Source organism: Callionymus lyra, chromosome 13, assembly GCF_982586985.1.
Source record: "Callionymus lyra chromosome 13, fCalLyr1.hap1.1, whole genome shotgun sequence".
Taxonomy (NCBI): Eukaryota; Metazoa; Chordata; class Actinopteri; order Syngnathiformes; family Callionymidae; genus Callionymus; species Callionymus lyra.
The window spans coordinates 10,172,411-10,436,473 of record NC_141830.1 but is presented as its reverse complement, the minus strand read 5'-3'; the positions used below and the strand labels follow the sequence as shown (position 1 = coordinate 10,436,473).

Genomic DNA, 264,063 nt, shown 5'->3' with positions numbered 1-264,063 from the left:
CAGGATTTTTTTTAATGCGCCAGAATTTAATTTCAGTGTAGAACCACAGATTTACTCAACATAAATGTCCTTCACCAGCGTCGCTTCGACTTCTCTTATTTCCCCCCAGAAGATTATCAAACCAGTCGTGTAAACATGAGTTATTAGGGGTATCAGGTTAACCCCAGCAATGAGCAGGTTATTTTTGACGTCACATTGACTTGCGTATGGATTTTCACATTCAAAGACTCGGGTTCTTTCGTCCCGTGTCCCTCGAGGAAACCTGTCCCCTCCGAGGGCCAGCGAGTCGTTTAAATGTTGTGATTTTTCAATATTGGATTTCCTGCCCTCAGGGAAGCTGAATAATGATTAACTGCGCTGGAGGTTTTAATTGGAGCCCTCCTGGTCTCCGGTGGATCCGGACCAGCGTAGTATCAACTGCGTCCACGGGGCCCCCGGGCGTCTTTCTTCTGCGTTAAAAGAATCCTCAAATCTTTGAAATCTGCTTGATCCCGACTGTAAATGAGGTGTGATGCGCGGAGCAGCCGACTAACAGGGAGAACGTCTGCGCCGTCGTTTAAATGAGTTAAATCATTTGGACAAATCCGACTTCACAGAGAAGTTTTAATGGATTTAATAGAGTTCCCTCCTTCATCCAGAAAGCCTCCCACCTCTCTCCCGACTCGTGGGGATCTGCTGAGTCGGGAGGGAGGGCAACTGTTAATTCTGCTGACAAATGGGTTTCCAATTATTTGATCTGACCCCAAAGTGCCGACTAGACAAAAGCATCGGAGCTCTGCTGGATCCCCGGAATCCTGAAGGGGACACTAGAGACTCCATCTGCCTCAAGTGACGATTTTTAATGCTAAAGGAAGAGATGTTTGAAAGGCTAATGCTGCTAGCATTGGTCACGACTTAGCTAATTTAGACGTAGCTTGACTGAGATCAATAACACTTTATTGATAAACCCACCACCAAAACTTTTATTTCGAAAATCTTTCAAGGATTCTACCTTGAAAACCTCCTCATTGGTTAAGCCTCTTGTTATCTCTGGGTCAAGGTTAAAGCAGGTTTCTCAGTTTGCTAACTCTTGAGCTAAAGATGGTTTTAAAGTATTGATTTTTTTTCTTCGCAACTTTTTGTTGAACTGAAATTTCTGACCCAAGATATTAGGAACAATACTTTTCAAGTGTATTATTTAGGTCCCTGTGCTGGCAAACAACTTGAAGACCTCAGGATGTATTTCCATTGTATCGTTGTTCACTTGTATGCAGTGTTTGGCAAGTTATTTTCAAAATGGTCATTTGGTTACTTCATTTAAAAGTAATTTGGTTACTTTAAGCTACTTGTTACTTTCAAAGTAACTAGTTACTAGGGAAAGTAATCTTTTGTAAGAGAGGAGGAAAGGCACATGAAAAAACAATTCAGACAAAATGTAAGAACAATACATTGAACACAAAAGCCTATTAAATAACCAGAAAACTGAACAATATTGTCTTGAAGAAAACACAACCATCTTCAAAGGAAAATACATAAAAAAAACAAAACAATACTAAACTAAATCAAATAAACAACTTGAACAATAACAATAACTTGAGAAAATAAGTTTTCTCACATAATCTGTGTTTTCATTTTTCTTTAAAGTGTTAAGTTTAACAGTATTTTGCATTAGTTTTAAAACATCATGCATTGTTGAATGCATTATTGTCAAGTGTATTAATTGTTTGTGACAAAGAGGTGAAGACAAAGTTAACAGACCGTGTTTCTTCTATTTTAACTAGTAGTATGGTACTTTAAAGAAGTAACAACATAATGTTCTACTTATTACTGTGTATGAATATAATTGTTAAAAAGATGAATAAAAATCAGTTGTTATGGATCTCAAAGCCACAACCTTTCACAAGAAAGCAACTAGTAACCAGCTCCTTGGCGAAGGTATGCGCCGCCTTGGTGCTTCCCTTATTTCACTCACATACACTTTCATACACAAACATAATCCACAGCTCGTCTGTAAAACAAAACGGACAGTAAATTCAGTTTGCACCTGCAACCGTAAGCAGAATACAAATGTATAATTCAGCAGCTAACAAAAAATAAAAACACTTTTTTATCGACAATTCTGGAGTTAAATTGGGTCTTAACTGTCCCATTAAGTGTATTCCTCTATTATACAGGCAGCAGCTATCGCTACTACATCTGTGCTGCTTCTCATCCGTATAAATAACAGCTTATCTCGGCGCTGCAGAAACAGACGAGAGGAATATAATAAATATTCACAGCAGATACAGATATTGCCTCTGCCTCCGTAAACAGGCTTTATTATTAAATGTTAACCAAGTCGATCACATGGCAGCAGCTCAATTTGTCTGCGCCTGCCTCAATAACACTCTTCTTTTCTTTACGTGTGATAATGCAGCTAATAAAAATTCCCCCCGTTTAGTTTTCCCTCAAATAAACAATGACACCGCGGCGAGGCTGAATTAGATCAAACCCCTCTTTGATCTGCCGTGACTGTATCTGAGTATTTCAGGTGACGTTCGCTCCCCGGCGTTCGGCTGGAAGTAATTAAATAAAAACAGAGATAGATGAAACACGGCGGCGCCCGCGCGAGACTCGGGAATCCATTGAAGTAATCATAGCGGGGGAAACAAGTCGAGTGATTTATGCGGAAAGTTTTCGTGATTTTACTTTTAATGCGTCTGATTTAAAGCGCTGTGTATCATTGTCCGACCATGGCTTTGATCAGAGGCGTCAAAGTCAATCACACTATGGGCCAAAAATCTTTAGCAGTCTCGGTGTTTGGCGGAACAAACTTGATGCTCACAAACTGTCTTTAACTAGTATCGAGTATTAAATTCCCTTCAAATGGTTTTATTGTAATGTAAAGTCTCTTTATAATTGTTGAATTTCAATAATGTCTAAATCCTTATCTTAACTTAATCACGACTTCTTCGTAGGTCAGGTCATCAACATGAACGTTACCATCCGGTGGGCCACATTAAATGACTTGGACAGGATTAGGCCCCCTGGCCATGAGTTTGACACGTGCGCCTAAGATGCCAGGATGCTAAGGTCGTGTTGCTAAAAGGGTTAACCAGAACCAGGGTTATACCGCTGTAAGTTAGGTTAGGTTAGATTAGGTTAGGTAGAACTTTATTGAAATTGTTTTTTCCAATTAGACACAGCAAATACAGCATTTTTTCATCAAAATAAAAATAAAATAAGAACAAGAACAAAGAGAAATAAAGAGAAAGAACAAGATGATACAATCTAAGTCTAAAGATAAAGAACATAGATCAAAGGAAAATAACAAAGACAAATGATACAAAGATTAACATAGAACAGAACGTATAGAAGTCTGATACATGACTTTGTGGACGGGAGTGAGAGGAACCACTTGCAGCTGAACACCTCAACGACCAAGGAGCTGGTCTTGGACTTCGAGAGGTCCAGGACAAAGCCACATCCAGTGTCCATCAGAGGCGACGAGGTGGAGATAGTTGACAACTATAAGTACCTCGGTGTGTGGATGGACAGTAAACTGGACTGGTCCTGCAACACAGACCATGTATATAAGAAGGTTCAGAGTAGACTGTACTTTCTGAGGAGGCTTCGATCATTTAACATCTGCAAGAAGCTCCTCTGCATGTTCTACCAGTCTGTGGTGGCCAGTGTCATGTTCTATGCTGTGGTGTGTTGGGGTGGAAATGTGTCCAAGAGGAGTGTCAACAGGTTGGACAGGTTGATCATGATCATGATACTCTCACTCCACTCCTGCCCCCAAACTCAGAATTGTACAATTTAATAGCCCGAGGAATGAATGAGTCCCTGAGTCTATTTGTTTTGCACCTGGGTAGGAGCATTCGTGCACTCATTCTGCTTCTCTGCTCACTGATGACAGTGTTCAGAGGATGACTGTCATCATCCATGATGGACAGTAGTTTGTTCAGTGATCTCCTCTCAGCAACTGTCACCAGTGAGTCCAGCTTCATTCCAACCACCTTCTGATCGACCTGTCCAACCTGTTGACACTCCTCTTGGACACATTTCCACCCCAACACACCACAGCATAGAACAGGACACTGGCCACCACAGACTGGTAGAACATGCAGAGGAGCTTCCTGCAGATGTTAAATGATCGGAGCCTCCTCAGAAAGTACAGTCTACTCTGAACCTTCTTATATACATGGTCTGTGTTGCAGGACCAGTTTACTGTCCATCCACACACCGAGGTACTTATAGTTGTCCACTATCTCCACCTCGTCGCCTCTGATGGACACTGGATGTGGCTTTGTCCTGGACCTCCCGAAGTCCAAGACCAGCTCCTTGGTCTTTGAGGTGTTCAGCTGCAAGTGGTTCCTCTCACTCCAGTCCACAAAGTCACGTATTAGACTTCTGTACTCGTCCTCGCTGTTGTCCCTGATGCATCCAACACTAGCAGTGTCGTCAGCATACTTTTGGACGAGACTCAGCTCTGAGTTGTAGCAGAAGTCTGAAGTGTAGATGGCGAAGAGGAGAGGGGCCAGTACTGTCCCCTGAGGTGCTCCTGTACTGTGAACCACAGTGTCGGACATGATGTCCTTCAGCCTGACATATTTAAGTACAGCTTATGAAGTGATAATAGCTGTAATCACGGCCCGCTTTGTTTATACAACGAGTCTCTTGAAGGTGGAGACTTCTGGGATTGATGACGCATAGTGACAAACAGTGTCAAGTAGATGCTCGATATACTCCAGACCTGCAGAGGGCACATGTGCAAAAGACACTTGTGGAACCGACATGCTGGCTTGTGTGGCCAGTGGGACATAATTGACCTGCGCACCCACAAGAAAAGCATGGCCTAAATGTTTGGAGTTAGCCCAGTTAGTCTCTCTCACCTGCTCCTGAAAACAGGACATGACCACAGCTCCTGATCAGCACAAAGATGCAACTGGTAGGAAAAAACGACTTTTAATGAGGATTATGTTTTGCTCCCTACTGCTAGTAGTTTATGTAGATACATTTGATTAATCTAATTTAAGCTTGCAGTATGTCTTCTGTTTACACTTAGAAACGAATGTTTAAGCACTTACTTTAATCCTTCTGAAAACCTTGTTGGAAAAGCAATTTATTAAAGTTAAGTTATAAAATTAACATTTTATTCGAGAAAACTTTGACATTTATTGAAATGTATTGAGACTAATACATGTTTTGGTTTTGAAGGTTATCAACCTATTGTATCCTGACAAATATATTCCGAACTGAAACTTTTAACATAAATTATCATGAAGAAACTAAAAAACCAAAGAACGAGAGTCAAGCTGTTCTTTGCGTCCTTCAACAAATAGGCAAGTCTGGGCAGAGTTGTGGTTTCTAACCAACACAGAACTTGACAAACATCAATGTTTGACCAATCACAGCACAGTGGGCGTCGTTAAGATATCTCCGGAAAAACAAAGTGTTTTCAGTGGGCGGGCCTTAAGATGATTTTCTAATTTAAATATTTTATAAGAGAGTTTTGTACAAAGAGACACATACTGATGAAACAATAGAGGTTCAATATCTATTAAAGATACACTTAAATGTGCCCGGGTCAATATGGTACTTACACCAGTACCAGGAATTTCTTACATAGCTGCAAAAGAAACTGTATTTTTTTTATTGATTATTACTGTCTTAAATATAACAATGAGTTTATCGAGCCATTTTTAAAAAGCTAGATCTCTAAACTCTCTGGACCTATTTCATTTTATGATACGATTATGAACACCAGTTTACGATAAAGTACCACCAGTGCTCCAGTGTCCAAACCATCACCTGTTCACCTGCACTTTTAATTTACCGACATTTCACTATGCATTACTCTTTCATGTATTTCCTCATCTTGGCTTCAACCCCCCACTGTCACTCACGCCTCCTTCTCATTGGTGCACTTACTCATACTCACATGAATCATTCCTAATGTGACCCTGGAGCAGTTAAACTACGACACTTTCTGCGCCAGTGAATTTTTTCAATTTCACATCCACATATTGCGCTTTATAATGAGGGACGTAAACGGCTGCCGTAGGATAAATGAAAAATAGTTCTGTGTTATTTCATTCGCTAAACAAAACAGAAGCGACAGAATGACTAATTTTCTCCGAAAGCTTTCGGGAAAAGATGATGACACCAGCTGTGTGATTTTCAGAGGGAACAGTTTGAAACATGCTGCCATATGGATGCAATTACATCGCAGCAATTTTTTAAAAAGTGGAATCATTTGGATAAAAAATAACATTTTGTCTGCCTCCGAAAAGCTTTTGCCGTGTGCGATGTGCGAGCGCTCGGCAGCTCCGGAGCCGAGATGAATCGTAGAAAACCCTGCGAGCCTCATAGGTGAGAGAAATGGATGTTTGGAGATTTATTTCATTGTAAATTTTCGTTAAAGCTCGGTGGAGTCGCAGCGATATTTCCAGATGCTGTCAGTGAGTCAGGACACAGTGTTTCAATGAAAAAGCGCCGGCAACAAAACCTCCTTGGTCAGTTGATTTATTTGAAATCAACGTTTTAACCTTGAAACCCTTCTTTAACTGAAGGAGAATTATGATACTCCTTGATAAAGATTCTTGGAAGTCATATTACATAACTAGGTCACTTATTCTCCTTCAAACCTGACCTGAAGTGGACAAGTAGAGAATGTTGTTTCTGTTCAGTGTAGTATTAAGTCAAGAAAATATTAGGAGCTTTAACAATGTAGCCTAGCTATAGCCAGTGGGGGACAGAGATCGATGCCTTCATTTGATGGAAGTTTCAATATTACATTTAACACCTAGCCATGGTCAGAAATCCTTGATTGATTTAATAGTTGGTCCAAAATTTAAATTGCCAGTTGTGATAAACTTAAACGTTATCAGATACTTATAGTTATCTTGACCCCCTAACCCTTCTATGGGCATATTCACACGGGATAAATATTACCTGGATACCTTGGTGTTCTGTAAATGACCCCCGACCTCTGTGTTATTTTAAGTGAATTCACATGGGATAAGCGATGTCAGTAAAATAGTCATTTTTACTGACATTATCTAGAGATACAGAGGTAAAAAGGAGCGCAATTAGTGAAAGAGAAAGTTAGTGTAACCAAGCGTTCTTCGTTTAGGGAAGATCCAGTGGACAAGCGTTTATTTTCTTTCATTTCTCTGCCCTGCAAATAAATTTCCCCCAACATTATTCTTACAGAAGAGACATAGTCTGTTACAGTAGTGTAATCAAGTGTATTCATGCGGGAAACAACGAGGCTTGAACTTAGTTTGTAGCTGTGCAGCGCGCACGTCTTCTTTACTTTCGTCATGTGGAACTCCCACCCACCCCAAACAACAACGAACTCGATCTACTTCCTTATTAACCCCTTCAAAATAAAAAAACGGAAGTAAATATTAACACAATGGCGAGTGCCTAGAAGTCCGTTACAGTGGCATATATACCGCATTCAGAATTACAAACACAGACATTTGGATTCGCACGGGATTAGTATTATCACCTGACAGCTGTGTTTAGCGAATTACAGTAGGTAATTTGCGGCGGAATTATTACATTACAAATCACAGACATGGCGCATTCGCACAGGATTTAAACTCATTCTTCGCAATTATTACAAATTACCAGAGGTCCACAGGTAATACTTATCCCGTGCGAAGCGGTTATTATAATCAGGGGTGTGGATTAGTAGATCCTGTTTTGGTGTGATTGGTTGAAAGCGTAGAAACCATTTGGATAGACCCACTAGAGAATTTTACTCCACACGTTATTTACAAAACCCGTTTTATCCAGCTAGCCAGGGTTACCAACTGCTACCCAGTTACACCATTTCAACGCAGTGCAGGACACCCTGGACAGATCTCTGGTGCAAAAACCAACAACTGAATCAAGTTGGTTAAAGATAAAGTCTCCAAATGTTTGCTAAGATTCCATACGGGTTGATATCACAGACTTAATTCCACATCTGATGAATAATTGATGCTAATCTCGGCATGATTCTGCTGTTGAATTCAATGAAGTGCTTCGGTTTCATCCACAAGTCTGAATTATTTACAGTCCTGGTTCTGCTTTTAGCTCCATTTTGTCACATTCTCACTCATAAAATCCTCACAAAAAAAAGAGTATTTATTTTCTTTCTCTCAAGTGTGGGTACACTCGAGAGGTTTCTGACCTTAAATCACGGTTGGTCGGGAAGTTCCATTTAACCAGGAAAATGATGTTATTGATCTACAGGTCTTTTTTCTTTTGAGTTCAGTGAGAGATGATTCAACTCACACGAGAGAATCTTCACAACAAGCTTATTTTTGTTAACTCTATCGCTTTACACAGCATTAGCTCTTTGCTTACACTAAACTGAATCAGCTAAAAACACAAACTCAAGGATGAAAGGCTGCCAAGTCAATTTGGAGATCTCACATTTAAGCCTAGCCAAGGAAAAGAGAGAGTCAATGTCAACAAAATTAAGGAAACTGGGGTGAAAAAAGCAGAAAACTTGTAAAGAAGAGAATTCCGAGCAAATCAGGATTCTCTGGAAGTCTACTAAACTTGAGGTGCACAGACTTCACCTCAGGGATCTGTTGACTTCTTACAATGAGATGGTAGAAACTGCTAGATCTGATTACATCAGAAAACTGGTAGCAGCAAATAGGAAAAACCCCAAAGTTTTGTTTGACACGATTAATTCTCTCGTGTCTTCTGCTCCTCAAATCACGCCGGTCTTCTGTGAAGCTGACAGCAATGCATTGTTGAGATTTTTCATTGACAAAATTAAATTGATCAAAGAGAAAATCTCTCCCCCTTTGTTGGGAACCCCTACTGTCTCTGAGCCCATCTCCTCCTCTTGGTCATCCTTCACTGCTGTATCTTTGGGTGATATTTCAGCACTAGTGAACAAGATGAAACCCTCCTCTTGCTCAGATGACATCCTTCCTTGTAGGCTTTTTATCAAAGTATTTGATGTAATTGGCCCCTGGGTTACCAATATGGTGAACCTCTCCCTTTCCACAGGGGTTTTTCCCAATGCATTTAAACATGCCATTGTGGAGCCTCTGCTCAAAAAACCAGGCTTAGACCCAACTGACCTCAGTAATTTCAGGCCTATTTCTAAGCTCCCTTTCTTGTCCAAGATCTTGGAGAAGGTGGTGTCCGAGCAGCTGTCTTTGTTCCTGGATCAGAGCGACATCCATGAGAAGTTTCAGTCTGGCTTCCGTAAACATCACTCTACGGAGACAGCTTTATTGAAAGTGTCCAGTGACATCATGATGTCGGCTGACTCTGGTAAATTCACTGTTCTGGTTCTCTTGGATCTGTCGTCAGCCTTTGACACAGTTGATCACCAGATCCTGCTGAGAAGACTAAGGGATGAAGTGGGACTGTCTGGGTCTGTGTTAGAATGGTTCTCATCTTACCTTTCTGGGCGCAGTTTTAGTGTATCTGCCAATCAAATGAGGTCTGAATCGGCAGATCTGTTGTGTGGAGTCCCTCAAGGTTCTGTTCTGGGTCCTTTATTGTTTTTGCTGTACTTGATTCCCCTTGGTAAAATCATTCAGAGATTTCCAGATGTTTCTTATCACATTTTTGCTGATGACATCCAGCTCTACTGCTCTTTTGACCCAACTGAGCCCCAAAGGCTGAACAGCTTAGTCAATTGTTTGCTAGAAATCAAACAATGGCTGAGTGAAAACACTTTACAGCTTAATGTGGACAAAACTGAAACTCTGGTGATTGCTCCTGATGATAAGATTCCAGGGTTGAGTCAGTACTTGGGTGACTTAGGTCAGTCTGTCAAACTGAGCCTGAGAAACCTGGGTGTTGTATTTGATAAAGACATGTCTCTTGTTCAACACTGCAGAAAACTGACCAGAAACTGTTTCCTTCAACTGAGAAAAATCTCTAAACTTAGGAAAATGTTGTCACAACATGATCTGGAGCTTGTAATCCATGCGTTTGTTTCTTCTCGTCTGGACTATTGTAACAGTTTGTTTTCATGTCTTAACAAGAAGGAGCTGTCTCGTCTGCAGTTGATTCAGAACTCTGCAGCGAGAATTCTGACCCGCTCAAGTAGGAGAACTCACATTTCTCCGATCCTTAAAACTCTTCACTGGCTTCCAGTTTCTTTCAGGATCAACTTTAAAATTCTGGTTCTTACTTTCAGAGCTATTCATGGTCAGGCTCCTCCTTACATCACTGATCTGATCCAGCCTTACACCCCAGCTCGGTCTCTGAGGTCTGTGGATCAGAATCTACTTATGGTTCCACGCACACGGCTCAGGACCAGAGGAGAGAAATCTTTTCAGGCTGTTGCTCCTGAGCTTTGGAACAATCTTCCTCTCTCTTTGGGCTTGATGGAGTCTACTGACTCCTTTAAGAAACATCTTAAGACGTTTCTATTTGTTCAGGCTTTTCCTTGAATTTCTCGAACTCCTGTGTTGTTCTCAGTATTATCTTGATCTTTGAAGTATGTACTGTTTTGAGTATTGTTTTGATTGTTAAAGCGCTTTGTGACCCTGGTCTCGAAAAGCGCTATATAAATAAATATTACTTACTTACTTACTTACTAAATAAGTTAATTATGTTTTTTAAATGGTGTATTAGCCTCAACCCTAACTCAACCCTAACCCTGACCACAACCCTACCCATAACTATAAACCTTACACTTAACTTAACTTCAAAAGTTGTGAACTGTTTGGTTTTTCTTCGACCCTTAACTAGTTTGTTCTGTGTTAGCGTTGATTTTTGTTATCCAAGAATCCATGTATGCCATAACCAAGATGTTTCTTGTTATAGACTGAATTAATATTGCACTCATTTATATATTGCACCCCGGAACCTTTGTGCCTTTTACCCGTGTACTCTACCGGCGGGTTTTTAGTTTTGCACCGCCTAAGGAATGTATGGTCAATGCTGGGCTGTTGTACGGTGAGATGTTTTCCAGTAAAGTACCCTAAGTGTGCGTGCATCATTACCCTCGGGTTACCACATTTCTCACAGCTAATACTTATTCTTTGTACTTATTATTGTATTAACTCTTAATACAACTTTCTTATGTTCTTTGTTTAGAACTTTTCACTCTTATATTATTTTCCTTTTGGTGAATAATGAATGGCCCTCGAAATTGTGTTGGATCATCTTGAGATCATTTGAAAAAAAAATAGAGTTTCTTAATATCAATTTTCTTTCTTTTAATCAAAGGTTTATAAGTATTTTATTGTCATATTTAGGTTATTTTATGATTTTATATTATCTCCATGATATGTTGGCTCTGGGCTCCTGTCTTTTGGTTCGACTTCCCCTCACAGAAATCAAAGTATATAATGAGGCCCCTGAGGAAATTTAATTGCACACCCTTGTCATAGCCAGCGAGGTTACTGTAGTCGTAGCGATGTTGTCATCATGTAAAAAGGATAGAATGAGAACGACAAGAGCTCAGTCATCTACAGGAGACCTGAAGTATTAATAAAGAAGACCTTTTTCTATCAGTGTCGGATTGAGAGGTGTGTGTTTTATTCATGATATTTTGCCTTTAAATAATGTATAAAACACACAGCTAGCAGTCGTCAAAGTGAAGCTCCACTGACACGGAGCTGCATCACAAGAATCAGGGTTTTTTTTTCATTTTAATGAGGTGTGATCACCTTCGTGTCGTGCCTCTGATGTCGGTGGCAGGTGAATGAAGATGTTCATTGGCTGGTTACGAGCGGAATGAAAGGTTGAACCCGCACTGTGTCGGCTCTTGTGTCGATCACGCTACTTTGTCTCCCAAGACCGAGAGGAGCGAGAGTTTTTTTTGTATTTTATTTTGGGTCGTTGTAATAAATGATTCACACAGCTTTACCTTACATTGATCTGAGATGTAGTCCGGGCTGCTGAACTCCCTCCTTCTCACTCGGGTTCCATCTGTCTCTGGCTTCCAACTCAGCCACTTCTTCTTTCAAACAACAGATAAGATCGGTCTTTACCTCGTCTCTAAGGAGCCTTGGCAGGCACTCTCAGGAATATTGATCACGACACCCTCGTGTGGCAGGCCGGCTTTTGTAGCAAGGCCATGGCAGGATTTTCCTTTTCATGTTCGGGGATTGAAAGCCTGCGGAAAACACGGAGAGAAAAGCCTGAACACCGAGTCACCGCATCACTGGGGGTTTCGTGAGAGGGAGGACTTGTCATGGAGACTTGAAACCATTGAGTTATTAACCTTCCCATCATGTCTGCCTAAACCTGGTCGTGGTAGAAACAGTTTCTTGTTCAAGTCCTCGTCCAAAAAGAGATTCACATGGTCCTGGGCGTCTGTCTATAATATGGTGTGTTCAGGGACAGTTGGGGAATTGAAAAAAAAGGAACATTTGAAGGGATACAATTTCAAGAGTGTAGACGTCTGGTGAGTTGCTCACTAAAGCAGCCATATGTAACAATAGAAAATATTTTTCTGGCTCCCCCTAGTGTTAGAACAGTGAAACAACACAGTTGTGTGACCAGGTAAACTGTGTGTACATTTGTTTACAAAACAAGATCAAGGCTCTTGTTGTGTCTATTGCGGACAGCAAGCATTGTCAGTTAGCATGGACAGTTACCTTGAAAAGTTAGCATTGTCAGTTAGCATTAAAAGTTAGCATGGACAGTTAGCTTGCACAGTTAGTTTGGACAGTTCGCATGAAAAGTCAGCTTGGACAGTTAGGATGAAAAGTAAGCATGGACAGTTTACAAGGACAGTTAGCATACAAGTTAGCATGGACAGTTAGCCCGAAAAGTCTGCTTGGACAGATTAGCATGAAAAGTTAGCATTGACATTTAAGGTAAGGTAAGGTAGAACTTTATTGATCCCTCAGGAGGTCTCCTTCGGGAAATTGTTTAAAGCATGCTGTTTAGGATAAAAAGTTAGCTGGGACAGCTGGCATGAACGTCATCTTGTACAGTTAGCATGAAAAGTTAGCTTTGATAGTTCGTTTTTTTTTTAATGTTTTACATTTTCCGGTTGAATAATATATTTTATAAAGGGAACAGGGGGGTGCATTCAATCTGCAAAAGGGCCACAAATGGCCCCTGCGTTGCACATTTCTACACTATTGTAAAGTAGTTTGATGGTCACATGACTCATGGAGAGTTGTCCAGGCAAAGATGCAAACCTCAGAAAATATAGAAGTAATAATAATGTCGAAATGTTACGTATTGCTGCTTTAACTTTTATTTGATCTCAATAAGTTGATACATATTTTTTTTTTACATTTGAAACATTCTTGATAGCAAATCAACAGCAGATGGCAGTTGATATTTAGAGCTCGCTCGCACAGCACACACAGTGGGAACAGTAAGGAGATGAATCTTTCAAAGCCGTCTAAATTCTGATGAACATCATCGAAATATAATCAACTCTTTTCACCCTCAACCGTTACTGAAAAACCTGGTTATCCTAGAAAAACTGTCCTATTACTACATTACAAATAAATATAAATTCAAATTATCTTTTTAATGTGACCAGATTTCATTTTCATAAAGCAGGTTAAATCTCTTTTACTGCCCCGTAACATTAAAGAAGATACTCCAGTTGAGACAAAATTATATTTAAAAGTAACTTTTTCCTGCTATGTGTCCTCCATGCTTATTTTTAACTTGCAGATAACACTGTTATTAGCTAGCTAAGCTAGTAAGTCAGTCAGTCTTAATCTTAACATATTCTTCCCTTATATGTGTTAAGGATATATGTGTTAATATCTTCGTGGAGAATAACCAACGACCCAAATAACTCTTGGCTTTAAAGTCGTGCAGTTTTACAGTATTAGGGGGAACAGCTCTTTGATTTCGATGAGAGAAGTACATCCATGGAAGCCACACCTCTGAAGCAACAGTTCAGCAGATGCCTTCAAACCGAAGCTGAATATCTGACGTGAGCGTCTCGGTCACTTTCATCCGTCCCCGGAGTAATAAAGTCTCTGAAGCTCCTCCAGCGTTTAATGAATCTCGCGTCGGGAGTTCTGAGCTTCATCCGGCAGGAAAAAAAAAAAAAGTTTTTCAAAAACATTTTTTTTGGATTAAACACAATAGACACTTTTGTTTCAAACGCTGTGTTTGACACCGGGAAGGAGAGACGGACTGATCCCGGATGAGAACGAGAGGTTTGAAGTCTGCAGAGAAAAAAAAAAAAAAAAAGAAGCCAGATCAGCACAACATGGCGGAACAAAAGTTGAAGTGGGTTCATGGCGTGACAATCTGCTCATGAGACCGGTCGTGTGGATGGACCGCAGGAAAAGCTTCATTAGCACCTGCAGAAAGCAACAAATAGATCAGCGCTGGAGTGATTGTGCGAATGTAAATGATGGTTCATCCTGCAGACGAGGCCGACATCCGTTAAACCGCATCATCGTTCATCACAGGAGAGGCGGAGAGAGACGGATCACCGCTTGACTCAGGGATGGATCTCATCGCTCACACTTCTGCGCTCACATGTGTGTGAGGAGGGCAAGTCAGGAGGCGCCTAGACGGGTGGAGAGGGAAGATATCATCTCATCTGCTGGGGAAAATACATGGAAAAATACAAGTGACAAAAGGCTCCTGGAAGGAAGTACACAGTGGAAGAAAAAGAAAAAAAAAGTTAATACAAAAAAGCAAATAATCTTATAGCAGTAGTTCCCCCTAAAATTCATCCCTCATTTTCTTCTCACCCTCATGTGGACTTATTGTTGAGATTGTGTTATTGAGAAGTGATTTGTAACTTTAGAGACATAGACAAAAATGTTCATTTTAATGTTTTAGTCTTCGTCAAAAAAGGTACTTAAAAACACCCAAATACCTATTCTTAACATAAGTAAGTTAGTAAGTAATTTATATTTATATAGCGCTTTTCCAGATCGGTGTCACAAAGCGCTTAAACAATCAAAACAATACTCAATAAAATATATGCTTTAAAGGTCAAGATAACACTGAGAACAACACAGGAGTCTCAGAGAATCAAGGAAAAGCCTGAACAAATAAAAATGTCTTGAGATGTTTGTTGAAGGAGTCAGTAGACTCCAGAACACACTGCTCGTTTTTAACGTCCATCTTGTATTGAAGCCTCGACATGAGGAATTGTTCCGTAAAATAAGTCTACGTTTTCAGCTTGTTTTTGACATTTAAAGAATAACAAGCCAAACATACAGGAAGTACTATTACTATTATTCTTTTTTATTGTATTAATTTGTATTATAATGATGATCAATGCAGTGGACTTTTCAAAATTATTCATGTTTTAAATAATACGATTTAACATTTATTTTTGTTGGCCTCCTTCTTTTTTATTTTTATTTCTCATTGTATAATTTAACATTTAATTAACATAAATTGTTGTTCAAAGAGCTTTCGATACATTTAAAAAAATAATATTTTATGATATTATCCAACATTTACTTTTATATTTATACTATATTAACATTCTTTAGTAGACTTAAAATATATATTTATATATACATAAATATATATTTTGTTTTTGTTTTTTTATTTCTCCTGCAGCTTTTTAATCCTTGGATCAAGGTGACCCGAGGGCCCAAAAACAAGTGTATCCCTTGTGTTATCTCTGGGTCAAAGGTGAACGACCTCCACCACTGCGGGGATGTCGTTCACCTTTGACCCAGAGACAATAAAAAGAAATGTTAAATCGTGTTATTTAAAACATTCATAATTTAAAAAGTCCACTGCATTGATAATAATAATAATAATAAAAATAATAATAATAATAATAATAATAATAATAATAAAAGTAATACAAAATAATAAAATGAAAATTGGAGGGTAAAATTGTAAAAGGATAAAATTGTAAAAATAAATATAAAAACACTAAAATATATCTTAATATTAAACAAGAAAATAAAGAAAATATCTACCACAGAAAATAAATGTATAATAGAAATAGTCAAAACAACTTTGCTATATAAAATAGGGAAAATGTAGGAAATTTAGATAGTAATAATCGTTCTAATTGTAATTGAAAACTGTGTAAATAGAAAAATCCCTCAACGTCACATCTTAAACCAGCAACCGACATCATTACCCAGAGTGCATTGTGGCAACAGCTTGTCTCATAGGAACCGAGATATCTAACATGCTAAAAGACTTCATATTCAAATCTTCGTCTCCACAGCTGCGACCACATCTCGCGATGAACCCGTGATTATCCGGGGAGCTGGTGTTGCTCCTGGAGTCTGTCAGGGAAACACACACACACACACACACACACACACACACACACACACACACACACACACACACACACACACACACACACACACACACACACACACACACACACACACACACACACACACACACACACACACACACACACACACACACACACACACACACACACACGTAGGAATGTAGGAATGGTGTGAAAAACCCAATCTCGTCCGCTAAGCATGGGAAATTAAATCCAATACCCCACAGTATTCGGTGGTGAACGCTGTGATTTGGCAGCATCATAAATACTAGTTCATGATGGGAGGACGGGGGGTGGGGGGGGGGTCTCCACAGAGACGCAACACAACATCAGGTCATGTGATGAAAAGTGATACAGGCTCCTTTTCTTGACAACTTTTTAGGTGCAGAGTTAATTCTTGTTGGTCCACAGAGGTAGCATCTGGAACAAAGAGGTCCAGAATTCCTAATCTCTTTAGTAGACACAATCCCTCCTAGGTCCGCCCCGGGGGCTCCTCCTAGTAGAAATGACGTTAAAGGAGAGGAATTTGTTTGGTGAAGAAGAACTGACACAATTAAGATGACGTCAGCTTAAAAGAATGAAAAGACTCTTCTGTCCTAGAGGTTTTTATTCGAGTCTCCTCTGGGCGGTTAATAGCAGAGATATGTTGTTCAGAATTGTTGTTTAAAAAAACAGCAAAAGTCTTTCTGCCTTTTTTCAGGTTAGGAATCTGACTTTTACTTAAATAAAGAATAGATATGAAAACTAGTTTACAGTCACACGTTTTACTCGTATAAGAGCGAGGAAGAAGAACACAGAGTTTACATGTCTTTCGGAATTATTTCTGAAGCACAGAGCTGTTAGTTCGCCGTTATATATTTGTCGCAGTTTCACAAACAGTTAATTATCTCACTCCAAAGGTTTCCACCAGACACAAACTTAAATGAATTGTTATCGCTCAAGGTCACGGGTGGCGTTAACTCCTTCATAGATCGGTAACTAGCACAAAGTATTCTGTACTCCACACACTCCCTTCCTACACAAGCAAAGTAAGACAACCAGTGAGATAATATTACTTTAGTTAAGTAAATCTGATGAACATACTTTAGCTCAGGACTGTCCCATCAATTTTAGATGAACGTATCCCTCGTTTTTAAGGGGTTTTCAATTATTTATGTAACGACAAATCTTTGGCAAAAAACAGCTGGTATCGTGTTATACAACTAAATCAAATGAAAAAGTCAAGTTGTGGTGCCAAAACGCCACAAATGTTGCGCAAAAATATCCTTAAAGAATAAAAATCTGTCCAAAGAAAACACAATTAGAGTTATGTTCGGTCAGTATAATTTTGGGGCTTAATTGTGTGTGCTTGAGGGGATATGTACATATATTTTAAAACATATGTTAAAAGTTTGTATTTTAGACAATAAAAAAAAAAAATCTAAATTGTTACCCAAAACCAAAATGAAACATTGAAACCTGTGTGTCTTCTCCAGGTATCTGCCTGTACCCAGTCCAGAGTTTGCTGCAGAGAAAAGTCGTTCGGATGAAACTTTGAATCCAGTTTCCTGCCTCTCTCTTAACACGTGTCAGCGTCCGTAGAGACTTGTGAATCCGAGGATGGAAATAAAACACAATAATTCAACATGAGACACCAGATGTAGCTATTGTTCGGATCAAACTAAATTCATTTCCCGGACGTCCTCCCTGCAGATGCACACGTATCTGAGGCGCTGAGATATAAACACGACAGATCCTGTGGTGAAATATGAGTCGTAAAACCTGGAATTGGAGGAGAGGAGAAGGTAAACAATAGGCTGCAGTGAAACTTCAAGGTGACCAGAGGTTAAACTCTCCAGTCCTCGTCGGGGGACCAGAGCTGGAGGCGGCAATTTCACAGCGTGACAGCGTTTTTTTTTTCGTTTTTTTTTCACCACAACCTGAGCAAGCAGTGACACGAGAGTTCTACACTCACGATCCATCACCGAATTTTCACCACTCTGGGACCCGGACAAAGAGTAAATCAGCACAAATGGTTTGTCAACTTGAGGCCCCCGGGAGCAAAGTAGATGAATGTTCATGTTGGTATGTTGACTTGTAAAGATGCCAGTGTTTAAGATAAGATAAGGAACATTGATTATGGATGTCAACAATCGCACAGAGATAAAAAAAAAAAAAACGGGGTTCGAAGAAAGGAATTCCATCGACATGAGAGACAGTTTGGCAAATATTAAACATGTTTGGCCCTTGACCAAGAGCGCTAAAAGACGTGTCGCCCCGAGTGTGATTGAGTTTGACACCGCTGGTCTAAATGTAATGAAGTTTTCAGCCTCCGTTGGAATTATCACTTGAGTTCACGTCCTGCCAAATCTCTGTAGGTCAAGATATGAATCAGAATAATAAACTTTTATTGCCAGTGAACGCAACACAGGATTATTTTGTGGCATAACAGAATAAAAAAATATATATATATGAATCACGTGAAAAATTATGAATAAAATACAATACATTAAAATAAAAATTAGCTACATTACCATAAAATTGCATATAAATAATGAATAATTAACAAAATGACAGCTTGATGGGGTGATTCTGGCCCACAGACCTTAAGTTTGTTTTGTATTATCAAGGTCAGTGTGGTTGTAAAAATAAACCATATTTTAGTGACATGTCTAAATATCATTTTATCCTCTAATTATCATATAAAGCTATTTTGTACTTTTAACATTATTGTTTGTTTTATGTACCTCTTTAATGAAACGCATTATTTTCTATTTTTTCCATAATTTTATCTTTACTTTTACTTTTTTTTACTGCAAAACTACCCCAAAATTATTCTCTTTTGTTTAATTCAGATTCACCCGTCATCATTTCTCTAAATCTCCGTCAGAAAACGTACCAATCAGAGAAGAGAAGCGGTGACGATGCCTTCAGGTGATGCCGGAATTCTCCATTTACTCGCTCAGCTGTTGTTGTCTTTGAAAAGGCATCAGCAGGAGAATCATCAAAATACGATGTTAAATAAATAAACAACATTAAATAATTAACAGCGAAACAGATACAAGTGAAATTCCCACAATCCTTTGCACTTGACATTAAAGTTCTCGAAGACGTTAAAACCTCTCTCGACACCTGCTTCATCCAATATTATCGGGATAACCACAGATTGATGTCACCAAGTACCACCAGATTATATGAGCTATAATCTGGCTCCAGAGAGCTCCAGTTAGGAAACCGTTAGCAACACAGAGTCACGCTAAGACTAGAACAGGTGATTTGTAAACGGGATCATCAGAGACTTCCTGTCCAAATGTAAAACCCTTCATCGCAGTGACGTCGCAGGTCTTTTGAATCCGTCTCCAGAGACTCCAGTGATTAGTGTCTGACGTCTGCGGTGAAAGGATGATGTACGACCGCCTCAGGTGGTTATTATCCAGACCACATTCATCCACCCGACCGCATCGATCTGTAATTAGCCGAGGCCAGATTTTACACAAGGCTCTTACTTCTTATATTGTCTTCTCGGGCGGTCAAAACATGAACCTTTGTGAGCTCCTCCATTGATGCCGGGGACCCTCGATCCAGACCTGGATCTCCATCGTGGGTCAAGGAGTTTCCAGGAAGATGTTTGATACGAGGGTCATTTCTATGAAACCATTTCATACTGAAGATGAATTTGACCACCGAACGAGTAACAAAAGATAAAGACTAGAGATGCACTGAAATGAAAAAACGAAAATCGGGAAACCAAGAAAAAAGCATCGGAGAAATTACCAACTGTTTGGCCCAAAAATTGAGCAGTATTGAGAAATAATACAAAGTTATTATTTCTGTGTGGCCCAGAAACAAATGTGGCGCGTAGAAGACGTGGGGCATTAGAAGACGTGGGGCATTAGAAGACGTGGGGTGTAGAAGACGTGGGGCGTTAGAAGACGTGGCACGTAGAAGACGTGGGGCGTAGAAGACATGGGGCATTAGAAGACGTGGCGCGTAGAAGACGTGGCGCGTAGGAGACGTGGCGCTTATAAGTCGTGGCGCGTAGAAGTCGTGGCGCGTAGAAGTCGTGGCGCGTAGAAGACGTGGCGCGTAGAAGACGTGGCGCGTAGAAGTCGTGGCGCGTAGAAGTCATGGCGCGTAGAGGACGTGGCGCGTAGAAGACGTGGCGCGTAGAAGTCGTGGCGCGTAGAAGTCGTGGCGCGTAGAAGACGTGGCGCGTAGAAGACGTGGCGCGTAGGAGACGTGGCGCGTAGAAGTCGTGGCGCGTAGAAGTCGTGGCGCTTAGAAGTCGTGGCGCGTAGGAGACGTGGCGCGTAGAAGTCGTGGCGCGTAGAAGTCGTGGCGCTTAGAAGTCGTGGCGCGTAGAAGTCGTGGCGCGTAGAAGTCGTGGCGCTTAGAAGTCGTGGCGCGTAGAAGTTGTGGCGCGTAGAAGTCGTGGCGCGTAGAAGACGTGGCGCAGAAGACGTGGCGCGTAGAAGACGTTGTTTGTCTAAGACGTGGCGCGTAGAAGACGTGGCGCGTAGAAGACGTGGCGCGTAGAAGACGTGGCGCAGAAGACGTGGCGCGTAGAAGACGTGGCGCGTAGAAGACGTGGCGCGTAGAAGACGTGGCGCAGAAGACGTGGCGCGTAGAAGACGTGGCGCGTAGAAGACGTGGCGCAGAAGACGTGGCGCGTAGAAGACGTGGCGCGTAGAAGACGTGGCGCGTAGAAGACGTGGCGCGTAGAAGACGTGGCGCAGAAGACGTGGCGCGTAGAAGACGTGGCGCGTAGAAGACGTGGCGCGTAGAAGACGTGGCGCCTCCGCTCTGTCGTCCTTCCCTGGACAGTTTTATCAGAGCCTGACTGGCAAGATAGATGGCTCTGACTAACGGAGTCTAATGTAAAAGTGTGAGCAGGATCGTGCTGGAGGGAGATAAGCAGCAGCCGGTCGTCTCCCTCCGACTGTACACAAGTCCTCGGCCTTAAATCACCGGTTATCTCCAGCAGACAAATGGTCTTCACAGCCGAAGCTGGACGAGTGTCGAGCTGGACGTCCTTCCACCTGCATGTGGAAGAACCTGGCATTAGATTTGCTGAGCACGAGAAGGTACGAAAACGATTGAGGTGATGTTTTGAAAACACAAACTTACTCAGTAGGTCCGAGGCATCCTGGGAAGTCCATGGAGTGTGTCCCAAATCGCGCACATCTGCGATTACACTTAGTATTTTGAGTGCACAAATGCGTCCCGATGAGCAGTGTGAGAAAATTTGACTGACGGTGCGTCTTCAGAGCAGATACCGACGTAAATGTCTCAAAAAAACACTAATTTTTATCACAAAACAACAATAATAAGACAATGAAACAAATTGTTTCAATTGGTAAAAAGTGCTGTCAAGTGTCGGCGATAGTGTTCCAACAGCTGTTTGCCAACAGCGTTAAAAAGTAGTAGAAGAAGAAGAAGCTGTCGAGTCGTTTCCGGTTAGTGTGTAGCGGTTTGATTTGTGACAGTACTACATTTTGGAAATTTTCGAACTTTATTAGTACACCCAAAAATGCAAAATTTTATGAAAAATAAAGAGGACGGAAGAGAATGTGTTTGTGGTATCCCTTGCATTGTCTCTGGGTCAAGGTGAACCACTGCATATGTATTTCTGGAAGCCAAGGAAGGTCGTTTACCTTGACCTAGAGATAACAAAAGGGATACCTCAAACACATTTGTTTTCGAGACACTGGGTCACTTTGACCCAGAGATAACAATTCAAGAAAACTCTCAAGACGTTCTAAGGAAGTCAGTTATGATAAGAAGAAGGATTGATGGATCTGGATTATTCTTGGAAGCGTATTTTCAAACAAAAGTCTTGAAATCCGCAGTAATAAGTCATGAGTTCATCTTCGGCAAACCTTCTTAATGACTTCACTACCGGATCACGTGATGATTTGTCGGGAGCGCAGTGCGAGGCGAGAGCCAGCACTGTTGACTCAGGGTTCACCGTCGACTCCAGGAACTCGAGCCAAGCCAAATACTTTTATTCCTCCAGTGATCAAGTGGATGCCCGCGGCTCAGTTCTAACGCGCCGAGAGTCAATAATATCAGAAGATCCACGAGCAGGTCATGGTTTGAGGCTCTGAAGTCGTTACCGTCGCACGCCAACAGCAATAGTCATTTTCATTCCTCTCTCTTTTCCATGAGTCAGTGGGAATTAATTCAGCTGCTCCTTTTAGAGCCGGTATCTCCGAGGTTAGAGTGAATTCCATCAGTTCTATCTCTGGCCGCGTTCATCAAGAATTTACACTTTTCCGTCGTCAGCAGAACCAAGTCTCTATCAAAGTCCTTTGTTGGCGATCAGACGCTTGGTTTCAGAACCAGAGAAGTCCTTTTAAAACTGATTTTAGCTGCAAAGTAGAAGGTAAAAGTTTTTCGGCTTTTATGAAGTTGTTAGAAGAACCAAACCATCATGGCCGAATCATAGAGTGAGCAGAAGATCGTCCACATGAAGACTCTTGACAAATGTGACTTAAGTCACAGGATTTGTCTGTAAATGTATCATTTGTTGCGATGACCAGCAGCAGGAGATTTTGGAATTTTAAGATTTGAGCACATTTATTCCAAATGACTTATTTAATTTATTAATTTATGCATTTTTAAATCATGTTACACATTTGTTAATCTAGTCACGCATTTCTAAATCAATTTTACATTTGTAAATTGAGTAATGAATTTTTAAATTGAATAATGAATTTGTAAATTGAGTTTTATATTTGTAAATTGTTTTACGCATTTTAATGTTAAGCATTTGTAAATGGGGGCATGCATCTGCAAATGCAGCTAGGTAACTTTAAATTGAGGTACACATTTGTAAATTTTGTCACGGATTTGTAAATCTAGTTAAGCATTTTTAAATGAAGATATGCATCTGTTAAGTGAGTCACACATTTGTAAATTTAGTTACACATTTGTAAATTGAGATACACATTTGTAAATGTAGTTACACATTTGTAAATTGAGATACACATTTGTAAATTGAGTCACACATTTGTAAATGTAGTTACACATTTCTAAATTGAGATACACATTTGTAAAATGAGTAACACATTTGTAAATTTAGTTACACATTTGTAAATTTAGTTACGGATATGTAGGATGAGTCACGCATTTGTAAAACGAGTTAAACATTTATAGATAATAATCAAGATACTCATACAGGAATGTAAAACCTTTTACAAATGTATGAGTTTAAGAAGCATGGTCTACACCTTTGAGTAAAATGAATTTGACTAGTTTGAGCTGGTTAATCAGACAAGATGATTCTGGTTCTTGCATAAGAAGAAAGCAGTGGTCAATGACAGAGTCCCGAGATAGGCAAGACTCTCAAGTGTAGATTAAATCTTGTTTACCATAATCACACCCACTCTGCTGTGACTGGTCAAGCATGGAGGTTTGTCACCACACGCCATCCATACCGGAAGTCTCCACCTCCAAGGGACTCGCTGTATAAACAAAGCGGGGAGTGATTACAGCTGGCTGGGGGAGGAGTGAAGCCATTATTACGCCATAATGGTCTCCTCTCTCGTAACCTCTCGTTCGCCCAGATTTGAGACAGGGGAGAACTTTTTAAAGTAATAAGTTCAAAACATGGTCATGATGAGAGACTTACTGCATCTTGGAGAGGAAGACTTCAACGTATAAAACATGAGAGTGAGTCAGGAGAGTTGGTCTGATCGGAGAAAGACCTGCTGAGTCAGCGCAGGAACACGAGAGCCGGAGCGTCCAATGAACGCAGTAATTAACAGAGCTAGCATCGCTCTTAAACAACCGTTCCGTCTAAGTGCCCTCATGTTAGCACGCTCGCCCGCAAGAGCCCACCAGGGGCCCCTTCCTGCAGGAGCCAGCGGCTGCAGACCAACCCTCGCTCCACGCAGATTCAATTGCAGATTGTCGTCGGGCGATAAGACCATTACGCCGGCGTTGAGAAGCTCATCCTCGCCACGGGTGCGGCGGCGGCTCCCCTCACGGGCCAATGAAGCGGCGCCGGAATTAAAGAGCAATCTGCAGTGTAACCCCCTCCCGACCTCCCCCTCACTCCCCCCGTGAGCGGCCATGAATAAGATGTAGTGCTCAGTGAGACACAGCGGAGGAAAATCAACTCGTGTCTTGAAAGAAAAGCAGATTTAATGAACCATCAGAGCTACTGACCACTGCGGTCGGACAGTACCAGTACCAGGTGCACTAGTCCGTGCACAACACCTCACTTCAGTGTTGCACCTATTGATTGTGCGACAGGATGTGTGTGTGTGTCGCTGCAGGAGTTGTGTTAATGAAGCTCGTGCTGACATCCAGGGTGTTGTGGTTTGCAAGGAGTGTGTGCGTCTTTGAGTGCAGGTTCTGCCTGCGTTTTTTGGTATATTTTCGAAAGAGTTGTGTTGTCGTTGTGTGTCGACTTTAGAGTGTGCGAGTCGACGTCTCAGTCCAGATGACGAAGGCAGGCGATTGGAAGACGCCGCCCTGTCTTCACCTTCTTCAGAGCAGCAACATCTGCACCAGAGGAGCTCGAGTGTGTGTGTGTGTGTGTGTGTGTGTGTGTGTGTGTGTGGCCCAATATAAGTCATTGTGTGAGTGAAAAGGCTGCTGGGAGAAGTGTTTTCCTTGAGCGATGGATGTTTCCTGGAACACTGTGTGTGTCTTATCAGAGAGATCAACACTGCTGTGTGTGCGTGTGTTTGTGTGTGTGTGTGTGTGTGCGTTTCAGAATAAAGCTGGAGCCACCCCCCCCTCCCTGCAACCACCATCACAACAGATGTGTATGTTATGAAAGTGTGTGCTGGAACAATGTGATTCCATACTGTTGTGCGTTTAATAATTCATTATTAAATAATGTCAATGAGGTGTGTGTGTGCGAGTCTTGCCGCTTGTGGTGTGTGTTGTTTGTTTTGAGGCATAATGTTGTCATTGTCGATGTGCAAGTGTGTGTTATGTTGCTGTAACTTTATATACCGTGTGTTTGTACGGGTGTGTGTTATCGAGACTGTGTGTGTATTACATTTGATTGTGTGTTTGTGTCCTGGCTGCTGTTAGGACAGACACTTGTGTATGAAGGTATATCTCTACATCTTTTTTACTAATTTAATATATTCTATTTTAAAAAGTTAGAATTTATTTTTATTATTTCACATAGTTTGATATTCTAAATCCAAAAGTTCCAAAATAAAAGCTCCAATGTCAATATTTCTAACAAATGTAGCCTTTTGAACTCAACATATTATAGCGTCACCAAGCAGTGCTGAATTTAAAAGGCAAGGAATTAAAAAGTATTAAATAAAGAACATTTATTTTCGAATTATTTGAATCAGAATATCAAACTCTATGTGAAAAAAGTAAATAAATAATTTCCTTCACTTCAATTATAATTAAAAACAACAACAACATTTCAACTAGGTTCTGTTGGCACTGATGAACTTCCGTACTTGTGTTGCCGTGTGTGTGTCGCAGACGACACAGGTTTGTTGTGGGTCGACTGTAGACACAAGGGTGGTTTGTTTCTGGAGTTTATTCGTTGTGGTTATCAAAGACAATGCCCAAAAACATAAGTCATGAAATGATGGCGGAGTCGACCGAGTCCGTTAAGACGAATCGTCCAACTGAAAGTTTTTCCTTCTCCACGGCATCCGACGGAATCAAACGCCCCCTGCTGGACGTCCTCGCTCGGGTGCTCGTGTACCACGAAACTCCACATTGTTCACTGGAGGTCAAGTGCTAGGTGAGTGTGTGTGGGGGGGGGGGAGGGTGTGTGTGTGTGTGTGGGTGTGTGGACGGATCCCCCCTTCCCCCCCGGCTGTCGCTCCTGCTGGGCACAAAAACACTATTTTCAGTCAGGAGGAGTAAAAACAATGCTCGTCAGAGCGCCCCCCTCTGTCACGCTACAGTACGACGCACCTTTGAAAACACTCCATAAAAAGCACGAGGTGGCTTCAAATAAAAAAATAAAAAATAATAATTGCACATGAGACGGATGAGAAAGCACGGTGTCGGGGGGGCGGCGGGAGAAGCGTACAGTACATTCAGTAACGAAAACAGAAGAAAGAAAAGGCCAAATAAATCATTAAATTAACTTTTGATTCGACGCTCGAAAGAGTTTCTTCCTTTTTTTCTTCTTCTTTAAAACCGATGATTCTCTACAGGCTTATGGGGGGGGGGGGTGGGGGAGGGGGGGCAGAAGGAGGGTGTGTGGGGTCCAGTCGTCCGTGACAAACGCCGCACACGCTTTCACAAAAACCTCGCTGCAGCTTTTTTTTTTTTTTTTTTTTTTCCTTCACGTTTTTGGCGCGACGAAGGCGTCTGTACAAAAGCAGCCTCGGTCAGGAGTTTCCCTCCTTTGGCGAAATATCCTTCATGTTCCTCGCGCTTCACTTCTTCTTCTGAGCGCTCAGCAGTTTGTCGGCCTCCGGGTACGTCGGGTACTTGACCGTCTCCACCTTCTCCTTGACCTTGTAGGACGGGTAGAGGCCGGTGCGGCCCATCTTGCGGTTGATGCCTTTGGAGTAGCCGTCCCAGTGGTTGCCGGCCACGCCGATCACGTCGCCGGGCTCCAGAGGGATGTCCTCGCCGTTGCGGGGCTGGTGCGGGTACACCGCGATCTGGTTGTGCGCGTTCTGGCCGCCGAAGTAGTAGATGTCGTCCAGGGAGTAGAAGTAGGACGAGGCGTCCGGGTGCAGCGTCTGCATGATCTCGTAGGCCACGCGACAGACCTGAGGCACAGAACCGGGAGCTCACGTGAGAACATCAAAGACAACAATTATTATTACTTTTAAATCATACATTTATATTACATAGTTCTTGTTTTGTTTATATTTTAATAAAGCGTGTACCAAATGAAATAATTACATTTTTCTATTTACCATTGACATGCATTTTTTTAAAGCGTTCATTTTTGTTTTTTTGCAATTAAACATCCGGACACCAGATGGCAGCAGCAGTCATTATGACCTCCACAGCTATAAGAATCCCATGAGGACGAGAGGATGCAGTCGACTCCAGCAGCTTTTAAAGCTGATGTAAGGACATATTTTAGTACTCGACAATACTACAAATGTATCCTTGTTACTACAGTATTGCAATACATTGTATTGTTGTCCCTCTATACGTGATACGTGTTGTATAAAAGAAAATAATTTCATGCTGTCTATTAAGTTTTTGTGTTGCAATTTAACTGATGGTCGCTAGAGGGCAGCAGTCATTACGTCCTTCGCAGCTAAAGGAACAATGAAATCCTATATGATCCTAGAAATGACTGAGGACGGGAGGATACAGTCGACTCCAGCAGCTTTTAAAGCTGACGTTTGGACATATTTTGGTTTTAAAACAAATGATCAGTTACGACTTTGTCAAGAGTCATGTGGTCTGTAAGTTCTGCAAAACCAGAGTCAAGTACTCGACAATACTACAAATATATCCTTGTTCATATTTCCTAGAGTACTGAGCACAAACGTAGGTCCCCAAAAACACACATTCATTTACAGTTGAGACGCACAACTTCACAAGTCGTGGGCACACAGTTGTGCTTCGCTTCTCTGCTCATTTAGAAGTAATTAACCTTCGAGACACAACCACGAAACCACCGCCGGATTCGATGCCCGAGCCTCGGCAACACTTCAGGATGAATCTCCGTTAATTAAGACGTCGCCCGTCCGCCCGATTCTTTTGTGGCGAAGACTACTTGAACTGCTGGGAAGTTCTGAAGTGGATTACATTTCAACAGGGACCACGAGGGACTGCAACAACTCAAATGAGTTCACCCCATTCACCAAACTACTTATGAACACACACACACACACACACACACACACACACGCACACACACGCACACGCACACGCACACGCACAAGCACACGCACACGCACACGCACACGCGCACACACTAATTAAACAGCTAATGATACCACTGACATTTACTAAAAAGTAAAAGTTTAATTCAAAAATACATTTTCTAAAGTCAGTATTTCTTTATTCATAGCCTTTTAAATTCAATATAAAAACGTTGGTGTAATAGAGACACCAGACAATAACAAAATGGTAAAAAAATCAAAATAAAATTTTAAAAATAATTTATTAAATATATTATAATTGAATTTTAAATATTAAATTATTCTATAAAAACACATTTGATTATTCATGAAACAAACTCAACCTCTTACTTTTGAAATAATAGATTTGACTTAATAAAAAAAGTTTAAAATGCATAAAAACAACATTAAAAAAAGAAGATATAAATAGATATAATAGATACACTTCATGAATCCACGTCTATGACACATGGTTGTATCGTTAATGCTAACGTTACGCTAATAATATATAAACGTTTTGTGTATCTGGATGCTGGCTATGCTACATGCTAACACCCACTTAGCTAACATAAGACCATAGGTAAAGATAGCATAAAAAAGCTAATGTCGCCCAAACCTGTGACGAGAAGGTGCAGACCAGGAAGTCGGTCTGGGACAGGAAGTGGATGTCGAGGATCACGCCTCTCAGCGAGTTCTCAGTGTAGCGGTTGTGAAGGCCCGCCGACCACGAGATGGAGTTATCGCTGATGAACTCGTAGTCCGGGTACCTGAGGAAGGAAAAAAAAAAAACTCACGTTACACACGACTCAGAAAACACCCGCCTCCGAAAAAAAATCACAGACTTTGTCTTGGCTTCCTGCAGCAGGGACGGGTCGTCGGTGGCCAGATAGACCCTCTTCTTGTCCACGTGGATCCGCCTGGCCAGGTGTTGGTACTGCTCCTCGACGTGGACCATGTACTCTTCGATGGGGTGGAAGGCCGCCTCCGTGCCCACCTTGTCCGTCCTCCTCACGTGAACCCTGGAGCAGAAGAAGCCGTTACGACAACGTGGGTGAGAGGAGAAGAACCTCCTGACACGCTGGCATCTCTCGAAAATCGATGGATTGTGAAAAAAAACTATTTTATTCCTCCCACAACTATTCAATTACAAAAAATCCGCCGCCTCAGCGCCGCGTGACTCTCTGGCCTCTCGCGAAAACACTCATTGTTGCGAGTGGGGCTTCACGACTCCTGCGATCGAGGACGTCACATCCGGACCACAATTGAAGATCATTCAGTCAACTGCCGCCCCCCCTCTCCCAACCCGTCCCCCCAGACACCCGCCGCCACAACAATAATTCAATTCATGCCTACGTTCCTGAGTTCTGGCAGCAGGATCCGAATCCCTGGCGGTGGGTGTAGGAGCGCTAACACGCCGCACCCACGTCTGACAGCGAGTGCTGATGGAGGCAGTGGCAGAAAATGAACTACAGACCAAATCAATTATTTATTAGATGTGACATCAGCAGTCTGGCAGCCTGACAGATGAACGCGCCGTCGCCGGGCCACTTGTCTTTCGGGCTGTCATGTTTGAATAGGCGGTAAACAAGGTCATGTCACGTCGCAAAAAAAACAAAAACGATGCCAGTCCGGTTCTTTGCTTTCGCCGAACACGAGCGTCACAATTGAGAAGTTTTATAACCTGTGACCTCATTAACCCTAGTGTGGATTTTACAGTACGTAGCCATTAGCACTTCTTCTCTATTCATCTGCTGTCAAACCGTCCGAGCTCTTCCTCCGTTACTTCTTCAAACGTGAACTCTCCGATGCTTCCTTTAGTGATCTCGACCTTCACCAGTCACTCTCAGTGAACACCTCGGTACCTTCATCTCTGACATAAAGGGCTTTGCAAAGCGCTGTCGACCAGTTACTGTCGGGGTCGTCCAACAAAACCGGTGCCTCTCGCGTCAGGTGAGGTTCCCGAGTTGGAAAATTAAAACATTTATTCAAGACGTGATGAATGACATGACAGTTTGACTGAGAAAATCATTTAATCATTTAGGAAAATGTTGTCACAACATGAACTGGAGTTTATAATCCGTGCGTTTGTTTCTTCTCGTTTAGACTATTGTAACAGTTTATTTTCGTGTCTAAACAAGAAGGATCTGTCTCGCCTGCAGTTGATACAAAACTGCAGTGAGAATTCTGACCCGCTCTAGTAGAAGAACTCACATTTCCCTGATCCTTAAAACTCTTCAGTGGCTGACAGGTATTTTCAGGATCAATATAAAAGTTCTGGTTCTTACTTTCAGATCTATTCATGGTCAGACTCCTCCTTACATCAGTGATCTGATCCAGCCTTACACCCCAGCTCGGGCTCTGAGGTCTGTGGATCAGAATCTACTGATGGTTCCACGCACCGATTCCAGACCAGCTCCTAAGATTTGGAACGATCTCTGTGTTTGATGATCTACTGACACCTTCAAAAAACATATTAAGATATTTTTACAGAGTGTTTGTTTCATGTATCTCGATATTTTAAAGTAAATATAATACATTTAACTGTGTATTGTTTTTGATTGTTAAAGCGCTTTGTGACCCTGGTCTAGGAAGGCACTTAAGAAATAACCTTTACCCTACTTACTTTAAGAATAAGCATTCTAGTCTGTGCTAAAATATTTAGGGTTCTTCCAATTCTCAGTGCGATATTTTCTACTATAACCATTTGTAAGGAGTAGAACTGGGTCGCAGCCTTAAAAACAGAGCAAATAATGTACAACTACAGTAATTAATGATGAGCAGTGGAGTGACTTTGTGGAGACAGGAAAAACAAACTAAGTAAAAAAAAAGATACAAAAGAATTAACTTCAATTTATTTCAAAATAAGTTTAAGAGGAAGTGGGATAACTAAAGATGAGGAGGGATTAACCTAGAAAAATCTAGTCTCCATTCCCCTCACACCTGCATAAAACATTGGAACGTTTGACTCTAACATTTTTACGAGAAAGTATTTCCGTTTTTCTCTAGTGTGGCTTTGAATCCAAGGAGACTTTAGGAGAGTCATTGTTGCTAGATTCTTATTTACGTCGACCTTCTTTAGAGGTATTTCTACACAAGTGAGTTTTTAAAGGTTTTTCATAGCTTAGAATTATTCGGAAATAAATGTACCACCTTTATTTACATTACATTATTGTGTGTTTTTACCATTTTAAAACACTACTGGATTTATAACGTCCAAGACTTGAAAAAACAAACTGAGATGATGAATTTTACTATAACAAATATTCCCTTATTCACTTTAATGATCCTATTTTCAATTTTGAGTAAATTTTAAGGCTTGAAAAACTTCCTGACTATTGCTTCAAGCAAGTTTTTAATGGGATTCAAATATGTCAAACACTCTCCGACTAGCCTTATTTTTCTAACTTAATAAACACAGCAACTCACTTTAAACTTCTAAACTAAAACTCCCCTTGTCTGGCTTCCTCTCAGTGAACTCATCGCTGCAGATGCGTGCCTTCATCAATGAAATATTCACGTCTCATTTGAATGTTTGAAGGCAAAAGGATCATTAAAAGAGGCTTATTCGCTAAATGAAATGATCTTTAATGTCAAATGTGAGCAGGACCCAGGACAGCGCCTTGAGGACACCAACTAATAAGTATAAGTATGATATTCAGAGGAAGTGGCAGATTTCTCAGAAAACTTTGCTCCTTTCATCGTCGCATATCTTTCTGGAGAGAAACGAGCGAGTGAGCGAGAAGAGAGACGCGAGTGTGAAGAATGGAAATTTCACTGATCACACGGAAACGCCGGGAAAAGTTGCTGAGGAAATATATGAACGAAGAGGTGGAGGAAGCGAAGAGGGGCGAGGATGGAAGAGACGAGTGATGAAACGAGGCTCTGAAAGAGACGAGCGAGAGACGGACGAGAAACCATCGCCGGCACAGGAGGGATGAACGAGGACGAGCGGCGACGGATGAACGCCGCTTCACAAACCCTCGGAAATATTTTGGTTATTTTGGTTTTGGCGAGGAGATGAAGAAGAGATGGAGCGTCACGTGTCGCTCTGTGATTAGGGATGTAGGAAAGAACCATAAAATTAAATAAAGTAAAAAAATATATATGTCACCATAGAATATCGATGGTCAAAAGCACTGTATCGATTATCTTTTTTGTCGTTCATTTTTTCAAGTTATTTTATGATTTGTATTGGTATATTTCATTTAGTTTTTAATATTTAAATGTAAATTCAACAGGCTCAAATGTACGCTAGCATCATTTTTCATTTGATCACAACAGATCCCGAAAAAACTTTGCGGTCCAGGCACTTCCTACGTAAAAGGCTGAAAAAAAAGCTTTTTCACAAGTGAACGAAACTTCAACTGAGCAATTCAATTTTGTACCAACATTTAACAGGTATATTAGCAAAAAGAAGAAAGTATCTTTCCCCCCCAACGGAATGTGTCCGGGCTACAAGTGACGACGAAGCTGATTGGCTGAACTGTGTTCCATTCTACTTATTATTAAACTTACGATTAATCAATACATTACCACAGTTTTCGTTTTATAATTAGAACATTTATTTATTTGGTAACCCCTCTTCGACACTTGAATGTTTATATTGCATTGTACGATTGTTGAAAGTGAGTTATTTTAGTCAAACACGGTTCAGCCAATCAGCTTCTTCGGCACTTGTAGCCCGGACACATTCAGTTTGGGTTGAAAGTCACATGTGTCGTAAGACCAGGAAGTGACTCACTGACGAATGCTTGGAAAGCGATCCGATAGAAAGTATAAACATAGATTAACATACAAACATACGTGGTTTGTTTATTTGTGTGTTGGAATTATACTCCTGACTGCTAGATAGCAGCAGTCATTACATCGTAAAGAAACAATAAAACCCGTGGGATTGTCTGAGGACGAGAGGATACAGCTGACTCCAGCAGCATAAAGAAACATATATTCACACAAAATTAACAATATTTTCGTTTTAACTTTTTTTTGATTGAAAATATGTTTGCTTGATTGAAATAACTTTTTTTTTTATGATTAAAGCTACTTTAAAATAATTGAAATCAGTAAGAATCAGATATGACTTCGTCAAGAGTCAGGTGGTCTGCAACACCAGAGTCAAGTACTCGACAATACTACAAATATATCCTTGTTACTACAGTATCACAATATATTGTTGTCTCTATATCGTGATTTGTATTGTTTCGCCAGATTATTGCCAAAGAAAACATCAGTATCTGTGATCACCGACGGCAGTTTCGAACCCAGAACCTTGTATATAACCGCGGTTCTGTGCAAGCGCGGGAAGTGTGGTACATTCCTCCGCGGCGTTATTGTGTATCATCTCATTTCACGCGCTTCCAGTCCAAACAAATTACCTGTGAATCATTTATTCTCCTCCCTGGAGCTGCCAGTTCCTGGTCGGGAAGCCCATCCGTCCTAGATGACCACCCACGCTAAATTATTTCGGCATAGTCTTATTTAATCTAGATTTAATGCGGCGCTCAAAGACGGAGGGAATGATTCATGAGTCACACGACATGTGGATGTTCCTCCGCTGAGCACCTGACAGCCAAACGAATGAGTAGATAAACACCTAAACATGTCCGACTCATTTCCCAGAGGCGCGTTTGCGACCGGCGTCGAGAAGTTGCGACTCAGAATAACTCTTTTGCACGGAACCGTCCCCGGAGAGACTTTTTTTTTTCGCCGGGAAAATCAAAGTGGAATCGCGGCGACTAAAGTGAGACCTCGTCAGCTGTGCTGTCACCGCAGCGTTTTGGATTATCAAGGTGGAACAGCGGGTTCACATCCCGCCGTCGCAGGAAGACACCGGAGCACTTTCATCGCACACATCCAGTCACACTCTGACTCGTCTCATCCAAGGAACACTTACCACACTTGACTTCAATCATTTTGAATTCGCCGTCTCGGCGAGACCGATGGAAATATAGAAGCTAATTTTAAATATTGTCGAACAATGCAGTCTCTCCAGTAACACGCGGCAGTCTCCAAGTGTCCTTTCCAGGGTGTCTCTTAGCCCAACACCCAAAATAGCTGGGATAGAAAAGTAGTTTTAGATAAGTAAAAAAAAAATGTAACCGTATAAATATCTTGATCGGTTACTACAATACTGTATTCAAATTCAACGTTTATGTTGCTTTGATTAATTGACTGGGCGGCAAAGCATCACAGGAGATGTTGTCGGGAATACTTAAGTATGATATCAGACGCACTATGTGAGCGCAAAAAATTGTTGCCCAAATGTGTAAAATGTTGTTTTTTGAAGGCTCGAAAAAAGGTTTAATTCGACCGATTTTAATAACTCAAACTTCGACGTGTCCGAAAATGGAAAAAAATGTCGGAATACTTAAGTATGATATCAGACGCACCATGTGAGCGCAAAAGATTGTTGCCCAAGTGACTGAGAGGGTTGTTGCAATACATGTTGTTGATTTAAACTGTATAGTCCAACTGTATAATATCATAAAAAATAAAGATGAACATTTTGAAGTATGATTCATACTCAATGAATTATTATCTTTTTAACCAAAAGTAAAATAACAATAATTGTAGTAATTTAAAGGCGCCAGATGCTCAGGGGTCACCTTACAAATACGTTTAAACATTTAAGCACATTAAACATCTTTGAAACACATAAAAAGCAGCGATTAATAAGTTGATAAATTGAAAATTAAACATTAAAAAAGATCAGTGAAGGTTAATTCGTCGTCCTCTATTTTATATCCTTCCATGAGGTGAAGTCGCGGGGGCAGCAACTAAGGTAAAGAGGTCTATATTCTCAGGTTAACAGAGACACTAGAGCGTGTCCTAGGTCTGCCCCGGGGGTTCCTCATCTTTGGTTGAACTAGTCTGTGCCTCTCAGAAAAAATGCACAATCACATTTTACTTACTTTTCTTTTCTTGGAGAAACATTCCCTCGCTGAATATTGATGAGAGTATAATAACCGCCGAAATATAAAAACGGCTTTATTAGTTTTTTTAATTTCTCCTTCTTCTTGCGAACCATTACTGAAACTGCCGACCAGCAAACATGTGATTACGGAGGTATTTTTTAATTATGATCTCGGTAGCTGCCGATGATTAGAGGTTTCCGGCCGCAGCGGATTTTCTGCCGTTTTATTCGCAGGACTGTGAGCCGAACACGTTTGAAACCGGGCGGCAATAAAAATGCTAATATGCTCCAAATAAAAGTGGAGCGAACAAACAAACGTAGCCCCGCGTTCATCTCATATTAACCTCTTACCCGATGATGGGGTGTTTGAAGCCCAGCTTGGCCGTGGTCTGCTGGATCTCCTTCTTCAGCCAGGACTGAGGGCGGACCAGGTACTTGACGAACTGGGAGACCCACCAGACGGATGGGTCCCCGTGGAGGCGGTGCAGACGAGGGGCCAGGTCTTCGGGGATGGCCAGGGGCAGGTAGGGGGGTCGAGGGTGGAGGCTGTCCACGATGGGCAGCTCCACCACCTGGATGTCTTTGTCGTGGGCTTCACCTGCGGACAGGACAACATGTTTTTTAACATGGACTGTTTCCCTGCAGCGAGTGCATTTAATGTATATGAGAAACAAGGGGTTATTTATGGATGTATATCAGTGCCAACAGAATATTCAATGGTTACGTTTCAAATCTTTTTTCTTGTTGAATAATTTAATTGAAAAAAAACCTGTATATCCAAATGTGTTTTTATTGAGTAAATAAATTAAATAACTTGTATATTGAGATATTTAAACAAGTTTGTTTCAATTAATATTACATTTTTTTTAAAAATATTTTCTACACACAGTTTATATTATAATTCCAATATGTAGATTTGTTTTAACAGATTTTTCTTAATCTTAGCCTTATAAATTCATCTATCTATATATATATATATATTCAATATTAAAAATACTTAATGTATTATTAGAAATTCAGATATTCAAAGAATAATTAAATGCTTACAACATTTTAAATAAAAATATTATGATGACACTAATTTACTTCTATATTTCTTTAATAGACACATAATAAACACTGACATATATTTTTTCATTTCTAATGTAAAGAGAAGATAAAGAGAGACATTTTAAACTGAACTTGCTATCTTAGCATGGGGTCAACAGTGCTAGCTAAAGTATAATTTCATATATTCTCGAATTAAGTTGATACCGTCTGTTTATGGGGTGATAAATATTTAATTCTATTTACAGCTTGTATGTGGATGTCTAAAAATAACAACAACTCAAAACAACAGTATGTAAAATGTCAAAGTGAATGACGAAGAAGACAGAGACGTAACTAAATGTGAGGAAGAAGAGAAAAAATGACAAGAATCCACAGAAGGAAATGACAGGGTAGGGTCTGTTGACGGAGTAAAGACAAAGGTCACAGGTCATACGGTTGGATAACCATCTTCAGGGTTAGCATTAGCCGCAACGTACTCCAAGTCTTCTACTTCACTGAAAGTTTTTGATGTGACCAAGTAAAGAATAACCTTCAGTGTCTCTTTCCTAACAAAGACTGTGTGTTCCTCAGCCTTGTGGCTCAAACTGAAAAACCCCGGAAGGCTTTCATTGGCTGCGGTGGAACCAGAGCGAATGGAGAAGCATCATTAGTTTTGGGCGATTGAACGATTAGATCGGCTCAGACTCGACACCAGCCCGTTACAAAAATGAGTGGTCCTTTGAAAAATGGCTCTAATTACAAGTACAATAGCAAATATATACTCTTGGTATTAGTATATACTCTTAGTATTTATACAACGTGTCCGACTAGAAGAGAGATGATGTGTTTAGTTAAGAATCTGAAAATTTGTCTGAAAACCACTTTGTATATCGCGGCAACCAATTATATTATTTTTATTATAATTTATTATGTGTCTGGCTCTGTCCTTTTTTCAATCACTTTTTTTGTGCTTTCCTGTTTTAATTGAGTTTCTTATATTGTCAGCTGGTCTATTTTTCTATTATTACTCTTTCCTTCTTTACTTTTTTTTTTTTGGGTTAAAATTGTTGCATTTTTGGTCATATATACTGTTTTCCATTTTTTTCGTGAAATCTAAATTGCGTACAACTTCATTTAAATTCCCAGGAAAATAAATGTAATCCCACTAGTTGCTTTTTGGGTAATTTAATTGTCAATATATTCTACAAAATACAATCGTTTAATGTATTGTCGTTGATGGAAATTGTTTAAATTAAATAAAGTCATTTGAAATGAGCTCCTTGGCAGAGGTATGATTCATCTAATGGAGATTCTAGTAATACTTATTGTTTATCCGTGTGAGATTTTTTAAAAACTTTTAGCCAGTGCAGGAAAAGAAAAGACACAGTTTGTGGACTCGTAATAAAATAGTATATAAACACGCCTTCAAAATAAAAGCCCATTGGTATCTGTGCGTGTCCAAACTGTGTCGAATAAATTAGTTTTAAACATTTTATTCTACTTGAATATTCTGGCCCCGTCACTTATTTTGAACTGGACCAGGGTGATGATCAGGCTCCTTTGAGTCTGAGACCATTGTTCTCTGAGTAAGACGATAAACTCGCCCAGAATTCAGCACAAGGATGTAAATAACGCAATAACAAAAAAGAGGTTGTGATTCTTATCTTATCTCATCTCATCGGCGAGAGAATCGCGCCGAAGTCGCAACGTTCCGACCCGAGTGTTGACCGACGATTAGAGTTAAAAATAAGTTTGTCTGTGTGTTATTTTTAAGCTCCTCGCTCCACGACTCGTCGCGTTCACCATAAAAACAATGCGTTCGTGAGCATGAGCTGGATTCAAATTGGAAGAGGCATTAAATATTGAGAAAAAAAACAACAAATTCCCAGGCATGTCTTATATAACTGGCGTGATCCACAGAAGGGGGGAATGTTTTTTTTTGAGGCTCTTCTTGGCACCGGCGTGCACCGAGTCTTCCTCCCACAGCTACTTAATTAGATCACAAAGCTGCACTAAATTTCATCAATGCGACTGCGAAACAAAAAAAAAAAAAGCCTCTGCATACATTTCCTGGACGCCGGGAGACTGGAGGCATATAGATCCGCTCGTAGTCGAGTCTCGCTCCGATGAATATTTCATGAGATTAACCGAGTGAGGAACCCAGAGCGACGTCCCGTAGACTAAGCTGAGCGTTTAGAATTAAAACAATGTTCGGCTCGCTCGTTAAATTAATGTGGCCTTTGACCCGCGAGTCACGCCGACGCTTCTGCGCCGACTCTGACTCTGACTCGCCGGCGTTCAGTCCGGCGGCAGATATGACGAGTCGTTTGAGGCCCACAGAGGATCTTGAACCGTATCGATGAAAACATTTAAACTCAATACAATTGTGAGTCAAGCACATCTGGGTGAGTGGGTGGAATGACATGAGTCGGAATCACTCTTTTCTCACTCAGAAAATTTAGCAACATGAGTCACAGTGACTCACTCAGGTTTGTTGGATTCAGTGACAACAAGTTACTTCTGTTCATCTATCAACGTGAGCCACAGTACTAACTCAGATTTGTTGGATTCAGTGACAACAAGTTACTTCTGAAAATTTAGCAACGTGAGCCACATTACTCACTTAGTTTTGTTGGATTCAGTGACAACAAGTTACTTCTGAAAATTTAGCAACCTGGGCCACAGTGACTCACTCAGATTTGTTGGATTCAGTGACAACAAGTTACTTCTGAAAATTTAGCAACTGAGTCACAGTGACTCACTCAGATTTGTAGGGTTCAGTGACAACAAGTTACTTCTGTTTATCTATCAACCTGAGCCACAGGACTCACTTAGATTTGTTGGATTCAGTGACAACAAGTTACTTCTGAAAATTTAGCAACGTGAGTCACAGTGACTCCCTCAGATTTGTAGGATTCAGTGACAACAAGTTACTTCTGTTTATCTATCAACCTGAGCCACATTACTCACTTAGTTTTGTTGGATTCAGTGACAACAAGTTACTACTGTTAATTTAGCAATCTAAGCCAAAGGGACTTACTCAGATTTGTTGGATTCAGTGACAACAAGTTACTTTTGCAAATTTAGCAACTGAGTCACTTTACTCACTCAGACTTGTTGGATTCAGTGACAACAAGTTACTTCTGTTCATTTAGCATCGTAAGCCACAGTACTAACTCAGACTTGTTGGTCTCAGTGATAACAAATCTACAATTGTTAATTGAGCCACAGGGACTCCCTTGGAGGACAAGGGACAGCATTGTTTCTTAGCCTAACTAACTAGGAGGCGATACTTGTCACAGGGACTCAATCAGAGTGGTAGGATTCAGGTGGGATTATCACAAGATTAAGAACCACTGTTTGTTTTGCAAACCAAAGTTACAGCTTTTGGAAAATTTGATTTTTTTGGGGGGTCAGGTCCCCAAAATTGGGACTCGATAAGCCTCTCAGAATTGAACAATTACATGACTCATAGGCTCTGAGTCAATAGCCACCTCGTGTGTGACTCGACTCGACTGGGACAAGATCTGAGTCAGAACTCGATCAAACGGGTTACCGTCACCGTCTATGATTTAGTATTGACATGAGGAACCCTTCATCCACTCGACTCACAATGACTCACTTCGGTGTGTAGGATCCAGAAATCAAAAGCGATATCTTGTGAATCCCAGAGACTCACAAGTGTCCACGACAAGAAAAACAAACACAAAGTCTGACACACTTTAGGCGTCGTGACGAGAAAAACAATCTCGGATCCTCGTCGTTCCTTCACCCACGATTGTTCCCCTCAGGTCTGCTCGGGATTCTTCTTTATTTTAATGTGAAATTCTTGTTTTGCTTTCCATGTTCGACTCGGAGAGAGGAAATCATCAGGTCCTAAAATGACTTCTCCTCCATCTTTGATTCAGCCCCCCCCTCCCGCCCCCCGAGCTACCGACAGAATGCAGCGCCACAGATGCACAACACGGTTTTATTTTCTCGTACTGCAAGAGTCCTGAGGGGAACACTTAGCCGAGCGAGCACTAAGCACACACGGATACACCAGGCTCTCCGGAGCACGACAGCCTTCACACAGAATGTGAAAACACAGCAGTCGTTCACAGGCCGGATTCCCTCGGAGTCCTCGATGGCAGCATGTTCATGCAGATCCGTCCAAAAACACAGGCTGAGTCGGTCAAACATCTGCTAATACGAGTCAATACTTTCACGAATCGCAGTCCTACGGGTCATTGCAGCACTTCCTGTGAATCCCAAAATAAAATGACAAGAAGGATCAAAGTTTGATTTATTTTCGTCTAAATATCCTCAAATAAATAAATAAACACAACTAAAATAGTATTTAAAAAACAGAAAGTACTTCTTAATGAAAAGGAAATACAATTTTACAATAGTTACTTTTATTTGACGTCTCAATATTTGTTTTTATTTCCTGCTATATATTGATTTATAGATGTATTTTTGTAAATGCTAAAATATTTTTGCAAAAATTTATCCTAATATTTATCAGATTTCAAAAGAAAAAACAGCTAATATTAATATAATTTGCACAAAAGGGGTTCCTTTTAAATTTTAAGTGCACCTTAAAAGACGATTGACTTATTCATATTTTTTTTATACTTTTCAGTCTTATTGTAAAGTTAAAACTAACATTGTTGTTTGTTTCAAACCTAATTTAATTTATCAATGCATAACTTTACACATGATGTTAGGTAAATATTATTATATAATTAAATAATAATCAAAATTAAATAAATATATTGGAGGTGTAAAAAATAGTACAAAAAATAGTATAATTAATCTATTATTATTTATTTAATATCCATTAAAAAAGAACATGGATTAATACCAAGAAAGCACCTAAATTCTCCAAAAGAAATACTACCTACTTGAAACATTTTAAGGTTAAATAATATAAAAAAATGAAATCAAACAAAATCAAACTACATAAATATTTTACTTCTAAATCATTTTGTTAATTTCTGCTATGTTTGAATCTTCAATTTTTGTGAATGCTCAAATAATATCAACAATTAAATCTTATATTAATCACTTTTGAAAAAAAAAAAAAGAAAAATAATATAACTTGCTTTAACCCTCAGATCACCTCTGGGTCAAGGTGACCCGGTGGCCGAAAACAACCTCCCTTGCTCCAAGATATAGATATGCAGTGGTGGAGGTCGTTCACCTTTGACCCAGAGACAACACAAGGGATACCACAAGCACATTTGTTTTTGGGCCTTCGGGTCACCTTGACCCAGAGACAACACAAGGGTTAAATATGTTTCAATTGAAAATGTAAACCCATTAACCAACATTTTTTTTAATGTTGTAATGCATGTTTGTTTTAAAGTTAAATGTAATATCATTTTGTGTTTTAAACCTAATTTTATTTATTTATTCAGAATTGTGAAGTCAGATGAATAATTTGTATCTATTAAATGAATATAAATAATATACTATTAATGTATGAACTTTTGTGAATGCAAAAATAATATATCAACCATTTTTGTTATAACCTGTTTATAATTAAAAAATATATATATATTAGTTTTTAATGCCTAATTAATGAATTGATAATTTCCTCAGAAGCTCAGACATGACATGCTCGGTCAAACGTTGTGGTCTCTTCCTGCGGCGAGACATTTGCGACCCATAGAGCACCAGGAGGCTCCAGTCACTCCGCAGACACAAGAACTCCACATGCGCCACTTGACCAGACTTTAGAAAAGCAGCACGTGCTGCTGGTGTAAACGGGCCGAGCGGCCAGAAGGTACGTATGGATCCATAGGAGGCGCCGGAGATGAGATCCCAGCGAGGGGACACATGAAAGGAAGGCGACACTGCGAGAGAGCCGAGATAAGACGGGACCCAGGAGAGAACGCCAGGACGGAGAGTGAAGAGCTGAATGGAAGCAGCAGCGAGACGTAGAGCGAGGGTTGATGGTGAAACACTGCGTCTGAACAGACGTGACTCTTGTCAATCTCAATGACAGACTTTGACACTTCCTGTGCAAGACTGAGAGGTGATCCCAGGTTTGCTCTCATCTTTCTCAAATTATTTCAAGGCAAAAACTCATTTCTTTTTACAATACTTTGTTTTTTTATTTCCTTTGTGATCACCTAACTTTTTATTGCTCTTTTCTTCACGGTAAACATTCATTTTCTAAGTTTACACAAAATGATTAAAAATGTTGAATCCTTTATAATAATTCGGACTTTTTTGACTAACTTTTTTTATTTTTATTTACTTTTCATTGTCCCGTTTTACTGCCCAGGTTCAACATTTTTTAAAATATCTAAAACCAACAAATTCCTGGCAGTTGCATTACCTTCTGTATTTGTTTAGTGATGTCATTTTTATTGTATCTTTTTTTTATGGTTTAAATAAAAAATAACAAACAGATGGATTTCTTTGGAATTATTTGTTGGAATTAATTGTTGTAATTGCATCTGCAACTTACTTTTTTATTTTATATTTATATTTATTACTTATTATACATATATATATATATATATATATATACAGTATAACTTGTGTTTTATTACCATTATTTTCCCCCTGAAACTTTCTTTTGCACTTCATGCTTGATATAGTACTTTTTATACTACAAAAATAATGTTTTTTTTCATGATGATGTGACGCAGATATTACAAAAACATGTCTAATAAAGTTTGTGTGGACTACAGATCAGACATGTTCAAGTCAGGAACCGGCCCCGAGTCGACCCTGAGGGAGTAGATTTGCGTCTCACCCGACCAGTGTCCAGTGGAGGAGCCCGAGCGGTCCATGCAGCTGTTGCTGACCGGCAGGAAGACGGTCTCCCAGCCGCCCGGGGCGTAGCGCCAGTTGTGCGACTCCAGGATGAGCGTGCGCTGCGTGCCGTAGGCGATCATGAAGCAGTAGACCACGTGGTGGAGCTGGCAGCCGTAACCGCAGCCCTTGTTGATGTTGCAGACCAGCTTCCTCGCCTTGCTGCAGTCGCTCGGGTTCTGCAGGGAAGGACACGGTTCAACGGGTGCGTTTACTCAGAGAATCAACTGTGGCATTGAACATGAGGAGGAATAAGTTGACAAGAACCACATTTTGGAGATTTATAATTAATGTTTGGACACAGTCCTGCTATAAAAGTATATCAGTGCCAACAGAATATTTAATGGTTGACTTTCTGTGACAAAAGTTTCTTCCTCTGTGACTTCAAAATTGTTGTTTTCATAGAAATGCTTCTCCAGGGTCACAGAACAAGCTTTATAACATTTACTTTCCGAATTTTTGGAATAAAAATCAATGTGTTAAAACAATTAAATTTGAAAATATTGGAATTATTGAATTCAATAAACACAAATTCAACTTTTTATATTTTTTTAATTATTGAATTCAATTATTCTATTAAAGCAAATTTCAGGTAAATTATATAATAAAAAAAGTCCAACCTTTATAACTTTTATATTTTTTTGAATTCAATCAAGTCTATTCAAACAAATTTCAATTTAATTATTCAATAAAAACAAATCCAACTTTTTATTTGTTTAAATTAATTTTAATTTAATTATTCTGATAAAAATGATCAATGCAATTATTTAATAAAAATAAATCCAGCTTGTACATGTTTGAATTATTAAATAAAATAATTCTATTAAAACAAATTTCACCATTGAATAATCAAATCATTTAAGTTAATTATTCAACAAAAACAAATTTAACCTTCCAGAATAGAACTTCTAAATCAAGGTATTCTCAAAAAAATTATTATAATAATTCATTGCTTAAAAAATAATACAGCATTTTGTAAATTTAACCATTCAATATTCTGATGCCACTGATAAATCAATGATCACATGAACATGCAGGGAAAAATATCTTTTCACACAAAAACACAAAGAATAACGTGTCTATATTTTCATAAACAAATACATTTTTTTTTTGTAGTAGCAAGAGTGTGTGAGCATCAAAGCTCTAGAGCGATGATTCCCAACCACTGTGAAGCGGCACGCAACTGTGCCATGGGAAATCACCAGGTGTGCCGCGGCAAATCTTTCATATTTCAAATGATTACTGCTCTAAGAGTCTATTTTCATGGCGCCCATCCCGAATGTGTACGACTTTTCCGGCACCAACTGAAAGAACATTTGAAACCGGCTTCCAAAGCGGGAAAGTTTGGCGTTTAAGCCGGCATTACATTAAAAAACTGCAGCTGCCATTGCGCCAAAAACAAATCTAGGCAACTTTGACTTTCTTTTCATCCACTCATTTATGCTCAAGGAATCTCGGCCGACTATCTTTGATTGAAGACTTTTGAGAACAGAAGTACCGATGGTTGAAGACAGAGAATGCTTATGTACGGCTTAACATGAATTAAAAATAAACATTTACGATGAAGTTTTGGTGGTTCAACGTTGCGATTAAAAACGTGTTGTGATGTGAACTGAATAAATACATGATCTTAAATATAATGTGTGTTATATTTTTGTTGGGTGGCGTTCCGAGGAATCTGTATCTGTATTTTTACACAATATATATTTAGGTAGACCCGACAAAACATGTTGTCGCTCCCTCACGAAGCTCCATCCATGAGGAGAATCTAAATTTGGGGCAATTTCCAGTAACTTCTGAAATTCAAATACAAATAAAAGTTAGAATGTCTTCATTCAAATATTTCCAAACTAAGGTATTCTTTGTGATGAGACCGACCATCTTTTGGAATTTTCCTCTTTCCTCTGGAATTCCTTCACGATAAGTATGAAATGTAGCTTCTTTTGTCGTCTCCTCTTTCATCCCTCCCATGTGCCTCTGCTCTCTTTTGTGTCGCAGTATTCTCTCAATCTTATTATTCCTCCTCACTGGCTGACCTTCTTATTTTCCATCGGCTGTACGTCCTCCCCCCCTCTTTGTGATTTCCTCTCTGCCATAAATTAGCTTTGATATTTCTCTTCCTCACACTGGGCCGTATAGGAGGAACAGAACCATCTCTCGCAGGGTTGGGATTAGCTCAGCGGTTGCCAGTTTCCGAGCGGCACGTGCTAACCGGCTTCCTAAACAGCAATTATCGCCTGATGGAAGAGTTTTCCTCATTAGAACGCTGCAGCTGGATCGTCGGGAAACAGGGCTTCCCACCGACCGAGGCTGCCGATCATTCGTGGGAGGTGATAGAGAGAGAGAGAGATAATAGCAATCGTCAAGTTATTTTACTTCATGTACTATTGTGTTCTGATGCTATCACGCGCAGCCGCGACCCCACAGTCGACCCCGACATGATCAGGTTATTCAGCTCCAGTTGTCTCTGGAGCAGGAGCCGAAAATGTATTTGGAAGATGGACTCATAAAAGTGTGCAGATGTGGGTAGAGGCCTCAATTGTAAACATGGCCCTCGTGAATGTTTTTGATTTATTTTATATTCTTTTATTGATACTTTCCCCCCGTTACTTTCCTCTACGTCTACTAGAATCATACGACTGTTGATGAAACCTTATGGCATTATTAAATGTAAATTCTTGTTTTCCTATTATTCATTCATTCATTGACAACAGCTTTATCCTGGGGTCGCGGGGAGACTGGAGCCTAGAGCCTTTCCCAGAATCATAGGGCGAGAGGCAGGGGACACCCTGGACAGGACGCCAGTCTAGTCGCAGGGCTGTTTGCCTTTTATATGCATTTATATTTAATATCTATTAAAAATACTATTTACATAAACATTTTATATAAATATAAACATCAACATTTTGGGTAATATATTTTTATATATACCCATTAAAAATATATTAAAGCACATATTTATCAAAGGAAAAAAAATACTTTTCTGTATATTAGATATTTTATATGAATATAAGAACATTCTTTCTCCCTCCATGCAGTATATATTTATGAACATTGTAACACTCGTCATGCTATTTTATAACAATATCATTTTATTATTAACAAGCTATTATTAGTGTATCTTTATCCTATAATTTCTTTCAGAGAAAAATTAATTAGTTTTAAGAAATTATAATTTTCAACAATTATCTTGTTTATTTTGACTTTTTGATCAATAACGTTTTATCCATTCATCTATATATTTTTATATTAAACACTTTTGGAGGAAAGTTACTTAAAGTTAAGTACTGCAAAATATTTAGTCAAAAATAATTATAAATAAAGCATAGGTTTATCAAACAAAAAATAAAAACAAGATTTTTCTTTTTAGTGTTTTTCTTATACATTTGTACTCGTTTCCTTTCACAGTATTATCCATATTGTATACAAATATAAAAACACCCTTTCTCCTTCCATAAAGAATATTTGATCAGCATTATCAACCACATGATGATTTATTTAAAAAATGTAATTTTAATATTAACACGATTTTATTCATGCTTCCTTGCTCTATAATTTATTTATTTTTAATAATAATTTAAATCAATTATTGCGTTAAGTTGGTCATTTTTTATCCATCCATCCATCGATCCATCCATCTATCTATAGACTCCATGAAGAGGAAAAAAAGCGTATGGTAGTTTGAAAATAAATACATTGAGCTCTGGAGGAAACTATCGTAAACGAAACCCTGTCTCACATCAGGTTGTGGACACAGTCGGAGGCAGGGCTCCGGAAAAGATTGGGAGGATAAAATGGGGGCGAGGGAGTCGCCTCCGAGGTTAAGTGGTGTTTAAAACACTTTCCACCGCGAGCGCCTCTCTTCTTCACTGCTGGTTCTGGGCTGAGCGGGGAAGTGGGAAATGCAGTGTGAAGTTCCCGTAATTATTCACCGTGATTCCCGGACGCCGGCGAAGGGGTTCTGAGTGAGATTTCCTTGTTCCAGTACAGTAAAGCAGATTCGCAGCGACAGGCTGGCACTTTGTATGGAGCTCCAGCTCATTACGGTCTCCAGAAGAATCTACTTAGAGCGGAAGAGTCGGCGAACAAATCCACGCTGGCAGGAACAGTTCAAGTGCACTCGTCCAGGAAGAAGTATGTGTCGAAGCAGTGGCAGCCCAGACAGTTGAGCTCTAATGTTGCTAAAGAGGAACAATCAAAGTTCACTAGTCTAGATGGATGGATAGATATGAGACTGAAACTGTTTTTACCATTTTATATTATTGGTGGATCAAACTAGGGGCGCGACAAAAAAATCATATACACACACACACAGGCATATATATATATATATATATATATATAAAAACGAAATTCAACAGCACTGTATCACTTTCTATATTTCTTATTTTAAAATCATAACTATTTTATGGTTTGTATTTAAATAAAGTGAGTAAATTAAATTAAAAAACAACTATATATTTAATTAACAAATTAAAATGCATCCTTTGCAGCTCAGTAACAAAAACCCCCACAAGATCACGACAATGACTGAGGACGAGAGGATACAGTCGACTTTAAACGCTGATGTTTGGACATGTGTCGGCTTTTTAGTTCAATTAAATCAACAAATGAGAGAGTCACAAAAGTTCCCGAAAATCGTTCACATAATGATGCAAGTGTATCGAAATGTATCGTTGTGAATCATATCGTGAGATGAGTGCATCACTAACAGACCTACTGGTTCAAACCAACAAGAATATCAGTAAAAATCAAGCAGGGAAACTGAGATTTAAGTTGAGATTAATTCTAAAATTATGTTTAAATATGTTTATCTTTATAATCCAATGTTAGCTTTTGATCCAAAAAGCAACATATACATATATATATATATATATATATATATATATATATATATATATACTGTATATATGTTTATGATTTTATCAATTCAGTTCTGCCGATCCTGAGAGGGTCGGACATGAAATGCAGTCAGAAAATAATAAAAGTGAAAATCATTGAAAATTAATCAGATAAAATGTTTTAGTGCTTCTCTTCAATCGACGGACCTTTTGACAAAGAAAGCAGCTCATTGATCCATTGAGTGACCAGTGAAGAACTGGTCAAATCAAAGCACACACTTCGCTTTTGTGGCTGAGACGCCCAAAAATACCAGGTTTTAGGCGACAAAAAAAACAACAAAAAAAGGGATTTGTTCTGAGTCACTGTAATGCAGGGTGTTCTCTAGAGCGCCCACACTACTATACGAGTCGTGGTTGTGGTTTACCAACTTAACACACCACACTCTTAAAAAACCTTTTAAACACTAATAAAATATGTTTATCTTACAGTTGATCCAGAAACCATCTGCTCCTCTCTCATTCAAAGTCTGTTGTAACACAAAACACTTGTAAACTGTAGTCAGGAGGTGAAAATTAAACTTTAACCTCCATTTATAAAGTTAATAATTAAATGGGAGAAGAACGAGGATACGAACAAAACGATTTAGGCTGAACTACGACAACGTAGCAATAATGATAATATCATACATTATACATTAAGATATTCATACTTTTAATACCAGAATGTACTTCAAAGGAAGGTTAATGTGAAATGTTTAAACAGATTAAAAAACATATAAGAGAAAGAAAATGGTTTACAACTTATCTTAGAGAAGATTATTAAAATATAAAGGAGAAATATAACTTCAGTAGAACGACTCCTTTTATGACAATATTCAGGTTATTAGATATTCAACAAAAGTATAATAAATTATTTAAAAGTGCTACAAACGCATTGAGGGAAAATTAATCCTCGTTTTTATTTGGCATATTCACCTAATGAGGTCTTCAGAGTACGTCTCGCTCTACAAAAGGCAGGGGAAACCCTGGAAAGGTCACCAGTTCATACAGGGAACATTTGAAATTAGCGGCTCTTTTGCAGAATAAATGTGGCCCTTGGTCCTGTTCATGAAATATATTATCCAACCGGAGAATGTAAAACATTAATTAGATAAAACTTTAAAAAATGTCAGACACGGTTTTTATAGTCAAAGTTTCAACAGTCAAAAGAAATCACCACAAAGTAAAGATGTTAACTGTTTATGCTAACTGTTCAAGCTAACTGTCCGAGCTAACTGTTCATGCTTACTGTTCATGTTAACTGTTAATGCTAAATGTTCATGCTAACTGTTCAAGTGAACTGTTAATGCTAACTGTTCATGCTAACTGTTCATGCTAACTGTTCAAGCGAACTGTTAATGCTAACTGTTCAAGCTAATGTCCAAGCTAACTGTTCATGCTTACTGTTCATGTTAACTGTTCAAGCTAACTGTTCAAGCTAACTGTTCATGGTAAATGTTCATGCGAACTGTTCAAGCGAACTGTTCAAGCGAACTGTTCAAGCGAACTGTTCAAGCGAACTGTTCATGCTAACTGTTCATGCTAACTGTTCATGCTAACTGTTCATGCTAACTATCCAAGCTCATTGTCCAAGCGAACTGTTCATGCTAACTGTTCATGCTAAATGTTCAAGCAAACTGTTAATGCTAACTGTTCAAGCTAACTGTTCATGCTAACTATCCAAGCTCATTGTCCAAGCTAACTGTTCATGCTAACTGTTCAAGCTAACTGTTCATGCTAACTGTTCATGCTAACTGTTCACGCTAACTGTCTATGTTCGTTCCTAAAATAAGTCTATCCGTGAAGAAGTTATTGATCAAACATCAAATATGGCCCCTCCTCTAAAAAAGTTCTGACATCCCTGACACAGATAGTAAGTGACGATGTAGACTCTCTCCAAGAGCTGTCTGATGCCAGATTTGAACCTCCAACCATAAGCCACGTGAGGCTCCAGCACTGAGCAACAACAAAACCACCATTGAATAAATCGAATATCGAGAAGATTCTACTGGAGCGAATCCGAGCCACGACAATAGTTTTTAAAGCCCGTCCTCACGTGCCACAGGTTCAGATTAAGGGAAGGAAATGGATGAATTTGCGATTTCGCCTTCAAATTAAAAAGTCGCCTCCATCAGCGACCTGCGGCGTCGCCGACGTTAATCCAATTTGCACAGGCAATTTTCTGCTGAAGCGACAACAAACGCCAGCTTTAACCCTGGCGTGGGCGGCGGTGGGTCGGAGGCAGAGAGGTCAGTTACAAACGTGTGAAGTCGACGAGACCGTCCTGTCAGAATTAAAACTCCATTATGCAAACATTTACAACATGTCGACGGCGAGGAGTGAAAGTGACACTAAAAAGCCGTTTTTTGTCGATTCATGCGAGTGTGTGGTACATTTCAAAAACACAGAATTAAATAACTTTTTTTTTTAGTGAAAATAACCCCTAAAGAATCTAATACTTAAATAATTTAATGGAGAAATTGGAAATATTTTCATAATTATACTTAAAAATAAACATATCTGAAGTAAAGTAAATCAGTAAGATTTTTATGTCGGACATTTATTTTAATGAAATGGTCCCTCGCCATATCACGGTTCACTCCTAATCACCGCACTGAATTCACTTATGGTGCCGAGCAAAACGGGAAACTCCCATGATGCCTTTGTACACACTGCTCCATTTAGTGAAGGCTGACTGGTCGCTACGATACTGTATTCAATTAATTTGACGTCTATGCAACTATGTTGGAAGTGATTGAAAAGCTGGGATTGGTAGGCTGGGCGGCAAAGCATTGGCCCCCTCAAATGGAATTGCATGTTTTTAAGGTAAAATAAATGTTATTAATTAAAATATTAAAAAGTAAATATTAAGAAATTGTTTCGTTTTTGAGAGTGTAAACGGTGTGAGAATATGGAAAATGTTAAATACAGTTTGGGGAAGGTTTACTAAGAGATAACCTCAACATGTACTTAAATACGATGAGTATAGACATCTTTTTTGCTGTGTCTCAAATCGCATACTTGCGTACTCAAATTTAGTATTTTTAGTGCGGGAGTGCGTCTCAATTCTAAGTATGCAAAATTTAGTGCGCCATGCACACTAAATTGGCGTACTAAAACGCCCACAAAACTGAGTATGGTTCGATGGACACTAACCCCCCTAAACGTCCGCCATCTTAGTGACGTTTTAAAAAAAGTTACGTCATATATATATATATATATATATATATATATGCATATATTCATATACTTACAGGTGCATTTTCAGCCAAGAGTAGGAGGATGACACGTCTTCAGTGCTGATACCAGCGTAAATATCTCGCGAATATTTCGTTTCTCATATTTTTTCTTTATTTCTTTTTCCAAACTTGCAAAACGTGCTGCCAGCAGGTGTCGATAGCGTTTAAGCCTGCAAACAACTGGTTGCAAGCATTGTTAAATAGAAGTAGAAGAAGAAGCTGGTGCGTCATTTCCTGTTAGTGTGTAGCAGCAGTGTTTGATTTGAGACATACTATCTGTTGAGAATTTGCGTACTAGTTAGTATGCACACTATCCTGACGCATACTCATTTCTAGTATACTAAGAGAAGTATACGATTTGAGACACAGCATTGGTATTTTCCAGGGATGAAGGAACTTCTTGCAGAGTTTCTCTTCCCCTGAAGGGCAGCAGAAGTCACATCACTCTTCTCTGCTGTTGGCCATCAACCCAATAATGTTTGTTTTTTTTTGGAAAGGTTTAGCAGATGGAGACTCAATCTGCGTGAGCGCCTCATAGTTCACCGGGAAGTAAATCCAGCTCTTCTGCGGCGAAGAGAGTGAAGCGGCGGCGGTCGCTGGGCGGGCATCTGGAGGCGCCGCGGTGACGGAGTTAGTTACAGGGGTAGCGAGAGAGAGGGGGTTAGGGTGACACATGTCAATTCATTTGAGGTGTCATGCACGCCTGTGTGTCGGCGTGTTTCATCCACGCCGCGCAGGTGTGTTCGCCCATGAATTAGCGCCGACAGCTGGTGGAGCGGCGGGATCCCTCAGCGGAGGTGACAGCATCTGTTAGCGGCGCCGTCTCCGCCCCGCCAGACTGACGAGGTGCGCTCATCAAACATACCCGGCTCATTACTGCGGCGTGTTACGCCGGGAGGGTTTCTCAGGACGAGTCAACATCCTTTTATTCTCAATGGATACGACGATGAGGAAGTTAAACCTGGTCGAACTGCTGAGCAACTCACACCCACTTTAAAAAGTAAGCTTCAGTGTAAATGAATGGATGAATTAAGGATGTTTTTTAGCTTTGTTTTTAATATAAATTGTGGTTATTGTACCTGCAGGTAGGTGATTCTGTTCTGGACCAGATCCGAAAGGTCCTTCGCTTCCTTCACCCTCCACTCGCCCACTCCGTCCGCCTGACTGAGGTAGTACAAGTCCGCCATGATCGACCTGCAAAGACAAGCCACGTCAATAACAGAATAATACGTCTTAAAATGTACTTTTGATTGACAGGATCTGGAAATATTAATTTATATGAATCATGCTAACCATTTACTTTTCTTGAAATAATATTGTTTTGTTTTTAATCAATTTGTGTCTCACCAGAAAATGAAAGTTTTCTCCCTTTGTTATCCTTATTTTGTGAAGCTATTTTCTTCGAGAAACTGCAGTGTTTATATTTTATTTTTACGATTCTCCAAATGTCACAGACGGACAGAGAGAATAACATAATCAACAATAACAAATATTACTTCAACTAAATTGTATGGTTTTAATTGAACATCAACTTGTGCTTCCCTCACACAAGAAAAACTAATTTGCTGTAAACTTTTTACTAACAATAAATAAATGTATTTGTTGTTTCATACAAACCCATCAACTTCCCTAATAGAATACTTTACTGAACAACTCAAATATTAAAATACAGAACAAATATTGGACGTTTCACACTTTTATTTCTCTTAATATTATTATAAAATAGCTTATTATAAAATCATTCAAATATGTCTGTCGTGTCATTGTGTTTTTTTCTACTTTTTTTTTAAACTTAATTGCAAGATGATATTGTGAGTTTTTGCATTTTTTTTCAATTAGTTTTCGCCACAATTTCGGCCAATGAACGAGAAGCCACAATCAGAGCACACTGTTCAGTATCCTGGATGCTGATTGGCTAAGGGAAGTAGTCAAGGAAGATGCCAATTATCAGCTGCTGGGTCACAGTTCTGTTACAGTTTAATGCAAAATAAAATTAATAAAGTAAAATCGATGAATCATACTTTTTTTTTTACAATGACAGTAAAGGCTATTCTTTGAACGTGTTTCAAAGCCTCTGGCGGAAGCCAAAGGTATCGAAATGATGACGTGTGTTTTCAATTTTTGGCATAAAACATCTTCAATAAAATTATATATAAAAAAAAAAAAAAAGTTGAGATATTTGTAAAGTTTCGGTAAAATACAAATTTTCCCCACGCGCCACTGGATTTTGGGGATTCTCCAGACGGATGGAAAACCTCTGCTAGAGTCGAACAAAAAAACTCTGTAAGGTTAACCCTTGTGTTCTTTCTGGGTCAAGGTCCGACGACCTCCACTACTGCATGTGTATTTATGGAAGCCAGGGAGGTCGTTGACCTTGACCCAGAGACCATACAAGGGTTAAAGGGTTAAGGGAGAGAATAGGAAAAGGTTTATAGGAGCTTGTGGAGAATTTTTAAAAGGTTAAATATACAGTCCAGGCGTATGTTCGTATGTTTATAAACTACATTTTTGGTGATAACTAGCTTGTGTAGCTACACTGTAGCAAATATAAATTGGGGAAGGATTGTGCTATCGTCCTGTATTTAAAACAAAACACCAGGATTAAATAAAAAACATCGCAGTAACTTCTTGATAAAGTCCAAGACAAACAAAACTGCCTTTCATCATCACTCGAGGAGTTTTTGTGCTTCTCTCTGCGGATAAAAATATCTCTTCACCAGCAGATTTGCAAGTATAATATTGTTTTGCATGTGTTTTAAGAAGTGAAGTAGTATCACAATTGTGAAAGTAAAGATGTGTTAAGATAAAAGATCATGTTCACTTAGAAAAGTGACCAATAGCTGAAGCACACACACACACACACAGAGACGCGCAAACGCTCACACACTCGTGCAGGCTTACATTTATTACTCCCTTCTTTGACCTAAATCAGTCACATCCCGTGACTGGAGGATTTTGTGCAGATATTCAAAAACACACACACGCACACGCACACACACACACACACACACACACACACACACACACACACACACACACACACACACACACACACACACACACACACACACACACACACACACACACACACACACACAGTGTTGCTGTGTGGCTGAAGGAAACAAATTTGAATTTTCATGAATCAGCTCAGTGGTGTAGAAGATCCCATTATTTAGCCAATTTATTCTCTCCGTCACTAATTTAGCTGTAAATACGAGAAGAGATTAAAATTAAAACCTTGTTAGGAAGTCCCACAACGTCCTCTATGGAAACCAGGAATAGAAAACAAGTGGAGAGTAAAATGCAGAATGTGTGTCAAGTCAGGTGTTCAACTGGAAGGAAGCCCCGGGGCAGACCCGGGACGCTGAATCACTCGTACGTGCAAACAAAGTGGAATAAAACAATGAAAAAAAGAAGGTTAATACAGATATAAAGGGCTGCATTCATGATAAGATAAAACACAAAAGAAAAATAGGTAAGAAAAAGATGGAGAAATGGAACTATAAATCGGAGGACAAAAAATCAAATAAAGGCAAAGAAATAGAAATGAAAAATGAACAAGTTTGTAAAAAAGAGGTGAAAAGGAAGATGAAAAGCTAAATCCAACTGAAGAATGTAATAAGAAGAGAATAAAAAAGTGCAGAGACGAGAAGTGAAAAAATTAAGATGTCGTAAAGAAGAAGAAGTGGACAAGAAAAGAAATCTAAAGTTATGAAGTAGGTCCGAAGGTAGATTTAAGCTTTATTATTAAAAAAAAGGCCCTTTAATCAGATATTTTTAAATAAAAATGATTGCTTCAATAATAATAAAAAACTCTGTCTAATCAATACAAATATAAAAAACTGTTTTTTTAAATTGAAGTAATCATTTTTGTCATTTCATGTTTTTCACTTCAATAAAACAAAACAAAAAAGTTGCAACAAAAACACTTTTTGATTTGATTGAAAATATATTTTCTTTTTCTTGAAGTAACTTTGTGGAGAAGAAGAACTAGAGCTAGGAGAGGAAGAAGTTGCACTCTAGCCGGGGAATGTCTGCGTGTGGCCAGGCCTTGAATGAAGGGAAACATGGAAGTCGTCTTAATAAACCACAGTAACTTTATTATCACTCGACTTCCGAGCTCCGAGCCGTCCGTGATCATATGACCCTCTCCCGTCCATCCTGACACCGAAAACCAACGATGCGCGGGTCAGGGTCGGCCAAAAAATAAGGTCACGCCAAGCCGTCAGATTGTAATAAACCTGTCTCAGCTGATGATTGTTTTGGACAGCAGGAAGAAAAAGAAAACCTCACGCTGTTGTGTTGCCAGGAAACTGACGGACTCACGCGTCTGACAAGTTCATGTCGTGTCTGACCTCAGCTTTCATTTCTAAAAAAAACTGGCTCCGACAACAACTTTTTTTTTCGGCCACACAAAGAGACCACGTCGCACAATTCAAGTGAAGGAACAAAAAAATGCCATGTTCTTCTACGCCATCTCTCCATTTTTCACTACTTAGACAAAGTGGAGTCGCAGCAGCTCAAGTACAGACTCGACACTTCACTCTCCATGGAAACCTCGTCCACTCATCTCAGAGAACGTTTTTCCAGCATGTTTCAGGTCTGCAGCTAAAAAGACTCCAGCGTACGCTGAATAAACGTATATTCCGACGCAGAGATAATTAAAGCGTCGAGAGAAAGAAGCCAGAGCGTCTCTGGTTATCCTGTGTATACGTTTGATCCATAACTTAACGAGCTGAAACTAACAATTATTTCCTGCTATGTTTATTTTCTCCTTCTCGAGTCATTTGTTACTGTATTGATCTCACGAAGCCTGCAGGGCATTTTAAATACATTCATTTGTTAACCCGGGGAACTGAGACGGGGTAATTATTTATCCTGACCAGTGATTTACTCAAGATTGTTGTTTTTATCTGAACCGTTTCATCTTTTATGTAACAGGAAAACACCGAAATTTTACTTACAGTTGCTTCTAAAAATAATGTCAAGGGTGTGTTAGCTTTAATGCTAGTAGATTTTAGCTACTTAATGTATCAGGTTTAGGCTTTTTTCCACAAACAGGAAGTAGCCAATGGTTTCCCCGAACTGCAACAGGAAGTAACATAGTGTTGACTTAAAAGGAGGCTGAAAAATGTGGCACCAACAGGAAGTAGCTGAGTGTCAACCGCATCAGAATATGCCAAACGTCACTGAAACAGGAAGTAGTCAAATGTCGCTGTAATAGTAAGTACCAACCTAAAATGTATCTTTTTTTATTTTTATTTTACATTGGTTGTCATTGATCTATGTTATTTTATTCAGCTATCAATCTATCAAAGCATTGTACCAACAATGTTGTACTTTGATAATAAAGAAATTCTTTTTTTTCAGGAAGTAGCCAAGTGTTACCACGACAGGAAGTAACCGAGTTGGAACTGGAGATAAGATAAGATAAAAGTTTCTGAAACAGGAAGTAGCTGAGTCACAGCGACCAGAAAGTCAAATATCACCAGAATGAAGAATGAAAAAAGTGTTTCTTTAGCAGGCCGTATGTCGCCCCCCCACAGGAAGTTACTGAGTCTTGCTTGAACAGGAAGAAGCCTCGTCATGTTCCAACATAAATGAAATAGTTTCTAGAAAGGGATTTAGTGAAATGTCTAGTCGAGAAGAATTGCAATCAATTCCATCATTAAAGAAGCCAGACGCTCGATAAGGAAGCAAAGGAGAAAGAGTCGTCCTTGCAACTCAACAGAATCACATCTGCTGACGTTTTGCTTTTTCTCCAATAAAAATATCTTCTCTGGCGGAAAAAAACGATTCTACATTTGCTCACCTCTGGTCATCCATTGCTTGACCTCATGATGAAGGCACTAAGAGAAGGTCCGTCAGTGCTGGTGTGTGAGTGCCGTGTTGAGTCTCAGGCGAAAGCTGCTGAGGCAGCGACGACTAAGACAATGGCTTCTATGAGCCACTTCAGCAGGATTACAAGGCAACACTTGGTGTTGAGTGACACCATTTCTCCACTCGGCCGTGAGCCAGATGGGGGCTCTGACCTTTGACCTCTTAAAGTCATGCATACTGTACGTCCTCACTTTGACTCGAGAGAAAAACTGTACGATTTGATGACACTAGAAGCCAATTGTATCTTAAATTATATTTCGTCCCAAAGCAAAACAAAGAAATGTCACTAGCAAAACATTCCACCCTTCATATTCACCTACAAAACTTCATTTTATTCAACATCATATTGACCATTATTGTTGTTATTGTTTTCAATTTATCTCAATCCTGAGGTTAGCATGCGCTGAAAGAGATTCGCTTTCAGCGCAATAACTGAATTGTTTTTTAAAGTGGGTAGACATGAAAGAAAAATCTACAAAAACATATAAATGACGATTAAGTCCTGAAAACAGGCAAAACGGAAAAGGTTTTCTGACGCCATAAAAACCCTCTCGGTGAGCGGAGGAGGCGATAAAACACTTGTTGTGTTTGATTAACAATACGCTGGTTTTACCGCAGCGCTGTTATGATCGCCTTCAGGTGGTAGTTGACGTAGCATCCAGCGGTAGTCTGGAGGTTTTTATGAATCCTGGTTATTGTTTTAGACATGTTCGGCAGACGCTTGGCGCTCCACGCCCCCGGGCAACATGGTGCTTATGATGAAATAAAAATGGGAGCGTGCTGTAATATCCACCATTATGCCTTTTATAGGTGAAAAGACAATGAACTGACACATGTTGGATTAGAGAAAGAGAAATCCACATAAAACCAAAACCAGCCTTGTGTAAAACCCAGACCTGACTGCTAGTGTTGGAGGGACTTAAAAGAACACCTGGTTGTATTAAAAGTCAAGAGTAAGAACTCCTGTTTGTGGTGGTCCTCGAGGGGAATATCCAGGAATATCTCGGCTTTTAATAGCAAAGAAAGATTCACGCAAGGATTCATCTCAATTAGTTTCTTTCCACGGTGACTCGATTGTTCGATATTCCTAAACAAAAGCAAGAGCCTGTTAACAATTTTCTGATCCTCGGCTGAATATCCACCGAACAGATGAGGGATCCCGAAGTGCTGCTTAATTCATTAAACCGTGCTAACTTTGCGATCGCAATTAAGTCACAGGAAATCCCTGAGACTGATAAAACATTCATTCACACTGTCACAGCCTGCAGCGCTGTTTCGGATTTCTGCACCAGCGCTGGGACCGGAAGAGAACCGAGGTGGAAGACACGTCGGCTGCGGTGCATGAGTTTATCAAACGATAGAGTTTAACTGCTAGTATTAGTCAGCGACATTTTTTAGAGCGAGCATCAAACAACAAGACGTAAGAGCCACGACTCACCTTTCCTGGTTCCCCATGTCCTGCAGCAAAGTGTCCGTGTACTTTTGCCTCTCGCTCGTCTCCATGATGGCCAGCTTTTTCACCTCGCTTCGGACAAAGTACCAAAACTCCTTCACACCGTTTTCAACCATCCGTCGCAGTTCTTCTTGTGTAGGCCCGGGTCCTGAGGAGGCAGAAGAAAACACTGATAATGTCCCTTGTCCTGTCAACTTCTGGTTCAAAACCGGACACATTTTCAATTTGGTATACAAAACAACGATATCGGATAAGACTTTTACATGATATAAGAGACACACAAAAAAGTTCCCCCTGAGGCATACATTTATCTTAACAACCTTTTTATTGTGACCCTTTTCTTAGAGCAGAATCACCCAAATGCAGACAAATAACTTTTTTTTTTGTCTTACAAATATCCTCAAGTTATTAAGGAAATGATAGTCCTGTTATCTTGGTAGATTTTTAATAACAAAAGAGCGAGCACTGCTTTTCTTTATGCATACAATGAGCATTTACTTTTACATTCAAGTTTGAAAATAAAGAAGAAAATAAATAAAAAGCTCCATTTTGTGTTACAGGTTAGTGTCAACAACTTACTACCAAAGAGAGCATATAATTATTCAAATTTGATTTCCTAAAAGATTTCCTTGCCTAAAATCTTAATCCATAATCATCCAAGATTACTTCATCTGTGGTTTCTGATGTTAAAGAAATTATACTAATAATATTTTTAAAAATACATTATTGAGAGTATGAGACTAAAATGTTAAAAAATATTTTTAAAAATGAAAATGTTAAAGGTACATTTAAGGTGTCAATTATATGGTGGGAATTTACAGACATGGAGAAATCATACATGTTTTTTTTAAAATTATTAAAAGAAAACAGTTTTCATACTTTTAAATTCATTTTTACCCATTTTTGGAAGCTCATGAATTGGACCGACCCGAAAGGCACTGGATTAGTCGAAGGATTTCTGTATTTTTTATAGATCGTTTTTATCTTTTTCAAGGGTCGACCTCTTTTTTCTATATTTTCCTCAGAAGTCTCACAGGGTTAACCGTTTTTTTTTTTGTTCTTAGCGAATATATTGTGGATTATTTATCAGTATTCTCCTGCACCCTTGAGTCTCCACTCATCGGTTAGAATACCAATGACATTATTGAATCAATTAATCACAGGACATAGTTCATGCATACAGAAGCATAATTAAAAACAGAAACTAAAAATGTTAGTTTTGAGTGATATCTTAACATCATTGTGTCAGGAAATTCCAAAAAATACTGGTTAAAGCGTGGACATCTATAACATTAACACACTGACCGATTTTAAAACTCAACTCAAAACCCACCTTTTTAAATTAGCTTATGCAACGTCAATTGTGTTTAGAAAAGTAAGTAAGTATGTAAGTAAGTAATATTTGTAGATCGTTTTCTAGACCAGAGTCACAAAGCGCTTAAACAATCAAAACAATACCCCATAAAATATATGCTCAAAAGGGTCAAGACACCACCGAGACAAACACAGGCGTCTCAGAGAATCAAAGAAGTAAAAGAACCAATTTGTCCGAAGCTGATCTGGCCTTAGATTCTCCCTGGAGTCTCAACAAAAACCGTGGAAATAACCCAGACTTCTTATTTTTGACTTGACTTTTAGAGCTCAGAAAGCTTTGGACGCTGAATGAATAAAATATATCTGATGCCATTAGATGTATGGGTGGGTGCGTCTGCACGGGGGGGAAAAAAGGGGATCTTTGGAAAGTTCTTGTCCAGGATATTGGTCTTGTTAACAAGCAGAGACGACTTTGAAGTGATGAGCATTGTCTTCTTCATCCCTGGGAGTTTCCTTGACCTCATTAACACACACTTGATCAGTGCGTTCTGTGCTTCTCTCGCTGCTCTAACAACAGGAAGGAACTCTAAACTCCACCCAGACCAAACAATGTAGAGTAACCCACATGGAAACACAGCTGCCTGCTCTGGTTTCTGAGGAGGAGTGGGGTGGGGGGGGGGCAGCCTGAAGCAGAAGCTATTTTTTCACCTCCCTATCCAGCCTCTCTCTCTCTCTCCCCTCGTTGGAAGGAAAAAGAGCTGCAGGGTATTTTTAGATGTTACTTCTCCTGCGGCAAGATTGAAAGTCTGACCCTGGTCGCCCTTCACGCTCGAGTGTCCTTTCTTTTCTCACCGTTCGTCTGTCTTCCCTCCGTTCACACCTCTGTCCCGTCGCTAAACTGCTTCCACTTCATTCACAAATTCCTCACTCGCCCGATAGCTTCCCCCCGACCTTCTGACCGCGGCTGAGCACGCCCGGCTTCACGTGTGCGGTGACGTCCTGATCCAGTCCTACGGGTCAGGCCCGGGTTTAACGTCTTTGAACCAGGACTTATTTAAGGTTATCAGTAGGTCTCACGTATGTAACAGGACAGTCACACAGTCTTGTAATGGAAACTTGTGCTGTGAACCTCAGGGTATCATCTAAACCTTGTTAGGTTAACTGAGGAATTAGTCACGATTCTGTAAGTAAGTCATTATTATTGAACTAGCTAAGCACATGGGTCATGATTCAATACTAGCTTGAGAGTTGAGTTATGACTGATAACTAGCTTAATGCACAAGTCAAGATTCAGTACTAGCTTGACTCATCAGTTATGATTCAGTAATAGCTTAAGTCATGAGTTATGATTCAGTACTACCTTGAGTCTTGAGTAGTATTACTTCAGTAATAGCTTGAGACATGAGTTATGATTCAGTACTAGCTTGAGTCTTGAGTTATGAATCAGAACTATCTTAAATCATGAGTCATGATTCAGAACAAGCTTGAGTCTTGAGTTATGATTCAGTACTAGCTTGAGTCATGAGTTATGATTGAGTAGCTGTCTAAATAAAGGATGGATGGGGGAAAATGTTTTATTGAAACACCAGAAAAGAAAGTAACACTCTTCAACTCTGTCTTCTGAAAGCACGTACCGTCTCCAGTGAGTTTCTGGAAGCTGTGGATCTTCTGCTTGGCTCTGGTGAGTTGGTCCTCCAGGGACCGTAGTCTCTCTGCAGCCAGGGACCCGGCATCTGCCTGACCCTCGGGTATCCTGCAGGGGGAGCAAACCAGGTGCCGTTAGAACGTGAGCGCCTCAGCAAGCATCACGATGATTCATTGAAACATCCCGAGACATCGACTCAAACCGACTTTTACGACCGTCGAAGCCGTCGGTGACTCCTGCAATATTGACAACCTGATCAACAGTCAAGCTAGTTAAGATACTTGCTTGAATCCTTCTTTCCTTCCAATAATCCATTATTCCTTACTTCCGTTCTTCCCCATTCATTTCCCTTCTAATTCCATTTTACAGACATCTCTCTTTTGTCGAATATTTCTTGATTGATCCGTTATTCTCTCCGTCGGTCTCTCTCTACTTCCTCTGCACCTCTTCGCTTCCTTTCATACATCCTCTTCCATACATTATTATCGTTCCCACCGTTTCCTTCCCGGTACAGATTATCTTTCCTTTTCTTCTTCGCCTCCTTTTTTCTTCTCCGATTCCTTTTCAAACATCCTCCCCTCATTTCTGTCTTCATAGGATTCACATGCAACTCTTCTTTTTCAATCAAATATCATATCAAATTCATCCAAAAAACTGCAATACCTCCTTCTTCAGTGTCTATTTTTTACCATCTTCCTCTTCTTCTTCATGCGATCTACCTTCTGTGTCTACACCATGTCATCTTCACACAAATAAATGTAGACGAAACAGTCGGGATTACGCAAAGCCGTGGTGGTCCCATGTTTAAAACTGCCGACTTGACACTTCAACCAGGTTAATCACTTCCATTCACAAAGCCCGTTTGAAACAGAAACCAGGTGAGTTTCACCTTCGCTCTCACACCTGCCGAGAGAAACAAAAACCCTGCCGAGGGGACTATTGTGGAGGAAGTTGGCCCTCTTTGCCGTGATTTTATTTCTCAGGGGTTTTAGGTGCAGCGGCGGCCACGGTGTCTTCTTACAGAAGTGGGTCATCGTCACCAGTGGAGACACAAATCGAAGTTCAATAATAAAAATGAAGTCATAATGATAATCAAGGAAGTTTTATTTCAGTATATTGGATTTGTTCATTTATTCTGTGCAACAAAAGTAGTATGAAGTATATCGACCTGTACGTAAACATAAGCATAACAATAAGAACGTAGAAAAAAGAATCATTATAACAAACAAAAATGATAACCATTATAATTTGAACCTTCAAATATTTTCACTGTAAACAAAGAAACACTTTTTTGCTGCTGAAAATGATTAACTACCGTATTTTCCGCTCTATTAGGCGCACTGGATTATAAATCGCACCTTCAATAAATGGCCTATTTTCGAACAGTTGTCATAAATAGGGCGCACCCGATAATAAGGTGCATAGAATAAAAGATAAGGTCAAATGTTTGACTGGGGTTGCGTTATGCATCCACTAGATAAAGCTGTGCTAAAGGGAATGTCACCAAAACAGTCAGACAAAGTCAAACTTTATTTAGCGTTCTGACAACTCCGTTCCCTCTAATGGTAACGATGTTCAAAGGATGTTCAAAAGGCTTCAAGCAGCAGAGCGTGAGACTTGTGCAGAGAAGTTGAGCGCATGTATGACATGTTAAACACACGTGTATGACATGCTGAACGCACGTGTATGACTGATTGAACGCGCAGCAGAGTGCTTTTGCGCCAACAAAAATGTTTTGAGTGTACAACAACCAAGACACACTCGCTCAAAACGGTGGCAGTAATCTTACTCCACAGATGTCAGCCATGAAGTGACGTGCATCGTTAATCCCACCCTGTGATTACGCAATGACGTAATTCCGCCCACCAGGTAATGTTCATATATAAGGCGCTGCGGATTATAGGGCGTACTGTCGTTTTTTGTGAAAAATTTAAAGGCTTTTAAGTGCGCCTGAAAATACGGTACTAAAAATCAGGTACTTTTTTTGGTCATTAAATGAAAGTTTCTTTCGTCTCCATGAAGACAGCAGACGATGTTCATTAATCAGCTGACAGACGTGAGCTGCAGTTCTGCAGTAACACAAAGTGCTGGGACACAAAAAGGAAGGACAACATATGGCTCCATGAAAGAAAAAGAAAAGTCTCCCGGCAGTGTTAAAAACCTGTCACCGCTCAGCAGGGGGGTAAACACGAAACAACAACGTTAGCAGACGAGGAATCCCTGGATTGGGAAACGAACAAATGTGTGTGTGTGTGTGTGTGTGAGAGAGTGTGTGAGTCTGTGTGTAGGGTGACGCTCCCCCCTCTGCGATCCAGACAGCAGGTGAGGTGCAGCAGCTAACCCAGATTCCCCAGCTTCACGTGGCCTAGATATTTCAGTCTTCAACCTTTTCCGCCGTCAGACTTTCATAATTGCAATCAGAGCGTCTCCACTGACATTTTCCACTTCTGATCACTTCCACCTTGAGTGGGCAAATTACCTTCTTCCTGTTCAGTGATCACTTGTCGCGCTCCATATTTGGAACTGCTCTCATCAACAGATGAACTTCTACTTCAACTGCAGCTAGGAACCGTGGGGAAGAACTTTTACTACAAAGTTTAGTTTTCATCTGGTTGCTTGTGGTGGAAAGAGTTCCCAGCGTGGTTGATGGTGCACCTCAAGGAATCTTTGGATATCCAAGGCAGTAATCACGTCTACGGCACCTCCTATAAAAGGGACTTTTGTAAACCCTGGCACTATAATATTGGGCCCTTAACAAGCTGTATACACCCCTGCATAATTGACCGCAGGCTAAGCTAGTGCAAATCCCTGTTCCAGGTACAGAGAAGGAAAACAAGTCCAAGTAGTCCTTTTTTTCACTTGCTAATTGCCTGTTGTTACTTCGCAAGAAATACGCGGACCTTAATACCCAGCTCTGAAAATGAACGAATTTTGTGTCTGTGCAACTAAATCTTGGTTCTCATGACCTCCATACTGCTACTCAGTTATTCACCTGACGAACATGACGATGTGATATATTGCGATACTTCAGGAACAAGGACATATTTTTATTATTGCCTGAGTACTCTGATGTTGCAGAATTTACAGACTGCATGACTCTTGTAAATTCTGAACTGATTTGTTTTGAAACTAAAATGAGCGCAAACTCCATTTTTTTTTTAAAGCAGCTGGACTCGGCTGTATCCTCTCGTACTCAATCACCAGGAATTTGCAGGATTTTATTATTCCTTTTCGCTGTGGAGGCTGAATGAATTCTACCATTTAAGTTTAATTGCAACACCAAAATGAACACACGCTGTGAATATAGGCATGTGAATTGTTAATTTTAAAAAAGAATTGATTCTTTCCATTTTACGCACACTTTATTTAACTATTAACTATAAAAGTAAAGCTATAAAAAAACATGTCAATCGAAACAGACGCATATAGATATAGTATTGTTAGGGGTTTTTGTCCGGGTCACGGCACCAAGTTGTTAGGTTTTTTTTGTGTTCCGATGAACTGATCCCTCCCCAGCCTCGTACGTGGTGATGGAATGAAGGACAGACACATGGATGAGTTTAAGAAAAATGCTCGTTTAGTGAATTATGCAAAAGTCAGAGACAAACTTACGTGAACAAGGGCGCTAGCAAGCAGAGAGATCTATCGCAGACGTCTTCGCATGCCAGAACGCAAAGATCAGACAAAATGGTGGATCTTTATAGTAGAATATTCAGGTTAACACCTCTAGTCAAATGTGAATGTAGGATTGGTCAGTGACTGTAAACACTTGATTCTAAGATGGCCGTCGCACGTGATCGTAGTGGAAACTTACCGAAGGTTTGTTGTTTTCTAGAGAGAGTTTGTTCCCAGCTACGTGCTGGACTGTTGTGTCTTTCAGTGTGAGTTCTCAAACAGGTGTCCACAGATTTGCTGGGAGTCTGGGATTGTTTAATCTTTCTGTGTGTGCAAGGCTTTGTGACCTCGGTCTCTGAGTTGTGAACCTGAGTTTAGTTTAAGTGAATGCAATGCAAGAAAGGGATTATTTAATATGAATTAAATATGAAAGATTATCAGTTAATCAAGTGACTATTTGAAATGTGTGTTAAATCTAGATGATTGATTACAGTAAAGTTGTCATTTCCTTACAGTATCGTGGAAAAAGTATTGCTATACATCGCAGTATCAATATTTTTTTTAACACATTAAATAAAGTATGGATTCAATTCCAACCTGAAAGATACCATATTCTTCAACCTTATGAATGTATATGGAAATATAAATATATTTTACATATATAACCGTCCATATGAGAGGACTTACTATGAAGGTGGATCTCTTCCTAAGATTTTGTTTCTGACAGCGATAATTAAGTTCTTCATATTCCAGGCCTGTAAATGATGATGTATTGTGCGGTAAATTGTTAAAAATAAAGAACCTGCAGAGCCTTTATTTAGAAGACTTGTAGTGAAGAACCACTGAACCATCACCCTCACAGGAAGCTTGGACCAATAACCAGGTGGAATGTAAAGCTGACTGACTGAATCATGTGATGCTGTCCTTAGATATGAATAGATTCAACTAACAGCTTTTGTCACAGATCAGTTTCCTCTTGCGAGACTTCCAGACATGTGACGAAGGGATCGACGTGACATTCGTTTCCAGGCACTAGGGGGCGTCACCTCCGTCCCACGAAAAAAAAAACCCAAAGACTTGGAGCTTGACATTTTCCCTGTCGGCTGCGACGAAGCACTGGACTCCGTCGAGCTTCTGAACCTCAGGAATGTGGCGGCGGGGAAGAGGGAAGTAAACATCTTAAGAGAGTGGGAACCTTGTGGAAATGTGTCATTACCGTGAAAACCGACCACCACGGTTCAAAATCGGGTCACCGCCCCTCCTCTCCAGAAACCAGAGCCAAGCCACCACACTAACCCGTGATACTGTATGAGATTTCACACCGTTTAACGCCAGTTTTTATGGAAGTATGTGAAGTGAATCCATTTATCTCCACTGCTCATCGTCGGCAGCACAGTTCACTTGTTTACGATTCATTTTGAACACAAATATATGCATTAACTCTAATCTCTTGTGGGCCCACATAAAAAGAGGTGGCGGGGCCGGACTTGTTCCCCCGAGTGTTTTATCGTTTTTTCAAAGATACTCCAGTAGAAAATACATGTGAAGACGACCACAGCCAAAATAACTTCTGAATAAAGCCCGCTGAGCCAACAATCAATTATGCTGTCAGAACACCGACCCTGCCATTGACGGTGCTTCAGAATTTTAGCTACTGCCTACCGTTACCCCCGAAAAAACAGCTAGTTTGTGTCATTAAAGGGCTCCAGGGATACCGAGGTGCCGATTTTTTTTCCGAGAAACCCACGTCAGCTGTGGAGTGACTTGTCATTAATGTCTGGCTGCTAATGTGTTTACCGTCATAAAAGCACCTGAGAGCGGCCGCTCGAATGCGGCACAAAAAACAAACAGGCTGGTTGTTATTAAGAGTATAACGTTGTGAACTAATGACACTTAGCGTTGACATCTTTGCTGGGAGACGAGCGAAGGGAGTACTTAGAGGCTGACGGACGGAGGCCGATGAGTCAAACAAATGTCGAGGACTCATTAAGGGGAACTTAGCCGCACCAACATTTGTCATGGCCAGTGTTCGTAGATGTCGTTGCCGTTTGTGATGTGTCCGTTTCCCGAGCTCTCGAAAATGAGTAAATACAGTATATATATATATTTGTGAAGGACATAATACTATTTCTATCTTGAATCTATACTTTTCAAGTAGAGCTGGGACGGACAATTGATCTTCACTGATATGAACATTTATTTAATATTTATTTACCATTATAAATAGCTAGAACATATTGTTATGACTATGAAAAAACAAATAAATAAACAATGGACGTACGGCTTTCAAGGACGTTGGGATCGCTATGGTGCGTTCAAGACCACTGGACATTTCATGAACAAATGCAAAAATGCTTTGTAACTTTACAGTTATCACTTCAATGAACAAATGAACGCACAAAAAACATTCTAACAATTGCAATTTGAAAAAAAAGTATGTATAAAATTTTATTGAATCAAGTTACATGGTGGGTTTGATTCTTTTATTTAAAATTCATCTTGAATTTTGTATCGTCTGTTATATTAATTAACCTTTAAATGTTGTGTTTTTTATATAGTGTAAGTGTTTAGTTGTATTGCGGTTATTTAATAGGTTTGAGTGATCAATTTCAAAACGTGACATTTGTGAGTGTTTAAGTTGTTCAGTGCGCACAATAAATCTACATCTCTATCTTAAATCTAAAATATATAAAAAAAAAAAAAAACTTTAATTGAAATATTGCCACGTGTCCGTTGTGCTGTTTTACCACCTTGTCGCGTCAACATGATAATTTCAGTCAAACCCTTGCCGGAGCCAAAGACTCAAGCAAGCACGAGTTACAACACAATATGACAAGATTTATTAGCACAATTTGGAAGCGATATGGGGGTCAGTTTACTTGGATACAAAGTGTTTTCGATTCTTCTACTGTTGCTCTCCGTCATTGATTTGACACCTCGTTTGTGTTGGCATGATACGACCGTTTGCAAATATTTGAGCAACAAATTATTTCTGCCTGGGTATGACTTCTTGCCTCCCATTTCCTCCGCACTGCACTTTAGTTAGTTCGGTCTTTACAACATCCATCATCCTCCCTCCGCCCCCCCAACCCTCCTGAGCTTCCTCTTTTCCCTCTGCTGGTCTACCCGGGGGATCGATCAGCTCCTCATCGCTCAGCCCGGCTGTCACTCTCAGCCTACCTTCCCTCTCTCTCGCGGTCTGTTGTCTCACCGTCCCGCCTGGAGCATCAACGACTCGGCAGGAGCCCCGGCGCCCTGCCTGGGGTGAGTGACAGTTTTGTAGGGGGGGCGGAGCCAACGACGCAAGCTAGCTCGCCCCTTTATCAAACGCTATAAGGAGAACCGGTAGGCGTTTCCGACGGCGCTTAATTGTCAAGTGATCCGCGGATCAGTGGAGTGATGCTAATCTGAGCGTTGATGGATAGTCGGATGAATGTAACATGGCAACCGCTTAAATTATGAAGAGAGATATATTAAACTGGTTTGACGCATAAATCTGACATATTTCTTATTCAGAGAGAAACGATTCAGTAGTGAATACCTAGCTTTGTTACTTAAACGGCACCTAACGTGAAAACCCAACTCTCCGGACTTATTCACATGTTGTAAATGTTGAAGTCTTCAAAATGCAGTAGTTCATTCATCATGACGTTGCTCAGTTTTGAAGTTATTACTTAATAAAGTTCTCTCCCGTCTGAAATCTCGCCAAACGTGATTACGGTTTAAATTAAACATTCTGACATCACTCTGGTGCAGGTGTCCTTCCCTAGAAGCCCTAAATCAGTTAAAACCCATATGTTAATCGTGAAACAAAATAAATATTTATGTAAACATGGTGAGTTACTTCTGCCTTTATTTTTATTATTCGTTTTTAATATACAAAAAGGGGGTTTTAGAGGTGAGTTTGAAATTAACCAGAGCCCTTGAATGCAACTCGTGTTTTGTGACCAATCAGAGCACAGTGGGCGTGGTTGCTTTGCCGAGACTTCTTCTCCAGTCAAAAAGGCGCATTTTAAGTGGGCGGGGCTTAAGCATGTTTTCTAATGTAAATATCTTTATTAAATGAGAGTTTTGTGCAAAAAGAAACATACTGATGAGTATAATAGAGGTCCTAGAACAATTTAAGAGACATTTAAACACATTTGGTGCCCTTTGGCATCTTAACTAAACCCAGGGATCCTAATACTCCCTGAATGGACAACCATGACGCGGTAAATTCAAAATAATGTGCGATAACTCGCTAGCCAAACCTGTTAAAAGGTAATAAACACTGCTGTAATGCTGGAACAACTTGGTTTCTCTCAACTCCAACTTCAAGAAATTAGACTTAATTTAGATACTCAGGAACGAGTTCATCCAGATAAAAGGTGCAAGACGGCTATAATAACAAAAGTTCCACGGATGTGAATCTTCACTCGGTCTCGTAAAAAAAGCCGCTTCATAAAGGTTAGATCATTCGTACCGATTTTATCACCCGGCATAAAGCGTCACAGGGAAGTGCGGCTTATTTGGCATCGACGGATTCAGAGCTAACAGTACCTGACGGTCATGGACATAGACAAGCGTTGGTCTGGTCGATTAGTAAACTAGTGAGTTGTTACGCGGCGGGTCTGTCACAACCTGCCTGCTCAGGAGGGAGTCTGGCTCTGTGGCTCCGTCAGCAGTTTGGGAGGATGGAGAGAGACGGTAGAAGAGGGAGGCGAAGTAAGGCATGAGAGGAAGTGAGGCGGGGCAGCGCCGGGATGACGGGCAGCTCAATAACAACCTCTTTGCACCCATTAGGCTCTAATACAAGGAAAAGAGACAGGATGAGACCGTGGAGAGTTTTCTCTGCTTCTGAGTCAGACTGCTGTTGTTCACACACCATGACTGCAGAAGCCATTGTTGTAGAGCACTTTGACAAATTTCTGTTCCTTGTACTTGGCTTCCCAGGTCACAATACTTATTTACCATACTTACAGTCCAGAAAATACTTAAAACAGAAAAGTAAGTTAAAACAAGAGTCAGTTAGCCTGGGTCCCATATTACTGTGAGCTAGCTTGTTTACAATACTACAAAGCTAGCTTGTGACCCATATTACTGTCAGCTAGCTTGTCTTCAGTACTACAGTAAGTTAGCTTGTGACCCATATTACTGTCAGCTAGCTTGTCTTCAGTACTACAGTAAGTTAGCTTGTGACCCATATTACTGTCATCTAGCTTGTCTTCAGTACTACAGTAAGTTAGCTTGTGACCCATATCACTGTGAGCTAGCTTGTCTTCAGCACTACAGTAAGTTAGCTTGTGACCCATATTACTGTCAGCTAGCTTGTCTTCAGTACGACAGTAAGTTAGCTTGTGTCCCATATTACTGTGAGCTAGCTTGTCTTCAGTACTACAGTAAGTTAGCCTGTGACCCATATTACTGTCAGCTAGCTTGTCTTCAGTACTACAGTAAGTTAGCTTGTGACCCATATTACTGTCATCTAGCTTGTCTTCAGTACTACAGTAAGTTAGCTTGTGACCCATATCACTGTGAGCTAGCTTGTCTTCAGCACTACAGTAAGTTAGCTTGTGACCCATATTACTGTCAGCTAGCTTGTCTTCAGTACGACAGTAAGTTAGCCTGTGACCCATATTACTGTCAGCTAGCTTGTCTTCAGTACTACAGTAAGTTAGCCTGTGACCCATATTACTGTCAGCTAGCTTGTCTTCAGTACTACAGTAAGTTAGCCTGTGACCCATATTACTGTGAGCTAGCTTGTCTTCAGTACTACAGTAAGTTAGCCTGTGACCCATATTACTGTCAGCTAGCTTGTCTTCAGTACTACACTAAGTTAGCTTGTAACCTATGTTACTGTCAGCTAGCTTGTCTTAACATTTCCCATGACAACATGATAGTTGACCATGGCAGAACATTTACAAAAACCTAGAACAAAAACATGCAGCCAGCTGCTTAAAGATTCTTTGCCAAGAACACAAGTCGGTCAACATTGCCCAGAGGATTTCTACCGTATTTTTATTTATTTTGCTTTTACAGCTTTGTCATCTTTCATTTCTTTATGGTGACGTTTTAGGTGGTTGTATAAGTTTGTGGTGTTACCTTGTGGTGCTGCTACTGAAGCATAACACTGTTTGCAAGTTACGTCGTTTTGGTTTGTATCGACTTCTTTGAATCCAAAAAACTTCCACACTGAGAAACAAGCACCTTTTTTTTAAAGGAGCATTAGAGTGAGTTTATCATCCTTATGGTCGGCTGGGTTCATTTTCTTCTTTTCTCTCAGTCTCAACTCCTTCCACAACTGTTCAGCCTCTCAACTTCTCTCGTTTTCTCCTCCATGATCACTTGTTGAGGGTGGGTTCTGTGAGGGAGCGCTTGTTTTTATGCAGGTGTCAGCCCCGATCAAAATGCACTACAATATATTTTTTTAAATAATAATCATCTTCACTTGGAAATGAGATCATCTATAAGTAGGAATCGGTTCAGGATTTTTTAGCGAATAATCGTGCAGCCCTATTAGCTTGTGACCCATATTACTGTCAGCTGGCTACTCTTCAGTACAACAGTAAGTTAGCTTGTGACCCATATTACTGTCAGCTGGCTACTCTTCAGTACAACAGTAAGTTAGCTTGTGACCCATATTACTGTCAGCTGGCTTCTCTTCAGTACAACAGTAAGTTAGCTTGTGACCCATATTACTGTGAGCTAGCTTGTCTTCAGTACTACAGTAAGTTAGCTCGTGACCCATATTACTGTCAGCTGGCTTGTCTTCAGTACTACAGTAAGTTAGCTTGTGACCCATATTACTGTGAGCTAGCTTGTCTTCAGTACTACAGTAAGTTAGCTTGTGACCCATATTACTGTGAGCTAGCTTGTCTTCAGTACTATAGTAAGTTAGCTTGTGACCCATATTACTGTCAGCTGGCTTGTCTTCAGTACTTAAGTAAGTTAGCTTGTGACCAATATTACTGTGAGCTAGCTTGTCTTCAGTACTACAGTAAGTTAGCTTGTCACCTATATCACTGTGAGCTAGCTTGTCTTCAGTACGACAGTGGGTTAGCTTGTGACCCATATCAATGTGAGCTAGCTTGTCTTCAGTACTAGAGTAAGTTAGCTGGTGACCCATATTACTGTCAGCTGGCTTGTCTTCAGTACTGCAGTAAGTTAGCTTGTGACCCATATTACTGTGAGCTAGCTTGCCTTCAGTACTACAGTAAGTTAGCTTGTGACCCATATTACTGTGAGCTAGCTTGTCTTCAGTACTATAGTAAGTTAGCTTGTGACCCATATTACTGTCAGCTGGCTTGTCTTCAGTACTTAAGTAAGTTAGCTTGTGACCAATATTACTGTGAGCTAGCTTGTCTTCAGAACTAGAGTAAGTTAGTTTGTGACCCATATTACTGTCAGCTAGCTTGTCTTCAGAACTAGAGTAAGTTAGTTTGTGACCCATATTACTGTGAGCTAGCTTGTCTTCAGAACTAGAGTAAGTTAGTTTGGGCCCCATATTACTGTGAGCTAGCTTGTCTTCAGTACAACAGAGTTAGCTTGTGACCCATATTACTGTGAGCTAGCTTGTCTTCAGTACAACAGTGGGTTAGCTTGTGACCCATATTACTGTGATCTAGCTCGTCTTCAGAACAACAGTAAGTTAGCTTGGGACCTATATTACTGTCAGCTAGCTTGTCTTCAGTACTACAGTAATTAGCTTGTGCCCCATATTACTGTCAGCTAGCTTGTCTTCAGTACTACAGTAAGTTAGTTTGGGCCCCATATTACTGTGCGCTAGCTTGTCTTCAGTACAACAGAGTTAGCTTGTGACCCATATTACTGTGAGCTAGCTTGTCTTCAGTACAACAGTGGGTTAGCTTGTGACCCATATTACTGTGATCTAGCTCGTCTTCAGAACAACAGTAAGTTAGCTTGGGACCAATATTACTGTCAGCTAGCTTGTCTTCAGTACTACAGTAATTAGCTTGTGCCACATCTTACTGTGAGATAGCTTGTCTTCAGTATGGCAGAGTTAGCTTGTGACCTATATTACTGTCAGCTAGCTTGTCTTCAGTACGACAGAGGGTTAGCTTGTGACCCATAATACGGTGAGCTAGCTTGTCTTCAGTACGACAGAGTTAGCTTGTGTCCCATATTACTGTGAGCTAGTTTGTCTTCAGTACTACAGTAAGCTGGCTTGTGACCCATATTACTGTCAGCTGGCTTGTCTTCAGTACGACAGTGGGTTAGCTTGTGACCCATATTACTGTGAGCTAGCTTGTCTTCAGAACTAGAGTAAGTTAGTTTGTGACCCATATTACTGTCAGCTAGCTTGTCTTCAGAACTAGAGTAAGTTAGTTTGTGACCCATATTACTGTGAGCTAGCTTGTCTTCAGAACTAGAGTAAGTTAGTTTGGGCCCCATATTACTGTGAGCTAGCTTGTCTTCAGTACAACAGAGTTAGCTTGTGACCCATATTACTGTGAGCTAGCTTGTCTTCAGTACAACAGTGGGTTAGCTTGTGACCCATATTACTGTGATCTAGCTCGTCTTCAGAACAACAGTAAGTTAGCTTGGGACCTATATTACTGTCAGCTAGCTTGTCTTCAGTACTACAGTAATTAGCTTGTGCCCCATATTACTGTCAGCTAGCTTGTCTTCAGTACTACAGTAAGTTAGTTTGGGCCCCATATTATTGTGCGCTAGCTTGTCTTCAGTACAACAGAGTTAGCTTGTGACCCATATTACTGTGAGCTAGCTTGTCTTCAGTACAACAGTGGGTTAGCTTGTGACCCATATTACTGTGATCTAGCTCGTCTTCAGAACAACAGTAAGTTAGCTTGGGACCAATATTACTGTCAGCTAGCTTGTCTTCAGTACTACAGTAATTAGATTGTGCCCCATATTACTGTCAGCTAGCTTGTCTTCAGTACTACAGTAATTAGCTTGTGCCACATCTTACTGTGAGATAGCTTGTCTTCAGTATGGCAGAGTTAGCTTGTGACCTATATTACTGTCAGCTAGCTTGTCTTCAGTACGACAGAGGGTTAGCTTGTGACCCATAATACGGTGAGCTAGCTTGTCTTCAGTACGACAGAGTTAGCTTGTGTCCCATATTACTGTCAGCTAGCTTCCACACCAATGCTACAACCATGTATTTTCATAGAACTGAAAATAACCTACACTAAGCTACAATGTAGAAAGTACAATTGCTCTATGACGGTAAACAACTGTGTGTTTTCCATATCCACAATAACCGAAAGAACCCAGGACCCATCTGGAACTGGCTTCATTGAAAACTGCACTCGTGTCTTCATGCCACATTTTCCACCTTTGTACTTGAGCCAATCCTGAATAATTACGAAAGCAAGGGATTTAATCAACAACGGCTGTGTGAAGTGACGCGTTTTCATGTTTGCAGACGCATCGTGCAGGCCTGGCTTCAAAGTGAATCCCGATATCACAGAGAAACAGCGTGAGAGACATCTGAGGCCCGAGGTCCGCATGAATATGGCAAACATGGACGCACATCAGCTTTGTGGAGAGAAATCGGACGGAGAGATGCCATGAACGGATGAAGAAGATAACGGTCATCTGCTCTTGTTTGTCACAGTGGAGGAATGTGTGCGACTGTCAATGTTATGAGTGAGGAACAGTACAACGAACACACTGATGCTCCACAACCTCTGACCTCATTTCCAAACTTCACCTTAAATCACCTTAAAAAGGTGCAAGAAATTCGCTAGGATCTTGTGACAATAGAGAACTTGAAGTTTTAAGGTAATATTACTTTCCATGGTTTACTTTTTTGCTTTTTTTAATCCTATTATCTCGTTTTGACTTTTTTGTTATACTTCTTGTTATTACGATAGACTAAAGGGTGTGTTTATTCTTAGAGACTTACATCAAATAGGTACTAAATTAAATTCAACATAACAGATACATCACATAACTTCATTTAGCCCATTTTTCTGGACTATGATGGGCACTTAAAATGTTTTAATCCACTCATAAATCAACAGTTCACCCTTATAAGCTTTAAGTATCTATTCTGGTTGAACACACTGACCTTGAACTGATTTTATGAGATACACTTGCACAAAGATCTGCCAAAATGTTGGTAAACTATCAAGCCGTACACGAGTCACCATAGTATTTCCCTGCAAACTCCATTGGATACTCCTATAGACTCTATAGTCTCACTCCATTAGTCACTGTAAAATTACTTCGTAAGTACCCAATTTCCCAAGATCTCCAGAGGGATGAATAAAGTAAGTCCATATATCAATCAGTCACCGTAGAATTAGTCCACTATTTACCGTGGTATTACTTTGTAAGAATTCATAGTATTACTCCATGAGTCACCGTAGTATTACTCCATGAGTCACCATAGTATTACTCCATGAATCACCGTAGTATTACTCTAGTCACCGTAGTATTACTCCAAAAGTCACCGTAGTATTACTGCATGAGTCCCCGTAGTATTACTCCATGAGTCCCCGTAGTATTACTCCATGAGTCCCCTTAGTATTACTCCATGAGTCACCATAGTATTACTCCATGAGTCACCATAGTATTACTCTACGAGTCACCGTAGTATTACTCTACGAGTCACCGTAGTATTACTCCAAAAGTCACCTTAGTATTACTGCATGAGTCACCGTAGTATTACTCCAAAAGTCACCGTAGTATTACTCCAAAAGTCCCCTTAGTATTACTGCATGAGTCACCGTAGTATTACTCCAAAAGTCACCGTAGTATTACTCCATGAGTCCCTGTAGTATTACTCCATGAGTCCCCGTAGTATTACTCCATGAGTCACCATAGTATTACTCCATGAGTCACCGTAGTATTACTCTATGAGTCACCGTAGTATTACTCCACGAGTCACCGTAGTATTACTCTAAAAGTCACCGTAGTATAACACCATGAGTCATCGTAGTATTACTCCATGAGTCACCGTAGTATCAACCTGCAAGATTCCCTAGTATTACTCTACTAGAGTATTACTCTGTGAGGCTCCATAGTATAATAATAATAATTTTGTAATTTACCAACATTTTAAACCCTGTATAAGTACAATAAACACCTATGTATAAATAGAATTGTTGTACTTTTTGTATATTATGACGGTCTTTCATGAAAGCTTGTGAGTGGTTGACACGACGTCCGAGTCCCACGTCACATGTCCAAAACCTACACTTCTTATAGGTCAATAACGAATCAGCATCACTTGCACACATATATTAGTTTGAAATGTAAACCTGAAAACTGGTTTTGATTTTTTCTAAATCTTTATGACTTAATATGCATGTAATCGTTTACAGGTGTAGACATTGACACTTCTACTACTAAAATACTCACCCCATTAAATCTTAACAGAACTTGATTCAAGGAACTAAGGAATATTTGAAAAACAAACAATTTGTCCAGGAAACACAGCAATATACTGTGTTGTATTTGACACGTATTATTCGCCTCTAAAGCAGCGCCGGACAGTTTTAACTTACCGTAGCGATTCTGCCATGCGCCGCAGGTCCTCGTTCTGCTGCTTGAGCCGCTCCAGCTTAGCCAAGATCTTAGACAGTTCTCGACTCGACCTCTCCGGATGTTCGCTGTCTCTCACCAGGTGACCCCCGATGTAGAAGAGGAGCGTCCCCCAGGCCAGCAGCACCAGGGTAATCCAACGCCACGAACCCGCCCAGGGCCGCATGGTTCCCCCGCCTGATAATGCGTCTTGATGCGGATGCACAACCGCCGTCCACCCCGGCCTTCCAGTGGCACGTGCCCACAACACACGCTCAATGATCCGTCAGCACAAGCGGTGTGATGCCACCCCTGGCGTGGGCATGTTTGTGATGCTGAAGAGGGCTCGTGTGTTGTCGGGTTCTGGACGTGTAACAGAAGGCCAATTGTTCAACCGGCTTTTCCCATGTGTACTAGAGCGGCACCAGCATGATCCGACATCTGACGGAGGGTCTTCTGGGTGGACCACTGAGTCCTCTCATCAAAGACCAATCTGCAACAACAACGACAACAAAAAACACACATTACTACACAATTATTGATACAAAACTCACTCATCAATAGGGGTGTTAGAAAATACGAATAGGGCTAAATATTGCAACAAAAAAAAATCATGATACTGTATTGATAAACTGTAGAAAGTATAGATAAACTGTATATATATATACATACAGTACATACACATACATACATACATAAAAATATATATATATATATATATATATATATATATATATTTATATAAATGCTGGTAGATGGCAGCAGTCAATACGTGCTCAGCAGCTAAAGGAAAAATCAAATCACACGAGATCCCAACGATGACTGGGGACGAGAGGATACAGTTGACTACAGCGGCTTTCAAAGCTGATGTTTGGACATATTTTGGTTTTAAAACCAATGAAAGTCGTTACCACTTCATTACGAGTCATGTGGTCTATATAATCTGCAACACCAGAGTCAAGTACTCGGACAAAACTACAAATAATTCCTTGTTCCTACAGTATCACAATAAATCGTATTGTTGCCCCTGTATTGCATCGCCAGATTCTTGACAATACACAGTCCAACTCGCCAACAATCAAGTGGAGCTATTATGACCGAAATGGAGTCATCGAGGACTGCGATGTGTGGTCTACTGACAGACTGCCAAATAAATGCTGAGTCGTCCGGACACGAGCTGTCTCAGCAGACTCCACGATTGATTATCATGACACTGCAATTTGTGTTTGGCCGGTGATGTGTGGTCCCTGAACTATTACTGCTGCAGTGCTGCCGAGGCAGGGCACGGATGCTCCATCACCCTCCACTGACAAACAAACACCCGTTTATCTATATGGTAGGAACTACTTCTTGGAGTCAGAGTCAGATTCTCGCCAAGATTCTCATCTACACAGAGATTATAGCAGTTCAGCTGAAAATCTCTCAATTTTCATTTCATCATCCTTTATGTGAAGGTAAAAATATCTCGTTTTGCTAGAGTTTCACTTCAGGGTCAACGAGATGGCGCTAAAAAACAATAACCACGCACATATTTATGTGACACAACAGAAAAACATCTTAAATAACTCACGAAAATTATAATATTACACGTATTTCTAGACATATTTCTGTGAAATAATAAATGATCTATAAAGTAAGTTAAAAGAAAATAACTTTACTCACAATTCAATCTTAACTCTTACTACTCTATCTAATCTAGTTACCGTTTAAATTCATCTTATGGAATTTTAGACCTCATACATACTGTAGCTAGTCAATAACAGTGCTCCCACCCTGCAATACTATTTTGAAGATTACAATCTATATTCTGTGAATCTGCTATTGAATAACAAAACCTGCTACTCAAATATAAAATTGAGGATATATTTACGAAATAAATGTAATTATATTGTCTAAAATTGAGTAAATCTTGATCGTTAAATATATAAACATATATATCTATTGTAAGAAAAGGATTTTTTAACAGCTCAAATGTGACTTATAAAAAAATGTGAATTTCATAGATCATTTTTTAATATGAATAACTAATAGCACTGGTTTTCTAAATTGACCACCCGTCCAAAATCTTGGCGAATGAAAGGTTATAGGTCCATTATGATCTAATAATAGCTTCACTCCTCCCCAAGCCAGCTGTAATCACGCCCGCTTTGTTTATACAACGAGTCCTTTGGAGGTGGAGACTTCCAGGATTGATGATGCGCAGAAAAAACCTCGATGTTCGACCAATCACAGCAGAGTGGGTCTTGTTATGGTAAACAAGATATAATCTCCAGAAAAACGTGAAAAAGTGTTTTGAGAGGGCAGGGCTTAAGATAATTTTCTAATGTAAATATTTAAATGAAAAGAAGGTTTTGTACAAACAGACACATACTGATGAGTACATTGGTGTTCTAGGATATACTTATTTCTTATCTCAGAATTATTAAATCCTACGCAGATCTGAGGTTTAAGAGATAAATAAAGGTAAATAAAGACGGAACTCATGCTCGGTGAAGTGATGAAGGGCGTTCCCATCACACTGATGGACGCACTCCTTCAGATGAAACATCTCCTCCACCGACGTTCCTCCCCTCGCCCTCGACCCACCCCGACCCGGAGCCTTCCGTGACGGAACCCGACATTGTCAAGGTGATGAGATGAGCTCATCGGAGCGAGGGGGGAGAGAAAATTACCCGGATCATCACATTCCCTTCATCCGGAAGCAGGGGGGAGACGGAGATAGTAAAAGCAACCTTCGCTGTCAAGCGTCCCTGACAGAGCAGGAGATGAAGATTGGCGGGTGTGCAACTTAATGCTTAAGTGCCACAGTGAGAGACAATCTCACAAACACCTGATTGAGAAAAAAGGATTTGGTACGAAGTCAAAATCTCACTTGGGAAGCAGGAGAGAGTCGCGGCTGGAGTTGCTGAAGTAGGTTAACCTCTCGCTCCATATTTTACTGCTGGACGAGACCAGATATCCAGAAGACAAACACAGGCGCCCGTCACTCCGAGGAGCTACATCACAAGGAGCTACACAAATGTGTGTCAGCAAAACACAAAGGTTGCAAACGATTCCCCTTCATTGCTTATTAAAGAGCCTCCAGGAACACGTGTGGACGGTACACCGTCTCTGGGCTGGTGCAGCTAAACCGGAGCTGACAAAAGGATGTGCTCTCATTATGCAGGCAGGACCAGGGTTTCGCTGAGCTGTTTTTTTTGATTATGGAAAGAAGCGGGAAACACTTCCCAGAAAACATACAGGAGCTTTAAGCGGCGCCCGGGGGCCCCGAGTCAACTCCACACTGCTATGTTTTGGTCACTGGAGGTTAAGGGAATAATAATAATAATAAAATGTTATTTATTTGTTGAATTCACAATTTTCTAATAGAAACAACTGAAATGCCACCCTTGTCGAGAGACTCATGTGAGCGTTGTGTTTACTTTTCTGTCACCGAATAACTCCGAAACTTTTACGATGTGTTCACAAGGAGACGGCGAACCGATGACTTATCTTTGGTTTTATACACCCAGACAAACATGGAGATATATATCCGTAAGATCGGGATATATTTAGATATATTTCAACAGAATAAAATGGATAAATATCCAAACAAACATAGTGATATCCAAAGATAATTGTGAAGAAATATCTGAACAAAAATGAAGATATATATCCATAAGATCGGGATATATCTAGATATATTTAAACAGAATAATATGGATAAATATCCAAACAAACATGGTGATATCCAAAGATAATTGTGAAGAAATACCTGAAAAAACAAGGAGATATATACAGAGTAGTATGAAGAAATATCCAAACAAACATAGTGATATCCGGAGATAATTATGGAATAATACCTGAGGAGTCAAGAAGATATACAGGAAATGGAGTAATATGGATAAATATCCAAACAAACAGGGATATCTAAAGATAATTGTAAAGAAATATCTCAACAAAAATGGAAATACATACAGAGTAAAATGAATAAATATCCAAACAAACATATATATATATACACCTTATATGGAGAGAAAAACCAAGGCAAACATAGAATATAAATCCAAGTTAAACACATTCAAGGAGTTAGAGTTAAATGCAGGTGAACTCTGAAGTCTGGAGGCAAACATTAACACTGCTTACACAGAGACCAGCATGAAGCCGAATCACTTTTATAATCATGGTTAAAGACACAAGTACACACTTGTAAATGAACACTCAATACAACACAGACTCGCAGTTTCGAGGACAACAAGCTCTTTGATCTATACACATAATAATGACTGTTATCATCTAATATCCGTCTATTATTCGACTACTAACAAGGATGTGTTGAGTAGGTTACCATGGTTTCACACTCCTTATTTGTGTTTGTGAAAAAGTAATGAGACAGTAAAAAAATTTCCTAATTTTGAAGTCCCTCCTGCTGCAGAAAACTGAACAGAAACCGTTTCCTTAAACTGAGAAAAATCTCTAAACTTGGGAAAATTATGTCACAACACGATCTGGACCTTATAATCCATGTGTTTGTGTCTTCTCATTTTATTTTCATGTCCAAACAAGAAGGAGCTGTTTCGCCTGCAGTTAAATCAAAACTCTGCAGCAAGAATTCTGACCAGCTCTAGTAGGAGAACTCACATTTCCCCCATCCTTAAAACTCTTGCTGGCTTTTGCAGGCTTTTCCCTGATTTTCTGGAACTCCCGTGTTCGTCTTATGTTGTCTTGACCTTTTAAAAGTATATATTTTAACTGTGTATTGTTTTTGATTGTTAAAGCGCTTTGTGACCCTGGTCTAGAAAGGTGCTTTACAAATAACATTTACTTACTAACTTACTTAATAACCTTCTTATTTACAGTCTACAACATGCTAGCTTTGGATGGTTTGTTGACCAGGAAGGAGTGAAACAACTCTTTGGCTCCTGAAACTATATGAAATATTCCCCCTGACTGAAGAGGTCTTTGAGAAAGTCTTGAGGAGCACACGTAGACCTGCGAGCGGAGAGACACCCCCCCACCCCCCAACACATTCGCCTCAGGGGTCAGCAGAGAAGAAGAGTTTTCCATCCTCCTCTAAATCTTCTCTGCTGGTCCCGCCGCAGCAGAGGTCATCTATCAGAAGGATCCGGTCTCCGGGCTATAAGCGTTGTGATCAAGTCGGCTTCTGAATTATGCATGGGGCTCAGCCCGGGACGATTAAGCAAACATGAGCGCAGCAGACTGGGATGCTAACGTCACCGATGCAGTCGGTGTGTGTGTGTGTGTGTGTGTGTGTGTGTGTGTGTGTGTGTGTGTGTCTACACATCACAAGAGGCTTGTGCCACCAGCAACATCCCGTGGAGAAAAAAAAGAAACAAGGAGTGTTGAGTTTAAGACTCCGTGTTTCTCCAGGATCTACTTCACTCACATGCGCTGACAGGTCTACGGGGACAGCAAAGAACTTTTCCCGACAACAAGAGTTCATCGGTGGAGACGGGACCTCCTGGATGAACCAGACAAGAAAACCTCAAACAGCAGGTTTCAACTCTGTTGACTGTGATGTAAGAATTCTCCAACAAAAATACAATTTCTAAAGGGTTTCCTTCAGCGAAAGGCAAGTTAAATTTGAGACTTTTGAGGGGTTTTTATATACAATTTAAAACAAAATTAAAGAAAAATAAAAAATTATTTGTATATTTTCAGGGACAACTACAACGATTTTTTTTAAATTAAAAATTCCTACAAAATTGTTCCGTGTATTGGTTGGCCAGACAATTCTCAGTTAATTTACACGACTGGTTTCTTATTTCTGCCATTGTGATTTTTTTTTTATATCATTTAGTAAATTATTATACTTTAAAGAAATGTTTTTGTCATTTCATATACAATCTGTAAATCATAAAAAAATAACAACTCAATAAATGTTTGCAAATATTTTAAGATTTAAAACAGATATAACATCTGTTCACATTTTTAAGACGTTTAAAGATTTGATATATGACAATAAAATGCAATTTAAGGGCCTTATTCTCAGCGAGTGAACCTTATGCCTGATTTTGCAACGGACTTACTTCATTTAATACCTATTTTTTTCCTTTGTATATTTTATTTCAAACTTTTTTTCAGGTACTTTTGTTAGAAATATAAAGCGATTCCTTGTTAAAAAAATACTGACAATTAGCATCAAGAAGTGAGTATGAATAGTTTCCATCCCAATATGTTCTTGGAGCATCAAATCTTTAACCATGTTATTGTTTAATGTTTGGTTGGAGAGTTTTGAACGTGGCGGTGACAGGCTAGTTGTGAGGTTCGAGGTTTGGTTCAACATCTCCTGAAAGGGTTAAAGATACCTCCTGGAAGTGGAGCTGGACTTTCAGTGGATCTTTACACGAAGCTACATCAAATACTCCAACAGAGTTCAGTTTAGGACACATCGCAACACGTTTCTCTGGATGAAAATGATAATAATGTTTGAATTAAATATCCGAGTTGAGCGCCGCTGCCCTTTGCTATCGTTGGCAACACAATGGGTTTTAAATTAGTGATGGAGAACACAGCAGAACTGTCAGGCTCACAACCGTGCAAAAACATTTTTTTCCACAAAGCAGAATAAATATTTCAGGACGACGGACTCGACACAGTCGTTTTCTTCTTTCCCTTCCATTCCCAAAAAACAAATGCACAGTTTACATGTCTTCCCATTTCTCCCAAAATTCAGTTTGAATCTAAAGAGTTTCCGAAATGAGGAGCCGTTGTCTCGTAGCCGAGCTTCCCGACTACTTTGAATGCATGTGGATTCCCACGAGTGGGCGAGGGAGTCACTGGCAGGTAGAGCTGACTGCACATTCACACACATGTACACACACACTCGCACATCAGAGCACATTGAATATTTCATGAGATGCTGTTTACTGCCAAACATTTCAAGGCAGATCGTGCAGGAGTCCATTTAGTTGAGCTAAATAATGTGAGGGAAGTTGAAATTCCATACAGAACAAACAGTTCATACATATATTTGTTCATTATAACATGAAAAGTGCCTTCAGTGAAGCCCTTTTCTAAAAACAATAAACTGTGATGATGATGACGCTTCATGAAAACAACTTGGATATTTTCATAATTATAGCTTTTAGGGTCATTACCATGTTTTTGTTACATTTTAAAGACAGTGTCGTTTGAAGGTCAATAACTGCAGGCGGGTCAGCCAGTAACAAAAATAAGAGAAGCCGCAGTTAACAACAAAACAGATATTGAACGTTGGCCTGCAGGGGGCAACATGAGTTAAATGAGAAGGGCATCAGGTCGACGACAATTGCGACATTTTTTTCGAGGCAACATTGGTGATAATGTTGATATTATTCCGTAGGCAATTACAGTTTCAAGGTAATATGGTTTTAATATGTTATGGATGCTAAAAGACTCCTCGTTGTTTATACACCGGATAAGAAACAACATTTTTTTTTACTTAAAACGAGGGAAATAAATACAATATATGTTTAGAAGTGGCTCATGTGAAACCCCTATGGACACCAAGGGCACCAGATGTTGATGCTCTGTGTATTATTTTTTCTCAAGAATGGTCCAGCCGTGTCTTTGTGTACCAGTAAGGGGGAAATCAACGTGTAACCGAAGCTTCAAACCGTCGTGTTCCCGGATAAATACAATAATCTATCACAGTTATATAATCACTAGAGGGAGGTCATTTCAATACCTAATCCCTTCCAGTCATACCGCAGATGAGAACAAATGTTTCACTTTTAAGTATAAACTTAATTCAAGCCAACATAACAGACAATTCCCATACATTGGTTATTTTTGGACTATATGGCACACTTTAGGGCTGCACGATATATCGAAAAAATATCGATATTGCGATATTGGCACGTGCGATATGCGAAAACATGTGCGATAATTTATAATTTTTCACTGATCAATCAATCAGTCAAATCAAGCATTTCTTAAATCCGCACTTTGAACAATCAGTGTCACGTTCTGTAAAGTTGTCAATTTGTACTTCTATGTCTTGTTGTCGTTTACGTCTCCGTCTGTCTGTGAGCTGTGCGGCGCAGCTTGCTAGGCGGCTCAGAATATACACGGAAGTAAGACTAACTTATGAGCGATACTCAAATGCGAATGATCCAGTCAGCAGCTTATCTCTAACAACCCTCTTTGCTAAATCAAAATATTTTTTCATCTCGTCTCAGTTATTTTCTAATGAGATTGCGGCTACATTTTTAGATGAAGGAAAAAATATCGCATTAATATCGATATCGCACTTCAAGACACCAATATCGAATATATCATATATTTCCAATATCTTGCAGCCCTAGTGCACTTCAAATCCTTTAACTTCCTTTAAAATTAACAATGCGCTTTACACCTTAAAGAGTAATAGTACTCTTTAATTCACAAACTATTACTTCAGAGCCCAGAAACCACACTGTATTTATTTTTAATTCTGTGACGATTTTTAACCCTGTTTAAGTACAATAAACACTTGGGTATGACAAAAAATATTTTCAATAATCATTCATCAATACTTGTGAGTCGTCGCTTTCAAAGTCTCAAACATCACATGACCAAAACAAACATCCCTCATTGGTCAACAAGTGACTTACTTACATAGCTAGTTATTTCCTTTATAATATTTTTTTCAAAGGTCAATATTTTAATATTTTTCCAGGTACTTGTTGAAACTTTTTTCTTGGAAATATAAAACTATTTTGTAAGAAATAAACACAGAGGAAGAAAAAAACAAAACAGGAGTACAACGGTTAAGATTTGATCCGTGTAACCGTTGACAAAATAAGGGATTTACAAAAAAATCCTATGTTGTGTTCACAACAGATTCTGATTCGGAGGACAGCGGCACCACATGCTGACCCACTAACGCATATATCAGATGAGGTCTCAACAAAATGGATAAAGGTCTTAAAAGTTGCACCTGCACAACCGCTGGGCTCACTGCCGTCTGGCATTCGAGTGAAGCATGCGGCCTTTTTACTCCAAGGTTATCGCGGTGGAGAAAAAAATTGCTGACTGTTGGATTTTCACCCTGGCACTCTCACAACATCAGTGCAGGAAGGGGGGGCGTGGAAGTGACATTTGTTGGTTTATGCAAACAGGATTTTAATTAGACAAAGAGACGCATGATAAACAGCAGCCATCCTTCGCCTTTTTATGATTCTTTATGTCCAAATAAAAATTCAGACCTGGGTGGGGGGCGGGGGGGGGAGCCCAGCTGTCAGCCCAATCCGTCTCCTGATGAGAGAAGGTGGATTTCAAGGCTTAGATTTGGTCAAGGTCGACGTTGTAAATCCGGTGTGTCACTGCGGGTGATGAACTGGTTCTGGGATGTTCTTGTATGTGTCTGAGGGCGAGGGGCTTCATGCATCATGCCAGGGACGAGACTGTTTGTGAGCGGCAGAGATGGATGTGAGCGACCGGACCCTTTTCAAAGTCAATCGTTCACACCGTACACAGCGGAGAAACAATCTTTAAAGGAAAAGCCAATACGGCAACCTTGACCGGCCGTCGTCGGGTCGGAGGCGGACCTACGGTGTGTGACCGGCGGTTAATGCTTTCCACAAACGGCTGTGTCAGCAATTTACAGCGACCACCAGCGACATACTGTAGTTTAAAATGTTGATCCAAACACGACCATCGTTGCGAATAAAGACGAAAATACGAATAGATCATTTGAAACGTGTGATTCGTTGATACTCGAAAATACAACATTCTAATTCAGATATTGTAAACTAAACACACAACTCTTACAATGAGAACACTACTGAAAACACCTACTTTCAATATAAATACACAAATCCTGATAAGGTCAAACCCATTCTCAATATTAACACACCAGTTCTTATATCAACGCGCCGAAAAAAGATTTTTGTTCCTTTTTTTCAAAACCAATTGTATAAGATCAATTATAACAAAAAGAAAAATGACATTAAAAACAGTACAACTATAGTAGAGTTTTCAGCTTTGGTACATATTCAATACAAGCTCTTATTGTACAGAAAAGAAAAAAAAAATCCTGTACAAAAGAATGGTTGCTAACAAGTGGGAAATAAATCCGATGTTTACTATCAGTTTTTCCTCAGAAAATACACATTTTAAGTTGTTTCGATCAAGCATGGCTACCAAAACAAACCGAAAAGACAAAGCATGTTTATTTTCATCGGTGCCACAAAGGAACAAAACGTAGTTCAATACAAAGCTCTACTTGATACTAACGCACAACTCAAAACGAACACAGCGACTGCATGCACACACCTCCTCTCAATCTGAACACACAAACCCCTATATAAACATACCAACACTAATCTGAACACACAACCCCCGTTATCAACTCACCTGTTGTCAATATTAACACACCAACTCTAGAATCAACGCACAACTCTCAGGGTAAACACAACAACACAGACGTATTGTAAAAAAAACAACAAATGGTATTGAGCTGCTGTTGATTCCAAAGCTGCGTAGGCTTTCAGAAACAATCGATGACAACAACAAAGTCATACACCAGAGTCTCTAATTAAATATTGAAGACTTTCATACACAACTGACAAAACCCACCTTCAACTCGCCGTACTAGTCACACATGGATTCACACACAAAACCTGTCTGATCCAATTTCACTTCCTCCGAATAAATCCAAATGACAGGTGACCTTTCCCAGCTCGGGGTGCCACAGATGAGCTACTGAAGTAGGGGGGGGGCGGTGAGCGATGGCTGAGGGGTCGGCACTGACCCCGGTATACACCAAGTGCCAACCTTCATCCAGTCACTTCCGACGAGTGACTGAACGCCAGGAGAAAAAAAAGAGAACGAAGAGCGAAGGGAGGAAATCATTTCTTTATCGAGAATCTTTAGCGACGGCGAGCGTGAGGAGATCAGATGCTTTGGTCAGGGATATGCGCCTTTGAAACCGCCTTGGATGTGGTCGGACTCAGGTGGCTTTTGATTTCCTTACAACTGAAGAAAGCAGATAACTGGGGCTAAATATCAGCTCAAGATAAATAAATAATGAGGTTTACCTGAAACACGCACGTACTTCAAATGTACAGGTAACAAAGAGTCTTATCAAGATGATTCCAGACGACGGCTTCGATTGGTTCATGTTCAAAGCTGTGAGAATACTTTCACATCTTCAAAGGTGAAAAGTCCGAGCTTGTGGTTTTGATGGACACCGAGGTGAGTTGAGGTGTCTTCTCGAGCACGGGTGAACCTCGAGCATAACCTAAACAGGCATGTGAAAAGTCGCCGATCTTAATATATTTACGCATATGCAGAAAAATAAAATGAATGATAACCTTTTTTCTACCATTCTTGACACATCAAAAGAGTTTTTGAAGTTTAAAAAAATGGTAAAAGAAAATATGTGAAGCCATCTTACTGCATATAAACCATCAAAGGTCTCGTTCCCATTCAGCCTTATGGCAGTGGCGGCTAGCCCATAGAGGGCGCTAGGGCACCGCCATCCGGCCGATTTGGCTATTTTCAAATCTTTTTTATATTTTATTTTATTTAGGATTATTTATTCTTTTTTAGTTGAAAGAAAAAAAAATCATCAACAGTGACGAGTGTGTAAGTTTGTAGGATTCTTCACACTGATGAAGTATATTTGCATTTATTCCTGTTCTGCAAATAATCTTGGTTAGTGTCTATCAGGGGTGTGTGGGGTGGTCGCTTTGAGAGTAGCCCATCAGTGACATGACGTTTATGTAACTCAGCCCATCTCAAATCGCTGAAAAAGTCACGGAGAAATGCCATCTTTAAGTATGATTTTGGGCGCTGGAAAAAGCAACCACTATGGTTGCAATACATTACCGTTCACACTATTACACTCACTTGATAGCGGGTGGCCGACAAGCATATATATCTTTTTTTTATTTAATTAAAAAAATAATTGCATAGTCTTTGTCTGTGATAACGATTAGTTGGTAGAAATTATATCTTATGTCCTGGTGCATAGAAAGGTTTTAAATAATTTTCCTATAGCACTGGATGGACAGCGGCAGCTCTGCGTGCCTGGTTTGGAATATCAGTGGCTTCATGAACTAAGAAGTTGGTAGATCTTCTACTAAATATGTCCGGAAACAAATCCAGAAGATGGCGCAGCTCAAAAAATATTCGGAATGTATGAATCGCGAAACCAATTTAAGCAATTTTCCTTCGTATATCCTAATCAACGTAGAATGGATCGCAGACTTGTTTGTTTGGTGAATAAGAACATATTAATAAGTTTGTGAATAATTGAATATCCACTCGTGTAACTACAACTACTGTGTGTTAATTTATGATCAATATTGATGGTTAATGTAACTCACTGATGTGAACATCTTAACGTGACTAGTGAGAGCATGACATGCATCTGAGCAGCTGATCCGGGCGTACGCCACCTACAGCCCTCGCGGGAATTATGAACTTTGTACCGCTCTTTTCATTATTGATACATATGGACTTTGACTTAAAAGGTGGCTGAGCACGTTTTTTGTGCGTAAAACCCATTAGTACATGAGGCCCCATGTGTTTTATTACCATGTTTCTGTTGAGGAAGGTGAAGTCTATATACAAGAGCCAATGCCTTATGGTGATATGTATATTTTATACACTTAACATTCCTTTTTTTGTTGGTCATATTAATTATTTTTCTATTTGTCAGATCTACTACCTCAAAACTATTCTGACACCAATACTGTAGTATCCGTCATGCAAAAATCCGTCTATAAAAAAAAAAAATTACATGAAAGGAAGAAGCTTCAAAGAAGAATATAGAGAAATAACACAATGATTTAGTTTTCATTGATTCAATTCTTGATCTTTTTAAATAAAAAAGTGTGAATAAACTCAAGGGCATATCCTGCTTGTTGGCTAGCTTTCTCTGTGGTGAAAAGTTTGGATTTATAATGAGCTGGAACAATCCGAAGTTCAATCACGTCTCCGATTGTTGACGGCCATTGAAGTGACGTTTGGTCATCTCCCAAAACCTTAATAGTGGACTACTGGCTACGATGAATGAATTACAGCGAGCCTGACAGCGCTGGCAGCAAAGTAAAGGGAGGAAATCAAAAATCACGCCGCAGCGAGATCAGACAGACGGAGGATATGTCTGGGGTTAACGCCGGCAGTTAGGGAACGCCAGTCACAAAGGACGGCGGTGAGAAAAATCGTCCTCATCTCAGACTCCCATCATCCCGAGGAAGCAAAGATTGACGAGGAGCGGCGACTCGACAACCTCTCCGGGGATCCGTCTGCGGAGCGGTGCGGAGCTCACTCATCCGATATTACATTTAAAGTCAGAGGATCACTCCTTCAACTATGAGGGAAAAACCAAAGCGGAAACTAAACTTTGGGGCGATATCCCAGAGGTCACCCTGAAGACAAAAGGTGCCACAAGGTGGGAAATATGAGCGATTGAGGTAGAAAGTGCTGCAGGGAATTCTTTTTTTTTTTATTCAGAAGAATGTTGCCTTGCATACGGTAGATGGCCCTTCACCTCCTGGTGCTTTTCCACTACATGTTCTACCATATCTGTTTGGATCGTCAAGCCTTGGTTTATCCAACAGACCCTATTCACGATACACCGCCTACACGGTTCAGGACTAGAAGAGAGAAATCCTTCCAGGATGTTCCTCCTAAGCTTTGGAATGATCTTGCTCTCCCTCTGTGTTTGATGGATCTACTGACTCCTTCAAGAAACATCTTAGAAAAAGCGCTCTATAAATATTACTTACTTGCTATTTCTTTGTGTCTATTGTTTAAAAATATATATATATATAGGAAAAGGAAAATATGTTATCAATTGATTATGGTTGCAGTGACAATTTTCATTTAAAAAAAATGGTGAAAAAACTGCCAATATCCAGTCAATTTCAGTTGTTGTCTCGATCAATAAACTCAACTGTGACCGACGCGGAGATTTACCGAAGTCTATTTCTGCTCTCGAGCGCACATGGGTCGTGAGTCACGCATCTTCATCTCTAAAGTCATTGTGGAAGGAGGGAAATAAAAATAGGATTCCCCAGTCGGGCGAAAGGAGGAATCCAGAAGAGGAGGTAATGGGAAGAAAGATGGTGGCTGAGCGCACAGAGACGAGCTCCCAGAGGCTCCTGACTAATACAGAGGAGTTCTATAAACAACAACGGATTCATCGCTCTTCACTGCGCCACCTCAATGTTTTGGCTTCAACCTCTTTGCTCAGTGACCTCGAAATCCCTGCACTGTACAGAAAACACCACAGGACAAACTGTGGGTTTGTTTATTTCCGCAACACACAAAGGGGGAAAAATAAAAATAGCTGATTGCAGAAGATAAAAAGATTGATATGAAGCACTCCATTGCGTCAGATGTTCTGAAATCTGTCAGCTCCCAAGTTCCAGTCCCCAAAACTCATTCTGTGCCAGCTATTAGATCCCTCATGGTGCAGTAGTTTCCTCCCACACTGCCGAGCTGCATTGTCGGCTTTTAAAGAAGCCTCCAAATTGCTCGCAGATTGCCCCGTGTGCATTAGATTCGAGTTGAAAAAAAATGCAAAAAGTCAACCGTGGAATTAATAATTGCAGAGTTGAGATGAGGTTTCTTTGTGCCGAGAAGGCCCGGCTGACTGCATCCCAGACTGTCCCCTCAACTTTGCTTTATTCTGATCCCCAGCCGACTCTCGACTTCATTTTCACTCCTCATCATCTTCACAGATTTGCGATGGAGCTTGACATTTAGGTTCAGGAGGCGACTGAGCCAGAGGCGGCGCCGGAAATAACACATTCTTACTGGTTGCCGTCCACTTTTGTGGAACATTCACACTGTGTGAGACAATTACAGTTAAAAGGAAATGACTCAATGACTGCAGCAGTTTCTGTGAAGCAATAAAAGGAGAGTAAAAAGCAAAAATGTTAAACCCTCGCCGTCCCTTTTCCCCCGCCCTCCCCCACGGAGCGGCTGCTTGTCATCTTCCCCGTCAGGTTGGGTTTTCTGCTCAGGGCTCGGACGCTTTCATTCGCCCGACTTCACGTCTGCTGCTTTTAGTCATCATGCTTCCGCTTCAACGCTGCTCCTACTCGACGTGTTTGGATTGAGTTATGTCAATGTATAGATTGAGGGATGAACGCGACCAACAATTTACCATCGGAGATGTTTCGCGTCGTAAACAGCTGCCAAGATTTGTATCGACCACTGAAAATAAACTGCGTGCATTTAAATTTGAGCACAGGCTGAGATAGTCTTTGAAAAAATATTTAGGACAGCCAAGAGGGATTAATACAGCTCAGTGGACCCTAGAAGGTTAAACACACAAAACCCTCGATATTGACACACGTCAACCCTCGATATTGACACACGCCAACCCTCGATATCCACACGCCAACCCTCGATATCCGCACGCCAACCCTCGATATCGACACACAAAAGCCTCGATATCGACACACAAAACCCTCGATATTGACACACAAAACCCTCGATATTGACACACAAAACCCTCGATATTGACACACAAAACCCTCGATATCGACACACAAAACCCTCGATATCGACACACAAAACCCTTGATATTGAAAGACAAAACCCTCAATATCGACACACAAAACCCTCGATATTGACACACAAAACCCTCGATATCGACACACAAAACCCTCGATATCGACACACAAAACCCTTGATATTGAAAGACAAAACCCTCGATATCGACACACAAAACCCTCGATATTGACACACAAAACCTTCGATATCAACACACTAACCCTCGATAGTTACACAACAACCCTCATTATCCACACACTCATCTTTAATATTCACGCATAATAATGGCGTTCATCAACAATCGATTATGTAAGATGTGGCTGCATCTGTTCTAGCTCTAGCCTTTTTGCGAGGCACCTTAAACACACCATCTCGCCCTCGGGCACTGACGCAGAAGTTACGAGACAACACACTTAAATTAAGACGGATGCGCGAGCAACAAGACATTTGTATCACATATGTTGGCAGCACGACAACTCACATGGCGTGGATACCTCTGCTATAATAAAAAAAACAACCACTGGAACAGTGGATACATTCCTAAAATTGTTGCAGAGAATAAAACTGAATTGTGCTTTTAAGGTAAGAAAGCTATAACTAACTCACTGATCACATATCAAACCAAATCCACTTAACGTCAGGGGATTTCAGTGTATCGCATCGCATTGTCATTTGATATCGACACATTGCTTGACATTAATTCGACTCGAGTCCCGTACATGTGACTCAACATTAAATGGTAGAATATATTCTCCAACTCAAGTTACACCTGTGTAACAGTTATCGTGGCTAAATGCTTGAACTTCCGTCTTTCTCCAGAGCCTGATAAAACTACTTCTTTAAAACACAGAGGCAAGAAATCCATGTCTCACTTCCAGCGGATGAAGTCTTCTAAATGCGATTAAAGGAAAACACTAGCCCACTCTCTCTCTCTCCCGACCCTTATTAGCAGAGAGCGATAAAAGAACGCCACATCTTTCCAATCCACCAGCACTAAACACGGCAGTTCTTCACAACGCATTTACTAATTCTTTACTCACATTTACTCAGCGGAATTTAAACAGACACGAGGGGGTTCGGATTGTGTTCGTGGACGACCGCGGAGACTAATTATTCATTTCTAAATCCAGGACCAGTGATCAGATGAAGATTCATAACTCTTTAGAGAGGATTGCTTTAAAACCGGTCTTGTTTATTCTAAAACAATATTGTTGAATTCCCTTGTTTCACTTATCTTAAAGCCAGTGTGTAGTATTAGCTCAAAAATATTATATGTTGTACATCAGAGCATTTATTACAGCTTTCAAAACTCGTGATATGCTTAAAAAATGTTTTAAGCTAGCAATATTCAATATGTTGACCTCCCTTTTGTTAGGTTAAAAAAAACAACTGAACCTTCCCTAAGGAACACAACTGTTCACCACCTGCTTTACAGCGTCTGGTCAGAGATGGCTGTTGCATTTATTGCTTTTACACTTTTTTACAGTGGAGGTAGTTTTAAAAAAATCCTCTGTCTATCTTAAAGGGTCATTCAACAAAAAGTTTGTCCCCCCATTTCATATTTTTTGTGTCAAAAAGTATTTGAAAATTTAAGTAAAAGATCGAAATGGAAGCAACACAAGAAAGTCATATGGCTTTAGGTTGATTTTAAATTTGACTTGGATCAGCTAAGAAGTTTTTAATTTAAAACGTTTTTCTCCCCATCGGTTTGTTGATCTCAACTGCTAAACAACAAAACGAAAAAAAATCACAGCCACCGTTTTTTTGTTTTTTTTCCAAGCAAGTCATTTGTCAAAATCAGATTACTTTGTCATTAATAAACGACATCCATCTCAAGGTATTCTTGTATCATTATATATTCCCTTTGCATTCAACGGTGTTTACTTTCGGCTGTCATTCCACAAGTGTGTGACCAAGCATTGTTCGCAGCAGGGAAATGTGTGAGGTAAAGCATAGCAACTGACATTCAATGTTCAATCTTCCCTCAGGGCTGACAGACTGCAAATTGAAGGACGCTCTGCTGCTGGATGGCGTTTCGTTTATGACAGCACGGGAAGGACTCGTTTGGCCTTTGACCAGTTTAGTTTATCCAGTTTTCAACAAAGATGCTAGTTGGGGAAGTAGTGGAGCAGGTGGGAAAGGTTATGAATCAACAGGTTGTTGTATTTTGGCTCAGCTCGCATACATTCAAGTGCCGCCGAAAGGTTGGCTCGAAGTCAGCAAAGCTGATGAATTTGTCAACATCGCAAAGTACAAAGTGAGGATGGAACGAACGCCTGAACAGATGACGGGGAAATATGAGTGTGGGCGGACTTGGCAGGCGGGGTTTAAGGGGAGTGACCGGTCACCAATCTGCTGAGCCAAAATAATTCACTTTGAATCAGCGAAAGGTAACCGAACCGTGTCCTTGGTTAGCACCAGATGGTGCCACATTAAAGTATAAAAGGAAAAGATTTATGCTCTGCTTTATTCGTGTCCATAACTTTTTATCAACCCCACCATCTGAGGAAGGGTAAAAATACATTTAAAAAAAAAAAGGCAAAGACTTCCCTTTTCTGGACACTGTAGTTGTTTCGGTACCAGGGGAGTCGTTAGTTCCAAACTACTTTCAATGTAAACAGACAGAAGAATGACAGATGGCTTTCCTAATGACCAAGCGTTTCATCGTATCTTACATTCAGACACCTGGCAAAAGAAGCTTCTTCACTGTCGGCGAATAAAGGATCATCTTATCTTAGTTTTTCCTAGCTGTGCAAAGGTAAGTGCGGCAACAGAGATGACAAATAATGGCAAATAAAGAGACTTCACTCCAATGAAGTACCCAAGGTTTAGCACACGTTTTCAATTCTTCTTTTAAGAAAATGTATCATCGTGATCCGTTCCACTTCTTTGTTCGATGGTGAAACAAGTTATTTAGTTATCTTGTAGCCACAAAACAAAAAAATATCTGAGAAATTAAGTTTCCAATAATCCTGAGGATTTAATCTCTGCTTCCTATTGTAACAGTTACAGAGAGGAATAACAGCAAACAAAATGTCAAATTTAAATAAACATCCAAAAATCCAGTCACATTAGACCACGCTTGTTTTAAAGTTCTTATTTATTTTAATGTGGTATAACTATACTAAACAAAAAAAAGTCACAGGAGTTTGATTTAAAACATGATATCTAGATATTTTCCATGGTTTTCATGAATCAACCGCTATGACTTTGTACCGCCAAAAATAGAAAATATACCACAGAAACCGTAAAAGCACTTTATATTTATCACGTTCTTACACATTTTCGTGATTGTAAGTGGTGAATAAGAAATGGTCGAGCTGCAGCGTACAAGTAAAACAATTCAACAGCGGTGTGACCTGAACTTGCAACACTCAAGTCAAAGTGCAGCGTCTTTAACACCTCACCACCCGCTAGTCAGGTCAGCGAGATTCTGGAGTTTTCTAAGCACTAATGATTGTACTCAGCACCTCGCAAACCTGCGGTAGGATAAACAATAACAATATGATCTTCATCACTCCCCTGACGGTTGAATTACTTGACTTGAATCGAGTGACTTAATTGAGAGCTGTGGTTTATTAAATCAATTTTGTAGATGTTGTTCAGCGGTTCTGAATGAATCGTCTGCACACAGAGAGTGAATAAAGACATCTTATAAAATAAATCCAGAGAAAAATTCCAGAAAGTTTCATTGAAGGAGTCATTTTGTTAGCAGACGAAGATCAGATAACCTCTTTGGCAAAAGTGATTTAAACGTGTTCATTGGGAGCACATTTATAACTATGCAAGTTAACCTTCCCTGGTGATCCTAGCTCTTGGTGTGTATGGACAAAACAGCCATTTTTTCGCCTTGTATTACAGACATTGGACGTGTCCCTCCTTGAATTATTGATCTGCCGCCATGGCAGGCGAGCACTTTAAAAGAGCTTCGATAACACCTCCGTCATTTCAAATGGGACGCGAGCGTACACGCTGATCACTTTGCAAAAGATAAACAGAAGCCATCTGGAAAGCACTAAACACACATCTGCCCGGACAGACGAAAATCAAAACCACAAATATCTTTCGTGAAAGACTGTATAAATATTTTTTTTATAATCCGGTCAGGATTGATCAAAAGACATCGGCTCAAGTGAAGCGGCGTGGTTAAGAGATGTCAAAAGAATTATATATAAAAAAACCATGAGGCATTGATCTTGCCGATGATTGCTTGCATTGATCAGCTGGACTGGCAGCAGGGATTCCTCTGGCCTAGTTCTCTCAATGTCTTCCAGACCTGTTCCTGCTGGAGCTTTTTTTCTTTTTTCGGTGGCGTCTACTTCCATTCCCCATCATGCCGGTGAGTTGAGGGCCAGCGGAGGGGAATGGGCTGCCAACGCGCCGGCCTTGTTGCCCTGCTCCCCACTGCCTAGTCATTACTGCCGGCTAACAAGCAGAGGGCAAGGGACGACTGTTGCTGCAGTTTTTCTTAACTACCAAAGCGAAAGAACCTTGTGGGGTAACTATGGCAGGAGCCGCATCACAGCCTCCTGCTGGACCCATTATAGCACTTTCTCATTAAAAGATGTCGCTTGGGAAAAGAAAGAAATGTACATGCTGAGAGGCAGGTTCTTTCATGTGTGCATTGTGAGACCACAGTGGGGGGCGGGGTGGGGGGGAGGCAAGACATGCCCCTGCTCTGAAAGATATTTATATTCCTGAATATTAAGTTATGCTTTAGGTCTGTGGGAGCAACCTTTTCCTTTTTAAAAATGTCCTGGTCTTTATCTTCGACTGCAGGGTGGAGACGTGACAGAGATGTGGAACCAGTTTTTAATTTTTTTCAAACAGTAACTTAAGTCTTAGATGTCGCAACTTTTTGAGTTACCGGATGGCGCACCTTTGGCCTATTTTAGTACAGTTGTCATAAATAAGGCGCACCGGATAATAAGGTGCATAGAATAAAAGATACAGTCAAACGTTTGACTGGGGTTGTGTTATGCATCCACTAGTTAAAGCTGTGCTAAAGGGAATGTCAACAAAACAGTCAGACAAAGTCAAACTTTATTAAGCGTTCTGACAACTCTGTTCTCTCCCATGGTAACAATGTTCAAATGATGTTTAAAAGGCTTCAAGCAGCAGCGCGTGAGACTAGTGTTGTGAGCAGACAAATGTTGAGTGAAGCAAGCAGCAGTGAAGTTGAGCGCATGTATGACAGCTAGAGCACTCGTGTATGACTGGTAGAAAACGCAGCAGAGTGATGTTGCGCAAAAAATAATGTTTTGAGAGTACAAAAACCAAGACACACTTACTCAAAACGGTGGCAGTAATCTTACTCCATAGACGTCCGCCATGATGTGACGTGCATTGCAAATCCCAAATGTGATTACGTAATTGCGTAATTCCGCCCACAGCGTGTCGGCACAGAGTCATGAAAGTGTTTGTAAACAAGTCACCCACCAGGTAATGTTTATATATAGGCACTCCTGATTATAAGGCGCACTGTCGTTTTTGGAGAAAATTAAAGGCTTTTAAGTGTGCATTACAGTGCGGAAAATACGGTAATGCCATTTGCCATTAACACATATGTTTTGGTCATGTGATGCAGGACTTAAGTCTGTAGACTCACGCTTTATGCTTTATGACCAATTGTTAAGAGATAATTGTGTTTCTTGTACTGACACAGGGTTTGAAATGTTTGTGTATTAGAAATTTTTTTTTTCATTTTCCATCCTCGCTGAGAAATACTTGCAGTATGATTTTGCAGTTTACCGACCTTTTGGAAGATTTGTGGACCTTATGCCACTTAAAATCGGTTTGAGATCAGTTAGTGAAACCAGAATTTATACATTAGGATTATGAGGCACACTGTTAATTTATGAGAACATTAAAGGATATTAAATGCGCCTAATAGTCCATAAATTAAGGTTAATGTATTCATGTGATTAAACTGTTAAGGTAGCTATAATTTAGTACCTATTTAAAGTGGATTTATAAGAAGAACAATAAATTATCTGATAACTATTAGAAGGGCTTTGCTGTAATTGGATTAGAAGGTGTTTGAATGCAGACAGAACCCTCCAGTGGTTTTATAGAGCAACTGTGTGTTAACAGTTACACAACAGTCTAAACCCTCTGTCACAAAAAATAGTAAACGTTGACACCACCGCTGACAGTACCATGTCTCATCGATTCAAAGAACAACAACGTGCTGTTTGTCGTTTACGATTCACCATGACGCTGCAACAAAGACTCTGAATCTCTGGATTTCATGGAACACAAGTTTAGACTCTCTCTCTCCACCAATGGTGTGCGTGACAATGCTTTAAAATAGTAGGTCAAAAGAAATTTGGGGTAAAATGAGTGAATCTAAAAAAGGCTTGGGCATCCAGACGATACTTAAAGAAGAAACCCAGCTGTCTCCAGTTGCACAACCCAAGACGATAAATCATGTAAAGCCTTATTCAAAACATGTAACTAACTTTTTATTATTTCTTCAGACTCCACAGACACGCTAGACAGAACAGACCTTGGTATTGTTGTATTTTGTTAGTTTTTCCTGATTAATTTTCCATGGAACCTTAACCCATCTTGATCCTCTAACATGTGATGAAACTCATTTCTTGTCTTTTCCTTTTTCCTCCTCCAACATTCACGGTTAAACAAGGTCCTCTACTCTCCTCGTTTCCAAACCGGGACGGATGATTTCACCTCTCGGATTAAATCAATTACTTTCCGATGCGATTGAAAACGATTCGTATCAACACGCGTGTGAAAAGTTCCAGATGAACGGACGTCAGCTGAAATGAATTGTTCCTGCTCCTCATCCCCTCATGCACTCCAGTCACGCAGCTGATCTTTGACAGAAGCCTGCACCGGAGAACCCCGAGACCAAAGCTGTGAACCTTTCTAATGGGTCTCTGGAGTGAAAGGGTGCTGGGCAGGGGGGATGGATGGTGGAGCGGCGGGAATGATGGAGCTAACCTATACTGCTCTGTACAGTTGTAAACTGGCTGGGACCTCCCTCGAGAGAGAGCTTCACCCCTGACGCTGTTGCCAAGGTTACGGAGGGATGTGGAAGGCGGCGTGTGGCCCGATTTTGTTTTATCATCCAGTAACTTTAGGTTGAATTTAATTTAAACAACTTTGTTATCTTGTCACTTCTTTATATTTGAAACAGGGAGCTTTTGATTTGTGTATTTTTTTGAGCATGATTTTTTTAATCCACTTTATCTTTCATTGGTGAGCTGTATTTTGATTAAATATACACATATAAACATATTTTTATGTTCTTTTTTATATATTTTTGGAACAGTGTTTACATTTCTTTTTTTTTTAATTGATCATAAACTTTTGGCGAGATTATTTTTATTCATCCATTTTGAATTCACTTTTTGTTTATGCGCCATCTTTAATTTGATTAATGATGTTTATTTATTTAGTTTATTTTCTTTCACACAGCAAACTGTTTGAATGGTCAAATTTATTTTCTTTAAATTTCTTTTTATCTGGTTATCTTTGTCTGTTATTTTGATGTGATATAGTTGTCAATAATGATCTTAAAAAAAAAACCCATTCCTTTATGAAAATGTATGTTTATTTTTTTTATACAAAAATAAAAACCTTTAAAATAAAGTAAAATGAACTTTTTGACTGACATTTTATGGTCCTTTTCTAGATTTACTCTAATTTTCTAAAAACCTTTTTTATACTTGTTCTCTTGTTTGACAATTAATTTCAGTATGGCATGATTGAGAGCATTTTTTTCTTCTTTTCTTCTTCAAGTTTTTTGAGGTGATTTATGTTCTGCATTGATTTGAAAGTGCTGCTAATTCATGTGGCAAGCTTTCAAAAAGTCAGCATGGAAAAACTAAAGGTTTATAAACGATGCCTTTTGAGTCTTAAGCCACAAGGTGATCAGGATTTCCTTTGGATTAATGCATGAGCTCCGTATTAAGAACTCAGCTTTATATTATTATATTTAGACCTGTTTATATATATATATAATATATATTAAATAATAATAATAACATAAGTTGAATACATGTATCATTAACCAGCCTTGCTCTGGTTTTTAATGCACATGTAAAATACATCTTGTACGACCTGATGACACGCAGACGGCTCAAAGTAGTATATGTTGCTGAGACGCAAAATAAGAAAACCCATAACTCAGACCCTGGTCCGGCGGTGGCGTGGGCGGCGTGGATGGGAAAAGGGCTTTTAGCATGCAAATGTACGCTTCTCTCGCTGCCAGCTCATCCCCGGCAGAAGAAGACGCACATACGGTTTTTATATGAGTAATAAACTCATTTACATTTTCTTGTGTTACCTGACGAAACATTGTGTCAGGAAAGCAAAGTAGCTTCATTTAAAGTCAGACATCATGTTCCGTCATTAGCGCTAACACGACCTGCCCTTGTTAGCGTCCGTGACTCGCGAGTGAGACTTGAACGAGCCAAGCCATCAAAACAGGAGAAGTTGGCGTCTCCGTGGAGCCGGAAAACAGGTGAGAGACTTATTTTAAGCTTTATTAAAAAAAATTACAAAAACAAAAAATTACTTTGAGAAGAATTGCTGCACATTCAACGTATTATATTAACAGTTCCCCAGGTTTTATTCAATTGCAAAATATTTTCAAAAGTAGAAAATGAGCAGCTCTCAATGAAAATGTATTCACTCAGAACAGAAAGTAACAGAAATGAAAGTCAAAATATTCCACAAAAGATCAACTTTAAAAGCAGCTGGACTGTATCCTCTTGTCCTTAGCCATTTCAGAGATCTCACCGGATTTTATTGTTCCTGTGGCCGTAATAACTGTTAAGCTGCCAGAAGTTTAATTGAAACAACAACATAAACACACACCTTTGAATATTTTGTTATATTAATTGTAATAACATGATTGTAATTTAAAAAAAATTAAATATAAAAATCCCATTCCCGCCAACAATAATAAATTTACGATAAAAATAAAACATTATTTGTTAAAATGCTGTTGAATATAGATATAAAACGAATATAAACAACAATATATATCCGTCTATCGATTTCATGCACCCCCCCACCCCCCAACAATAGAACACTAGTATTAATATGCAATAAAGGAAAGGGAAGCTTTCCTTATTGGAAATAAAAAATAACGAGCCGCAAGCGACTGTTAAACATTTCAAATAAAACATGCTCTTGGAGAACAGTTGAGCAGCACATGAAACAAGAATGTTCAATATTCAAGCAAAGCATCGTCTCAAACAAAAATCCTAATTAATAATACAAATAGTTGCTTTGCTTTTTTTAAGAGAGCAACACAACATCCAAAAAAAAGGCCTAGGTATTGTGCTAACGTTGTTTCGGGTCGTGTCTGAAATGACTTTTTGGCAAACGGCAAAGGGAAAAGGATTGAAAAATAAAGTAGATGGCTATAGAAATTGAGATGAATATTAAGGATTTCCGACACATTCCGGATTCTCATTCCTGATCCCATTAGAATAAAAGAACCTTTTTTTTTTTTTCATCACGACTCGACTCTTGGAAATGTTGAGCATCAAAAGTAAAAATTCAGAACCCGTCTTGGATAAAAGCCAGAGTGACGCCTACGGAGAATACATACAGGTTGTTTTTAAAGCCGCTTTGTTTCGAGAAAAAGCATTATCTTTCCTGGTATGTCTTTCTTCTGAGCTCCATCCTTCTTCCCTCCATTAATACTCGTGCGGTTGTGTAGAGTTTTAATAAAAGCGAGGCTTTTTTTTTTTTTAAATGCATTATCTTCTGGACCATGCGAGCGCTCGGTCTGATGTGGATATCCGTCTCTCAGAGATACTGTATACCCCCGGAGGAAGCGTCGTCGCTTTAATCTAATTTGATGACCCAACGTTTTGATTGAGTTGGCAACTGATTAACCTCTCCCTTTGTATTTCCTGCACCTCTCTCGTCGCCGGGACGGAGCTTCACAATTGTCAGCAATCGGCTGCATGTGTCACCGGGCTTGACGCATCGCTCCGGCGCCGGCATGTCACGGGCGCGCTCCTCCGAAAACCCACGGCTCGAAACCAGCCATCTCCGGGCCGACTGAGGGGCAAATGAGGATGACGGCTGAGTCACCCATTAGCCCAAAATTAGAACCATCCTTCCACCGTTCAAGACAAGGCCGCCGGCGAAAGCCACGCAGTCGAAGCCATTACGGAGAAACACGCGCTAAACTGATTTTCGCTCTGCAAATACCATTAGCCGCTGCGCCGAGATTATAAATATCCCGGACTGCCAATCCAAAATGGGCCTCGAATAGGAAACGTTGAGGAGAAAAAACTCCTGCATCAATATCGCAGGTTTTCCACGAGATGCCACGGGGGAGACGAGGATAGTTAAATGGTAACAACTATAGAAGATGAAGGAATAAACAGAAGGCAGGAGATACAAGAGTCGCTGCCAGAGGAGCCGCGCTAAGATGTACGATTATAGATACGCAGTGAGATGGATTGTTGTGGTTCCCTTCGGGCGGGAGAACGCGAGAGCGGCTTTACAGTATCTGGTGTCGTCTGCGGCGCGAGCTCCGAAACAGGAAGTGGTCGACCCGTTCTCTACAGTCATGTCAACAGTGAGCGTACGTGCACAACGTGAGAAAAACACAACCAGAAAACCTAAGTTAACAAAGAGAAAAAAAAAAAAAGTTTTCTGCTAAGCGAGCTAAATCAGAGTTAAGGTAAGGTAAGGTAAGGTAAAAGGTAAGGTAAAACTTAATTGATCCCTCAGGAGGTCTCCTTTGGGAAATTGTTTTTTTCAGCCAATACATACAGCAATTTTTTATAAAAAATCAAAATTAAATCAATCAAAATAAAATAAGAACAAGAGAAATAAACACGATGACACAATCTAAGTCTAAAGATAAAGACAAAGAACATAGATCAAAGAAAAACAAAAAAGACAAAGGATACAAAGACTAACATAGAACAGAACATCCAGATACTCTCACTCCACTCCTGCCCCCGAACTCAGAATTGTACAATTTAATAGCCCGAGGAATGAATGAGTCCCTGAGTCTATTTGTTTTGCACCTGGGTAGGAGCATTCGTGCACTTCATCTGCTTCTCTGCTCACTGATGACAGTGTTGAGAGGATGACTGTCATCGAGTTGCATGCTCTGTTGCTATGCAGATCACAAGGTTGCCACGGTGAATTGAACCATAAATACATGAACACTATAAAGATTAAGTGAGATATCTGGCAAGGATTTTTTTTGTTCTCCAGAACCAATAGACATAACACGATGAAACCAATTCAAATGTAGCCAAAAAATAAAGAAAATTAAAAACTTTTAAAGTTGGTGTTGATTTTGAACACATCTGTTTAAGAAAGCACTTAAATTTAACTCCTATACATTGTCAATCAGTCAGGGTTGGGATTATTTTCAGAGTAATATGTTCCTTTTTAGAGTCATAGACAAAAATGTTTGTTCATTTAATGTAGCGACTGGAGCTCAGTTGTCTTCGTCTTGGTACAAAAAATGTCCAAATATCTCCGTACTGCTCGTCTCTTGTATTGAAGCTTTCACATTTAACATTAAACACATTTAAAAAAATAAAAATAAATGTATTTTAAGCTGGTTTTTAGCAGTTGTACATGAACATGTATAACTCAATGTGTTGACATGTGACTGTGACAACACTTGTAGCTTGAGCTATACACAAGCTTAATTCAATTATACAGACATTAAAAAAAAACAAAAGGACAAGATGGACGTAACACACAAGCAGTATAGATCTATTTGGATGGTTTAAGGACGGACTTTTGGACGAAGATGAAGACGACGACAAGCGAGCACCAGTTGCTTAATTAAAATGAACATATATGTTTGTCTTTGTCCCAGATTACTGTGAAAAAAATCCCAACTCTTGAGTATAAAATGAGAATAAAATTTGAATTTTGGGTGAACTGCACCTAAATTATCCATGATTCCTACACGTGGCCCACTTTGCTAAAACAAAAGCCACCTCAAGTACAATAGTTACCGCGGTCGGTGCAGCTGCCGCGCTGCCCTCATGCTTCTCAGCAGCCCCTCCACACATCAGCCACTCTCTTCCACAAATGCCAACAAGCGTGTTGCCAAGCGACCGCGCATCCACTAAAACTGTCAACAACCCCAATCAAAGTTTCTGCATTTGTGTCAGGAAAAGAAGGACGGTTTGCGATTTAAAGTTTACAAATCCCTGTGATGATTAAAGGAGGCGGCGAGAGGTGGTGGTTAGAGGGGTTATTTTCGGGGAGTGATATGAATTAGAACAGAGCTAGAAATCAAAGAAGCGGAAACATGGACTGGTAAACAACAAATTAATGACGATCCCTGTGGATGTGAGAATGGAGAGACAAGAGAAAGGAGAGCAAACACATTCAAAAGTTCTTCCTGATTTTCTTTTAATCCGAGAGGAATCGAGGAATCAGACTTCATAGCTCAGAGTTACAGATTAATTTGTGAATGTAGGGCCACGTGTAGTTCAAATTATTCCCCATGATCCATCATGTTTGAAAATCTTTGACTCATATATCAATTGATCTTTATCATCAAACTCTCGCTTCAAACTTTGAAATTCTATCTTATATTCTGTACCTAAGATCAATAATTATTTTATTTTCAATTAAGCATTTCCTACTTTTTAGATCTTGTCGTTCTTGTCCGCCACTCTAGCTCCTCTCCACAAGTTTTTCTCCAAAATTGAGCTTCTTAAAGTCTCTTAAACAAATTGAACCCCACTGTTTGAATATCTTCAAAAGTGATATACATATTAATATGTATTTAACAATATTGATGTTTTTTTGCCCATAATGCTCGTTGATTATTTAGATTTTTTTTAGTGATAATGTAATTTTTTGGATCCCCTTTAGTTTTTTTTACTTGGTGTGTTGATTGGTTTGTATTGATCAATAGTTGAATTAAAATTATAAACCCAAATATATTTTACAATTGTATTAAAGTTAATTACTGCTATAGTATATTTTCAAATCACTCCTCTTACCCATTAAAAATTGTGTCTATGTTTATTCTTAATGTCTTATTCTTAATGTCTTAGCGTCTTTGTGAGTCCAAAAAAAAATAAATAGCTAAATAAATATGATGTTTATTATTATTATTACTATACCATTATACATTTCATAAAATGTGTAGTTAATACTCTAAAAACTACAAAAATGACCAAGCTGACCAATTATTTGACGGACCGTAAAGGGCATAAGGTTTACATTAAATATTGCAGTGGTTTTCATCCACTCCACCCTGCCTGCATTCTATTATTTACCCCTCTATATCTACATCAACTATTTATTATTATAACTAATATCCAACTTCTATTGATTTACATTCCTCTTCCCTCCAGCTCACACATCCTTCTCATTCTCTCCACTACTTTCTACATTATTTATCCTTGTGTGAAGCATCCCCATCACCAAATGAATCTTTGTAGACGGATTTAAAATCCTCGGGTGTTGAGGTTCTTCTGTCCTTACATTATTCATTGGTTTAATGTTTAATCGCATCCTCACAACCAACATCAAGGGTCCCGTGATAGAATTATAGAATTTAAGTTTGATTTCATGCAGCGTCCTCGAGCGCAGAGATCCGAAAGATCACTCCCTTGTTTGTTATACTTATCCGGATCCGCACTTGGCATCAGTCGACAGCCCGGTCTTGAAAGACTCGGGATGCGAAAAAAACGGTAATTACCCCTAAACCGAGCTGAAATAATGAACTTGTTAGCATGCTCAGCCTCTCGGCGTTCATTACCCCGCTCCCTGCCACGTTTCTGACAGAGCACGACCTGATCCCTTTTCATTCCCTACAGTTCAACAGGACCAAATACTGAAGGGAGACTGGTCCGGTCGTCGCTCACACACACACACACACACCAGCAAAACAAGACTAATTGGTCTGGTCACTGTCTCATGTGATCGCACGTGAAGAATAAAAGCGGAATCCATGGAAATCAGAGACTGGACGCTTAATAGAGAATGTGTGACAGTTCTGAGCAAACACACATTGTTCTTGTCACCAAGGAGATTCAATTATTCTTTTTTTTTTTATGACAGCGTTTCTTCTGGCAGAAAAACTGACTCGGATTATAAACGATTTTAAAATCAAAGCGCTCTCTGGGGACCTGCACAGTTGCCGGAAAAAAAAAAAAAAAAAAAAGTTAAAAAAGTCGCATCATTTGAGCGACAATGTGAACTTCCTGTTTGAAAACAACAGAAAACTATTTTTGAAAACTGTCATGAACTTACTAATTTTGACTCAGCTCATGTTTTACATTAATGTGCAAATTAGAAAACATCTGAGAGGCGAGATAAGGCTGGAGGGAGGTATCATTTTTCCGTGGTTCTGCTTCGCTGTCCTGCACTCTGAAACAAGGTGGTTATCTACAGACCCGCCCTGGCAACAAAGTAATAACTCTTTTGTTCTGCCAAACTTAGTTGGGAAATGTGTGATTATTATAGAATGACACCGCGTACAGACTTAATAATGTGGGTTGAAACATATTAGTCAGGAGTCGCACACTGTACTAACCATGTGTTCTTTGGATCAGTTGGATCTTGTTGATCTGTCAATAGCCAAACACGGACCTCAACAAAACTGTATCACATACCTCAACACAAGTGTTCTCATCAACTCTAGACCCTAAAGAAGTAATACTGTTTTTTATATAAGCTTCTGGCTCCCACTACTTGTCCGAACAGTGTAATAGAAATGTCCTCTACCCTCAAGCGCCATTGCCACATACCACATATACATTGGTTTAGAGATTAAGACGGTCAGGGGCTGAGATTTTCTTCTGGTCCAGCAGAGACCGAACACTAACTTATGGTACACAAGATATAGGTATATAAAGGTCTTTGGGCCACATTTAATGACTTGGCGGAAGAAAGTTTGTCCCAGGGGGCTTCATTTTGACACAAGCGTTGAACCATGAAATGTGTGTGATCTTTTGAAATGAATTTAAACATACATTAAAAAGAATCAGATCTTATGAAAAAGCTTGTTATGTTTTCGGACCGTGAAGTTACAGCCACCTGCTATAAGAAGAAATCACTTAATATTTATAAAAAGAAAAGCTTGAAATGGCCCAAAATTAGGGCCAAATATCCAAGAAACAGATCAACTTAAAGTAATTATTTGACACAAACAAGCGTGCTCAGAAGGACTACACATTACCCGGCACATTCAAGTCGTATTAGCCAGATGACCAATACATTTCATGTCTCATGGCGACCCGGGCAATCTGAAAGCCCATTACCCCCCCAAAACAATAAGCCATAAATTGCTTGTAAACATTTAGAGTAGAACTGTTGGTATAATGATCCCCAGGCCACATGATGACAATTAAACAACCAATCCTGGAATCTAAAGAGAACGTGAATTAAAAAAAACAACAAGTTAAATGAACTTACCAGGGAGTCGGAAGGAGAGGAAAACCTATCCAAGCCTAGTTACATCAGGACAGTCAAGGCAGTTCCACAACATGTGGATCGGTTCGTCAGCTCTCGCCACCCTGTGAAGGAAGAGGATCAGGGTTGAGGTTTCAACTGACTGAACATCCAAAGAGTAAAGAAATCCTGCATGTATGAAAGAAAGAAGAGAATACAGATAACCACGAGCGGAGGGAGAAGGTAGGTAGGTTGTGACGAGATATCCTGACCTTAAACTTTGCGAGAAACATAATCTACCTTGATATAAGCGCCACAATGCCATCAACAACTTTCCTAAATGCTTGTTTCTGAGGGTAACAGGGACTTCCAAAATACTCTAAAGAGAAGGTTAAGGTGTCTATGGTTACACTGGGATCATGCAACACCATCACGGGGGCCATTGAAAAAAAACAGAACCATATCGTCTGCAAGAAGCTCTTTATACAACTGGATTGACCCACAACCAGGAAAACACCGCCGTACTCGCCATCTTTCTAAAACTCCTAAAGCTGCCGGAGCTATAGAAATGTTTGACCGCGGCGGAGTTAATCTCTGCATAGTTGCTCTCAGATATGAAAATAGACGGTGGTCGTGGTGTTTGACTTGGCAACGCTAAACCTCTCCATTGTTTACACTGCAGTCTGGGTGTTTACCTCCTGAATGACCGTCCGAAATGTAATCAGCAATATTGATTGTCGTCCTGGTGTTCCGGCGCAATTGACACAACGCCGGACAAACACGGGGGGAGTGGCCGTCGGCGTTTTTTACTTGGCTGAAGGGGGAAAATCTGAGGCGGCTCACCTCTAATCTGTCTTCCACACAGCTGCCCGAGATGACGCTGGTCGACCACTCCGAGGGCATTTGGGACGCTCTATTCAAGAGATTTTTTTTTTTCCATGACCGTCATTAATATATTTATAGAGAGGAAAATAAAAACAATCTGTGATCGGCTGCAATTACAAGCTCAGTTGGTACAAACGTTTAATTATTTTAGTTTTTATTTTATGACAATAATTGCAAAGAAAACTTTGTGAATTCATTAAACATTAAATACATCAATTATAATTGCTATTCTTTTGTTGCTCTTTTAATCCATTTGTGAAAAAAATGAAACTTTGAGTCTTGATTATCTTTAAATGTCTAGCATGTTTTTGCCATGATTGTTCAATACTGGTTAGAAATTGACTAAAATAGTGCTTTTTGTAATTCACTTTTGTGGCTTCTGCTGCTCCCATTATCCAAACGTAAACTGGAAATCAATACTTATTTGTAATGTGGGAGGAAAGTAAATATTATCGGTGTTATAAACGGATGCTATTAGTAGTGTAGTTATACTGTTAGAGCCAATAATGTATTATTATTATCAGCATATTTCCTGGTAACTTAATTTCTAAGATGTATAATAGTTCGTCATTTTCAGCAGGGAGAAGCCACTTAAGTGAATTACAAAACTTTCAAAACCTTTATTACCTCTATTTTAGTCAATTTCTAACCAGTCCTGAATCATTAAAAATCGAATGTTATTTTTTTAAACTTATATATAGTCTTGTGTCATAGGGGCAGCAACATTCCAGGAAACTTCTCCAACTCCAACTAAATACCAATTAAATAAGTTAAACTAGGACCTGTCAAGTGGGTTGGCCCCAGAAACTACTTCTTTAGGACCTAACCAGGAGACCAACCGACAGAATGCACTGGTTCTTTTTTCGACTCTCTCAAACTAGTTTCACTTTATTCCTCTCAAACACTGTGATCTTACGCCTCACACAGGGTGAGGGGCTGATTTCTGTAAAATGGCGACAAACTTCGCACCAGCCGCTCTTGTGCCAATTGTGGCGAGCAATTATCGTGGGTTCTATCTGGTCGCCGCTAAAGAGATTTTCAGGAAGCGTAATGGAAGCAGCTGGGCAGCATGTGGGTTAATGCGGTGGCAGTGCATGTGGAGCATAAGTGCCGCTAAGCTTAAGCGATCAGAGAGTCGTCGATGCGGCAGTGCCTGCCCCTCGATCGCCCAGGACCCCGCGGCCGTGCACTTTCCTTCCCCTCGGCGCCGCCATCAACGGCAGCGGCGAGGCCATCGCTGGCCCACGCGTCATTTGCCCAGTCTCTCTCCGTGGAGCGGTGAGCGACTGTGTGAAGGCCTTTTAAGTGGGCTTTTGTGTGAGGACCCTTGATTGGACTCCACTACAGAAAGGAGCGTTAATGAACACTACTTGTCGCAGTCACAGTTCTCTTCACAGATCCATCTAACATCATTGTGAGCCAACGGAACAGTGCGACCTGAGCGAAATGGGCTCTCTATTACTTTTAGCGCCCGCCGGACCGCTTCGCCTGCCGGGGGTCAGCAGCTTAATGGAGGCATCTTTAAGCCCAGTTGATTCCACCTCTGACACATTTTCCATGAAATTAAACTGGCAAAGAGTGCGGCGGGAATAAGATTACCAAATTATTACCAGTTGATGAAGAGGAACTGCTCGGTGGCTCTATTCTGTGAAGCGAACGCATCTGATTTGTCGGGAAAAGGTAGGCTGTGTTCTTGTGGCGTTAGCTCATGCAACAAGGGTGGGGCTTCAACTTAGTTTTGCTGGGATATGGGAATGGCAGCAACATGTGCTAAACTCTAGGTAAAAGATCGTGAAGTTTAAAGGGCTGCACAAGGAGGCAATTAACACTTTTTGAGCTTAACTCGAGACCCCAGTGGGGGAAGCAGAGAACAGGAAAACAACGCCCACACCATGTGACCTCCGCTAGAGAACATTTGAATAATTAGACAATTTAGGAACCCTCTCGGTGGGGGACTGGAGACACAGGGAACTTGAAAGAACAATTTGGCCGGAAAGAACGACCTCCTGGGAGGGAAATTTGAATTAAATACAGCGAGCATTCTACAGCTCGGGACCATTCTGTCCGGGACTGTCAATCTGTGAAGTCGCCAGAAGAAGGGGTCCGGTCCGATCGTTATTCTTTGACTTGAAGCGGCAAATAAAGCGACCCGTTGGTACTCTGGATTGTTGATCTTTCTCCACAAATCGAAGTATAAGATTCGGGACGGAAGTGAAGTTGTCTTTGATCGACGGAAGTGACGCCGTGTTTGATCCTTTTAAAGGGAACGTCAGAAGTTTCTAAGTTAGGAGGCAAGCCAATATGAATAATCATGACCAGAAGTAGACACCTCTTTTTACTAGCAACTGCTTCCCTATACCAGGTAGATCAATTACAAGTATAATAGCCTTTTATCTCTCATCTTGGTGCATTTCAATGAAAATGCTGAATTGATGGTGTCACAGCTTTGATTGTGGTAGGCCCCAGTAGACTCTGGTGTCACAGACATCAGAGCCTGAGGCGCTGTGGGGATGTCAGCATGACTCCTGCTGTCGCAATTTGAGGAGGAAGGACGGATGGAATACCAAATAATGGGCGGAGGGTTGAACCCACATGTACACACACATATGAACATACACCAGCATGAGTCCCGTTGTAGATGAGGTGACATCCTGGTATCTCTGCTTGGTGCTCGACCCCTAACCGGCCCTCCAGATGGCCCCGGTGTCGACGCCACACCCCAACTCAACCTCCTAACCCATCATCCATGTTCCTGGCACTCCTGCACCACGAAGGAGTCAAGGTGTCATAACACTGTCTGTTTGTGTGGTTGCGATTGAAGCTAGCAAATCTCTTAACTCAGCCATGGATGTTAAGGTTAGGGGTGTAAAGAAATATGGATACGGTTAATTATGTTCGTTTTATTCAAAAAACCATATGGACTTCTTATATATAACAGAGCTTATTGTTTCTGATGGTTCAACTTAACATCTTCAACTGATACTAAAGCTTTGTTAATGTGAGATAAGACCAAACACGATTTTGGCGATATGTTACGCTTGCTACCCAGAGAACTTCCCAGCTGTCTCTCAAAGTAGGTCAATCTGCTCGAGAGGGTCTTAAAGTAAGTCAAGAAATCTTCCCTCTCCATCACCACAAAACCTGGTTAAACCCTTCAATTTGTTGCCCGCGTTCCAATTCAACTTGAGTGTGTTATGCTAATAAGTTGTTACTTCAAATAAATTCACTTGAAGTTGTGTTTTAATTGTTGTAGCACAGTGGATACAGTATTACTTTTTAGCAAATTACCTGATCTTAATATGTTTTACAGCTTGTTACCTTTTCTGCAGTTATGTTTTATAATTATTTTATTCTTTAAGAGAAAATCAGGTTTCACAAAACCTTTTTGCAATGACTTTAAATCTTCAAGTTCAAAAATAAATTCAAGAATATAGCACTAAGCCTTAAATTACCAAAATTAAATATAGAAGGATCAGTAAAAAATTCAGTAAAACTTTTTTCAAGCATGATGTTACACATTTACAGTGAAAAATTAATATAAAAAATGGTCTACATTCAATAATATCAGAAAATACAAATTTAAACACCAGTGTTAAAATGTCCTTTTTTTTAATCAAATATATAAAAAACTATGTAAACATGAATTTAGTCCAAAAGTAAATGATACTATTGAATCTCCTCAGTGTAACTAAATATTTCATAACATATTGAATGTTGAAAAAAAAAGAGATTTATGATTTTACAATCTTAAAATAAATAAATAGGTTTTAAAACATATCAAAAGAATAATGAAATATATTCAGGCTAATCAAACATATCTTATTTTAAACAAAACTATTGAATGAAAAAATTTACAGCAACATAAGATCATAAAGAATTTGTTGTAAAAGTGTAATCTTTTGGATTCATATCAATGACGTCATACTATCTGCAGGTACAGATTGTTTCATACGAAACCAAGAGGATTGATTACACATGCCTGAGTTAACACGATCACAACATTATCAGATCAGAGACAAATACTTCTTGTCCAACTTCATCATAACCTGATGCAAGGTACATTAAAAATGTGCACCTGTGGGACAATGTAAGTGCCAGCTCCATAACAGACCCTCGGGCGAACCAACTGGCGCTGGAACACATCCTATTCTATTTCTGGAATAGTGGCAAGAATAAATGAACGATACCGGAGAGAGAAAAACCAACAATAGTATCGAATGATAGTGACGTCCGCCTCTATTATCGCTGTGACTGTATTAAATTTAGCACAACTTAAAGTTTGGCTTTCCTCAGAGCACACGGCGAACTTGATCCACGGTGAGGCGAGCGGATCTACAATGACTTCTTTAAACACTTCTGTCAAAGGAGATCCAGGGCACAGTTGATAGATTTGTGTTGTTGGTAACAAGTTGACTTATTGCAAGCTACCAGTTGAACCAAAGAACCAACTGCTTTGTTCTCTTACCAGGCTGTTAATAACCCAAAAAAAAAACAAATATCAAAGTAACCAGTAGGAATACAGTTAACCAGTGTTATTGGCTTATTGACACCATTAACATCTGTTTTTGTTCAAGATATGATTTGGATTCATTGCCTCTCTACTCAAAGCCTTCACCTCGCACACACCAGCATGTCCTTTTGAAACGCACACCATTACGTGACGGCGTTACCGACTTCACAAAATAACAATCAGATGATTGATCTTGCTGCTGCGTTAATGAGTCATTATATGTACGAAGTCATTAGCCGCCTGATAATGAGGCTGTTAATTAAAACAAAAGACTAGCCAGCGTCACAAATTCTAGTCAGTTAACACACTTGTAATGTTTCCCCAACGATAAAAGGAGGCTCATGGTTGAAAGTTGGTTTTGGGAAAAGTGCGTCTCTCTATGGTACAGTCAAGCAATGTCGGCTTAAACACGCCATGGTTCTACACCGCCAAGTTTTGATCCATTAGGTGCAGAAAATAGTCAAAGGTAGGGTTAAGATTAGCCCTTTGATGTAGCTCTTTTGAGTCCAAGTAAGCCGTTTTGGCCAATTGAGCATAGGCCTGGGTCTACTGGACAACACCTCAGTATTACCCTTGGAATTCCTGGAGGACGTTTGATGATGAAAAGGACCTCTAGAGTAGGACTTTTTTTCGCTCTAAATATCACATTGCATTGCGAGAGTTGCGTTGCACTCCAGAGTCTGAAGTTACCATTAGCAGTTCCTAACATGAATAAAAGAAGACCAGTCACAGAGCTTTTCCCAAATTGTTTTGATGCGTAAGAGCTTTCTTGTTTATAGTCTTGATCTACGACATGCCATTACGGCTGCAGCTCTAGAATATTTTGGTTAAGAAAACTTGTGCTAGCAAGGCACATCTTCAATGTATATGAGGCCAGTTTACTGTTGCAGAAGTGCCTGAAGCAAGATTAGAGCAGGTTCCTTCCACTTTTGGCCCAAATGACTCTCCTAGCGCTGCCCTGTTGTAGGTCAGAACAAAATCCTGAGCCAGAAAAGTTTATATACCAGCGCCTCTTGGCCATCGACCCCCAAACCTTGGCTCTTGCTGTTAGTTTAATTCATAGCGCTCATGACTAAACGTCTCTGTACTTTAAAATGTAATAGAATTTGATAGATTTCTGCAAAATCTTCGGCGCACCAGGAAGTTTAGTTGCAAAGAAATGTCAGGAAGTCAAAAATAAACTGACTGCAGAGAGAGTGGTAAACTACATCAGAGGAGAATCTGCTTCATCGGGGGAGTCGAACTCCCCGCGGGGATTTGGAGGGAAAGAGCGTTGTAAAAATAAATTTTGAGTAAACGCGAAAATAATCAAGTAAAGAAAATATATAGATACCAAAAAAAAGTCATGACAGGGAGCCACCTTAATTCTACAAGATCATTTATCAACATAAGGAAATAAGCAGCTTAAAATTAAACTATAATTTGTGTCATTTAATTAGGTGTATGGAAATGTTCAAGATATATCTTGTGTACATTGAGAACAAATTGAATGCACATTTTTGTGTGTTTTTTTTTTATCCGCTAGCATAAAAAAGTCTGACATCTACTGCTCATACTAATCAAGTGACCTCACTAGAAGCCGCGACTCGATACTATTCCGGTTTACTAATCCATCTTCTCCGGCTAATCAGGGATCAGGTCGTACCCAAGTTCACCAAACCTCTACTTAAACAGAACCATGAGTTTAACCCTTTTATCACTGCAATTCTGCACAGTATATAGTATAGTAAGTAAGTAAGTAAATTATATTTGTAGAGCGCCAGACCAGGGTCACAAAGCGCTTAAACAATCAAAACAAAACTCAATAAAATATATACTTAAAAGATCAAGATAACAGAGAGGAAGAGGAAGATCGTTCCAAAGTTTAGGAGCAACAGCCTGGAAGGATTTCTCTCCTCTGGTCCTGAACCGTCTTCACAGACCTCAGAGCCCGGGCTGGGGTGTAAGGTTGGATCAGATCACTGATGTAAGGAGGAGCCTGACCATGAATGATCTGAAAGTAAGAACTAGAATTTTAAAGTTGATCCTGAAAGAAACTGGCAGCCAGTGAAGAGTTTTAAGGAGCGGAGAAATGTGAGTTCTTCTACTAGAGCAGGTGTGCCTGTTTTTACATTATAATGACAGTTTCTTCAGTTATCCAACATAACTGCGAATGTAATAAAGGTCCAAATGAAAAAAAAAAGAGAAAATGTAAATAACAAAATAATGAATCGGGGTGTTATTCAGGATGAACGCTCAAAACCTTGAATATGCATATCAAGTCATGCCCAAGGTTAAAGTATCGCCAACCTATTTTCCTTGTTCAGTAGTTACTGTGTTTGTAAAGGGTTGACTTAGTTAGCTTAGTCTAGTCCTGCAGGTCACAGAGCCACAGATGAGTGCCCACGGCCTCAAGAGTTCGGTACTGTCCGCCCTTGTGTGCTGGGTCACCTGCTCCAGCAGCACGCCTCAAACCACTTTTCCCTTTTCGTGCCACTTGTAACCAGCCAGACACAAGCAGCGGCGAATCCCTACGGCGTCGCAGTTTCACCGCTGTTGTATCGCTGTGTTCCAGGGTAGTGGGATTCAAACACGGGTCACAGAGCTCACATCAGGGTTCACCAGAGAGATGGTGCACGGAGCTGGTGGCGATGTTATGATCTTGCCAGGGACTGACATTGTGAGCAAAGTGGATTCAGGCCCGCTGGCTGCATTTTCCCGGGCCCTTGAACGCAGCAAAAGAGGCTGAAAATGAGTTGGCAAGCGAAGGAAAGGCAGACACGGTTTGAAACAATGTAACAGTCGTCTTAATCAAGGATGTAATTAGAGCCTCAACCCAGGATTACAGGGAGCAAAATCAATTACCGCAACCATTAATGGACTTATCGGCAAATAAATAAGATTATTTTATAGCGGCTTCACTTGGCTTTTTCAAATATCTTGGGGCCAGTTTTTGGTTTACCGATATAGGCAGAGAAAAACCACCCTAGTGCTTATTTGTATCACTCAGAGAGGTACTGGAGCCAATTTCAACTGTTGTGGCGAGAAACTTCAATGAATAAAATATACCAAGAAAAGTATTACAAAGGAGATTTAAGTGAGATACTTTCCGATCCTGTGTTCACGAGCTATGAAAGTAAAAACATGTTGTGTCAAATCGTTAAAATGTTATACGTAGAATTAATAATTTTTGGTACATTTATAAGTGGAAAGTGCCTACCGTCCGAGTCGGCTAGCTTATAAAAAAAACTGTTTAAAATCAAGCTACCGTTAAACACCAGATTGACACAAAACAAACTGTAGTTCTGTAGTGAAACCCTAGTACTCGTAGGGTTACAATTTGATACGATCTATTCAGCTCACAATACAATTCGATAAAATATACATTATGATACGCTTCTATAAGTTTTGGAAGAAGTAGTTTTTCTGAACGATTTAAAACGGACACTTCATTTTAGTGGCGTCATGCGATTGTTCGACTTTCTTTTGGTAGAAGTCATAGAACTAATATCCAAAATATTTACAAACATCAGCCTTAAATGCAGCTGGAACAGAGTGTATCCTCTCATCCTCAGCCATCGCTGGGATTTTGCAGTATTTCATTGTTCTTTCAGCTGTTTAGGTGGAAAGGACATAATGACTGCTTCCTTCCATCTAACGACCTAAAGTTTAGTTTGAACCATGAACCATACAATAAATATGACAAAATATAATTTGAAAGCCCCCCAAAAAGAAAGTTTTTTTTAAAAATAAAAGAATGGATACATTCCTGATTGGATATTAGTACAGTATCATAAAGAATTATTCATATACATTGTGTTTTTTTTCCTCATACCCCTACTGAGACTCCAGTTTGCTTCCCTTTGTGCAGTAGTATTTTTCCAAGACAATACTTATTACCATAAGGAAACAATTAAGAAAAAAAGGTAAATATTTCCTTCTATTTAACAATGTTTTATTTTGTGCCTTAGTGTTACAATAAGTTTTCCGGTGAAAAAAATATGACAAGCCAACTTTCACAATTATTATTGAAAAAAATTGCTAAAGACGGGTAAAAAAAAAAATTGATTATTATTATTTAAAAGCGATATTTGAGTAATTTAAGTATTTGGTTCACCCCTAAACATTTATATACATTATTAAAGTATGTCACATTTCCTGGTTATCCAAGATTTCCAACTGTGATATTGTGTTTGCTGAAAACAAAAGCAGCTTCTTCCCCTTCAGCCAAAATAAATGAAGATTATTGATAAAATATAGTAACCACCGTTTCCTGCTGCTTCTCTACTCGGAAAACATCGACTTATAAAGCACAATCAATTACTTTTACCTCGTAATTATTTCTATTTTTTTTTTTTAATGGCAGAAGTTAAAAAAAACAAATTACCAAGACCATCATAAAACAAGTTAATCAGTCGCAATAATCTTTATTTTGTGGGGAAGCTTGAAATTTTCTTCGGCACGCTCTGCCACTTATTTGCTTTGGAAACCACAAAAAAAAATCAAGTGTGAAGATGTGGTCCCGAATCTGTCGCTCTCATTCACCCACACATCCACGCCGTTTCCATTACAACCTCTTCAATTTAGCGCGTGTTAGCAACGCTCTAGCGAAAAAAAGCCTTTTTATTATGCCTCTAGGGCGAGCGTGCTCATGGGGTCAGAGTCAGCCGACCCCCCACCACGACCACCGCTACTTTCCCCCCAACCCCCCTCGCCCATCTGCTAGTGGAAAAAGACAAGTGTTGAGGCCCTGGTGTGCGGCCCCTGTGGATCGGAACAGGACAGCGTGACCCTCTGCTGCCACACGCCTGCCTTCTCTGCCGACACATGGTGCCAACCCAACCCACATGCTGCCAACTGGGACCTCCTGAACGCAGCCAAGCGGCTACTACAGTCCACTCTCGCGTCCTCCCGTTCCAAACAAACTTCACAAAACAACACTCGACTGCTAACGTGGTTCAAGAGCGAGGAAGGATTTTTCTCTCCTCTGGTCTGGAAGCGTCAGTAGATTCAGATCCACAGACCTTTAGAGCCCGAGCTGGGGTGCAAGTCTGGATCAGATCACAGATAAAGGAGGACCATGAATAAATATGAAAGTAAGAACCAGAACTTAAAAAATGATCCTGAACGAAACTGGAAGCCAGTGAAGAGTTTTAAGGATCGGAGAAATGTGAGTTCTTCTACTAGAGCATGTTGTTATCGAAGTTTTTATTGGACATTATTTGTCTGACTTAATAGAACTCCCCACCCCCAGCCACACACACATTTCCCACATTCTCACACACACTCTCAATAACCTACATAATTTTAACAAAGTTATTTTTTTTATAATTTGGACAAGGTGGACAATGTGTGATTTAACAACATTTATTTGAACTTCAAGGTTGACGTGAACAGCTTCCATAATGCTGTCAATCACTTTTGATAATGCAACATGTATATATAGAGAGAGAGATTTTATAATAAAAAATAAACTTTATTTACAACAAAGCAGTGCTGTGTGATATAAAATAAATTCCAAGATTTCACAATTTTTTTTTACAATTTCTTGTTTCATATATTTTGAGATATCAATAAATACAAATGGAAAATAAAATCAAAATAGGATATCCTTATAAAGTTTTTCTATCCCATCAAAAAGTAGCAAAGTTTACTATTCGGCAACAGAAGTGAAAAAAGAAAAGAAAATTACAATAATATAGAATAATATAATAATAAAAATCGATATGCATATATATATATTTTTTAAACTTAATTTAATTGATTTTGTCGATATATTTCCCCAGTCTCTGACAAAGTTATAGTCACATGGTGACTTCAGTTAAACGTCTTTAATTCAAGGATATCGACGCGACAAGAAGCTAACTTCAGAGCGAGCGTTAGAGTCGGGGATGAGAGCGGCGTTGAGGTCTCGCCGCAGCTCAAGACTCTCACTTCTAATCCCGGTTAAGACGAGACCGGGAGACGAGCCGACAAAGAGGAGCTCGGTCCAGCGTTAGTGGAATTAGCCGGCAAAGCTCTCCTCTTGTTATGCTAATCCAAAAGACAATGATTATCTGCAGAGCCACGTTGCTACGGCGATAAACACGGCAGCAATTAGGCCTGCGATGGAGGGAGGAGAGGTGAGGGGGAGTCGGGAGAATCATCCCACGTTCACCTGTAAGTGAATTTCTCTTTGTGAATCGCCGACACACAAATAATAGCTTTGATTAAAATGGTTAAGTGATTATAAAGTCATCTCTAAATCATCTTTGACAAAAGTATTCTATAACTATAGATACATAAATGATGATATCATTAAATGACAATGTCTTTGTCATTCGTCATAATGGTTTTAGACATTATAAGCACAATACTGAGGCAATCAAATATCCTTATTTCTCATGATGAAAAAATAATAAAAAACAATGGATACTAAATGCTAAATCTGAACGGAAAGACAAGTGAGCTGAAAAAGAAAGTAAAGTTGAGCTGAAATAAAAACGTGATATCAATTAAAATTAAATGTAAATTATACATATTTATTAAACAATATTGAACTGTGTGACTAAAAAACAAGTAAATCTTTCAAATTATTTAAAAAAGAAGATCCATTAGGAGTAGTAATACACACTTGTGTGTCTACGTGAGTGTGTTCATTTGTGTGTACATGAGTGTGTACATTTGTGTGTAGGTGTGTGTAGATGTGTGCGAGTACATGACTGTGTGCATTTGTGTGCATATATGTGCATATATGTGCGTGTCCGTGTTTGTACATGTGTTTGCGTATACATGTGTGTGTACATGAGTGTGTACATTTATGTGTACGTGTGTGTACATGGCTGGGTACATTTGTGTATATATGTGTATGTACGTGTGTGTACATTTGTGTGTACATGTGTAAGTAAGCGTGTGTGTAGATGTGCGAGTACATGACTGTGTACATTTGTGTGTATATATGTGCATGCATGTGTGTACGTGTGTGTACATGTGTTTGCGTGTACATGTGTGTGTACATGAGTGTGTACATTTGTGTGTATATATGTGTGTGTGTACATGAGTGTGTACATTTGTGTGTGTATACGTGTTTGTACATGTGAGTATATATATGTGCATGCATGTGTGTACTTGTGTTTACATGTGTGTGTGTACAATATTGAAATCAAACGTGAAATGTATGTTAAATAATTTATACAACAAAATTAATCTTAGAAATGATTAGAAAGATGGGAAATAAAGTATCAAGTAAAATATTGAAATGTGTGACTAAAAAAACCCAGACATTTAAAAATATATATATATATTTGGAGTAGTAATACAATCCTTGTACAACATTTAAATGAAATTGCATTCAAATTTTAAGAAATGATTGGTGAGTATTAAGTAAGTATTACGTATCATTTAAAAGAATATTCTTTTTAAAGGAAGGAAAAGGAAAAATCTCAACAATATTGGAGAAATAAATTGCCGTATTTAATGTAACAAACATTCTTTGCTTCAAATTCAAAGACACGGAATCTCCAATCTTAATTTTCCGAGCCAGATGAGTGAGTTGACCGCGGCCAGACTTGACTTTAAGACCTTCCTCCTCCCAAGATCAACATTTCAGCAGCAATTAACTCCCAGACGCTGACAGGGTTAATTATTCCTCAACGAGGATTCGGAACAATTACGACTCGACGAAAAGAAGCGGAGCAGCGAGTGAGGAATGATAACGAGAATGCAAAGCAGGAACGCACCTCATTCGTTTCCTAATGTGACAGCCTAATGATTCGGATGGATTTCGCTGTTTGTTTGAATATCAAGAGTTGGAGGACATACACAACACGTACCTCATTTGCAACAATCCTTAATTTACTCCATGAATCAAAGCGCGAAAGGCAAACACCCTCGTCTGGCGTTGAAAAGCTTTGCTGAATTGTGCCGACTTCAATTCTTCTCCGTTGTCACCGGATCAAAGGGAAGTCAAAATCCAGGCTGCAGGAGGCTGTTTGCTGTTTCTGGAGCAGCTTGTCACGCAGATATACAGATGCATATTTGATAACCTGCTGGAGCAGATGACATCACGTAAGTCTCTTTGCCGTCTTTATCAGAAGTGGCTTCGGGGGCCACGGACGGGAAAAGAACATCCTGCTTGCAGGGGCGAGCGAAAGGCTTCATGGAAACTGAGGATGAGATCAGACTGAAGGCGTGACTTTTCGTGGGGCTTAGAAATAATTTCCGTGCACAAAAAAATACACTTTAATTTAAACACACAGTGGTTGTTTTTGTTCTTGTAGCCATGTAGCCGCTGGTGAGGTTTTTCCTCCAACACAGCCAGGAGGCATTTTTCACACTTCGTGATGGGTTACCATGTTGTACACTGCTGAGACTAACCACAGATGATCGGTGGAAACGATGTGTTCAAACGCACATGGAGCGAGAGTCAACATGGCTGAATGTTTTTAGCTTCCAGCTTTGAAGTTCACTTCCCTCAGTCCGAATAAAAGCTTTGGAGGAGCCGAAGAATGGAAGAAATCCAGATATTTCGATATACAATTGAACATATTGACGGCGTTTGTTCCTTCATCTGTTGCAATTAAACCTCCGGCCGCTAGGCGGCAGCACTGAATACATCTTACGGAACAAGAGTAAAGGGAAACCGAATGGAATATTTTGAATATTTTGGCTTCAAAACAAATAAAAGCAGTTACGACTTTTTTCAAAGTCATGTGGTCGGTAAATTCTGCAACACCAGAGTCAAGTACTAGACAATACTACAACTATATTCTTCTATATTCCTACAGTATAACAATATATCATATTGTTGCCCCGCTATCATGTTGCAAATTGTATTGCTGGATTCCTGCCAATACACACTCCATTACATTAGGGCTTCAGCAATACACTAATCAAATGATACGATTAGCTAAATTCATCTCATAATACGATTTGACGCAATGTATTTTAAGAACGATCTCAGGGAACGCTGAATTTAAGTGATATCTTGTGATTATTTAACCGCCTTTTGTTTGAAACAGAAGAACCTAAAGCCAATTCGACTGTATCCTCTTGTTCTCAGTCATCGCCAGGATCTCAATGTTCCTTTGGCTGTGGAGGATGTAATATATACCGTATTTTCCGCCCTATAAGGTGCACTCAAAAGCCTTTAATTTTCTCAAAAAAAGTATAATTCGGAGTGCCTTATATATGAACATTACCTGGTGGGTGACTTGTTTACAAACACTTTAATGACTTTCATGAGATGTTTACAAGAGATACATTAAGCAAGGAATAGATGAAAACTGTAGTACGATAGGAGCTGTACGAAGAATTAAAGCTTATAACAACCCTCCATATACCATCCTTTAAGATGAAAACATGGCTTGTTAAATCATCAGTGGCAGGAAAACTATGGCGCACGTCTATGGAGTGATATTACTGCCACCAGTTTGAGCGAGTGTGTCTTGGTTGTTGTACACTCTGCTGCGCGCCCAACCAGTCATACACGTGCGTTCAACATGTCATACACAAGCGCTCTAGCTGTCATACATGCGCTCAACTTCTCTGCTGCGCCCTCAACATTTGTCTTTCTCACGCGCTGCTGCTTGAAGCCTTTTAAACATCATTTGAACATCGCTACCATGGGAGTGAACGGAGTTGTCAGAACCCTTAATAAAGTTTGACTTTATCCGACTGTTTTGTTGACATTCCCTTTAGCACAGCTAAAGGGAACAGTGGATGCATAACAAAACCCCAGTCAAACGTTTGACTGTATCTTTTATTCTATGTGCCTTATAATCCGGTGCACCCTATTTATGAAAACCTAAAATATGCCATTAACTGAAAGTGCGCCTAATAGTGCGGAAAATTATATAAAAAAAAGAAAGCCCCCTCTCCCAAACAATTACATAAAAAAGATACACATTACATTTTTCCCAAACCCCTACTAAATAAGGAGTATATTTTTTTACACTGACTAAATTAAATGTAGGGACACTGGGAATAATAAAGCGTCCAGGTCAGGCCATCTTAGACATGGAGTAGAAACTGACAGCTGGCCGTCTGACTCTGCTGTATAATAGCACGTCCGCTGCCCCGTCATCACTATTCGAGGCATCTGGATAGCATGCTGTTTATTTCTCTCCCCGACACAGAACAAGGGAGATGGCACTTGCCAAGCATGCCATTTGAAAAAGGGGTTGTGTTGCGATGTTGGAGGTGACGGAGGGCGATGCAACTACACAACGGTGGGAGAGTAAGAGGAGGAGGTGACAACATGTGTAACGGCGTCCCCGAGGCTACATGATGGGAATGTCAGATGCAAATGCTTCCACGCTGGTTCGCCAAAGGCTTCGCGAGAGGTGAATGCCAGCGCTGCCACTTTGAAAAATGCTGAATGAGGAATAAGGACCATCGACAAGCTGACAGGAGCACAACAGAATGAGTTTGTAGCAAGCTATTTTTTTTTAATCTCTCCGCGAGAACGTCTGAGCTGGTGTTGCGCACGCTTTATTGAAGAATCAGGTCACATGGCATGCGGGATCTGCTTCAGGGAATTCAGAATTTCCAAAATATATCCGCTCTCCACATGAATCCAATTGAACCTTCTAACAGACAGTTGAATTATAAGTATCAAATCTTTTTTCCCAGTTTCATGATTTGATTCCCATGGTTTTGGCTTGTCCATAATAAAAAGGATTAATAAAGTGTATCTATCTTTATATCTATAATATAGTTGTCCTTTTTGTCACCTTTGTTATCTAAATGGTCGTGACTGTCCAAACTACAGCCGTTATTGCCACTGAAGCCACCGTTCCAAAGTCCTCTTTGTAGTTGAAGTATTTATTGCCAAAGGGTTGTGGCTACTCATGTAGTCGTGCTACTGAAACCCCCCCCCCCTTCGCCAACACTCTTTATTCTGTGCTTCCATGTCCTCTATTCATTTTCCCTTTTGTCGTCATTAAAGTTCATGTGGAGCCATCAGCATCATCGTCCATCACTACCAGTTGCTTACTTACTGGTTCACACTAGTGATTGGCGACACTGCTTTGAGGTGGACGTGGACCTTTCCTGGGCAAAAACATAAGTTGTTTCTAATTTTGTTAAATTATGATGAATGTTAAATTTAGTCTTATGAGGGTTTTTTTTTGGTATAATGGGCCCAAAGTCAGACCTGTTCAAAATCACTGGTTTAAACCATTGAATGGTAAATATATATTATTAATGTTAGGATGTGTTTGTTGTCCAAAATTAGGAATGGGTACCTTTCACATTAATGGTGCAGCCCTACTTAATGTCAATGTTATAAATATGTATAACGCAAATATGTAAAAAAAAAAAAAGTAATAACAGTTTGCCGTTGTGGAGAAGGGGTAGGTCCGAATAAGCTTATGCTTCAGCCTACTCCTTTTCGGACATATGGGTTCATATCATTATTGTTTGACTATCTTTGTTTCTCTAATCTCATTCGTTTTGTTTTATTGTCTGACATTTTTTTTTTTTTTTCTTATGGACATACACATGTTCGGAATAAAGCATTCAAATCAAAGGTACCAATTTTGTTTGTTTTGTTTTTTTTAAACTTTTGGACAGGTTGACAACTGGTCCGTCGGAACTGTAAAAGAATATTATGTTGTGTTAAAGTCTAAAGTCTGTCATGGAAAATAACCTACTCTTCACACAATCGCAATGATGCGTTCAAGTACCGAAAAAAGGTCAAGTTTGAATTAACTTGGATTGGTACTCGGTTGTACCAATATGATTTCATTGGTACCAAAAAAGTACTTCAAATTCAGTACCCATTACTATCATACATAGCAACAGTTGCCCTCTTCCTTTCATGAGATTCATACTTATCGTCAGTGGTTACAAATGTTGGTATCATTGGCCAACAAGACCTTCCTAGACTGCTCTGTATTCAGTGTAACAATAATGTGTTACACTGAATAATTGTAAGTTCTCAATGGCAGTCCTTATCCCTACAGTAGTTTTCATCAATGATCTGATTTATAGTCAGAGTTTTGGTATTAGTTAAAATGATTCTCTTTATTTAAAAGTAGTAAAGTAAGTACTTGTTGTAAGGCCACTTTCCCAGTGATGGCATATTCGTGTTTTGCTACATGTTTACAGAATCCAAAAGATTATCATAACGGGACGCCGTGAAATAAGGAAAATAACAACTGTTTGAATGGTGAAAAAAATGCTACGTATCATCTCAACATCGGTTCACCACGATGAATCTAAAACCAACGTGAGGTTTACATGACACCATCTCTCACGACACCGTCTGACACTTGTTGTTCCTTTGATTCAATTATGCAAATGCGACGTCGTATATTAGGAAATATGCTGCATTAAAAGAATGTAAATTTGACCAGTGAGACAGGTAATTGTCTTCCGAGGCATGACATGAAATGAAAGATGGCAGCGACTGGCAGAACACGGGAGGATGAGTCCGGGCGCTCAATTCTGACACCGTAATGGATAACCCGCCAATCGACCCGCTTTCTTCAAAAACAGCGAGAAGGAGAAAAATCTATTGTTCGTGTTTGACTGGAACCATCTGGTGGCAAATGAGGTTTGTGTCGAGAGTCGCACATGTCACTTTTCACAGCCGTACACATTTTCATTAGGGACTGCCACTGCAATCTATAAACATCAGGTCTGCAAGGCAAGTAAATGTGTATTGATATTGCAGGGTAATAAAATGTAATATCTCTGTAGGAAGAATAACAGTATGAGCATCGTAAATATGTTTTTACGGCACAATCAATGGGCAAAGGATTGGAAATATACTTGTCAGGCACACAGCAAGACTTAATACCCGGAAACTACATTAGGCGGAGGGGAAACGATTACTAAGGTCTTTGGGGAGTTCTTTTTATTTATTTATTTATTATTTATTTTAATAAAAGGCTCCAGGAAATCAATCTAGTTCAAATATTTTGGAAGCTTCTGGATGGTTGTTTGTTTTTCCAAATCACCCCTAAAAGCATGCGTACAGGAGATCCATTCCAACTGCAGATAATATGAGATGTTGTGCATTTACGAGAGATACATTAAGCAAGGAATAGACGAAAACTGTGGTACAATAAGAGCTGTACGAAGAATTCAAGTTTATTACAACCCTCCATATACAATCCTTTAAGTTGAAAACATGGCTTGTTAAACCATCAGTGGCAGGAAAACTAGGATCGAAAGTAGACTTCAAAGTGGAATCATCGTGTGATATTGGCAAGAATCTGGTGATATGATATGCATCACAATACAGCGGCAACGATTGGATATATTGTTATATATTGGGATACTGTAGAAACAAGCATATATTTAAAGTATTGTCCGAGTCCTTGACTTTGGTGTTGCAGAATTTACAGATTGCATGACTATTGACTTTCATATGTTTTTTTAAACCAAAATATGCCCAAACACCAGTTTTAAAAGCTGGAGTCAACTGTATCCTCTCGTCCTCAATCATCATTTGGATCTTGCCGGATTGCATTGTTGTTTTAGCTGCAGAGGACGTATTGACTGCTTCTATCTTGTGGCTTGAAATTTGATCACACTTAAAAAAAAAAAAATCGGTACAGTGATTCTTTAACAACTTCCCTTTTCATAGTCATAGTTTCTACCTAGTGAGCATTACGACATCATCGTGTTCCATGGCTACCAAAAATATAAATTACTGTAAGTTAGAGGTGAAGACAAAGTAGCTCCAGAGGGTTAGGCCAAGTGACTATTGTGTTGCTAGCATCAGGTCCACTGATACTTTATTGTGCATCATCTTACTGAAGATGTCCCATTGCCAGCCTCCTACATGCTAGCCAATCAACTTGTGTCGGTTTCATATCGGTTCTTTCCGCAGTTTTTATTGTACCATTCATGCTATAAGGTAGCAACAAGCATGTTGTGGCTATTGGGGTCAATTTTACTTTTCAATCTATGGACCACATGGTAGCTAGGAAACAATCATCAGCACTTGACACCACCAAGGTAACTAACATCAGTGAAAATAGTTGACGCCATCATAGTCAGTCACCGATGTCAGTTTGACTTTAAGCGTTGCCATGAAAGTGGATCTCGTCTTAGCGCCCTGACAGCTTTGCATCTGTTGACATGGTGGTCCCTGGCATCGACGTGCCCCATGGATTCCCGCAATCAGTCGTGTCATTAGCTCAAGTTAGCGTCAGAGCGGTTGACAGCAGCAGACATCATCATGGACGCTGACATCAGCATATTCGCTGACATCATCGTAGCTATCATTTAGGTCACAAGCTCTCCTCAAGCCAGTGATGTCAGCAGTCGTCCAACTAATAGTGTTTCAATAAATGTTTTTTTTTTAGTGGAACTTTCCACACAGTCCTCAAGACTTTTCGTTTTTGAAACAGCGCTGTTGAATCAAGTTGCCTCCGCAGTGATTCATGCACAAAGTGTTTCTTTAAAGTGATGCATTTGTTGATAACAGCATGTGTACAGATGTCGAAGCCACACTTGATCAAAACAACTGATGTTTTCAGAGAATATGCCACGGCACAGACGGCCATTCGTGCGGGAACAACCACACACAACTAGCGCAACACTGTCGAAACTAATGAGGCAGTGAACAATGCTTTCTCACATTTATTCTCAGATTGTCATGATTCGCCCATGAATGCACCCATTCCGTGTTCCTTTTCCGATGGCAAGTGATTTCCTATACCTACCCACAGTTCCATTCAGCAACCATCAATGGAACACTATAGGTCTTATTGAGCTGTTGTGTACAGCCTTGTCAAACTCTTTCTCATAAGAACATTTCAGAAATAGTCAACTGAATTCATAGAAAGATGTGTTTTTCATGCTGGTTAATAAGACCATTAAAACTATTTTTTCACATTCAAGAGTTTTATTCTTTGGTTGAAAAAATACCTTTTTTCCTGGAGTAAATGTTTGACCTCGCATTTTACATTACACGTTTTTACATTAAACTTGTTATGTTTTTGAATAGCATTAAAAGAGTGAGGTTTTACCCTTTTTTCCTGATCCATTTTTTAAAAATGTATTTAACTTTTAAGATTTGACTTCTTCCTTTCTTTAAGAATCATTGTTTTTTGTTGACTTTTTTTTTTACATGATCAACTGTTTACCGCTTAGACTTGTATAGTTAAAATAAATTTTAATGTGAAGCTTTTTTTTGAATAATCATCCTTTTTAAAATTCATCCCTTATCAAAAGCTTCCAGTCTCAAGGTATAGTGCTTATGTATTGGAGTTTTTAGAGCTTCAACTATCTAAATGTTGAAGGAAGGATCTGGGTTTTCTCTCTTGAAGTACTTTTCTTTTTTTAGGCCTAACCTTCTTTTTCTTAAAACATTATGTGAAGCCACATTTTCCCAATCATTATTAATATTCATCATTTTTTTTGTACAAATCTGGGAATTTGCTTTTGCTTTGATGGCAGTAGTTCATAATATAAAATATTTTCTTAAAGTGCTCGCTATAGCATGTCAGCCTTTGAGCTTTTGCTACAATTTATTTTTTTAACCACTCCTCTTTTCAGTATGGGGGTATTTGGAGGTTTTAAGTGAGTCATTTTGGACGAAGACAACTGTGCATCAGTCGCTTAATTAAAATGAACATACACTTCTGCTTGGAACTCTAAAAAAAAACAGATTGAAAATAATCCCAACCTTAAGTCAACACAAGGGTGAGTCGAGTTAAACTTGATTTTTGGGTGAACTAACCTTTTTAATGTTCGCAGGTTTAATATTTAGGATGTGCTATACATGAACATCTTAGCTTGCTTTAACATTGTATCATCAAATGGTTATCAGTACAGTAGGAGACAACACCATTGTTACTGGTCTAAATCTAAATTGACTTTAATCGCTAATATGTAATCGCACCAGACCACATCTTTTAGACACTCTGACATATCCGTCACTGTTCTATAAACCACGTTCTATAAAAACGCAAGTCGATTTGCGAGCCCACCTCTGGTGACCTTCCAAACACAGTCCTAGTGACTCAACGCTGCGAGCCTGCACTCCATCTCCTCGGCTTGTGGCCGGATGGATTAATCTTTGCCATGGGGGATCAATAATGCGGCGATGAAAATTCCCAAACACTCTCTTAACCGCTGGAAAACAAACCCTTCAAGAGCCAGTCTGGGCCTGCTGACATGAGAAAAAAAAAACTCTGCTTATGAGGAAGATAATGACGGCCTTTCATTCAGGTCCAACTGTCCGAAGACCCGGAGCTGAACCCTCCGCAGAGTTTAAACACGGGGCACTCGATGCCAGCCAAGAAACTTGGCCACAAAAAAAAAAAAAGGGCTGCTGGTTCGTTTCTGAGCGTTGAGGACGAGGTTTCAGGGATTTTCCTGTAAAAACAAACTGAGTCGTGGCCGCTGCACGACTCGTCCACCAGTGTGTGAGAAATGAACCAAATCTGTCACACCAGCTTAAAATCCAGCCCCCGTCCGCTGATACGTCCGAGCCCTGGTGGCCCCGTGCGGCCCCGGTTACCGACCGAATCTGTGCTCGTGTGACGACGATTCTAATGACCTGCATCTGGCTCTATGGCTGGCGTTTTTTTTTGTTTTTTTCTTTCTTTCTTTCTGGTGGGCAGCGGCAGCGGGGTGAGAGGGAGGTGGGCGATCCATCTGATTGTGCCTCAAGCTGTGCAGCTGTCCCAATTACTATCTCTCTTTTCTCTCCTAATTTCCCCTCCTGTACCCATCTGGCTCTTCTTGCACTTCCAAATCTGTGTACCATCATCCATCCCCCCCCCCCAAACTCCCATCAATGCCACCAGATAGACTCTCTGATTTCAAGAGGATCCTGGGCTGGAAAGAGTCCAAATTTGAGATGCATTATGTTGGCAAGTTTTAGCAGGGTTTCTCAAGTACTCGCCGTCTTTTTTTTTTGGACAGGGCTTAGATCTCAGAAGGGCTTTGGATACTAAAATGCCTTAAAAAGTCTGCAAAGAACTCAGCACCAACTAATATCAGGGTTCCTACAGCTTAAGGCAAATTACAATAGAGGCTTTTTATATACCATTTGAAATGAAATTCACAAACAAGCTGAGAATCCACCAAACTGAAAATTAAAAAGAAAGTAAACAGCTTTAGTTATGAGTGACGCAAGCATGGTTTCTAAAAACAGACTTTGCCACACTGCCTCAAACGCGTTGCCTGGTCCCAATTTCAGCCATGAAGAAAATGTTGGTTAGAGAGTCCTCACTGTTTTGTTCTATGTAATGTGCTCGTGATTATATCTGTAAGATGAAATAAATGCATATTATTAGATAACTAAACTAAGATTTCAAGCATTTTTTAAATTAGATTTTTAGACTTTAGACTTTCTTTTATTGTCATTGTCAAAAAACAGCAGTGAAATTGGCAACGGAATTTCATTGCTTGGCAACCGTTAAAAAACACAGCAGAGTGAATGTATATATAAAAGTATAAATATTAATATTAATGAGTTTAAAATAGTGCAATATAGTATAAACAGAATAAATAAATAATATTTTTAATATTGCATAGAATTAATGTATATAAGAGTTTAAATATTAATAAGTTAAAAAATAGTGCAATATAGTATAAACAGAATAAATAAATAATATTTTAAATATTGCATAGCATTAATGTATATAAGAGTTTAAATATTAATAAGTTAAAAAATACTGCAATATAGTATAAACAGTATAAATAAATAACGTTTTAAATAGTGCATAGAATTAATGTATATAAAAGTATAAATATTAATAAGTAAAAAATAGTGCAATATAGTATAAACAGAATAAATACATTATATTTTAAATATTGCATAGCTCAAGTTATATTTCATTCAAAAGTCTGATGGCCAGAGGAAAAAATAATAATTAGACTGGGAACTTTGGGATATTATCTGTAGCTATGAGTTTCTGTGTGATTGGTTGTATGTGCCATGCAACAGACTGGCGTCCTGTTCAGAGTGTCCCCTGCCTCTCGCCCAAAGAACCCCCCCCAGTGACACCATAAGGGAATAAGCATTAAAAATTGGATGGGTGAATTTAAGTAAGTAAGTAAGTAAGTAATATTTATTTATACAGCGCTTTTCGAGACCAGGATCACAAAGCGCTTAGACAATCAAAACAAATACTCAAAAAAGTACATACTTTAAAGATCAAGACACTTTAATGCCAATAAAAGTTGTTTTTTCTAGGAATTAAAGACAGAAGACATATTTGTCTGGGGCCTGCAATGTGTTAAACTGGTTCAAAAAGGAACTGTGGTTCTATGATGCTCTAGTTAGCCGAAAACCAATGTGACTGCTGCACCAAAAAAAGGGTAAAAAGCAACATCCCACATATGGATAACAAGTCAGTGTTGAAAAGGATGCTGCAGGAATGCTGGACTCCCCGCTAGGCCTGCGCGCCTTTACACGAGGAGGGGGTTGGGAGGTGGTATCTCTTGACAGCTCACCATCACCTTTGAGAGCAAAGTCAACATGGAGTGCGATGCTACATGGCTATCAGGTGGGATTGTTTGAACAGGTCCCTCTTTAGGACACCATTGCCCAGTGAGACAGGATGATAAGCAATGAGCCATGTGGAGAGGTGAACAGTGGGGGGAAGGTCTGTTGTGGCTGGGGTTTTTTTTTTCTTCCTTTTCACTGCTGCAGAGAATTCTATCGGCTTCAGTCAGACCAGCAAATTTACAGCGACCCCCCCTCATTCCATGGAAACCTGCCTCACACTCGCGGTCTGATTGCGGCCATTATAGACGGAGAACGCCTACAGTTCAGCTGTCGTGAATAGGTTTTTCAGACGTTTTGATGATATCCATCCGTCTAGTTGAAGCGTTAAAGCTCAACTAATGTGTTTAAGTGTCTCTTAAATTGACCTTAGACATCTATTGTACTCGTCAGTATGTGTCTCTACTTTAATTGAAATATTAACATTAGATGTGTTCAAGCCCCGCCCACTGAAAAACACTTTGCTTTTTTGGTGAATAAATCTTGTTTATCATGACCACGTCTACTCCGTTGAGATTGGTCAAACATCAAGGTTTGTCACCACGCGTCATCGATCCCAGAAGTTTCCACCTCCAATGGACCGTTGTATAAACAAAGCAGGGCGTAATTACAGCAGGCTGGAGGAGGAATGAAGCCATTATTACGTCATAATGGACTCTGCTATCGTAACCTCTTGTTCGCCGAGATTTCAGACGGGGAAGAACTTTATTTAGTAAGAAGTTCAAAACATGGTCATGATTAGGGACTTACTGCATCTTGGAGAGGAAGACTTTAACATTTGAAACATACAAGTGAGTCAGTAAGTAAGTAAGTAAGTCATTTGTATTTATATAGGGCTTTTCCAAACCAGGGTCACAAAGCGCTTAAACAAACCAAACAACACTCAATGAAATATATACTTTAAAGGTCAAGATAATACTGAGAACAACACAGGAGTTCCAGATAATCAAGGCAGAATCAAGTACAGCAAAAACAATAAAGGACCCAGAACAGAACCTTAAGGGACTCCACACAACAGATCCGCCGATTCAGACCTCATTTGATTGGCAGATACACTAAAACTGCGCCCAGAAAGGTATGATGAGAACCATTCTAACACAGACCCAGACAGTCCCACTTCATCCCTTAGTCTTCTCAGTGTATTTACCCGAATCAGCCGACATCACGATGAGTCAGGAGAGTTTTCACATTGGTTGCCCTTCAATATTTTCAGGAAAACCTCAAGCTGGGAATTACTTATACAAGCCAATTTGTCACTTTTATTTGAACTTTTTTTTTTTGAGAGAAGAGAACATTTGATTCAATACTGTATAAAACCCTATGTGGCTCAATTGGTCCACAAATTTGGTGTCAGAATAATAATAATAATTGTAGAGGGGAAATTAAATCAGGCAAAAATTAATTAAAAAAATTAATTCACACCACACGGAAGAAAAATTAGTCCAATATTACTGCGTTTTTTTTTACAGTCGCAATCTCCCTTTACTGCTGAAAACAATTGCCCACAGAAGTAATCTAAGACCGTGTGAATATACCTTAGACATCACCCAACAACATTTAAAGTCAAGAAAAAAAATTTGGGGGGGTTTTTCAAACTATTTGTCCATCTTAAAAGTAAAGAACGAGGCCGTCATCCCAACATTAACTAATTAAGTATACCTCAGTGAATTTGAAACCAAGTGAACAGACGAGAACGACTACAAAGCAACAATACTCATGGATAAGTCTTCCTGATTTAGTTTATTGTTACCACAACTTGCTGCAGGGATTTCTGCGTCTTACACAGCTTCGTCATCGCTGTGCTCTTTGTGCTTAAAGGAGGCCAAGCCGGCGACATGTCTTAAAAATGTGTTGTTGTTTTTCTCTTTGAAACTCGATCCAGAAGCCATGGTTCATCTGTCTTACGTGTTCCAAAAATTGAGGGATGTATCTGGGACAAGCAAGGAGCAGAAGGGGATGCGCACAACCAGGCCAGTATCAGGCGCTACACACACAACGTGTACACACAACGTGTACACACGGAGAGCCAGGATGCTCTGATGCCTGAAATTAGAATGGTTTTTCATGCAAACGCAGAGACTCGCTGTGCAGGTGACGGGCTTCACACGCTTAGTTAAAATGAGGAAAAACAAAAATCCCAACAAACAACACGTTTGCTTCGCCGGTGCAACAACACTTTTGTCAGCTTGTTCGCTGGAACTCCGTTCCACTTATTGGTCTTAAACAAGGTTTGGAATGTTCGTAAACTACAAAATAAATAAAGTGTGGTCTTGTCGAGTACTCCGCAGCAACAGCAACTAAAGAGGGTTGACAATGAAAAGAAATTAAGGAACTAGTGTTATTGTAAAATACAATTATCCTATTTGCATTGCATTGCAAGTACCCATCTTCAGTCTGCAATTTCGATTTTCAAGATTGCAGAATAAAAATTAGACAACATGCAATTTTGCAGAAGTCTAAAAGTCGGGAGTCTATTTGCGCTGACGTCGCGCGCCGGCGCTGCAGCTAACAGCTGAGCTAACAGCAGAGCAGCGGCTGCAGAGAAGACATGAGCGAATGTTTGTGGAGATAAAATCGCTTCACAAGATTTAACACCACCAACTTTATTAAGCGTCTAGAAAAGCATGCCGACAAAAATATTAACAGACGAAGCAAAACAAAGCGGTTAACTCTGCTGTTCTGTAGAGACGAGAGAAACTTTCAGTCGATGCATGAAAGTCAACAATAACAAACGCTTGACTAACTTTTAAGTAATTTTGATCACAACGGTGATTGTTAAGTTTTTGAACAAGAGTCATCCAGACCTCTGTGCTCTTAAGGTTCTTGTATGCATGCGCACCTTTTGTGAATCAGATTCAGACTAGTTTATAAGATTTGTTTACATAATGTGTTGTTCTAATATATGATTATACTTAGCGTGCTTCTTTTATTAACATTTATTCTCAAAACCTTAATAATTTTAAAGGAGGGAAGACTCTAAGAAAACTTTTATTTGTCTTGTTTATTCTAAGTGTTATTACAATAGTGAATTATTATATGAATTATTATTTTAGTTCTGGACCTTTTGTGAACATTTAATATTCATAACACTTGCAGGTTGTTTGCACTTTGTTCCACATTGTCATTCTTAGTATTTATTTTCACCATCTTGTCAAATTCACAGACCGTCTACGTAGTTTTAGGTTATAGGTTAGAAAAAATTTTTCTTCCTTTTTTTGTTCTCAAAATGCTGATAAACATCAAACTATGCATTTGAATAAATACAAACTTTGTTATCCTATACCTTATTATTTTGTTGATACCTTTATTAGTATGTTGCGTGAAAGGACGATGTTTGGGTGTGATGACTCGTACATTTATAAATGGGTTGATATACTTCTAGTTGTAGTAACACATGTGAGAGGGGGATGAAAGACCAGTGGAGGTATCAGGGAATGATAACTTTGCTTTAGAGGAGGATCTGTAAACACTGAAATTAAAAGTAGAGTAAGAGAATAGTAAGAGTTAGCAAGACTTACAGTAATGTTATGAGTTACAAAGCTATATATGAGGTAAATAGAAGTATAATTAGGTTGAAAAGGTTGTATTGTGGAGGTTTGTGTATTTGCAGAAAATATTTTCAAATTCCAGAACAAATTGACAGTCTGCAATTTTTCAGAACACTGAAAAAAGTATTTCTACCACTGTATATGTACTGTATATATATAGTATATATAAAGAATAATTAGGAGAAGAAATATATGGTGATTATAATTCAAATCAAAACCAGGTATAATAATATATACTTCTAGAGTGTAACAGTGTAGCAAATGAGACCATCAAAATAACAAAACATGAAAATGAATAAAAATTATTCTCTCAATAAAATAATCTGAAGAGGACGATGAGGAATATGGATTCCATCCTCTCAGGCACGAAGAGCCGAATGCGAAGAAAGTCATCCTAAGACTGTGACGTAACCTTCCCGTCAAACTGCTGCGGCCAATGATTTATGACCCGATGACTAAATGAGATAAATTCAGATAAAAGTACGAAGAAAGTCGCCGCCTCCTGAGCTCGCCTGCTGCAGGCCTCACCTCTCCGGCAGAGCAACACTAATATGTTTAATGAAGTCATTAGTCAGAAATGAAGACAGACAGTAGCAGAGGTGAGGGAGGAGGAGGAGGAGGAAAGAAGAGGAAGCACATACTCTTCCATTATACATGAGGATCATGTGTTACACTCACAACATGGCAGCAGGTGCAACAGAGACCTGATGATGCGAAACGACAGCAGTGGAAGAAAAAAAAAAGAAGGTCACGATTAAACAAGTATCAACATTTTCAGCTATTGGTCAATTAATTTTTCAAAAGTAATTGAAATCTCTTTTCACCATTTTACGATATACAGTGGTCCCTGGTTTATCCCTTGAAAAATTAAACAGCGACTATTTCGTTTATTAGGGGGTTACGTTTCGAAAAAAACCTGCACTAAACGAAGTCCACAAAACCGGTCTGTAGACCATTTAATTTTTCACTGATCAAATACATGTTAAGGCCTTGTACGCTTTATTTTAAGCTTTTCTCCAACAGTTTATACACTCTCAGAAACACATCATTTTAACAACATGGAGTTATTAAGTAAGTAAGTAATATTTATAGAGCGCTTTTCCAGACCAGGGTCACAAAGCGCTTAAAGAATAAAAATAATACTCAATAAAATATATACTTAAAAGGTCAAGATAACACCGAGAACAACACTGGAGTTACAGAGAATCAAGGAAAAGCCTGCAGAAATAAAAATGTCTTGAGATGTTTCTTGACGACTGCTTACACCATGAAATACCTAAACGGTGAGGTTTAGTTTTAAGTTCAGGATTTTACAGAGGTCAGTGAAGGCGTCATGAGACTGACTCGGATTGGCTGAGTTAAAGGAAGTGCAAGTTGGTTTTCGGGGCAAATGTTAAAGTGTTAAAGTTATAAAAACTACAGGGCGTCACCGTTGCCTCGTCGGTCTGGAACGCTACAATATACAGTATTAGAGCTAATCTGATCGTCTGTAACGTTGCGTTACACAGAAATTTATTTTTTATATACCGGCATCCTTTGGCCAATCGGGAAACAGAACAAAGCGCTTTCATTTTCACTGACCCACTAAGGATAGAAAACACAGAGAGCGATTTATACAATGGAGCTCAGACAGAATTATAGACGTTAAATTTAACCGTATGAAGTACTGTATGAAACTAAAATTGCGGAACAGATTGCAGAAAATGTACTGCGACTCGGGGAGAGATCACTGTATATCCATTTATTTTATTTCTATTAATGTCACAATCTGTCAGGCAACAGCTACTGAAATGGTTAACCTTTCTAGTAAATTGCAACTTGTGTTATCCAAGCCTCACGGGAATCCATTAATCCAACTTGATTTTTATTGTGGCAACAAATTTGTTTTTTTACTCCTTCAGTTTAAACTATAATAGAAATAAAAACTTGAATCTTTGTGAAAAACAGTAAAAAAAAAAAGAACCATGAGACATATTTAAACATGTGTTTGAATCCTTAGAAATGTCTTCGATAAAATATTAATAATGGTGGATTTTTGTTCTCATTAAAAGTCTCTAAACGAGGCAGCGAATCAACATAATAAAAGAAAAAGAAAAAAACAACCGCGTCTGGAGCCAAACGTTTAAAAGCAGATTTTGGGTTCTTCAGAAAGTGTTTCATCATAATTTATCCGGGCTTGAATGAACCACTCAGATGCAACCATTTGCACTTTGCCAATATTAATACATCCAGCCGTGGCTCTGCCTGTAAATTCCACAAAATCCAGTGTGCGCCCACTTTCAGTGTGAGTCAGTTTGCTTTACGTTACACAATGTCAGGCAGACATTTAGAAGAAGTTAGAGATGGCAGCGTGTCAGGAATCCAAGGCAACTGGTGGCTCCGATGGCTTCGCTGCAACATATACGCCGTTTACTTATTCATGAACGAATTCCAGAACCGGATCAATCCGCTTCCAGTTACCCGGGCCGGACTTTATTAGACAACATCAATGATTCACAACTTGTCTGAAAGTGTTTGCTCACCATCAGCAGATCTCCGGCTCAAATGAGAGCTTGACCGAAGGGTGATATTGTGGCCCTGATATGCAAGTTATAGCCCGACATTTAGCCGTTGAAGACAAGTCGTAAAAAAACACTCGTCCTTTAAAAGAGATAAGATACGGGAAAACATCGTAGGATTCATCAACGTGACCAACATATGAGCCGAGGGGTTGTGATCGTGCGCGACAACAGTTACTAATTTAGTAAATGTCGTCGTAACAACAATCAAGAGATAAACACTTCACTTCATCCATTATGTTGATTTTATTACAAGAGGTCGTTTTGGAAACGGCATCACTCGGAATATGTCGGGAACTAGTTTAACTTTCACTTTAAAACAGCTGCCCTTCAGTTTTTATTTACACTCCCATCCCCAACACACGATAGTGATACACAACGAACGAATGGGAACCTCACAAGTAAAGTTTAGTTAAAAAACAACAAGCTATTATACCAAAAATATATTTTTAACCATAGTTTTTGTTCCTTTAAGCAATGAGGCGAGTTAGCAACAAAACATTTCAAGAGAACATCTGTCTTTTAGATTCCGTTTTGATCAAAAATGTGAGCTACTTGTTAACAAGTGAAACACAAAATTCACATAAGTCCCAGCAACCATGTTAAGTTGATTTTAGACGAAGAGCTACCATGATTCAAGCTCAACTACTCGAGCGTCAACGTTGATAGAAATATTTAACCAAGTCTGTTATGTGAATGTTATTGTATATCATATATCATACAATACACTGCAAGAATGAAAATGTGTGAATAATAAACAATCATTATTAAGGGTGAATGTAGTTTCTTGAAAATAAAACAGCAAAAATTGCAGCAAACAGTGTTTGTTGTTGGCATTTTGGGTTTCTTACAGAAAATATAAGTAATACTAACTGTTATAAACAAACATGTCAATATCTTTCTTTCAGATGGACAAGATTCCTTCTTGATCAATAGAATTAGCTATTTGTTAGCCACCATAAAAAAACTAAATAGAGTCACAACAACCAACATTTATGTGTATAAACACAACTTTTCTTACAATATTGAGTGACGCCAACTGATAGTGACCATCTGTTTACTAATAAAAACATACTATTAAAACATTAACAGCAAGTTAAGCTTCAGTTTAGACGGATATGTAGAGTTAGCATGATTTTAAGATATTTTACTGTATGGAGTTATTTAACTGGAACTGTCTTCGACAAGTACAAAACGAGAGTCTTTACACTCAATGCAGTGTTTGCTGTTGGCAGTTTTGGTTTCTTACAACATCGAGTGATGCTAACTGTCAGCAAACAACTGTTTTAGCTCTTCTTTTTTTTGTTTACAGTCAATGTCTTTCTTTCAGATGACCAAGATCCCTTGTTGATCTATAGTGTTAGCACTCTAATAACAAACTAAAAATAAATAAATTCACGTGTCCTAGCAACCAAAGCTCATGTTTAGACGAAAGCTAGCATGATACAGTACAAGCTCCACTACTTCAGCCTAAACAATTTTGTAAATATTTAACCTAAAATGTTGTCAACATCTTAAATAAATGAGAGAACAAGCAAGAAAGAGAAGAAAACTGTATCAGCAGCTGTGTGAATAAAAGCAGATCAGATCGGAGGTCCGTGACGTCGGACATCAATCCTTCTCGCGGTTACCAGCAATGCTAACTGTTAGCAAACAAACAGCCAAGAGTTCATCTACAAGTAGAAGACCTCAAAGTCGCCAAGACTTGTTAGAAAACCAAATCAGAACGTCCTAGAAGTTTAATTATTCAGTGAAACCTCCTTTACGATTTCACTACATACACTAATGACTATCAGCTAGCATACAGTCTCAAGTGCATCTAACAAGAGCAGTAGACTTTCTAGTGAAACAGGATTCATGTTTTTTTTTATGATAGCAACCGATGCTAACTTCCTTCCTAGCAGTTTCTTTTCGAGACGTTCAAATTCTTTAAAATGGTTACAGTAGCTAGTGAAGCTGTTCTTTCAACCACAAAGAATGAATTCACACAAGTCACTGCACTGAGTTGTGTCTTTGCTTTCAAAACAATGTAACTATTGTCTCCGCGTACGACAATGTAGACATACAGTATATGTTTAAAGTGACAGTTCACCCAAATTATAACTTCACCCAGTTTCTACTCACCCTAACGTCGACTAAGGGTTGGAATTATTTTCAGAGTAATCTGTTACTTTTTAGAGTTATAGACAAATATGTTTGTCCACGTGTGCATCTTGTCCACTCCCGATATTAACCTTGAGTACTTCCTGTCTGCGTAGGATGTTGGCCTTCGAGCTTTTGCTACAAACAATCTAAAAATATTGACTAAAATACGGAAGGATTCCTCACGTCGAGGCTTAAATACAAGATGGATGTTACGGACGAGCGCCGTGGAGGCGTTTGGATGTTTTTAATCAAAGTCTATTTGGACGAAAGAAAACGTAGCAACAGGCGCTACATTAAAATGGATTTATAGTTTTTGCCTTTTAAGCTTTTGCTACAAACAATCTGAAAATATTGACTAAAATACGGAAGGATTCCTCACATCGAGGCTTCAATACAAGATGGATGTTACGGAGGAGCACCATGGAGGATGTTTTTTAAGTGTCTATTTGGACGAAGTAGCAACAGGCGCTACATTAAAATGGATTTATAGTTTTTGCCTTTTAAGCTTTTGCTACAAACAATCTAAAAATATAGACTAAAATACGGAAGGATTGCTCACGTCGAGGCTACAATACAAGATGGATGTTACGGACGAGCGCCGTAGAGGAGAAGTGTCTATTTGGATGAAGTAAACGTAGCAACAGGCGCTACATTAAAACAGATTTTTTAGTTTTTGCCTTTTAACTCTTTAAAGGGATGGAATTACTCTGAGAATAATCCCATCCCTAAATCGACACCAGGGTGAGGAGAACATCATACACGACACCGTAGAGATTCTAAGCTAACATCCTTGTTTTGAGAAAACCTACCTAAAATATTGAGTCTAGCTGTAAAAAAGCTAGCCTGGGTTTGTTAGCTCGTGACGCTGCTGTGAGCAGATGATTCAACAACAACGTGTTCTCTGGTGTGTGTTGATACGAGCAGCTGTGAAGGTTCACCAAGGCCTTCACTTGTTGTCAAACATGGATGATCCAGAGGAGTCTGGGAGCAGGTGAAGGAAGGAAGGATGCTCCTCCAGTGATGACGCAGGAGCTTCTTCTTCTTCTTCTCTCCTCCTCTGGATCTCATCCATCCATCACACGCCACAACAAGCTCCCGACACAAACGGTTCCACCAGCACAGACACACGCACACACCGCACCACACGGGGTCATGAGTCTCCTGGAGGTGGAAGGTCAAACACTTCCACAATGAACCGCTAGCTTGATGCTACACATTTGTATTTAGCTCGGCGCTACTTCCCCCGCTGGATGGTCAAACAAACGTCCACCTTCCGTCCTGGTCGCCTGGACCCTGAACGCACCACCAACACCGTCAAGACGTCAAGACAACAACAACAACAAAAAATAAAAACGCACCACAACAACAACGTCCAGCGCCGTAAACGGGGGACCAGACGGTTCCTCCTCCTCCTTCCCCGCTATCTCGAGCAGTCAAGCCGGCAGCGACGCAGTCAACAGGCCGGGGATGTAGCGGGAGAGAGACCCGCTACAAAAAGGCGGTTCTTGCTCCACCTACCGTGGCGACGACGTCCGAGCGAGGTGCGACCCTGTCCGCGTGGGGGGGGACCCTGGGAGTCCGGGAACAGAGAGAGAGAGAGAAGGAGGTGAAGGCTGCGGAGAAGAAGGAGCTGGAGGAGCTGCTGTGAGGAGTCCGCGCGGTGGAGCTGCTGGTGACCGGTGACAAGCTGGCGGTTTGCGGGAGGAGGACATACTTCCGGCGACGCCCTTCAAAGTAAAACGTTATCGTTTCGTTTTTGGTTTCTTCTTTCACTCGTGGAGCAAATGTTTTTAAGACTTCCACCGTCCAATTTGGGGGATTTTTCTTCTTCTTCTTTTTGGTAAAATTATTTACCATTGATTTATTATTTTCTCTTATACCAGGGGTCCCCAAACTTGTTTCTTGTGAGGGCCACATAAGACAGGAAATATATAGTAACACTTCCAAATAACGCTCTCCCAAAATATATCAAAATGTTAGGCCCTAGAATTTTGACATCTTTTAAAATAGTACTACTTAAAAAATGTTTTTTATTTTTATTTAGTAAGTAAGTAAGTAATTTTCATTTGTATAGCGCTTTTCCAGACCAGGGTCACAAAGCACTTAAACAATCAAAACAATATTCAATAAAGTATATACTTTAAAGGGCAAGATAAAACTGATAACACAACAGGAGTTCCAGAAAATACCCCCATAAAAATGGGTGGTCCTATATTTTTGTCACGCATTGTAAAAAAAAAATTGAAAATCAAAGTGTGTCGCTGGTATTGTTATCGGGCCGGGCCAAATTTAGTAATATATTTAAGAAAATTAATTTCATAATAATAGTTTGTATTGTTACTATTATTATCAGTGTTATTTTTAATTAAACCTTTAATAAATGGCAGAAAAAAATAAAATTACCATACATAATAAAATAAATAAGAGGCAAAAGAAAATCAAATACATTAATTTAAAAAGATTTGAATTTTTATCTGTTGTTTTCCCTTCAAAGTAAAACAACTATATTTCAGTTGGATTATGTAGTGTCTTCTTTCACTCGTGGAACTAATGATTATGAAGCTTCCACAGCTTCAACATTGGAGTCTCGACAAGTAGATCCAAACACCTGCAGTGGAAACTCATCTGTCTGTGACTTTATTGTAATTTATTTATCTCATTTTATCATGTATCATCATTAAACATGAGTGTGTTGAGTTGCAGGTTTACTTCCAGGCCCGGAGGGAGGCAACTTTCTGTGTGGATTTATTTTTTCTCCCCATGTTGCGTGGGTTTACTCTAGGTACTCCGGTTTCCTCCCACAGTCCAAAAACAAATAACAGAGGTTGATTGGGAACTTATAAGTCTGTGTGAATGGTTGTATGTCTTTGTGCGACAGACTGGCCTCCTGTCCAGGGTGTCCCCCGACATATGTGAACACAACATTTTAGATTTATACAAACTAAAACTTTGTATGTAAATGTTAATACTTTTCATCAAGTAAATGTGATCTTGAAGCACATGCGTGTCTCTACCTGCCGACACTTATCTTTATATTTACAGTCAATGGTCGCCACACCATAGTTCTCTCTATCTGGCCATCTTCCCTCACTCGCGAACCAGATCTCAAGATAACTTCCCCACCTGGACGAGACGTTTCACCCATTTTTAAATGAGGACCATAGTCCATGATGAGATATTGAGCTCAGGTTGGAATCTTTGAACATTTTTTTTTACTTTCCAGCCATGAGATGAATTCATAAATATGGATGGATGGATAGATGGATGGATGGACACGAAGCGGGCGTGGATTAATGGAACTTTATTGATCCCTTGGGAATAATATGATTTTACAATTAGGATTCCAGTCAGTACACAGCAGCCAACAGAAGAAGGAAATTAAGTACAAAATCAATCACAAAGTGCACATTGGTTTATCAGGAAAAACTTTTTTTTTTACTTCCCAATCAGCCACATTCCCTTGAGCAGAAATACAAATAAATACAAATAAATAACAAGCCAAAAATAAATGTTATACCGATAAATATAGTTAAAAAATAATAATATTTGAATATATATGAAAAAACTTAACTGAGTATAAACATTATATTATCCAATAACTTTACACTAATAAAACATTCGAAGACTAATCTTACCTTTATTTTGAAGGCGATTCCCTGCCATTTCCGGTCTCCTCTCAGTTCTCCTTTTCTTTTAATGGGGTGTAAGAGTGAAGCTGTAGAGCGCTGACAAGTGTCCGGCTGCTGTACTGCAGTCTGGCTGCTCCACTGACTCACTGACCAGAGGGAAGCCTCACCCACAAACACTGCAGCAGCTTCCTCTGCCCCACAATCTCGAGTGGACTCCCCCCACGACCCCCCCCCCACAATCTCGAGTCCACCCCGCGACGACGAGAAAGTGCTGCGTCAGCTCGACAGATGTAAGGACGCTGAAATTATTATTATTATTTTTTTTACTTTATTTTTTATTAAAGACAGATAATCGTTTTTAGTTCATAAAAGCGATACCACGTGGAATTTTATTTTGAAATAATAACAGTTTGTATTATTAATTTTATTAGTAAGTAAGTAAGTAATATTTGTAGAGCGCTTTTCTAGACCAGGGTCACAAAGCGATTAAATAATCATGTAAGGAAATGACAACTTTTCTGTAATCAATCATCTAGATTTAATACACATTTCAAATAGTCACTTGATTAACTGATAATCTTACATATTTAATTCATATTAAATAATCATCGTCTTGCATTGCATTCACTTAAACCAAACTCAGGTTCACAACACAAGGCCGAGGTCACAAAGGCTCACACACACAGAAAGATTAAACAATCCCAGATTTCAAGAGGTCAGTGTGAACCTGTTTGAGAACTCACACTGAAAGACACAACAGTCCAGCAATTCGCTGGGAACCGATTCTCTGGAGAGGACAACAACTTTCAGTAAGTTTCCACTACGATCACTTGCGACGGCCATCTTAGAATCAAGTGTTTACAGTCACTGACCAATCCTACATTCACATTTGACTAGAGGCGTTAACCTGAATATTCTACTATAAAGATCCACCATTTTGTCTGATCTTTGCGTTCTGGCATCCGAAGACGTCTGCGATAGATCTCTCTGCTTGCTAGCGCCCGTGTTCACGTAAGTTTGTCTCTGACTTTTGCATAATTCACTAAACAAGCATTTTTCTTAAACTCATCCATGTGTCTGCCCTTCATTCCACCACCACGTACGAGGCTGGGGAGGGGTCGGTTCATCGGAACACAGAAACCCCTAACAATACCCAATAAAATATAAATTATTATTTAAAAATAAACTTCAATCTCCTAAATGGCAGAAAAATGACAATAACCATAAATTAAAAATAAATTAGATACAAAAGAAAAGATAAAAAACAGAGATACACAGATAAAAAAAAATGTTTTTTTTTCTTTTCTTTTTGTGGCAATGGCAAACAAGACAGTTGTAGTATTGAGAACGTAACAAACCACAAATTATAAAAATATTTTATTGGACAAAAGATGATTTATGTATTCTTAAAAATGTTTGTAAAATGTATAAAACTTTAAAACTTTAAAAGCCGAAAATCAGTACAAACACAGTGGGATTTTCCTTTTGTCTATATGTTAATCTGAGCGTACACTCGATAATCCTTTGGAGATTATGAAACAGTCCGGAGTAAATAAAAAGAAAATCCCACAGTTTCCCAGATTCTGTCCTCACAACAACATGAGGATTCCGAAGGTGACACTTTGGTGCCGGTCCGATGAAGCGGTGCAGTTAAATGCTGGTTTGGGTCGGCGTCGTGTTTGTGTTGGTTGCTGGTATGTGGTCGTTAAAGAGGATCCGAGATCCCATGAGTCACGGTGTCTGAAGATAGAAGTGTGTTTCTCAGGGTCTGTCGGCACAGTGGGGTCAAAGGACGAGGTAAACGGTGCGAGAGCTGCAGTTTTACAATCGCCATAAACCCGAACATTCTCCTGACGACTACAAGAAGTAAACATGGCTGCATACAAATGAAACTGTGTAGAGACTCAATTGTCAAGTACAACGAATGACATCATGAACTACCACACACAGCATCTGCCCTTTCATTCTGCACAGACTTGTTGTTGCTGCTGCTTCTGAGAAGTCAATTCTACTATCACAGCAGTATTATTATGGAAGAAGTGTACCTTGGAATACCAGATTATATTGTGTGGTTGTTTGCACAACGTGGGTTAGAAGTTGTAGTAGTCGTTTTTAATGGAATAGAAGTAGTATCAGTACTAGTAGCAGATATTTAAGTAGCTGTAGTACTACTGGTATAAATAGAAGTGACCGCAGTAGAATAAGTTATTGTAGAGCTTGAATTAAAATAATGTAAATACTCATATGAATATAAGTAAGTAAATAAATAATACATATTTGTAAAGTAGTTATCTAAGTACTTGTAGTAGGAATTGTATAAAAGGTAGCAATAGTGGTTGTAGTGATATGAATAGCAGTAGTAGTAGTAGTATTAATAATTGTAGTAGTATTACCAGCCATAGCATCAGTAGTATTAGTAGAACTAGTATTATGAGTCTAAGTAGTAGTAGTAATATTAGTAGTATAAATAGTAGGTGCAGTTGTTATACCAGTTGTAGTAATGGCATATATAATAGTAGTGGTTTAAATAGTAGTAGTAGGAGTTGTAATAGTAGTAGTGGTGATAGTATAAATAGCCCTTGAAATAGTAACACTATTAGTAGTAGAAGTGGTAGTAGTAGTAGTGATAGTAGTAGAAATAGTAGTGGTATTAGTGCTTTAATGATATAATAATAATAATAATAATAATAATAATAATCTCTATTTATATAGCGCCTTTCTAGACCAGGGTCACAAAGCGCTTTGACAGCCATTCACACATACTGATGGGAGTAGGCTGCACCACATGGCGCCGAATCTGCCATCAGCAATATTAGCATTAGTAGTATAAATAATAGTAGTATTAGCAGCAGCATTAGTAGTATTAGTAGTAGTACTAGCATCCGTAATAGAAGTAGTAGTATCAGCATAAGTAGTAGAAGCATTAGTAGTACAAGTCTAACTAGTAGTAGTATAAATACTATTTGTTATTGCAACAGTAGTAGCACCTGTTGTGGCAGAAGTAATAGTAGTAGAATAGTTATGAATAGCAATAGTAGCCATGGTTGTATATATAGTAGTAGCAGTAAAGTAGTAGTATGAGCATAGTTAGTACTAGCACTAGTAGTAGAAGTCTAAGTAGTACCACTGAATAAAGTTGTAGTAGCAGTAGTCATAGTTAGTAAGTTAGTGAGTAATAGTTATTTGTAGAGCGACTTTTTTAGTATTAGAATAATAGCAGTAGCAATTAAAGTAGTAGCAGTAGGAATTCTATACATTTTAGTATTAAAAGTATTAGTAGCTGTAATAGTAGTGGTAGTAATAGAGACAAAACATAATAGTAACAGAAATTGTTATACAGTAGTAGCAGTAGTAGTAGTTCACTTCACTCCTGCCCTCAAACTCAGAATTATACAATCTAACAGCACGAGGAATGAATGAGTCCCTGAGTCTATTAGTGTTGCATCATGGTAGGAGCATTCGTGCACACCATCTGCTTCTCTGCTCACTGATGACAGTGTTCAGGGGATGACTGTCATCATCCATGATGCAGTGTCGTCAACATACTTCTGACGAGACTTACTTCGTAGTTGTAGCAGAAGTCTGAAGTGGAAATGGTGAAGAGGAGAGGGGCCAGTACCATCCCCTGAGGTGCTCCTGTACTCCACACTCTCATTGAGGTAGTCCGCAATCTAGGAGACCAGACCAGGGTCCACATGCATCTGTGTCAGTTTGTCCTCCAGCAGAGTGATGGTGTTGAAGGCACTAGAAAAGTCCAGGAACAGGATCCGCACTGAACCGCTTCCTTTATCCTGGTGGGAGTAGGTTTGATGCAGGAGATGAAGGATGGCATCTTCCACACCAACTGCTGGCTGGTAGGCAAACTGCAGGGGGTCTTTTGCGTGCTGAACTTGTGGCCTGAGGCGTTTGAGGACCAGCCGCCATCCCAGACCTCTTGTTTGTTCCCCGTTCAGCTTCTCCTTGGACCTCCTCCTGCAGTTGTCCTTTGACTCCCTCAAGCATCGCTTCACCTCCTGCTGTGCTGACCTCATGGTGTGTCTGTCCCTGCTTCTGTTAGCCACCTCCTCTCACTTCCTCTTCTTAGTAGTCGTATAAATACTAGCAGTAGTAATAATTGTATTGGTGTAAACAGTAGTATAGTAGTAGTAGTAGTAGTAATAGTAGTAGTAGTGGTATAACTAGTAGCAGTAGTAATAATAGTATTGGTATAAACAGTAGTATAGTAGTAGTAGTAGTAGTAGTAGTAGTAGTAGTAGTATTGGTATAAACAGTAGTATAGTAGTAGTAGTAGTAGTGGTATAAGTAGTAGCAGTAGTAATAATAGTATTGGTATAAACAGTAATTTAGTACTAGTAGTAATAGTATTAGTAGTAGTGGTATAATAATTAGAAGTAGTAGTAGTAGTAGCAGTAGTAGTAATAGTAGCAGTAGTAGTAATAGGAGAAGTAGTAAAAATAGTAGCAATAGTAGTATAAATAGTAGCAGTAGTAGATAGATGGATACACTTTATTGATCCCTCTGGATATCTCCTTCAGGAAATATATATATATATATATTTAGATAGATAGAAGTTTAAAAGTAGTAGTAACATTCTGTAAAAGTGGCAACCGGCAGCTGAACGTCACAGCCCAGTGCACATCACGTCATAAACCAGTGAACACAATTCAGTTGGAGTGTGTGTGTGTGTGTGTGTGTGTGTGTGTGTGTGTGTGTGTGTGTGTGTGTGTGTGTGTGTGTGTGTGTGTGTGTGTGTGTGTGTGTGTGTGTGTGTGTGTGTGTGTGTGTGTGTGTGTGTGTGTGTGTGTGTGTGGAAACTTTGGTAAATGTCATGTGGAGTGAATAAAAGTAGTAGCAGTAGGAACTCCATACATTTTAGTTTTAATAGTTTTAGTAGCTGTAATAATAGTGGTAGTAATGGAGACAGTAGTTGCCGTTTAAATAGTAGTAGTGGTATATTAGAAGCAGTATAGTACTATAATAATGTTGGTGCCAATATAATATAATAACACTAGAGTGGTATAATAATACTATAGTAGTAGTAGAAGTAGTAATCGTATAAATATAAATAGTAGAAAACCTTCTGAGAGTCAACCTGCAGCTGAACGTCACAGCCCAGTGCACATCACGTGTTTACACGTCATATACGAGTGAACACAACTCAAATGTGTGTGTGTGTGTGTGTGTGGGTGTGTGTGTGTGTGTGTGTGTGTGGACACTTTGGTAGATGTCATGACGTGGAGTGAATTAAAGTAGTAGCAGTAGGAACTCCATACATTTTAGTTTTAATAGTTTTAGTAGCTGTAATAGTAGTGGTAGTACTGGAGACAGTAGTTGCTGTTTAAATAGTAGTAGTAGTATATAAGAAGTAGTAGAAGTAGAAGCAGTATAGTACTATAATGATGTTGGTGCCAATATAATATAATAACACTAGAGTGGTATAATAATACTATAGTAGTAGTAGAAGTAGTAATCGTATAAATATAAATAGTAGAAAACCTTCTAAGAGTCAACTTGCAGCTGAATGTCACAGCCCAGTGCACATCGCGTGTGCTTGTGTGCGCGTGTGCGCGCGCGTGTGCGCGTGTGTGCGCGTGTGTGCGTGTGTGTGTGTGTGTGTGTATATGGGGCATTTAATCATTTCATTAAATTATATTTCTTATATTATTAATATACATTTTTATATGTGTGTGTCACACAGAAGTCCCAGAAGAAAAAGCCTTCACAAATAAAAGTGTCTTAAGATGTTTCTTGAAGGAGTCAGTAGATCATCAAACACAGAGGGAGAGGAAGATCCTTCCAACACACTTTGGTAAATTTCATGACGTGAAGTGACTGACGCTTGAGTCCAACATCAGCGTCAGTGAGCAGCAGAAAGTCTCAGAGAATGTCAGTCATAACAGCTCACCAACACTAAAAAAAAAAAAAAAATCCAGTACAAATATGTATGTTTGCAGATCTCAGTCTCTTCCCGTTGCCATGGTGATGACAGACAACACCTAAACCTGATTCTGTTATTATTCTCAAATATCCTTCACGAGTTCAACGCACCTGTTACGCAACAACTCCCGCCTCACCGCTGGTACAACAGCGCTATCATGTGGTGAAACATGTCATCTTCTTCAGACCATCTCTGGTCCTTAAACATGAAGAGCTTCTTCACCAGGTTCTACCAAATAATCGATCACCGCTGACCTTTTGAAGATGCAGATCAGAACTGATCAATCGATCAGAGAGACGCAAACTGGAAGAATCCGTCATTAAAAATTAAATAATCCTTTTAATGATGTTATCTGGCGTTTCTTGAATTAAATAACGGGCTTATTATGAATTTAAGAAGCTAGTTTCTGCTTGTTTTTATTGACTTTTTCTTTTACTATTGAATAATTAATGAGTGAGACAAGCGTATCATTGCTTTATATCTATATTGTAAACCTTTAAAGCTTACTATGCGTTTTATATTGACAGTTGTTTTTTTTCTTCCATGAGTAATTTAATCAACTCAAACTACCCATCTAGAATTTTGAAAAAATAAAATAAAATAAAATCTATTTCAAGGCCAGTTTGACAAAGCTGGCGCCAATAATTCCGTTTTTTTTAATCCAAAACAATTTCCACTTTTATTACAACGTTGTTGAGAATAATGAACTTTACAAGTATATGTTTTAACATCTTAAATAAATTCTTCAAATGGTTTTATTTTATAAATAAAAAGAGATTATGAAATTAAATCAATAAAAATGATCACAATTCTGTGAAATCAAACTTTCCTCTTGGGTTTATCTCACGTGCCTGAAAATATCTACAGCTAAAATTAGATTTAAAAAATGACGTCACTTACAAATATTTTTTATAAATGTTTAATGTTTAAAATCTTGAAAATGATTCCCCTAAAAACGATGGGTCATTGTTTTGTTGGTTTAAATTTTAAGATAAAGAAAAAACATCTTTAATGGAATGCATTTTAAAAACAAGCCCATAATATTTTCACCTGGTCTAGAAAGGCGCTTTAGAAATAACTATTACCTACTTACTTACAGAAAAGAAACAAGAAACATATTGTTTGTATGACAAAGGGATGCACTACTGTGTAACAAACGCTAGATGGCAGCAACGTTTCTTGTCACTATGACATCAACACGGAAAGGTAGAAATGTACAGAGTAATGTTGGATTTGAAGATTCTAAATGTGAGGTACAAAAATTAAATTTATTCCTATGGATTTTGGAATGCATACATTTCTAACAACAAGTCTTGATTCTGTCTGTGAACCCAGACTATCTTAATTATATAACCTTTTAAAAATATATTTTATTAGGTATTGTTTTGATTGTTTAAGCACTTTGTGACCCTGGTCTAGAAAAGCGCTCTACAAATATTACTCACTTATATATCTTCAACTACAGGTGAAGTTTGGAATTCTTCAAAACTTGCTTATCCAGATCGAGCGTAGAAGGTATTTCTGGCTGTTAGCTCAAGATGATTTTTACAAAGTATTAACAGCTAACAATGCTACTAAGAACTATGAGTAACTGTAGGTAAATGGATACGTTGTTGTCATCTCTGTGTGAGAAAATGGAATCTTCTTTGGTGAGCATGAGCTGAGCTTGATAGAAGATGAGTCTGTTGAGGTGACTAGTTGCTCTTGAATAATGAGAGACCAAATTAGAGTTTCAGTCCAGATTAGTAAAACCATCCGTCCATTAAACCGTGTGTTCTATGAGGTCCGGAATTGAGGCGGACCCAAATGCGGAGTGGAATCACCAGTCAAAAAAACAAACACAGGTTTATTCAGAGAACAACTAAAACAAAGTAAATAAGAGTTCCATGGAAGAATTGTCCAAAACCGTCAGTGTCTATATCACAGTCCAATTCAAAGTGAACCACAAACCGGGCGAGGAACAAACTAAAGAAGATTGAAAAACAAAGAAAGGTCAGGGAAAAAGACACATGCTAATAAACATGAAAAAAAGCAGGCTCAGGCACTAGCTGAAGTAAGAACAGCAGTCGAACACAAGGAGGAAGCAAAAGTAACATACCATGTAGCGAGGAATTATAATCTGGCGCCTGCTGCTGGGGAAGGCGTGGATTTATACTCTTCAGCTGTTGCAGCAACAGGCGCCGAGGTTCTAAACAAACTCAAACAAGGTAGGACAAAACAGGAAGTGTGTCAAAATGAAATCACATGACATTTTCTTTTGTTACAAGGTGACCTGACTATCTTTGCGATTCTCCACTTAGGCTAGTTAGCATAACCATGCTAACCTCAGTCCCCGTCTTTATTGAGGATATATTTGTGAAAACTCGAACACGTCTTATACCGTCATTCATCAAGGATGTGATCCTCAACTCTGGATGCGATTTTCTCTCTCGACACCTCCACCTTTTCGGTGGACGCTCACTACCCATGGTGCACCAGTTCCAGCAAACCTAATTTGTCATGTTGGAGGGGATTTTTTTTTTCTTATTTAATCACCAGTTTTTGGCTTTTTTATAATTATTTTTATTTTTATGTTTTTACTCTTTGTTACCAAGAAAACATTTGAATAAAACAGTATTTTTACTATGGATAATAATTATTTATTTTTACAGAATTAATTAGTATATGAGAGATTTGGTGTTTTACTTATTTATAAGGTATTCATAACCACCTCATTGCAGTTATTTTAAGGATAGCAGGTGTGAAATTCTTCCGTAGCTCCTGTAAAAATAGTCATGTTTTAACACCTCGAGAGAAGAAATGACACATTTTGCTGTGAGTTGATGACCCTCGGGATGAAAATTTATTTGTTATTAAATACATCACATGTATTAAATCAGAATGAATGATTATTTCTATGACCTTTACAGTAATTCACCTGGATACTAACACATCTAGTGTGCACTCACCAGTCGTTCCTGACGTCGTATCACTAATTGAAACCCAATATTCAACTTAACAGCTTCAGACATTCTGAAGTGATCGATCGTACAGAAGCTAACAATGAATTCAATTAAAGTACTGACATAGGGATGCGATCGATCAACGAAAACCCTCGGTTGGAAAGAGTAACAACAACAACAACAACAAATTCAGACGCTGCTCCACTCGCACTCCCATTAAAATTCTTCTCCAAATGAGAGTCCATGAACGCAATATTTTTTTAATGAGATAAAGGTCAGGGTTCTTTTGAGAGGCATAAATGTCCTTGTCTAATCAACAGCGCAATAGAAAAACAGGAGAAGATCATTTAACGTTTTTATCACGGAATACATAAAGCAGCTTCTCTTTGATCGTCACTGAAGTATTGATTTAGAGAGTAATAACCAGGGACGTGCGGTCAGGGGAGGCAGGTGAGGCAGTGCCTCACAATCCATCACAAACCGCGTTGATACATGCAATTGACGCGCGCCTGTTGCCATATCTCTGAATGTCGCTGTCAATCTAGAGAGTTCTCGCTAAACTTTACGGTACCTCCCCCTCAGTGGGAGGATAAAAAAAAGTTTGGCTTTCAAATTAAGAGCATGGAATCAGCTGCCTCTTCCTTGTAATCCTTTACTATCAAGGTTATACTCTATACTGTGTAAAATTCATGTTTGCTAATACTTAAATTTTAATTTTTTTTTATCATTTTTCTTTATGTATTGATTGTTCAAAAGAAATTTAGATTTTCAGCCAATTGAAAGGTCTGTGATCCCCAAATATATGAGGTTCAAGATTTTGAATATGGAATTTTGAATAAATTGATGATTAAAACAAAATATTTCAGCTATGACTCTTATGTCATTGTCAAATGTAGCTATAAATCAATATTTATCCACAATCGATGCCATAGATCTAGAGGATGTAGACTTATATCCCACAAACTATCACAACCATTCAATACTTTTTGAGAATTTTTTAATTAAATAATATTTTTAAACCATCTTATTTAAATTGTGTATGCATTGGTGCGTGAAGATGAATCGGCAGGTTTAAAATATATATATATATATATAATTGTCTTAGCTGAATCAGATGTAAAAATGTACAAAAGGAAAATACCCCTCAGCTTCACTCGCCCACACGTTCTAAACTAACCATCCTGTTAAAAAGAACATGCTGAAGCATCTTCTCTCGCTGCCGTGTCAGGTTCAGATGATGGAGGACGAGTCTGTCAGGAAGCCATTACAGAATGTGCTGAAGAGGAGTTGACACAGCGACGTCTCTCATTTGTGCCTCAGCAGGGGAGAGTGAGACAGGTCAGGACTAAAGTCTTTCAGGGAAAATAGTAGCAAATGAACACAGTTGTTGCTCAAATTCCAACTAAAATCTTTATTTGTTATAAACTAAAATGGAAGCGGTTGCTGACTAACTGCTACTAGCTGCTAATCAGATATAAAAAAATGTGTTTCAACTTAAAAAAAAACATCTTTATTGATTTATATGTATTGCAGTGGCCTGCTCCAAATATAACTGGTACAAATATCTGGAAATAAAGCACTTTGTGACCACAGTATGTCTGAAGGGTGCTATTTAAATAATAATAATTATTATTATTAAGTTAGTAAGTTAGTAATTTAGATTTTTAGAGAACTTTTCCAGACCAGGGTCCCAAAGCGCTTAAACAATCAAAACAAAACTCAATAGAATATATATTTAAAAAAATAAAGATAGTGGTAGTAGCTATAGTAATAGTATTTAATTATTTAATGTCATACGTATGTATTAATAAAAAACATAATAATAATTGTATCAGTATTTTCACCATCATTATGATTAGTATTTTACTGATTACAGTTATAAATATGAACATTACTATAACTAATACAAATACAAATAATCTGAAGCACTTTGTAATTACAGTATGTCTGAAAGCTGTTATATAATTAAATATTGTTTTTAGTATATAGTTATAATAACAACCATAACAATTATTGTTAGTATTAGTGGAATTAGAGTATTTAATAATCAAATGCAATATTAAATCAAAATAACTACTTTTAATATTATTATTATCGTTGTCATCATAACACACCATCTACACTTCAGACTTCTGCTACAACTCAGAGCTGAGTCTCGTCCAGAAGTATGCTGACGACACTGCTATTGTTGGATGCATCAGGGACAACAGCGAGGACGAGTACAGGAGTCTGATAAGTGACTTTGTGGACTGGAGTGAGAGGAACCACTTGCAGCTGAACATTTCAAAGACTAAGGAGCTGGTCTTAGACTTCGGGAGGTCAAGGACAAAGCCACGTCCAGTGTCCATCAGAGGCGACGAGGTGGAGATAGTTGACAACTATAAGTACCTCGGTGTGTGGATGGACAGTAAACTGGTCCTGCAACACAGACCATGTATATAAAAAAGTTCAGAGTAGTACTTTCTGAGGAGGCTTCGATCATTTAACATCTGCAAGAAGCTCCTCTGCATGTTCTACCAGTCTGTGGTGGCCAGTGTCATGTTCTATGCTGTGGTGTGTTGGGGTGGAAATGTGTCCAAGAGGAGTGTCAACAGGTTGGACAGGTTGATCAGGAGGGCTGGCTCTGTGGTTGGAATGAAGCTGGACTCACTGGTGACAGTTGCTGAGAGGAGATCATTGAACAAACTACTGTCCATCATGGATGATGACAGTCATCCTCTGAGTACTGTCATCAGTGAGCAGAGAAGCAGAATGAGTGCACGAATGCTCCTACCCAGGTGCAAAACAAATAGACTCAAGGACTCATTCATTCCTCGGGCTATTAAATTGTACAATTCTGAGTTCGGGGGCAGGAGTGGAGTGAAAGTATCTGGATGTTCTGTTCTATGTTAGTCTTTGTATCCTTTGTCTTTGTTGTTTTTCTTTGATCTACGTTCTTTATCTTTATCTTTAGACTTAGATTGTGTCATCTTGTTCTTTCTCTTTATGTCCTTGTTCTTATTATATTTTGATTTATTTTTTTATTTTTTATAAAAAAATTGCTTTATGTATTGGCTATTGGAAAAAAACAATCAGTAAAGTTTTACCTTACTTTATAATAACTATTTTCATGAAAGTTATACATATGAACATTACTATAACTAATACAAATATAATCTTTAAGCATTAGTATTTAATAATCAAATTTAATATTTAATCAAAAGTATAAACTTGTATTATTATTATCATTATCGTTAATGTTATCAAATCATTTGCAAAAGGAAGACATGAAAAATAAATTCAGGAAAATAAAGAAAAAAGTGAGACGTGAAACAAAAATCAAAAAAATGTAATGAGCTGATGTTCGCCCTTCAGAGACCTTCAGAGGTGTGTGAAATAACTCATAGTAAAGCACAGACCTGTCTCACACACACACTGAGCGAGAGAGACAGATGGATGTCTGTTCGACTGCTCGCTGTCTTGGTGCGATAATGACGCCTCAACCTTTGAGTTCTTCCATTAAATGAGTAACAGGGTCGATGACTCACACGAACAAAGCTTAACTTCTGAAGGTAAAACTTGTGCAGAACACACACTACTCACTGACAGTGTGAGGCAGTATCACTATGAGTTGTGTAGTAAAGTCAAGTGCAGCATCAGAACATGTATAGTTTTAAAACTCAAGCTATATTGCAAATGTAGTTGCAACATAAAGACTTTAATGTTGATTCATGATGACAACAGTGTGTTTGAGATTGTTTTATAGCTCGCAAGCTTTTAAAACGTCTGAGAACAAAGACATCGATAGAAGGATATTTAAAGCTGGTATACGTTGGTACTTCAAGTGTCTTTCCTGTTGCCTTGGTGAAGTCGTGAAGAGACGCATTCACATATTTTCAAACCATCCACAGTGATTCTTCAAGCATCAATTCAGAGGCTGAAACTGTATTGTGAGTTTACCCTTATTTTTGTGTGATTGCCTTTATAGTATACAGTATGTACAATACATATGAGGGGAGTATATCAATAGATATAGAAAAAATCTGATCTAATCTAATGAATTAACTAATAAATAGTTTAGAAAAGGATTAGCAAACGTGGATTTACGTAGTATAGAGTATGACCTTGATAATAAAGGATTACAAGGAAGAACGTTTATTTCCTCATAATGAGGAGAATTTACCATAAAGTTGAGTTGAGTGAGAACCAGCGATAGTTAGCTTGACAGTATTATCATTTCAGCGCATTACAGTATTTATATTAAAATGTTAGGTTACGATGACTCGAACACTTGTTGTCAACTTTGCTTTTTTTTTTACTGTGATTTTATTTCTGATCAGCAAAACTAAATAAGACCCATACAAACATTAAACTTTAATTAAACAACCAGACTCTGGAGAATCTAGGCAAATGAACGTATCTGTGAGCATTTTGTGATGGATTGCACATTGAGAGGTGAGGCACTGCCTCACCTGCCTTCCCTGAACGGACGTCCCTGGATTGAATTTTATCTGCTGCTCAAATATATCATCTGTTTGTAATAGTGTGAGCATAGTACTACATGGTAAAGTACAATTTGGTAGTGGTTAACTGTCTACAGGATGGTAAGTACAGTAATTTTGTTTGGTAAAGTCTAGTATACTCCAAGTACAGCACATTGTGGTACAGACGGTTTAATGTATTGCAGTGTTGTTTCATATGATATTTAATGGTCAAGTACAGACTGATTTATTATCAAGTAGTAAAATGTAGTACAGTTTAGTTTAGACCAGTATAGTTCGGTTCAGTCCACATCTTCGAACCTGCAATCTTTGAAATGAAACAATAGCTACGTTAAGTGACAGCTGGTCGATCCACACACTCACTCAACGGGTAGACGTTTTAAAAAACGAAGGTGGCCCATTGGTCTCCTTTAATACTAGTAGAAGTCCGGTCACACGAACTTAACCCCTGTTATTGTGTCGTGTCGATAAAGTTGTAAATGTACTTATATTAGCGGGAATAAAATGTCAGCGTGCGACAAAATCCTGTTTTGTCAATTCTGAGCAGTAAATTGTTAAAGTAGATATGGACATTTTAGACGATTACTGGTCTCATGACATTTAAAAAACACTTTTTATTTTAGTTTTCTTCTTCTTTTTTTTCAACCAAGCCCCAAACCCCCCAAATATTATTATTTATCTTTTTATTGACATTTGACACTATACATTTCCTTTTTATTATCTTTGGTTTATTTAAATCACTCGCGCCACATTTCAATGATTAAATTGAACGAATGGTAAATTTGATTACCACTAAAACAGAACTATCTGTTGTTCGTCCAATTATATATAATCAATATATTGACAGATGGACAAACTCTGGCAACGGAATGACTGAAGTGTGCGGGAAAGACGGGAGTGAGACCAAACACCTACGGTGTGAGGGAAATGGAAGTCTTTCAAAAGACTGGAGGTGAGGTTCGTCACAGACTGAAGTTCTATCAAAACTATCTCCGGGTCTGTTTCTGACCAGCCACACTCTGGACCCCGAAGGAAATGCTCGGCCACACCACTCGCTCCCCGGACTCCACTCAGAAGCTTCTTTTTCTTTTCCCCAAAAACTCTGATTTGAGCCGGCCCGGCTTTATTGGAAAAAAGCAATAGTCTCAAACGCTCCCTCTTTGTCTCCACGCATTCCTTTCTTTCTGCATGGCTTCATCTTTCCCTTTTTTAAACTTCCTTCCTTCCTCTTAATCCTCCAATTCATCCTCACAGGCTCACTCGACTGCTTCTCCTCCAAATCCATCTCTCGCCGACAGTCAACACGACCCGCCGCGGATCCCGCTCCACGGAAACCAAGTCCTCCGAGGCTCCACTATGCCAAGATTTAATTTAGGCTTCATGAAATGATACATTCGAGAGTCCTGTCCTCAATTTTCCTTCCACAATTATTATGATTCCGCTGGCAGCTCGTCCCGGAGCAAGGTTACCGACGTCGAGCTCTCAGTGGCCCTCCAGAGGAAACAATTAGAGGAGGGCCCCGATCAAGAGACGGACGGATCCTTTCAATTAGGAATTAAGAAGGAAATTAAGAATCACATTTGACTTCAGAGTCTGAAACCTTGAAACGTTACATTTATAGAGAGTTGCCATTAAAAGACAGTAATCCATGAGTTGCAAATGACTGGTTCCACAAAGGGAAACACTGAGATAATCATCCTCATAGAAGAGTGCAGTACTGAGAGAAAGGAAAAAAGGAAGTAGAGGAGAAGAGAGTAGAAATTGACTGCTGGAGATAAGAGGAAAAAAACGATTTTGCACAAAATTGCAGGGGTAATTTAAATTAAATTAATTTTACAGTAACTTAACGAAATCTCATGTATCACTTAACAAGGCGACCCACAAGCGGAAGACAATAAGCGGTAGAAAGGTGAACATTTGCGAAATTAACAATTTAATAAACACAATAAAACCAGAATGTCCACAGGATGGCAACAAGGTCCAAAACAGTATTTTTTCCAAAAAGTCCAAAGTGTCAATAAAACAGTTCAAGGAAAACAAGGGGGTAGATTCCGACAGGGCAGCAAGACGCACAATCCACCGAGGGGGAAAGATTAAACGTCAAATCGTCACAAAAAACGCTGACTAGGAAAATGTCAGGGACAACAACGTCCGAGGAACAAAGTTGGAACAGCAAGCATGTAGAATGAAGCAGAGTCAACAAAGTACCAGGTGGGACTGGAAACGAGCTGACAACTGCTGGCTGGAGATCAGCCCCTTAAATCTGTCAGGGCTGATTGATAGATCACCAGCAGCTGTGTGACTTTGCCAACCACTGTCATGAACCGCACCCGTCAACTGTCAAAGAAAAATAAAATGGCGAAGCAGGAAGTACTTTGACAAAATAAAACAAAACAGAAGTGGATCGTGACACTACATCTGGTAACATGTGTAATCGCCACTAAAATATTATCATCTGTTGTTAAACTGTCAAACTGTATATAATTTATATATTTTGTGGGGAAAAAGTAAATAAACTTGAAAAAATAATAAAAATCTGAAAGAAAAAAAACAGAACAGTAAAACAAAAATAAATAGCAGAAAATGTAAAAACTTTACTGAATCTGGGATCAGAACTCTGACAGTATATATATATATATATTTTTTTTTCTCTTGACCTGTCAGTCCAGCTGACCAACAACACATAAGGAGGCAGACCTTTCCACAATCTCAACCTTGGTCATCTTCAGGAGCAAGAAGCTTCTTAACTGTCTAGAGTAGACCGCGATGATTTAACATTCATGATCATGAAGTAGTTATGTTCGGCTCTCGCCCCCTGGTGAGCTGTACAGCTCCAGCTTTGTTAACCCTGGTATTCAAGGTCTGTTGGTAAACAGCGTCTTCAATAGCTTTATTTATGCACGTTTAAATACCTCAGCTACTCCCTGGACACGCGGAGAAACACATTGAGCTCCGGACAAAGAGAAGGTGAGACATGAACCATGTAAGAGAGGGAATCATTGCAGAAATACGCTTCTCTCGTCACCATGTTTTGTGTTCGCTCAAGGTTTTCAATCTCCTGAATCAATGCAGCTCCTGTGGCTTCATGTCGACGCTCCAGCGTCTTTAAACAAGGTCAGATGAATCCCGGTTTGAAACAAAGACACGAAGATAAAAAACTGCTCACAATTGGTTCCGATATTCGACTGACTGAGGATCAGTCTTCATCAGAACGGTCGTCGTCACACTGTCGATTCACTGTATTTCTGAGCAATCAAATTTTTACTTGATTCCACATATTCAAATTAATTTTTCTGTTATGACTCAATTTTAAATGTTGAATAGATTTTTCCATCGGCGTCCAAATCTGGCCCTCCAATACATTTCATGTGGCCTGTCGGATGCTTGTCAAAGGAACAATCTAGATGTTAATATCAGGACTTATAGTTGTTAAGAAAAGATTAGCGATTTTTGACAAGAATGACTTACAATAAGTGTAAAACTGATTTTGATTATAGTCTACTCAACTTGACGATCGTTTGATTGAATTCGATTCCACTGAGCTACTGTTCACTTGAATATGTGTGAGACTGAAATATTGTGCTGTGTCTCAAATCGCGCACCTTTCGAAGTGCACTGCTTGTACTGTCTCAAATCAAACTCTGCCGGCTCAACAGCTTCTACTTCTACTGCTACTTTTAAACGCCGACTGGCCTTTTGGAACACTATCGCAGACACTTGACACTTTAAACAAGTTATTAAGTTGTGTTTTATTGTGTTATTACTGTTGTTGTGTTGTTTCATGGTACAATTACTGTTTTTCTCTAAGACATTTACGCCGGTATCTGCTTCCAAGACACGTCGTCAGTGACGTAGCCTCCATTTAGCGTCATCTACATCAGTAAGATGGCGGCCGTTTAGGGTGCAAAGTGTCCATCGATCCACACTCAATTTTCCGGCCATTTTTGGTGCACAGTGCACTACATCAGTGTGAACACACTTATGTACTCAAAATATTAAGTGTAAGTGTAGACATGCGCGATGTCGGACACACCATTGGTGACCAGGAGAACCTGAGATCGAGGGTGCTTACAGGTTAATACGACTTTTGAAACGATGACTCGACTCTCGAGGTAACGATTCAACAATAGAGTCTCTCTTAAATCAGAACTTTTATTGCCAGTGTTGTCAACACACCAATGAATTTGTTGTTGTGTCTACAAAATATAAAAATGTAAGAATAATAATAAGAATGAAATGAAAAGGGGTTAATAAAATAAAACCCAATTAAGAGACATAGATTTAGAACCACTTCCTGTCACGCAATGAGTGAATGAATACCTTAATCACTTCAAAAGAACCTTCAATATCATTGCGGTTTCGGGAACATTGATTAAAGAAGACAAAGGCAAAGATTTTTTTTCCTGGATATATATAACCTTGTTCGTGTTAACGGTAGAACGGAGGTGAAGTGACCCTTTTCACTTTCATTGACAATATAAATCTATTCATTGACAATATAAAGCTGTTGATCACTTATATGAATGAGTGACAATTACGATCTGTGTAAAAGTATAGTTGTAAGCTGTGTTTACAGATCACTGAATAACTCAAGGTCTGTGCAAAAAATTTCAGCCCGTTTCAAACAGTCTTATCTTAATCTGGGCTCCCCCAGTATAGTGATGGTCTGATGAAGCTTCATGAAACAGTGTCATGTTGTGTAGAGGTCAATAGGTGGCGCCATCAGTTTTAAAACTGATGTGATGTTTCTTTGGAACAGTTGTTCAAAACAAAGTAAAAAAAAAAAAGGCGCAGAGACCGCCATCTAGTGGACTCTGAAAATAATGACATTGCTTCATGACATGCCCGAATAAACAAAAACTACTACTAATGCTACCACTACTACTACTACTACTCTTAACTTGTGTGACTCAGGCAACCTCTACGTCACATCCGTTTTCATGTATTATTGCAAATCTATTTATCAGCCAGAGATTTACTTGAATGTCTGCAGATCACAGATTACATGATTTGAAATAAGTTCCTGTCCAGAAACCAGAGTCACATGGAGCCTTTTTGACGATAATAATTTAGATTAGGATTCCAGTCACTACACAGCAGCAGACAAAAGAAACAAAATAAACCAAATAAACAACGACCAAAGAAAAAGAACAAAGCGCACGTAGATCTATGGACATTGACTTTGGTCATCGTAGCATCACCCACTTCCTGTCTAGCTACTCAAGTTTGACTTCATTAGTATTGATGGGGTTCAGTAAAATGTGCCGTCAACATCTACACCTGCATCGCCTTCAAGAAAGACTCACTTACTTCCTGTTCGTCGCAGAAAGAAAAATGTAAAAGGTATTTTTGAGAGATATTTGTGATGACACCCACAGTAGTCGATGGTGTCCTTTATTCAGATGATTGTAGCAGGAATGAAAAGTCAAAGCGTTTGGGTCCTCCACGAACATTAGATTTATTAAAACGTAATAGTCTACCAGCCGTTATTGGAGTTTTATACTTTGCTGAGCTGCCGTTTTCCAGCGTCTTGCCTGTGTTATGTAGATGCAAAAAAAAAAAGAAGTGATTTTCCAGGCAGTGCAAAGCAGTTCTGGTGGAGGAAATGTCAGAGTAAACAGCCTGCAGGCGAGAGAGAACAGCAAACAGGCTCGATGGCGAGTTGATCTGCTATTTATGAAAAAGCCGAAAAACAAAACAGACTTTAAAATCAATCAAAAGAAGAGAGGTTAGCTGGGGCTGTTGGGCCGCCCTCCAAGCTCAGGGAGTCCATGGATCATCCGCAGAACACACACACACACACACAAGGCTGTGCTGAACCCGGAAAACCGTGTGTGTCTCCTCGATAAACAAAACTCCCACACGCACTGCAAGGATACACAACGCCGTCACAATATACACCAGGAAACAGAAAAAAAAAAAAAAAAAACAAGCCCACACATCCATATTGTAATCCTTGTCTGTCACGTACGACACTGAAGGAGTGTTGAAGCAGTTCTCTTCCAATAGCATCAGAAAAATAGCACATTAATATTTACTTCCCAGAGCAATTCATAGGTGGCAAATTTAATCATGCTAATGTTAGCTAGCCATAGCTGTTGTGGTTGTTTAAGCTCATGAAAACAGTTTAAATAGTCTTCTTGGGAGGAAGTAAGTTATTTATTTATTTATTAGTAAAGCGCACAGTTAAAAAAACATGCAAATTTAAAAACTTTAGTAGGTCAAGACAACAAAGTGACAAACCAAGCAGCCCAAAGATAATTAAGAAAAAGCTCAAATAAAAAGGTCTTAAGATACGTTCCAAAGCTTAGGAGCAAAAGCCTGTAAGGATTTCTTTCACTGATGTAAGGAGGAGTCTGACCATGAATAGATCTGAAAGTAAGAACCAGAATTTTAAAGTTGATCCTGAAAGAAACTGCAAGCCAGTGAAGAGTTTTAAGGATCAGAGAAATGTAAGTTCTTCTACTAGAGCGGGTCAGAATTCTTGCTGCAGAGTTTTGTATTAACTGCAGGCAAGACAGATCCTTCTTGTTAAAACACCAAAATAAACTGTGAAAATTGTCCAAATATGAAGGAACGCATGGATTATAAGATCAAGATCGTGTTGTGACACCATTTTCCTTTGTCAAATACAACACCCAGGTTTCTCAGGCTCAGTTTGGCAGACTGACCTAAGTCACCAAAGTAAACTAAACAAAGAAGCAGGGAGTTCTATTTTGTCATGATGGACTCTGCTCTTGTAACCTTTCGTTCGCTCAGATTTATAAAGTAATAAGTTCAAAACATGGTCATGATGAGGGTCTTACTGCATCTTGGAGAGGATTAACATGAGAGTAAATCAGGAGAGTTTTCACATTAGTTGCCCTTTAAATCGTGGCTAACAAGCCAGTTAGGGTTAGGGTTTGGTTTAGGGTAATAGGAAGGAAGGAAAGGATTTCATTTTTCTTAAAGCCTTTAGCTTTGTATGGCAACACAAGGTTTTTTAGCTTCTCAGAGCCTGCAAACTTTTTGGACGGAATTTCAGTTGGACAAAAATCACTAGCAAAATTGCCAGTGGAGTTGTTTTAGGAAAACAGTGAGAGGTTAACAAACAGACTTCTTTGAATGAAAAAAATGGGGGAAAAAATCGTTATTATTGCATAGTTTATTGTTTAGATTCCATGCTGGCGGCAGTTTTGTTTTCGAACTGAAAGATCGTCTCAAGAAAATATGTTTGCAGTTACAAAATTCATTCAGATTAAAGTTGCAAGTTGTTCGTCTAGTTTTGAACAACAACACATGCTAGCGTCAAAGGCTAAACAGACACTTGCCATGCTGTCCCCGATTCCCTGCTTCTTAAATCAAATCACGGCCGCGAGTAAAAAAAAACAGTTCGGTGGAGCGTTTGAAGTGAGGAAACCGTCGGAGTCAGCGATTTAGCAACCGGTGTCAACGAGCCGGTTGAGGTGAACGCTTGGTCAGCTAAATTTAGGGCTCGCACCGGGAGGTTTTTTTTTTCGGAGTCATTTCACATCTCCATACATTATCATGATCAAGGATGACACAGGAGACGAGATACGACGGCGCTCTGTTGCCGGGAGAAACCGGGCGAGAGTGACAGAGAGGAAATGAGTCGACATGTGGAGGAGGAGATTAAAGGAAGTGCAGGAGACCGCGGCGCCATATTGGCAGACCAACAAGGACGGCGATGTGTTATCGAAAATCCGCGGATAAGAGGCTTCAAATGTATGTCGTATAGCTGTGACGGCGTGGATGTGTGATGATAAGAAAGGAAGGAGGCACGAGCAGCTTCCTCCGGAGTACTGAATGTAAATGCGGAATCAATAGCCATCAGGCCCGGCTGGATTTACCGTCTGGTGCCGCAGGAGGCCAGACGCCCCCCCCTGGCTTGCAAGTCGAACTCTCAGACCAGAGCAATGGAGCGTGAACGCGGCGGCTGCTGAGAAGGCAATAGGGACGTGAGGACACTAGAGGACGAACTTCGCATCCACCGAAAATAGAAACTCCCGTCGTCCTTCCCGTAGAATCTGCAGACGGCGATGAAGCCACACTAAGTGTGAACATAAAGAACACTTTGTTCAACCCTGGAATAGCTGTAAACTAAGATGAATAAAATATTATTATGTAAAGGAGATAAACGGCCTTGAGGACAACGAGTGTTCTATGATACGAGAACACAAATGTTTGTTTATATGATATCACTGCGGGGAAAGTTTAGCAGGAATAGTGCAACACTGAAAAATTACCAAAAACTGTTTTCTTTAACTGAGGAAAATCTCTAAACTTGGGGAAAATTATGTCACAACACGATCTGGAGCTTATAACTGTGTTTGTTTCTTCTCGTTTAGACTATTGTAACAGTTTATTTGTGTGTCTAAAGAAGAAGGATCTGTCTCGTCTGCAGGTAATACAAAACTGTGCAGCGAGAATTCTGACCTGCTCTAGTAGAAGAACTCACATTTCCCCGATCCTTAAATCTCTTCACTGGCTGCCAGTTTCTTTCAGGATCCATTTTATTTAAATTCAGGTTCTTACTTTCAGATCTATTCATGGTCAGGCTCCTCCTTACAGCAGTGATCTGATCCAGACTTACACCCCAGCTCGGGCTCTGAGGTCTGTGGATCAGAATCTACTGATGGTTCCTTAAACACGCTTCCGGACCAGAGGAGAGAAATCCTTCCAGACTGTTGCTCCTAAGCTTTGGAATTTTTTGTTAAAAATATAGCTAAAAAATATAATCACGCTAGATACGCTAAATTGTTTTATATTCTCATTTATACAACTTTGATTTATTTTTAAATATGACATAAAGCTCTTCAGTGACTGGTGTTTAGTAGAATGACATCCACATGTTGAAAGACGCGTGATGACCCTGAGGAACCTCATTCCCTTTGCAGCAGATACCGAGGTGCTCCCTCTTCATATTGTCTGTGCATTACTCTGCCGGGGCCCTACACGGTTCACTTCCTTACCGCTCCCGCGCCGGGCGGCAAATAGACTGCGCGTCTGCAGGCGCTCCATCATGGAAGGGAGTTTGACAGTCCTCTGACAGCGCCGGGCGAATTGATTTCTCAGCGCCGCTGTTTATTTTGCCATCTTGCCATACGGTCTCCTGCTTGCTGAGATTCAAGGTCCAGTAGTCTCCTCCTCCTCCTCCTCCTCCTCCTCCTCTTCCTCCTCCCGGAGTCGTCCACTTCCTGTCACCACGTCGACAAAACACCGGCGCAATCCCACCGCCAGCATGTTTCCAATGTGACATGACAGCAGCTGCTGCAGTCAAACAGCGGACCGGCCCGGGGCGCCAAACCGCTGCCGATGGAAAGTTCGATTGCAATTATGCGAGTCTGATCCGTGAGGAGGAACAACGAGCCGATCGATGGGGGGGGGGGGGGGAACTTGCTGTACAAGCAAAGTTAATCCAACGGATGAGATTAAAAAATAATGCTCACATATTGACACGTGCGCGACACGGGACAACAATCGCTCGCACGCCGTCGATCTTGACTGAAAGTAACAAAACCGACATGGAAAAAAAAAAATCAAGTGGTTTATTGATTTTAAATGTTGATTTGTAGTGACTGCAAATTAACTCATTCTACATGTATATTAATTATATATAAATACACACATACATATATATATATATATATATATACATGTTTACATGTAACATTTCTACAATCAAAATTGTACGGATTCTTGTAAATAATTTTTATCACTCTTATTTTTAATTGATTTTAACACAGTGAAAAATACCAAAACATTCAATTGTCTTTACAAGTTTTTTCATACACAATTAAGTAGTAATTTAAATCAATTTTTTTATATATATTTTTTCAAATGGATAATGACATGAAAATGTTTTAAATATCTTATACTTGCTCATACTTTTTAAAGTAAAACCTGTTTTTTTTGTAAATTGTGAGAACAGTAAGAACTTCTATGGACTATTTATCCTTAACTTAAAACGATAGTTCACCCAAAATTGAAACTTTTTACTCACCACATGTCGATTATGGGTTGGGATTATTTTCAGGATTATCCTTTTTGGTTTTTCTCTTGTTGAATCTTCAGTACAAGACGTTACAGACAAGCAGTATATTTGGATGTTTTTAAGTGTCTTTTTGGACGAAGACGACTGAGTTCCAGTCACTGCATTAAAATGTACATACATTTTTGTCAATAACTCACTAAAATGACATGGATTATTATGAATATAAGGTGAGTAGAAAATGAGTGACATTAGAATTTTGGGTGAACTATCATAAAAACATAATATTTATAACAATTAATACCACTGGCATCTAGTAGGTGTTCTGGTTCTCTACATTTTTAAGAATAATTATCATTTTAAAGAAGCCTGTAATTACAAAACATGAATCAACTGTTGATAAAAATGAGGTAATGTAACTTTAATTAGGTTACAAATGTGTGTTTTAACTGAAGGAAAGAGCAAAAACAAAATACATTCATCGCCTGTATTAGAATATATTTATGCTGAAAAGAAACTTTGCTGCTTGAAAGTTTCCCCGACTCTGCTTTTTGTAAGTCAACAACAAGAAGTACTTTTACAATGTCAGCAATAAACAATCCTGCACGTTATCGTCCGCCCGAAGAGATAAACCCCTGACCTTCCGCTACCAAAACAGGAATATTTCTGTTTCTGTGATACACAATTATTCTATGGGAAATGGAAAACTTAACCGCCTCCATCCATCTCCGGACCTTTGGCATCTAGAATTCATGAGCGCAGCCATAAATATCTGAGGTAGCCTTGGTCACATCCTCGAGGTCATTCTGGTTTAAGGTGGAGAGAAGTCATATGAGGTCACAGTATCTCTGCGACCCCAGACCAGTCACTGATGGAGCCTTGACACGACGACGCTAAGACCAGAGAAAAAGAATACATGTGCAATAATGGTCGGCTCCACTAGAGGTGAATCAACGCCTCCTTTATTAACCTCACTGGAAATACTAAATTTAAAACTATAGCCTCGGTTTTAAACAGAAAGTCTGATAGTTTAACGGAAACAAAGCAAATACTCTACAAAAAGAATACATAAAAAAAACAATGTTTTAATGCATTTGACGAAATATTAACATTTTCAATGTTTTAAGTAAAACAAATGTATGTATATATATACAATTTTAAAAATGATTTTAAAAATCCATTAAGTCTACATAATTAAATTCCATATTTCTATTCATGTTATTGGTGATAATCGTGATGATGATGTTCAATGAACACCCCAAAAAGATTTGATAAATACATTATAAATATATGACATTTTTCAATTTGCATTTTTAGTGTTTTTTTTTTATAGATTAACACTTTATTACAAATTATTTCCAAATGTTTCTAAAATATTTCTTAATTCAAAATTGAACTGATTCTTAATTATATTTTAAACAGTTTTATGTTATTTTACTTTAAAATTATTTTAACAAAGTGAAAAAAATACTTAAAATAAACCCCTTTATTAGGTGTCTTAAAAAGCTTTTTTATACACATTTTAATATTGTTTTATGTCAAGTTCAACCTAGCACGCAAGAATTATTTGTTTGTTTTTTTCAAATGTATTAATTACCAATGAAAAAAAAAGTTAATTAAAATATGGTTTTCTCTTAAATAATAAAAAACATATATATTTTATTAGTTTATATACATTTATTTCTGAGCGCTCTTATACTTGCTTACTTGCTTACTTGCTTTCATTTTCATTTAAATCTATGATTTAGGGACAACAAACTTCCTTTGAAACATTCTCATTTGTATTAATCCATTAAGTCTACATAAATAAATTCCATATATGCTATTCATGTTATTGGTGATGATCATGATGTTGATCAATGAACACCGAGACAACTTGATAAATATATTATACATTTATGACATTTTTCAAAAATCGTAATATTTAATTAAATGAATTATTATTGTATTACTATTGAGATACTCATTTAATATACGAATTTGGAACAATAAAAGTTATCTTTCATAAACAGATTTTTATATTATTTATTTTTAATAATATTTTGTTAACTTTGACAACAGTCATAAAACTGAAACTTTATTACTTAAGGTAATAACAATTAGCAATGGTTTAAGCTTAATGAAAACACTTCATAATAAAAAAGGAACATTTTAAATTTAGACAGGAAACGACTACCATTGATCATCAGTACTTTTTCCACTTCCTCTGCAGCGCTCTCTGTCAGTTCCCATTTTCCTGCCTCTCTGATGGCGGCGATTCAAAGTGACAGGTTGATGTCACGCGACTGCAGCTGTAGTCAATGTGAAAGAGGTATTGCCCGCAATCTCTATCGACACGCGTTCCATCGATGGACTGCCCCGCGGCCGCGAGACCCCCGCCGAGAGTGGAGTTCTTTGCACGACATCGACCTCGCTAATTCGCTGTATTTGATCGTGGAGTTCAGGTGATCCGGACCCAGATGTTCCCTTTCGCTGATGTCGGCTTTATGGATTCTGCAGCGTTTCTGTTTCCAATACAGTTCAAGACTCTAATTGTTGGATTACAATCTTCGTCTGGTGCCTAAGCCTCCTATTTACACTGCTCTGAAACCTCCCCTCTGTTGGATTTTGGAAATGCTCCATGCAAAAAACACCAACTATCAATCCGGCCTAGTATTTATCAAGAATTCATCCATTCATTTTATGCCTCTTAATTCTTTATTGGGGTCACGGGGGGCTATCTCAGTTTCATCGGCTAGAGGCCGGGGACACCCTGGACCGGACACCAGTCTGTTGCAGGACATGCAAAGACATGAAACCACTCACACACACATTTATACCTAATTATCTTCACAATCAACCTCTGTATGTTTTTTGGACTGTAGGAGGAAACCGGAGTGCCCGGAGTAAACCAACGCAACACAAGGAGAACATGTAAACTCAACAGAAATGTTTGTTTAAGATGTCTTTTCTTATGGACATAGACTTTTGCCTGTAACTCTAAAAAGTTGAAATTAAAATGTGGGGTAAACATGTGACATGTCACAAACTCTAATGTGTGCCTTCATTGCCAGAACCCTAACAACAGACACATTTTCATAGATAGCATCTCCAAGATGCAGTAAGTCTCTCATCATGACCATGTTTTCTCAACTTATTACTTTATAAAGTTCTTCCCCGTCTGAAATCTCGGCAAACGGAGTCCATTATGACAAATCACTTAACTTCGCATTGTTTATACAACAAGTCCCAAGATGGAAACAGAGACTTCTGGAATTGATGACACGCGGTGACAGACCTCAATGCTTGACACAATCACAGCATCCAGAGTCCAGAAAAGTGTTTTCAGTGGGCGTGGCTTAAGATCATTTTCTAATGTTAACATATCAATGAAAATAGTTTTGTACAAACAGACACATACTGACGAGTACAATCATCACATTCGTTTCCCTGTTTAACCTGCATGTTTTTAAACCGTGTTAAGAAGAACTGAAGTGTCCGTCGAGCTGCATCTCGAAGCTTAATTCGAGGTAAGACTTATTCAAAAGCGACGACCTGAAGCGCCCCCGACAGAGCCGGAGCCACGGAGCTGCTACAACTGATCCTGTCTGTCAGTAAATTGGACAGAAACACATGTTCGTCCTCCGGATGCCAAAAATACACACTCACGCAGACAGCATTAAATCCGTGACCCCTGACCTCTCATTTCTAAATCTCTTGCCTGTTAGTATGTGACCCCTCTCTGCGGCGCTAACCCTTATCTGTCAGCCATCTCGCTATTTTCCATCCCCCGGGGGGGGGGAAGTACAACCACAAAAACACACTTTCCATAGAGTATCATGTCATCCTGCATCGCTTATGTGATAACGCGGCGGCGGCTATAACATCCCTCCTCCGTTCCCCCTCATGAATATTTATCAAGTGGGACGTCGGCAGCCTTGGAGAGACTCATATTCATAGCCCGCAGGGACTGGAGCCTCATCTTTTGGGACGGTGTATTTAGCTTTGGTTGCGTTTACTCTTCGGCTTTATGCTTCCTGACGTGGCACGACGAGAGATGTTGAACATGGTACAGTTTGAGCTAAGAAAACATTCACCAGAGGGCACAGGAGCGAGAAGCTAAAGTTATTCAAAAGGATTCTAAGGATCTTTGAAATCCATGTGAGGAGACAGGAATGGAAGCGGAGACTCCAGTCTTGAGGACTCTATCGGTCTGTTCTGGTGGAGAACGAGATGTGATGAAGTCCACTTTGATTATGAACGGTGTGAAGAGGGACTTGTTGCACCTTCAAATTGATTCGTGAAGGTGACAATCTTTTGTAGGTCCAATGTTGCAGGACCTTGTAGATCCTAAACTTCCCTGTTCCGGAAACATATTCCCTTTATTTTGGTAGATGGATAGATGGATGGATCGGCCATTGGATCAATGGGTATATTAATGGATGGATGCATGAATGAATGGATGGGACGAGGCATCCATCAGTGGATGGATGGGTGGATTAATGGATCAATGGATGGATGCAGGGATGTATCAATGGATGGGTGAATCCATCGGATGAAGTACCTGACATTGCCTTGGGAAGATACAAAACCGCAAAAAAAAAATTTTAAACGAAAAAAATGTAAAAGCCATTACACTTTGTTTGAACTCATTTTTTGTCCCTTAAACATGTGGACTTGTGTAACTTTCCGGCTGATCATAACCCATTCAGAAACTGCTGAGCTAAAAGAAGTCCCAAAAATATTAGAGGACTTTTAAAAGTCTGTAACTTGTTTAATATGTGAGCTGCAGAGACCAAAACAAATTAGTCCATTCATTGTAGGAACACAGGAATAGACAGCAAATGGTCATTTTGGCATTTGTGGGGAATAAGAGCAAAGCTTTAGTAACTAAGTCCAGACACAGAGCAACAAGCTCTGAGTCAACAGCTTTTAGTAAGTAAGTAAGTAAGTAAGTAATAGTTACTTGTAAAGCCCCTTTCTAGACCAGGGTCTCAAGGCGCTTGAACAATCAAAAGCAATGCACATTTAAAAAACTGTAAAAATTAAAAAAGTCTAAAAGGCCAAAACATAAGACAAACACAGGAGTCCCAGAAAAAACAGGAAAAAGCCTACAAAAATAAAAATGTCTTAAGACTCTTCTTGAAGGAGAAGTGTTGTGACATAATTTTAGTTTTAGTTTAGAGACTTTCCTCAGTTAAAATAAACTGTTTTTGGTCAGTTTTTTGCAGTGTTGAACAAAAGACATGTCTTTGTCAAATGCAACACCCAAGTTTCTCAGGCGTAGTTTGACAGACTTGCCTAAGTTACCCAAGTACTGACTCAACCCTGGAACCTTATTAGGAGCAAAAACTAGAGTTTCAGTTTTGTCCACATTTAGCTGAAGAGTGTTTTCACTCAGCCACTGTTTGGTTTCTTGCAAACAATTGACTAAGCTGTTCAGCCTTTGGGGCTCAGTTGGATCAAATGAGCAGTAGAGCTGGATGTCATCAGCAAAAATGTGTTAAGAAACATCAGGAAATGTTTGCAGATACACTGAAACTGCGCCCAGAAATGGTAAGACGAGAACCACTTTAACACAGACCCTGACAGTCCCACTTCATCCCTAAGTCTTCTCAGCAGGATCTGGTGATCAACTGTGTCAAACACTGACGACAGATCCAAGAGAACCAGAAAAGTGTATTTACCTTAATCAATCGCCATCATGATGTTATTGGACTGTTACTGTTAGGCTGTTTCCATAGAGTGATGTTTGCCACAGGCAGACTGACACTTATCGTGGATGTCGCTCTGATCCAGGAATAATGGATAAAGAGTCCACAGCGAAGGACATCGGATGAGCAAGAGGAGGGTTTTATTTTGGTTCCCACCAGTGCTGATATATCAGCCAGAGTCACAGGCTTCAAGAAGGACCACAAGCTGGAGACAAGCTCAGTGGCAGCAGGGGTTCTACACAAAAGGAGATCAATTTAATTTTGACAGTGAAAAATCTCAACAATGCATTGCTGTCAGCTTCACAGAAGACAGGGGTGATCGGAGCAGCAGGATACACGAGAGAATTTATCGTGTCAAATAACTCTTTGGGTTTTTTGTTATTTACTTTTTCCTGTTTCCGTATGTATGTAATCAGATCCGGCAGTTTCCTCCATCTCATTGTATAAAGACATCGGATCCCTGAGGTAATGTCTGTGCACATCAAGTTTAGTGGACTTCCAACTGCTTCAAACATAGCAGAAAAACTGTCTGCTGAGATAACACGCCTCTCAAGCCTAACTTTCAAGGGCTTAGGTTCAGGGACAAAGTCCAGGTCAAACAAAACAAGAGAATGATCACTCAGATCATGTACAGACACATTAGAAATGTCCAGGCCAAGCGTGAAAACCAAGTCTAAAATGTGGCCTTTTGGTGAGTGAGTTCAGAAAAATGTTACTCAAAGTTAAAGGCTTCAGTCAAAGTTTAAAGTTATTTTGCAGAGCAAGATGTGACGTCAATTCAATTTTAATAGTTTATAGGTATAGATGGATGGGCGGATAGAAGTTTCTGTTTCGGATCTATCATGAATGGATGGATGGAGGAAGGGTTTACCAAGGGATGGATGGATGGATAGAGTGATGGATGGAGTTTTTCTTATCCCGCTGTACATCATTTGTATCTTTGTTTTTTAGATCAAGCTTAACACTTGAGCGATAATGATTGTTTGTCTTCTCCACCGTGTTCTCGCAGCGACACAAACACGCTCCTTCATCCGTGCAGCCGTGACATTTACAGGCTTGTAGTCGGCAGTTGCCCGCAGTCTTAATGGAATAACTGTCAGCCAACAGCGACTCGCTTTTGTCCGAATCAGCAAACACAAGGAAACGCAACGCGCCGGACATTTGTACCTCTTGTAAGAAGCCATTATAGGTGCACAGTGGGATGTCTGGCGTGCATCGTTTGCCTTTCTTTCTTTTTTTTTAGAAGCTCATTTACTGAAGCGTCTGCTAACTCCATTAGAAAGTGATTTATTTCTCTCAGACACTACATCTCTGTCAACACGTGGTATTCTGCTGCTACTATTACTTACCAACGATGAAAACTGGACATGTGGACACTAGGCTACTATAGGCTGACCCCCCGGGTGAATGCATGTCATTTTATTTATATGGTTATCAGTCAGAAGTATTTTTGGGGGCTTCAGTTACCTCGTTCTCTGCTTCCTTTTTTTGTCCCAAAAATCCCCCCTTCACTCGCACCATAAATTGGATGGCAGGCAATTAAGTGAGTTGTCAGAAGGTTGGCCGACAGCAATTACAAGGTGTGTAGGAATTCATGTGGAGCTGTGACGCTCTGCGCTTCTTGATTAGAAGGCGGCTGTCTCTCTATTTCTTTTCCCCATCGTTGACTTTCTGTCAGTAACTCGCTTTGAATGAGCCAGGAAAGTTCAGAGAGGTGAGCGGAAGGTAGCTCCGGGAAGGCAGCCGGGGCGAGGGAGGGGGAGTCGAGTCGTGAGAAGAAAGAGATGTCAGAGCAAAGACGTTGATGAAAGTTCAGCTCCGAGAGTAGAAGCGTGTATAACCTTGGTGCCTCCTCTTGATGAAGAGCGTCGCTCGTGGAAAACTATGAGCATGTGCAACGTTTGGCCTCAAGACCTTGATTTGAAAGTGAGAGCGGTTGTTAGATAAAAGTGAGTAGAAGGAGGAGGCAAGAGATTTAATGAATAAAATAAAAGATTAAAGTGATTTTTATTGAAGGTTTGCTTTACTTTTTTGCCACGTGAGGTCAGGAAGACTATGTTCATACACGCATAAAGATGGATTGCTACCAAAAAAACAATTTTTTATTTGGATAAATAAGGACTTAGATACTCACATATACCACATAGGTGGTTCTATATAGCGATCTTGTTCTAAAGTGAGGGGGAGATGGAGTTGCAGATGAAAGAAACAAAGAAGGTAAGACATCCAGGAAATTGTCAAAGAAGAGTCTGTGGAGATGTCTCCTTGCTAATGAGTTGTCAAATGGAAGGAGTCCCGGGGCAAACCCAGGACCTTCTTATGGTTTTTAATTTACTAGATAATTAATTGTGGGTTTTTTTACCGGTTAAAATGTTTTGACAAGAAAACAGAGAAAACAACCTTTTCCATTAAAATAAACCCCCAAAAAGTGATTAAGGAAGAGTTTGGCAGCAGAAACGTTGCATCAAATTAATGATTAATAAAGACTTGAAGTTTCAGCACCATTTTAAACTTTATGATTAAAATATATTTTCCCCCCAAAAAAGCGATTGGACGAGCTCATAAAGTCTGACATTTTCAGCGAAGAAAAGTGATTAAAGTCATAAATCTGTGAGTGGAAACATGATTAAATGAAACTCATCAGTGTCGTTTTTGAGACAACGTAGCGAATTATTAAAATATGAAGTTGATTACCAGAGTCAATGACATTTATTATTAAAGACCTCGTGTGAGTCAACAGCGCCTGATCTTCGGGGGCTTCTTTTCGCTGTGAAGACGACAATAAAGGAGTCTAATAACAGCTGAGCGGGTCGATATGGATGCGGCGGTCATAATAGTTGAACCATTTTAAAGAAACCAATATTCTTTTTAGTCTGGAAGCTGAAATTATAAAGCAGGAATCAACACAGACAGACAAGAAAGAAAACAATTCTGAAGTTATTCGGAAAAATCCTTCAAAGGATTTGAAATAATGAAAAAATACTGTCACGACTACAAAAGCACCAAAAAAGTTCAAACATCTCCCATGTATTTAATATGAATTTGTGACAAATAAGAGAAATAAAATATCATACAATCAAAATGTTAACTTGCTTTAAAGCGCTTAGAGTGTCAGAGTCTTGTCCATCGGCAAGTCGAAAATAATAGCGATTGTCACTCTCATGCTCAAAAGAAAACATTTAGAAAAACTCAAGAGCTCATTAGTACAGGTTTGTATCTCCATTCCAAACCTGCCGAACTAGATGAGCCTGAAACAAAGACAGATGTACTTGAATAAGAAAGCAAGAATGTCCGGATCAGAGATTCTTTTTTTTAATTTCAGTATAAATTGGCTTATCAGCTACTCTTAAAAACAGCTCAACCTTAAAGCCCCTGTGTTATCTCAGGGTCAAGGTGACCCGAAGGCCCTAACCCTATAATAAATAATTCTATTGCTTAGATTTTCTGCAGGTTTTTCCACTTGTGATTGAGGGGTCGTTGTAGTGTTCAATAGGTGGACAGATTTTGGGGGTGATTGATGAGTTCCTGTAGGATGACCTTTACTAGCAAGCCTGAGTTCACAGTGCTGAGCTAGATCTGACTCAGTCGGAGAGACAGCAGCAGGAAATGAAGAGGAGACGGAGAATGGGGGAGGAAGCTGGAGGTTTTGGGCAGACGACAAATGTTCTGTTCGCATAAAAGGTCAAGTCGACAGCAAATTTTGTCTTAACAGGATATTTGATTTGAAACAGCCAAATAAGATCAAGAACTAACATGGTTAGCTTTTGGACCTTTGAGGCAGGAATGCCCACTAGGTGGAGAGGAGGAGACAAAGACTTTAGAAATGGCCTAGAAAAGCACCTGCAGAAGGGGGAGAGATCTTCATTATCTCAGCCATGCGCAGCTGGCTCCTGCTGAAAAGGTGAAAACAAGGTTAGAAACCAAATAAAAGACAATTTTCAGGGAAAAATGAAGCTAGAGATGTATCGATGTGTCGCACTGAGACGGTGCATAACTCTGCAAAAGAGCTGTTTTCACACGACACAAATTTATGAAAATGGAGGGGCCAAATCACATCAGTGAAAGCACATCTTCAGCAATCCTTTTATTCACATGAATATCCTTATAAGCGTTTTAATAATGTTCAAATTAACAAACAGACGTCTTCATTTCTTGTACTCCTTCCAACCTTCTGATCTGATTCCACATCAACAATCACAAAAATCAACTAATTCATTCATTTTCTGCCACTTATTCCTTTATGGGGGTCACAGTTTCTTTCGGGCGAGAGGTGGGGGACACCCTGAACAGGACACCAGACTGTCGCAGGGGAACAAAACGATTAACACTCATACCTATGGACAGTTTCTCCAAGTTTCCAACTTTCTTCTGTATGTTTTTGGACCATTATCTTCAAGAAATAACGGATTGTAGAAAAATAATTTTTGGCTAAAAATGGGTTAAATATGTATTTTCAAAGCTAAACCTTTAACACTTTCTTTATCAACTTAAAATCCTTTAATTTTCTCAAAGATTCGACAACGCCTTTTATATTCTGGTGCACTTTATGTATAGGAATTCTAGTTGTACTGACTGACCTTGAATCTATTTATGTGCTACACGGCGCTCAAAGATCTGCCAAAATGTTTTAAGTATGCCATAAGAAAGCCAAGAAGCCGCACTGACACGCTCTGTACTATTACCCTGCGAGTCTTTGAAGTAAACTCCGCAAGACAGCGAGGGTATGTAGTTCTGGATACTACAAAGCTGAACTGCGACTATCAGTCAAGACTATAAGTCACAAAGTAGGTAGGTAGGTAGGTAGAACTTTATTGATCCCTCAGGAGGTCTCATTCGGGAAACTGTTTTTTCTTTTCCAAATTATCCACAGCAAATAAAGCAATTTTTCATTAAATATAATCAAAATAAAATAAGAGAAATAAAGAGAAAAGAACAAGATGATACGATCTAAGTAAGAAAATAGATAGAAGAAAAATAACATAGACAAAGGATACAAAGATTAACAGAACAGAACATCAATATACCTTTATTCCACTCCTGCCCCCCAACAGCGAGGGTCTGTAGTTTTGGATACTACAAAGCTGAACTGCGACTATCAGTCAAGACTATAAGTCACCCAGTAGGTAAGTAGGTAAGTAAGTAAGTAATTTTTATTTGTATAGCGCTTTTCCAGACCAGGATCACAAAGCGTTTAAACAATCAAAACAATATTCAATAAAGTATATACTTTAAAGATCATGATAAAACTGATAAAACAACAGGAGTTCTAGAAAATCAAGGTAGGTAGGTAGAACTTTATTGATCCCTCAGGAGGTCTCCTTCGGGAAATTGTTTTTTTTTTTTCCAAATTGAGCTAGCAATATAATCTTGTGCCCCTCATGGTCCGGAAAATACGGTAATAAGAAAACAAACTCGACACTAGTCCAGTAAAACCCATATTTTCTGTTTTTGTAATGCTGTGCTGCTTCCAGGAACAGTGATGACGACGTGGGGGGGGGTCGGGGGTGATTTGTGGTGGAGGCAGAAGTAGGAACAGAGATGGATGACTGGCCGAGACTATGAGGTGAGACGAAAAAAAAAGGTGCTGGTGGGGAGGTAGTGAGTCAGTGACTGAACGCAGTGTGTGGCCTCGACTCCATCCTAGCCACATGTAGCATTTGGGCAGTGGTCCAGCTCAGGGAAGCGGGGGCTGGCGAGGGGGAGCGAACCAATCCAATCAGCTGTAATGGAGTCAAAGGTCAGTGTTCACTCCTGCTAAATTGCAAAAAGCGACGCAGAGCTCAAAGGCGCCGCGGATCAGTCTGCGGGGCGCTTGCTGTAGATCCTGATAACAAGCCGGAGCAGAGGCCGTTCAAGAACCATCAGATTCGATCCGTGACAAAAATGCTCACATGGCAACAGGCTGGACCGAAAAATGCTACATTGATGTTTCTCTAAGAGTGTGTTGAGATCACTGACTTGAGGAGCCACATTTAACACAATTGTAACTCTGTTTTTAAATCTAATTTTAACATGAAACATCTCAATGTGTTTTTCTAACCCTCGATTTCACGTCATAACACAAAAGAAAATCTTTTTATTTTCCTCACTAATCCATCAATCAATACTTTAGATTTCAAAGGGTTTATTCTGGACATTTCTCTCTGTAATGCCACCACAACAAACTTACAATACAAGTTTTCTGATTCTGATAAACATCTCTATCAGATGATGTACTTTTTTATGCATTTCAAATTAATATTTCATTCATTTTCACCCCAAGCTATATGGAACAAAATTTTCTTTGGGCTTCAAGAATAGAGTTGGTGGGATATATTTGGCACTATGGCATTACACTTGAAACTTTGCCTTGATTACAAATCTTTAAATTTTGGGTGTTGAATTGAAGCTCAGAATTCAAGATCAAATTTATTGAACAAGTCAAAAACATCTGAGTGAGTCAGGAGAGTTGAGTTTTTATTAGCGTGCTAAAAGAATACGGTTCCCATTAAGCTAGATCGCACCATCTCGCTAAAAGATGCTGAATTAATATTGGTTTGTGGCAGCATAAGCGACTGCTCGGTTAAAATGTTCCTTCGGTTGTGCAACTGATCGCAAGCTAAGCTAACATGCAAAGACTACAGAGAGTTTAGCCGCTCCTTCAAAAAGCTGCCATCTTCCCTGACAGGAAAGATGCAGATGACAGAACGAAGATGCATTCCGCAGTAGTTTGTTCTCGAGATGAGGCGGAGAAAGAGAGAGCAGCAGATACAAATGCCGAAGGGTTAAGAGGGAGCGCATGAGCCGACCAACCGAGACGCAGAAACGCAACGCGGATCCATTGATAACCAAACATGGCCCGAGGCGAGAGAGACGCTCGGCGAGTGTTCGGCTGTCAGGGCCTGGATGACACAAACAGCGACGTCTTAAGAGACTTATGTTCAAGACTGACTCCGAGCTAAAGCACCTAAAACAACTGCTGATGTGAATGAATGGGTTTAACTGAACTTTGAATGATCTGTTTTGTAGCTGCGATGAATGCAAATCAGGGTTTATGGACACCAGAAGGGTCTCCTGTGTACTTGTTTCAAAGATAAATTGCATTTACTGTGATGAGTAATTTACTTCTGAGTTGAGAAATTCGCTCAAAGAAAACAACGACAGAGTTACGACAGATTCAAACACTAAAATATATGATGGAACAAGCCTGCCTTTTGCCCAGTACCAGAGTCCACGTGGTGGACTTCTATGTTGGACACACAGCATGGGTGTGATATTTTGCCAGAGGCAACCAGCGGATCCAATCAATCACAGCGGTTTTCCGAAGCTCTTCTGTTACGGTGGCTGTCATTACCAGCTCTATATATAGTACGTTTCTCTAGACACCGAAGGCTGTTTATACAGAGGATGAAGACTTTGTGTAGGAAAAAAAGTGAAAGACTGGACGTGGAGTCTGTCAGTGGGGGTTAACACAACAACATCTCCAGGTCTGTTTAAATTGAAGTGGTAAACAGGAGTAAACACAAATGATAAGATGTTGGAGCGAATGTGAAATATTTTTCGGGGAATTGAAAGCCAAAATTTATTGGTTAATAAATGTAATACTTTCTTCCGTCATTAACACACAGATAAAATGCATCATAAATTTCATTAAAAAAAAGTACCAGTATACTTAAAAACTCATTAATTAAGCGATATTAAAACAAGACAAATCCACCAAATACTAATTCAAAACATTTGGCCTCTCAAGAAATCACCAAAAAACGCTCTGTTTCATTCCTTTTGGCGGGAAAATGCGGGAGAATTCCCATTATTCCCATACATACTTTGTATGTTTTAAAATTCAATAATACAACATAAATCTACTTGACATTTTTATCCTGACCCATTTCATCCGTCGTTGCCGTCTTTTTGGACACTTTATACACAACCAATGGGGTTTTTGGAAAGAACGAATTTCAGTTTGCACTGTGACACATTGTTATTTTGCTGAGATCTGTTTTTCTTTTCTCTTATTTACTGTAAAGTGTCTTGAAATAACTTTCTTATGATGTGAAACTTAAAATAAAATTGAAAAAAAGGTTATATTTTCTGCTGAAGAATGTCTTCCTGACAGACTGCTGTCTTTGAGCATCCTTTCTTAAGCAAGGCGACGATTCTCATTGTTTCCGTCTGGTTCATCCTGCACCACGAGAGTCGAGGGAATATTCATCCTTGATGCAGCATATTCCTGAGATCTGATGAGGCGTCTCCTCCCCCCCTACAGCTCCCCCTGACGATAACGCTCCGGCTCGGTCTGTTCTAGAGGAGCCTACGCCGAGGGCTCCAGCTGTGGGCTCCAGCTGTTGGCGTGAGATAACTTTGCCAGCCATGTTTAAACTAGCCGTGTCAGTTCCGTCAGCTGGAATGTTGCTCGGGCTGTAGCCAGAAGGCAGAGCCGTTAACATGTCACAGTTGCAACCAGCAGTGCTGATTTAGAACATCGTAAACACTGCTAATCTTTTTGATGGAACATTTCAAATCGTTAATGAGACAATAAACAACAAAATTAAAGGATGAGATTATCGGAGTGAGTAAGCAGAAAGAAAGAAAAAGGCACAACATTGACATTAAGTTAGATAGATAAGATAGATAAGATAGATAAGATAGATTAGATAGATAAAATAGATTAGATGGATAAGATAGATTAGATAGATAGATGGATAGATAGATAGATATTGTGACCTGCCTCTTGCCCCAAGGAGCTGGGATACAATGCAGGCCCATTGTACAAGCAGAAGAAAATAAAGGATATATGACAAATGGATGTTATCTTATTTCTAATCTTTTCATTTACCTACAATTACATTTTGTTAGAAATTAAAAAACAAACTTTGCATGTATAGGAAAAAACAATTGATGTAAGTAAGTAATTATTATTTGTAAAGTGTCTTTCTCTGGCAACATACAGACAAACAAAGCAGCCCTAAGATAGTAAAACCCAAATAAAAGTGTCTTAAGATGTTTCTTGAAGGAGTCAGTAGATCATCAAACACAGAGGGAGAGGAAGATCCTTCCAAAGCTTAGGAGCAACAGCCTGGAAGGATTTCTCTCCTCTGGTCCTGAAGCGTCAGCATCAGTAGATTCTGATCCACAGACCTCAGAGCCCAAGCTGGGGTGTAAGTCTGGATCAGATCACTGATGTAAGGAGGAGTCTGACCATGAATAGATCTGAAAGTAAGAACCAGAATTTAAAAATGGATCCTGAAAGAAACTGGCAGCCAATGCAGAGTTTTCAGGGTGGGGGAAATGTGAGTTCTTCTATTAGAGCGGGTCAGAATTCTCGCTGCAGAGTTTTGTATTAACTGGAATTTGATGAGGTGAGAATGTAATTCCCGAAAAATTGCAAAAACAACAGATTTTATGTCTTCAGCTGTAGAGTTGTAGTCAAGAGCAAGACCATAGGTTGCAGAAACTGTTTGAGAACAAGATAGAGATGTATACAATTAAATAAACTGAATAAACAAACCGTTAAACCATAAATTCTATGATTTGTAGAGAGAGAAAGAGAGAAAGAAAAATGGATGGATGGATGGATCGGGATATATATGTGAAGATGTTTGAAGAAACTTGTTTAAAATATAACTACCAAGATAATTGGCAAAACTATTTCCCGAAGGAGACCTCCAGAGGAATCAATACAATTTATTTATCCATCAATTATGAAACACGGTGATATTAGTTACTGCATATATGTTACCAGCTGGAGTACCCGGCGTTGCCCAGAGACTGCGCCTCCTTCTGGAGCAAAGAAGGAAATCCTGCTAGACAAGTTTGGGCTGCAGATATGGCTAGATCTCTGATTGCTTTTCTCAACACTTCACCACAAAAAAATACAGTTTTGTTCTCACATTACTGGCAATAAGTAGCCGATTCTGATTCACAGAAGTGACCAGTTGACAGCCTAATAAAGATTCAGAGTCAATACTGACCTAAGAGGTTACTGGCAGGATTTGTGTGATGATCGCAACATTCTGGAAAATTACGCGAAACTGCTGGAGGCTAAAAGAAGTCCTTGAGAACTCAACTTAATATTCCTGACATTCACGCTATTGTAGCACTAATAAGGGAGAAGTTAGTGCAAGACAGTTTTCGTCTTTTTTGGCCTTTGCGTACTAGACAAAGAATCAGTTCATTTCTGGTATTTTGAGCCCAAAGAGATTTCTGTAGGACCTGTAACAAGCATAAGAATACTAATCTGAGTGCCCTTTGTAGATATAGATTTAAATTTCAACCCAGCATGAAATGCTTCAAGCCGTGTAAGTAAGTTATCACGTCACATCATCATCTGATCACCATTCTTGTCAACAGTCCCCGGACTGGTGTTCGGTCTTGCTCTCGTTCGGGGTCACGATCAGCGGCGTCGTGTTCAAACACAGCGCCCGCAGGCGACAGACAGCGGGGGTCGCCAGTCAAGCTGCTCTTCTCCACTTTGTTGAGAGTAATAACCGCGGCGTCGTGAAGCGCTGGCATGATGTGAAACAGAAGTGATGGTAATCTGCTCCTGGACGACCTGATCTCCGCGGCTTCACCGCTGGTGCCGATGTTGTTGCCGACTTTAATCTCAGACGTTGTCGCTTCGCCCACTTTAGATTTTTATCTCCCGGACGCTGTATTGTTCCCATAGTTCTTGCCCGAGCTCCCGCTCATTACAGCACAAGGAGGAATCTTCTGCTCTGGGGTTAATTTGTTATTATTCAAGGAAGTTTGGAAAAGAAAGTTTATAATAAGGCGGATCAAATGACTTTGTCATGAAAGAGGAGAGTCCGTTGAGACGTCAGCTTTAAAGCGTGTCAGTTGGGGGGCATTGTTACGAAGCTTGAACAAAAATCTAGATAGTTTTTGTTGCTAGATCCGTCCAGAAATGGTGGATAACATGAATTAAACAATTTTTCTTAATCTTAATTTTAAAATACACATATTATTGCAGGTATTCTCTGACACATACCATGACATTACATTCACATGAACTGTCTCATATTGCTTTAAATAATTTTTTAAGAAAATAAATCATCATTAAGTAGGTAAGTAAGTAAATTATAGTTATAGAGCGCTTTTCCAGACCAGGGTCACAAAGCACTTAAACGATGAAAACAAAACTCAATAAAATATATACTTAAAAGATCAAGAAAACACCAAGAACAACACAGGAGTCTTAGAAAATCAAGGAAAAGCCTGCACGAATAAAAATGTCTTAAGATGTTTCTTGAAGGAATTAAGTTTTAAAGCACCAATACGTAAGATTGAAAAAAGTTACCTGGCCCCCCTAGTGCTACAACAGTGCAATTACAATGTCATTAAAACTTTGCTGCAACATAGCAAACAAAGTTTTCCATTTTGCTTAATATTTGTAGTATTGTCGAGTACTTGGCTCTGGTGTTGCAGAATGTACACACAACATGACTCTTGACGAAGCTGCTGGAGTTGACTGTATCCTCTCGTCCTCAGTTATCACTGGGGATTTCATGGGATTTTAATGTTCCTTTAGATGCAGAGGATGTAATGACTGCTTCCATCAAGCAAAAAGTTCATGGCACACTAGGATATTTAAATTCATTGTAAATTGTCTTAGGCATAAGCTAGCTAGCAAGTAGCAACGCATCCCCTCCACAGCTCCCCCCGATTTCCTTCAATCCTAAAATAATTATCTTATCTTCAGATTACTTTAAGTTTTAAACGCATTTAATGTGCACAATCATTATCAAGGTGAGAGTATACAACATATTCATTAAATAATCATTAAGTATAAAAGCACCAATATGTAAGATATGTAAGAAGAAATGGTATATGGCTCCCCTAGTGTCACAACAATGCAATTGCAATGCCATTCAAACTTTGCCGCCATTTAAAAAAGGTTTCTATTCTGCTCTTAATTTAATCTATAAAATCATTTCACACAGTGATGACTACCGAAAACATGAGATCATGAACGAAATATTTTTAGTGTCAGTGTTTTGTTCATTTCATTATCCATCATCTGTGATGTAGATGACATACTATCGTGTTTGATTTAGCGTCTGCAGAGAGAGATGCTCAGAACTAGAGACATATCAAAGCAATGAGTCACACCATGAAGACGTGGGAAAGAAATGTTGAGTTCAGGCCTGGAGTAGAGTTCACCGTCAGTGAACAGAAGAAGAGATTGATGTCAAGATCTGTTGTTTGCTTGGAGGATGATGATGATGGAGGTCAGGTGAAGTAGAACTCTATTTGTTGAAATACACTGGTACAGTAGGAGGAAGAAGAAGAATATTGCAGGACATGATTGAGGACAGCGAGACCACGGTGAGGTCTATGTTGTGCATATGGTTACATTAGAAATCATTGATTTGTTTGTAGTAATCTATGAACATCTCTGCCTTTCTTGCTTCAGTGTGTCAGGTAGAGGGAGAGCTTTTTCCTGCTGTTTTGACCGCTTTTAAAATATTAAAACTAAATATTTTTTTGGCTTCCTCGATCATTTCTGGGGGGGGGACATCTACAACATAAAATCATGGTTGTCCTCCTTATATAATGTGCTTAGTATGTATTAGGAAAGTATACAAGGGCAACGATACCGTATTTTGAGATATCTTTGTAATATTTTGAGATATATCGTGATAGGAACAAGGATATATTTGTAGTATTGTCCGAGTACCTGACTCTGGTGTGATTTCAAACCAAAATATGTCCAAACATCTGCTTTAAAAGCTGCCTGAGTCGACTGTATCCTCTCGTCCTCAGTCATCAACAGGATCTCCAAACATTTCATTGTTCCTTTAGCTACTGAGTTGCAGAGAAATGTTAGTTCATTTTACACACACTTTTTGAATATATACCTTATAATAACTATGGTAACACATTGACTTTGATTGGCAAGTAAAATGTAATCATATCATAACTTGTTTTGATCAATTGGACTCTGAATGTCTTAATGTATTCATGTTTTGCATCGTGGGTCAGAGAGGACCACAATTTCATTTATGCTGTATGTCTTAGAAAATGCATATTTACAATAAAAAGAACTTGACTTGAACTTGACTTAAACAACTTTATATGAACTGAAATTTAATGTCTTTAAATTGTATACTTAGATTATTCTAATCATAAATAATGACTTAACTTTATTCCTTCAAGCAATTATTACATATATGGAAAGGTACATGCCTCGTTGAATATTCATGTTGTAAAATATGCTTTAATAAGTCACATGTTTATGGGTAGAATGTCGGGTGTCAAACTAGGAACATTGTTCATTGAAATAGCTGCTTGGAATCTGCCCTCAAAGCCACTGGAAGATCTTCACATATTGTTTCTAAACTGAAGTTACGATCTAAAACCTCCAAAGTTAAGACTCCAGGGAGGTGGAAAGAAGTTGGAGCAAACGAAGGGGCTGAGAAGCAGTCTGGGTGAAAATCAATAGTTCTCACAGAGAGGAGATGGAGTGAGGCGAGAGACCGACAGACTGAAGGGACGCCGACAGCTTCACGAGACGGTGGTCGTTTGGGGAACGAGACCCGACACCATCGCCGCTTGGAAGCGGCCAGGCTTGAAAGAAGTGAACATGTGTTTGGAATCAACCCCGAAAAAGCATCAACTATTGAGCTCAATTTCAACAGATCCATCCTTTATTTCCCTGCTCGGCGACACAGGGAAAGAAGCTCACGCTGCTCCGACACGTGGATATGAACAGCTTGTTAAAAGTAGCAGGTTCTGATGGTGCGATTGTTTTGCTGTTTCCCAGGAGATGAGATGTGAGGTGCTAAAGAGGCGACTTACAAGACGAGTCTACATGATGCGTCTGCTAATGAGACGAGCGAGAGAAGTTTGAAGAGCATTTTACTCCCAACACTCTTGCCTCAGTTAAGTCACATTACCGTGCTTGACCTGCAGGGCCCTGTGAGCATCGACCCAGATGATTGGACCATTCATTTGCCAACAGTTCCTGCTTTTATTCTACTTTTCTTATAGACTTAAATTTAAAACTAACGGAGAAGTAACCACTTATTTCTTTTACATCCACATCCTCACCCGCTTAAAAACCTACACAATTGTAATGACAGGGAGTTTTTAGTAATAACAAAATGCTTTATTTAATTAACATTTATTCAACATTATTTATTTGAACTTGTAAACCGAACATTGCCTACGAGATGCCTTCGCTCTCAACAACCCTTTCATTAGCGGTGACCCAAACAGTTCCTGTAATGCTTTGCCGCCCAGCCAGATAATCGCAGCACTTTTGATGTACCCTTTTAACATGGACGTAGAATTTGACTACAGTTTTGAGGCGATCAATCAGCCATCCCTAAATAGAGTGTATAGAAAAGCATCATGGGAGTTCATGTTTCGTTTGTCATAAAATATACACAATGGAAGAAAAAAAAATCAATAAAAATGGAAGTTACAAGCGAGCAGTATGGAGGTTTTTGAATGTTTTTAAGAGTCTTTTTGGACAAAGATTAAGACAAAGACAACTGAGCTCCAGTCGCTACATTAAAACGAACATACGTTGATGTCTATAACTCTAAAAAAGGGAACAGATTACTGTGAGAAGAAAATTTATGAAGTTTGAGCTTTGGGTGAAATATCACTTTATAGTTAGTTTTTTTTATCAATGGTTCTACTCTATGGGATTATATAACATGTTTTTCTTTAGCAATTTAAAAGAGATGAGCATTTGTCACTGTGGTTAGCTCGCTAGCTAACAACAGTTCATTTTCAATTGAAGAACCGTTTTTTAAACTGCAGTATTCAACTTTTTTTTCTCAAGCCTCATAGAGCTTTTGTCCGCAAATAATCCTCAAATGTAAAGTACTAGAAGGTATCTGAGGAAGGAAAGTTGAATAAAGACATATTATTGATGTTTTAAAAACGTATTTCTTAACAAACTCAAGGCCTGTTCAGTAGGAGAAAGAGTGAACAAAATCTACTTATTCTAGCCTTGACTCACGTCTTTTATCAGTATCTAATAGCAAAATAAGTCAATATCTTTGGCAAAACTATATTTCAACGACACCGCTGTGACTTTAAAAAGTTTCATTGTGAGTTTCTTCCGAATTTCGATCGATACAAACAAATAATCTGCGTCTCTTGGACCTGACGTCTGTGAAACAAGTGCAAACTTTTTCTTCAACCGAGTTAAATTATTGAACCGGAGGATGTTTTGAAGGGTTTCTGCTCTCTGGAGCGGCAATCAAGATGGTGGTTGACGCTCTCGTGTTTGGCCTCATGTATTACTTACATGCCGTCCGTGCACTTCGACCAGCCATTCACAGGCTCAGAGCCAGGTCTTGACAGAGTGAGCGATCCCTAAAGATGTGGCGATGGAATCGATTAAAGGGCGCCAACGTGACACAAAAGGTCTCCGGCAGCTCCTCCACACTTTTGAGGGACTCTACACTTTTGTGCATGAAGCAGGCAGTGGTTGTTTATTCAAGATGCTGAACTCCTGCCTTATCAGTATTCTTCGCCGTGGTCGCCACTTCTGCCGCAGCTGATATTTTTTTTTGTGACATTCGTAGCAGCCTCAACACCAGGGAGATGTTGATTATTACTATTTGCAACATTCATTTTCAGTCTCCATTTCTCGACCAACAAGTGTATAGTGTTCTATTAAAGATCAACAATTTTGTGAGTTTGAGCATCGACCGTACATCCCAATTTTTCTGTATTTTAATAAAGTTTGTGCGCATCAAATGATTGGAGGGCGGCGTCCGGCGAGGGAAGACGGCAGATCTTTAGTGTCGGACGGTTAAAGGTTGATGACACGGTGCAGCAGAGGCAAGTAAGGAATAGTATCTGTCGGGACATTCTCCGACAGTGTCATTGGCATTAAATCTAAAAGTTAAAATGGATAAATTCAGATTCATTTTCACTTTTCACGACTGCTTTCCCCAACACTCTTCACCTCACTTTCTTACTTATCTGATGAGTCATATCCACAGCAAGCTTCCAAATACGTTGAAATCCTTGAATCGCTTGAATAATCGAGCAGTCGTTGAATAATTCAATTGAACTTCGCAAAAATGACCATACATTTTACAGAAAAGTGCATCAATATTTGTAGTTAAAATGTAAAATAGGGTTGCAAACATGTCAAATACAGCATTAAAAATACCTTTTAAATAAACCATGACAACCTTTAATAGCAGAAGTTGATCATATTAAACAATGATTTACCTCTTGGTATATTGTTTCACAATAGTTTGGAATACAGATGTGCAAATCTATTCACAGACATGTTTAAAAACACATAATGATGTGAAAATGAGAAAATGTAAAAAAATATGTTCATTAAATTCACAGTTTATAAAAAATAAAAAAAATCCAAAATGTGTTAAAACATATTTATATGTTTAACTATATCTTTGCAAATATATTAAAAACATACACATCATCTGATACAAATAGTTAAACTGCTTTACAAGTATGTTTAAGAAGAGAAAACTAGTTAAAGAAATTCAAGTAAATATTTAAAATAAAATATATATTTATATATATATATATTTTTCATCTATTTCAGCATCGAGCACACAAAAAAATCTTTAATTGGTTGCTGCATAACTCAATAAACTTTTGATTGACATCGGAAGCCGGGCGAGAGGAAGATGTCGCGAGCGCAGAACAACGTGTACGATCATCCATTTCATGAGCGGAGACGACTGTGACAGGCGATTGATGATGGAGAGCCGTCTCCACACTTGACATTGATTGGACTTTAATTGGATACTAATCTCATCTCGGAGAAGATTCTAGGTTATCAAGAGTGTTATCGACTCGAGAGCGACTCGCCGGACTCAGTCAGAGCTCCTTCATGACAAATTGAAGAGACCATTACTCAACAGAAAGGAAAGTCTGAGACACAATTACTCAACAAAGCTCAACCCTGGGCCTGCGTGAGACAGTCTGATATGAGCACATTCATTCTTGATTATAGATTAACAATAGATCTTGTGACTTGGCAGGCTCCAAAGTATTGATGAGCACAGGTGGAAGAAGTACTGCCAAATAATTTAAATGAATTGACAAAACTTTATTTTCTTCTAAAGCTTTCCTTAAAGCACTTGATCAGATGTACTTAAAACAACTTGCTGCTTTGAATTATAGTCATTAAATGATCTACATGTGTGTTTTTTACCCAGTATATCATCATAAAGTAAGAAGAATCCTTCTAATGAAACACTTCCAACACTGGTCTGATCATTTCATCAGTATTTCTGAATGTAGCAGCTTTATAGAAAAGTTATTTTAGAGCCACGCAACAAGTTGAATTTTAATCCCGATCATGATTTTTGGCTTCTGTATTTAAACGAAAAACTGGACTTTCCTGTCACCTCAAAATGCAATGGTTTGAACAAGTAGACAGCCTGTCATTTTTAAGCAGAGAGCGCCATCTACTGAGCACAGAAAATGATGACAGTGTTTCATGAAGAGTCAACTGCAAATCAAGAATAATTCCTTTTCTGTCTGTATTATTGATCATGTGATGCCATTTAACATTTTTCAATTAAGGCTTTAAACTAATGATGGTCCGATGATGCTTCGTGAAGCAGTGTCATTTTTTTCCGAGCCCACTAGATGGCTTTCTCTGCACCATTTCCCCTTGTTTTGAACAACTGTTCTGATGGCGAAAAACAACAACAAAAAAAACAGTTCTATTTATTATAACTACCCAAAAAGGGGTCCTAGCTAGCTTGGTCAATAGGGTCACATCCTAAACAGGTCACCAGCCCGTGGGTGTGTACACTAAAAAACACAAAATACTTGAGATTTAAATTCTCAATTTCAGACTGTCGGAGGAAACCTGAGTTCCTGGAGTAAACCCACGCAACATGGGGAGAAATTGAATATGCCAGGCCAGGGCTGATGATTGGACTCAGACGCAGAACTAAAGCAATTCAAGCAAGTTTATTACAAGGTATATTTCTTTTTGCTTGATTCTTCTAAGCGATGGGACTCAAACAAAAATGCTATAAACCACAATCGCTAACTGCTAGACATGAAACAGAGAAGCCAAACACAAAACAGAGACAAAGGACCTCCAAAAATAACAAAGACAAATTATTCCAAAAAAAAGTGCTCACTACAGAGGGGAAATAAAATAGCAACTAACTGAACTTTTGCACTTTGGCAATCAATAAACATAACAACAAAAAGCACTCCAAAGAGGAGGAAGAAAAAAAGCTGCAAACAAAACATCATTGATCAAAAAATGTACAAACAAAAAGTCACTCACTTAATAGGATAAAGAAAACAGAAAAACAAACTTGGTAACTTGGGTGTAATCGTGGCCTTGGACAAGGGCAGGAAGTGCAGGGATGAACACAAACAAAGGATGAACCAATGCACTGGTTTATAGTTCATATTATGATTGTGCACGTACTTGGCCAGTGCGCAATTTTTTAAAAGATAGTGCTGTCTCAATCAAACACTGTCGCTACACACTACACACAAGTTGGAACTCTATTGCCAACACTTGACAGCACTTTTCTCCAATTTTAAAAGGAGTTATTAAATTGCGTTTCATTTTGTCATCACTGTTGCTTTGTTGTTTCATGGTAAAATGAGTGTTTTCTCAAGACATTTACGTCGGTATCTGCTTCAATGATGCGTCATCAGTGACGTAGCTTTCGTTTAGCGTCATCTAGGTCACTAAGATGGCGGTCGTTGCAGGTGGAAAGTGTCCAACGATTCACACATCATTTTCGTTTGAGTGCACAAATTTAGTGCTCTTAGCGCACCACATTTTGTGTATAGGTGCAGAAATGCACGATTTGGGACACACCACAGACTATTGCTGTGTACCACATTACATTACATACACTTACAGAAAAAAGCAGTGCGTAATGAGCAATAAATTGGTGCACTCAAATGCCCAGAGAATTGGGTGTGGATTGATGGACACTTTCCACCCTCAAAGACCTCCGTCTTAATAACATAGATGACGCTAAACGGACGACACGTCTTCGGAGCAGATACCGGCGTAAATGTCACAAGAAAACACTGAATTTAACACAAAACAACAATAATAACACAATGAAACACAACTTAATAACTTGTTTCAATTTGCAAAAAGTGCTGTCAAGCGTCGGCAAAAGGGTTCCAGCTTTCAGTTGCTATCAGCGTTAAAAAGTAGAAGAAGAAGAAGCTGTCGAGTGATTTCAAGTGTGTAGTGGCAGTGTTTGATTTGAGACAGTACTACCCTGTCGAATACACAGCCCAATTAACACACAGACCAGGAAAACATGAGTGACTACTGTGAAACAGAATCAAACTGACTAATAATCATGATATAAATAAAAATAATCGTGATTATTATGTTGGACATAAATTCTGCAGCACTAGTACAGGATATTGCTATTGCTACATACCACACTTGTACTTCTACTACTACACTATTAAAAACTGTATCAAACTCACATTTGAACATATAAAGTTTATACGTGTCCTTAGTCAAAAGTTGAGCTTTGTTTCTCCCTAAAGCTTCTTGAATTATTCAAGCTCTTAAATGTCTTTTAAAACAAGACGATGTGGAGGAAGAGGTTAACAATTCGAGTCAGACGGTTCCGCTGAAACTTTAAGCAAACAGACATTCATCGCAAAGTAAACTTCTTAAAGTGAAATACGCTCGGGAGCGAAAGATGTTTCGCCATTTTCCTCTCAGCGTGTCTTCTCATTTCCTATCCTGTCTTCTTCTCGTCATTCAGCCCTACACTTTTATACTCCTCTCAAGTTGTTCCCACTAAATCTATAATTCAGCTTCTTCGCATCATCTTTCATTTATACTGCTCAGCATTTGCCTTCTTCTGCCTGCAGGTGTTTAGATGGTGCAGGCGATGAACGGGAAGGTTACCGCGAGCAAACTGAAATGAAACCGTCTCTTCAGATTAAGATGCGTGGCGGTCTGTGAACGTGGAGCGAATGAGAACAGGTACAAAAAAAGGCGGCGTTGTCGGAGGGAGAGAGGGGAGGCGGCGGCGGCGGGGGGGTAAGTGAACGGAGGCTGACACCCTGAAACATCAACAGTGATCTTGGGTGTCATTTACACCGATGCATTTGATTTATTAACTGGCAATGGCTTGTTTGTTTCTGGGATGGTCCATGGCAGAAAGATTCCAAAGTAGTTAAAAATGATTTGTACATCTGTAATCTACAATCTACAACCTTTTAAGAATTTATTTTATTTTTTAAGTAATTGTTATATCTAATAAACGTGAAATAGACGCATAGAGCTACCATATTTATTCAACATCTTTGTTTATGCTAATTTACCTACATTAACTATATATTTTTATTAGATTTGATATGTGTAAACAGTTATTTGTTGGATATAAATCGGCCGTAATTAGTTTATGATGCCAAAATCTGTTCCTCCTGTTCATCAGTTATAAATACTGTTGCAAACACTCAAAGGGGCCAAATGTGAACAGTGACAACATACATGTTTATTTCTTTCCTTCAGAAGTTCAAACTATAAAATGTCTAGATCTTCATTAAGTCCACCACCAAAATAAGAATTTACTCAGGGAGACAGTTTTTCAGTGTTGATAAAGCCCTGATGACATTATTAAACTGTTCAAGGAAAATGGAAATATATGGTTTAATCTCATTATAGCAAAGCCCTTCCACTAGTTATCAGACAAAGATTATTCATTCTTGAAGAACCACTTATTCTAAAGTAGTAAATTATAGCCAACATGACACATAAATCACAGAACTAAGACTATAAGGTGCACTTAAAGTCCTGAACCTCGAGTCACCCTAGTAATACTCAGCTAGTCGTAATAATACTACGAAACCACATAATATACATGTTTGTTTTTTATGAATGTTTTAAAGTACAATAAACACATTTGTATGAATACAAATTATTGTATTTGTAGTAACAATCGTTCCTAAAAGCTTGTGACTCGTCACTGTCAAAGTCTCAAAACTTTATTGACAACACAGTCACATCACGTGACAAAGCCTCATTGGTCACTTACAGGCATGTATTCACTGGAGTGCAATGAACCTTGAGAGGAGAAAATAAAAAGGAAGTGTAAAAGGTTATTGATTTTTATATACGTTTATGATTCGATATCCATGTAACTGTTCACGCTTGTAGTTGTTCACTGGTGTAAAAAGTGAGAATAATACTCGACTGAAAGAGTATCTCAAAATCAAACCTGCCAACAAGACTGTTGACAAACAACGTCTCTCCGGCTACCGAGAGAAAAATGAATCTTGTTTAAAGATACCATCTGGTTGTATTAGCAGATCCCTGAGGATGATTCATGAGAACAGGATTGTCGACTTCCTTGAGTGCTCTCAGGCTCATTAGCTCGGTGACCGATGAATCGCTATGAACCACCTAAAAATAATAACAAAATCCACAGCTCTGCCATAAATTGTTTGCTAATGGATACGGACAACGTGTCGTTGGGATTCATTACATGTGCGCGCTCATTTTAAGGAAGCACAGTGATATGGCAGCTGACATTAAATGCATCCAGCGCCGGCTGCGGCTCTCATTAATCATACTCGGAGAGTCAGGACCTGCCAGACCAGATTAGGACGAAGGTACAGCCGGCTTCATCATGTTGCCGCCACTCCTGAGCAAACACCTACCTGGACGCTTAAGTAAGAGGAAAGACTTTGCTACGCTAATGGAAGAGTTAGTTATAAAACTTTCAACACCACCTTAGATAACATACAAATGCAAAAAAAGAGGTATATAAATCTACATTTTCCAGGTCCTTAACGCCAAACAAATAGACAATTTATCTTAGTCTGGAGATGCCATATTTGTAGATCCTAACCTCAAAAACAACAGCCAAATATTTATTTATTAAACAGCAAACATATTTTAAACTACACGACATTATAAACCAGCTTGTATATGCAAGAATTGTACATTGCGATATATTGTGATACTGCAGGAACAAGAATATATTCGTAGTATTGTCGAGTACTTGACTCTGGTGTTGCAGAATTTACAGACCACATGACTCTTGACGAAGTCGTAACGGCTTTCATTGGTTTTGAAACCAAAATATGTTCAAACATCAGCTTTAAAAGCTGCTGCAGTCGACTGAATCCTCATTCACCTCTGCGATCTCACGGTATTTCCTTGTTCTTTTAGCTGCGGAGGACTGCAACCTTGCTCTAAATATTTGCACTTTAGACCTAAAATATGTGAAAAAAATAAAATAAAAAATACACATACACTTCTGTTTATTATCAATACAGCAGAGTGGGAAAAAAACAAAGGTGGATATGTTAAGCTCAAATGAAGTTTCTCTTTTCCATTGCATGCTGATAAAGATAATCAATTTACTCTACAATAAATGGGTAACCATAAAAAGAAATTACCCTAATTGAGATTCATACCAAAGTGGGCAGATATCTTACTTGAATATATTATATAATCGAAGTATATCTGGTGTAAACGACACTGTTCTGTTACATTCTGCTACGTTAAATAAGTAAAACTGTATTTATACTCCAGAAAGAAGAGGATCAACAGTAATCCTTTACAAACCTCGAGGTACCTGATAAAGCACTGCCTGGACCTTGGATAGTTTGCTATGAAAAATAAAATCTTATCACACAGTTTTTTCTTTTTTTTATATAGATATATCGAAAGCGGCAGTGTGATGGACTGCCGGGGAAATAATGTTGAAGCTTGCAACTGTGCTGGACTATGATGCTGAAAATAGTTGCTTCAAAATGTTGGCGATAAGGACGTCTATTGCTGTTTTGACAGATATGGGGTTTGCACAGAGTTCGGAAGAGAACAAGCTGCTCTAGAGATAGATGGGTTTTAATGTGGGAAAAGAGACAGAGAGAGAGAGGAAAGAGAAGGAATCTGTAACGTAATCAAGAGTCAAAGCTTGGTCTGATCTTCGAGGGCTTTTTTTCTTCAGCATATCAGTCAACATCCCAAGCAGTCATGTCGTCTTGACTGTAAAAGGAAGCGGGACGCTCGAGCGTCCTTCCGTCTTCGTCGCCACAATGAGTCAGCAGCGAGCGCCGACAGACCGGTGGATAACGAAGAGTGGCGTGCTGTGCGAGAGCTGGTGCTGGCACATGTTGTTACTTCTATATGTCTAAAAAGATCTGCAGCACATCCTCCCACCTTCCTTTCCCTTCAGACTCCAGCTGTTCCACGAAGGGATGGGTCTCGTGCATTTCAACTTCTGCAGCGCGAATGAGAAACAAACACAAGTTCCGTCGACACCCCAGGTGATTTTGCCTTCTCATCTAACGCCGAAGCCTTTCATGTTCTGTTGTTCTTTTTCCTTATTAATAAGTCATCGCCTGGCTGCGCCCTTGATGCTGCTGACGGCAGCGTCGTCCTGATTCTGTCACCAAAGACAATCGAAAATTGTTGGTCCCAGAACAAAGATCAGCAGTACGATGAGTTTTGGGGGGTGAAACCTGATGGTGAAAAGGTGTCAGTCATCGGTGAATCTCTGCAGGCATCAACGTGAAAAACTCATATTCTCTGACAATTTGTCAGTTAATCTACAGAGACTCCCTGCTGCAGCATGAAGAATGCGGAAGAAAAGGAAGCAGCCCATAAAATAAAAAGGCTTGAAATATGTCTGAGCTACAGTGTGCTTGATCTCTTGTTCCTTTTATGAGCTCGTAGAGGGATGGAGTCTATCCCAGCTACTTGGTCTCAGAGACTAGTTAGACCATTTAAAGAGCAGAACCCAAACTTTTTTTGCACCACGGACCAGTAAAATGTAGGCGTCATTTTAGCAGATAAATAGGCTCCACATCTCTCTGTGTTTGGGACAAGAGTCCCTAGTCAATAAAACCGGGACAGGACCAGATAACTGAAATCCCCAACGCTATTATACCATTCTTATAAATACTAGCTGAAGTACTCGGGTTTCCAAGAGATTTTTAGGAGATACAAAAACCACAAAATATATTTTAAATGCAACGTCTCATTTATTTTTCCGTCTTTTTGTACAAAACTCTTTTAAATAAAATATTTACATTGTAAAATGTACTTCATCTTGTTGACCATAACCACACTCATTCTGCCGTGATTGGTCAAGCATCATGGTTTGTCACTTAATCAATCCTGGTAGTCTCCACCTCCAAGGGACATGTTGTATAAACAAAGCCGGGTGTGTTCACAGCTGGCTGGAGGAGTGAAGGTGTTATTACATCATGATGGACTCCGCTTTGTAACCTATTGTTCCCCCAGACTTCAGACTGGAGAGAACTTTATAAAGTTATAACTTCAAAACATGGTCATGATGAGGGACTTACTGCATCTTGGAGAGGAAGACTTCAACATTTTAAAAACATGTGGTTGAGTCAGGAGAGTTGAGTTTTATTAGTGTGCTAACAGAATAGGACCTGAGAGACGGTTCACATTTAGCTATATTGCACCATCGCGCTAAAAGCAACATGAAGTAATATTGGTAGAAAAATTTGACTTCAATACAGCGAGCCTCCTACAGCTCGGGACCATTCTTCCCGGGACTGTCAATCTGTGAAGTCGCCAGGAAAAAGGGTCCGGTCCGATCGTTATTTGAAGCTTGTATTTTCTTTCACTTGGCGAATAAAGCGACCGGTACATCCTCTGGATGGTTCATCTTTCTCCACAAATCGAAGTACAAGACTTGGAACGGAAGTGACGTTGTGTTTTTATCCTTTTATTGTTCTATACCCATTTCCTGAGTTACCACCATGCTAAATCGTGGGTCATCAGTTGTCACATTCTAAAATATAAGCAAATCGTGGACTTCATTCGATGTAAGACTTAATCATTTCCATAACCTCATTTTACAGTTTACCTACCTATCTATCCATCCATCTATCGGTTATATTGGAAGAAGAGATGGCAACTATGCATCTTTGATGTTAGCTTCCAAGCAAAAAAAAAAAAGGAGGATTAGATGCAGTATAGGCTAAACATCTCATAAATGAGACAATGAGATTCAAATAAGAGTCACAAATGTATAGCTCAAGGGTGTCAAAGTCTTTAGTCATGGAGGGTCAGTCTAGCCTGATCTGATCATCTCAATGGGATGTTTGTTACCTGAATGCATAAAGTATCATGTAATAAACTCAGCTGGCGGCGCGCAGGTTCAAACCTATACATGGCTGCGTGCTGTTGGCCCAGCTCATTATAACAATCTTTGAGGTAATGTGTAATGTGTGCCAGCCTCTGCGGGTGTCCTGCATCTTTCACGATAGGTGGTAATGTAAGTCAGTGCTTAACACGTTTCTCCTGCACAGAACAAATCCTAATCCTTCTCTGTGGACATAGACGGGGTTTCTCTACACACAGAGATGGTAGAGGGGGGTAAAGAGCATGTGAGGAACGGTTGAACAAAATTGTAGCTGCTGGAAATTTCCTTCAGAGAGACACGGATGATTATCCACTTGTCTACGGCCCGCTGTCAAATCTCCAAGGAAAGCTGCAGTGAGTGTATCTTCAATTTTAGCTGTCAAATAACTGCATTATCGCAGAGATCATCCACCGTCATCTGCAATTGACGTTTCTCCGTAAACACATAAGATTTCCTGAGTTTAGTTTTGGGAAGCAACAAGAAGCTCAATTGAGGACGACCTGGAGCTACACCTCGTCCCAGTTGTGCCTCTTTCCATCTGATCAAAACTATCAAAATAGGACACACAGTGGATTAAAGTATCTTGTAAATGTCCATTATACCAATATATTTACAAGAGTTAACAGCAGAACGACTGTCAGGCTCCAGATCTCGATGGGTCATTAGAGAAATGTATTTCTTCTGGATGACAGCTTTTCAATTATATTTTGTAAAGACATGGCAGCTACCATTTTTTCTTGACCACTAAATGTGTTTGGCAAATATTGCACTTCTTTCATCTATTGAGAAGTATTGAGTTCCTACGACTGTGTCAGCTCAACTGCCACTTTGATTTCTCAAAAAGGTTGACAAAACATTTGCTAAACATAGCCACCGAACCTTATTAAGTTTGTTGAAGTAACATTTTTTTTACTGCCAAATATCATTATTAATAGCCATTTAATTATCATTAGCATAAAAGTGTGAATTTGAGTTGTCGATTAAAAGAAATGTAGTTGCTCCAAATATTTTTTTTTTGTATGAAAAATGTACAACTATCTATTAAAAAGTATTACTTTGCATTCGAGCTCCCTCTCTGTGTCCTGCCAATCACGTTTCTGACAACAAAAGTGTTTTCAGAACTCAATCCAGTATCATACTTGTTGGTATTTCAAAGCTTTCTCTGCTGCTTCAGCATCTTAATTCTTGTTGCCCAGAGCATTTACTGACTTTCAAGAACTTTGCGGGAACAAAATAAAAGGTTTATGCTTGGTCTTCTGGATATCTGGAAATTTGTCCGTGCGTGGTATCTTTCTCAAGCTCTTGTGTAAAATACAGGAGTAAAATAACAAATGGATCAACGGGGGATTAGTGCATTGTTTTTCTTATTTGATTTTGATTTGGGTTGTTTTCTTTTTCCTTTTGGATTCTGCAATTTCACCCAGGTGCCTTAGGGTTCAAGTCATTTGTTTGAAAGTGTTTTAACCCTTGTATTTTCTGTTCTCCGATTCCCTGTTCTGGTATTTTGCTTTCCTATTTATTCCCTGAGTTGGTCGAAACTTTGTTCTTTGGACTCTTATGTATTCATGACATTTTGGACTTTAATTGTATTTTGAGATATTGGACTCTGCTTAATTAACTTGTATATTTGAGACTCTCTCAATACAGATTGTGACATGAGGAGGCTTTTTTTTGTTCAATCAAACCCACATTTGTCAAAACTGTTATTCTGTGATGCATTAGTAGAATAATAAAGTAGGTAAGTAATCAATAGTTATTTGTAAAGCGCCTTTCTAGACCAGGGTTACAATGCGCTTGAACAATCAAAACCAATACTAAGCACAAACATGGTCAAATGGTAAAAGAGCTGAGCCAACACTTGTCCTTTCATCAACTAGTTCATATCCCAGGAACTGACTGGAGATGGAATTCTGATCACGGCATGTTGATCAGGATTCACCTTGGCTGATTCAGACAGGTAGGACAATGTATTCACAAATATATTTTTTGTATCACCTGTCACTCAATGAAATTTGAATCCATCACATCTCATTTTCAAGGATCCGCTCAATGGGGGAGGCGCTTCTGTGATGCAACGATAGCCGTGTGGCTAATTGTTATGTAAAGAATATTAATCAAGAAAGGCTACAGAGACGTCGGACTGAGAAGTCGATAACCTCGGTAACACTTCTCATTTGAATTCCTAATTTCACCCTACTGTGAGCTTTTTTTTTCTTTTCTGATCAAGGACACAATGTCACAGGCCCAAATCCGCCGGAAGATCATAATCCCACCTCATGAGTCATGAATATTAGACAAAGGAGCCGACACAGTTCCCATGCTGATCGGGAGATTTCACCACGAGGACAAGAGGATGACATTTTCTTGCCGGGAAAGTTGAGCTGCGTCTTAACTTCAACTATTTATCCATAGTTCATCAGTCTGGCTACGAATCTGATAAAATGACAAAACCTTTACATAAATTAGGTCACCTTTCTTATCTTATCAAAGCAAAGATTTATGAAAAATGACATTATTAAACTAGATTCTTCAGCCAAAGCTAAGTGACTTCAATGAGCTTTATTTTTTTTTTACTTCCCATAGCCTTTTTCCCACTATCCTAATGTACACTATTTAATACTATTTTTTAACAGTAAATATATATATTTGTATGGATGTCACCTTTAAAACTCATATATTTTAACGTTAATAAAATGTCTCATAATGTCACTCTATCATTTTTAACAATAAAAATCATGATGAACACTTCAATAAAAATAACAATATCAATAACCCTGTAGGTGAAGGTAAAATTGTAATTCCTGTTGGACCTTTTGTATTGTTTCTTTTGTGCCCATGTGCCAGAGTGCTTTGGTTCCTTTCATGTTTTCTTCGCCAGTGTTTTGACCTCTGTGTTTACTGTTCTGTTTCCAGGTTCCTTGTTTTTATTCTATTGTTCCTGTTTTTTTCCTGGTTTATTGGATGTTTTTGGACTTTTGGAGATATCGGTTGGTTGGATTGTGTTGTACTATGGTGCTTTAATTGGACCTCTTGATATTCATCAAATTGTTCATCTGTGTATTGTTTCATGCTGGTTCCTCTCACCTGTAATTGGCTTCCACTCCATTCAGACCATGACAATCATGTTTTCCTTTATGCTGTGAATTAATTTCTTAACCCATTATTCTACAATTAAAGTACCTTTGGATCTTCTATTTGATCAACTAAAGTACTATGATTAGGTTTCAATGCATCTATTGATTACACTTTACAGATGCCATATCCTTTTTTTAAATAACGCGGTGTTTGTCAACATGTAAAATGATTACTTCAGATGCATATTATTGAGATTTATTACCCATAATTTTCGTCGTTTTAAAGAATAGAGGAATTCCGTAGATCAGAGTTGGGTTTTCAATTATTCAGAATTGGTTCTTTTGTCACACAAAATTGTTCACCAAATAAAATCAAAGTATTGATAACAAAAGATGGCTATTTGGATTAACTTTAACTAGAATATGGTCAATGTAGCTTAGCTGCGGAGCTAGCTATCAAACGAGCTAAGCTAAGCAAGTATAAACAATAACATAATAAACGCCTGTTGTCTGTACATGAAGGATTTAACAAAGGAAGCTAAAGAAAGCCGTGCTAGTTAATTTGTTTGCGACGAGTTCGAGCCCCTGATACACAATTACTTCACATTTAATTCACGAGTGACGCATCAGACTGTTTACAAGAGTCTATGACATTAGCACGATGCATTCAGGGTCTCAGGAGAAACCCCTGCTGTTGAAACACTAAACTAATTTGAAAAACTAATGTGTATAAAGTCGCACTAATTTGAACTTGAATGCATGCATAGATTTTCTCATCAGATTCCTAACAGGTTGAAACCCATTGCTGCATATTTATATGAAACCTTTGCTCACCGACTTTCTGATTAATTCAGCTTCAATTGAGGATAAATATGTAAAACCACGTCTCGCAGTTATTTGTTTTATGCTAAATATTCAGATAAACAGTCGCAGGAGCCTCTTGTCCTCGGCTGTAGGCGGCAGAATGAATAAGTACTGTTTTGCAAAATAACATCTTCATAAATTCTAACGGTGGCAGAAGTGAAAAATGTCTAAGTGCGACACATCAATGCTGGCAATAGGTGTGTGAAGCACCATAACTCGTTTGCATAACAATCCCCCTGCTTCACTGCAGCTTTGAATTTATTATAAATATTTATGTGCCGGTGACTGCGGAAGAATGGGAACGATAATAAACTTACAACACTAGAGTTGAAGAAGATGAAAAATACAAGGGCAGAGTTGCATTTACAAAAGGCTGCTTCCAGTCTGCAGTGGTCAGCACCTGTCAAAGAGATGTTACCTGGTGGACCAATGAAATTGTCAGGGGGCTCTTTTTCACCTTGTTCCATTGAAATCACTCTAGTTAAACCAGAGTCAAACTTGAGATTCGAGGGAAAAACCAATTAGGCAACTATACCTTTAGCGAGAGAGTTTTAAGTGTTTAAATACAAAGTTGATAAAAAAGTTTATATAGAAGGAACATCGTTTAAGGATGGGAAAGCATATGTGACAGTTACCATTCAACGAAAAGTACAAATTCTGCCTCTTGCGTGATTGCGTTTTGGATAATATATTTTATGGATGATGTTTTGTAAGGTTAGGAATCTGAAGGTTTTAACTGACTTAAACAGATAATAATAATCAGATCTGGTTTAAAGTAACACATTTACTTGCAAGGAGAGAATAGAAAAGAGTTTACATGTATATCTGAATCAGAATATCTTTCTGAAGCACAGAGCTGTTAGATCGCCGTTATATCTTTGTCGCAGTTTCACAAGCTGTTAATTATCTTACTCCTTCCACCAAACAAAAACTTGAATGAGTTATTATCGTCAAGGTTGCGGGTTAGCGTTTACTTCTTCAGAGACTTGGCATTAAGACATCTGTACTCCCACATTCCTTTCTTTCACTAGCAGTGATTTAACTTACAATCAGTATATATCTGGTCAACTTGATAATACTTGAACTCGGAATTTTTCCATCACTAACAACAAAAATGATCAGACTTTATTGACAATATTGTAGAAACAAAAAAGGAATTGAACTTATTTGTCATTATAGTAAAAGTTTGGCTAATGATAGAGAACAATTAGCTTTAGTGCACGCTAAGACAAATTTACTTCAAATGCATTCAAAATTCAGATCTACAGAATTAGTATTAAAAGAAGAGGACATTTGTAAACAAATAATTGATACCGTGGTACATATCAGGAGCGATCGGTTACATTTCTATTCTGGTATGTTTGAACAAATACTAAGCGACAGTGATAGGAGGTCTTATTTAGGACTATAGCTTTCCATCCTAAAAAATCAGACTGACGCTAAAAAATCATTTTTTTTTTCTGCAATTAGGTGGAAAATAAACACAGTAAAGATAGATAAATGTGATCTCACATTAGCTAATATTCTCACATAAATTCAGTGAAAGTGGAAAAAGATATTTATCTTGAAAATTACTTTATTGGATAATTGATCGTGAAGATGTTGCCTTTATATTATTCCTTAAAAAGTGAATCATGAGACATTTTAAGACCGACTTTCTATGCATTTATGCAGCGTGCGCCACATTAGCATGCGTGATATCCAACACGGTGACACTGTTTATATTAGGGATTAAAACATATGTCCCTCTAGCAAACTGAGTTTCTGCCGCTTTACTCTGCATTACCTTTTCCCCTACAGCTAGAAATGTGTTTTGAACCAATGTTTGTGATGAATTAATCATTTCCCTCATGGTTGTTAATCTAGCTCCACGTAGATATAGTTTAATTCTTTAAAAAAAAAACACAGCCTCCTTTCACCTTGGAATTCCTTTGAAAGGTTGAAAAACATGACTATTTAATTTCCAAAATTAAACACTTCTGGGTGAAAATAATGAACACTGTCTTTCCGTGAGCTCAAACTAATGAAGGGCAAGCAGGAGATAAAGGTTGACAAAAGCCTGATAAATTGTTTCCCTGAGCTGTAACTCACGCCGGCGACATGAAATAAAAGGAAATTGAGAGTCAGATATTAAATCAGCTAGAAAGGCTACCCTTTCATCTATCAGCGTTTTTCACAGGATGGCTCGCAGGAGAGAAACGCTTTGTTGCCACAAACAAATGTGGCATTTACCAGCTCGCTGGAGATGAATAATTAAAGTGTCGCTAAATAAGCAAATGAAGGTTTGAAAGTAGTTTGAAAAATTAAGGAACAAAAGGGAGACGTTAGGTGTTGTTCCTCTAAATTAATCTCTATAGCGGAGAAATCCATTCCTTTTTTAGGTACATTAATACACAAACATTTTACAAAATGCGATATTACCAGACGTCTTGTTTGTTATAGTCTGACCACAAGAGACTCATTAAATAATAGATATTTCTAGATGTTGCATCACTACATCATCAACGTTTCATGTTTGTTACCTTAAAAGCAACAGATTCCAATAACTTTTACAAGACATTAAGGACAAGAGAGGTATAATTACATTTTGATGGTGTACTAGATTTCCCCTTGTGCTAGCTCTGGGTAAAGCTGACCCGGAGGCACATAAAACAAAAGTGTTTGAGGTATTGTGTTCTTCAGAGTGAACACAAGGGTTAAGGATTCATCACAGCTCGGCCAATATTCTTCATCAACTTTACAGTCGCTCTATTAATAGTGAAAATTAAGGATATAAATAATTTGAACAATTTTATTGAAAAGAAAAAGGCTCTTCCTAAGATGCAACACTAATAGACTTAGGGACTCATTAATTCCTTGTGTTATTAGTCTGGTTAGATTAGTTTGGGGGGAGTTTTATTCATTGAATAAGTTTTTTAATTATTATCTTCGTTATTATTTTTGTTTAACTATTGTTTTTATATGTGTACTGTATGTTCTAATATATGTATGTACTGCTGAAACCACTAACATTTCCCCAAATGTGGGAAAGAATAAAGAAATGTCAATCAATCAATATAGATGAAGCAAACACAGGAAAATTACTTCAACGTATTGTTGGAGCTTTTGTAGTTTCACTATTGAGAACTATATTCTACAAACCCTTCAACAAAAATGATGATACTAAATCAGTGAGAAAAAGGTACAACGTGGTTCATTTTAAGCATTATACTAGGAATTGAAATGTTTTTAGCTTAACAAATATTAGAATTATGCAACAAACAATATAAAAAAAAAACAGCTAAAATAAACTACAGAAGCCCAAACTAGACACTGGCTCACACCCAGAGCTGGAAATCAATCAGAAGGATGAGGTCTCATCCTTGGACATTTGGATACAAAAGCAGCCGTGCTTTCCTTAATCTCCGTCTGAGAGATGATCCCAGAGCGTCAACACGGAAGTTGTCGCTTCAACAGCTCTGAACATAATCAGCGAGAATGTCAAAACAACAGAGACGTTTGGAAAACAGCTACCAGAGCCGCCGTGGTCAGTGGGAGGACTGGGAGCTCTCGCTGTTGGCTGCCTCACAAAGGGCAAAGTGATGCCGGAGAAAAGAGGAGTCAGCCAGAGGGAATGAGATCGACCCAGGCGAGCAATCTGTCGGGCCCAGTGTGGTTCTGGCGGCTAATCTCCCTCCCTCGGCTCCAGCCATTTGTTTACTTAGCGGGCCACGACCGTTTCAATCAGCGTTATCAGGTTAACGTGGCGACGGGTCCCTGTGCAGTTCTGCTCAGGTGATTCTGGGGATGACAAAAGTTCACACTGAGGGCAGGATGACAGGGAAAATAATCAAATAAATCAAACCATGCTCTCATGCGCACAAAAAGTGATCTGACATTAAAGGACCACACAATGTCTGATGCGATTATGTCACGACTCTCTCTGCTTTTACATAGTTTAATGCTTTTGCAGCCTTTCAATACCCAGGAATATAAAGTGCAGTGATTGACACAACTGTATATAAATGTATAAATAATTAACTAAATAAATAATCGTGTGATTAATATTTAAATGACTAAATAAATACGTGATTTTTGTCGAAGAACAATGCTATTTTTGTGTAAATATACATTTATTATCAATACAATTAAATTTTCTACTTCTGCTTTCATTTCCTGGATCACGTACAGGTCACTACGAGAAATAAAAATGACTCGCTCAAGCGTCGTTACGGTTCGTGACACGTGCAGTTTGATGCTCGACTATGTTTCATCGGAGACACAATTAATCGCTAATGTGTAGCACCGGGTCGAACGTTGTTCGTCTGACGGCTCGGGCGGCCGCCATGACCCTCATTAACCCGGCAAATGTACCTGCCCTTCAGTTTGTATCTATAACCAACTCAACCTTTTTTGCTGCAGTCATCAACCCGGCATGATTCAGGAGGGGAGAGAGGGTCGTCTCAAGGACTCATCAAAAGGAAACTATCAGTGAAGGACAGGAAAATTCAAGAAGAGAAGTAGAGAAAAGAAACGAAAAAAAAATCTATCTTCGTAAGTCATTACTGTTGAGTACAGATGACGTACTCCACCAAAATGTACCTGAAGGATGGTTGAGCGATTATCTACTCACTCAAACTACCCTTTTATCAACACACAATCTACTTCTTCGTAACTAATCTGGAAGGTAAACCTATGGATTATTGTCAGGCTCTGATTTAAAGCGGTGAACTAGAGGCAAATTTCCATGATCAACAACTTTACTTGTACAAGGAGAGTTTAATATAGAATCTTCTCATAGAATCCCTCTGAAGCGTGAACTGTTTTTGTTGCATTTATATTATTTATATTTATACTTCATCGTAAATTATTGACTATTGGAGAGACAAGAACAAAGTTTCTAACAGGAATAACACCTGTCCTGTCCTGTTGTCCTTGTGTTATCTCAAGGTCAAGATGATCCGAATGCCAGAAGATAAATGTATTTTTTTTTTTTTATCCCTTGTGTTGTCATAGGGCCAAGGTTAACAACCTCTCTGGCTTCCAGAAATACATATGCAGTGGTGGAGAATTTCTTAACGCTCAATTACCTCTAGCTCCATCGAGAAAGCAAGAATTACTTGAACAAATAATCTGTGTTTTTGACAATCACACCTGGACATTGTTTTTAGGATGAGAATCCACATGCCGGAAAGTACATCGATAAATATTTATATATATCACTTAAGTCAGCTTGTTCTCACACAGGTGATAAAATACTCGTTTTGGGCTCAAATTGAAGGCCATGAACTGCTCTGTGTCTGGACTAAGCTTGATTTTTTTTCGTGTCTGATCTTATTCACTGAAAACAGTTGTGTCTGGAAGGCTTTAAACCAAATTAGTAGCTTAAATATTAAGTAATGTACAGCCTTTGAAAAGTCCTCCAACTTTTAGCCCTGAGCAAAAAAAATGCTAGCTCCCTTTTAAGTCCATGCAAGCATATAAAAGGATACATTTTATATTCAAATTGCATTGCCTTTGCATTATCCATCAAAATCTGGTGTAACTATCAGTTCGGTCCACCCTGTCACTTCGGTCCGTGCACATTACTACGTGATCACTAGCAGCAAACGTGAAGGTCTTTTAGAAAAAACTTTCAAACTAAGCGATTTAATGACGCTTTGTATCAACATTAAACGTTTATATTTACGGATAGATCATCTTTGGTAATTTCCCAATCATTTGCTCGTCTGTCACTTCCTGGTCTGACGACACATTTGACTTTTTTCCCCCCCCTGAGGAATGTGTCCGGGCTACATGGGACGATGACGCTGATTGGTTGATTGGCGGTTTGACTAAAATGACACAATTTTAACTGTGCAATGCAATATAAACATTCAAGTGACGAAGAGGGGTTACCAAATAAATATATGTTCCAATTATAAAACAAAAACTGATTAAAGGTACTCATTACTCGTAAGTTTAATAAGGAGAATTGAACATGGATCAGCCAATCAGCTTCGTCGGCACAGCCCGGACACATTCCGTTGAGGGAAAGACACATGTCTTTATGTTAATATAAATATTTAATATTGGTACAAAGTTTCAATTAATCGCTCAGTTTTAGTTTCAGTTTTAAAAAAAGGCATTTACAACGGAAATGACCGGACGAACTGAAATGGAACTTACTTCCCCTTTGTGAACATTCAATCAGCCCATTGGATATTTTATCCGGAAACTGCAGCATTCCGTATTTTTGAATTATCTCTCATGTGAAAAAATTGTATTTTTGCTTTAAAGTCTTCACTTTCACTCCATGGTCTCCGGCTGCTCCTTGAAGCAAAAAAAAAAACAACAACCAAAAACGGCACAAATTAGCAACGCAACAATTATTCTCCTTTTATTTTTGTCGCAGCGCTACTGCTGTCCTGGATATGGAAGCTTTGAACACTGCCAGATATTTGGATTTTCAAAACTATTTGTTGTATCAAAAAAAATCCCACTAATTAGTTTTTAATTCATTTATTTTTTAATGCTGATTCCATTATTGGAGTCACAGTGGGCTCCAGCTTCATGGAGTGAGGGGTGGAAGAACAAGCCTTTCACAGAGACACACAACTCTTTGTTCTCAAGTAACCTCTGCATGTTTTGGGGTATAAACCTGAGTTGAACCCACTCAGTAGAGGGGGGACCCCACAAACGCCATATTGCGACCGCTGGTTGGCTCAGGCAGGAAGCAAACCTTTAAGCTGCGAAGCGGTCACGCTGACCACAATGGCGCCTTGGGGAGTTTGGATCTTATTTTAGATATTCATGTATTGCAGGGATTGTTCAATGGTGGTTTTGAAGCAGGTGGTTAAATATTGGTGTTTTGATTCTAACCCAAATTTTTAGTCCATGTTGAAGGGTTTTAGAGAGTATTCATTTATAACGCGGCAAAACGTATTAATGGACATATACATGTGAATACGGAAGACGACTTATTTCCAGGTTGATGTTAACATAGGAATGGTAAGAACAAACATTGAAAAGTAGTCAAATGTACCAACAGATACACAGATACACAGGTTTAAGCAGCGTTGTGTTGTTTTTCCAGTAGCCAAGCTTTGACATGTTTAATGAAAGAATTAGACACATATTTTCCAGTAAAGGGCAACTAATGTGTTGATTTAAGTCACTTTTAAATTGATCTTGGACTCCATTGTACTCATCACTACGTGTCTGTTTTTACAAAACTCTATTTTAATAAAGATATTTACATTAGAAAATGAGTTTAAGCCCCGCCCACTAGAAACGCTTCTTTTTTCTCCAGATAAAATATATTTTACCATGACCAAACCCACTCTGCTTTGATTGGCCAAACATGGAGGTTTGTCATTGTGTGTCATTAATCCCGGAAGTCTCCACCTCCAAGGGACTCATTATATAAACAAAGCGGGTGTGATTACAGCTGGCTGGAGGAGGAGAGGGTGAAGACTGTTATTCTTAATGGACTCCGTTCTCGTAACCTCATGTTTGCCCAGATTTCAGACAAACTTTATAGAGTTCATAACATGGTCATGATGAGGGACTTGGAGAGGAAGACTTCAACATTTGAAATACGTCAGCAAGTCAGGGGAGTTCGGTTTTCACATTGGTTGCCCTTTTCGGCGCAAGTAAGTTAAGGGACACAACATCTTATTCCATTAAAAGTATGTGAATTAGCTTATAAAAAGGATCATCTTTCATCAAGGTCATTTTTCAAATGCTCAAATGTTATATTAGGTAAATAAATGTGGAAACTAAGAGCGAAAAGAAAAAGGCGGACATAAATGTTTTGACGTTGTCGGCGAGAGATGATTGAAATGCAATTGAATAGTAAAATGCGTTGCACAAAAGATACATATCAAACCGATGTTGTACATGCAGCTTCATATCCTCAAACAACCAATTCCGTATTCAATTTTCAAATCACTTGTAAAGCTTCCAAACATAAAAGCAATTTGCAGAGTTTGACCCAATTCTCATCCCCCGTTTTACCGAAAGTAATTTCAATAATTTGTGCAACAGCGAAACAATTTCCTCAGTTGATTTTCTTTTCATTTTTTTTCCAATTAACATCTGCTGTTTTGGCATCTTTGCTCACTGGAGTAAAAAAAAAGAAAAAAAAAAAAGAAGCCTTTTTGTGTTTCTCTCAGCTAACCATGATATCAGGATGTCAGTCAACGAAAACCTGCTGATGAAAAGGAACCCGAGGAAGTTCGGTGCAGACGCTCCACGGCTGAACCTCCCAGCCGAGAGCAGGTGGGACGACTGTAGCTAATGTGAAGAGGCACAGCAGCGCCGTCCCTGACCCAGTTAGTCAGAAACACGAGATGTGAGACAATCACTTCTTTGAAGTTGAACACAACAGTCTTATTTGTGTTTCTAATTTAGCTTTCCTTTCACGCAAGGCTAATTTAATTAACGCTGGGGCTGCGAAAGGACAGATGGAGCTTTTACTTATAAGCAAACCACGTAGCAAGCACAGATGTAATTAGAGTCCAATTGGAAATCTTTACCCTCGCGTTTTTTGTCACTACACTAAATATAAAGACGTCTGAACTTTAGCCGCTTTAGCTGTTGAACAAGAGAATTAGTGGGAGAACTTAATTGTTCATAGTTTTATGGCTTAGTATAAGTGAGATGATTTTCAACCAAGCCACTAATTAAAGGAAGGATTTCAGTGTTTTTATTAAATTGAATTAACGAGAGATTTTCCAAGTACGACCATGGATTTTAATGCGATAGCCATGTTGGATTTCCTGCTTCTTTGCTGAGGGAGCGAGATGGAGTGATGAAGAAGAGCATGTTGATACTCACGGAGGACTGCAGCCATATTTATTTGGAAAATACAATACCGGAAGTGTTGACAACTCATAATTGATTCCTGTATATTCACACTTTTCTGCTTCTCTTTGTCATTTTTCATTTAACATAAAGGATTATTGGGAAAGAAATAAGTTATTTTCTCACAATTTTGTGTAATTCTTTAGAGGAGTGATACATAATACAGGTTTAAAGTGATAGTTCAACCTAAATTGAAATCTCTAATTTTTAACTGACATTTATGTCCACTAAGGGTTGGGATTACTTGGGAGTAATCTGTTCTTTTTAACAGTTATAGATAAAAAGGTTTGTTCATTTTAATGTAGCCAATGGAGCTCAGGTGTCTTCGTCTTCATCTTTTTTTTTGTCGGAAAAGAGATACAGAAGAGTGATTTTGCGCAAAAAAAAGGTTTTGAGTGCACAACAACAAAGACATACTTGCTCAAACCGGTGGAAGTAATCTTACTCTATAGCCTTCCATGATGTGACGTGCGTCGTTAATCCCACCCCGTGATGATGCAAGACACAATTCTGCGTGTCGGCTCAGTCGGTGCAGAGTCATGAAAGTGTTTGTAAACAGGTCACCCACCAGGTTATGTTCATTTATAAGGCGCTCCGGATTATAAGGCGCACTGTCGTTTCTTGAGAAAGTGAAAGGCTTTTAAGTGCGCCTGATAGTGTGGAAAATACGGTACCTCTATACTGCTCGTCTGTAATGTACATCTTTTATCTAAGCCTTGACCTTAGTAATTGTTGGAAATTCTTTTTAAAAAAGTCTATATTTTAAGCTTGTTCGTAGCAGAAGCTAAAAGGCTAACATGCTACACTGACAGGAAACATTTGTAAATATCGCAAGAGCTCCCAGTGTAGACAGTAGTTATCTAGGTATTTGGATGTTGTTAAGTGTATTTTTTGGTGAAGATGAAGACGACTGAGCTCCAGTCACTACATAAAATGAACAAACATTTATGTCTATAACTCTAAAAAGGAACAGATTACTCTGAAAATAATCCCAACCCTGATTTTTGGGTGAACTATCACTTTAATCAATACTGGCGTTGAAGTTTAAATTAAAAAGAAAATAAAGAAACGGTTCATTAATCAGACGAAGTCTTGTTTCTTTTCATCTATGTCCAACTTGGTCCTTGAGAAGCAAGAAATCACGTTTCACTTTAAATACCAGTTATTATTTTACCCTTTTAACTGAAGTGCAACATTTCTGATTCAAAGTTCTCATTAGTATCAGAGCAAGACTCTCTCATCGAGAAGGTTAAGCCTTTTTCTCTTTGTTATTTAAAAAAAAAGAAGTAAAGCCCTAATGACTTGACGCAAGCTCTTATTCTAAACTACTTGTCACAGTGGGATCCTGGAGCAGCTCTTCAATCAGCTTCGCTTCAATGAAGCTCTCAGGTTCTCTTGGTTCCTCGTCCTCGTGTTGTGTTTAAAGGCGTCCTACTGTACTGCTAATGACACTTTCTCCGTCTGTGTGTGTGAAACATGTGCTTGGACGATCAATCGTTTTTTCTTTTGATGCCTCTCGACATTCATCTGATCCCGTAATGATGAGGTCAGTAACACTCGTAATTGCTGTAGAGAACTAGGACGAGCAGCACTGCTGAACTAGCATGTTGTGTTTGTGGAAACAGCCGAACATGTTTGTGCACAGCTGTGTGCGCCACTTTATTAAAGTTGCAGTGGATCAGATTTTTTTTTTACATTCATAGCATTTTTCTTGCTAGCTGGAACAGGATTGTATAAATATCAGTGACATAACTAGCTAGCTGGAACATGATAGAATAAATGTCAGTGACATAACTAGCTAGCTGGAACATGATAGTATAAAGGTCAGTAACATCAGTAGCTAGCTAAAACGTGATTGTATAAATGTCAGTGACATAACTAGCTAGCTGAAACATGATTGTAAAAATATCAGTGACATGACTAGCTAGCTGGAACATGATAGAATAAATGTCAGTGACATAACTAGCTAGCTGGAACATGGGGTGTGTCCCAAATAGAGCACTTCTGCACTTGCTGTAGTGCGCAATGAGCACTCAATCGGCGCACTCAAATGGCCACAAAATCGAGTGTGGATAGATGGACACTCACCACCCTTAACGTCCGCCATCTTCGTGACGTAGATGACGCTAAGCGGAAGCTTGGTCACTGACGAGGAGCAGATACCGGCGTAAATTTCTCGAGTAAACACAGATTTTATCACATAACAACAATAATAAAACAATGAAACCCAACTTAATAAATTGTTTCAATTGGTGAAAGGCGCTGCCAAGTGTCGGCTGGTTTTAATTGAAATTAAAAAGTAGCAGAAGCTGTCAAGTCATTTCCGGTTAGTGCGTAGTGACAGTGTTTGAAATTTGTCGAAATTTGAGCACTGCGCTAGGAAGTTCACTGTCGTACTGTGTGTGTACTGTAAAGCAGTGCACTTAGAGAAGTGCGCGATTCTAGACACAGTCATGGTTGTATAAATGTCTTTGACATCACTAGCTAGCTGAAACATAATAGGAGAAAAACTCTATAACTTACATTATATTTGAAACTGGAACCAGTCTCCGGAAGAAAGTGTGTCCGGTCGAGATCGTAAAGCTTGTATTTTGTTTGACTTGTAGCGGCGAATAAACGACCCGTGACACATTCTGATTGTCCATCTTTCTCCACGAAGCGAAGGATAAGAACCGGAACGGGAAGTGAAGGCGTGTTGGAGCGACCGGACAGACTACGTGTTTTAATAGTTTTACATACAACATACATTAAATTTTCTATATATCTTGAGGCAAGCTGAGAATATTATAATTACATTTTTTTAGAATTAAATGCTTTATATTATCTTATCGTACGGAAAACAAGGTATATACTGTATTTAACTTTTAAATCGCAAATTTAATCAGAATACTGTGTAAATCAGATCTCGTAGTTGGTTTTATGTTGTATACCTTGTATACAAACATAAGGTTTACCCTTTTTCGACCCTTATTTGCTCCAGTTCTTTGGTGTTTTCCAGCTAGAATAAGCCAAAGACCAGTGTCACTGAAATGTTTCATCCTTCTCTGAAGAAAAGTTTACCGTAACCAACGTAGTTCTATCTTTTTTCTTTAGCAAATACTTCAGAATAAGAGTCTCAAAAAGTCATACCGGCACTTTCATGTCATTCAAAAGCAAAAAAAAAAATCTAAAGCAGTCATTGCAAATATGATATTTTAAGAAGTGAAATGGAGAAAAAAAACAACCTCTGCAGAGACTTGTGAAACTGATGGAACAGGATTGAAAGCAAAAAGATTGATACCTCGGATCTTCAAACACTTCAAACTGCAGTATCAGATTTTCCTGTCTCTTAAAAAACCTTCTGAATCTCTTACGAGGGAATACTGACGTCCTCCTGGGTCTGCCCCGGGACCCCCTCCCAGTCGAGCAACTCACTTGATACGTTGTCTGACAAGAAGCCGTCGCGACTAAAACCGTTCTCTCGCTCGGTGACTCTCTCATGGAAGATCCATCATGGAAATAATTCGATGATGCATAGAAAAAACTCGTAGGAGGACGTCCTCCTCCAAGAGGCAGCGGCGGCTGACAGGACCTCTGCAGATGGATCGCCTTCTGACAGACACAAACCTCCTCGGTGCTTCTTAGATAAATAATAAGACAGAGCGACAAGCAGAGACAGCCAGAACAGATAGAGTCTCAGAGAGCCACCACTTAAAGAGCAATGCCATTCATCAGTGTCGCGGCAGACAGTATTACTTGAGAGGAGGGAGGCCTCAAGGACGCATGGACCATATAGTCCTGTTCTGACCCTGAGTGAGATTGCTTATTTAAAGCTTCGGCTGAAGATATCGCGGGTCCACGGAACGCCATTAGACCCGGGTCCCTGTTTTCTTTTACACAGTCAAATTCATTTGTTTCTGGAATCTATTTTCTCAATTCATCTTCTTTTGCATTTATTTTTAACATTCAAATGTACATATTTTACTAAACCAATAGTCTTTCTCAGGATTATTTCTCCGGTCCTGCTCCAATCTATAACATCTACATGTCAAGAGTATATTTAAAAAAAAAAAGCTTTATAATTCAAGTGCTGTGTTTCAATGTCGTTATAAATATTAATCTCCACCTTTTATTAATTTGTAATGAATGTCACACATCTGTGAGAGTTTCTGATCCTTTAAGTTCAACTAATGTGAAGATTTTAGTTGGACTCTATTGTACTCATCAGTATGTGTCTGTTTGTACAAAACTGTTTGTACCTTTTATCTTGAAAATGTGTTTAAGCCCCGCCCACTGATAACACTTTTCTAGATGAAATTTAATTTAACACTATCACACAAACTCTGCTGTGATTGGTCCAACATCAATGTTTGTCACCGTGCGTCATGAATCCCAGAAGTATCCACACCCAAGGCACTCGTTGTATAAACAAAGTGGGGCATTATTACAACTGGCTGGACTGATAGTGTAGCCATTATTACCTCCTAATGAACTCCGTTCTTGTAACCTCTTGTTCGCCGAGACTTCAGACGGGGGAGAACTTTATAAAGTAATAAGTCACCATCCCCAAGGGACTCGTTGTATAAACAAAGTGGGGCATTATTAATCTCCATTTTCCTTTATTCATTCGTAATGAATGAATGATGTGAAACAAACACACGAAAACATCCTAATCACACGTCTACACACATCTGACAGCAACACTGCAAATAAACTGCATGTTCACTGAACAAATCTATAAACACTTCACGTACGCACAGCGAACATTATTCCTCCCAAAGTTAACAAGCGACGGGATGAGAAATTAGATCTTAACGTGAGAAGAGTTTGGAAACAGATTGATGTCCTCAGGAGTGAATAATAAATACACAAACGCATACATACAGCGATGGAAGCGATTCAATTATCACACAACATTAAACAAAAACACACAAGCGCGAGTCAGGAAGTGCTGAGTCGCACATCAGGGTTATTCTCATCAAGATATCGCACGAGCACCAGTACTTAGTATTCCGAGTTCCCGGGTCTGATTGTAATTGTGCGACTTTTGTTCCTCGGCGTGGCCTCGAACGTTCGGAAAAAGGCTTTCCTCCGCATGTCACACTCCACTCCGCCGTCTCTTCGCCGCTCGTCTTCCTTCCTGCTGACAGTTTCCCGGCAGCGACAGAAAACTGCAGTTTGTCACGCTCATGCTGCAGCGACTCCCTCGAGAGGAAGATTGAGAGACGGCGGGTGCAGCGCAGGAAGTTGAAGAGAGGAACGGAGGCTTCTTTCTCCGTCGCTCACCTCCCGTCGTCTGTGGCACATCCTGGGCCTTTTAACTTTGACAACGGCAGAGAAGGGCAGACGGGGGAAGTGACCGGGATGTTGTCCACAGAGATTTTTTACTGCTTTGAAACCTTGGCTGCTTTTGAGGGATTCATGTTTTTGTGGGTCACAAACTAGTTATGTGGACAAGTAAAGGCCGTCAGCCTCATAGTAAGTAATCAAGTAAAGGTTATTTGTAAAGCGCCTTTCTAGACCAGGGTCACAAAGCACTTTTAACAATCAAAAACAATTCACAGCTAAAAAATATACTCTAAAAGGCCAAGACAACATAAGACAAACACAGGAGTCCCAGAAAATCAAGGAAATGCCTGCACAAATAAAACTGTCTTAAGATGTTTCTTAAAGGAGTCAGTAGATCATCAATTACAGAGAGAGAGGAAGATCGTTCCAAAGCATAGGAGCAACAGTCTGGAAGGATTTCTCTCCTCTGGTCCTGACCGTGTTCAGGAACCATCAGTAGATTCTGATCCACAGACCTCAGAGCCCGAGCTGGGGTGTAAGGCTGGATCAGATCACTGTTGTAAGGAGGAGTCTGACCATGAATAGATCTGAAAGTAAGAACCAGCATTTTAAAATAGATCCTAGAAGAAACTGGAAGCCAGTGAAGAGTTTTACAGACTGGAGAAATGTGAGTTCTTCTACTAGAGTAAGTCAGAATTCTCGCTGCAGAGTTTTGTATGAACTGGAGGCGAGACAGCTCCTTCTTGTTTAGACACGAAAATAAACTGTTACAATAGTCTAAACGAGAAGACACAAACACATGGATTACAAGCTCCAGATCGTGTTGTGGCAATATTTTCCTAAATTCAGAGATTTTTTCCTCAGTTGAAGGAACAGTTTCTGGTCAGCAGAGATGAAATCCATCTCTCAGTCACACATCTAAGCAGAGTTTCTGATCCTTTAAGTTTAACTAATGTGTATATTTAAGTTGGACTCCATTCTGCTCATCAGTATGTGTTTATACAAAACTCTCTTTTTTATTGAAAATGTGTTTAAGCCCACTGAAAACACTTTTGCTGTGTCTCAAATCGCATACTAGCGTACTCAAAGTTAGTATTTTCACTGTGTAAGTGCTTCTCAATTCTTAGTATGCGAAATTGAATGCGCCATGCACACTAAATTGGCGTACTAACACGCCCACAAAACTGAGTATGGTTCGATGGACACCATCTACCCTAAACAGCTGCCATCTTAGTGACGTTGTAAACGGAAGTTACGTCATAGATATATATGCATATATATTCATAAACGTACAGGTGTATTTTCAGCAGCAGTAGGAGCTGATACCGGCTTAAATATCTGAAGAATATCTTGATTCTCATATTTTTTCTTTATTTCTTTTTCCAAACTTGCAAAACGTGCTGCCAGCAGGTGTCGATAGCGTTCCAACAGTTGGTTGCAACATCGTTAAATAGTATTAGAAGAAGAAGCTGTCGCGTCATTTCCTGTTAGTGTGTAGCAGCAGTGTTTGATTTGAGACATACTATCTGTTGAGAATTTGCGTACTAGTTAGTACATACACTATCCTGATGCATACCAACTTCTAGTATACTAATAGAAGTATGCGATTTGAGACACAGCATTTGTTTTTATAGATGAAATGTAATTTAAAATGATCACACCTACTCTGCTGTGATTGTTCAAACATCATTGTTTGTCACCGTGCGTCATGAATCCTGGAAGTCTCCCCCCCGAGGGACTCGTTGTATAAACAAAGTGGGGCGTTATAACAGCTGGCTGGACTGAAGGTGAAGCCATTATTATGTCCTGATGGACACCGCTCTCGTAACCTCTCGTTCGCCGAGACTTCAGACGGGGGAGAACTTTATAAAGTAATAAGTTCAAAACATCAATCAATCAATCAATCATACTTCAATACATTAATCTGTTGGAGATTTCTGGAATTTGTTTGATTAAAAGTACGAGTTTAAGTTTCACACGAACGCTTCAAAGAATGTTTTTATTCTTAGAACACCAAGTATCCTTGAAAAGACAACATTGAAGTCAGACCCGTCTTTGATTGTTCAACAATTCAAGGTTCTTCTCTCTCGTTTCAGTTTACATCATCTTTCTGTTTTTCTCTCACAGTTATCGGGTTTTGACTTGTGTGGATGGCAGAGTTTTGCATCACCATGTGTTCAGTGTCAAGAAGAAAAACTGAAAAGATGTTGAAGGAAAGCTGAGAAAAATACAGAGGATTTGAAAGAATTTATACAACGCAGTCATCATTGAGAGTGATGGCGTTCGACACAAGCAAGTTTATTAAGTGCTAATGTTTAATACAGATTACATACACACACTGAAAAAGTAAAAGGGAAGATTATTCAATTGGCTACTGGTTATTTCATATCACATCAGCACACACACATGCACACACACACGCATGGTTTTGTGTGACATTTTTAAATGATTTTATTAGACTTATGTCCTCACCTGAACCTCACCTCATACTTTTTGAAGTATGTACTGTTTTGAGTATTGTTTTGATTGTTAAAGCGCTTTGTGACCCTGGTCTCGAAAAGCGCTATATAAATATATATTACTTACTTACTTACTTACCTCCATGCCAGTTATAGCATTCATCTTTGGCAATATAAATGAAGATGGAAAAAATATGATTTCATCAATAATTTCTCAACAAGTCTATATTGATTTGTTGCTACATTTTGTGGGATATTAGTCTACATCCTCTATGGCAGTTATCGATTGTGGGTGAATAGTAAGTAAGTACGTCATTTTCTAGTAAGCCTTTCTAGACCAGGGTCACAAAGCGCTTTAACAATCAAAAACAATAAACAGTTAAAAAATATATTTTAAAAGGCAGAGACACATAAGTCATCAATAGACATTTTTTTATGAACTAATAAATCATTTAAAAAAGGATTAGCAAATGTGGGTTTACACAGTATACACTACGACTGTGATAATAAAGGATTACAAGGAAGAGCGTTTATTTCCTACTATTTATTTATTTACCAAAAAGTTTAGCGCAAACTCTCCAGATTTTGATTTGGCTCAAGAGTGAAGAATCCCGAGCGACAGCATTAAGACGTTAGTGCTGCTTTTGTATTAAAATGTTGCTTCTGATTGGTTAATATGTCGTGGTGACTTCTGTGATTGGCTAGATTTACGCAAAAAGTACTAAAGTTTATTATCATGAAAAGATCAATATTGAGTATTAAATAGGTGAATATAGGCGTGAGAAAAACAAATAACATTTTATTTAAGGCCAAAATGTAGTTTTGGTTGAAATTAAAACCATGTCTGGTCTTAATTTTACCTGTAGATAAAGTCCATGAATCTTTCCGTCACCTCACAAACCTCTGTTACTTTGTTGTAAAAATCCACTTTATTTCCTTTACTTTTAAAAGTCTTACCGCATCAATGAAGATGTGACGTAGATTGTTGAGGCTCAGTAGCGTGTGCCTCCAACTTTGCCTTTTCACTGTGGTTGTATTTTTGATCAGCGAAAAAGACCCTTACAAACATTAAACTTTAATGGTTAAAGACATCAGCCAAAGCATTATACTGGCGACATTCAGAGATACGGCAACTCCTGCGCCTCTATTGCAGGTATCAACACAGTCGCAAGATGGATTACGCATTGAGAGGCACTGCCTCACCTGCCTCCCCTGACCAACATGAAAGTAGAAACATAACCCCAACCATACAATCTATAAACTAAAGTAGGAATCACCAGTCATTCAAAAATACATGACCCAAAGCTCTTGTAAAAAACCCAAATGCCAAAACTGACAAGTAAACACAACACCCACAAGAAAGAAAAACACAACACAAACTCCAGGAAACACATCCAAAGCTAAGAGAACATGAACGCATTCAAAATAAATATATGACTAAACAAAGAAGTGTCTATTATGAGAAAAAAATAAAGAAAGAATAAAAACTCACAAATCTAACACCCACTACAAGTACACTAAATCTGACACACACCAACGACAAGTAACGATTCAACACCGGGTAACGTTAAAAAAAAAAGCAGATAAAATAATTCAAATTGTAATTTGAACAACCAAAGAAAAAACATATGCAGGAAAACACACAATGAAAAGTGAAGTGTGGATAAAAACAAAGAACAAATGAACACAAACGTCAGAAACAAAACAAACTAACTTCCAAAAACACAAAGTAGATACATAACCAACAACCTTACAAAACCTAAAGAAAACACAAACATAAATACTGAAAAACACAAAACCCCAAGACAGGGAGTGGTGGACACACACACACACACACCCACACACGGCGCCTCAACATCAAAAACACGTCGTAAAAATGTCACAAAGAGAAACACGTTGGATAACCAGAGTCATAACAGCGGCGCAGAAGAGCGTTAATGCTGTTGTTTATCGTTCCACGTCGCTCCTCGGCTTATTTCGCAACATTCTGACTCAGCAGTTTCTCTGGTTCGTTGACTCGAGTCCTTGATCAGGAAATGTTGTCGGAGATCTCGTAAATACACCCGGAGCTCGGACGAGCAGCTGAAGAACAAGCACTTTGATATGGTGCTTGTTTTACTGAACTATTCTTCACAAAGTCGGAATCAAGTCCAGTCCAGTTTATACAGTGTTCCACTAGTTTAGTCTATTACAGAACACCTACTTTACCAACTTCATCTTTTGTTTGCAGCCCATCATGTTAGGAAATATTAACAGTTCTGCTCCAAAAAGAACACGTACACAGGGCAAGAACTGACTAACTCTCGAACTAGAAATATCTGAAGAGTCTATCGATCTATATAACAGGTCGTTCGTAGTCTATTAAAAGTCTTTTAGAAGTTTTCACGACAACCTTTCTTTTATCCAAGTCTGTTTCAAACCTACTTCTTCAAAAGCCTTTAAAGTCCAACTTGATTTCCTTGTTTCATGAGTTTTTTTTAAGGTATCCTGAACAAAGTAGTTCATAAAGAAAAGTCTCTTCATACGTGAAAATGCCTTAAGCTCTATTGTTCTTCAACATGGAGGTACTGATCCTCATCTTGGCCATACTAACAAATGAACCATTATGAAACAGTCGCAGTCAATCAAAAGAAAAACAGGATCATAGTGTGACACCTGACCAAAGAGTCTGGGTTTTCAGTTAATTCAGTTTTTTAAATAAAATCGAATTTTGAATGATTCACTTCAGTCCGAGTCACGAGTCGACGGTTTGATCCGTCGGTCCGTAAAATAACTTATTTCAATGTACGATTGATTCATGTGTGGAATCGGCCAACTTCGATTTTAAGCAACATTCGGCTGCTAAATGATTCACGACCTCCTGCCCAGACCTTCATCACCGCCGCCAGCAGACTCTCTGCTGTGTTTACCTGGAACGTGACTGAGACGGAGAAAAGATTCCTCAACTGTATTTTAACATGTGTTGTTTTATAGTTGTCGAATAACGAAGAATAAAAAAAATAACCATCATTGGGTCATATAATTGAGACGAACAATACAAATATTTTAATTACGAGTGTAGATAAGAACGGACAATATCTATCATTTTAAAAATCCTTTGTAACCAATAAAACTAACCAACAAAACTATTTAAATATAAAGTTAATTAGATTCAAAAATAAATGAAAGATAAATATCATAAACAATTAAACGCGTAAAAAAAACCAGCTTGAATTTAATTTTAATTAAATTTAAAAATAAAAGAAATATTATAAAAAATAAAACGCATTAAACAAGTGTTTAAATGTATATATAATTAGATTTAAAAATAAAACATTAAATTAGAAAAAATTACAAAAGTGAAATGAAACTGCTGATATTTAAAGTGAATTACATTTAAAATAAAATAAAGATAATTATTTTAAAGAATTAAACGTGTGGAAAAAACTGCTTGAATGTAAAGTTAATTACAGTTAAAAAAAATATGAAAAATATTATAAACATTAAAACACATTAAACAAAAGTGTTTAAATGTAAATTTAATTCAATTTGAAAATAAAATAAAGAAAAAATATATAAACATTAAAACACATTAAACAAAAGTGTTTAAATGTAAAGTTAATTACATTAAAAGAAATTGAAATATTTTTTCATGGAAATAATTATCGTGACAAATAATTAAATCAGAAAAAAATGATCCAAATATTAAAAACTCAAATATAAAAGGGAAAAAAAACAAAAACAGAAAGTGCAACATTCAAACATAAAACATGTATTTTCCTTCTTTAATCAACGCAATAAAAGCTGGATATAAATGGTTAATATTAGTTAAGTATTAAAATTAAAAAAATGATTGATAAATATTTTTCTTCAGCCAAATATGATCTAAAAAATAAGAAAAAAAGTAAATGAAATTTCACTTCCTTTATTGTAGGCCTCTGATGTTCCTAGTGCAGAGTGAAGAAAAAAAGTTGGAATTTGATGTTTAATGACGATAAGTAGATATGAGATCATATAAACCAGTCTTAATGGTTTCTTTTTGTGATCCTGAGCCCGTTCTTCCCCAGCATACGTGGATCCCGCCTGAGAAACATCCTCTTCTTCTACTAAACGCTTTATGTGGCAGGTTGATGTGGGAGCAGCAGCACTTTAGAGTCATCGCCGCAGGAACCTCGATCGCGTCCCGGTTGCTCACTCGCCGACCGGGATGAGAGAAAGTGTCCATCTGGGGAATCATCAAGCGCCGGAAGATAACAAGTCGGTGCTGAATCAGTCGACTGAGGAGAGAGAGGTGTGAGAACACGAGCCTTGGACGCCTCAGAGAGGAAACCTTATCGCGGACGGAGGCGAACATCTGCGACATGACGACGCTTAAAAGCTCCTCGCAAGCTCAGGAGAAGGGGAGCTCGACTCAATATACCCGCCTGGTTGGAACCGTAATAAAAGATTCTCAGACTCTTCAAGGAATTGTGCGTCCACAAAACTGAACCCACTTGTGAATTCACCTCATAAACACTCAACAAGAACAAGTCCTTGAGACATTGAATTGACTAATGCACTTCATCAAACTTACTAGATTTTTTTTTTCCTGCCGGAGGAAGGATGTGCAGTCATGGCTGTGACTTTTTTTTATTTCAAGAGACTTAGAGAGGAATTTATAAGCCTAATAACATATATTTTTACCTCCATCGAGGATCTTATGTGGTCATTAAATAACTTTTATACTTCAGTAAAACCTTTAACAAGTGTAACTTACTTTCATCTGGAGTTAGGAAAGTAGTCTTTCACTTGTAAGGCCTGTCATGTCCAGTTCTGCTACCAATATATATATATATATATATATATATGAAGGCTTTTTAAAACTAAATTAAAGAGTTCCACCATGTCTGCATTCTCTTCTTCACCTTCTTTTTTCACGTCCCAACATTTGTACTATACAAAGAAACGTTTTCATGATAGTATAAATATATATTTTTTAATCTTTGTACCACACTCTTGTTTATGTGGTTTAACACATCATATACCGTGTGTACAATCATAGATTTAAAACATTTTCAATTATAATTCAATTCAAAACCTCTTATTGTCAGGAAAAACGGTCAAATCAGGAAAAAATTCATGCGACTCACAAACTCACTGTGAGGTTTCAAGACTATGATAAAAGAAAGATTGCGTTTCTCCGATGCAGACTGATCTCGAGCTCGACAACAATCCGAAGCGCAACTTTGATGGCAAACACCCCTGAAGCCTGAAGGCGCGCGACTGATCAGACATGCTCTTTTGGTTCAGCGCCGGCCACCGACAGATGCGACTGAATCTCACATCACAGGCTTGAGACGTCGAAAGCAGGATCGGGCGAGAGAGGTTTTTGGATCAAGACCCGCTTTTGAGAGAAAACCGTGTAGATTTATGGCGAGAGTCAGAAAGTCGACGACGAGAGGCGAGGCCCAGGTGGACGATGGCGTCTGGCTGGCGGAGTAATAAGACGTAGCTCAGTAAACTCAAGCCGTGACGAGTCAGCTTTTATTGAAACAAGCGGCGGCCGTCAAACAACAAAGACAGTTTTCAAGAGAAAGTTTAATAAGAAACAATATTTCATTTCAGGGCGATATAAAGTGGGTAGTTGCAAAACTATAGTACACTAAAAAAAACAACTGAATATTATGCTTCTTGTGACAAACAAATCAAACAGACTGAAAACTCTAAAAACAAGATGGAATTACCATAAATAAACCATTACATTATTGATGGTTCTCCAAAATATTTACCAAACTATAATAGGTAGTTAAAGCGGAATAAGTTACATGTGAACATGAACATCTGATACAAAAAACAGTAAAGCAAATTTAGTTATGTTTATTAAAAAAAATTAAACTCAAACTCCAAACAAAGGCCCACAACTCGGAGAGGAAAAGAAAGGGAGCTAAAAATAGTAAAATCAAACCAAAAAAGTAATTAAAAAAATGTAATCAAATCAATGTAACAATAAATCAAAAAATAATAATAGCACAACTTCCTCTGAAAAAATATGAATCCCAAAGCAAATAAAATCACATAGATGAAAAATAAACTTTCATTTGAACAAACTCACACAATAAACTGTCAAATTGAATAGTGAGTAGCGCTGTCAATCATTATTAGTTAAGGCAGCCATGTGTGGCGCCAATTAGCTTAGAAGAAAATAAGGAAAAAAACAAACAAAAATGAATGAACAAAAATGAGCTGGAGTCAAAAACAAAACCCTTAGTCTGTGGTATGAGTCACATTACCAGACGAGGAATAACAACCAACAAACATCAATAAGTTTCAACATTTTTTGTGTTTGTTTTGTTCTTGGATGGCCGTCCCAGTCCAGAACATTCAGAGTTTAAATAACGACTGCCGGTGTGTGCCGTCCAGGGTGTCCTCGCCTCTCGTCCCAATCGGCCGAAGAACATGTTGGCAATCGCCGATTAATTGATTAGTTTGACGGTCCGGACTAAATCAAAGGGTGTCCTGGCCGTCCGAGCGCCGACATCAATCCTCCAGATTTAATGTCGTCCTTGAGCACCTCGAGTGTCTTGATTGGAGTGTCGGCCTAAACCTCGGCTCAGCTCCGGCTAAGTGGCTATCCGGCGCTTCATTTGGGAACACTTAAGTCTCCCCCTCCACTAATTACCCAACTCTGATTACCTTGCGAGTTGAATCCAGTAAACGCCTAATTGTCTATTGACAATATGCAACGAGCTGCAACCGAACCCTCCATCTCAGTAACCGACTGCTGCCGCGGCAGAAAGGAAGGGGATGAAAAAAAAGAAGCTGAAAAAAGGTGTCAGGAGTCTCAGCAAAAAAAATCAGTCTCAATATTCCAACTGTGAGTTTCGCAAAGTTTCTTCCAGCGTGGAATCGGGACTTTTTTCCGGGGCTGAGACTCCCCCTTCAAACGGAAATGGGTTCACAAGAGTCGCACAAAAACATATCAAGTGAAGAGCAAACAGACAATAACACTCACTGATCTGACGCCGCTTCTGCCGAAATCCCGGGAGCCGATTCCACCGCGACAAATTTATACAGTATTTCATGGATGTGAGCGCGAGCGGTTGTTACCTGTGAATACCTCCGCTCTCCTCTGGCTTTAATAAGAACTCAACGGCATTAACTGACGCATGGTATTTTCCGCCGTTAATCCAGGAGTTCTGATGGAACATTTGAAGCATCAGCACAATTGTTTTGGGTCGTCAGGAGTTTGAGTACACAGCGAGGAAATCAGTCTAGAGCTACAACTACACAATTATCACGGATGCTGGTTCAACACCAGCCTGCAAATTTGAGCAGTCAAGTACAAAACTCACCGTCAATAATTTTCTCCCGAATTTTAAACTATTAAAATAAGCATTTAGATCACCTGGTTTGTGATGGAATAACGGAGACTGAAACAACCCGACGGTGGCATCGTCCTTATAGTTCACCAACTGTAGGTACAAATCAAAAGCTACCATTGTTTCCTGATAAAAAAAAGTCAAACAACCGACGTCAAGGTTATGTATCGAGCCAGGATACAATGATTTAAGCAACGTGCAGACTAGACTGTGACTCTCCTTGCACTAGACGGTTTCTTGTGCCATATTTCATCAACCTAAGTCAATCTTTGAATCTTATTTTCTATTTTCTACTCACCCTCATGTTTACTAAGGGTTGGGATTATAGTAGTTAAAGCCAAAAATGTATGTATATGCTAATGTGGCGACCGGTGCTCACTTGTCTTCGTCTTCATCTTCCCTCAAAAAGACAACACTCCAAATACCTTCGTACTGATCGTCTGTGACGTCCCTCTTGTATTGCAGCCTTAAACATGGAAACTACTAAGAAATACAAAACCATACGAAACCATATTTCTTTTCAAGTTAAAGCTCGGGCACAAATTTAGAAAAATAACCACATTATCTGTATATATGCATTTACAAAATGTACTGTTTATTCACTCCATAAAAGCCGATTTAAAACTGCACACAAGCATGTGATGAATAAAGGGAAATCCTTAAAGAAAATGAAAAAACAAACAGACTCTGAATCAAAGAAAAACGATTCAACAACAAAGGAAGAAGAAAAGAAAACAATCTTTCTCAGACAGCTGCGTCTGAAGAGCGGAAACACATTTTGAACTTTTTGGGGTCTCAAGCGTAAACTAAAGGGTGTTGTGCGTTTCAAGCAAACCGACACTGCTGACCACACTGCCGTGGAGCCCTTGAGCCAACCTATTGATGAACTCCAGTGAAGACCTCCAGGAAAGGTCCGAGGCGTGTTTTAAGGAAAATCCAATGAAACAGTTCGTCGGCTTTGTGTCCGTTAGGAGGAAACACTCGAACCAAGCAATCCTACGTCCTGCTGGTCGAAACTCTCCTGAAAGATTCAAGTAAACAACCACGAAGTGCACCTGTAGTTTCTAATTAAAGCCTCCATCTTTCAATAACAGCCATAAAAAAAGAAAAAGTTTTGGACTCCAATGAAGACGTCCGCGTGATGGAGTGCAGAGGCGTTGCAGATTAATGTATTCATATATTCCAGCAGCCCAGAGGATGAATCTTAATGATGTTTGTAATTCCGTGATTGTTGCTGCGTGTGAAGCCTCACCTGCAGGTTTGCTTCGCTGCTAAATAATGAAGCGGCGTGCAGGCTTCGCTAGACCCCACATGGATACAGATGGAACATCTGAGCAGATACAGCGGGGAAGACGGATTCAGACTATGAAATCAAACTTTAAAAATGGACGTGAGTGTAATTTTGGTGCGAGTGGGGAACGGCATCACGGCTAGGAGCCTTCCAGTTGCACACATCGGATAAATATGTCGATGAGGAGGAAACAAAACAGCACAAAGGGTAACTGTTGATCTAAATGATGATCCCCAAAATGTGTTTAATTAAAATGACCATCTTGAGTTCTGTCACATTGCGTCACAGGTAGGATTCTACTTCTTTGTCCGAGTTGAAAAACCCTAAAAAAAATTTGGGTGCTATTCAACAAGTCATTGTAAAGTTAGTCACGAGTCCACTCGATAAGTCTTGAAAGATTGGACGGTACTTTTTAGATTGTGTTGAAACAGAATTGACTTTTTCCTCGAGTCTAAAGGGAGGTTCAAATCAAGTCATTTTGTTTACATGTCAAGTCAATGTACCGTGGAGGAGAGAAAATGGGCACGTTCGTAGAGTTCAGCAGGTTAGGACTCTTATGAAATGTTTTACTTAACGAATAGATGGTTTATAGTTGCACGTTTTGCTTGCAAAAAGAATTAAGTACAGAGTAAACATGTCTGTTTAAATCCTTTCTGAAGCAGAGAGACGTTTATTTGCCTTTATATCCTCGTTTCAGTTTATTATTACTTTCCACCAAACACAAACTTGAATGAGTTACTATCTCTCAAGGTCAGGGGCGGCATTCACTCCCTTTCAGATCGTACCTGGCTCAAATACTACCTCACATTCTCTTCCCAAACAAGCAGTGAAAAGAAATACATCAGTGAAAGATATGTGGGTCACCTCTCCTGACTCAGTCTTCCTCTCTAAGATGCCGTAAGACCCTCATCATGACCATGTTTTGAAGTTATTACTTTATAAAGTTCTCCCTCGTCTGAAATCTTGGCGAACGAGAGGTTACAAGAGCAGAGTCCATTATGACTTAAAATATCTTCACTCCTCGTCCAGCCAGCTGTAATCATGTCACACTTTGTTTCATACAATGAGTCCACTGGAGCTGGAGACTTTTGGGATTGATGACGCGCAGTGACAAACCGTGATGCTTGACCAATATTTAATCTGAAGAAAAACATGTTTTCAGTGGGCGGGGCTTAAGATCAATTTAAATATTAAAATTCAGGTTTTGTACAAACAGACATACTGATGAGTACATTAAAGGTCAAAGATCAATTTAAGACACACTTAAATCAACACACGAGTTTCCTGTTAATCTTAGGATGTGTTAAAATTGCAAAACTATGTAAAAATAATATAGAAGTTTTGACAAAACAATACTTTAGTTGCTACATACTATACTGTTTGTGTGTCTGTATAATTCGTTTCTATAACACAACCCTGCCTGCAGGTTACATACCTGCAGTTCAAAGCGTTGTATACATTTGTGTTTGTATCTTCTGCTGCAGTAAAAGAAAAATTATCATATCAAATATACAGTCAGGAGTCAGTCATCCTACCAGAGTTTGACTGGAGTTGTCACCCTCAACTAGATTCTTGTTTGTTGAAATTTCCTGACTCCCTCTGACTCCCATCAACCTTCATTTGTCTTTCCCGGTTTGGGAGCATCAAAGATTATTCAAATGAGGAGATGGGAATCAAGGTACATACATACTAATTAAGACGAGCACACGTTTATTAATGACAGAAGATGTTATCGCCCTCATTTCTCATTTCTGTCACGTTCCCGGGCCACCAGGAGATATTTTCATGCCGAACACACCGAGTTTAAAACAATTAGATTCACTTTTATGCTTAAATCTTTCGCCGACGGAGAGATTACTCACTATGGAAACAAGCTTAAATAAAGACGGGGATGTTTTTGTGCTACATTTCAATTAAGGTTTGCTGGTTGAGGGTTGAAATCTGGTGGTGAGAGAAGGAGAAAGTTTAGGAGATGAAGGTAGAACACCTTCACAAGATTTCAGAGCAGGGTAGCTTCTCTACACAGAGTCTCCGACAGATGCCTGAGCTCCTCTTGCAAAGAAGGATTTTTAAAGCATGTCTCTTCTCAACTACGACTTATCTTAGTTTCTTTTTTGTAAAAACAAGAACCCCCAGGTGGTCCGACCGAAAATTAAAATGATTTTTGTGTACATTTCTTCTGCTTATTCCCTGATGAAGCTAGCAGTTGCTGGTGCCAATATAAGATTAGCTTGTTTATTTCAATAATTTTAAAGAATATATAAGAATAATGAACTAGTAAAACATAAAAAAAAGGAAATATGAACTATATAAATCCAATATAGCGGTGGAGTCCTGCACAAACTAATAAAAGCGACTGTCAGAACATGTCAGTTAAGGTCAATGTTCGCTTTAGCGTCTTTATCTTATTGCTTTTTCTGTCCAGAACTCAATAACAAGGTCTGTGCTCGCAGTGAGCTCTCTCTTTTCCTGTGTGTGTGTGTATGTATGTGTGTGTTAGCATGCCGATATCTCCCGGGACCAAAACCACCACTTCCAGTGAAATACAAACACGTACGGCAATACAACAGTGCCCGCAGGAAAATTACATCGCTGTAGGTTGTCGATCGTCTGCACATGTTGTTGTTTTTTTTTCACGCTAATAAAAACGCTGACCCAACAGAGTATATCAGCTTCTTCCAGAAGAGTCTGAAGCCATACCCGGGAAGTCTAGAAAGTTGCTTAATTCCTTGAAGTAGTACCGAACCTCCTCCATCCCATCATTTTATAAGGAAGAGGCAGTAAAGCTTCCTTGTTTTAGAAACAGTTACGACTGTGATTTAAGTTTCCGAAAATAGATCTGTAATGAAGGTTACAGGAATTATAAGCATGATGGGAAGAAGCATCAGTATATGAACTCGGAGTTTTTGTTTTGGAGCAACAGCGAGCACTAAAGAGCGAGGACGTAAATCTCTCATTATTGGCAGCTGCGTGTCAAAGGAGTTGCCATGGTTACAGGGGTAAGTCAGCACAGCAGCTGCTCCGTCTTCCTTCCATGATCTAATTCACTCACAGCGGCGAAGACATTTTTTTTTTCTTCTATCCCCAAGTCGGCCATGTGGTCGTGACCGACTGAAGCACCAGAAAATCTCTTGGACCTTTACCTTATTTTAAATCGGAGGAGCTCATCACCCAAAAAACAGTGTGGACGAGAGGGTGCATGTCAGAGAAGCATCAGCGAGTCAAGCGTTCTTCTCCAGAGCAGGATAATTTGAGGGGTGGTGGGGGAGGAGGTGTAGATCAGAGACGATAATCACATCCTGACAAAATAAATGATCACGTTCAACCAGCAGAGCAGGGCAAGTTGCAAGTCTGCGACACAAAATGACAGCTTTCACTGCAAGAGAAGACCATTGACATCGTTTTGCATTTCCTTGCATCATTCTCTGATACGTTTGAAATGACAAAATTGAATATTTAGAGTCAAATTACCCCCAAATAAGAAGGATAACAAAAGGGCTGTCCCTGATGGAATTCATTTGAGGGAAAATATGTTTAAACCCCCCCCCCTATATTTTTATTTATATACATACAGTCATTTATTTAATGCAAAATTTGTGTAAAGTGTAAACACTTTAAAAAACTTACACAAATTTAATACTATGGAATTTAATTAACGTGGACAAGGTTTACATTTTCAAAATGTGTATTTAAGCATGTAACTATAACACATTCAACGACTTTCTACAGTAAAGCTGACCTGAACGGCTCCCATAATGCCTTGCTGCCCAGCCAACCAATCATAGCTGTCGGTCACTACAGTAATAGGACACTAAATACAGTATTTTAGCAACCAATCAGTCTCCCTTTAAATAGAAAAGAGTGTAGAAAGGCATCATCTGAGTTCACTGATTTGTTGGCAGCAAGTAAGGTGGGTGGTGGTGTAGTTCCTTTTTTTTTTTTTTACTGATTTCTGTGACTAAGGTGAAGTTAACCTGCTGTTCAAATAAATCGCCGGCTTTCGATTCCTGGTTGCTGCATGCTTCGATAGAACCAAATATGCTTGTGTTCTTATTATTTTACTTTTTTCATTATTACATAGATGCTGTACATTATTAAAATAAATGTATTAAGCATTAACTATTTCATTACATCAATCGATTATTTTTAATAAGATTTTACGACTTTTTAAATGTCTTTTCGTTTACATTTTTTTAAAATTTAACTTCTCAACCATTAGGTCTTAACTCTATGCGTGCTCCTATAATGTCTTGTGGTACAAAAATATTTTCTAAATATGTATAATATCGACTAACAGCCCTTATATCAATCCTGGATTAATTTATACTGCATCTTGTGTTTCCTTGTTGCACAGAAAACTTTTCACTATAAATATAGATTTTAATTTCAATTTAATTTTTTTTATTCAAATATTGTCCTTCGCTCTACATTAGTTTTATATACTTCATACAGGTTTTTTTTAAACATCATAGAATACTGTTAATGTAGGATTTTAAATTATAATTAAAAACTACACATTTATTCAAACAATTCTTAGCCGTTATCGACAAAGATGCGGTGCTAAGAATTCATATCTTTTGGTAGGTCGGTATATCCAAAGTCCCCATGGTTTTTCCAACACTGTTGTCGTCATAGTTACCAAACAAGCTAAGCATCGATCGAGGTAATACTTGCGACAGGTTGATGGAAAATTGATCGACAACGGCTTTTCAGCTACAGTTAATAATCTTGTCAGCGTTTTGCCACAAGAAGAACATTTGAGATGTTTCCCTTTGTGGACACAGGGGTGACGCTTGGTTACAAAACTGGTTGACAGCTACTGTTCTCTCGAAAAGAAAACAATCCTGACAAAGAAAAAAAGAATCCCATCATTCCATAAAAGTTCGGACCGCAATTACTAGCACCGATGGATCCTGACCCCTCAACGCTCCGACTCGCTTCGGAACTCTCCAAAAGATCACAGCCTTTATTAGGGTTCTGGGGGCTTCACCCTTCTCCAAACTCTCATTTCTCCACAAGGCTATCATTAAGTCAGTCCTCCGTCGTCTCTTAACTCATTAATGCTGTCGATTCATGCGACGCTGCTGGTGTCGGCGACGGAGCACAATGGGAAGATGTCTGCCACACTCACGAGCCTGTGATGAGTGCGGGGAAGCATTGAGATCTTTTTCTATGGGAGGCTGCTGCTTCGAGTCCATGGGTTCTTTGTCTGGATGACTTTCCCTATAGAAGAGGAGGGAACACAATTGAGATCTGTACGCACGTGTGCAACTCTTCACTCTTGAACAATGAGCCATTTTCAGACGCTTAACTAAATCATCTCCTCTTGAAAATACCTGAACTAAGGAAGTGCAGCAGAATTCTACGTCTACCCTCTCGTGTTCCGTGGGTTCATGGAAAGAACAGCATGTGCGCAGATGGTCCGCCAAGCCTCAGAAACCAGTCCTTGAACATCCGCTTCATGGTTTTTTTTTGTAAAAGGGATATAGGTTTTAGAGCAACAACAAAATGCAGGCATCAAAAAAAGTTTCACCCAGAGGACCGAGTGTCTGATCGGTTGCCTCGTGGTTGAGCTGGAGAATAAAAAAAACATTCTGTACTTTACCAAGAACCACCACTTTAAATAAACCAACTTTTAGCCAATCACAATACACATGTTAACACAATGATGTCTCCTGAGTAAATTAAGCGTCCACTTTACGTAAGATTGCATCAGGAGACCGAAATGATTCCATGACACTCTCCAATGGGGTGAAAAAAAACAACAGTTCAGACAAACTGCTCTTGTTTTCGAAGGATCCAACTGAAGGAAGCGAGGGAGACAAAGGAGCTACATTGAAGGGGTTAATCCTATTCTTTGAACCCCCTTGGACCTCTGTTCCATGGAGGCATAACAGTTCTGCCACCAATTTTACAGCAACCAAAGCCAGGATTTCTTCAAGAGGGACCAACCATGGTTCTAGGACTAATCCTTGCCATCAAGAGGGTTCAGAAACCCTTCGGCTCCACACAATATAACCCCTATGAAACAGAACAGAAGACTGTATGAAAATAACTTGCGTATGGGACACAATAAACAGGTTTTCAGCCCATCACAGGGTTGTAACAACTATTCACTCACACAGACAATTTAAAACTCTCAATCAACCTCTGTATGTTTTTGACCGAGAATGACCGAGATATCACTGAGATCCCGAGATAGCATCATCGCTGGCTGCTGGCATCGCTGAATCCAAGCCTTTGCTGATGCTGCAGGGCTTGAATTCAAGTAAGTGCTAAAGAAGATCAAGATAATGCACGGAAGGGATGTTCCGCGTAATAGTAACAAATGAGTGCCTGAAGAGGGCGAGAGAAGAGACATTACGTACAGTTCATTCATTTTCTATGCCGCTCAATCCCTTATAGGGGTCGCAGTGGGGGCGCAGGTGCCTATCCCAGTATAGTCAGGCGTCAGGCAGGGGACACCCTGAACAGGACACCAGTCGGTTTCGGAACACACAAAGACACACAACCATTCACCTACTCACACACTCTTACCTATGGACAATTTCCACAAGTTCCCAATTAATCTCTGTATGTTTTTGGACTGTGGTAGAAAACCGGAGTGCCCGGAGTAAACCCACGCAACACGGGGAGAACATACTAACACACAGAAAGGTCACAACTTGGCTCCCTACCGAACTAAAAGTGAACCAGCAACCTACTTGCTGTCAGGCGATCACGCCAATCACTGCGCAACCGTGCCCCAAGTAAGGACATAATACTACTAATACAGGGGTCGGCAACCTTTACTACTCAAAGAGCCATTTGGACCAGTTTTCTACAGGAAAGAAAACCCCCATCCCCTTTTGACTTTTTGGCGCCAAATATAAATGGCCGCCTCAGTTATCGTCTCGCTTTTTCCACTTCAACAAATTCCTGCGTTGTTACATCACAAGCGTATAAAGTGATTCTGAAAATTAAAAATAATTCCATACAATGTTCACCTTTGTTTTTTGCCTTCATGATATATACAAATAAACTGTAAATAAAACATTAGTTGGTGATAGTTCACTGTTCAATAGTTCAATGTTCTTTGTCTTTATCTTCGTCCAAAAAGACACTTAAAAACATCCAAATATGAGGAATCCTTCCCCAAAAGAAAAACAAGTCTATATTTTAAGCTTGTTGTTATTGGATGATACCAGGACCGCAGCCTAAATCTCTCATGTCGAGGCTTCAATACAAGAGGGACGTTACAGACGAGCAGTTTGAAGATATTTGGATGTTATTAAGTGTCTTTTTGGACGAAGATGAAGACAACTGGGCTCCAGTCACTACATTCAAATGAACAAACATTTTTTGTCCAACCAAAGCAAAATACGATTACGTAATACGATTGTTTTGCGTGTCACTGTTCCTTTAAGAGTGAGACAGGTGAGGGAGGGGGGAGCGACGCGTCAGAGTTGTGATGATCGTGAAGAACTGATGTTGTTCTTAAATCAGTGAAGTTACGTTTTGGTTAAATAAAAAGTAAATTGAAGGGGAGAGCTGCTCGTAGTTCATGCATCATTGGAGAAACGCTACGAAACATTCAAATAAAATAACCACAATTATACCAATACGTATTTTCAAAAACCACAAGGAACCGCATCAGAGGGCTGAAAGGTTGCCGACCCCTGTACTAATAGAATTTAATAAAATGTGGGTAAAGAAAATAAGATTTGGGTTAAGTATGTTAGTTGCTAATTTAATAAAGATCTTACAGGACCAAAAAAAGTCTACAGTTATGTTTACATTAAACATACTTGAATGAAAAAAGGACGGCAGAAAAAAGTCACCTGGTAGAAAGACCCAGATATCAATGAGGTCCTGAGACAGTATCTATGAATCCCAAATCCCTGCCGATGCCGCAGGACTTCCAGATCAAGTAAGTCCTAAAGAAGATCAGGAGTTAACGTACAGAAGGGATGCTCCGCCGCTTAAAGGAAAGGATTAGCCTCTGAAGAGAGCGAGAGAAGGAACAACAAAGACGAGTAAATGTTGATCCCTCGTGCCAGGAGAGTAACACAAGAGACGGTGAATCAAAACAACATCAAGAGCGCAGCTTTGTGAGATAAAATGAGTGAGGTGTCACCCGGAGAGGCCCGTCGCCTCGTGCACGGCTCCAATTTATGCTCGGCGGGACGGATCTGCGATGCTCTGCCAACCCACCTGCAGGACCGCGTCGCACGCTGCGCAAATTGTTTCGCATCTTTGTGTCGCGACGCCATCTCTCGCAGAGGCCGCCACGGGTCGCCTCCAGTCGTCTCCGGGTCATTAAGTCGAAGAAGCAGATGTTGGATCTGCCTGTGCGGGCGTTTTTTTCAAGGCGTAACCCACGAGTTGCAGATCCCCTCGTTTTGACTCGCTTCCTGGCTGTGGCTCTGGATGCATTTCCTGACGCCATTAGGAGCCTTTTCATTGTGGGATGATCTGATAACCTTGATGTTTCTGTTCCAAGCATCTGCCAATCACCAGGGAGACACAAAGAGAACGAGCGAGGGAAGCGAGTAGGAGGCAGTCGAACACATTCAAAAGCGAGCACGGCGCGACTCCGCAGAAATTGGACATCCAGTCGAAGGCTGCTTCAGCAATTGTGTTATGAAACTAATTCCTAGAATTAGCAAAAGGGACCAGACACCACAAGGTCTCCATTAATCTATTAGAGTGTATCGACTGGTCCGACTTCTTGTTTGGAGATAATCGTGTTTCCTCAACACACCCCATTTACTCTCTTCCTCCTCTGCTGATCCGACACAGTCGCAAGTTGCTGAGAAAGGCGAACAAACTGTCTCCTAAGCTGCCTTTGGCATATCTACTGACCTGGAGGAAGTGTCAGTGTGAGTCGGACCAGACATTAGGACGGTTCATTGTCAGATGAAGACGAACCAGAGGAGACCTGAGGATCACTGTCGAAGCTAACATCGATCAGGGCGTAAGCAAGGAATCTGCCAAGTCTCCGTTATGTTTTTAGCAACTCGTTACAGGCAATATCTGTCGTATTCAACACCTCAAGTTAAGAAATCTTGAGTCTACATTCGTTACAATGGATACGACTCCGTCTCTACCATCTGCCGTTTTGACTTTCCACTATTTTAGACCCCCAGCAGACTTCTTAAGATTGACTTCAGAGATGACAGGAAGTCATTTGGTCGAGCAGATTTTCCTCGCAGTTGCGAATAGTTCATCAATTGTCAGAAAATCACATTTAGTTTCCCCAATTACATTCAAGTTTTTTTGTATACTTGGTTCAGTTGTGGTTCAGACCAAATATATGTTGTTTGGCTCAGCTCTTTTTTAACCACAGCATGATTAAATTCATTGTTCATCTCATGCTCCCTAACATGAAAATGACCACATTTTTTAATAGAAAAAAGTTAAGGATGTTATCCCTTTAATAACTTGAATGTGGGGGTAGATACCAGTACAACAACCCTCTTACTGAAGAAGTACTACGATGTTTTAAGATAATGAAAGACTGTGGAATCATTTGTCAACTGAGTAAAAATGTAGCTACATTTAAAGCTTGTCTCAATAACCTCAAAATATATATAACCCATTGTAATGGATCGACAAAAGCGTGACTTCTTTGACAAATTGAGCAAAATATACATAGAAACGAAACCTCATTCCTGAGATGATGTGGTTGAAATCTTTTATTTCATTTTTTCACAATTAAGAAACACTTTGAACAACTCAACAGTAAATTTGGCTTCTCCTGAATACATTTCAACTTCAACCATTTAAAATAGAAAAGTAAAAGAGCACAGACCTCCACTGAGCCGCACATTTTTAATTTTTTCTTCACTATCCCAGTATTATTGCTCTATATTTAAGTTCTTTGAATCATTTTCTACTGCTTATATATGGACCCTTTCCCTATCCCAACTGCTTATGGTGAGACACAGGGACACCACTGAACAAAGTCATCTTCGGCACACTGTATATTTTCGGAGTTCCGGAAGAAACCAAAGAACATACAGATGACTCCACAGGCAAGCAAACCTGCAGATTCTCTTACTATGCACCCTTAAAATTATTTTATCTATATTAAGTGTTTTCTCGTTTATCAAGGATTTACGTTCCAGGACCACCCAAAAAGTCGGGATAGTAGATTAAAAACCTTGCCCCATTCATTCCTTATGGGTAATTTCAGACATTTTAAACACTGTACAAGTACAATGAACACATATTTATGGATTCAAAAGGTTGTACTCAAGGGACTTCAATGGTGATGAATTTGATGTGCAATATTGACGGCGATGCAGATGATGTTTACTGCACAAGGAGTGCCTCTGAGTCGCTCCGTCAGGTCGTCAGGTGGTGTATCATTAGTATGCCACGAAACTTTCAAAAGCAAAGTGAAAGAGAAGCGTCTGGAACTCCATGAGCCAATGAGCAACAGGTAAACCGAACTCATACTCCGAAGTTGGCACTTGTCATTTGTACATGGCGCATCCCATAATCCCACGATATAGAGAAACATCTGCAATAATCCAAGACACTGTCAGGGTAGACGTCTGACCTCAATCTGCAAATTTAAATGGCCACTTATGTAGAAAACCCAACTTTCCTGACTCACTCGCATGTTTCAAATGTTGTTTATACAATCCATTGTCCATTGGAGGTGGAGACTTCCAGGATTGATGACGCGCAGTAACAACCCCTAGTCCTTGACCAATCCCAGCAGAGTGTGTGTGGATGGGTTTAAACTAGAGTTTTATTTTCCAAGTGTTTTAAGGGCTTTTTTTTTTTAGGTAAATATTTCAATGAAAAGATCGTTTTTACCAACCGACACATAAGTACAATAGATTCAAGATCTATTTGAGACACACTCAAATCAGTTAACTAAAGGAGATGAGAGATCAGGGTTGGTTCAACATTTTACCTGTACAAGGAGAGTTTAATACAGAACCTTGTCAATTTATATCTCATTTCATGCTGAAGTCAGAACTGTCTCGGCTGCATCCTTATACTCCATCGTGAGTTATTGATTATGCTGAAGGCACTAACAAAGTTCACGACCGGAAAAACCCAGACTAAAATGGAAAAATTACAGCTGGACTTAAATGAAACATCCAAAAATAGTATTCTCCCTGATGTCTTATCTGACTCAACCCTTTGTGTTCTTTGAAACATTCCAATACACTTCATTACCAATTAAAAATAAGTAAGTAAGTAATTTTTATTTATATAGCGCTTTTCCAGACCAGGGTCACAAAGCGCTTAAACAATCAAAACAATATTCAATAAAGTATATACTTTAAAGGGCAAGATAATACTGATAACACAACAGGAGTTCCAGAAAATCAAGGGATATCATGGAATAATGCTAATAAACATGAACCCACAGGACAGCAGGGAAACTTTCACACCGAAGCTCCATCACCAGAGAGTCACAAATCCTCCGATGATCGTTGGGTTACAACGGTAATCAAGAAAAAAAACTGCTCCTGGTTTTTCTGCTCGGAGACAGACGGATAAACACGATGATCACATGACCGTCTTTGCGGGAAGGCAATTATTTTCGTGGATTTTAATAGCCCGGAATCTTGAGAGCCCACACAGGAACACAAGCGTGACAACTCTGTCCAACGACTAATTGTGCAAACACAAAACGAAAGGCGTACAGTTTTGGGGGGTAATTCGAGGGCGCGTGCAGGTGTTTTACTGATGAGCGCCCTGTGTTTGTGCAACAGGCGGGGAATGTGGCAGAGAGGACGCTGCAGAGAAAAGGAATGATGGATCGTCTGTGTGCGGCGGGCTCGGTCTCCCGGGAGGAGCTCAGCCACATCCTACCAAGGGAGGGACAACTTAGAGTAATTGGGTCACCTCAGCTGTATTCACAGAGCATTCCAAAATAGAAAGCAACGTGAACAAGTTAAGAGAAGAAATGTAACAATTCATAGTTTACTGTATTGTCGTCATGTGAGAAAACTTTGCAACACGTTTGTCGGAGGAGAAAAATCAAACTATCGCCGTCTCCAGTTAAACCGGATCAAACCCTACCTAATAAAGAAAAAGAGGTGTGAGGGAATGGGAAGCGGTGCATCGAAGAGACCACTCCAGGGACCAGAGAGGAGGGAGTCCAGGATGGAGAGAGAGAGCGAAAGACGTGGGCGTCCTTCTGCTGCTCCGGCAAAGACTGGAAGGTCAGAGATTGACTGGTGAGTGAATTTATCGCAACGCCTGAGGGATGAGACGGCGAGGTTGGCCGCCACTTGCTGCGGCCTCTCTGACCTCTTGTAGGTGCGGATGGATTTGTTTCATTTTTTATGATGTTGATGAATAATAATAATGATGATTAGTTTGTGCTTTTATTGATTTTGCTGCTTAAACTTTATTTAAAAAGTCCTGTCCCGGGGACAGGATTGGTCAAAATGGCCGTAACTCTTGATTGAAGATTTTAATTGTCAAAATTATTAAAACATCATCTGAAAACAAACTTATACGTTTCAACTGTTGTTACGAAAAGAGAACCATACAAAGAAAGACAAGATTCACCTTCATAAGGTAGACCCTAAAACTGGTGATGAAGCTTCATGAAACAGTGTCATGGTGTTTAGAGATCAGTAGGTGGCGCAATCAGTTTAAAAATGATGTTTCATTAGAACATTTGCTCAAAACAAAGGGAAATGGTTCAGATATGTACTACTGTATCTAGTGGACACCAAAAATAATACCACTGCTTCATGAAGCTTCATCAACACGTCACTACCCAATACTGGAGAAGGGAATCAAGTAGAAGCATGTTTTTATTCTAGTAAGGCAAGTTTTTTTACACTCAAAATTTCAGCTTCATTTGAAGGAATGGTTTAAATTCCTATCACACCTGGATCTTGACAGTTTGACTTACAAGGACAACCGAGTATAATAGTCCAGTCAATTTGATCATCTCAGTTTGATCATTTCTGTCAGAGTTTTAAAGTTGAAAATCTGTATTTTTTAAACTTTTTGTCGGAAACTTGCCATTATGGTGTCCTGGTGAATAAGCAATTCAATAAAAATGTTTCCGTGTTATGTAATTAGTGGGCTGTGCTCGCCATAGCAGAGCTATAGGTGGACTCGCACTGCTGTTATTTCTATCACCAGAATATTCAATTAAGTCGCGAAAAACTGCGATAAATTTCCCATGAGGAATGAATGGGAGGAGGTAGAAAAAGTCACAAATCCGCAACGTTTTTTCCAAACAGCTCCTGCTCTGGCATACGTTCACGTAGCAACACCATCTAAACTTTCGAATGTAGATACAAGTCCAAATTATCAATTTTACTCTTTTGTAGCTTTCATAGTTTTTTTTCGTCACGGCGCAAAGTGCACAGTCCACTCTCACCATTTTCCCGGCACGGAATTGTCTAGTGTGAAATTAGAATCTGGTAAATGTAATCACGGCTGTCTGGAGTTTTCACTCTTGAATATTATACTAATATAGACTAATATAGTAAGTAATGGATATAGCAACCCATAGTCTAGTGACGTCTGTATAAAGTAAGTACGTTTTAAGATATATTTAAGACTGTGTAAAATCTTGAGACTTGTTTATTTTAAAGATACAAAGCGAGAATAGACCATAGGACTCTATTGAACTTCAACATTCTGACTGAAATGCGATGCTTCGGGGGGCAACTAGTGAACGTAACAAAACTCTCTTAAACAACCTAACATTTTTTTATTCCATTTAACTCTCCTTATGAATAAACTTAAAGAATCTATACATTATTTCAGTAACGTTAGCATCCGTTTGTGTTTTGTGACATTAATTCATAGTAAACAAGAGAGAATCATATCCTTTATTGCGACTGTTGTCTTGGTTCAGTGCAAATAACACGTTTGTGTACTTGTTTTAATGTACACAAAGGCAGAGAGGTTTCACATTTCTTCTCCAATAAGACAATTGTCAGAGAAAATGCAGGTTAATGGATAAAAGTAAATCTAAATAAAGCCAGTTCTAAGGAAAAGCTTTAAAAATGTGTGTTGAGTTCTGCAATATTTCCTGGTTATTATATGAATAAATTAATCCAAGTCAAGTTAATAACTCGCTTTAAATCACAGTAAACTGGCAGTATGAACTTAAACTTGAATATTTGCTTAAAAAAGTCACGTATCATAATCATGTACGCTCCACTGACCTTGATGATGCTGCTGACAACGAAAAGTTTACAAGCGGCATCTTTAATAAAACATGAACTTCCATGAAGCCAATGTGATCTTGAAGAGAAAAGCATCTCAGTTTGCTCGAGTTCAAAGAGTTCCTGAATTTAAAGAGGATCTGCTTTTGGTCCCAACATTAAGCAGAGCTGCCTGTGAATACATTTTCATTCTGCTCAAAATAAAGTTGTTCAATTTCACAGTGAAAATGTCAGAGCTGCGAGTCTACTAATTTAATTTGGATGTTGTGTTTATGATCATCTTTATTCATTCATCCATTTTCTGTCTGGCTTTCTTATCAGTTTGTTTGTTTTTTAATTCCAACCGTGGTATTTTTTCATCTTCGTAAAAATGTCAGTGGTGCTTAAAACTGATGACCAAAAAGAACTGCTGTGTTAACTCCACAATGCATTCAGGCGTCCTCCGACGCAAAGACAATACACATCCAAGAATCATCGGTCAAAACGAGTCCCGAGGGTGTGTGTGTACATGAAGTGAGAGTGTGTGTACATGAAGTGAGAGTGTGTGTACATGAAGTGAGCGTGTGTGTACATAAAGTGAGAGTGTGTGTACATGAAGTGAGAGTGTGTGTACATGAAGTGAGCGTGTGTGTACATAAAGTGAGAGTGTGTGTACATGAAGTGAGAGTGTGTGTACATGAAGTGAGCGTGTGTGTACATAAAGTGAGAGTGTGTGTACATGAAGTGAGAGTGTGTGTACATGAAGTGAGAGTGTGTGTACATGAAGTGAGAGTGTGTGTACATGAAGTGAGAGAGTGTACATGAAGTGAGTGTGTACATGAAGTGAGTGTGTACATGAAGTGAGAGTGTGTGTACGTGAAGTGAGAGTGTGTGTACGTGAAGTTAGGGTGTCTGTACGTGAAGTGAGAGAGTGTGTACGTGAAGTGAGAGTGTGTGTACATGAAGTAAGAGTGTGTGTACATGAAGTGAAAGTGTGTGTACATGAAGTGAGAGTGTGTGTACATGAAGTAAGAGTGTGTGTACATGAAGTGAGAGTGTGTGTACATGAAGTAAGAGTGTGTGTACGTGAAGTGAGAATGTGTGTGTACATGAAGTAAGAGTGTGTGTACATGAAGTGAGAGTGTGTGTACGTGAAGTTAGGGTGTGTGTACGTGAAGTGAGAGAGTGTGTACGTGAAGTGAGAGTGTGTGTACATGAAGTAAGAGTGTGTGTACATGAAGTGAGAGTGTGTGTACATGAAGTGAGAGTGTGTGTACATGAAGTGAGAGTGTGTGTACATGAAGTGAGTGTGTACATGAAGTGAGAGTGTGTGTACGTGAAGTGAGAGTGTGTGTACATGAAGTGAGAGTGTGTGTACATGAAGTGAGAGTGTGTGTACATGAAGTGAGAGTGTGTGTACATGAAGTGAGAGTGTGTGTACATGAAGTGAGTGTGTACATGAAGTGAGAGTGTGTGTACATGAAGTGAGAGTGTGTGTACATGAAGTGAGAGTGTGTGTACGTGAAGTGAGAGTGTGTGTACATGAAGTGAGAGTGTGTGTACATGAAGTGAGAGTGTGTGTACGTGAAGTGAGAGTGTGTGTACGTGAAGTGAGAGTGTGTGTACATGAAGTGAGAGTGTGTGTACATGAAGTGAGAGTGTGTGTACATGAAGTGAGAGTGTGTGTACGTGAAGTGAGAGTGTGTGTACGTGAAGTGAGAGTGTGTGTACATGAAGTGAGAGTGTGTGTACGTGAAGTGAGAGTGTGTGTACATGAAGTGAGAGTGTGTGTACGTGAAGTGCGAGTGTGTGTACATGAAGTGAGAGTGTGTGTACATGAAGTGAGAGTGTGTGTACATGAAGTGAGAGTGTGTGTACATGAAGTGAGAGTGTGTGTACATGAAGTGAGTGTGTACATGAAGTTAGGGTGTGTGTACGTGAAGTAAGAGTGTGTGTACATGAAGTGAGAGTGTGTGTACGTGAAGTTAGGGTGTGTGTACGTGAAGTGAGAGTGTGTGTACATGAAGTGAGAGTGTGTGTACGTGAAGTGAGAGTGTGTGTACATGAAGTGAGAGTGTGTGTACATGAAGTGAGAGTGTGTGTACATGAAGTGAGAGTGTGTGTACATGAAGTGAGAGTGTGTGTACATGAAGTGAGTGTGTACATGAAGTGAGAGTGTGTGTACGTGAAGTTAGGGTGTGTGTACGTGAAGTTATGGTGTGTGTACGTGAAGTTATGGTGTGTGTAAGTGAAGTGAGAGTGTGTGTACATGAAGTGAGAGTGTGTCTACATGAAGTGAGAGTGTGTGTACATGAAGTAAGAGTGTGTGTACATGAAGTGAGAGTGTGTGTACATGAAGTGAGAGTGTGTGTACATGAAGTAAGAGTGTGTGTACATGAAGTGAGAGTGTGTGTACATGAAGTGAGAGTGTGTGTACATGAAGTAAGAGTGTGTGTACATGAAGTGAGAGTGTGTGTACGTGAAGTTAGGGTGTGTGTACGTGAAGTGAGAGAGTGTGTACGTGAAGTGAGAGTGTGTGTACATGAAGTAAGAGTGTGTGTACATGAAGTGAGAGTGTGTGTACATGAAGTGAGAGTGTGTGTACGTGAAGTGAGAGTGTGTGTACATGAAGTGAGAGTGTGTGTACATGAAGTGAGAGTGTGTGTACGTGAAGTGAGAGTGTGTGTACATGAAGTGAGAGTGTGTGTACGTGAAGTGAGAGTGTGTGTACATGAAGTGAGAGTGTGTGTACATGAAGTGAGAGTGTGTGTACATGAAGTGAGAGTGTGTGTACGTGAAGTGAGAGTGTGTGTACATGAAGTGAGAGTGTGTGTACGTGAAGTGAGAGTGTGTGTACATGAAGTGAGAGTGTGTGTACATGAAGTGAGAGTGTGTGTGCATGAAGTGAGAGTGTGTGTACATGAAGTGAGAGTGTGTGTACATAAAGTGAGAGTGTGTGTACATGAAGTGAGAGTGTGTGTACATGAAGTGAGAGTGTGTGTACATGAAGTGAGAGTGTGTGTACATAAAGTGAGAGTGTGTGTACGTGAAGTGAGAGTGTGTGTACGTGAAGTTAGGGTGTGTGTACGTGAAGTTAGGGTGTGTGTACGTGAAGTTAGGGTGTGTGTACGTGAAGTGACAGAGTGTGTGTACATGAAGTAAGAGTGTGTGTACATGAAGTGAGAGTGTGTGTACTTGAAGTTAGGGTGTGTGTACATGAAGTGAGAGTGTGTGTACGTGAAGTGAGAGTGTGTGTACTTGAAGTTAGGGTGTGTGTACATGAAGTGAGAGTGTGTGTACGTGAAGTGAGAGTGTGTGTACTTGAAGTTAGGGTGTGTGTACATGAAGTGAGAGTGTGTGTACGTGAAGTGAGAGTGTGTGTACTTGAAGTTAGGGTGTGTGTACGTGAAGTGAGAGTGTGTACGTGAAGTGAGAGTGTGTGTACGTGAAGTGAGAGTGTGTGTACATGAAGTGAGAGTGTGTGTACATGAAGTGAGAGTGTACATGAAGTGAGAGTGTGTGTATGTGAAGTGAGAGTGTGTGTACGTGAAGTTAGGGTGTGTGTACATGAAGTGAGAGAGTGTACATGAAGTGAGAGTGTGTGTACGTGAAGTGAGAGTGTGTGTACGTGAAGTGAGAGTGTGTGTACATGAAGTGAGAGTGTGTGTACATGAAGTGAGAGTGTGTGTACATGAAGTGAGAGAGTGTACATGAAGTGAGAGTGTGTGTACGTGAAGTGAGGGTGTGTGTACGTGAAGTGAGAGTGTGTGTACATGAAGTGAGAGTGTGTGTACATGAAGTGAGAGAGTGTACATGAAGTGAGAGTGTGTGTACATGAAGTGAGAGAGTGTACATGAAGTGAGAGAGTGTACATGAAGTGAGAGTGTGTGTACATGAAGTGAGAGAGTGTACATGAAGTGAGAGTGTGTGTACATGAAGTGAGAGAGTGTACATGAAGTGAGAGAGTGTACATGAAGTGAGAGAGTGTACATGAAGTGAGAGTGTGTGTACATGAAGTGAGAGAGTGTACATGAAGTGAGAGAGTGTACATGAAGTGAGAGTGTGTGTACATGAAGTGAGAGTGTACATGAAGTGAGAGTGTGTGTATGTGAAGTGAGAGTGTGTGTACGTGAAGTTAGGGTGTGTGTACATGAAGTGAGAGTGTGTGTACGTGAAGTGAGAGTGTGTGTACATGAAGTGAGAGAGTGTACATGAAGTGAGAGTGTGTGTACATGAAGTGAGAGTGTGTGTACATGAAGTGAGAGAGTGTACATGAAGTGAGAGTGTGTGTACGTGAAGTGAGGGTGTGTGTACGTGAAGTGAGAGTGTGTGTACATGAAGTGAGAGTGTGTGTACATGAAGTGAGAGTGTGTGTACATGAAGTGAGAGAGTGTACATGAAGTGAGAGTGTGTGTACATGAAGTGAGCGTGTGTGTACATGAAGTGAGAGTGTGTGTACGTGAAGTAAGAGTGTGTGTATGTGAAGTGAGAGTGTGTGTACGTGAAGTGAGAGTGTGTGTACATGAAGTGAGAGTGTGTGTATGTGAAGTGAGCGTGTGTGTACATGAAGTGAGAGTGTGTGTATGTGAAGTGAGAGTGTGTGTACATAAAGTGAGAGTGTGTGTACGTGAAGTGAGAGTGTGTGTACGTGAAGTGAGAGTGTGTGTACATGAAGTGAGAGAGTGTACATGAAGTGAGAGTGTGTGTACGTGAAGTGAGCGTGTGTGTACATGAAGTGAGAGTGTGTGTATGTGAAGTGAGCGTGTGTGTACATGAAGTGAGAGTGTGTGTATGTGAAGTGAGCGTGTGTGTACATGAAGTGAGAGAGTGTACATGAAGTGAGAGTGTGTGTACATGAAGTGAGCGTGTGTGTACATGAAGTGAGAGTGTGTGTACGTGAAGTAAGAGTGTGTGTATGTGAAGTGAGAGTGTGTGTACGTGAAGTGAGAGTGTGTGTACATGAAGTAAGAGTGTGTGTATGTGAAGTGAGAGTGTGTGTACGTGAAGTGAGAGTGTGTGTACATGAAGTGAGAGAGTGTACATGAAGTGAGAGTGTGTGTACGTGAAGTGAGAGTGTGTGTACGTGAAGTGAGAGAGTGTGTACGTGAAGTGAGAGTGTGTGTACATGAAGTGAGGGTGTGTGTACGTGAAGTGAGAGAGTGTGTACGTGAAGTGAGAGTGTGTGTACATGAAGTGAGAGTGTGTGTACATGAAGTGAGAGAGTGTACATGAAGTGAGGGTGTGTGTACGTGAAGTGAGGGTGTGTGTACGTGAGAGTGTGTGTACGTGAAGTGAGGGTGTGTGTACGTGAGAGTGTGTGTACGTGAAGTGAGGGTGTGTGTACGTGAGAGTGTGTGTACGTGAAGTGAGAGTGGGTGTACGTGAAGTGAGAGTGTGTGTACGTGAAGTGAGAGTGTGTGTACGTGAAGTGAGAGTGTGTGTACATGAAGTGAGAGTGTGTGTACATGAAATGATATTGTGTGTACATGAAGTGAGGGTGTGTGTACGTGAAGTGAGGGTGTGTGTACGTGAAGTGAGAGTGTGTGTACATGAACTGATATTGTGTGTACATGAAGTGAGGGTGTGTGTACATGAACTGATATTGTGTGTACATGAAGTGAGGGTGTGTGTACATGAAATGATATTGTGTGTACATGAAGTGAGGGTGTGTGTACATGAAGTGAGGGTGCGTGTAGATGAAATGATATTGTGTGTACATGAAGTGAGGGTGTGTGTACATGAAATGATATTGTGTGTACATGAAGTGAGGGTGTGTGTACATGAAGTGAGGGTGTGTGTACATGAAGTGAGGGTGTGTGTACATGAAATGATATTGTGTGTACATGAAGTGAGGGTGTGTGTACATGAAATGATATTGTGTGTAAATGAAGTGAGGGTGTGTGTACATGAAATGATATTGTGTGTACATGAAGTGAGGGTGTGTGTACATGAAATGATATTGTGTGTACATGAAGTGAGGGTGTGTGTACATGAAATGATATTGTGTGTACATGAAGTGAGGGTGAGTGTACATGAAGCGAGAGTGTACATGAAGTGAGAGTGTGTGTACGTGAAGTGAGGGTGTGTGTACATGAAATGATATTGTGTGTACATGAAGCGAGGGTGTGTGTACATGAAATGATATTGTGTGTACATGAAGTGAAGGTGTGTGTACATGAAATGATATTGTGTGTACATGAAGTGAGGGTGTGTGTACATGAAATTATATTGTGTGTACATGAAGTGAAGGTGTGTGTACATGAAATGATATTGTGTGTACGTGAAGTGAGGGTGTGTGTACATGAAATGATATTGTGTGTACATGAAGTGAGGGTGTGTGTACATGAAATGATATTGTGTGTACATGAAGTGAGGGTGTGTGTACATGAAATGATATTGTGTGTACATGAAGTGAGGGTGTGTGTACATGAAATGATATTGTGTGTACATGAAGTGAAGGTGTGTGTACATGAAATGATATTGTGTGTACGTGAAGTGAGAGTGTGTGTACATGAAATGATATTGTGTGTACATGAAGTGAGGGTGTGTGTACATGAAATGATATTGTGTGTACGTGAAGTGAGGGTGTGTGTACATGAAATGATATTGTGTGTATGTGAAGTGAGGGTGTGTGTACATGAAATGATATTGTGTGTACATGAAGTGAGGGTGTGTGTACATGAAATGATATTGTGTGTACATGAAGTGAGTGTGTTTACATGAAATTATATTGTGTGTACGTGAAGTGAGGGTGTGTGTACATGAAATGATATTGTGTGTTCATGAAGTGAGGGTGTGTGTACATGAAATGATATTGTGTGTACGTGAAGTGAGGGTGTGTGTACATGAAATGATATTGTGTGTACATGAATTGAGGGTGTGTGTACATGAAATGATATTGTGTGTACATGAAGTGAGGGTGTGTGTACATGAAATTATATTGTGTGTACGTGAAGTGAGGGTGTGTGTACAAGAAATTATATTGTGTGTACATGAAATGATATTGTGTGTACATGAAGTGAGGGTGTGTGTACATGAAATGATATTGTGTGTACATGAAGTGAGGGTGTGTGTACATGAAATTATATTGTGTGTACATGAAGTGAGGGTGTGTGTACATGAAGTGAGGGTGTGTGTACGTGAAGTGATATTGTGTGTACATGAAATGATATTGTGTGTACATGAAGTGATATTGTGTGTACATGAAGTGATATTGTGTGTACATGAAGTGATATTGTGTGTACATGAAGTGAGGGTGTGTGTACATGAAATGATATTGTGTGTACATGAAGTGAGGGTGTGTGTACATGAAGTGAGGGTGTGTGTACGTGAAGTGATATTGTGTGTACATGAAATGATATTGTGTGTACATGAAGTGATATTGTGTGTACATGAAGTGATATTGTGTGTACATGAAGTGAGGGTGTGTGTACATGAAGTGAAGGTGTGTGTACATGAAGTGAGGGTGCGTGTACGTGAAGTGATATTGTGTGTACATGAAATGATATTGTGTGTACATGAAGTGATATTGTGTGTACATGAAATGATATTGTGTGTACATGAAGTGATATTGTGTGTACATGAAGTGAGGGTGTGTGTACATGAAGTGATATTGTGTGTACATGAAGTGAGGGTGTGTGTACATGAAGTGATATTGTGTGTACATGAAGTGAGGGTGTGTGTACATGAAGTGAGGGTGTGTGTACATGAAGTGATATTGTGTGTACATGAAGTGATTTTGTGTGTACATGAAATGATATTGTGTGTACATGAAGTGATATTGTGTGTACATGAAGTGATATTGTGTGTACATGAAGTGATATTGTGTGTACATGAAGTGATATTGTGTGTACATGAAGTGATATTGTGTGTACATGAAGTGATATTGTGTGTACATGAAGTGATATTGTGTGTACATGAAGTGATATTGTGTGTACATGAAGTGAGGGTGTGTGTACATGAAGTGATATTGTGTGTACATGAAGTGATATTGTGTGTACATGAAGTGATATTGTGTGTACATGAAGTGATATTGTGTGTACATGAAGTGAGGGTGTGTGTACATGAAGTGATATTGTGTGTACATGAAGTGATATTGTGTGTACATGAAGTGAGGGTGTGTGTACAAGAAATTATATTGTGTGTACATGAAATGATATTGTGTGTACATGAAGTGAGGGTGTGTGTACATGAAATGATATTGTGTGTACATGAAGTGAGGGTGTGTGTACATGAAATTATATTGTGTGTACATGAAGTGAGGGTGTGTGTACATGAAGTGAGGGTGTGTGTACGTGAAGTGATATTGTGTGTACATGAAATGATATTGTGTGTACATGAAGTGATATTGTGTGTACATGAAGTGATATTGTGTGTACATGAAGTGAGGGTGTGTGTACATGAAATGATATTGTGTGTACATGAAGTGAGGGTGTGTGTACATGAAGTGAGGGTGTGTGTACGTGAAGTGATATTGTGTGTACATGAAGTGATATTGTGTGTACATGAAGTGATATTGTGTGTACATGAAGTGATATTGTGTGTACATGAAGTGATATTGTGTGTACATGAAGTGATATTGTGTGTACATGAAGTGATATTGTGTGTACATGAAGTGAGGGTGTGTGTACATGAAGTGATATTGTGTGTACATGAAGTGAGGGTGTGTGTACATGAAATGATATTGTGTGTACATGAAGTGAGGGTGTGTGTACATGAAATGATATTGTGTGTACATGAAGTGAGGGTGTGTGTACATGAAATTATATTGTGTGTACATGAAGTGAGGGTGTGTGTACATGAAGTGAGGGTGTGTGTACGTGAAGTGATATTGTGTGTACATGAAATGATATTGTGTGTACATGAAGTGATATTGTGTGTACATGAAGTGATATTGTGTGTACATGAAGTGAGGGTGTGTGTACATGAAATGATATTGTGTGTACATAAAGTGAGGGTGTGTGTACATGAAGTGAGGGTGTGTGTACGTGAAGTGATATTGTGTGTACATGAAATGATATTGTGTGTACATGAAGTGATATTGTGTGTACATGAAGTGATATTGTGTGTACATGAAGTGAGGGTGTGTGTACATGAAGTGAGGGTGTGTGTACATGAAGTGAGGGTGCGTGTACGTGAAGTGATATTGTGTGTACATGAAATGATATTGTGTGTACATGAAGTGATATTGTGTGTACATGAAGTGATATTGTGTGTACATGAAGTGAGGGTGTGTGTACATGAAGTGATATTGTGTGTACATGAAGTGAGGGTGTGTGTACATGAAGTGATTTTGTGTGTACATGAAGTGAGGGTGTGTGTACATGAAGTGAGGGTGTGTGTACATGAAGTGATATTGTGTGTACATGAAGTGATTTTGTGTGTACATGAAATGATATTGTGTGTACATGAAGTGATATTGTGTGTACATGAAGTGATATTGTGTGTACATGAAGTGATATTGTGTGTACATGAAGTGATATTGTGTGTACATGAAGTGATATTGTGTGTACATGAAGTGAGGGTGTGTGTACATGAAGTGATATTGTGTGTACATGAAGTGATATTGTGTGTACATGAAGTGATATTGTGTGTACATGAAGTGATATTGTGTGTACATGAAGTGATATTGTGTGTACATGAAGTGATATTGTGTGTACATGAAGTGATATTGTGTGTACATGAAGTGATATTGTGTGTACATGAAGTGAGGGTGTGTGTACATGAAGTGATATTGTGTGTACATGAAGTGAGGGTGTGTGTACATGAAGTGATATTGTGTGTACATGAAGTGAGGGTGTGTGTACATGAAATGATATTGTGTGTACATGAAGTGAGGGTGTGTGTACATGAAGTGAGGGTGTGTGTACGTGAAGTGATATTGTGTGTACATGAAATGATATTGTGTGTACATGAAGTGATATTGTGTGTACATGAAGTGATATTGTGTGTACATGAAGTGAGGGTGTGTGTACATGAAGTGAGGGTGTGTGTACATGAAGTGAGGGTGCGTGTACGTGAAGTGATATTGTGTGTACATGAAATGATATTGTGTGTACATGAAGTGATATTGTGTGTACATGAAGTGATATTGTGTGTACATGAAGTGAGGGTGTGTGTACATGAAGTGATATTGTGTGTACATGAAGTGAGGGTGTGTGTACATGAAGTGATTTTGTGTGTACATGAAGTGAGGGTGTGTGTACATGAAGTGAGGGTGTGTGTACATGAAGTGATATTGTGTGTACATGAAGTGATTTTGTGTGTACATGAAATGATATTGTGTGTACATGAAGTGATATTGTGTGTACATGAAGTGATATTGTGTGTACATGAAGTGATATTGTGTGTACATGAAGTGATATTGTGTGTACATGAAGTGATATTGTGTGTACATGAAGTGAGGGTGTGTGTACATGAAGTGATATTGTGTGTACATGAAGTGATATTGTGTGTACATGAAGTGATATTGTGTGTACATGAAGTGATATTGTGTGTACATGAAGTGATATTGTGTGTACATGAAGTGATATTGTGTGTACATGAAGTGATATTGTGTGTACATGAAGTGATATTGTGTGTACATGAAGTGAGGGTGCGTGTACATGAAGTGATATTGTGTGTACATGAAGTGAGGGTGTGTGTACATGAAGTGATATTGTGTGTACATGAAGTGAGGGTGTGTGTACATGAAGTGATATTGTGTGTACATGAAGTGAGGGTGTGTGTACATGAAGTGATATTGTGTGTACATGAAGTGAGGGCAGGACACAGTTGTGAGTCTCACTTGCATCATTCGTCTCATTCACGCTGCTGGAATATTCACTTTCATCCGCTTCAAGTCTAGGAAACAAACCAGTCCTTCTGCAGTCACAGGCAGAGAACAACTCCTGATACCAGGAGTCAAGATATCAGGGAGTTTGAGCAGTTAGAAGATGAGTCACTCCTGGCACACACCGGGTCGTGTTGTTGTAAAAAAAAAAACAGCTGTTGGATTGATATGTCACGACACAATCTGGACCTTATAATCAATCCATGTGTTTGTGTCTCGTTTAGACTTTTGTAACAGTTTATTTTGGTGTCTAAACCAGAAGGAGCTGTTTCGCCTGCAGTTCATACAAGAATTCTGACTCGCTCTAGTAGAAGAACTCACATTTCCCTGATCCTTAAAACTCTTCACTGGCTGCCAGTTTCTTTCAGGATCAACTTTAAAATTCTGGTTCTTACTTTTAGATCTATTCATGGTCAGACTCCTCCTTACATCACTGATCTGATCCAGCCTTACACCCCAGCTCGGGCTCTGAGGTCTGTAGATAAGAATCTACTGATGCTGACGCTTCAGGACCAGAGGAGAGAAATCCTTCCAGCCTGTTGCTCCTAAGCTTTGGAACGATCTTCCTCTTCCTCTGTGTTTGATGATCTACTGACTCCTTTAAGAAACATCTTAAGACACTTTTATTTGTTCAGGCTTTCCCTTGATTTTCTGAGACTCCTGTGTTTGTCTTATGTCATCTTGGCCTTTTAAAGTATATATTTTAACAGTCTATTGATTTTATTGTTAAAGCGCTTTGTGACCCTGGTCTAAAAAAGGCGCTTTTACAAATAACCTTGACTTTACTTACTTACTACTCATCCATTTTTAAGTTGGAAGCCACGAAGTAAAATTGAATAAATAATAAAATTACTAATAAAATAAGTGTTTGCTAAACAGTTTTTCTTACAAACCAAAGAAGATTTTTTAATCATCAAGACCTTGTAAATCATTCCAACGACGCTTGATTCGAAGTTTCTTTGCAACAGTTTCGATTAAATCCGTGTAAATATCTTTCATTTATGTATATTTTTTGGAGCAAATCAATGAGTCAATGTTCACAGGTTTGAGGTGTTAAACTAAAAATGAAGATCATTATACAGGTTTTTCTTTGTACTGACAATTTTGCGCACGTCTTGGTTAATTGTTTTTAAAGTGGCGTCATATCAACGTCATCTCCAGACACGAGTTCAGGCTCCGTCTGCCTCCTCAGCACGAGAGTACAAACCTGCTGTGACGCATGTATGGAGGGAACAGCAACAAATACCTGTTGCCCACGAGAGCCTTGAAGTCGCTGAGACTCACCTGCTCAGGCGACGCTGCAGAGGAACATCCAGCTGTGGATCCCAGGTCTGGAGGAGACGCTCGTGCTGCAAGAAATCAATTATAGTTGCTCAGACTTGGTTAGAATTCGTTAGTCAGCGTTTTGTAACTCATAGTATGAATCATCAAATTACTGGAAATTAAGTAAGAAGTATGTATTCTGTTCAGTGAAAGAGAGTTTTTTTTTTTATGTAATGTAAAAAAAATGTAAAAAATAGTTTTATAATAGTTGAAAACGTAAAATGTTTGATAATAGTTAAAATGTGTTTGGTTATAGTTGACAATTGTTGGATTATAGTTTAAAATTGTTTGATTATAGTTGAAAATTGTTTGATTATAGTTTAAAATTGTTTGATTATAGTTGAAAATTGTTTGATTATAGTTGAAAATGGTTGGATTATAGTTGAGAATTTTTGGGTTATAATTTAAAATTGCTGGATTATATCTGAAAATTGTTGGATTATAGTTGAAAATTGTTCGATTACAGTTGAAACTTGTTTGATTATAGTTGAAAATGGTTGGATTATAGTTGAGAATTTTTGGGTTATAATTTAAAATTGTTTGATTATAGTTGAAAATTGTTGGATTATAGTTGAGAATTTTTGAGTTATAATTTAAAATTGTTGGATTATAGTTGAAAATTGTTTAATTATAGTTGAAAATGGTTGGATTATAGTTGAGAATTTTTGGGTTATAATTTAAAATGGTTGGATTATAGTTGAAAATTGTTGGATTATAGTTGAAAATTGTTTAATTATAGTTGAAAATGGTTGGATTATAGTTGAGAATCTTTGGGTTATAATTTAAAATGGTTGGATTATAGTTGAGAATTTTTGGGTTATAATTTAAAATTGATGGATTATATCTGAAAATTGTTGGATTATAGTTGAAAATTGTTCGATTACAGTTGAAACTTGTTTGATAACAGTTGAAAATGGATTGATTATAGTTAAAAATTGTTGGATTATAGTTGAAAATTGTTGGATTATAGTTGAAAATTGTTGGATTATTTTTGAAAATGGTTGGATTATAGTTGAGAATCTTTGGGTTATAATTTAAAATGGTTGGATTATAGTTGAGAATTTTTTGGGTTATAATTTAAAATTGCTGGATTATAGTTGAAAATTGTTGGATTATAGTTGACAATTGTTTGATTATAGTTGAAAATGGTTTGATTATAGTTGAAAATTGTTGGATTAAAGTTGAAAATTGTTGGATTATAGTTGAAAATTGTTTGATTATTTTTGAAAATGTTTGGATTATAGTTGAGAATCTTTGGGTTATAATATAAAATGGTTGGATTATAGTTGAGAATTTTTTGGGTTATAATTTAAAATTGCTGGATTATAGTTGAAAATGGTTTGATTATAGTTGAAAATTGTTGGATTAAAGTTGAAAATTGTTGGATTATAGTTGAAAATTGTTTGATTATTTTTGAAAATGTTTGGATTATAGTTGAGAATCTTTGGGTTATAATTTAAAATGGTTGGATTATAGTTGAGAATTTTTTGGGTTATAATTTAAAATTGCTGGATTATATCTGAAAATTGTTGGATTATAGTTGAAAATGGTTTGATTACAGTTGAAAATGGTTTGATTATAGTTGAAAATTGTTGGATCATAGTTGAATATTGTTGGATTATAGTTGAAAATTGTCTGATTACAGTTGAAATTTTTGTATTTTCAGTTGAAAACTGTTTAATTTAAAGATGAAAATTTTTGGATTATAGTTTTCTGGTTATCCATGATCTTGTGTTCATCCTTCTAGGAGTTTGTTGCGTGGAAACTAGAAACCAGAACCAGAACTTGTGACCATGCAAAGTACATTGATGTACAAATTACTGATTTACAAAAATACAGACTGAAGTGAAAGGTCATTAAATCTTGATCCACTAAATGCATGGACCTCCGAAGTTTCAAACTTCATTCAACTTTCATGTTTTCAATCCAAAGTTGTTTTTTTTGGAATCAAAATTCATTAACTGGCGTCTTCTGAATTAACTTGACGTCCATCAGAGACACCCGTCAAACTCGGACAGCTCTGGGAATCTGGCAAAATGAGAAGCGCAATCCAATTAAAGCGGCTGGTTATTACTCCCGGCTAATGGTCGTGTTGATATTCTAGCCGGGCAGAGAAATGATGTTGAACCAACCAGCATATGAAACGAAAAGTTCACACTGAGGGAGAGAAATATGTTTTTGGTCGGTCTTGGTCTACAGTAGAGGTGTAAGAAAATATCTATATAACAATATATTGCAATATTTGTATTCCCAGATACTGTATCGATACATTTTAACCTTTGAAATAACATTTTATTTGAATTAGAGGTTATTTTATGGTTTATATTTCAATAGAGTGTGTATAAAAGACAATCGTTTACAATTCATACTTAAATATTCACGCCGTTTATTCATTTGAGTGCTGCAATTAAACCTGTGGCCACTAGTTGGCAAACACTTTGCCACAAGCACTTTCACATTTGATTATACATGGTATTTGCTAATTTCTTTAGTTGTAAAAGCCAGAAAAACTGTCGTTTATATAGTAGTAACAATATATTGTTGTTCCGACAGTATTCCATTACGTATTGTTTCAGCAGATTCTTGCCAATACACAGCTCTAGTCTACAGTGTCCAAAGTAAATCGTAAACTGACCGACTGTAGCAGAAATGTAGACAGGAGAAGCAAAAACTTGCAAAATCACAGGGGGGAAAAAAGGGTTTAACCTTGAGTCACTTCTAGATGAAAAAGCTTCTGCTATGGAGAGTCTAGACACCTGCATAGCAACGTCTTAAATCATATTCTGTGGCAGAAGAAATGGAAGAAAAGCCCCAAAAATGGATCACAATGGAAAAAAAATAAAATACTTTGAGTAATACAATAAAATGTATAAAAATAATCGTCACACATATGTTCACTTTGTTTTGTTTTGCTTTATATATTTATTTTTATTTATTTATTAACCAAAAATCTACTCTTTTTTTTTAACCAAGGAATATAAATTGAAAGTAAACAAAATTATTTGATTACAGTTTAGAGTTGTTGGATTACAGTTGAAAATAGTTGGATTACAGTTGAAAATTGTTGGATTATAGTTTAGAGTTGTTGGATTACAGTTGAAAATAGTTGGATTACAGTTGAAAATTGTTGGATTACAGTTTAGAGTTGTTGGATTACAGTTGAAAATAGTTGGATTACAGTTGAAAATTGTTGGATTACAGTTGAAAATTGTTTGATTACAGTTTAGAGTTGTTGGATTAAAGTTGAAAATAGTTGGATTACAGTTGAAAATTGTTGGATTACAGTTGAAAATTGTTTGATTACAGTTTAGAGTTGTTGGATTACAGTTGAAAATAGTTGGATTACAGTTGAAAATAGTTGGATTACAGTTGAAAATTGTTGGATTACAGTTGAAAATTGTTGGATTACAGTTTAGAGTTGTTGGATTACAGTTGAAAATAGTTGGATTACAGTTGAAAATTGTTGGATTACAGTTGAAAATTGTTGGATTACAGTTGAAAATTGTAAGCAAGTAAGTAAGTAATTTTTATTTATATAGCGCTTTACCAGACCAGGGTCACGAAGCGCTTAAACAATCAAAACAATACTCAATAAAGTATATACTTTAAAGATCAAGATAATACTGATAACACAACAGGAGTTCCAGAAAATCAAGGAAAAGCCTGAACAAATAAAAACGTCTTAAGATGTTTCTTAAAGGAGTCAGTAGATCCATCAAGCGCAAAGAGAGAGGAATTATTGTTGGATTACAGTTGAAAATCATTGGATTACAGTTGAGAGTTGTTGGATTACAGTTGAAAATAGTTGGATTACAGTTGAGAGATGTTGGATTACAATTGAAAATCATTGGATTACAGTGGAAAATTGTTGGATTATAGTTGAAAATTAATCAAGGCCTAATAAAATGCAGATGGAAGAACATTTAAACAGGATTATTTTCATATAAATTAATAACTACCCCTCGCTGTCATGATATTCAAATGTAAAACTGTCAACTGTTTCACACACGATTGAAATGTACGAGACACCAGAAGTAGTTCTAACACTATTTAACGTCAGTCCAAAATCAAAACATGCACCAAGGCATGAAATAAAAGTCGACCGTATCAAGAACTGAGGCCTTGAAAATCACAGTTAAAGAGGAAACAACAGAAATGACTCACAAACAACAAAAAGCACCAGGAATATTCCACTCATTCCAGGAAGGCAAAAGATAAAATATTGACGTGGGATGAGCTTGAACAAGAACCTGACGTGACATCGACGAAACACTGGCAACAGATAAACAAAACTGAAATGGAGAAGAGACCAGGTGTGGACAATCAAAGGTGATAAAGCAGGTCATGGTGAGGACAGACAGGAAGCTGAACCTTCAACAAAATAAAACAAGAAGTGACACAAAATGTGGAAAAATCAACATGGCATGAGAAATTTCTGTTATTGTTATTATAATTGATATTGAATTGAATATAATTATTATAAATTTGACGAAGTGTGACAAACACTGACAGTGGAAAATGTTGAAAAGAATGAAAAATAGGCAAAAGTTAAAGAAGAAGTAAATTAACAATTAATAGAAAAAAACATGATGAGATTACGGTAAAAGTAAAGTCAAGGGAAATAAATTAATTAAAAAGGAGACAAAGAACAGAAGAAGGGAATAAAAAGCAGTCATAGAAGATTAAAAAAAACAAACATTTGACTGTCACAATAAATTAAAAATCAGAGACACGACCCCTGGTGGCCACGATGAGTATCTGTTTGCTCACCATTAGCATCACTGACAACATCACAACCTCCTTAAGGAAAAAGCCAACATTTCTAAAGGAAGTAGTTTTGTCTGCACATAAATGTTTGACGAGGACGACGCGTGGCCACATGTGAACAGGAAGTCGTATTCATATTTCATGTTGGCAGCCGACTCACGGAACAACACTTGCCCTTCGGTTCAGCTTCTGTCTCCGCACGCCAACACTCCTCTAGACGATGTTGAGACGTCGTCCACTGCATTATTCAGCAGCTGGATGTAAGCGAGCGTTATTGTATCCAGAGACGGCTTTATTCAAATATTCTTCCAGAGAAAAAGCCCCCCAGGCTTTTTTATCAAACTCTTTAAAATGATTCATTTAACCGGGACCTGAGGGATTGAGGAGGGTGGAGGCTGGACGGGGGGGCTCACTCGGCCCAAGACCACCTGAACAGAGATGAAAGACAGTCAAATTAGTGTTGTGCTTGAGTTTGATCAGTTGTGTTGCTCAGTTTCATTTAGGGTGAAGGATTCTCATGGAAAAGGCATTGAAGTTGGACGTGGGTGGTGACGAGGAGGTCGATCGGGTGGCTCAGGTCTCGCAGGACGTTCTACTTTGGGTTCATGTCAGGGATTTTCTCCCGACAATCGTAATGAAGAATCCAGGTTTACCACCAGCAAAGGGGTAAAGGCACTTCTTACGGCTCGTCCCAAACCACTCATGTTCTCCGCTCCTTGCTGCCTTTTTATTCCATAGCTTAGATCATGACACACTTATACTAACAGTTTGTTCTTTTTGTTGCTGGACGCAGCCAGCTAGAAACGGTTTTCTGTATGAGTCAGTGAACGCCGTTATAACAGCTTGCATGGGAGATAAGCTTTTTGTGAGCTGCAGTAGTCATGTTATGTGTTTATTGTGATAAGACTATAAAAGCAACATCTATTCTTTAATAGTTCAGGTCTGCAGTGGTAACTACCATGAGGGGACGGCTGCTTTTGTGGAATGCAGAGTGATGTTATAATGTCTCTGAATGAATTCCTCTTTTTGACATACAAGTGTCATCAATCAACTTATGCCTGGACTTTGTTAATGCAATCTTTTGTTAACGCAACCCTTCTGTAACACTCAAGTAATGTACCACTTTGGTAACATAGTACTACGGAAACACAACACATTGGTAACGTAACACTTTGGTAACATAACACGTTGGTAGCTTAACACTTTAGTATTGCGACACAGCACTTTGGTAACTTAAGACTTTGGTAAAGTAACACTATTGTAGAGTAAAACCTTGGTAATGTAATGCTTTGGTCACGTAACACTTTAATTACGCATCACATCTGCAATCAATGTTCCAACACCAGACGTACTGTCATCAGGCCAGTATCGCATCCATTCAATATTAACTTGGGATAATATAATTGATTTAAATAATAACCATGTCATCTTTGACGATTAATATTATGCTTCCTAGCTACAATATTATGATTTAATTATCAATTTCTCTAAATTCTACATTCAAATGATATAATATTTTGTGGAAAAGTCACATCTTCAAGAAGAGATCAATGTCAGTCCATGATTGTTACCCATGGAAAATATTTATTTATCATAATCTTAAATTTTCCATTTAAATGATCTAAAACAGGGGTGCTCACACTTTTCCGGTTTGCGAGCTACTTTTATAATGATCAAGTTCCAAAGATCTACCTTCATCAAATTTGCTCAACATAAGTAAGTGCATTCTTCAGATGACTTGCACTGAATGAAGTGAATGGACTGATAATCAGTCATGATGGAAGGATGTGTGGATTTAATCATCTTCATAGAAATACTGACTTACATAAATAACTAGATTGAAATAGTGCAGTCAGTGAGGAGCATATTTCCTCATAAGAAGATACTTTTCCTCTGAGAGTAACTTCCAAAAATGTCCATGAGACCTGGTCTTAAGTGTCAGCCTGTGTTAAATCTCATCCTCCACTGCAGACAAGTTCAGACTCATATGTACTAAGAATTGCATTGATTTCCTACTAAAAATGGTCATTCATTCGAACCCAAATGGTGCACAAAAAATATTCATGTGTAAGAATCTGTGCTTGACACGAATTCAAACCTTTTCCTTTGTTCATCAAAATCAACAAAGAATTCAGACGGGTTCATCCCTTTCCATGCCTCCATTTCAATATGTCATCATGTTTAAATGAAGCACAAGACTTAAATTTCTCCATTTCTGTGATCATGAAAAAACAAATGAAAACATGAATTCAAACTAATAGTTTACATTTGCTAATTTTAAACATGTCTGACATGAATCACACTATTGTAAATGAGTTCAGATGTGCTTCGGTGTAAATGTTTATATTTTACATACACGGTTATTAACAAGAATACTGCATTTACAGAGGCGACCAGTGGATTATTTACATTTTAATAAAACACGCTTTATTTTGTTCGATATATTATTAAAAAAAACAAATCTTATAATTCCGTATCGTTTTTCTGAACTGCGTAAAATGACTGTCGGGAATTCTGCACGTTTTGCTCTTTTTATTCTCGTTTCATATTAACTTTGCCGTGTGTACACTGAAAGAGGCGGGAGCTCAGATTGGCTGCTGTGCATGTCAATCAAATTGACAACCAATCAGTGCACTGTTGTTAGCAAGCTAACCTGAGATGAGTAGCTTAACACTTTAGCATTCAGACACAGCCCCTTGGTAACTTAACACTTTGGTAAAGTAACACTATTGTAGAGAAACATGTTGGCAATGTAACACTTTGGTAACGTAACACATTGGTAGCTTAACACTTTAGCATTCAGACACAGTCCTTTGGTAACTTAACACTTTGGTAAAGTAACACTATTGTAGAGAAAAATGTTGGCAATGTAACACTTTGGTAACGTAACACATTGGTAGCTTAACACTTTATCATTCAGACACAGTCCTTTGGTAACTTAACACTTTGGTAAAGTAACACTATTGTAGAGAAAAATGATGGCAATGTAACACTTTGGTAACGTAACACATTGGTAGCTTAACACTTTATCATTCAGACACAGTCCTTTGGTAACTTAACACTTTGGTAAAGTAACACTATTGTAGAGAAAAATGATGGCAATGTAACACTTTGGTAATGTAACACATTGGTAGCTTAACACTTTAGCATTCAGACACAGCACGTTGGTAACTTAACACTTTGGTAAAGTAACACTATTGTAGAGTAAAACCTTGGTTATGTAACACGTAACATTAGCAAGGTTTTACTGTAGCACTTTGGTACTGTAACACTTCGGTCACATAACATTTTGCATTTTAACAGATTGTTAATCCGACGCTTTGGTAAGATAAGATGTTGGTAATCTTATTTTTCAGGCAATCCGAACCTTTGTAAATGGAACTTCAATAAGACGATACTTTTATAACCATTAATAACCCAATGCTTTACCCAGGAAACCATTCCGTAAGTCTACGGTAAGAGTTTTGTAATCTAAAACATTGGTAACCCAACACTTATGTAAACAAACACTTTGGTAACGCAACCCTTCCAAAACACCCAACTCGAGACTTTGAGCAGGCACCTATATTTGAAACTGCCATACAATATCACGCTCACAGCTCAAGATTTAACAATCATACCATCTCAGCTACCTGTGGATCTCCATGGCGACGGCACTTCAAGAGGGCCAATGCCAGGCGCCCTCCGCCATCTCGTCCCCCAGTGATTGACCCTTGACTATAATCTCCGAAAGGCTCACCTCCAGGATCACCTGGAAAATGTTACACTCTCTCACACTACCCGCCGTTAATCCCCCTCTCTCTCTCTAATCCCTCGCTCACTGTATGTGTGGTTCTTCCCATTCAATTCCATTATTAGCAGAGAAAAGACAGCAGCGAGAAATAAACAGTCAAACAACAGCACAGGAATGTAAATGAGGATTAAAGGGAGACAGTTGTCACAGTTCCGACGAAAAATCTAATTACATACGCACACAATCATTGGTTGTTTCTGGTGTTTTTCTACACTTGACCCTCAACTTCATCAAATGTCTCATCTTGGTTAAATCATCTTTGTCCGTTTATCTTTTAAATGATCAAAGAATATATATATATATATATTTTTTTGCACGCTTTAAATATTAGTTAATATTTTCCTCAAATTGAAATAGTTTATTTTATATAAATAAATACACTTTTTAATCGGACACATTACATATATACTGTATATATTCTTAAAACAGGGATGTTTAATCAATAATAATATAATAAAATACTTATATTAATTATTATTACAAAAATAACAGTAATAATAATGGATTTAGTCAGTTGAGAATAAAGGATTTAAACTTAATTAAAAATTAAGCACAACAAATATCTGCTTTAAATAGCAGTATAACTATTTCAAAAGTACAGTATAATGACTGTCAGTTCTGCTTGAAAAAAAATTACTAAAAATATATTTGAAGGCAAAGAGAAAAGAAAGCAAAACTATTTTTGAAGCAGCAAAGCCACTTAAGATTTTTGCTTGTTAAGCGTGAACTATTTAATCTGTATTGAATCTAAAAAGATGATTTTGCTTAAGGGAGTTAAAGGTGACAAAAAATGTTGATAATAAGTTTGTTAGGAGAACACTTTAGAACACAACTAACTGGCCTGATTTTATTTTATAACAAGATTAAATATGGTGTATGAAACAAAAAGAAATTAACAGTAAATCAGGTTGAAATAAGTCAATGTATTAATATAGTATATGTTTCATACATAGTGTTTTATCTAAATAATACTTTTGTGTAACCATTGTATTCACGATGGTCCAAAATGAGTTCAGAGAATTTGGGATACTTTTGCTCTTATTTTGCTAAAACATACTGATGTAAGATTATAAAGGTGGAACTGCGACTGTGCAACTCGTCTTGTGTATCAACACACATTCAAAAACACACGTACATACAAAGCACCTCCGGCTTGTTCCCCATTAGTTCTTATGTGACTTATGAACAGACACATCCAGCTCTCACGAGAGTCTCACACACACACACACACTGACAATAAACAAGCTATGTGACCAGACCTCAGACCATAAATCCAGCTTACCTACTCTGCACCACCGGTGGCCTCAGAGTGGATCTGGCTGTCCCTCCTGGCTAGCCAGGCCGGCTGCTGCTGCAGATGGGAGCCCGGAGTACGGCGCAGGTATCAGGCCTTTTGAAATGGTAAGAAGCTGTTTATAGAGCAGAGATGAAAGTGAGGGAAGGTGTGAAGGGGGCGGATGGAGAAATATCTTGAGATCCTGGAATCCTTACTTTTGCTTTAAATCAAAATGGTTCACGCGGAGGTGAGAGTCAGGAACGCCCAATTGTGACTGTTCAGCACAAACACACATAGATGCATCATTATACACAAGTGTGTGTTTGTGTGAAAAACAGAAAGGCTCATTTTTTAATCCTCTCGCTTCTGCTCCCCCAAATCTTCCTTCTGGGATCATTAAAATTTTATTTCACGAGGTTGTAATGATCCTTAGTCACAAGGAGAATATTTATTCATATGACGTCAGTGTGTAAACACCATGGAATGACACCAGGTAGTCATAACAATATGACCAGTGCTACTAAAAATATGATATTTTTATTTCAGTCCAGCTCTTTAGTTTTTGTGAACTTAATGTTTCCGTCCTCTATCTCTGAAACAATTGTAGTCAGAACAGGTTCGGCTGTATTATCCAGGATGTAGATCAGCTATCTTAGTGTTTCTTCACAAGTGGTTAAAAGGAACAATACAATATCATAGAAACTATTGCTACAATATGATATGCTCGATAAAATATGATACGATGGCTACAATAGGATACAATAGATACAATACAATACCATAGATGCAATACAATACGATAGATACCATACTATAGACACCATAGATACAATACGACACGATCGGTACAATACGATACCATAGATACAATATGATGCCATAGATACAATACGATATCATAGATACCATAGATACAATACGATACGCTTGATACAATACGATGAGATGGATACAATACGATACAATACGATACCATAGATACAATACGATACCATACCATAGCTACAATACGACACCATAGATACAATATGATAGCATACCATAGATACCATAAATACCATAGATACAATACGACACCATAGATACAATATGATAGCATACCATAGATACCATAAATACCATAGATACAATACGACACCATAGATACAATATGATAGCATACCATAGATACCATAAATACCATAGATACAATACGATACCATACTATAGATACCTTAGATACAATATGATACAATATATAAAAAACGATACCATAGATACAATACGATACACTTGATAAAATACGATGCGATGGATACAATACGATACCATAGATACAAAACGATACCATACCATAGATACAATAAGACACGATAGATACAATACCATACCATACCATAGTAACAATATGGAATAGATACCATAGATACGATACCATAGATACAATACGATACCATAGATAAAATTCGATACCGTAGATACAATACGATACCATAGATACAATACCATGCCATAGATACAATACGATATATAAGATACCATAGATACAATACGATACGCTTGACACAATACGATACGATCGATACAATACGATACAATAGATACAATACCATACCATAGAGACAATACGATACCATACCAAAGATACAATACAATACCATAAATATACGATACAATAGATACAATACAATACCATACCATGGATACAATACGATACCATACTATAGATACCATAGATAGAATACGATACCATAGATAGAATACGATACCATAGATACAATATGATGCCATAGACATAATACGACACCATAGATACAATATGATACCATAGATACAATATGATACCATAGATCCAATACGATGCGATAGATACAATACTATACCATAGATGCAATACGATACGATAGATACAATGATACCAT

General features: G+C 39.0%; 1 protein-coding gene across 1 annotated transcript; it reads right to left on the bottom strand.

Annotated features, from left to right (window-relative positions):
* Nucleotides 1–25,649: 25,649 nt before the first annotated feature.
* Nucleotides 25,650–140,834, bottom strand: fut8b (fucosyltransferase 8b (alpha (1,6) fucosyltransferase)). Its single transcript, XM_087805763.1, has 11 exons — nucleotides 140,690–140,834; nucleotides 107,114–107,214; nucleotides 76,213–76,721; nucleotides 61,110–61,228; nucleotides 58,147–58,309; nucleotides 51,908–52,022; nucleotides 42,651–42,888; nucleotides 35,222–35,468; nucleotides 28,800–28,976; nucleotides 28,574–28,724; nucleotides 25,650–26,862 (listed from the first exon to the last, which is right to left on the bottom strand). The coding sequence occupies exons 3-11, from the start codon at nucleotides 76,413–76,415 to the stop codon at nucleotides 26,521–26,523; spliced, it is 1,755 nt and encodes a 584-aa protein (XP_087661889.1). The 5' UTR covers nucleotides 76,416–76,721; nucleotides 107,114–107,214; nucleotides 140,690–140,834; the 3' UTR covers nucleotides 25,650–26,520.
* Between the last annotated feature and the right edge of the window lie 123,229 nt (nucleotides 140,835–264,063).

Excerpts from the sequence above, each read along its gene's own strand:
- fut8b (XM_087805763.1), bottom strand. The coding sequence starts at position 76,415 with ATGCGGCCCTGGGCGGGTTCGTGGCGTTGGATTACCCTGGTGCTGCTG. Across the intron at positions 61,229-76,212 it reads CGCATGGCAGAATCGCTACG|GATACCCGAGGGTCAGGCAG; the intron begins GTAAGTTAAAAC and ends CTCCCCCTGCAG. Across the intron at positions 26,863-28,573 it reads TCTGCACCTTCTCGTCACAG|GTCTGTCGCGTGGCCTACGA; the intron begins GTTTGGGCGACA and ends TCTGTGCCTCAG.